Raw genomic sequence first — 242,059 nt, forward strand, 5'->3', positions numbered from 1 at the left:
CTGGGGTGGCTACTTCATTTTTTAAGTTACAAAGTGTGTGTGTGTGTGTGTGTGTGTGCGCACATAAACCACTGAACAAGCATGCAAGCATGGTCAGAAGACAACTTGCTGAGTGGGTTATCTCCTTTTACCAGCTGGGGTCCAGGAACTGAACTCGGGTTATCAGGTCTGGTGCACACACCTTCCTCCGTTGAGCCGTGGCGCTGGAGCCATGGAGCTAGAGCCGTGGAGCTGGAGCCGTGGAGCTGGAGCCGTGGCGCTGGCCCCCGGCACTCCTTTGACCAGCCCTGCCACGTGACTTCAGTACCTATGCTTGCATCAGTTTCCACGCAGCTTTTAGTGTTCTGGGCTCATAAGAAATGAACAGAGGCTGGGCGGTGGTGGTATGTGCCTTGAATCCCAGCCCTTGGGAGGCAGAGGCTGGAAGATCTCTGTGAGTTCGAGGCCAGCCTGGTCTACACAGTGAGTTGCAGGACAGCCAGGTTTACACAGAGAAACCCTGCCTAAGAAAAAAAGAAAAACCTAAATAAATAAATTAATTAATTAATTAATTAATTTAATTAAATTAAAAAATAAAAGTGGATCCAAGCCATGCTTAAGGGTGCATGCCTATTAAGATAGAGGCAGATGGATCTTTGTGAGTTTGAAGCCAGCCTGGTCTACATAGCAAGCCCCAGGTCAACTGAGGCTACATATAAAACCCTGTATTCCCCCCCCCCACACACACACACACCAAAAAATGCACCCAGGTGCATGCTCACAATCCAATGCTTAGGAGGCAGAGGCAGGGGAGGTGTCGATAGCTCTAGGCCAGCCAGGTTCACAGAGAGACCTTGATGGATCCAACCTGGCATGGGAAGTCCAAGCCTGCAATCCTCCCCGCACTTGCCTGGCATGCAGGAGGCACTACTCCATCCCTAATACCCAGCAAAAGAGACACAGGGCTAAGCTAAGAAGTCCTGACTTGGCACTTGACCAATAGAAGACTTCTATTCCCTTAGCTAAGCCGTGTTCAGAAATGATGAAGAAACAAGCACAAAGAGGAGTCGTTCCCACTCCTCGACAGGCTAATAAAATTGGCGCACTGGCCTTAAGCTACCCTGCTTAAATGTCAGATGTGATCTGCTCCACCAAGCACAGTGAGGTGGAGGCCTAAGGAATAACTATGATTAAATATGATATCACAAGCTGAGGAAAGAGAACCTAGAAAATTGCCTGGTTTGAGAGTTATCGAAGCCAGACTTCAATACCCACCTGTGTCTCTGACTCATGGTGACCTACCTCTCCCCAAGCCTCGGTCACACTCTCCACCCCCTCACCCCTGTAAAACAGAGCTAACCACCTGGTTCCTCCTCCAGTAACTGTGAGACTGTGAGAACAAAGCAGGTAATAAGGGCAGAGATGCTAATAAAGTCTCCAGTAAACGCATGAAAATGGGCCACAGCGGGGAGAAGCTGCTTCCAAAGGGGGCCAAGTCCAAAGGCGGGCTTTGAGGAAACAGGATCTACTACTGCCCATCATCCAAGGGTTTTGTCATAAGTGTTGATTCCTGGGCCTGTGGATGTAGCTCAGCGATAGAATATGTGCTTTATATGCTCAAGGCTTTGGATTTAACCTACAGGCTGAAAATTGACAAGTTAGCCAGGGAGACAGTTCAGTGGGTAAGAAGAGCACTTGGTACATAAACATGAGCATCTGAGTTCAAATCGCCATTTAAAAGGCTTGATGGAGCTGTAACACCTGTAGCCCTGGTGCTGAGATAGGAAGACAGGAGTCTTTGGGGCTTGCTGCCTGCCAGCCTGGCCCTGGGTTGAGTGAGAGATGCTGGCGGTCTTAATGGGAGTGCTAGAGAATGATAGAGCAAGACACCCTCACACATGCCCCCTACACACTCACGCAGGCACACTTTAAAAAGCATTTCATTTCATGCATCCCAGTACTCAGGAGTCAGGGGCAAGTGGATCTCTGAGTTCCAGGCCAGCAAGGGCTATATAGTGACACCATGTCTCGATATAAAATAAATAAATAAAATTTAAAAATCTTTTTTATTCGAATTCCTGGCCTCCACCTCAGCCTTACTGAGTCAGAGTCCCTAAAACTGGAGCCAGGCAACTTACAGGGCTCTCCAGAGACTCTAATGTGACTGATGTTTGAAACTCATTAAAAGGTTTATCCAGAAAGACAGTTACCAGGTCAAGCAACAGGCATGGGCTCAGAAAGGATCTCAAATCTTTGGAGGCCACCTCTGTCCAGGTTTAAAAGCAAACAACAATGCTAACTGTTTACCAATAAGAAATTCCGTCCCTACTGGCTATGGGTTTTGCCTGATTAGAAAGGTAATCCCTCTGTTGCCAGGTTGCTGGCAGGCAGCCAGGCTCTACCAATACAGCCTGTGGTACTTAACAACTTCCACACCCCCCTCTCCTTTCCAAGGTTGCCTCTAGCCTCCTCTCCACTTCCCACACACACAAGAAACTAATGACCAGGGAACCCAGGGGCAACAGCAGAGTCTAGGCTGAGGATTGAAGGAAGCCTCTGAGACAAGGCTGTCTTAGCACAGAGCCAGAGCTGACGCCCACACAGCCGTTCACTCATCCAGTGTGAATTGAGAGAAGGCAAGGTTAGGCTTGCCCAGTTCCAGTACAATAACGCAGCAAGAATATGATCACACAGCTTGGTGAAATCAACAGCCGTCACGGCTCTCTGTGCCACAGAAAAAAGGACCAGTCCTAAGGAAATCTGAACGGCATCACCAATCCTCAATAGGCTCTTGGCCTCCTCCTCACAGACACAGGTTTACAAACCGGCACAATGGCAAAGGAAGGTCCGTCCCATCCAGTCACTCAAAAAGGCTAGCACAGAGGGACGCTGGTAGGTTATGGCACTCCTAGACTTCTGACCCACTACTACCACCAGCAAGAGAGGGATGAATGTCTCAGTTCATGAGCTGAGACATACAGCTGCCTTCCCAATACAGCCATCCCTCGGCACGAACCAAGGGCTTGGTTGCGGACACACCCCTGTGCCAAAATCCAACGATGTTCAAGGCACTTCTATAAAATGGTTTGGTACCTGTGTACAGTCTGCAGCCAGCCATGTGTTTTAAACCATCTCCAGATCATTTCACCTAACAGGTCCATGCTGTAACAACTGAATACTTAGGGATAATGACAAGCAGAGAAGTCTGTTCATAGTTAGTAAGCTTTCATTTGGATCTATGAACGCGGATCTGCATCTTCATTTAGCAAGATGACAGTGTAAACTGACTCTCAGACCCATGCTTAATTCATTGTGATGTAGCAGTCACCACGGTGGCGCTCGGGACATCTTACATTTATATTTATTCAAACACTGTCTCATTCTAAGGAACTCAAATATTTCATATCGATCTTTTCACCTTCTTTCCCTGTTTTTCCCTTGTGTCAGATTTCTCCCCCACCCCCATCTATGGATGGCGATACTCCAAACAGTGAGAGAAGGCTTTAGCTGAGGTCACACAGCAGTGAAAAAAGAAGCTGTAGCGCTCAGAAACATGACCAGGGCTATTTCCCCCCTCATCCCCTCAGCAGCTAGGGTAAAAGCCTTACCTGAACTCTTGGTAAGAGCAAATCAGAGAACTGGCCTCATCAGTCTGGTTCAGAATACTACCTCTGACTGTTGAGAGGACACTCGGGAGTCAGGCACGCTGTGGGCTGCAGGGCCATTTCTACCAGTTGCCGGCTGTGTGACACTGGGCAAATAACTTACTCTCTCTGAACCTTGGTTTGTGTATCTACAGCCTGCCCAGCTTCGTGTGGCTGTGCAGCAGAGTAAATCATATGATGCTTAGAGCTGAATATGGCAGCGTGCACCTACAAACCCAGCACTCAGGGGTGTCTCCAGGAAGATCAAGGATTCCAGCCAATCTAGGCTATACATCTTAAGAAAAATCAAGCCAGTGTGGTGGCCATCACCTTTAACCTCAGCACTCACTCCGGATGAGGAGGCGGGTGGGTTTCTGAGGGTTTGAAGCCAGTCAGCGACATCTATCACTCCAGATTTTATTTAAATTGCACCCATTTCCCCATATTTCTGATAATGCCCTTGTTTGGTTTCTAGCCTCACTGCGTTTTGAATTTGAAACACGAAGGTTATTACAAACATCTGGGTCCTGGTCACCGCACTGCAGCCTCCCCAATCTGGTCTTACCATGGCATCCAGAGATGCCCAGCTACTCTCTGCTCAGCTCCGCTCTGCCCACAGGGTAGAGCCCAGCTTCCCTTCCCCTCTCTTATTTTAGGAGCTTCTTATCACAACTTACACTAGGCCCAGTCAGCGTAAGTAGAATAGTAGGTCTCAGCAACCAGCAGAACGGCCAGAGATTTGACCTCACAGAAGCTTGGCTTACTCTCACATGTTCCTGCTCTCTGGGTCTCTTACCTGCATCTCCCCTGAAGGTGATGTTCCTTCTTACTTCCTTTTCTGAGCTGCCCAGGAGAACTCTTAGGAGAAAAGTCACCAGGCAGAGAAAGGACCTGTGCCCAAATCCCCGGCCTGTGCCTCTCATAACTCGGCAGAAATAGAGCTGGGGCTGTAACCACAAACCAGAATGTATACTAACTTCTAGGACTTCAGGAAATCCACTCCCTCTCTGATCTGACTGTGAGATTCAATTTAGCTGGGGTCCGAGGTGTTCTCGGGAAGCCCCAGTGAAGACTGAACTTGCGGATTGCAAACTCCAGGCTGTGGTCACTGAAGACGATCAAGGAGCGTAAAGAAAGAGAGGACCGGCCTTGACTAGATCGCATTCTCTGTGCTCATCTATTCTTTCCACGTCCCCCATCCCAACGTCCCAAAGGAGGTGAAGGACAGAGACTTCAAGCATGTGCCGTGGTGGATGAGGCTGAGCCCACTGGTAAAGTATTGTCTAGCACAGCTGGGGGCCTGAGCTGGATTCCTAGGGGAGGGACAAATGGGGGGCCAAGCTGGGGGGGAGGATCTGTGAGTATCAATTTTCCCTTCTAAAATAAAAGGTTAATATACACGGATTGCAAGTGCTCTATCACTGAGCTACAAACCTAGCCTAAACAGGAGCATAAGCTGTTATTTGTATGCTTTTTCCACAAATCCAATCTGATGATCTAGAGGATAGATACAAAAACAAACAAACAAAACAAAAAACAAAAAACCCTCCTCTAAATCATAAACAAAACACCAGCGTCAAACGGAACAGTCTCCATGCTTCTAAGGTGAAGGCTAAAGACTGGCGACAGGCAGCACACATGAAGGAGAGGACCCTCATTCCACGTCCGGCAAAGCTCACCTTGTTCAAGCCCAAGTCTGCCTAGATCGTTATCTGCACATTTAAAATGTGAACACTGCTTTTGAACCTCACGGGCTAGGCATGAGGAGCAGTCATAATAGAAAGTGTTCTAAGGCCTTTTACTGCCCGAGGCTCACACCCTTCTAAACACCATTACCTTCCACTGAGCTACTGTACTATAACTGATGTGCTGGCATCAGAAGGTGAGAGTGCTAGACATTCATACATCCTCCGGCTGCCTCTCTCAGGATCAGCACATCAGCAGTAGTAGGCTTAGGGATGTGTATGTGATAAAATTTGCTGTATGTGAAAGCGTGACAATGGGTAGGTGGCTGGTAATTGCCCCTAGGAGAAGCTGTTCCTCCTCTTCAAGAACATGGTCTTTTATAATCTGCAAATACAATCAAGGACATAACAAATACAACTGAAATTAACAGAGAAGGGTCAACTTACAAGATAGCCTACCAACCAGGAAATCTTAAGTGTGATGGACAATTCATCCACATAGGAAACATCTGCAGCTGTAGAAATACAGGAGGCAATGTAAGGACATGTCCCAAAGCTTCCAGCTTGGCTATTTCAACACATACTGGAATTATAACAAACAAACCCAGCTAAGTTCCTGGAGAGAAAGGAACCCTGAGACGTTTAGTGAGAATCGGGTGCCCTCTGCTGGACACGAAGGGAGTCTCCATGATGGCTCCACAGATAGGGTAAACCTGAAGCAAGTATGTGGCAACGTGTGGTACTGTGTGCGTACACATACATACACACACGTGTGCACTGTACTATATTCAGTCATCACAGGCTGTGAAGATGAAAATATAGAAAGAGCCCAAGACAATAGAAATAGGCGGGATCAGGAAAGTTTCTAAGATTCACTCCTAAGCGTCACACAGAGACCCACCTGTTTCCCTATGTATCTCCACAAGTATTACTCTGGAAAGAAAGAATGGAAACACCCTCTAGGGGATTCCAGAGAAACTTAGAGATATGCTGTTGACAAAGAAACAAGGAAGAGGTGCCACACGCTCCTGAATGGTACATTGAGTGAACACACTTCAGGTCACTTCTCTCAAAATGGGATTAACCTTTGCTCTCATGCCTGAGCCAGCTAGCAGCAGCTGCAAGAGGCTGTCTTGCAAACTGTCTTTGCAAAACTGTAGCAAAACAACAGAGTCAGGGCTTCACCGCACTCAGCTCCAGTGAAAAGCTGAGTATGCTTCCATACACACATATACGGGGTTTCTCGGTGTAGCTCTGGCTGTCCTAGAACTCACTCTGTAGACCAGACTGGCCAGAGATCAAACTACCTCGGCCTCCTGAGAGCTAAAGCCATGAGTCACCATGCTCAGCTAAGTGTGTCTCAAGAACCATACAAAGCTGGCTCCAGGGTGAGCCTTGAGAAGGGAGGATGGCTCAGCATCTGCACACATTCTACCCCCATTGTCCTGTTCAACATGGGTCCTTGCCTGATGAGGTCAAGCAGGGCCAAGCCCTAGGGTGAAGCTTGAGTCTGCCTACTCAAACTTTCTTTTCCTCCCTAATAAATCCATAAATGGCAAAAAATTTTATTCATTCCTTTTCTCTACATGGGTTAAATAGAACACAAGAGACCACGAGCATCCATTAGTATACATCGGTGTCTTATTAGCTAACTGCTCTTCCAGCAAGAAGGTCTCTGGAGGGCATGGGAGACAGAGCAGGTAAGGAATGCTTGGGGCCTGGAGAGGGGAGAGCTCAAATAAAGGCCTAGGAAACTAGGGGTTACAATTAGAAAAGGATGCCAGCATTCTGCATGCTTCCTTAGCAGTGGTCTTTGGTGTGAAGTTTACCTAGTCTCTATCAAGGGCAGTGGTGGTTAACTCTGGCTACACACGAGAGCGGTCTAAAAATAACGATGCCTCTGCTTATCCCTGGCTGCTAACTCGTTATTCCTGAGAGAGGATTGTGCAGAGTGCGGCGACTTTAAAGCCTCCCCCGTGTTCCTACCCTGCAGCTCTGGCTGAGGATTGCTGCTTCACTGGTTATGATTTCTGCAGCATTGAGCACAAGGCACAGCTAGCGAAGAGCCCGAGAGGCCCTGCCCTTATGTGGCAACGCGGCTGACCGGTGAGTTAAAACGACTGCCCGAAGGGCAAGGGTGCAAGGGTGCGAGCTGCCCAACTGTTCCTACAAATGGGGATCAAAGAGCTTCTCACAGCAGGTGCTGTGTCTCAAACCCACGAGACAGCTCCCTGAAAAGCCCTACTCTGAAGAAATCGCCCTTCAGTCATCCACTTTGGCTTTTTAAGGCCCACCAAAAAGTTACCTAGTTTATCCTTTTTATCTCCAGGTAAGGAATTATAGAAAAAGCCCAGAAAGTAGAAACAAAAACAAAAGCAAACAAAAGTCCTCACTTACCTTCAAGTGTTTTAAAGATACTTCAAGATGCACTTAAATTTCAAGAAAAAAAAATCCATGCTTAAAATGTTCACTTAAACTCAAATTGTTCATTCAAACATACGCTAGTTTACAAGGCTCTCACAGGAAACACCCAGCTAGTCCTCCCTACTACAGCTCCACGTCCTCACATCCCTAATCTCAATGTCCCCCATTTCATTGGGTAGATATGTTGATTTGAACTTGTTCAAATGTCAGGTCTAGGTCAGCCTGGGAGCCTCCACAGCTAGAGAGACCCAGGGAAGTTTTCAGCTTGAAAATAGGATTTGCTACTTAATATTCAATCTGAATGTATGACTACAAATCCAGATTGCAGCTGGGCATCTTCTACAAAGGACAGGGGACAAGAAGGACCTAATGGCTCCTCACACCTACAGGAAAGGTCTTCTAAGGCAGACTCATTCAGAAGACCATCTGTGCCAAGTCTGGCCCTCCAAAACCAGGAGATAGAGAAATGTAAATATATGATAAAGGGCCTTGTTGCTCTTTTTAGAAGCAACCCTCAGGAATGTGCTCTCGTGCCCAAGTCTGGAGTTCAGAACTGCTAAGCTCCATACATACACTAACAAGCTTACTTAACAGCTGCCCTTCAAGTTCTCAAGACTTATGACTTGCTGTATTTTCTGTGTCTAAGAATTCAGACCAAGATGCTGGGCATGGAGACTCATGCCTAATAATCACAACACTGGGAGGTTGAGGCAGGAGGATTGTTGTGAATCCCAGGCCAGTCTAGGCTACAGAATGAAACCGTGTCTCAAGAAATAAAAATTAAGAATCTGTGCCAAACTGGAAACAAGAGCTGTGTGTTAGACGGTGTCTCTGTCTTTTCTCTCTTCGTTGTCAATAAAAACCGCATGGGACCGTAACGCTGGGGACTGCTGAGTCCTAGAGTAAGACAGTATGGAGTTTGCCACTTCGCGCCGATTATCAAGACACAGGTTTACAAGGTGTCTGCTCCAGGCTGTCTGCGCCTAACAAAAGGTGAAAAAGGAAGTCGCCACAGGGGTCTGGAGTCTAGAGGGTTCTTCCATGAGGTTCTAAAGATAGGGAAGCATGACAGGGAGTAAAAGTGGTGTCCTGCACAGGACAGAACGATGGCTACCGTGGTCCGTTCCCACCTGGGACTAAAGTAATGACCGCGTCTAAAACAGCATGGGAGAAATAAACTAAATCTCAAGGACACCTGGGTCACGTGGGAAGAAAAATGGAAAGTAGTTATGAAAAACCAGGCGATGAGACTGCGGGTGAAGAGCAGGACAAGAAAATGATGTGGAAAACTCACTTGCTCCTCCCACCCCCCAAAAGTCTAACTCCTCCCCAAAGGGAGAAACGATCCAAATGCCAGCTCCAACTGGACTGAGATGCCTATGTAAACTGGACTCTCGTACTCCGGACACTTGAAACCCAAACCTTAAGATAAGCTAGGCATGTGGCACATTCTCTCTTTCAAGCACAATGCTCAAAAATAAATTCCTGTTGTGCTTTATTTCTCCTGGAAGGAATAAAACATCACTGACTCCAGAAGGCTTCTTCCCTAAGTTTCAGGGTAAACGTTCTGGGCTCTTTGACCTGGAGAAGTTGCATCTATGAACTGAGGCACGGGCATGGGGAAGGAGAATGCCCAAGTCAGGCTGTTTCCAATTCCAATTCCCAATGATGATTAAAGCTGAATGCAAAAGAAAAAAAAGTGACCTTAAGAAAGAGGAAATCGCCAGGCATTGGTGGTGCACGCCTTTAATCCTAGCACTTGGGAGGCAGAGCCAGGTGGACCTCTGTGAGTTCGAGGCTAGCTTGGTCTAAGAGCGAGATCCAGGAAAGGTGCAAAGCTACACAGAGAAACTGTCTCGAAAAAACAAACAAAAAAGAAAGAAAAAGAAAAAAAAAGAAAAGAAAGAAAGAGGAAATCAAGCCCAGGGTGGGGATGACACCTTTAATCCCAGCACTTGGGAGGCAGAGGCAGGTGGATCTCTGAGTGTTCCAGTACATACAGCACTACACAGAGAAATCCTGTCTGAGAGGGAGGGAGGGAGGGAGGAAGGGAAGGAAGGGGGAGGGAGAGGGAGGGAGGAAGGAAGAGAGAGAGGGGGAGGGAGAAGAAAAATCAAACTGCCAAAATGTATTCACTTTTTCCTTCACAGAAACCCAGTAGGTATGTAATGTAAACACCGGCACAGGAGAAAGCACAAGGATCAGGAAGACAGTGACCTGGATGACACTGTTCTGCTTCCTGGTTTCATCTGCATCAAGAACCACAAGGTCACAGAGACTGGGACATTTAAAGGAACATTCAGAGTTATGGATCCAGCAAGGCCCTGAAACCCAATCAATGCCTTATGGAAACCTTCATCTTCCTGTTACAAAACCATTAAAGCTGAACACATGCCCACGTCATCCATTTACCTGAGGAGTTCAATGCGGGAGCCTAAACGCAGACTCACATGTAAGCTTTACTGCATCTGGGGAGACAGAAATCTAATTGCCTGTTTTCCTCTTTAAAGAAAACAAAACTACATTAAAAGCCAAGATGTCCGTTGTTAGCTACACAGTTATACAAGCACAGTGACTCTCACTCACCACCCTAAGAAACACACGTAGAAAGGATCCCACTGGGGAAGTGGCTGTTTGGAATCCTTACAGAAGGAGTCCAAAGGTCTTTCCCAGAACTCCAGACCAGGAAACAATGACCTCAAGAAAAGACTGGGATCAATCACCACCTTGATTGAAAACTGTGTCTTCTGTACGCCTGACTTCAGCAATGAGCACCCAGGCTGCAGTTTCCTGCACATCCCCAAAGGGATTAAGATAACTGTCTTCTCATCAGATGATAAAAAAGGCAAAGGCAGATTTTGCTAACAGATTCCTATCATACAGACTGGGTCAATACTGGTACTTGGTGTCACAAGATTTAGGTTCAGATAAAGCCGTTCAGGGCTAGAGATCAGAGAAGTCTAGATTTGCCAAGTCTACCCACTACTTCGTTCTGTCTGCAAAGGAGATTATGAATCGTGTGTAGATTTCATTCCTCAGCAGCAACGATTTACAAGTACCTTAGTCTGGGGACTGAGCAATGCAATGGTGTATGCAGCACCACAGTCTTCGGTGAAGACAGGAGACTGACCAGATGCCTTTTTTGCAGGGGAAGCTAACCCCCATGTTGCTAAGAGGTACTTGGCATAGTGTCCAAGATGTACTGTGCTCTCACCAGAAAACAGAATGGAGAAAACCAGAGTGAGGTTTTCAAAGGGACAGGAACTGACATTCCCAAGAGAGCTCTATACCCATCTGGCTTTTTTGTGCTACTTTATAATTAAGTTCTTACTCGGACGACTGTGTGTGCACGTATGAGTGCATGCCCATGTATGTGTATGCGGAGGCCTGGGTTCCTGTCAAGCACCTTTAGAGGATCTTTACATTTCTTTCAACCTTGTAAGATGATCAAATAGCTTTGTACCATTGGGAGGTACATTGGGAGGACTCTGTACCATTGGGAGGGAGGGTGTTTGCATATGTTAAGAACTGAATCCAGGGCCTTACTTACAGCAAACATGTGCTCTACCACTCAGCCATCCCCCTGCTCCTGTACTTGGACTGGAAAAGAGGCAGAACTCTTCACAGAACTCCACGCTCTACTCTTCAACGCATCCTGTAGTGCCTTGGCTTCTGAAATGTCTCACTACAGTGCTCTTCTTCAGATCTCATTCCCGCTATTTGCTTTGGAAAATGGTGATCGGATACTGAGAACTAAACTGCAGGGACTATTCACACAGTAGGGCTGCAGTCTATCGGTCCTCTCCAGTTGTCATTCTGTATGTCTGGACTTGCTACCCCACCTCTGCTTCATTCAACTCCAGAAAAATCTTTTAGAGGGGAACTCCCAAGAGTAAACACTTTCATTCTACTTCTTATTTTTCTGTCCTCTTTATTCTTTTATTGGGACTAATCCCCATCAGAAAGCTATTTTCCTCTAAAGGAAAAAGAACAACAGGAACCATGACCAGTTCTACCCTCTCGGCACTCCTAGAACCTGTCACCCTAAGGAAAGAAGGCACCTGGAACATGGCCACAGGGACACGATCACTGCACACAGAAGATCTGTGGATTACAGAGCAAGGACTGTCCTACCAAGGCCTGGCAACACCACACAGCACCGCTAAGAAGGTATCACCACAGGCTCCAAGAACTCAAAGAACTGTACCTAAACCTCTTCCCTAAAATAGAGACTGACAAAACGAATCTGGTCTGTGGCCAGTCTGATCCTCCTTTCCAGTGGTGTTTCATAGGCGAGTGGAGAGGCATGGACACTTGTGAAAGCACGAGAAGTCAGCCAGCCTGGATCCACTCCCAGGCCTCTGACTGACTGCCCACACACGACACTGGACATGCCGCTTCTCTCCACCTTCGTCTGCTTCCTCTTCTGTGAAGAGGGTCCTCAGTGGTTGTTAGGATCAAATGAGAAAACGTCCTCCACACTGTGTCATATCGTAAGGGAAGGGGAGGTAACAGGCAGGCTCACTACCTGTTAACAGTCCTCACCACGCCTATGCAACCAGACATGCCTGCCGAAGGTCACCTTGCAGCAGAATTGAAGTATGGGTGCTTTATATACACAGTCCTTTTCATTTAATTTTACATAAAGGAATTCTCAATGTCCTCAAAATGGCCTCTGACTACTTTAAAATGTGATGGCACCCAAATCTATTATACTTTTCTCCAAAGATGCTCAATATAGTTATAATCTTTGTACGGAGTCTAGAATTCAAGATATATCATCCTGAGACTTTTTAAAAAATCTTAAAACCCTTCCCAAATATAATTAAGACTGGTTTTAAAGAAGATCAAATGAAAATGAGAGGCATCGTGAACAGTAAGACTGGGTCCCAGTTCTTCAGTGGTCGTCTTTTCCTGAGCTCCAGGCCAGGGTCGTAGTCCTGCGAATGCTTTTGTCTTGCTAGAGGTGAAAGGACATGTCGGTTGGCAAATAGGCTGTGCTTTTCAGCACTAGGATTTGAACAAGGTCTGCTAGGACTGCCAAACAGCTTGGTTGGAGAAACCATGTGGCCTAAGGATAGCTTGCTAGTTCCCGGATGGCAGGCCAGAGTGTGGAGAAGAGCCAGCACACATACACCCAGCCAAGGGCTCTCAGCTCTTCCTGTAAGCGGCTTCTGCTCTCCTCCATTCTAGTAAATGACTGAACAGAGAAAAGAAGGACAATGGAGCAATGTATCTCCCCAGGCTTCAGGACTCTGTCTGCAGAAAGCTCACAGGCAGAACAGGACACAGGGGCAGGAAGTGTGTGACTCTGACACAGACGTGACAAACTCAGAGCACCCGGATCTGGCATTCGTATCAGGCGACCTTTATTACGAGCGTTATATGATGACCTGGAAGTCAGCTCAGTGGAACCACTAGTTAACATGGTGACTGTCCGTTGAGCCATGGGGGTGCTGCTAACCTCCACTTCTCTTCCTGCTTTGCTTTGTTTTCCGAGGCTTAAGGATGGTGTAGTTCACATACACTGTATATTGATCCGACAGGAAGGGGACGTAGAATGCCCGAAGCAGCTTTGAAGACCTGAAAGAGAAGAGAAAGGAGGGGATAGAAATTTCATCATTTTACTAATGGCTCTGGAAATAATTGAAAGAAACGAAGTGCTACATAAAGGATTATATTTTATATAAAAGAGAAAAGTCTACTTTTCAGGTACCAGATCATGATAATAGACCTTGCTACTCATGACAAAAAAAAGTATATCTCCCTAATAGGCAGCCTTTCAAGAGCTATGGGTCTGCATTTTGCATTTGAACATGACACACAAAAGTTACAAGGTATACAAAGTTCCAAATAATTTTTGCATCTAAACAATTACAGAAATGCCAAATGCTCAAACAATCCTGGTTCCAGCTCTAGCTTTTCCTAGAGAGACGAGGAAAACCATGTCCTGGGTACCTGTGCAGTCTGCAGCAGTGCCTGAATCAAGAGGCTAGTCTACGTAGCACGAGCTCAGGCTAGCACAATTTGTTCTGGAAAATTCTCATGACTGAAGTATGAGAACTGGAAACAACCTACCATGGGGTTTTGAATCATGTAAGTGATTTGGTTTTAAATTTGTTTATTCCATCCGATAAATCTATGAGAAAGGTGACAATGGTGTCCCTTTTTCACAGATGGAGAGCAGAGGCATAAACCTACTCAAGGTCATGCAGATTAAGCAGCTTGTTCAAGTTCACGTAGTAACTGATAAGAGCCTCATTCAGGTTAGATTATAGAATCTGCGAGCTTAACCATTATGGGTTATCCTACAGCCTATGGATTTATCCTTTCCTGGAAGAGGTAATAATGACAGCTTCAAACACATCAAGTATCACTTCCTGATTGAATGTTTCAGTCTAAAAATCCAAGTTGGCCCAGTTACTGATACCGGAAACAAGATAGCTGAAGGGTGTCCACGGCCAGTCCTTTTCCAGATTCTAAACTTGTAAATGTCATGTCGACGTGGCATTTGCACTGGCAGCCTACCTCTGGGCTTGGCAGACTGCTGAGATGCCTGCACACACAATGATATTGCACTTGGCAAACACACCTCTGAAAGACGTCCCAGCTGAGATGCTGGCAGTGTAGCCCGTGCTCAACAGAGACACACTTCACTTCAGCAGCCAACAGCTCAAGGGCTTGGAGAGAGAAAAGAGGCTTAGAGGAGGCCTGCAGACAAGGCAGGGCTCTCGGGAGCAGACCAACAGGAAGAGGATGCACCTGTTCCAGACAAAAGAAGTCAATCCCCTCCTTCTGCTCACAGTCACAGATAAGGTGATGCCTCACACCGGCACCAATTCCTTCAGGTCTGTGACCATTCCGGAAATGACTCCTGCTCGTTAACAGCAGATATGCTCAGGTGGAGACAAGCCCTCAGTGTAACAACAGGGCCTGCAGAATCAACTGTGGTGTTTCCTTCTGGAGCAGCTCGTGCAGTTTCAGTACAGACTGAACCATGGAGGCACTTCTATCGGCCTTTGGCCTCCAGTGAACACAGTTCAGAATCCTTACTTCAACATTTTCCATCTCTAAGGGTCATAAGAAAAGTGGGACAGAAAGACACTCTACACACACACACACACACACACACACACACACACACACACAAGTGTACAGCACATGTCCAGTGGCAATGAAACTGACAGGATAAGCAAATTTCACACTATGGTCTTTGGGTGGCAGTAAACCAGATGAATGTCCTCAAACTCAAGGACTGCTGAGTTGGGCCAGCACCTCCTGCCAAGCCTGGTGACCTGAGACTGATCCCCAGAACCCACTTGGTGGAAAAAGGGGAAAAAACCTCAAAAGTTCTCTTCTGACTTGCCCACATGCATCCTTCCCCCCTCAGGAACACACAAAATACATAATAAATGTGATTTTTAAAAAAAGCATTAATCAGTAGACAATATATTCCTAACACAAAAAGGAAAGAGAATCCTCTCTGCCTCTCTGCTCAGTTCAGCTTCACCAGGAAAGATGTCGTCACGCAACATTTGCAATACGCCACTGGATGACTCCTGTTATAATAAGGAGACACACCCTGTCCTTTCATTTTCCATGACAGTGTGTGTAAGATTGTATTTGGTATAGTTCACAAGTGAGTAAGCTAGAGGAAGGTCTACAATAACGACAGAGGGACATAGATGACAAAGACATCTTAAAAATCATTGACTAGCCAGGTGGTGGCGCACGCCTTTAATCCCAGCACTCGGGAGGCAGAGGCAGGCAGATCTCTGTGAGTTCAAGGTCAGCCTGCTCTACAAAGCAGTCTACAGCCAGGGCTACACAGAGAAACCCTGTCTCAGAAAAACAAAAAACAAACAAACAAACAAAACACTGACTAGTCTACTCTAAATACAAATAAATAAAATGTTTGAATTAGGAAACAAAGGAGTCATGTGACTCACCAAAGGCTTCACAAAAACACTCAAGTGCTGCTTTTGAATGAGAAGAACTAGGAGCAAAGATGCGCCAGACTTCATTAGTGATAGAGCCGGAACCCACAATCAGTCTTTCAGGATGGATGCGTCAGGTTCACACACAACAGCTAGTGAGCAGTTGGCTATAATCCGAGACATTATCCATTTCAGGAATAACACATGTGTATGTGTGTGTTCCCAACAAGTAGAACATAGAATACAAATTCAGACTGTATGGCCAGGTGTGGTGGCACACACCTTTGATGTCAGCACTTGGGAGGCAGAGGCAGAAGGAGTTCTGTGAGTTCAAGCCAAGTCCAGCCTATGTAGTAAGTTCCAAGCCAGAGTATACGGTATACCCTGTCTCAAGAAACAAAACACAATAAAAATAAGTAAATTAAAACTTGAAAAAAAGAAAGAAAACACAATAAAAAAACACCCAGTATGTGTATGTGTGCATGTGCGTGTTTATCCATAACCAAAAGAATATAGAAAAGTTGCTTCATGTATTATATATTTTTTAAGATTTATTATTTTTATGTGTACAAGTGTTGCCCTATATGTATGTGCATCATGTGCAAGTCTAGTGTCCAAATAGGCCAGAATAAGGCATTGGAACTGGAATTACAGGCAGCATTGAGCGACGATGTGGGTGCAGGGAACTGAACCCAGGTCCTTTGTAAGAGCAGCAAGTACTCTCCAGTCCCCCATTTATTATACTTTCAAATGAATCTTTCATTACCCTCCTAGTCCTACTTTTGTAAATAATTTATAAGGTAACTAAAAAACAGACAGGGTTGCGGTGGTGGCGCACGCCTTTAATCCCAGCACTCGGGAGGCAGAGGCAGGTGGATCTTTGTGAGTTCAAGGCCAGCCTGGGCTACCAAGTGAGTTCCAGGAAAGGCGCAAAGCTACACAGAGAAACCCTGTCTCGAAAAACCAAAAAAAAAAAAAAAAAAACACACAGACAGGGTCTGCTGGAGACCATTTTCCTGGTGTGCTGACAGCGGACACCACAGTCCCACATATTTCAGAACACTGCTTCAGCTGCACACAGAACACACCATCACCAAAAGTACTAGACTAGACTGAAATGGAAGATCCCCTATTGGTTATCGTTAGGTATAAAAGGCAAGCTCAAACAACAGAAAGATAAAAGAGATTGAGACAAAATACCTGTAGTCTACACAACAGAGGATTGCTATGTCGAGTATACGAGCTTATAACTCAGGAAGACAAACAACTCAACAGGAAAAGCTACCAAGTGCTTGACTAGCAAAGAGAAATACAAATGGCTAATGTGACGTGACAAAATGCAAGCCTGGACACTAATTCAATAACCAGGCTTGCAAAAACTATCAAGTCTGCTGATAGCAAACACTGGTACAGAAGTAGGAAACATGTCAGCGAAGTTCAACCTACACAGCCACATGGATGGGCAAGATTAGCAGAATCAGTTAAAACAAACAGTGTGCTGAGCTGTTACTATGACTCATTTACTTATTTGCTTCACAAATAATTTACTTTGTTTTCTATTATACCAGAAAATTTCAAACATACAAAGCAGGCAAAAATATGTTACTTATATACTTAAAAGGAATGGACAAATTTGTCTCAAATTCAGAAAAAAAAAGTTACTTTTTTTGTTTAGTTTTGCTTTGTTTTTGAGACAGGGTTTCTCTGTGTGGAGTCCTGGCTGTCCTGGAATTCACTCTGTACACCAGGCTTGCCTTGAACTCACACAGATCCGCCTGCCTCTGCCTCTGCTGGGATTAACGGCGTGCGCCATCACAGCCCCACTACATTTTCTTTTTCAAAGACAGTGTCTTGCTGTGTAGCCCTCACTGGCCTGGAACTCAGAGATCCACCTGCCTCAGCCTGAGATTAAAGGTGTGCACCACCATGCCTCACCTGGAAAACATCAAATTCTTAAAAAGCTAAACAAGTGAGAACAGTCAATATGGCAATTATGTATGAAGATTTGCATGCTTGCCACATAGACACAGTCCTTTTTCAATGGGCTAATGGTCTAGTTGAACATATTCATATCTGAATACAAATGATATAACCATAACTTAGTATATTTACTATTAAACCACCAACACACAAGTTCAAAGTGATAATGTATCCATTCAGAAAAGAAGCCAAACTCTGAGACTGGCTAGAATGGGAACAGCATTTAGTCCACATCTTTCTGTCTCACAGTCACCTCGCTGGAGGCTGTGCGGTTGTCTGAGAACGCTGGTGACCCTTCTTCCACTTCCCCTGGCTCAGTGTACAGTCAGTCCTTTTCATTCTATCTTTCCCAACTTGTGTGTGCTTATTTGTTAACTTGTTGATTGTCTCTTTACTCCATGTTCAGGGACCGAGTGTGTTTTACCTGCTCTACATGCCTGGTACTACTGTATGATGAAGAGCATATGTGCTGGGAGGATGGATAGAGCGGTAGAGGACAGACTAGGTAAAGCTAGGTAAAGGAAGCAGGCAAAGGACATCATACAACCACACAGCACTGAGCACCGTCAGGTGACAGAGCTTAGATAATGCAGGAATACAAGGATGGTAACCGACAACTCCTAATCCCAATGAGGAATTCCAAGTCCAAGAGGTTGTGGTTTGGGATAATCATCTTGTCAAGGACAAATGTGAAGTGAACCAAGAGAAACCCCAATTCTGCCCTGTTCACCCAGTGTAGAGCCATTGGAAAAGGAGCACTAACTTCTAAACACAGCATTCAGCAAGGAGGCTTTTCCAGGTAAGCCTGAGCATAAAACTGTATAAAAGGTGGGGGATCAGCATAAGGAGAAAGCAGGAGAGTTAGAGGCTCCTCTGAGAACCCAGGGCTGCTCTCCTGCACACTCCGGTACGATCTGACACAGAGCCACTAGCTGAGTGCTTCTAGAAGGCAGGCAGAGGCTAGCAGCAGTAGACGCATGCTCACCCCTAAGCTGGGACAGGAAGAAGTCACGGTTGTCTGACTGCTGGTTTTTAGAACAAGTGAGCTGGAGTCCTCTCGTCTGACACTAACTTTGGTTCTGCATTTCTTCCTTCTTTCTTTTGCTTTGACCTTGAAAGAAGGGAATCCCTGATTACACTCATTTCTTAACCATCAGTAGCTGTAGCAGCTTGAACAGTTAAGGAAGATCAGAAAGACTTGTTACACTGTATTGTTTCTGAAGAAAGGGAAGTCGGATTTATAAAACAGAAGAACAGTTAAGTACTGGAAGACTGAGTCTGCACACACACATGTGGAAACATAAATCATCTTCACCACAAGCCAGGACAAAAGGAATACCTATCAAAACTCATAGCACAAGGCCTGTAATGAAATGAAATGCCACCAGTGTGACCTGAAAGAACACGGGCATGTAACCGGGGAGACGTAAGATATATGTCATCATCACAGAGGCCAAACACTCTGCCCCAGTAGGAAAGTCTCTTAAGCAATTCAGGCATGGAACAGACCTGGACAAAAAACTGCCTGCGCAGCATAATTGGCTGACAGCTCATAATATGTTCTGATTGAATTACCAGTCCCATTTATTGGGGCTTGGGAGCACTCTGCTGTGCAGACTTAAATCTGCACTTGCCGACATCAGTGGGAGACTGGCAGCTAGTCCCCGACATCACCAGTTCAGCAGGTGATGAATACTGGGCCATTTTGTCAGCTCAAAAAGAAAATCTGCTGGCACTCAGGTTTCCCTTCCATTTTACCTATCTGTCCACCCACCTGCCCATCATCTATCCAACCATTCATTCACCTTCATTCAAACAGTAAAATCATGTTCAGCCTTGCCAATTCAGCCCCACTGGGCACTTTCTAGAGCTGCTCTTTGCTCTTTCTCTTCCATGTAGTGCACATTTCAGTGAGATATTTTCTATATCTGTCAGTGCAGAACTGGCCCTTCAAAGTACCTTCAGTTCTAGAGAGAATCTGAGACCAAAGCGACAATCACAGAGCCTGCATATATGTTATGGTTGGGTAGCTTGGTGCTCTTGGGGGACTCCTAACAGTGGGAGTGGGAGTATCTCTAACTCTTTTATCTGCTCCTGAGACCCTTTTCCTCCACTGGGTTGCCTCATTCAGCCTTGACATGAGGGTTTGTGCCTAGTCTTATTGTAACTTGTCATGCCATATTCAGTTGATATCCCTGGGAGGCCTGCTCTTTTCTGAAGGGAAATGGAGGAGTGGACGGGAGGAGAGGGGAGGTAGGAGGACTGAAGGGAGGGGAAACCGCTATTGGGATGGATGGATGAGAGAATAATGAGAGAGAGAGAGAGAGAGAGAGAGAGAGAGAGAGAGAGAGAGAGAGAGAAGCTGAGCTCCTTTAAGATTCAGTCACAGTCAACCTACCATCCCTAGCTGAGCAGTTCTAATGTGCAAAAGTCTGGTGTGGGCAGAACTCAGTGCTTATTAACGCAGCCTCTAACCCACGGGTGAGGACACTGCTCTGCAGGCAGGGACACTGCAGAAGTGACTCACCCGTTCTGCAAGAGCGCACACGGACTAACGGTTAACATGCTGCACTTGCTGGAGGGCCAGCTCCCGGGGACAGGACTCTGTCCGGTGCTGCATCTCCAGCTTTCAGAACTGTACCATGGAAAACACTAACAGTTCTGCAAATGAAAGCGTTTGCCACTCTCAAACCAGACTGTCTCGTCCACTTCCCTAGCATCTAATGCTCTTCTTCCACAAGGAAAGGAAGCACCAAAAGTAAAAACAGGTTCTTTGTTTTCCCCCCAAACATTTCAGTCCTAAAGTCCTGAGGCAGAGCAGAGCAGAGCAGGAAGGTACACAGTGTGGGTGGAAAAAGGAGGGGCTACGGTGGCCCAGGGGATGGCAGGTACAAGTGATACAGAAGTGTCCACATTAATGAAGAAAATGTTACTCTAGGAGGTCAAATAACCTTTTCAAGTTCCAGTTCACACAGGATTTGCCAAGTCATGGTTATCTGTGTGACTGGTGTAAGACTTAACTTTCAGGCCATGTGAGGACTATGGTCACAGTTCTGACCATTTAAAGGAACCTACAAAGATCCATGATGTGGCGTGATCAGGAAGTCTGCCAAGGCACAGACTGGAATCACAGCACTGTGATATGGGTGCACAGTGAATCACGCTGCTGATGTGTACAACATCTGGCAGAGCATCATAGCCTCTGCACCAGTCACCTTTAGCCACTATTCACAACAGCCAAGTTGAGAAAGACGTGCTATTAGGCAACTGGACACTTGTGACTTTCAGTCCCAAGAGTTGGGGGGGGGGGAGTGCTCTTCACCAGTCTGTTCCCATCTGGTATGGATTGAAAGATACAGGCAGTACCATTCTGATGGGAAGAGCACACACGGTGTCTATCGGTCTCTGTCCTGCTCTTCAGACCCTTATCTGGGCTTGATCCTTGAGGCAGAAGAACAGTGGGAGCCATGCCAAGAGAACGGCTCTGGCAAGCTAAGGTTTGAAAAAAACGGTGAGTATACTTTGCCTTGACAGTTTGTACTTCATTAAGTGCAAGCCTCTGACAAGATCCTCTTCGCTGCTACATCAATCCAGCTCTAAGAATGTAAGTCCGGGGCTAAAGAGATGACGGCGGCTCAGCAGTTAGGAGCACTTGCTGCTAAGGGGGAGCACCCACAGCAGGCGGCTCACCACCACCTGTGACTCATGGCGCACATACACGTGTGCAGGCATTCACACAAAGTAAAAACAACAAGTACATCTTTTTTAAAAGAACGGAAAATCCACCAAATAGTATTTTTAAGGCCCTATAATGTGCTGAGTCATGAAGAAGCTAGAATGAAGACTGGTGATGCCAGCTGCTTGGTCTCCTAGCTTAGGGTTGTCCTGAAGAAGCACTCTAGCTCTTCAGATGGAGCTCCTCACACCAGCTCGGTGAGGAGATGTGGAGATGGTCTTTCTAGAGAACTCATTCCACAACAACAGGAAGCAGAGTTCTCTGAGCTCCACAAGGGATTAAAAAGGTTCTTTTGCCTGGCGTGGTGGCGCACGCCTTTAATCCCAGCACTTGGGAGGCAGAGGCAGGCGGATCTTTGTGAGTTCGAGGCCAGCCTGGGCTACCAAGTGAGCTCCAGGAAAGGCGCAAAGCTACACAGAGAAACCCTGTCTCGAAAAAAACAAAAAAAAAAACAAAAAAAAACAAAAAAAAAAAAAAAACAAAAAAAAAAAAAAAAAAAAAAAAAAAAAAAAGGTTCTTTTACTCTTCCTAAAGGTCAGCAGATTTCAACGACTGAGGAGCTGAGTAAGACATCAGGCCGCATGTAATGTGTTCCGAAGCCAAATCTGGCCCAGAGGAGCTATGTCCGATGCAGGTCTTGGGAAAGTGTCTGGGGAGTATGAGGCAGGTGGATACGCAGGATGGAGAGGAAGGAGGGCAGCAGGCAGAGGCTGACAGACTCAGACTGAGCGTAGCAAGCTGGTAAAGAAGAGTAAGAGTCCATCAATTCTTCTGCTCCTGTTTCTCAGCATCCTTGGCACCAAGGAGAGAGGTCAGGGCACCACCTCGATGGGCATGGAGGGAAAAGACAAGAACTGAGTCTACCCAAGGACCAGACACCATGTGAAGCCTGACAACTGTTGGCCATCAAATCTTGCCGTGGGTGCAGTCTGCTCCCCTCCTGAGCATGAAGGGGCAATGGCCAGTAGGGCTGCCTTTTTCTCTCTTGTAAGAATATTAGAAAGGTTTAGAAGGAGAATGACATTTAAAAAGCTGTTATTTTATAATATGCCCATAAATTCTTCTGTCATAGTAAAACAATCCTAATCGTCATCCCTTGAGCATGGGCTGTGGCTTCCCACCACCACCAGGAAGAGGGAGAAGTGTTACGGTTAGACTTCCAAGGCTAGGTCATAAAAGCAACGGAGTTCTTGGAATGGAAATGGAAAAGCCAGAGACAGGTATTCTGGGTGACGGCCTCAGCTGAGATCTAGGCAAAAGCTAGTCTCAACTGCCAGATGTATGGGTGAGAAAGCCTTTGGGATGCCTCCAGACTCAGCTATCATTTGATGGCCAATGCAAATGAGATTCTGAGGAAGAACTAGCTAGATGAGCCAGCTAAGGTTTTCTTTTACATCTTTAAGAATGGGTGATGGTTACGCTGCAATAACAGGACCACAGCTTCCAACTAACCCACCCTTCACAACACTTTCTTCAGTAACCGTACTTTACAGAAACCAAGAGTTCCACTGATGCTGGCTCCCATCAACCAGACACAAATGGATATAGGTACACAGGTGTGAGTGTTTCAGGCCTCACAGTTGTTAGACTCACATCCTGGAAGCTAATTCAAAGGCCATGCACAGTAGAAATTCTCTAGATTAGCCAGAGTCCAGGGTCCTGTACTGGGCATTGAAAGAAGAAAGCGGCAAATATTATCATACACTCCCTGTCTGGCTACAACTGAGGTCCTCTAACTAGAGAGGGCCTCTACTCCACCCCGTCAGCTGCTGTTTTAACCTGCCTCAGTTCCTCAGCTGTAATGAAATCTGCAAGAGTTTGAAACCCCGCCTAAGTTCCCACCACCTGTCGCAAGCCTCTAATCATGCCAGTCTAGAATTCAATTAGATGACGCTCCAAAATGCTCCAAAATGGGAAGAGCCACACGTGGAAACAACATAAACAGACAAAAGCATCTATGAGGAGCCTCTGCAGTGGAGAACGCTGCACAAATTGGTGCAGGGCCTTTAGACAGCTTCCAAAGCTACAAACCGACCCCCCGCTGTCATGAGGTCAACTTGAATAACCTGGAGAGGACTTCCCACCAGGCTCCCACAGCCCCACACTCACCACTGAGCTGTTAATTTATTCCAGCACTCGCCTATCACTGCTCCCAGGGGACTCTTAGAGGAAGCATTACATCCACCCACTTGTCAAGCTGTTAGATACAAGCAGCAATTGTGTCCTGGTTCAAAGAAAGGAAAATCGCCTCTCGTTTCATCAAGGACAGAATGTGAGCTGGCCATTCAATGGCAAATCTGCACTCTTACAGTTGGGGCTGGAGAGACAGCTCAGCACTTAAAAGCACTGGCTGTTTTTCTGGAGGATCTGGGTTCAATTCCCAGCACCCAGAGGGCAGCTCACAACGATCTGTAATTCAGTTCCAGGGGATTGATACCCTCTCCTGGCCCTGGAGGGCACCAGGTTCTTGAGTGATGCACGGACATACATGTAGGGAAAACACTAGAGAGGTAAAATAAAACAGAACAATTTTAAGTGCTACTGTCAACTAGATCGGACCCATCTCCTTCGAGTCTGCCGGTCCTTATAAAGTAGCCAGATGCTGCCGTGACAAGGTCAGTAGGCTGGGTGAGAACCAGTCCCACCTGCGCAGCAGCTGTACGCGGGTCACTGACATCTGCCTGGATGCTTCAGCTACAGGGCCTGAGTCTAGGCCTCAGTAAAGCAGAGAAGCCAGTTAGGACAAGAGGACAAGGACACAGGCTGCCACGCTCCCAACCATCTTACTAAGTAGTCTCCTGAGTCCAACAGCCAAGCCCTACCTCGCTTTCCATCCAACAGAGAGCGGGCTCCTCACACAGCCACTGGGGTCCAGCATTTTAAAATCTGCCCCAGTCACAAAAATGCCCTGACAATCTTTAAGTTACTTCTCTCTTGCAAAGACTCTCCAGTAACATTCTCTCAAGAGTGTTTCTTTTTAATATGTTGGTACTCAAATTATCCTGATTGCTTCCGTTTCAGAGAGCTGAGGCCTATTTAGACTATGTCAGCAGGAATGTCAGCAAAATCAATCAAGAAACCTGCACACTCTACAAAGAAATGTAAAGACAATATAATCGGGAACCCTGCAGAGCTTGCTAATTAATTCAAAGGTCTAACTTGCTAGAATACTTCATAATTTTAAAGCACTTTCACCCACTCTCATTTAATCCCTACAGAACATATGAAATGCCTTTGCTTTCCGGATGTGAGGTGCAGGCCTCCAAGCAGTCCTGACAGCAAGCGGCCAGGATTAAAGTCACAGATCCTTGACTCCAGGCTTTCACGATACCCCATGTCTCTGTGAGAACCTGACCTCTTCAATTCACAAACCAGTAGGCTTTTCTTCCTTTCTTTTATCTTGAAAATCTACCCCTGCACACAAGTTATAAGAAATTAAAACCCTCTGGGCACAGTGGTGCACACCTTTAATGCCAGCACTCCAGAGCAGAGGCAGGTGGCCAGCCTGGTCTACATAGTGAGTTCCATGATAGCCAGAGCTACATAGTGAAACCCCGTCTCAAAAAAAAAAAAAAAAAAAAAAAAAGAAAGAAAGAAAGAAAAGTTAAAAACCCCCTGAAGGCACCAGCTCATAGGAAGGTGGCTTAGAATCTGCTGTTCCTTTGAGATGAAGCTCTTTCCTAACCCAGATCTCATTGTCACAGCTTCCTCAACTTGAAACCGAAGACACAGTAAGATCTAGCCCGAATACTCGATCAGGCAGGAGCCAGGCACCACAAAACCCATGCATTGCAGACAGAGACCCTGACGTCACCACTGCTGATCCACTCTTCCAGAGCCCCCCATTCACCGCCTGCCGCCTTTCACAATCGCTCCCTCACCCCCTCAATGCCCTCCCCACCTCCCTTGTTATCAACTTAAAGCCATGGCACTAATTAGAAGACTTCTCATGTGTCACTTTCTGTCTCTAATGCTGTGGTTTCTTAACCACTATCAACCCCACATGTGTTTACAGCATCATTATTCATACTGCCCAAAAGTGGTAACAATCGAAAAGTCTATCAGCTAGAAGGAGGGATGAACAACAGAAAAGTAGTACTTCAGCAGTAAAAAGGGACACTGGTACATGTGATACCCTGAATGAACCTCAAAATCATGCTGAACGAAAGAAGCTGTATTAGTTACTTCTTCTCTGTTGCTGTGACAAAACACCATGACCAAAGGGCTTATGGAAGAAAGTTTACTTTGGCTTCTGGTTCCAGAGGTAGAGTTATAATGGCAGCAGGCACCTGAGCTGGAAGCTGGCAGATCACATTTCCATTTACACACAGCAAGAAAAGTGAGCCAGCTGGAGGTGGGAGGAGACTAACTCTCAAAGCACACCCCCAGCAATTTCTTCCAGCAAGGCTCCACCCCCAAAAGGTCCCATCACCCCCACAAACAGCGCCACCCACTGGGGACCAAGTGTACAAACACATGAGTCTATGGGTGACTTTTCTCATACAAACCATCATGGAAACCAAACACAAAACCACACACATTGCATGATCCCACGTATAAGAAATGGCCAAAAAATTCAAACCTATAAATAAGAAAATTATGAGTTGGGGCTGGCAAGGTAACATACAATTGTGGTTGTATAATTTGGCATGTAAATTATACTTCAATAAAGTTGCTTTTTAAACTGGTTAAATTTGCCTTACCAGTGTGGCTACAGTCTAGACATAGCTGGAGAAGAAAATGGCAAGTGAACGGGCAAGAGGGCTCAGCAGGTTCAGGGGCTTGCCACCAAGCCTGAAAACCCAAGTTCAATCCCCAGGACTCACATGGTAGAAGGGAGAACCAACTACAGCAAGTTGTCCTCTGACCCGGTGAGAGTCATGTGCACACGCACACAGTTTAAACAGAGAGAGCAAGTACTACCGTCATCCCATTCCAAGGGTGACCGCTTGACCCCGCCCTCTTAGCACACTCATTTCTCCACTCTTGTCACTTACTGTCCTCAATCACTTCACACCTACTCTCTCCAACTTTCCAACACCTCGTCTCTTGTTTTCTCATCAAATGAAAACTCCCACTTCCTAGTTCCCTGAGAAAACTGATGGTATCAGAAGAAACACTCTGCATCTACTCCTCACACCCATCTGCTGTCTAGGAACTCTACTATACTCAAGATTACATAAGCTTCAAACCATCCCTCACCAACACCGGCTGGAAAGGCATACGTGGCCTGGGGCTGTGACATTAGACAGACAGACTCCTGCTCTGCAGACAGCTCCAGCAGACGAGTGTGCACTAAGACCTGGATGCCTAAGTCTTTCTGATGTGAGTTTCTTCTCTCACTGAACTCAACGGCAATGCTGTGCTTTCTCCCGAGGCACCTGCTTTTAGCTGTACACGAGTCTTGGCATCAGCACATGGCTCATTTCTTTCCCTCATCCTTTTTTTTTTCCTTAAAGGTCATTTTGGAGTGATAGAATGTTTTAGAATTTCCCGGAACTCATTAACAATTACAATAAAGTAGCAGAACCCAAAAATTAACATATAAGAGTCAATCACTTTTGTACAAATCAGCAATGAACAAGTGGAATTTTACATTCTTTTTAAAGAATTAGTACCATTTACATTAGTACTCCCCCAAAAGATATACTTAGATATAAATCTACAACATATGTACAAGATCCATATGAAGAAAATTACCGTGAAATAAACCACAGAGCAGCTAACAGAGGCATTCCATGTTCATGAACAAGATGGCTCAATATTATTGAGATACCAGTTGTTCCAACTGATCTTGACACAATCACAATCAAAATCCCAGTGAATTTCACAAATACTAAAAATCTGATTCTAAAGCTGGTTCTGGGCAAAAGAACCAGCATAACCAACAAAATATCAAAAGGGAAGCAAAAAGTTCTTTGGAAAAAATGACCAACTTGAAGACTGACTATAAAGCTGTATCAATCAAGACTGGTCAAAAGAACGAATTCAGGGTGGAAGAGATCCAATAGTCCAGGAAGTGGTGTATGCATACACAGACAACTACAGTTCTCTGAGAAGGAAGCAGAGCAATAAGATGGAGAAATGAGAGGCTGCCCTACTAAGTGGGCATATAAAAAATATTTTGTATCTATAAAAAAATAAATGAATCTAGACACAAATCTTATAGCCTCTAAAATTAACAAGGATCATAGATCTAAATATACAGTGAAAAATATAAAACTCCAAGACAGCACAGAAAAATAACTAGATTTTCAGTTTGCTAACTAATTTTTAGAAATAATGCTGTGATACAATTAATGAAAAATAACTGTAAGATGAACTTTATTAAAATTGAAACATATGCTTTTTGCAAACGATATCAAGAGAACAAGAAGAACAAAAAGACAAACTAACAGGACATACTTAAAAAGATGTATGTGTGGGCTGGAGAGATGGCTCAGAGGTTAAGAGCACCGACTGCTCTTCCAGAGGTCCTGAGTTCAATTCCCAGCAACCACATGGTGGCCACAACCATCTGTAATGAGATCTGGTGCCCTCTTCTGACCTGCAGTCATATGTGCTGTATACATAATAAATAAATCTTAAAAAAAAAAAAAAAAAAGACGTATGTGACAAAGTATTGTAATCCAAAACACACCAGGAATTCGTAAAACTCCACAATAAGGATATAAACAATTGAAAATGAGTCAAAAGAGCCAGGAAGTGGTGGAACACATCTTTAATCCCAACACTTGGAAGGCAGAGGCAGGGGGATCTCTGTGAGTTCGAGGTCAACCTGGTCCACAGATTAGTTCCAGGACAACCAGGGATATACAGAGAAACCCTGTCTAGAAAAACAAAATTAACAAACAAACAAAAAAAAGAGTCAAAGGGGCTGGAGGGTTGGCTCAATGGCAGAGCACTTGCCTAGCAACCATAAAGCCCAGAGCTGGAAAAAAGGAAGGAGGGAGGGAGGGAGGGAGGGAGGGAGGAAGGAAGGGAGAAAGGGAGGGAGGGAGAAAGGGAGGGAGGGAGGAAGACAGGCAGTTCCCAGAGACTTTAAAAACATCTCATACAAACAGACTTACAGATGACAAATAGGCATATAAAAAAAATTCCACACCATATATCACTAGAGACATGTAAACTGAAGCCATATGAAGTACATACTACAGTCCCTACCACAAGCACGTAAATACTCACTCCTTCCGAGTAGGATGCAGAATGGCAGCTTCCTACAAAGCTAAACATGCTCACACCATAAAATTCAGCAATCACACTGTTCAACACTGACCCAAGGAGGATGAAAACTCACCTGCCCAAAATGTGTAAATGGATATTATGCAAATTGAGCAGCCCTAATCTGATCATTTGAAATCCCAAACAGTATAAAGCTTAAAATTTTCTGAGTGCCACACCATTAAAATGTGTTTCTTGCACAAAATCATGATGTAAAATTACCACAAGGCTGGAAAGATGACTGAGAAGTTAAGAACCCAGGTTTGATCTCCAGCACCCACATCAGGTGGTTCACAGCTAGCTGCCTGTAACTCCAGCTCCAGAGGATCCAAGGTCTCTGGTCACTGTGGGCACCCCCCCCCACACACACACACACCACATGCACATACAAGCGGCAGACACATACACCTGATTGAAAATAAAACATCTTTTAAAAAACTTACCAACAAGGTATATGTGTAAAGTATATATGAAACATCAATTTTGTGAGTAGACCTGAGTTCTGTCCCTAAGATATGTTAATATATATATATATTATGTTCACATTCCCAACTCTGACATGTAACACACTTCTAGTCTCAAGTACTTCAAATAAGAGAAACTCTGTAATAGCTTTACTTACAACTTCTATGTGTGCATCCCTCAAAACTTATGCTGAAACAGATATGGTGACTCACACCTGTAATCCCTCAGTTGGGAAGTGGAGGAGGAGAACTGCAAGTTTGAAGTCAGCCAAGGCTACAGAGTAAGAGCCATCTCAAAAAATGTTTTTCCTATGCTCTAATTTGATCCCCAGTTTGACGGTGCGTGGAGGGGAGCCTCTGGGAGGTCGCTCACCCACGTGTGCAGAGCCCTCCAGAATGGGTTAGTTCCTGCAGAGATGCCAGACAACTAGTTCAGCCTCTTCCTCGTGTTAGATAGAAGTCAGCTATCTGGAACTAGAGGAGGCCCTGCATGAGAACCTGACCATCAGCACACTGGCCTTGACCTTCCAGCCTCCAAGCCTATGAGGAACACAGCGTCTGATGCTTTGGCCACTCAGCCTAGAGTAATAGGTTACAGCTGCATGAACTGAAACCAATTTGTTCTGAGGCTTCTAACTTCTTCTCCTTCTTAAAGATTTATTATATAGTATTCTGCCTGCACGTGTCCTTGCAGGCCAGAAGAAGACACCAGATCTCATTTCAGTTGGCTGTGAGCCACCATGTGGTTGCTGGGAATTGAACTCAGGACCTCTGGAAGAGCAGTCAGTGCTCTTAACCGCTGAGCCATCTCTCCTGCCCCAGCTTCTAACTTCTTGGATTGACCAGCTACTAAGTACTCTGGGTCTCCAGTGTGCTCCTAACAGTCCCTTTTCATGATTACCAACACACTCAATTGGATATCTTCCTCTAAAGAACCTTCAGATATAAATCTAGTTCCTCCTTTTTTTTTTTTGGTTTTCGAGCCAGGGTTTCTCTGTATAACAGTCCTGGTTGTCCTGGACCTTGCTCTGTAGCCCAGGCTGGCCTTGAACTCCTGACAATCTCCTCTTTTATGTTGATGGCTACCTCCCTCTTTCACCTTCAACACTAAGTTTACAAACACCCTCACACTCCAATTCACACTTCCCATCATTCTTCTCCCCACTAATTCCAGGGCCTTTGTGACGAGCCAGGCAAGTCCTGCATCTCTATTTTAAGAAGAAAATATTTCTCTATTTCTAGAAGCCAGGCGGTAGTGGTACACACGTTTAATCCCAGCACTCAGGAGGCAGAGGCAGGAAAATCTCTGTGAGTTCGAGGCCAGCCTGGGCTACAGAGCGAGTTCTAAGGCAGCCAGAGCTTCACAGAGAAACCCTGTCTTGAAACAAACAAAAAATCTTCACTAGATCTGCCAGGCATGGTGAGGCAAAATTGCTTAACACGTGGGAGGCTGAGGCAAGAGGCTCACTGTGGGGCGTTTACCCACCACCCCCACAGTTCCCCAGAGTTTTCTTGAGTGTGAGCAGCAGGAAATATTAGATAGAAGGATTTATTGCGGAGAACCTTGTGGAGATAAACAGATAGAAAATAAAGGATAGCCTCGAGAGGGCCTGGAAACTTTTCTAACAGGCCCTGACTGTCTCTGCCACAGGGTTTTTATAGAGAGGCCAAGGGGTGGAGCAAAAGACCTCCTCCCCCAGCACAGCCAAGTGCAGACCATCTCAGACACCTGCACTCAGGCCCGTGGTCCTGATCATCCTCTATGCGGACCTGCTGGGTAAAGCCACGAGGAACCCGAGGACGGGCTCCCACAGATCACCACAAGTTCAAGACTAGCCTAGTCTATCTAATGAGTTCCAGGCTAGCCTGAGCTACAGAGTGAGACCGTGTTTCAAACAACCAAAATAAAATAAAACAAGTCCTACCTAGTACTTGCTGAGCTTTGATTCTGAAAATGATGGACATCAAGCTCCTCAGAGCACAGTTAATCTTGTTAGCAATGTCTGAATGCTCAGTTAAGACAGTTAAAGTCAGTTACCAAAACTAATCAAAATCTTATTTGAGTTTCCACAGTCGACCTACCTGTACTACTCAGGACCTTTCATTACGATAATAATAGAATGTACTTTGCATTCCGTGGCCTCAAGAAGAGAGTACTCTTAAATTTCTCAGTACTCATGGACAAAACTGTACCAAATAAAAAGGAAATAAGAATTACTCGAGACAGCCAAGGACTGGATTTGCTCAACTCCAGCATTCATTTTTACCACTGATTAGGACATCTGTCACAATTGAAGTCACATACCTAGATGCGTCCAGGAACGGCCTGTGGGCCAGGCTGATCCATTCTTCTCTGTTGGATGAATAGTTTGGCTCCCGAGGTGTTTCTCTCATGGTATCCAAATCCACTAAGTAATGGCATTTGCTGATGTCAATCTGCAACGGAAAAGGTCAGCTCTTCATCAGTAATTATGAAGATCTCCGCAGAGTGGGACCCAGTTACAGCCCTGAGAATGCATGCCCACAGCGCTGTAAAGGAATAAACACCCGAGCTACCTACGCTTCTCCCACTCTGCTAACAGCATGGGCGACCACTGAGGCTCCTGGGGACAGAGCATGCACTTGCTCAGACAAGCACATAGGAAGTTGTGGGTGGTCTGCAACTAGTCTATGTTTTTAAGTCTCTCTAGCCCCACAGACACTTCTAAAGCCATCTTGAGTGCACAGCCTAACTCTAGAAAGCCAGTCTTGTGCTGCTCACTACTGCCCCCTTCATCTATCCTATTCTAGAGGTCTAAAGGGCATGATTAGTACAGATGCCAGTCTAACTCTCCTGGTGGAGCCAGCGGTGGAACTGCACCTCACAACACAGCAAGATCATGAGCATCTCCTGCAAGAGGTCAACAGAATGGACAGAAGTGTAAACTGTCTCCACAGCAGGCTCAACACAACTGAAGAACTACAACAGCAGGAGTGAAGAGCAGGAAAAGCACGGAATATTAGCAGTAGTTGTTCAATTGCTCACAACATGGACACTCTAGAACCTACAGGTGAATATCAATATGTTCCCATCTTAAAACTGAAGAGGCCTGTTCATCAAAATCACCATTATGAGAGTAAGCCAACAAGCGTAGACTAGAAGACAGATTATACACATCAAGCAGTCAAGGTTCACAGTATATACATGATGAGTTCCTGTCAACCAGTAAAATAAAAGAAACCACCCAACAAGAAATGGACAAGCCACTTTAGTAGGTATTTCAAAAATCTCATAATGAAACAAATAAAAAGTGTTCAATTTCACTAGTAAGCAGAAAATATAAAAAAATCACAATGAAAAAAATTACCATAGAAGTCGGGCAGTGGTGGTGTACACCTTTGATCCCAGAAGGCAGAGGTAGGTGGATCTCTGTGTTCAAGGACAGCCTGAACTACAGACTGAGTTCCAGGACAGCCAGGGATACACAGAGAAACCTTGTCTAGGGAAAAAAAAATTAAGACAGATAATGTTGGTCATAAAGTTTGGTACAATTTTTTTTAGAAAACTATTTGGTAGATCTACCAAAACTGAACATCTGTATTTCCTATGACCTTACAATAACAGGAAACCATCTTAATATCCCTAGGTATAATAATATACCCAAGTATAAGATCAATGTATGAGCCGGGTGGTGGTGGCAGGCGGATCTCTGTGAGTTCGAGGCCAGCCTGGGCTACAGAGTGAGTTCCAGGAAAGCTACACACAGAAACCCTGTCTTCAAAAAAAAAAAAAAAAAAAAAAAAATCAATGTATGAAATCATTAATATTCAGTGTCTGGCATATAAAAATAATTTCATATAATTCAACCTAAAATATACCTAACAGAAATACCTGGACCATAAGACAAGTTCAAGAATGTTTAAAGTGAGGGTGCAAGAGGGCTCCATAGGTGAGGTGCTTCCCACCAAGCCTGAGGATCTGAGTCCAATCCCCAGGAGCCAAACAGGAGCAGGAGAGAACTGACTCTCTCAAGTTGTCCTCTGATCTCCACATGTAACCCATGGCACATGTGTGCCCCCACACACATATATACAAGCAGCACATATAAATAAATAAAAAGAAAGAAAGTTTAAAATAAAAACAAAAGCAAGAAAACTATTACTGTAAAGTCAGCAGGCTACCTCGGAGATGATGTAGACCTGACCAAGGGAAACACTAGGAACCTCTGGGTCTGGGTCATTCTACTTTTTGTCTTTTGAAATGGCTTCACAGGTCCGCTCTCTTAAAACAATTAGCTGTACCCTTACATTTTATATATTTAAGTTATACCTGAGGGAAGGTTTTTTCCAGCACACACAGAGCAACCTGGTTTTTACTGGCTTACAGCAAGCTGTTCTTTTCCAACTGCCACCTCACGGTAATGTTCTCCTTCTCTCTCAGTTGTATTTATATGTCAAAAAGACTTTGGTCTCACATCTGTCTCTACATATGGGCTATTCCTCCAGGGGAAAGAAAGCACACTGAGAATTCACGTCAGACCCAATTCCATTCCACAGAACTCTCTAAAAATGGTCCTTTACATAAACACTTCCGGAAGTAGCCTTTTTCCTGTCTGCACACCCGCTCTGCAGCTCCTGGGCGATTGTAAGAACATGACAAAATTCTTTAAAGGCTTTCTGATGCCATGCTTCGAAGGAGAACCAGTAAGGGCAGAGGACCTGATGGCCTCCTGCTTGGACTCCTTCCCACTGGGGGTCCAGGCCTGCACAGTTAAGTTACAAGCCCTCACCTCAGCCTGACCTTTCCTGGTCAGGCATACCACAGGTCTAATTATGGAAGTTTGGCTGGGTACAGTCTACTGTAGCTGGAGGTAGTAACTAACTTAGCAGTCAGCCCAGGCTCTACTCATCAAATCGTCCCTAAGGAAATTCTAAGTAAATTAAATTCTAAGTAAAGGTCTTCAAAAGACACGAAGGCAAAGCCAAATTGAGATAGCAATGCATTTTGCAAACCTTTAACTCTGCTTATCCTTTGGCAAACAGCTGCTGAAAACCAAAAGTCCCGACAGAGGTCTCCAGAAGCAGGGCTTAGGTATGGTCAGGGCAGGTTCTTCATTCAAGGGAAGATAAAGTTATTAGAAAAGGAACTTCAATGCAGCAGGCTTTGTTTCGTTCTGGTCTACATTCTACCCCCAATTATGTGTGAGCCGCACTCATTTAAGGTTTTCATATAACTTCTTTGTCTGTAAAATGAATATACTACCACTAACTCCTAAGAGTTGCAATGAAGATCAATGAAATGCTTGAACAGAACTTACCAATTCTGAGGAACTACACCAATAGCTCAAATAATAAAGGAATATTTGACCAGCTCTGCAAAATGAGAACCTAACGGGGAAACCTGAAGTAACAGCATCCACTAGCACTAACCATCCTACTTTCAACTTGGACTGGTGTCTATTGCCAAGTCAAGCTAAACCCAGCATGTAAAATGGAAGCGCTGCAGCCACTGACTATCCCTGACTGAATCAGAAACATGCACTAAATGGTATCCAAATCAATCATCAGGGAGTTGGAGAGATGGCTCAGTAGTTAACTTGCTCTTGCAGAGGACCCAAGTTGGGTTCCCAGCACCCACATCAGTTGCAAAACACATGCACAGACAAATCAAAAATTATATATATAAACTCTACACATGAGAAGGAGGGAAGAAGAGGGGAATGGAGGGAAAGACTGATTTCAATAATCACTTAAAACTCAAGACAGGGGCTGGAGAGATGGCTCAGAGGTTAAGAGCACCGACTACTCTTCCGGAGGTCCTGGGTTCGGTTCCCAGCAACCACATGGTGGCTCACAACCATCTGCAGTGGGACCTGATGCCCTCTTCTGGCCTGCAGTCATACATGTTGTATACATAATAAATAAATAAATCTTTAAAAAAAAAAAAAAAAAACTCAAGACAGTCCCCAAATTACATGCTCTCATAGCACAGAGTGCTTCTCAAAACATTTCATAATTATCATCTATAAATAGTGAAATTGCTATAAACTTTACAAAAAGTTGGAGCCATGTCTATCTGATTCACTTTTTTGTTTGTTTGTTTGTTTGTTTGTTTGTTTTTTGAGACAGGGTTTCTCTGTGTAGCCCTGGCCGTTCTGGAACTTGCTCGGTAGACCAGACTGGCCTCGAACTCAGATCTGCCTGCTCTGCTTCCTGAGTGCTGGGATTAAAGGCATGGGCCACCACTGCCCAGCCGGCTGATTCACTCTTATATTCCAAAACACTACAAAGCACACAGCAAGTGTCTTATAAATGCATATTTAACAAATGAACAGGGGAAAAAAAGCATCTTAAGTGGAAGAGGGGAAGAAGGGGGAGAGGGAGAGGGAAACCAGAGGAGGGCCATATATGGTAGCATATGCCTGTAAGTCCAGTTCAGGGCTGAGGCAGGAGGATCAAGAGTTTGAGGCTACACTGGGCTATAGCCTGAGGTCCTGCTTCAAGAGACTCCCATTCCACACCCCTGAAAAAGTGAAGGAGAAAGAGATGAAAAGACGTGAGAATGAAAGAGACCATTTGAGAGGAAGGGATGTGCATACTAGGAAACAAACTCCAAGCCTATGAAAGGCTGTGAGAAGTGGAAAGACTGAGCAAAGGTGACCCCTGAAACAGTCAGCATTATACCAAGTGTATTTATCTCCACTACAGTGTTGTGTGAGGACAAGGAAAGAACAGCCCAACCCCCTCCTTTCAGTGTTATCCTGATGTCCATCCAGCACCTGAGCCAACCCCCCAAGTCCTGAAAGAGGAAGGGTGTGAACTTGCATTCAGGCATGTACCAGCTGGAAACAACAGTGACGCACATACTGCAAAAATAGAGATCTCTGTCGAGGGCCAGTGCAAAGTTCAGGGAGGATCACAGAGAAAGCATCTCCACAAATACCACAGACCTTATTTCTCTAATGTCACTCAAGATGCTCTAGTAACCAACTGTAGAAAAAAACTGTAGGAGTTTAAGAGAATAATGTGACAATCTCTGGAAACCAAATGTCTGTCCTGTCATATCCAAAACAAGGATTAAAGCTGAAAAAAAAACTAGACATTTTTCCCACAGCTAAAATTTGGTACCGAGGCTGCCCAATTCAACAATGACTGACATGAGCTATTAATACTTAACCTCTGAAAAAGAATGTCTTTCCAAACACACAATGTCTGATTAATGTCTCCTCATATGCCTCTGTAAGCAACTGCAGTGAGACCCAGGACTTATAGCTCAGTCCTCCAAGCTCTGTAAAGAGAGGATTGGGTTTTTCTGGGTCAGCATTATCCCCCTGATACCTGATACCACACCTGGCAGGTCCCACGCATCTACAAGGCCTTGTGGCAGGAAATAATGGTCACCATGGTCACCACCAGTCACCACAAACACCAAGACAATCCAGACCAAAAGCCATCTCCTGTGCTGAAGAGCCCTTCCTGGGCTTCTAACCCTAGGAGGCAATCTAGTCCCTCCATGATCTCTTACAACAAAGATCAAATCACACCATCATAAATCACACCATCATAAATCACACCATCACAAATCACACCATCATAAATCACACCATCACAAAACTAACCAACAGCTCTGGTTAATAAAGTAAGTGCAAGGTCCAGGAAACTAACGATTAGCTTTGAATGAGGCTAGAAAAATAATCCACTGTAACAAGATTCAACTTCTTAGAAATTTCACAGAACAGAAAATTAAAGTAAGTAGTTAGCATTATCAATTTAAAGACTTACAAATTCTACCACTGGTATCCTAACATACAGTTCCACTCAGATATTAGTGGGCACCTGATACTGAGAATGGGCCTTGAGAATCCAAGGGAACAGAAAATCAAACTCGGATTGAAGAGCAAGTGCCTGCTTGAAGAGAATTACCTGGAGCAGGAATAGTGGTGCATACCTACAATCCCAGCACTTGGAAGGCAGGGAGATCAGGAGTCCAAGGCCAGCCTCGGCTAGTTAGTAAGTCTGAGCCAGCCTGAGCTACATTATATCTTGTTTCAAAACGAAAGGGAAAAAAGAATCTGAAACTAGATAACTGATGAAGACAAAAAAAAATTTCTTCCCAATTCTAGAGGCTAAACAGTCCAAAAGCAAGGCCATGGTGCTACGTCTGGGGAATGCTTTCCTGCAGGCCTCTCAGGCAGAAGGCATCACACATACCAACAGCAACTGAGGTCCAAATTCACCCTTTTATACAAATCAACTCCCTTGTGAACAACAGTGACCAGCCCATGAGGTGGAACCCCACAACCCAAACATCTCCCATTGGCTCCATCTCCCAGCACCACTGTCGAGGATCAAGTTTTCACACATCAAGTTTGGAATACGAACTCAAACATTAACCCAAACTCTACACAGATGCCCCTTGATTTTGTCAGTTCTCAGATGAGATATTAGAGACAATCCAGGGCAGTTCTCCAGCTCACAGGAGTCTGTGCATGTGAAGGCCTTCTCTAAGGTATCTTTTTTTATTATAAGAAATAGGAAGCTAAGAATGAAGCCCATTGATAGGACATTTGACGTGATTAAGACCCTACGCCAGAGCCTCAAGACCAAGAAGAAGGAAAAACAACCACAAAGCCAAACCAACCTGCCTGCAACCCCCGTACTCAGGAGGCTGAACCAGGAGGGGTGTGAGGCAGAGGACAGCTCAAACTTTCTACGAAAGCCCATCTCCAGTAAAAAAAAGAGGGGAGGGAAAGCAAGGAATAGATGGGAGGAGAGGGAGGAGGAAGAAAGGGAGAGAAGGAAACAGTTCTGCATACACTTTACCAGATCTTACCGTATTTGGCTCAATACATCTTACTTAAGCCTAAAGTGTCTACTGTGTCAGAAAAGGGGACTGCCGAACACCCTACCCTGTCACTTACCCTCGGAGGTCTTACCACCTCTTCAAAGGGTTTAGAATACAGCGAGAGCCTTCTCAAGTCTAGAAAGGAAACAATTCCACTGCTAAAGGCATATACTTGTCAAGAGGTAGAGGCAGGAGGATCAGGACTACAAGGCTCCCTTTGCTGCATATCGAGTTTGAAGCCAGTCTGGGTTCCAGGAAACCTTGTCTCAAAAGACAAAACCCAAAATTCTAGATTTCTATAGCGCTTTCTCAGTGTCAAGCATTTTATCAACCAAAACGTATGACTTGAGAGAGGGAATATAGCAGATCAGACAACACCTAGCACAAACATCTGAGTCCCCAAGGTCTGAAACAAAAGGGGAAGAACACAGCTGCTGCAGTGATGTGGTTTGGGAACTCAAGGATTACAGCAGGAAGCCACAGAAAGAGGCTGGTGAAATCTGAAAATACTGGAATTTAGATCTGTGAAAGGCAGGAAGGAAACTTACACTGGATGCTCAGAGACACTATAGGAAGAGGGACATTTCCCCTCAGCAAAGCTTTAGCAAGAGAGAGAAGGCAGACTTCTATGGTGAGCTCCTAAGACACATGACCTGGTGTGATGCAAAAATGTAGTTAAAAGAGATTTGGCCAGGCAGTGGCCTTTAATCCCAGCACTCGGAAGGCAGAGGCAGGTAGATCTCTGTGAGTTTGAAGCCAGCCTGGTCTACAGAGTGAGATCCAGGACAGGCAAAACTACACAGAGAAACCCTATCTCGAAAAACCAAATAAACAAACGAGATATGCACAACAGACAGCAGATGCCAGAGGGGCCTTGGCTTCCTACCTTACTCACTGGTGCTCTGTTGGAAAGTCATCTTGGGGAGGTCTTACCATCAAATTGAATGACTGAAGGGAACAGAGGCCCTTGCATTTTTACATCTGCAAATCCCAGTGGCCACTCTTCTCCCCTGGCTAAGTGAATAGCCACCCTGTGAGTATGGATCCAGGAAATCAGTTACAGGTGGGACACTAATTCTGACAACACGTCTATATGGGACAAAGTATCCATCATGCTTCCACTTGGGAAGGGCAGAAGAAACCAACTATGTGTGTATACAGGTGGAGTCTAGGACAGACCGGAAGTACCGGCGGTCATCCAGTACTTGAGTCTCACTCCCACCCCATCCCCAGGGCAAACTGTTCTGCTTGGATCATTTTCTCTCTTAAAGCCCCAGAGACTTCAGGTAGAAATGCAACCTCTGCCCATCTATATCTCACATCCACATATGCACTGGCCTAGCACCTATAAGGCACAGTGAGCATCTAACCAGGCAGTCCTCAGGCTGGACCAGTCGGATCAAGCTGAAGGATTTCTGAATATGCCGAACTGTGGTCTGTGGGCAAGACCGCCAGCATGAATTCAGGCCAACAGCAGCTGTCCAAGGTAGTCACTGTCTTAGCCCATAAGCCAGTGCACAAAGCAGGGTGGAGCTCAGCCTCCTTAAAGCCTTTTATTTTTTCTTTTTTTTTTCTCTTTTTCTTTTTTCTTTTTTGTTTTTTTGAGACAGGGTTTCTCTGTGTAGCTTTGTGCCTTTCCTGGAACTCACTTGGTAGCCCAGGCTGGCCTCGAACTCACAGAGATCTGCCTGGCTCTGCCTCCCGAGTGCTGGGATTAAAGGCGTGCGCCACCACCGCCCGGTTTAAAGCCTCTTCTTGTTTGACCTGTTCAGAACTGAGAGAGAAAAGGATTCACACAGCCCTCCACACTCCTCCTAGTGAACTTCAACACAAGAAGCCTAGGAAAAAGCAAAAGCTCTTCATCTCATTTTAGCAACAAGCAACTACTAGCTGGACGTTTTCCTCAGTTTCCAAGTAGGTACTGTTCATTTACTGATGGATTATAAAAACAGCATGGGAGATACCTTAGTTCATCCTTCCAATAAATAGGCCTGTTGATCTGGACCTTCAGCATCTCCACATTCCACAAAATGGGTTGTCTATTGCTGTGGGATGTTCTATATGTCCTGTGGGAGCCGTTCTCGGGTTCCTCGTGGCTTTACCCAGCAGGTCCGCATAGAGGATGATTAGGACCATGGGCCTGAGTGCAGGTGTCTGAGATGGTCTGCACTTGGCTGTGCTGTGGGATGGTCTGTATGTCAAGTTGCTCTGATTAGTCAATAAATAAAACACTGATTGGCCAGTGGCTAGGCAGGAAGTATAGGCAAGACTAACAGAGAGGAGAAATAAAAGAACAGGAAGGCAAAAGGAGTCACTGCCAGCCTCCACCCTGACAAGCAGCATGAAAAGATGCCGGTAAGCCACGAGCCATGTGGCAGGGTATAGATTTGTGGAAATGGATTAATTTAAGTTATAAGAACAGTTAGCAAGAAGCCTGACACAGCCATACAGTTTGTATGCAATATAAGTCTCTGTGTTTACTTGGTTGGGTCTGAGCGGCTGTGGGACTGGCGGGTGACAAAGATTTGTCCTGACTGTGGGCAAGGCAGGGAAACTCTAGCTACAGTCTATCTTCATCCCACCTCATGGAGAAGATGATCTCAAGGGTCACAGAAAGTTATTCACTTTCGTAAAGTGTTTCCTTTTTTTTCTTTTTTGATTTTTTGAGACATGGTTTTTCAGTGTAGTTTTGGTACCTGTCCTGGATCTTGCTCTGTAGACCAGGCTGACCTCAAACTCACAGAGATCCGCCTGATTCTGCCTCCCGAGTGCTGGGATTAAAGCTGTGCTGCACCACCACCTAGATCTCACGATCAGCTCCTCCAAGCAGATGATGCCCATTTTACCAAAAGATTAAGCAATAAAAGGGTTAACTGTCAAGGCAATTTGATTCTTATTGATTTCTGCCATAACCATCTTGCAGATTAGCTCATTACTGACTTCAGATTGGGGCAGTCTCATGCACTCTATGGCCCTGCACCCCTCAGCATCTTAACTAAAGCCCTTAACAAAGGTGCTGATGAGTGTCTGGCATGGACAGAGAAGCTGCAATACCTCATGGATCTTTGGGCTTACAGCGTTGATAGATGTGATAGAATGATAAATGATAGACTGGTAGTTGATAGACTGACAGGCAGACAGATAAATGATAGATGGATGAATAGATGATAGATGAATAGCTGATTGATAGATGATAGATAGATGAATAGATGATACATAGATGAATAGATGATTGATTGATAGATGATAGACAGGTTGATGGATAGATGATAGATATTAGATGACAGACAGACAAGCACAGTGGCAGATTTTGCTGACAAATGACAATTTGGGTTCTGCCAGCTGTCCTTGCCATGCTCACTACGCAGGTCTCAGTCCTGCACATCTGCCTATGCCTGTGAAGGTGCTGGTTAGCTCTTCTGGAGGGAAGCTTCTCTCCCAGGCCTTTACTGCACTTCACCTTTGACTGTGAAATTCCTCCCCTTCTTTCTCTCCTGGACTTGTTCTTCCTGCCCTGCTGCACATTGTTTCTTTTCCCTCACTTGATTTCTCCTAACTTCATCTCACAAACTTTCTTTCATATTTTACTGCTTCTCTCCCCCTCCTTTCTGGTGTTTTATTATTAATACTTACCTTTAAATTTTTTCCACTTCCTACCTTACTCTTTATGATCATAGCTTCTCCCTTTACAATTCTTACTGGGGGCATAGTTGTTATTCCCAAGTGTCTTTATTTTATTAAGTACCCCATTTGTTTCTGTTGGAGAGAAGGGTTGCACTGTTATTGCAGTCTGCTTACTTTTCCCAACATAGAAGTGGGGACTGACCACACCACGGGAACCCACAAAAAAAAGAAAAAAAAAAGAAAGAAAAAAGAAAAAGAAAAAGAAAGCAAAACAGGATGAGGTGTCCACCCCAATAAACAAACCATAACATAGAAACACAATCAGAAAACATGAGGCAACATGACTCCTTCAATATATACCTAACTCTCCAAGAACCCAAAGAGATCAAAATTGCTGAAATATTGAACAAAGAATTCAAAAGTAATTTTTAAATAGCCAATTACCTCAAAGAAGACACAAATTAATAAAGTAAAGAAATAAATTAAAGAACAAGATGAGAAAGTTTCAGCAAAGAAACTGAACTGGGGAGGGAGCCCTCAATATCTAAAAGGAAAACCCCAAAGGAAAGCAGTCTTGTGGACCAATCAGGAGAAAGGAAGAAGTCCAGGGGTCAGAGACTACAGACAAGGGGGAGGAATTAGTAATTCAGAAAGCAATACAAAAAGTTAAAAACTAGCCGGGTGGTGGTGGCGGTGGCGGCGGCGGCGGCGGCGGCGGCGGCGGCGGCGGCGGCGGCGGCGGCGGCGGCGGCGGCGGCGGCGGCGGCGCACGCCTTTAATCCCAGCACTCGGGAGGCAGAGGCAGGCGGATCTCTGTGAGTTCGTGGCCAGCCTGGGCTACCAAGTGAGCTCCAGGAAAAGGCGCAAAGCTACACAGAGAAACCCTGTCTCGAAAAACCAAAAAAAAAAAAGTTAAAAACTATGACAACTTCCAGGACTTGTAGAGTGTAGTTAAAAGCAAAGCCTGAGGCTGGGGGCCGCTGGCTCTAAGAGCATGGGCTGGCTGCTCTTCCAGAGGACTGAGGTTCTGTTCATAACACCTGTATCAGACAGCTCATAACCACCTCTAACTCCAGTTTTAAGGGATCCAACACCCTCTTCTGGCCCCTGATGGCACCTACACAAAAGTGGTACACATAAACTCATACAGTCATACACACATAACATAAAAAGGAATATTCAAAAACAAACAAAACAAAATCTTTGGTATAGAGGATAGACAGCCTAAAGGCACAAAAGACCTATTCAATGGAATTATAACAGAAATTTAGGGAGAGATATGAACATCCAAATACATGAAAAATGTTTGTTTTTTATCTTGTTTCTGCTCTGGTTTATTTGGACTATTCTATGTCATATTCTAGCTAAAATATCAAAAGTCTTGGGAGGAGAAGTGTGATACAGATAACCCAGTGAGGGCTGAGCACCCAGTAATCTCTTAATCTCTGCATCTTGACCACTCTGTGGGTCTCTGTGTTAATGGCTGTCTACTGCTGAAAGAAGCTTCTCTGATAAGGGTGGGAGATGCACTAATCTGAGGATAGTCTAAGTCATTAGGAGTCAGCTTCATACTATATCCACAGAGCAGAATAATAGTAGTAGGTTCCTCCCGAGGTCCATGACCTACCCAGTCACAGGGTCTTGGCCCCATGCCCAGTCTCAGCATGAGCGCTGTCTTGTGAAATGGGCTTTAAATCAATGAAGGTCACTACCCTACCTACATTTGTGCCACGATCGCACCACCAGGCATCACCAGGCTACTCACTGTGGTCCCCAGCATTCAGATCTAGATAAGGCTACTGGATACTCCCCCAGTAGTGTGCAGAGCACCCCAAAAAAGAATTTTTAGATTCCTAGGATCAAATTAAAATGAAAGTACCACTATCAGAAAAGTGAAAGATACAGCAAAGACAATTAATTCCTAGAAGGAATTTTACAGCCACAATCACCTACATTAAAACACCAGAGAAATCACAAATAAAACAGTCTCATGATACAACTCAATGTTTCCAGAAAGTAATAGGCCAAATCAAAAGTCAGTACACTGAAAGAATATCAGTCTAAATTAATAAAATGGAAAACAGAAAGGAAATGAAAAAGTACAGAGTTGGGATCTCTGCAAAGAGAAGATGGACCAGCCATTAGCCAAACCAATCAAAAGGAAGAAAGAATATTCAAACTAATAAAACTGGACTAAAAAATGAAAGATTGGGGCTGGAAAGATGGCTCAGTGGTTACGATCATTCTGGGAGCAATGACTTCTGTGACTGCCTTTTGTTTCTGCCACCCCACAAGGCTTTGAAGCACAGTACCAGGGATGGAACTTGGTACATTCTAGCCAAGTGCTCTGCTGCTGAGCTACCCACTCAAGGCCTCATTTCATCATCGGCTCCAACTACATGTTAAAGCCAGGTACAGACTGGCTGCAGTTTTCCTGTCGTCGTCGTCCTCCCCCCCCCCAGCTTTGTTAACTACATATTAGTCGACCAAATTTTTAAATCCACAAGCAAAAATTTACCGCATTGTAAAAAAATATAAACTCACAGGTAAAAATTCACCCAATCATTACAAATTACAGAAACATCAATATCTAATTGTCAACACAATGGATAGTATGGAAATGCTTCTGACATATTTTGAATGCTATTCAATTAAGTTTTTAGTACATTCCAACGTTGTTACAGCACAAATATAGCAGTGGGAATCCACCTGCTTTGATTACCAAGAATGGTAACAATCAGCCAGGAAACCAACAGGGTAATTCATTTTCTCCTCAACTCAGGACACAGGAAGGTCAGTAGGAATGATGAGAGAAAAAGAGAAGGAGGATCTTGATTATTTTTGTTTATTGATAAATATAGTACCGGCTACTAGTACCTGGCACAAATGAAAAGAGCTCCGAAAAAACCAGAAAGTAATGAATGCTCAGCTCCTTCTGCTTGTGAGCCACGGTGCATTCAAGAAGGACCGACTATGGCATGAAAACACCAAAAGTTAGAGGTGTGAAAACCCGAGGGAATCCTGACACCAAAACCCTCATCTAGGACTAACCTTTGTCAGTTACAATGACCTGAGCCTCAGTTCTTTAACCCACAAAATGAAGAAAGCACAGGATTCATACCTTAAGTTCCCTTCCACATCCCTAAGTTACTGCCTAAATGGAACAGCAAGGATAAAGGATAAAGTCACGAGAGCTTTGACGGGACAAACGAGGCCTCCATTAGTTTTTTTAAGTTTTTGCATTTATTGACATATTTACTTGGAGAGTGCACAGAGAGGACAATCTGCAGGGGTCAGGTCTCTCCTCCCTCTAGGGTCTGGAGATGGAATTGGGGTCATCATGCTTGGTGGTGTGTGGCAAGTAAAGACCCACTGAATCATCTCACTAACAATGATTCTGTTTTAATACTCATTTTGAAAACAAATTCATACCAACACAATGAATATAATGAGAGCTATTTAAGCGGGATTTAGTTATTACATTTGCTTATGCTTAAGGAATGCTAGGTAAATGCAGAAAGCTGCATATAGTTGAACCAATCGGTACAGGGATACACAAAATGCACAAGGCTCACGGTAAGTCCTCTCCAGCTCCCTCAGTGATGGGGGATGAGCTCCTCACTGACTCGCCTCTGGTGCTGTGTCAGGATTCCCATGAGCATCACTGTTGCACAGATGCTGCTATCTCACCTGCACTCCTCAAGTATGGAAGACAAGTACCACCCCATCATGGGAGTATATTCCTTTAAACATTAGCCAATGGAAAACTGGGCGGCATGTTTATTGGGATCATATCACTTTTCTTTTGGAGACAGGGCCTCATGTATCCCAGGTTGATCTTAAATGTGCTAGGTAGCCAAGGATGACCCATTCTCTTGCCTCCACCTTCCAAGTCACCAAAGTGTATCACCATGAAGTGCTAGGGATCAAACCCGGGGCCTTGCAGACGCTAGACAAGTACTCTACCAATGATCTTTTATTAATAGTGTTTTATACTGTGGCCCTAATCCCATTCCCCATAAACTTTGTGGGTTTTACTTTACAATGACACTTGGCTATTCTACGCCATCTTGTAACAGAATTGTAGTAATTGCTGTTTGGGGGAAAACTTATTGACCAATCTATTTCTTCCAATGATAACACATGAGCAAGCACCCAGCAACTCCATTTACACATCAAATCAAAGTCAGAGAAAAGCCTTTTCTCTAAGCTTCCTCAATAGTTGTCTTCTCCAATGCCTAGCCACTGTCTGGTAAGTCTAAAATCAGATCCCAGACTTAAGAGCTGGAGAGTTATTTGCTTTGAAATAGGGAACAAAATCTGAATTTGTCAAGAAAGGTAATACGAACATGTCTTTTAAACTCAGAACTAGTTTCTAGCAGAAATCTTGGCATGATCCACTATTAAGTCCATTTTTTAGTAATGGGTGAAATATGAGGCTGAAAAAATGATCTCTGCAATACAGCTCTAACAGTGCACTAGAAACCACAGTTCCTTTGCAACACCCCTAATCCTGATAAACTCAGGGGGACAGAGGGACAGTGAAGTAACAGGAGCCACACACCTTCCCTAGTTTCCATGCAAGACAGAAATAGGGAAGGACTGAAGTACTTTTCCTAGACTTCCAGCAGACTAAAACCCACCACCGAGAGCCAGTGAGCCGAAAAGCACAGTGCTACAAGCTGTGTGTGGTGGCACACTCCTATAACCCCAGCAGTTCTGAGTTCCGAGTCAGGCTGGGCTACACAGCAAGATCCTGTCTCAACAATGCACACAAGAGCCAACATTGCCAGCAGATAAATGAACTTGCTGGTAAGCCTGATGACCTGCGTTCGATACCCAAGACCCACACGGTGAAAGGAGAAAACCAACTCCCAAAAGTTGTCCTCTGACCTCTACATGGGAACATACAAATAGGGAATAAATTAAGTAATTATGTAAAAAATGTAAATGCAAACAAACGCCCTACTAGTTACCGTGCTCTGCAAAGACGGTAACAGAATGGTGCCGTGTTGCTATAGGAACTGTGACTGCTACCAGAAGGAACAAGCACGAGCGAGGGAAAGCGTGTGCTTCCATAAATTAGTTGTTTGGCTATTACAGTCAGAATTCTGGCACTATTTCTTAGATAATTAGACATGACTAAAAACTTTAAAAAGAAATGATATTTTTGTTTCTAACGGAACACACACACACACACACACACACACACACACACACACACGAAGAAAAAGTGAAGGGGCCAACCAAGATTGCTCAGCAAGTGAAGGTCTTGCTGTACAAGCCTGACAACGTGAGCTTATGCACCAGAACCCATGTAAAGGTAGGAGGGAACTAACGGCACAAAGTCCTCTGACTGCCACACGGTCCATGGTGGGCAATATATAAAAGCTTGAAAAGGTAAAAGAAAAAACAAAACACCACAATAGTAACAGTGATGGTAACTGGAGAAGGAAAGGATGTCATTTTTTCACACAATGAATGGGTATTGTTTTTATTGTCAGAGGAAAACAAATCTCTCTTTAAGTAGCTAGCTCCAAGAGATGAATCTTTAGTCTCAGCTCATATGGAATTAGTAATAAGCCATCAACTGTTCCTACAGATTTCCAAAGGTCCAAAGAGAACAGCCTGGCTTTGGAAGGCACTTTCCCTACCACACAAGAAGCCCACTGCAGGTGCAGCAGGCTTCGGTAAGAAACTCTCAACTGCAGGAGCACAGATGAGCACAGGACTGGTACCAAACACCCTGTCCTTGCCTTTAACAGCCAGCATTTTGTGACTCCTACTGGAACTACAAAAATCTCCCCCCTCTAGGGTAAAGCTAAGGTAGAGTCAATCAAATGTAGCAATGTCTGATAGTAGGAAATATGAAATGATCTAACCCATTATCCCAATGGTGAAGATTCATCATCTAGGTCCCTAATCCATTCCCCCATCATCCAAAATTTCATTTCTCATGGTTTCAATAACCTTCACAGACAGAATATTCCAGAAATAAACAATTCTTTTGATTTTACTTTATTTTTTACTTTTTCGAGACAGGATTTCTCTGTGTAGTTTTGGTGCCTGTCCTGGATCTCACTCTGTAAACCAGGCTGGCCTCGAACTCAGAGATCTGCCTGGCTCTGCCTCCTGAGTGCTGGGATTAAAGGCATGTGCCACCATGACCTGGCTTGAAATAAACAATTCTTAAAGTGCTCAACTGCACACTAAGTATGATAAAGTCTATCATGATGAAATCTCACAGTCCTGCTAAGCATCTGAATCATCTTTGTGTCCAGTATATCCAAATGATAAACACTACCAGCCCGTTAATCATACAGTAGCATCTTGGTTATCAGACCCATTATCATAGCACAACGGTGCTCACGCTCAAGGAACTCTAATTTTACTTAGCAATGGTTCCATAGCACAAAGGAAATGATGTTGATAATTTGGATATGGCAAAGAGAAGCCAAAAAGTATTTCCTTTAAGTAAAAAAAAATAAAAATAAAAATAAAAAAATTCTCAACTTATTAAGAAAAGAAAAAATTTCTATGCTAAGGTTACTAAAATTTATAGTACAATGAAATATTTTGAGAAAACATAGTCAAATAATTTTTATTATAGTATACATTTATAATTTTTCTATTTTGTTACTGTTAAATTTTTTACGGGGAGGGTAGAGAGTTCAAGACAGGGTTTCTCTGTGTAGAGAACTGGAACTCACTCTGTAGTTCAGGCTGGCCTCAAACTCAGAGACCCGTCTTGCTCCTGCCTTCCCAGTGCTGGGGTTAAAGGTGTACACCACCACACCTGGCTGCTGCTGAACTTGGAACGTGACTAATTTGTAAATTAAAGTTTATCACAGGTGTATGTCCAGAAAAATCATAGCACATCCAGAGTTTCAGAAATCTACTGGGATCTCTGGATAAGGCACTGGCAGAAGGCCAGGCATGGTGGTCCACCATTAATCCCAGCAATTGAGAGGCAAAGGCAGGTGGATCTCTGAGGCCAGCCTGGTCTACACAGAGAGTTTCAAGACAGCCAGGGCTGCACAATAGAGAAAGCCTGTGTCAAAAAGTAAAAAATAAAGAGAGAGCGACTGGCAGAGTGAGACTAACTGTAATTACTACAGTAACAGCAGCAGGCTAGCTACTGGGTTTACAAGCCTGTCCTATACACTGTGGGGAGTACACAGGGACAAGGGGAGTCACCCCCGGAGCAGTCAGGCACTCACGAGGAAGGACATAACAGATCAGAGTGCGTCATAGGTAACATAAGAGAAGGCCGGCCAGTAGCCAAGTGACTGCAGACAAATCCGTCATGCACTAACAGACAGCCTACTAAACACAGATGAACATGTTCACTCACATGGAAGAGAATTCTGATAGCATGCAGTGAGAGACTAGTACTTCAGGCATGGTCACCAGCACAGACACTGATAAGGAAAAGACAACAGCATGGATAAACAAATCAAAACTAGGTTAGCATTAGTAAGAGAAGGAAGGAGAAGATCTGGGCAGATTACAATTTCTGTAAGGATCCCTCGTCAGAGGAAGAGTATTTGTGAGAGAAGCCTCAACACCAGACACTATGCTAAATGACAGGCACAGCAGATCCTGGGTTCGATTCCTAGTACTGCAGACACCAGGTTGCTCTCACAAGAGAGAGCCTCACTCTCTGGCTGCAGGTCAGCTTCAGAAGACAACTATAAGTCTCAATATGCTATATCTTGAGTATATGACACAAGAGAACCCAAATTAAATATACTGACATTTAAGCTATTACCTATTTAATAATAAGATGGCAAAAAATAGTGCTTTCCAACCATTTTACCAAATGGTCTTTCATTGTCTATGAATTTTATTCTATAATTTTTATTTATCATTTTATTCTATCACTTTAAAATCTTTTAATTATATATATATGTGTGTGTGTGTGTATATATATATATATATATATATATATATATATATATATATTTATGTGGGTGTCAAGGTAGTACACAAACTCATATAGGCACCACATTGTGGAAGTCAGAGGACTACACAATGCCTTCACCACTAAGCCATCTCGAAGGCCAGCCCTCCCCTTTTTTATCCAGAGATTCTACCAGTATCAAATGTCAAAACTGTTATCTTTCAAAAGAGACAAATAAAATTCACATGACTCCAGAGTGTGTAAAGACAAGTAGGTAGAAGATCCTGGCACTGACTGGGATTGCTCCATGGGACTTACTTACTATGAAACAGCTTTTCTGAGTGTCTCTGTGCTAAAAGCAGAACATAGCAAAGCTAGGTCAAAGGTAACCTGGTCACTTAGAAGTTCCCCACCAAGTATTTCAATAGACCAAGGAATGATGTGAGTTTCAGTATACCTAAAAAGACAGTTCAAGACTCTCAGGAAAATCTCCAGCCCCCTCAAAGCTTTGTAAGTTAACTGTATTATATGCTTTACGTAGAAAATGAAGCATGCTTTGGAAAGAAATGGCACCATTCACTCCTTCCACACACACATTATTTCATCTTTCACTCTCAAGAAATCATTTTCTGAGATGCTCGTCTGGTCAGTGCTCCAATGTAACCTGCCTAGAGCTCTAGGGTGACTTTTTCTCTGGGCAGCAACAAGAGAAGATTGTCAGCCCTTACGTATCTGGAAGGCTCCTCTTGGTTCTGGTCATTCATGTGAGCAGGAACAGTCCGAGTGGCCAGTGGTCCCTCTGCAAACGGCTTTGGTAGCTGACCTCTGAACTCTGATGGAATGAACTGAAGTTGCCAACTGTCAGAAACACAAACGAGAAGAATGAGAAAACACAAAGCAATCATGTTGCTAAACAGACTTGAAACAAACAACCCTTCACCCCAAATCACGAGGAAAACCTTTCACTTGAACAAAACATGATTTCTGCTAAAACTTCAACCAGAAGCAGAGGCAGAGGTCACAAGTCCCTCTGAAATCAAGAAATTTGCAACTAAAGGTCTCTCAATGCCTTTACTCAAGTCTCGGCTTCAAAACTTTCAACTAGACAGTCAACCACAGAACAAGGAGAGTGTTAACATGTTACTATCTTGCACACAATTAAAGAATTAAAGCCAACTCATCCGGTGCACAGAAAAAGATGGCAAACACCCTAGGAAAATACTATTTTGGTGTGAATAATCCTCAAAAGGTCTTTCAGCTATGAAACTATCTGGAATATAAAAGTCAAAGGCCTAGGTCACCATTTAAAAGAGAAGTTTATGACTGATACAAAAAATCTTTATTATGTTAAAAAAAAAAAATTACCAGGTGAGGAACTGCCGAAGTCAGCAACATTACTCACCTTAACCAGACTTTTTCACTTAAAATGGACCAAATAAGAAAAGCACACAAGTCCATGGTAATGTTACCACATCTAACAAAGTAAAAAGGATGCCGCCGCCGCCGCCGCCAGTATATCTCAATCATAGCTCTCCCTACTGCCTATGTATCAGTGTGGAAATTTACTACTGAATGGAAAAAAACTCCTTTCTAAGTCCATTCTTCTTGCCAGGGTCTCCACACCACTGTTAGAAGTATTTTAGTGTCAATTGCAGAAAGATAAATACGTGCCCTCAAGAAGAGGGGCCTGGAGGATGAGCTTGCTACACAAGCGTGAGGACGTGTGTTTGGAACTCCAACACCCAGATAACAGCTGCTGTGGCAGTGTACACCTGTAACCCCAGCACAGCACTGAGGAGACACACAGGAAGATTCTGGAAGGATTGCTAGTTGAAACCCTGGGCTCCAGGTATAGTAAGGAGAAAAACCCTGTCTCAAAACCTGGGTGGAGCTGGGCATGGCGGCACACATCTTGAATCTCAGGACTCAGAGGCAGAGGCAGGTGGATCTCTGAGTAAGGGGCCAGCTTGGTCTATGTAGCAAGTTCCAGGCCAGCCAGGGTTACACAGTGAGACCGTGGCTCAAAGGCAAAATAAATAAACAAATAAGGCGAAGAGCAATAGATGATGATACATGACATCAACCTCTGGCCTCTACACATGAACATGCAAGAGTGTGAATGTGTGTGCACGTGCACACACACACACACACACACTACTAGCAGAAGCCCAGGGACAAACCATTTCACAAATCCTTACACACCTGTGACTAGGAGACATGCAAGCATATATATATCTAGACACACCCTGTTTATGAAAAAGAGAGGCAGGTACACAATGCAGATTCTGCAGCAGTCTAAGAAGATAAATTATTCAGTAATTCCTGTAAAAACTCCAAAGAGGGCTGGGAAGACAGTCCAGTGTCTGAGTTCATACCCACATGCATGCACATACACCATTCCCACATACAGCCTCCACGCATACAGGAATACTATCAATTAAAGGACAACTTACTTATCAGGCAGAAGGAAGCTACTGGGAAACCGATACCATTCTTTTCCCACACAAACATTCACAGGCCTGCCTTCTGGGACAGTGTGGATAGCTGGGTCTGTGGCAATTCGGTAAAATTCTGGATACAAATCAAGGGGCCCATGATATCCTAAAAGGGAGAAGAGTTCATGAGATCAAAGACGAGGTTCTAGCTTTTAAGTATAATTCATGTTAACATCCCACTATAATCCACATGAAATTTCTAAGAGTGAAAGCCCACAGCAACTCAGTGGGAAGCCTGTTCTACCAGCACAGATGTCTCTCTTGGCGGGACAACCACCACAGTGGAGGCCTTATTTGCCACATGTAACTTGCTTCCTTCTCTGTATACTGTTCTACCCTCTAAAAGTTCTATTTGGGCATATTTTACTATTATGACCCCAATACTGGTTATTAGGAAATATTTAGCCATGAGAATTTAACTTCAATTTGCATAACATATTTAGGCTTCATTACATTAGCAGCAGCCACTAGAAAGGCTGGAGAGGTGGCTCAGCAGTTAAAAGCACTGGCTGCTCTTCCAGAGGTTCCAGGTTCAATTCCCAGCACCCACACAGCAGTTCACAATTATCTGTAATTCCAGTTCCAGGGAATTCAGTGTCCTCTTCTGGCCTTCACAGAATCAGATACCCATGTGGTACCTATGAATTCAGACTATACACATAAAATTTTTTAAACTGAAAAAGCGGGGAGAAACCAATGCTATTAGAGGGGACATGAAGTATACATGGGTAGTGACGTGAAGATAAAGCCAACTCCTTTCAGTCCTGAGATATGGAAGCCACACCCCACTCACTATCAAGTCTACATGCCTTCCCTTTGGGAATGGCCTTTTCCCAGCATAAGCCAACCACATGCTACAAGAAAACCCTAAGGTGAAGTTCTTTTGTGAGTGTGGGTTAAGACACTCCCAGCATGACTACCTCTGAACAGAGCCACAGAGCGAGAGAACGACAAGAGCCCAAACAGGAAGACTGTTCCTAATGCCAGCCAGCTGGACGTCACAGTGTAATGCTCCAGGCGATATCGTTGAAACACAAAGTGGTAACATTTCTAGAAGGAAAGGCAACCATATTGATAAAGAAGATACACACCATCACAGAAACAATATACACAGACACACACCATCACAGAAACAATATACACAGACACACACCATCACAGAAACAATATACACAGACACACACCATCACAGAAACAATATACACAGACACACACCATCACAGAAACAATATACAGACACACACCATCACAGAAACAATATACACAGACACACACCATCACAGAAACAATATACACAGACACACACCATCACAGAAACAATATACAGACACACATCATCACAGAAACAATACACACAGACACACACCATCACAGAAACAATATACACAGACACACCATCACAGAAACACTGGGGATGCAGAAGCAGAGCAAGGAGTATGAGGACGGGTCTAAGTATGTGCAAACACTTGGTGTGGTACCCATTCCTAATTTAAAGACCAAAGTCAACTCCTCTAGCACTGTGTGCAGGTCTGCTTAGCCAACCAACTTTCCAAGAGTGAACTCTAGTGTCAAAGGAAAATAATGTGCATATTTTTGCTGGTGCATAAAGTTCTAGGTGTTTTTCTTTTTGGCTTCAAGACAGGATTTTACTCTGTATCCCTGGATAATTTGCAATATTCTTGCTCCCATCCCTCAAATATAGGATTATAGATGTGAGCCCCAACACCTGGCATCTAATAGCTTATTTTAAAATATTTGAATAAAATTAGTATTTTAGATATGACAATACTGACAATATTATGACAAAAGTTAAAAATAGTTGCATGTGTGCCTATTACAATCACAATAAACTTGATATAGGATATGATGCAAAAGTGTGAGGTGTCTTGATGGAAGATGAAATGTTTTTAACAATTTCTAAATTATCTCACATGAAGTTATATTTTTATAAATAAAGTTATCTTTTAAAACTATCACCCTGATGGACATTGTGTCACACACCATTAATCCCAGAACTAGGGAGGTAGAGACAGATCGATCTCTGTGAATTCAAAGCCAACTTGGTCTGTATACCAAGGCTACACAGTGAGACCCCCATCTCAAAAGAAAATGTGTATATGTAATATAAACATATATATATATATATATATATATACACATTTACTATATATATAATATCACCCTAACATAGACAAACCTTAAAACATGCCAAGTGAAAGTGGCCAGTCATAAAAGAGCACACACGTTTAGGATTTCATTCACATGGGATGTACGGAATAGACAAACTGATAAACAAAGGAGATTAGAGATAGTATACTGAGGAAACACCATGACAAAGGGGTGGGGTCGGTAGGTAAAGGGCTTAGGGCTTTTGAGGTGTCCTAGGCTGGTGACTGCAGACATCTGCAAAGTCATACGTTAAAGTCACTAAGTTATAGACGTGAAAAACCTGAACTCATAGTTTATGAGTTCTCACTTACTAAATCTGCTAAAAACAAGAAACCACCATTGTTTTCTCTCCCTGACAACTGCAAATGGTAGCAAGAGCAAGAGGGAGCCTCAACCTGGTGAGGTCATAAACACAGAAGTAATCAAACAAATGTAAGGTTAACTCTGCCAGAGAACTGACCTGGACCGGCTTTAAACCAGGATTACAAACTGGCCCATATTGCTAGTTGTCTGATATAATCTAAAGTCCTGATCATGGCTGACTCTGATCTAATAGCTGCAGAACACACATTCTGTTTAGTCTGTCCCAGGACCAGCCTATATAGTGGTCCATATGATAAGTTAATGCGTTAGTAAATAGAGCCTACTGACAAGAGACAAATGATTATAAACATCATCAGCAAACAGTGAAATACGTTCTTATCAATACACAAAGCTTTCAGAGTATATTCTGTAGCAGGTTTTACGTTATGGATAGAGGTGCTCTCCGTAACTTATCTTTAAGGGTGTTTGTTGTCACTGCTGTTGATTGAGACAGGGTCTCACTGAGCAGCGCTTGCTGGTCTGGAGCTCACTATGGAGCCCTGGCTGGCCTGGAGCTCACAGACATCTACCTGTCCTTAAAGTTTTACAAGCAATTGTGCAATAAATGAAACAAAAAGAGGCAGACCAACGCTTCCCCGAGACTTACCTGCAGTGCAGAAAGAGCAACGGCACCACAGAGACATATGAGTGGGTACACGGGGAAAAGAAACCGTTCCTCTTTGTGAGGTTGGATGAAGAAAATTATGAACCAAATGTACATGGGTGCCAAGGTAAGCCAGTATGGGTGTCCTAAATTCTGAACTGCAAGATAAAATAACATTCCCCTGTCATCATAAGAGAATCAAACAATATACTGTTTCAAAGTTTGTTTTTATTTAAATTTGATACTATGTCCTAGGACATCCCATAAAATATTTCAGCTTAGGAATTTACCCTCATTCTAACATAATGGGGACACCAAACGGAAAGGAACATACTCCTGAGTTCTTCCCAGACATCCAAAGCTTAGAGGGAGGGACAAGAGTTAAAACTCACAGGAGAGTATAGTTAATGGGTAACAGAGCTTAATAAATTCTAGTTGGGTAAAGATAAAAGGCATATTCTCTGTAATGCGTTCTGCCACTAAGACTAAAGATTCCCCCAAATTAGCCAAATCCACTTTGAGTAATCCTTTTATCCACACACCAGTGGGTTTGTTAAAATGGGCATGGATGAAAGAAAGAAAAGGAGGAAGGAGGGAAGGAAAGAAGGAAGGAGGGAGGAAAAGAGGAAGGGGGGATGGAAGAGAGCAGGGGGGGAAGAAAAGGAAGGAAGAAAGGAAAGAAAGAAGAAAAGATTGATCAGGTCAATTCTTGAACCTTATTCATCAAGCCCAATCCAGTCTGCTATGTTTTGTTCTCTTGTCCAAACTGGAACCAAATGCCTCATTCTCTGGAGTGCTAGATTACAGGAGTGTTACCATGTTTAGTAACAGTGTTTCAAAGCAAACATAAAAATACTCTAAGTTTCCTGATTATGCTTTTTCTTTACAATACACATCTACTCTGAATCACAAAATTGGAACCAACACGTACTTAAAGACTCTGAAAGGATGAAAGGAACACAGAGAACAACCTGAGCACCTGCTGGAGAGTTCCCGGCATTACAAGAGCACTGAGGAATAGGCAAGCATGCTGGGTTGGCATTACTGACCATGGGGGAGGGCTGCAGAAACACTGTCAAGAAGTGGACAGACAGCACCCCCTGCTGTTCATTACGTCTACAGTCTACAGCGTGACAGGCAAGAGCCCTCCCACTGTCTGATGAAGCTTTGCTAGGCCACAGGTGCAACCACAGAACTCTTTGGAGGTAAACACTCCTGACCTTGGGCCAGTGAGAGGGCTCAGCCGGTAATAAGATTTGCCCTGCCATATAAACTTGACAACCTGAACTCAATCCCAAGATCCCACAATGGAGAGCGAAAACCGCCTCCTACAAGTTGTCTTCTGGCCTCCACAATATACACTCCCCCAACATACCCACACAAGTAATTTTCTAAATCTTTTTAAATAAGTGAAGATCCCCTCACTGTCTAGACAGTACATTAACAAGAAAAGCTGAACAGGCGAGAAGGAAAGATCAATCATCTGGCACACAAATCCAACTGAGATGTCTCCTGGTAAATCTTTCCAAATCTCTCCTGAATTTCTGCTGAGATCTGTCTTCCAGAGCGCAGACACCAGATGCCCAGCTCCACCACTTGAGAAAAGAGCAGCTGAATGACACAGGGTCAGAGCTGCAGCAACATGGGCGCCACACAGCAGAGGGAGCCAGGAGCATCGGTCCCCGGCCAGTGCAGAGCAGCTGTTTAGCTCCAGCTTCAGAGTGTCGGCCTGCAGATGGATCACTGTCAACAGTCATCCCAGAGCCTCCACAGGGGAATGGCTCAAAAGGGCTGCTCTCCGGAGCTTTTCCAACATTGCTGCTTCTCCGGTGAGGGTAAAATCCCACTGACCTCCTTCCCTTCAGACAGTGGTTCTCAACCTTCCTAATGCTGTGACCCTTTAATACAGTTCCTCATGCTGTGGTGACCCCCAACCATCAAATTATTTCATTGCTACTTCATAATTGTAAATTTGCGACTTTTATAAATCGTAATGTAAATATCTGATATTCTACCCCAAGGGATCACGACCCACAGGTTGAAAACCACTGCCTTAAAAGGATACAAAGCCCCATCTTGTTTATATCAAACAATTAACCAACCCTTAATATGGGTTCAAATAATCTACAAATACCGACTGAAATCTCAAGTTATTCAACCATTTCCAAAGAGAAAAATGGAGACTAAAATAAGCAGTTTTTCCACTATTTAACCTGTTACTTGCTTTCTGCTCCCTCCCCCAAAACCTTCCACATCCTAAATCACTCACCATGGAATCTCTGCAGCAGGTACTCCATAAGAAAAGTCAGTGGCAAGACCAGAAGCGCCAAAGCAAAGGCAACATTGAAATTCAGAAACCCGTTGATTAAGTAGAAATACCATGGTTCTGTACCTGAGGGAGACAAAAAGAGAATCATTACTTATGCTTTCAACACCAGCTACATTATTTGACCTTTACTGTTTTCTGCTCAAGAAACATTGACAACCCAACACTCAACAAAAATCCACAAGCCTACGCTTTCTTTAGTGCTCAGGCATACACGGGAAGCACAAGGGCGGAAGACAGGAAACAGACTGGTTAAGATGCTTTGGATGGGAATTATTGGGTTGTAATCATTTCACGTTATTCCTACTGGTAGGAATTTAGTCCATCTACTCCTCTACCATAGAAGACGCAGAATTCCTCTCCTCTAGAGGGTCCAGTAACTTGGTGCCACTGCAGAAGCATAGGCTCAGCTCTCACCAGGCACTCAAGCTTAAGAGCTTTCATGCTGGGCTCCTGGGCTCCAGGAGGAAGAAATTTCTGTTCTTCGTAAATTACCTACTCCCAAATGCCATGCCCAAATGGGACAGTTTCTCTAGTATTTATAGCTTAAGAGCACACAGCACATAAAGCTAAAAAATCCTAAAACATCATTTGAATTTAACTGCAGTTTCTGTATTCTGTAGACCAAATAACAGATAAACTTGCTTGGAGCCATGCAGCCCCTTGAAAAGTTCAACTCCTATTTTATAGTCACACACATAGGGCACCATGTGTTTCATAAAAAGGCAATAACTCAGGGTTAGGGATATAGTTCAGTGGTAGGGTACTTGCCTAGTATGTATGAAGCCCTGGGTTCAGTCCTCAGTAGAGCCAGATACACACATACACATTTTTGCTAAATATATATTTAGCAAAAACAACAGCTTAGCATGATTTTTGTGTGTGTTTCTGTGTATGTTTGTGTACAGGTGCCCACTGAGGCCAAAAGAGGAAGTCAAATGCCCTAGAGCAATGGTTCTCAACCTAGGGGTTGGGAAACCCTTTCACAGGGTTTGCGCATAAGCTATCCTGCATACCAGATATTTACCTTATGATTCATAACAGTAGCAAAATTACAGGTATAAAGTAGCAATGGAAATAATGGTCAGGGGTCACTACAAATGAGGGACTGTATTAAAAGGTCACAGCATTAGGAAGGTTGAAAACCACTGCCCTAGAGCTACAGGTGGTTTTAAGCTGCCTGTCAGGGTGTCAGGAACCAAACTCGGGTCCTCTGCAAGGACAGCCGACACTCTTAACCACTCAGCCATCTCTCCAGCCTCCCCAGCTCCCCTCCCCCATTATGGTCAGAGACCCAGGTCCTGCTCAGAACTCAAAGGATTCAGAATGAACCAAAATGGCTGAAACACAAGTCTCACTCACACTAGTTTTTATTCTATCCTTAGACCTGAAATATGAACTAGCTCTCCTCCCTGCACATTTACCATTTTCTCATCTGCTTTCCCTCTGTATGATCACTTCAATCAGGCAGTGAATGACACGTGTAGGTTTTAATCAGTGTGTGTTGTGACATCTGCCTTGCACCATAGCAATTTCCTGCAATCAGCTTTGCTTACAGGGTAATCAGGAGGCAGAGGCAGAATCAGAAAAACCTGACTCTTGTACCTTGTGCAGCAAACTAAGGTTAAACTAAAATCATAGCGCTAGAGACACGCAGATGAGTAAGAGGGAAGCGGGTCTACTGTGGAAAGGCCCGGGTTCAATCGTGCCCCTCTGGGGAAAGCTCGTCCTATTCAAAGACAACCAAACAGCTAGGGACAGAAGCCCTGTCCCAAGCCATTCATTCGGGACATCTTTAATCTTTCATTTCTTCCCATTTAATCTTGGAGTTGTAGAAAATCTCTGGATGGTTATATTCTCAAGATAGAAAAATGTCTTCTCTGTGTTTCAAATTAGTGACTTCACAACATCGAAGCGTCATAATGTTGGGCCCTGAGACTAGCCAACTGACAGCCAACAAGCATTTTAAAGTAAGTTACAAGTATTTTTCTTATTTGGTATCAAGAAAAATCCCACGTCAGCACTCTATTGGGCCCAACCAAAGCGGTTCTAAGATCTAACAGTAATGAGGTCCTGATTGAAACTCTAAAAATCAACCATCCATTCCTTGACAACTTTTGATTATAAACCTACAGTATACAAGGAGTTCCAACTCGAAGCTAGGATAGTATTCTCTGTAGCAAACATCTAAAGAAGAAGCTAACACTCTTAAAGAATGTAAATCAGACTTTTAAAAAATTTGTCGCCAGTTGTGGTATTACATGGCAGTAGGATTTGCTGAACGAGGCGGAGGAAGGAGGATCACAAGTTCAAGGCCAACCTGGGCTACAGAGTGAGTTCCAGGACAGCTAGGACTAAATGGAGAAACCCTGTTTCGAAAACAAAACCAAAATTTGTCAAGTTCAAATTCTGATCAGAGTAGAATCTGTGTTCTTGGAATAGTTCTATCAAGAAATCCTTAAGGCCAGCTACCTACAGTAATACACAATCACTTTCATGGCTGCTGAGACAATCCCCACAAAGCTTTTCCACTACTGAGAGAGTAACCAGTACTCTACATCCAAAACAGCAAAAGTAAATGGAGTAAAATTAAAGCAGATTTACGAAGTGGCACACACCCCTAAGGTTCTTCTCAACAAACACTGTGTGAAATGAACAGCAGATACCAGTGTCCAAAGAAGGACTGGACACAGCTCTACTGTAACTCCAAACCTACTGCAGGGTCCTTGACCAACCCACTATTAAACTGGAAACATCCAGTCTTTCCTCTCCACTTTCCCTACTAGCCTGATTATTTCTAGAGCTATCTAGAGGACTACAAAACCACCTCACTTCCATATTTTCTTTAAAAAGTTTAATAAGCAGTCAGACTACCCAGCATATAATGGCCCATTTATGAAAACAGAGAAGCCAGATTTTCAAAATTAACAAATTAACCCATTCACCTATAAATAATGGATAAATTTCCAATTGGGTACATGTAAATTAATTTTCACCATGCAGTCTGGACTGTAGTCAAATGAAATCGTATAAACAAACCAAACTAAGGTGCAATTTCAAACATACAAACTTTCCTTAGCTGAAGGGAGACATCTAGAGGCTCCCAAAGCAAGCTACTAGTTTAACTGGCTCTGCTACCAAACAAATACTAGACATGAAAGCTGACCTGGACACAGATATAATATCAACCTGATTCCCAACAAAACCAGGACATCCGGATATACAGAGTATTCTGGAGACACCTAGAAGATTAAAAAAGAAACTACACTAATTCCAAGGGGGTAATTTGTTCATAAAGTATTTCCTAGCTTGGCTGATCTAAAAAAATCTCTAACACATCCTTCAGTAACTAACCAGCTCAAATGTACTGAGAGACTGGAGTGGTTGAGTAAGAGATGGAGGTACCCAAGTTCCTGGAGACTACATCCCAGGAGGTACAGGCATCCAGTTTCTCTTCATCTTAAACTGGACCATCTACTCACTCTTTCCTGCTGACTCTAGTCTCATTTGCTCACCTTGTAGATTTTCCAAACTTTCTTCCCCTCCCCGCAAAAAAATACTAACATCAAGCCAGGCAGTGATGGCACATGCCTTTAATCCCAGCACTTGGGAGGCAGAGGCAGGTGGATCTCTGTGAGTTCGAGCCCAGCTTGGTCTACAGAGCAAGATCCAGGACAGGCTCCAAAACTACACAGAGAAACCCTGTCTCGGAAAAAAAAAAAAACTAACATCAAATGTGTATGTATAGGAAACATATGTAGGAATATACTCCTGAAAGTTAATAGTATTACATGGAGATGATGGGGCTATGTATTTATTTTCTTTTTGTTATTATATTCATTTTCTGATAATACAAAGAAGTTTGGTTTTTGTTGTTGGTTTGTACTTGTTTTTGTATTTGAGATGTGGTTTCTCTGTATAAAAACCACAGCCCTGGCTGTCCTGGAACTCACTTTGTAGCCCAGGCTGGCCTTGAATTCACAGATATCCACCTGCCTCTGTCTCCCGAGTGCTGGGATTAAAGGTGCGTACCACCACAGCCAGCTGTTTCTTAAAACTGGAGTCTCATGGCGCCCAAGTTGGCCTCAAACTTGCCATGTAGCTATCCTTGAACTGCTGCTCCTGCCTCCACCTCCCCAGTACTGGAATTACAGGCATGCACCACCACCACCACCACCACCACCACCACCACCTCAAAAGTCGTTTATGATTAAAAAAAGTTGTTGTTGTTGTTGTTTTTCGAGACAGGGTTTCTCTGTGTATGTAGACCAGGCTGGCCTCAAACTCACAGAGATGCGCCTGGCTCTGCCTCCCGGGTGCTGGGATTAAAGGCGTGCGCCACCACCGTCCATCTAAAAAATTTTAAAGGCATCAAAACCGTAGCATAAGACAGGCTGGATGGTCAACTCTGTAGTTCTGTCACTTGGGAGGTTGAGTCGGTAGGTTTGCTACAAGTTTGAGGCTAGTTTTGGCTACCAAGTGACACCACACATAGCCAGCACTCCTTAAAGCTCTTTAGGTTTGGATCTAGGGATAATGCTCAGCAGCACGGAGGGTCAGTGCTGACTACCACACCAGTCAAAGAGACGCAGGGACTATGTTATCACTGCACTATAGTCAAGAGCTCTGTGTTCAGCAGAAAAGGACACAGCACAAAATGCCACATTTGGCCAGGGCATGCTGTTATCCCAGTACTAGAATGTAGCAAGCAGATCAGCAGTTCAAGGCCAACCTGGACTACACCTGGAGCACACAGGGAAGGACGGGGAGGGAGGGATGTCTTGATGAAATGAGAAAACTGGATTTGAATTGTGAGGCTCAGGTAAATTAAGCTGTTTTCCACTTTTTCCTCAAATTTTCCAAAGCCTTACCATAAAGATCAGGCCCATGAGAAGTAAAGACATTATACAGAACAATGTTGAGAGGAGCAATCACCAACTTCCCATAATAGTAGCTGTCAATGACCACCACGGGTACCTAAAGTAAAAGAAAAAACAGCAAATGTAGTTTTCAAAATGCTAATGGAAGAACTTCAGAATGAAAAATAAAATGAACTCCTGACGTTTCCTTCCCAAATCAGAAACTACTTAGAACATGGGAGTAAAACAAGGAAAAAAGAACTCACCAGGAAGAGAATTAGGGCCACCAGCGACCAATGGAAGAAACTCTTCCGCCTGTTTCTCAGGGCCAGCGAGTCAAAGGCGATAGGTAAACTATTCAACAGAGAAACACAGCAAGGCGTTAGTAAAGCACTAAATACTTAGGGCAGAGCGAAGACGCCCGTGCTGAGCAGAGAACCAAAGCAGCTCTCCCAGGAGCACAGAAGAAAGGAAGCTGGTATGTGAAAAGATGTCTTCTCAAAAATAAGCTGGTCTTTCCAAGGACCCATCAAGAGAGACTTGCCACAGACGGACAAGAAACAGACACTATGCTGCTGGACCATCTTGACACTGATCTATATGTACTGTGCATGTAAGACATATTCATTGTAAATTCACGTACACTGTTATCACACACCTACCCAACAAGCACCGACCTCTCCCTTCTGAAATTAACGAGGATTTTATTATATACTTTAACATGTAAATAAGTAAATTCTCACATTTTGTGGGAGTCTGCAGGTGCCATGGCGCATGTGGAGGTTAAGAATGACTTTGAGGAGTCAGTTCCGTTCCCTCCGGTTATGTGGATTCCAGGAATCAAAGTCAGGTCTCCAGATTTGTATGTAAGTGTCTTTCCTGCTGAGCAAACTCTCCCTCAGTGGCTCTCCACTGCATTTTGAGAGAGAGTCAGCCACTGACCTAGAGCTTATCAGTTCATCAAGGCTAGCTGGCCAGCGAGCTCTAGAGACTCCTCAGTCTCCACCCCAGCCCTGGCATTTCAGAAGCACCACACTTGCCTTAAGTGGGTGCTGGGGATTAAACCTGAGTCCTTAGGCTTGCATGGCAAGCCCTTTACTAAATTATCTCCCGAGTCTCCAAAAATCCTTTTTACCACATTAAATCTGCTCTTTGTTTATCTGTTGCTGTGGTGAGGTCCTATACATTCTAGGCAAACATTTTACTACTAAGCTATACCCTATAAGCACTTTTAAAAATATGGAATACTATATTTAAAATAACATTCATAACAACTATTAAGATTTATTTTTTAGTTATGTGTATAAAATACATTTGTATACGTGAGTGTTGACGCCTGCAAAGTCCAGAAGAGGGTGCCTGATTCCCTGGAACTGCAGTTACAGGCAGTTGGGAGCCACCCATCACAGATGCTGGGAACCAAAGTCAGGTTCTCTGCAAGAGCAGTATGTGCTCTTAATCACTGAACCATTTCTCTGGTCTAGTCAGGAAGTTAAGGCAGCACAAACCAGGAAAGAAGTGTGGAAACAAAGAGTAGGGAAGGAAGTGGAGACACAAAGTCAGGGAAGGCTCTGGAGCAAGAAAGGGGAAGGGCTGCAGGAGAAACGCCCTAGCGATGAAGAGCACGGGCTGCTCTTCCAGAGGACCCACCTGGCAGCTCCATTCCAGGGGATCTGATGCCCTTTTCTAGCCTGCAGGAATACTGCATACATGGGGTACACAGACATACATGCACTCCTTGCACATAATTTTTTTTTTTTAAAAAAAGAGAAGGACAAAAGGAAACATTTCAATCCTCAGTGACAAGGAAAATAGCAGCAAAGAATGGAGCAGTGTGAGAAAACATCAGCAGTCTTTAGAAGAAAGAGGAAGGGGATTAGCAGGAGAGGGAGGGGGACAAGAGAGTGGACTCTGGAGAGGGATATGGCTGGAATACATTGTACAATTGTATGCACATTGTACGAAAATGTCATCATGAAACCCAGTATGTATAATTAGTACATGCTAATAAAAGCATTTTAAAAAACAAGCATAATGTTAAAGGCAAATTACCTCAAATCTTACTGTCTATATTCTCATTTGTAGAATACTAATTATTGCTGGGAGGTGGTGGTGCACGCCTTTGAGCCCAGCTCTCAGGAGGCAAAGGCAGGAGGATTTCTGTAAATTGAAGGCCAGCCTGGTCTACAGATTGAGTTCCAGGACAACCAGGGCTACACAGAGAAACCCTGTCTCAATTACCCAACCCCCGGCCCCCCAAAATACAAATTATTATATTTTCTTGCAGTGTTGTAAAATTTAGAAATAAAACTTTTGAAGGGTTTGGTAATGCCAGCAATGTGTAGCATTCAGCAGGAGCCTAGTAGTGATTCCTTTCGTTAGAATAAATCACATGAATAAACAATGAGAACAATAAGCTTTTGTTCCAGAGTCTCTGTCAGTCAAACTGATTCCTTTAACTTTAGTTGCTGGCTGGACAATCTGCATTGGATACAACACTTGGATTGACCAGACGTCCAGTAGTATACAGGAGAGGAATAACTTAAGTTTCTTACCCAAGGGCTGCGCTAAACGGCCACCCGAGGATAGCCCCGGCTGCTACTCCCAGCACAGCAATGGGTGTCTTGTCCATATACCACCCGGTCATGGCGATCAGTGTGGTGTACATGCAGAAGCTGCTAGGAAGGAATGCTACAAGAGTACAGAAATGAAAAGAAAAACAAGAGTCCGAGATTAGATACTGATTTTTAAAAATTCATCTGCACTGCAAAATGCCAATATTATGAATCAATTTTGGAAAAACACTCTCAGAAACAAGCACGAAGGCTAGAGAATTGGCTCGGTTGATAGAGTGCTGGCCTATAACGCACAGAGCCCTGGGTTCAATTCTTAGGCCACAAAAAACTGGGCATACTGGCACACGCCTATAATCCCAGCCCTCAGGGGGTAGAAGCAAGATCAGAAGTTCAAGGGCACCCTCAGCTGTGCAGCAAGTTTGAGGCCACAAGAGGCCCTGTCTTGAGCCATGAGCCCCTGGGTAGAAAGAAATACACAAAAGGAGGAAGTGAAGGAAAGAAATGGGCAGTCAGAGGATATTCCTTTTCAAAAAACAAAGCGCACTGATTTTGATTTCCTCACATCTCTTTTCCAAGTACACAAGGCCCCAAGTTACACAATAGTAGCCATCCACTCCTCTCCTGGCCTGCACCTAAATTTAAAGCTTACAAAAGCCAAGAACCTCCAGCTTTATTTCAGGGAATATAATTCAAGACTCAGACCCATTGCGGATGATGTGTTGGTTTCTTCAGCTCATCTTCTGTTATGCTTCTAAGACATCCTGGCTCACCCTGTACCCCATAGGGACACTAGGAAGCCTTCTCAAGGCTCAGAGCTACATTCTGGCCTTGGCATGGCCCCTTAATTATTACATTTGCCATAACTTTGTCATGGCATGCAATAGTCTGAACACACTCAAGGCCTTTGTAACAACAGCAAGATATTCCTAACAACTCTAAACAAAAATGTGGCTTCTTGTGCTTTATAAGGCCTGATTCCTGGAGCAGAAAAGTCAGTTGATTCTCACAAGAACAGAATGAATAGGCAGTGAAATTTAAGACACTCAGCAAGGGTCCACTTCAAAGGCTCTACGGTAAAGACTCTGAATTCATGAGTGCCACAACTGACACTATAAAACTAAAACTCACAGGAAGCTCCACACACATACAATTCTGTTTCTGGATTAGCAAAGGAACTAAAACATAAAACATGTGAGATGTGACTTTCACACATAGATTCTAAATACTGAAGTCAATTCTAGCTGCCAGCGCAGAGTACAAAAGAGCAGAAATATCTGAGGTCTCTGCTAATCTTAATGAAGCAGACGCATTTACTACAGTGGATCTCAAAGCTGGTCTAGGCAGAGCCCAGAGGTCCCTGTAGAACATTCATTTTGATATATCCAATGAAGAAAATGCTAACCATGCAACTCTGGACAAGGTACAATTGTGTATATTTAGTGTATGTACTAGAGTCTTGATTATATAAGCATTAAACTAAAATTGAGATAATTTAGCAAGATAATTTTTCTGGAAAATGAGAAACAACCTATCTTTTGCAGCAGGCTGCCTTAGCTCAGAATGTAAGTCTTCAAGGGCAGCACAGCTGAAAAGCCACCAGTCCTACTGAGAACCTTTATTCTAAGTGTCCAGAAGCTAACTATAAAAATAAATGCCCAAGAGATGGAACCTCTGTAGAATACATCAAATAACAGGCAGAAAACAGAACCATCAATCAAAAATACTTCCCTCCTCCTAAGGGCCAAGAAAGGAAGTGAGCCATTAGGAAGGAGAAGGAACAGAAAGTATCCTGTGAGACTGCCAGTTCCACTACTCATGAATCTGTGCAGTTCACACAACAGTGACCTGCCAAGCACTCGTGTATATAACCTTGTTGGACGAGTGCTTCCTTTCAAGACAACTGTATAGGAAGGTAAAGCTGCTACCCCCTCATCTGCCCTTCTACTTACCTGACGATGAACAAAACATGCCAGTGCTGAGCACCAAGAAGGCCAGCATCATTCGACTCACATGCAGCCCAAATTTCTTGCACACAGCCCTGGAAGAAAAGATAAAGATAAATATTGTGGATACTAAGCGACAGAAACTGCAAAGCAAAGAAGAAATGCAGGCCTGTGTGAGAAATAACAATGAAGAGCTAAAGTCAAATATAGACCTGCCTAGACTTGTTAGCAATTTCATATGCACAAGAAACCCAAACCTCTTACTCCTGACACAGAAAAGCTCCTTAAGAGGAAATGCATTTAAAAGTTGTTAGGAATGTCATGTGCATAAGAAACGGGCTTCTTACTCTTGGCACAGAAAAAAGGCTCTTCTTTAAGAAAAGCTGCATATTTAAAATTATGTCTACTATCAATAGGGAAATAGTATGATATAGTGAGAAATAACAGACCCCAGGTTCAGGTAGGTTCAAATTCTGGCTCTGCCATTTACCAGCAGTGGCTAATTATCTGCCAGATTCCACATCTGTAAGATAAGGATAGCAACCACACCTACATAAAGTGTCTGTGATAGTTAATGCCGGGAAAGTACTTAGTAAAGTGCCTAGCACAAGTTGTTCAGCAAAGATTGTTCTCAACACAGATGGCAGAAAAGTAGAGAGGGATGCCTTGTGCAGTGGTGCACGCCTTTAGTCCCAGCACTCGGGAGGCAGAAGCAGGTGGATCTCTGAGTTCGAGGCCAGCCTGGTCTAGAGAGTGAGTTCCAGGACAGCCATGGCCACACAGAGAAACTCTGTTTGGAAAAACAAAACAAAAGCAAAGAGGGATAATACAAGGGGTTAAAGGTTTAAGCAGTGATGGGGGAGGGGAGATAAAGAAGAGGGGCAGATGAATCAAAACTAAGGATGTATGGAAGCCTACTACTTTGCAAGCTAATCAAAATATGTCATTATTTAAAAACAAAAAAAAATTAAGGTTTCAAAAGAGGTACCTTGCATGAGTAGACAATGCTGTTCCCAGATGACATGGATTATTAAATGAAAATATCAACAGCAGGCATGGGACACTTCCCTATGAGCTATTGGTCAGGGAGTTCCCAGAGGTCCCTAAAACAACCCATGCTATTTCCAGTGATCCTTTTCCCTTTTCACAACTAGATAACACCCTATTGCTGAAGGTACCATAAACTTTGTTTGCAGACAAAGGAATCAAACTAGAGCTAACCTGGAAACGGCCTCCCTGCTGGCTAGCATTCATGGTGCTGGAAGGTGCACCATAGACAATTGAAGGAGAAAAGCCATCAGTGATCTTCTCCAGCAGTGAGCCCTGAATGCCATAATACAAACCTGCCAGGCAAGATGTGTCCACAGGTCCAACAGTGACTACTGTGAAGAGGTAACCAAATGCGTTCTGATGGATCTGAGTCCTCCTCCACAGGAGGACTTCATGCTGAAACTGCAGCCTGACTAAAAGCCCACTGCTGGGCACACCCAGGCTGCAGTGGGTAAGCTGCTGTTTCAGTTTTCTAAATGGACATGTTGTCAACTGCCTTCTGGGGCTGGAGAGATGATCCAATGGTTAACCAGCACTGGCTGCTCTTCCACAAGACCAGATTTCAGTTACCAGCATCCACATGGTGGCTCACAACCACCTGTAACTCCAGTTCCTAGGGATCTGGCACTCTCTTTGGGCCTCTTAGGGCACCAGGCACATACAAAGCACATATACATACATGCAAAATATCTTTACACATTAATTTAAAAAAATCTTTCTAAGTATTTGTTTAGATCCATAGATGAGTGCTGTACTCAACCTTGGGCAGAGAAGCGTCAATTTACGGTGGTCAATGTTAATGGAGAGACCCTAACCTGCCCAAGTGATGAGAGTGAGTGACAACTGTTGCTTACCCCTCCACGGACATCTGTATAAAGCACCAGCACCAGGGTTCAGAAACATGACTGAGGAGGGGGTGGAAAGAGTGTAAGAGCCAGAGGAGTGCTCTGAAATCCTGTCTTCTGGACGTGACAGGGCCACGTCCCTCATCAACTCACTGCAGCGGTGACTACCGGCACAAGACCAAGTCCGTCAACATTCTAGCATGAACGAGGGAGGGCTCCCGAGGCCCTACCCACAGCTGAGGGCCTACTGATACTGATGGCTACTGGCAAGGGAGTCATTTTTCTTGGGGATGTAGCGGTTGGTAGGTGGTCTGTGCTCGAGTGAATTGTTCCGCACCCATTGGCATGCAAGCAGCACTTATAGAACTCAGCGGGGATTTTTTGTTGTTGGTTTTGGGTTTTTTGGTTTTGTTTGGTTTTTGGTTTTGGGGTTTGTTTTTTGTTTTTTTGTTTTTGAGACAAGGTTTCTCTGTGTAACCCTGGCTGTCCTGGAACTCCCTTTGCAGACCAGGCTGGCCTCGAACTCACAGAGATCTGCCTGCCTCTGCCTCCAGAGTGCTGGGATTAAAGGCGTGGGCCATCACACCCAGTGCTGCTATTGATTTTAGTATTTTTCATGTGTTAGGCATGTTCTCATTCAGGTTTATTTCATCTGTTTCTTCCTGAAATGGTTTTGATTCATCTTTTAGAAGTTCTTTTAGTGAGAATATATTAATAATAATTTCTCTAATTTGTAGCTGGTTTTTCTTTTCGTGTGTGGTTTTTGTTTTGTTTTTTGTTTGTTTCTCTGTGTAATAGCCCTGGCTGTCCTGGAATTCACTTTGTACACAAGGCTGACCATAAACTCACAGCCAGCAGCACCTGGCTGGCTTTTCTTTTCTTTTCTTTTCTTTTTTATTGGAAATCTGTATTTAGCTCTTGATCTTAAAAGACAGTTCAGCCCAGGACACACTTTTAGCACGGCTGGCATTTGCCTCGGCATTCTGTTCTGCTAGGGATGGAGTGCAGAGCTGAGCACAGTATTCAAGCGCTCTACTGCTGAGCCCTCCTGGCTGAGCCCTCCTGCCCCTCTCACACTATGAGGTGCTCTGCCCGCTGCTGTTGATGGCTCTTCTCTGAGGGTCTCACTGCTCAGCATGCCCTCACAGGTACTCCAGTAACTCCTCATCCAGTTTCTTTATCTCTGGTGCTGTACACGATTTCACTAAGTCCTTTTTATATTCCCATAAGATGCAAGACTTACTGAACTTATGGATTACCTCCCTTCCCACTAACTCTGGAAAACTGTGAGCTACACTTCCCTGAATACTGATTGCCTCTTCTAATTCTCTATATCAGATCTAGACACCTTACACGTTAACTTCCTCTATATTTCTTTTTTTCTCTATAATTTATTCCTAGCAATTTCTTCAAATTTATCTTTCATTTTACTACTTTGCTTACTAGCAGTCTTAATCTGTTTAGACTATCTGAGTTTTAAATATCGATGTTATATAAATCGTACTGATGTGACACACACATATATGTATATAAGCATATATATAAAGTCAACATAAAATAATTACATTTTCATCTCTATACGCTCTTACTATTTTTCACACTGGCCTGGTAATTTCTGGAGGTTCTTGTTTCTCTTCATGTTTTCAGTTCCCTCTTTCACTTCTCCACATACAATGCTCTTTTCATTTTAATAATTTCTAATAAATGAAGATTCACAGGCCAGCTTTCTGGTGACTGTTATTTCTTCTAGCTCTTCAATGTCTTGTCTCTTTGTGATTTTCCTGGTGTGTGTGGGACCTTGACTGTGACTTCTTTGCTCTTTTCTCATACCTCCTGGAACTGAACCCAGAGCCCCGTGCAAATGAAGCAAGAACTCGCTACAGAGCCATTTTCCAGCCTGACCATCATACTTTCTTGGGCAGCAGAACTTTACTCCTGGTGATTTTCTGACATCTGCATTAAGAGTCCCATTCCCTAGGGAAATGTTTACATGATGCATGGAACCTCCACTAATCCAGGACAATGTACCATAAATCCCATTGTGGGACTTAGGAGATGAGACAGGTGATTTGAATTCAGGCCCAATTCCACATGAAAACCAACTTATGGCTACAATCCCCAGAGGGAGCACTGGGTTTGTTTTTACCTCTACTCCTGTCAGAGCTAAGGCCAAAAATTAATTTTAATCTGGCACATCTAACTATAGGAAGACTTTTAATAATGATCCTTAAGTCTGAGTACCTCTTTTAATGTGTTAAGGCACTATTAAATTTAATGGTTTTTATGTGTTACATTTTTTAAAAGGCAGCTACTTTGTTGCTAGAATACTTCAATGCCTAATGGATTCATTACTATTCAATCATCTGAGAGCTACTCGGTGTGAGGCAGTGTATTGAGTGCAAACGGGAGCAGAATCTGACACTGGGAACAGTCTCCCATCAGCTCAGCTCTAGGGAAAAGGTGAATCTGTCCTTCACTTAGAACCAAAAATAAGGTTCACTAAATGCTGCTAAGACTCGCGGGACATGTACTGCGAAGTAAAATCAGAGGTATGCCAATGGGAACAGAAGCTAGAAGCACTCCTCCTCAATTACCTTTCAGACAAGAAGCTGTCCTTAGCTAGAGCGCCAGAAGAGAGAAGGAGCTGTCAGAGACCTGTGCTGCAGTGTGCAAAGTTTTGATACTTACTTATAAAAGTAGAGTTCACAAATACAGCTCACAAAAGCCAGGAGACATCTCAAAAAGTAGAAGACAAGAATCTGAAAGAAACCCAGAGTGAAAAAACAGAAGTCAGCAACACGAGCCAAAAAGCTTGTAAGCATGGGAAGTTGTCATCTGCTGTCGGTAAACTGTTCTACAAACTGATACAATCCTCCTGAAAGCTGAGTTATTGAGAACCACACAAATTTCCAGATCCCCAGACTCAGTGTACCTACTTCCTTTACTGCAGGATGGGTGGGAGCTTCCATTCATAAAAACATCTATTGCAGTGCTATTAATTTAGTAAAAACTGCAAAATATCCAGTGATATGTAGATATGCAACTAATCATGCCACATCTATTTCAGAGAGTACTGAACAAGTACAAACAGTCGGGGTTGCAAAGATGGAAAAACGTGATACCTTGCTCATTTGTTGCTAACCCAATGAGTCCTCTCTTTCTCCCTCCCTCTCTCCTTCTAAATACAGCGTCTCACACTGTAGCTCAGGCTATCCTGGAACTCACCATGGATCCCAGGATGACCTAAACCCACAGCAATCCTCTAGCCTCGATCTCCCGAGTGCTAGGATTGTACATATAAGCCATAAACAGCCATAAAATTTTAAATACTGATTATTTACAAAATACATCAGCATTACAGCTATGGAAACTCCATGCATAGGAAAGGCTGGAAAGACACCTAATGGTCAGAGGAGATTCGGCAGCCTACTGGGGTTAAGGTGTTTATCTCCTATCTTCTAAATGTCTGCACTATGGACTAATTAATTCTATAATTAATGGCACAAGTTTAGTAAAAATAACAATAAGGGTTATATTGACTAGCTCTTAAGATCTACTTTTATTTTATGCATATGTGAGTTTTGCCTGCCTGCATGTCTGTGCACCACTTCCATGCAGTGCCCCAGGAGGCCAGAAGAGGGCATCAGATTCCCTGGAACTGCAGTTACAGATGGTTGTCTTAACTGCCATGTGGGTGCTGAGAAGTAAACCCAGGTCCTCTGGGAGAGCAGCCAGTGCTCTTGAACCGCTGAGCCACCTTCCAGCCCCTTGCTTAGCTGCTATACTATAGAGCACTGTATGTCAAGAGTGCTGCATCCTCACAGCTGACTCTGCTTCCACACACAGAAAGATAAATGTAAGCTGCCAACATGGAAACCTTGCCCATGCTTATCACTACAACCAACCAAATTCCCCAATGAGTTTTATAAAGAGCCCATGAGTCAGGTTCACTACTAGAACACTGAGAGTCTACGACACAATGGCCCCTGTTACAGGCACCGCAGGGGCAGATGATTTGAGACGAGTGTCTATGATAAGGACTCCTCATGAGCAACGCTTGAAAGTTAAAAAAAAAATGAACTGGAGCTGGAGAGGCGGCTCAGAGGTTAAGATCACATACTACTCTTTCAGAGGACCCAAGTTCAGTTCCCAGCACCCGTGTCCAGCTCCAGGAGATCTAACACTTTCTTCTGGACTGTAGACACCTGCACTCTCACGCACACACAGACACACATAATAAAAATGAATTTTTTAAAAAATGAACTGAAGCCGCGTGGTAGTGGCGCACGCCTTTAATCCCAGCACTTGGGAGGCAGAGGCAGGCGGATCTCTGTGAGTTCGAGGCCAGCCTGGGCTACCAAGTGAGTTCCAGGAAAGGCGCAAAGCTACACAGAGAAACCCTGTCTTGAAAGACCAAAAAAAAAGAAAAAGAAAAATGAACTGGTCTAAGAATGTTGAGCAGCAGAACAATGACGCCATCGGCTCCCTATCAGCACTGTAACTCAAAGTCCCAGTCAGTGCAGAAGGAAAGATAAAGGAGGTCTAAGGGGCAGAATGGGAGAGAGAAAGTGTATAGCTATGGTTGGTCCTACGCGTTTGAGTTCTAGAAGCCTGGTCTCCAGAGAGGACATTAAGATGATGAACGTACAAGAAGCAGGCCCCAGTAGACAAGCAAGGAGGCTTAGTGGGTTCTGCTCAATGAACAAATTAATACTCTCTCAGAAGGGGCAGGTCCTCATGGGACTGGGTTAGTTCCCCTGAGAATGGGCTGTCACAGACTGAGGATGCTACCTCGGCTTTGCCCTCAGGTACACACCTTGTTTCCTTCTGCTCCTCCTTCAAATGATACAGCCAGGGTGCCCTTACCAGAATGCTGACGCTGTATCATTTCAATTCTCCAATCATTATGTACACCAGGCTAGCCTCAAAAAAAAAAAAAAAAATCACTGAGATCCCCCTACCTCTGCCTCCCAAGCGCAGGATGAAAGGCCTGTGCCACTACACCCAGCTGTTTGTTTCCTTTATAAACGACCCCGCCTCGGGTGTTTTGCTATAGCGACATAAAATGGATAAGGACAAACACAACTGAGAAAGCCGGGAGCTTCGGTTGACAAACCACCGGCGTCAGTCTGGAAATTTGCAGAGACATTCAGCATAAAGATCAAAATACAAACTCAATTATGTTCCACCATTGTAAAAGGGGGGAGGGGACCAATGACAAGTCTCCTAAGAGACAGGTAAAAAGAAAGCTAACAGAAGATAACAGGAAAAACATTCCTGCAACTTGTGGGATGAAGGAGGAGTTCCTTTAGAGACCTAGGACCCAGGAGAAACCTACTTGACTATGTCAAAGGTAAGGATTTCAGCAAAGAGCTGCGGACAAGTCAACAGAGCTGGCGCTCTAAACAAAATGATACTTGCAGGACATCTACAGACCAAAAAGAAAAGGAGGAAATCCAACAGCAGCTAGGTGAGGAGGCTCACATCTTTTTTTCCCCCCATTCTTTGTTATTTTATTTTTTAAACAAATTTATTTTACATCCCAGCCCCAGTTTCCCTTTTCTCCCCTCCTCCCAGTCCCTTCCCCCACTCTCCCTCTGTTCCCATCCCCCAAACCACTCCTCCTGTTTAGGAAGAGGCAGGTCTCCCATGGAATATCAACAAAGCATGGCACTTCAAGTTGCAGTAAGACTAAGCCCCTCCCCATGCATTAAGGCTGAGCAAAGCAACCCAGTATGAGGACTAGGGTCTCAAAGCCAATAAAAGAGTCAGAGAGAGCCCCTGTTCCCACAGTTAGGAGTACCACAAGAGGACTCTACACTACTGTAACATATACGCAGAGTGCCCAGGTCAGTCCCATGCAGGCTCCCTGGTTATCTGTTCAGTCTCTGTGAGTCCCTATCAGCCCAGGTTAACTGATTCTGTGAGTTTTCTTGTGGTGTCCTTGACCCCTCTGGCTCCCACACTCCTTTCTCTCCCTCTTCTGCAGGATTCCCCCAAACTCAGCCTAATGTTTGGCTGTGGGTCTGCATCTGTTTCCATCAGTTGCTGGATGAAGCCTCTCTGATGACAATTGGGTTAGGCACCAATCTGGTCACAGGAAATGGCCAGCTCAGGTTATGCATCCATTATTTCAGGAGTCTTAGCTGAGGTCATCCTTGTAGATTCCTGGGAGATTCCCTTGTGCCAGATTTTTATCTGACCCTGAAATGCCTCCCCTTTCCAGTAGTCTCTTTCAGCACTCTCCCCCTCCATCCCCCACCAACCTGATTGCTTGTGTTCCCATCCCCAACTGCCCTCAGTCTACCCATGAAATCTCTATTTCCCTTCCCAGGGAGATCCAGGCATCCTCCCATGAACCCTCCTTGTTACTTAGTCTCTCTGGGTCTGTGGATTGTAGCATGGTTATCCTTTATATTACAGCTAATGTCCACTTGTAAATGAGTACATACCATGTTTGTCTTTCTGGGTCTGGGTTACTCATTCAGGATGATTTTTTTCTAGTTCCATCCATTTGGGAGGCTCACGTCTTAATCCCACACTAAGGAGGCTGAGGCAGGAGGATTGGCAGGAATTTGCAGCCAACTGGACTACAAAGTGAGTACCAGGCCAGCCATAGCTACAGAGTGAGAACCCATCTCAAAAGCAAAAAGAAAACCTAATTTAAAAACAAGTAAAGGAAGCCAGGCGGTGGTGGCGCACACCTTTAATCCCAGCACTCGGGAGGCAGAGACAGGCGTGAGTTCGAGGCCAGCCTGATCTACAAAGCGAGATCCAGGACAGGCACCAAAACTAAGCAGAGAAACCCTGTCTCAAAAAAAAAAAAAAAAAAAAAAAAAAAAAAATACAACAACAACAACAAAAAAACAAGTAAAAAATGTGAAAGGGTAATTCACAAAAAAGGAAATCTGAATAACAAATACATGAAGAACATTTGTCCATTATAGCCAAGGACTCCAGCCACAGTGAGAAGCAGTTCAAATACACAAGAAAGTCAGAGGCAACAAACAGGACTGAGGACTGCTGAAGGGAACGCTAGGCTTCCAAACCACATGGAGGCTAAACAAGAATATTTTAAGGGGTGTTACTTTAAGGGTTGTTCATGTTGCATTTGTTTAACTCTGCGAAGCTGTGTTACTGTGCCTGTGTAAAACACCTGATGGTCTCATAAAGAACTGGCTAATAGTGAGGCAGGAGAAAGGATAGGCAGGGCTGGCAAGCTGAGAGAATATATAGAGGGAGAAATCTGGGAGAAGAGGATGGGAGATCTAGGAGCCAGAGAAGGAGGAGGACTCCAGGGGCCAGCTACCCAGGTACATAGCAAGCCACGGAGTAAGAGTAAGATTTACAGAAGAACAGGAAAACCCCAAAGGCAAAAGGGATATGGGATAAGTTAAGGAAAGCTGGCTAGAAATGCTAAGGCTGGGCATTCATAAGTAAGACTAAGCCTCCGTGTGATTTATTGGGGGAACTGGGTGGCAGGCCCCCCAAAGGAGCCAAACAACAACCTTCAACAAGGGCCTCTGTGTGGAATCCCACCCCTGTGCATGACAGAGCAATTCACACACAGATCCAGACTCGGAGAAGTGCTCACACTAGGAAGAGCAAGAAGGGAGAAAGGCAGCCATGAGTAGAGTGCCAAGCATCACCACACTGTCTTTCACCAACAACCTACTCTCTCTTCAGCATTAGGATGCAGGTGAGGGGGATGGGGGGCGTGGAGACTCTCCAACAGCGGTTCTCAACCTTCCTAATACAGTCAGGACCCTTTACTACAGTTCCTTGTGTTGTGGTGACCCCCCAATCACAAAATTCTGTCGTTGCTACTTCATAACTGTATTATCCTACTGTTATGAATCATAATGTAAATATCTCATAAACAAGATATCCAATATGCAACCTCTTCAGGAGTTGCAACCTACAGGTTGAGAACCACTGCTCTACAAGCTAAAATTCTCTTTGCAAGTGGGTCCCTATTGACTCGGGCTTGCAGAACTAACAGGGAGAAGAGACTGAAGTATGAAAAAAAGGGAAATCTTCCTCCCACTTTACTTGCATCCTGGTTAGTTTTTATTATCTGACATAAACTAGCATTACCTGGGAAGAGACCTCCCTTGAGGAACATCCTTAATCAAACTAATCTGAGGCCATATCTGTGAGAGACTGTTTCAACTGATGACGGACACAGAAGGACCCAAGCCCACTGTGGGCAGCACCATCCTAAGCAAACAGACCGGCACTGTATAAAGAGCTAGCTAGAAAGAAGTGGTGGCACATACTTGAATTCTAGCATTGGGGAGGCAGAGACAGACACATCTTTGTGAGTTCAAGGCCAGTCTAATATACAAAAACAAGAAAGCCAAATGATTAAGGCCAGGAAGCACACCAGTAAGCAGCATTTCTCCATGGTTTCTGATTTACTCCCAGCTTGAGTTCCTGCCCTGCCTTCCCTTAATGGTGGTTTACGACCTGGAAGTATAAGCCAAACAACCCCTTTCCCTCCAAGTTGCTTTCAGTCAGAATGTTTTACCACAGCAACAGAGGGAAACTGGAACACGTGCTGTTCACACCACATGTGTAAGGTTAAGTGAAAGAAGAGGAAGACTTCTGGAAACATCAAGTTCAATGTGATAATGGATATTCAACTAGAAATAAAAATGTAACACTGCAGGCTGCTGGTTCTCTACTGAGTCCTCCATCTTATTTTTTCCTCTAACAAATTCAGAGGCAAAATGAAGCCTAAAAAGCCAGAAATGAGATACTTGGTACAAAAGGAAGAGACAGTGTCCTGTCAAGTTCTATGTGTGCTACCACCCTGATCATTGTGAAATGCAACTATAACCATGGCTCTCCTCCAAAATCTTTTCAATGTATGTGTGTGTGGGGGGGTAGCCAAAAAACAAAAGCACTCCCAGTATTTCCTAATAGATCCTATCAGATCTTACACAAATTTGACCTCTTCCCTATTCTCAGTCTCATTTAACCCAGGCCACCACTCTCCATACATCAAACTAATTTATACGAGAAATAATGCTGGCCTCTTTCCTATCCTTAGACCTTCAATTACAAACCCTGTTCCCAGGGCTAGAGAGATGGCTCAGCAGTTAAAAGTATGTGTTGCTCTTCCAGAGGACGGGAGTTCAAGTCCCAGCACCCATGTCAGGCAGCTGAGCCACCTGTAACTACAACTTCAAAGGTTCTGACACCTCTGGACTCCACAGGCAGGCGCGCGCGCACGCACGCACGCACGCACGCACGCGCACACACACACACACACACACACACACACACACACACACACGCTGTTAAAAACAACAGCTAAATATTTCTCAGATTTGAGGCTGGGGACATGGCTCCACAACAAAGAGTGTGTGCTATACAAGCATGCAGATGTGAATTCAAACCTTGGCACCCACGTGAAAGCCAGGTGTGGATGGATAGCCATGTGCTTTTGTAACCTCAACATCGGGAGGCGGAGACAAGTGTCTCCTAGGAGCTCACTGGCCATCTCCTAGGCAAAATGGAGAGTTTCAGGTTTAGTGAGAGAGCCTGTCTCAAGGGAGCAAAGCAGAGAGCAATAGAGGAAGACACCTGGTATCTCCTCTGGCCTCTGAACTTGTGCACAGGCACATGTGCTCACACAGACCCACAAACCTACACACACACACCCCTACCTCTTCCCAAATTTGGCAAAATGCCTAAGCCTAGATATTCAAGTAACAAAACAAACTCAAAAAAAAAAATCCACATCAAAACATACATAGTCAAAAATTTTATCCCTAAGGCAGGTCAGGTTGCAGTTAACTCTTGAGCACGCTACTTAAATTAGACCCTCATAATATGCGACCCCATCATGCCTGTACTTTTCTCTTATAAACCTACATTTTTTAATTATTTAATGTTTCTCTTCCCCCAAGGAACTGTAACTTCCATGAAGGCAGACTCAACTTGGTCACTGGTCCATCACTTAACGTAATCTATACTAAATCGAAGCTGTTCTGTTAGTACGTGCTGGATGATGGGCAGTGAGATGACTCAGCAGGGTAAGAAGCATGGCTGCACAAGCCTGACAGCCTGAGCTTGATGTGAGACACCTACAGTGGAAGTCTAAAGACTGTCCTCTTACCTCCACATGGCTCCGCACCCACACCCAAACATGATCACACAGACACAATTTCAAACAAACAAACAACAAAGCCCAGGCCTGCGGACACAGTAACTCGGGAAATGAGGGGGAAAAGTACAGTCCAACAGTTTCAGACTAGTCTATGAAACACAAGACGACTCCTCCAAGAAGAAAAATAAAAAGAAATCAGCCTCTTCACCATCAATGGATTTTGTTCTCTTTTCAAAAGTGCTCCAGACTTACCTGTTGATCGATGTGATTGCTATCAGGTTAGCTACACAAACTTACTGTTGATCGATGTGGCCGCTATCAGGGAGCCGCCCTTACCTTATTAGTCTGCAGAATCCGTGCATGAAACGCAGCTGGCCAGGCATGCAGCAACAGGTACGCATATGAGCGAATGGCGTATACTGGGGAATATTCCCATGTCTGAAACCCCTTCCCATAGATGAGGTAGTGTGTCTGAAGGCAGAAACAGATGCGATCAGGGTTGGACTAGCAAAGCCCCTCCTAAGAGGCTACAGGTAAAGATTCTGTGTCAAAACCGTTAGAGACAAAATGTTGAGAATTAACATTTGTAACTAATGAGTAAGAAAAACAAATGACCTCATAGTTTTAAATTAAGAAACTAAAAATTTTACTGTATTTTCTTAAAATAAAGTTTAACCAAAACAGAGGCTTTAAGTCTTTTATTTTCCTAAATTATACACACTAAGCAAGCATCTTCCCTCTGGTTTTTGATACAAATGTGTTCGGGTAAATTTACTTCCAAATTTTCTGTACCAGAAGTCAGCAAACAACACATAAACACAGAAATCAAGAAACACCACTCAAGTGCACTATCATGGCACTATCGTCTCAGTTAAGGCTGCCCTTGATGTGAGGAAACGCCACTACCCAAAACTACTTGGGGAATACAGACTTTATTTCTTCTTTATTATTGTTATATTTTTCATTATTTAAAACAATTTTCAAATTCAAATATATTTTGGTCATATTCTTCACCTCCCCCAAGTTCCTCCAGATCCTTTCCTCCCTACACACCCAACTTCAAGTTCTTTCTCAAAGAAACAAAGGCCCAATACAAACAAAACCAAGAAAACAAATAAAACCACATTCAAAAAGGAAAAAAAAAACCAAATTCAAAAAGCCACCACCACCCGGCTGAAAACTGATTTTCCATCTCTCGGCAAGTATAAATGACAGTTCAGTAGTTAACCTTTACCCTAGTGACTAGGTTTTCATTCATTCACTCATTTTTTAAAAAAAATAAATAAATAAAACAAAAACTATCACATTGAAGCTGGACAGGACAAACTAACAGAAGGAACACACAGTTCCAGATAACAGCTTTTCATCAAAAGCAGTCAGGGCAGGAACTCAAACAGGGCAGGAACCTGGAAGCAGGAGCTGATGCAGAGGCCATGGAGGGCTGCTGCTTACTGGCTTGCTCTTCATGGCTTGCTCAGCCTGCTTTCTTACAGAACCCAGGACCACCAGCCCAGGAATGACAATGGGCTGGACCCACCCCCATCAATCACTAATTAAGAAAATGTCCTACAGGCTTGCCTACATCCCGGTTTCATGGATGCATTTTCTCAATTGAGGATCCTCCCTTTTCTAATGACTCTTGCTTGTATCAAGCTGACATAAAACAAGTCAGCACAACTATTTTGGCAACAACAGAAGAAATACACTTAAAAAGTTGGAAGAATGTAGCTTCCCTCTAGGAAGTGGAATCTGGACATAAGGAAAATGGATAATTGTACCTCCCTCAAGTTTAGGAGTAATTGTTAGCTTTAAAACCTATATCTACAAGTATTGCTAAGATTTATAAAACCATTTAAAAGATAATTATAAGCCTCACCTTTGAGTATGTCAGCTAAAGGCCATAGACTTCAATAGTAACTAAATCAACAGTTTGGGCTTTTTTAAAGATCTGTTTTATTGATGTGTGGATGTCTACATAAGTGTATGCATGCAAGTGTGTGCCTGTAGAGACCAGAAGAGGGCATCAGATTTATTTGTTTATTGAAACAGGGTCTCTTTATGTAGCCGTGGCTGTCCTGGAACTTGCTCTGGAGACCAGGCTGGCCTTGAACTCACAAGAGATCCACCTGCCTCTGTTTCCAGAGTGCTGTGATTAAAGGCGTGCACCACCACACTGTGCTATCATGATTTGGAGCTGGAGTCACCTACATCTGAGCCGCTAGAATTTGAACTATAATCCTCATGACTAAGCAGCAAGTGCTCTTAACCACTGAGCCATCGCTCCAGCCCCAAATCAGTAGTTTTTAGGATATAAAAGTGCAGACAATTCATCACAGTTTTTATGATATAAAAGTGAAAACAATTTATTTTAGTATTTTCCCACTTGCATTTTACTTGTTTGTTAATTAGTTCTAAGTACCAAATCAAGATCAAAGGCCAAGTCCCAGAACTGGGGGCTGGGGATGTAGCCCAGTGGTAAAACATTCGCCTAGCATGCCCAAGACCATGGGTTAGATCCCTTGGATTGCAAAAACTAAAACAAACAAACAAACAAAAAGCCAGCTAAAGAGAAGACCTACTGGTTCCCAGTAGTTGAATGTTTCATCACAGTCAGAGATGTTGCTCAGAAGAGCGGCGCACAACCTTGCTGAGAGCAGGCACTTGAAAGCAGTGGATCCTTCAGGGGCCCAGACTTGCCCTGCTTTATTTCCAGACCTGCCCGGAAGGAAAAGCAAAACCATTAGTGTATCAGGAAGCCTGCCGGCGAGGACTAAATCCAGATAGAAAAGACAGGAATGACCAACGACAGCAACGCAATAAAGCCGTTCACCTAAAAGGACGCCTTGCCATGTTTGAGTAGAATGAATAAGGGATTGCGTTTCAATCACACCTTCCACTTCCTGCTACTAGGGTATCCTACACCTTGGCCTGTCTCACCTACAACCCTCGCTTTCACCTCAAGCCAACTAATCACTCACTTGAAGGCCACAATGCTCTCTCTCTCCATTTCTTAAGGCTATCCCTTGCCAAGACTTTATTCCCCACTCTTTCAGATGAAGGGAGGCCTAACACAAAGTGCAGGTGCAGCAGACAGTTCCTTCAATGCAGACCTCACCTACGGGCTACAGGCATGCTGATGGATTCCAGGGGCCAGAAAACAGCAAACGGAGGCTCCTGAGAGAATAAAGCGGCAGGCAGGGGGACTCGGGTGTAAAAGGTACACTCTCCTGCCAACAGCTCCCACAGAGGCTCGGCTAACTACCAGCCCGAAGCCTGCTCAGTGTGGGCCTGAGCCTGAAGCGTAGCAGACCCTCGCTCCCATAAATGCAGGGATGCGGAGGGGCGAGGATCCACCCGAGCTCGGACGCTCCCAGGAGGGGCAGGAGCGGCGGGCCAGCAGAGCCCCGGCTCGCCGCGGAGACCCCCGGCCGCCCGACCCTCCCGCCGGCCACGCCCTCCGGCCGGCTGCACACGCACTCGGGCCGCTGTTCCGCGCCGCCTGCCTCCCGGCTGCCCAGCAGCTCCCGCAGCTTCTCCGCGCCCGGGCCCGTGTCCCCGCCGCTGCCGCTGCCGCTGCCGCCGCCGCCGCCGCCGCCCTTGAGGCGCTGCCGGGCCCTTCGGCTCGCCATGCCCGGCGTCGGGGAAAGGGTAGAACTCGGCACGCTAGGATATCGGCGAAAGCGCAGACATTGCTGGGCTCGGAAACGGTGTCCGCCGAGGGACAAAAAGCTTTGACATGCGCACAAAAGACGACAATACTGTTGTCCTTAGACCAATGGGGCGAAGGCGGGGATCCGCAGCCTGGACTAGCCCTCCCACTTCTAACACTGAGTATTTCTCCCTGCCTTTAATTCGCTTCTTCCTGTTTCTCAGCACGCCACACTTGCCAATGCTATAAAGAGTAGTGTGCGGAGGTATTCAGTTAAAGAGCTCCACACAGCTCCTACCCAAGGGGGGTGTGGGGGTCTCTAAAAGGTTAAACATTTGACACCTTGCCTTGTCTTGTTGAGAGGAATGGAGGCAGCCAGTAGCTCCTGAGAGACAAACTAGCAAGGCAATAATCCATACTGAGACGTGAAAGCCTGAGGAAACGCTATGCAGAAAATTCAACCAGGCATTTGTCTCTGGCGTTGCTACTACAGGCCGCGGTAGGCACTTCACACACATGGTTTTTGATTCTCTCTTTTACTGGCAAGGAAGCCAAGGTCCAAAGTTGCTGGTCTAGTAAATGGAGCTATATTCCAATTGAGGACTGATTATAAACTTACTATTCTGGCTACATCAACAAAAGGCCTTGTTGGGAGAGTTTTGTTGTTTTTAAAGGGGGGGGGGCTAGGAGTTCGAACTTGGTTTTAGAGGAGAGAGAGAGAGAGAGAGAGAGAGAGAGAGAGAGAGAGAGAGAGAGAGAGAGAGAACGGGAGAAAGGGGGGGTGCAGGCCTTTAATCCCAGCACTCAGGAGGCAGAGGCAGGGGGATCTCTATGAGTTGAAGGCCAGCCTGGTCTACAGAGTTCCAGGGCAGCTAGGGCTCTTACACAGAGAAACCCTGTCTTGAAAATCCAAATAAATAAATAAAAATTTTAAAAAATGAAGATTGATCATATGGACCAGTTTCCATACACAGTCACTAGTTACCAAGCCCAAACATCCAACTTCAGTCGAACTCACATATATCCTTATCTCCTTTCCTGGAAACCAGGGAGAGAGAAGTAAAGTATCGAACAGAGTAGGTCTTTGGTCAGACCCAAATGTCACCCCAAGCTCTGATACCTGAGTTCCATGACTTCAATCGTCAATGACAGAAAGAAACAGCAGTATCATGATGTTGATAATCTCAAATGTGTAACATATGCAATAAGACATTCCTAAACTCAGTGAGATGATAAAGAGGAACTGAGAGTGTGGGAAATATATCTACAAATACATGTGGTGAGACATCCAGACTACAGCCTCTTCAGCAAAAGAACAGTTAAGTACATAACACTTGTTTTTTAGTCATTACTCAGGATCAGAACTGAACTACAAGGTCACCAGTCACATTAGTCTGTAAGGGTATTTTTGTTTGTTTTGGGCATAGCTTCATTTGGTTCTTTGAGACAGGACCTCACTATGTAGCCTTGGCTGGCCTCAAACACAGTCCCTTGCCTGCCTCTGCCTCCTGAGCACTAGGCTCAAAAGAATGCACCACCACCACCACCACCACGCCCAGCCAGTCTGTAGGTTTAAATGATGTTCACAGGTGTCTTTAGGGTCCATCAAAACTACTTTAGTCACAATGAAAAAAAAAAATCTTATATACACACACACCAAAAAACAAACAACAACAAAAACCCCACACAGATTCTAGAAAGGAGTAACAGTTCCAAGTCATTCTTTCTCACTCACACACAACATACAGTGAGGGGTCGGGCTGTAGAAAGGACTTTCCTAGCCTACCGCAGTGAAACATGCAGCTGTCTCTGAATCTCTTTCCTAAACCGAAACTGCATTGCTGCTGCTAGCTGGGAGCTGAGCGCCTTATCACAAGCTTGATAGGTCAATCTGTAGCAGAGACTGACCTGTTCAGTGTCTGGATGCTGAAAACGACCAAGGAACTGTATGGAAATAATAGTGTCCTGGGACACTGCTCGGGCTAAGGTGTGAAACTCTAGTTCATCAAATCCTTTCTTTTCATCTAACCAAAAACTAATATCATGCACATAGCGTGGAGGATACAGGGAATAGCTTTTAAAGGGCTCTATTTTCCCAGGGGTAAATCTTTTCAGGAAACGGTTATCAAAAGTCCACAATATTCTCCAATCAGAAATATCATAGACAAGCATGGCTAATAAGTCCAAGTTTATAGAAACAAACACAAAACACTGGTGTTTGTGTGTAACAGTTGTAGATGTGACAATAGTCCCAATAATCAGATTCTCAGTACAATCTGGGCCCAAATTAAGAGACTTCACATGAATTATATAATCCTTTCCATTTGGTTGAAGGACAAATTCCACTGAAGTGCTCACATTGGAGCCCTCCAGCAACGTCTGAGTCAGAAGGTTATCTAGACTCTCCTTCAGGTGACCCAGCAGTGACATAAGGCAGCTATCCTTCCCATTTGTATTTAACCCAAGGATAAACAAAGTCTCGTGAAATGCTGGCATCGTGAAAGGTAAAATGTGGCACTTCCGAAAGACAGGCCCACTGAGGATGTGCAGAGAACCTGGGACGAAATCCGGCGAATGGATGACAGCTTCAGCGTGAACTAGAAGAGAAGATCTAAGGCAGAGCTGGGCCTGTCCACGGATCCCCTCGTGAGCTGCTCTGCAGCCATCTCTCCCAGGACTCTTGGGAAAGGCACGTCCTGAAAACGACAGGACAACGTCTTCCATTTCTTGTGTTATTCCACCAGTCAGGGACTCAGAATCTGAGTTATCTTCATGGAGATTAATCCGAAAGGCAGGCGGAAGGTCGCCGGTCTCTGGAGGGAGGACACTGGTGCCTCCCTGTGACAACATAGGGAAGGAGCACTTCAGCCTTTTGAAAGGAAAATGTTTGCCCAGTTCAGCAATGAGTTTCTCATTGATGGTTTTGATGGGATGGCAGGAGGATGCTTCAAGAAACTGCCTGTTTAAACACATAAAATAAATTTTCACTTACAATAATAACTGCTGGAATTAAAGTCGTTTGTTAGACTTTATGTAGAAATGTAGAAAACAATTATCCTTAAACTGATCCTGAAAATAAATCATTTGTCATATGGAGCAAGAGCATGTACATTTTTTTTGAGAATGTGCATTTTTGGGTGTAGTTTGGGGCCTGTTATTTGTTTTGTTTTGTTTTGCAATGACGGGAGCAAATTCTGGGCCTTGTGCATGCTAGGCAAGTTATTCTACCACTGAACTATCCTCCCAGGCCTGGAGACTTAGCATACAGTCTAGACCTCTGCCACCACCCCTACAATATATCAGCCTCACAAGTAGCCACAGCACCAACATCATTAACAATTAAATTAAAATTCAGTGACCATTAAGATGACCATGGTACAAGTAGGGACAGGAGTGATTTCCAGCAAAATAAAAGATTACCTGTTCAACTTTCCTGCAAGTCCTTCTGGTTCTGTAAAGGAAAACCACTGGTCTTCCAGTCTGACTCTGAATGCTCTGGGCTGAGAGCCTTCAAAGGGTAAGCTCTGGGTGAAGACATGGTTCAAAGCACCTTCTACATGAAATGACTTAGCCTGACTCCTGCCAAAATAAGTGAACAAACAACTTCTTTAAATTAAATATTAGACATTTACATTTCATTTAGTTTAAATTAAATATTATGTACTTACATTTTAGTTTAAATTAAATAGATGTATATATGTTGTTTGTTTTTGTTCTTTTGGGGGGCCCACCACCCAGCTCCCAAATAAATCACACATAGAGGTATATAATTAACTATAAATGTCTGGCCTTAGCTTGGCTTGTTTCTTGCCAACTTTCCTTAACTTAAATTATCCCGTCTACCTTTTGCCTCTGGACTTTTCCCATTCTCTTGCTTCTGTAAATCTTACTCTTATTCTGTGGCTTGCTGGTTGTGTAGCTGGGTGGTTGGCCCCTGGATCCTCCTCCTTCTCTGGCTACTTCCTCTTTTTCCCAGATTTCTCCTATATATTCTTTCTGCCTGCCAGCCCCACCTATCCTTTCTCCTGCCTTGCTATTGACTGTTTAGTTCTTTATTAGACCATCAGGTGTTTTACACAGGCATAGTAACACAGCTTCACAGAGTTAAATAAATGCAACATAAACAAAAGTAACAAAAGTAACACACCTTAAAATAATATTCACCAACACATATATATAATTCGTGTGTGTCTGTATGTGTGTGTGAAGGCTGCCATCAGTTAAAAAAAAGTATTTTTGAACCTAAATCAGGAAATTAGAAAGGCAAGAGCCTACTTTTGATTTTCTTTTTTTATTACTTCATGCAAGAGATGGAAGGAGAGAAGGTTTAGGCCTATGGTATCACTTACCTATACCCAGTGCATTTGTATCCTGGCACAGCCTCACAGCTGAAGGGATACACATCACTTAAAATGAACCCTCCCAGGGCTGCCATGGCAACCACTTGCCAACTGTTGTGCCACTCTCTCTGGGGCTTATCGGCAGGAGTTCCACCTTGTCCTCTGCACAGTGCCACGTGGACCTCTCCTTCCTTTGCAAGAACATCAGCACAGCTTATGGAGGACAAACACCAGAAATTTATCAGACACAGAAACTACAAAAGGAGTCAGCGATACGCACATGGTTTAGCTCTGAAATAATTAAAATTCACCTTACTTGCCGAGGTCTATTAAACCTAAGCATATCTTTTTAAAAAGTCCACTTGTGTCCCCACAACAACATTGGTCACAAGCTTTGCATCTGTGTTCTTTCCCTGTATGTCACAGAAAGGCCAATGTCCACAAAGCTCCTCCATAGAATTCACTCTGTGCTGCTTCTCCCCATTAGGAAAACATCTTACTGCCTTCTGCCTACTCTATAGTTCAGGGCTTGGATGAGCACTACATCACCATGCATAAAGCCCGGGCTTTAAAAATCACTATACACACACACACACACACACACACACACACACACACACACGCATCTATACTTCAACTACTTAATTTAAAATACTGCCCTTGCTAAAGGTTTCTCAAATCTATATAGCCCAGGGGAGCCCTCCAATACTATCAGTTTAGTATACTGGTATAAAGTTATTGATATTTAAAGTCATAATCATTTTAAGAAGCAGCTACTATTAGTAGCCCCAGTTTATCAGTATAGAAAAAGAAGCAGGTAAGAACTAAAGTTGCCTACAGTTTTAACTAGTAAGTGGTGTGCCAGCATTTGAAGCCAGGCCATGTGGCTCTTAAATCCACGCTCTTAGTCATCAGGCTAACCTGGCTCTTACTATTTTGCATTTAAAGGCATTTGGGGGGTGAGTTGGGGAGAGAATTAGGCAGTTAAGAGCTCTGGCTGTTCAGAGGCTCGATTCCCAGCACCCATATGATGACGACACCCATCAGTAACTCCAGTCCCAGAGGATCCAATGCCCTCTTCGGGCCTCCCTGAGCAAACTAGGCACACTCATGACGCACAGATATGCAGGTCAACAAAACACCTATATACATAAAAAAATTTTTTAAACAAACAATTTGAGATCCTTTGAGTGCTTGACACCAAGCATGGCAGCCTAAGTTCTATCCCCCAGATCCACTATGGAAGGAGAATTGACTCTTGTAAGTTGTCTTCTGCCCTCCACACCCATACATTAAACACATGCAGATAGACACTAATTCAATTTTTTAAAATAATCTTGCCTTCTTCCTCCTAAGGCCTATTTGTGCTTTTACACCTCGGGTTATATGACTCACTTTAAGACAAGATTGTGGTTTCCTCTGGGTTTATCTTCTTTCCACGTGTATCCTAGCAACTTACACACGTCCGCCTTATTTCCCCAACTACAAAGCTTGTGTGCGGTAACTTGGTTATGGACACCTGGAAACCTTTCCCACGCGAGGACTCGTCTTTCCTCACCTCTGGAAAAACTTGGCAAGCAGTTCCCTGTTCTTAGCGACTCCAGCTTTTCGTCCACAGTGCGGGAAGTTGAAATAAATTCGATCAAAGTCTCTGTCGTGTGCCTGCAAGGCGTGTGCCAGCTGGGTGCAATCCACACCAAAACAGACTTCGATACCTGGCAAAGGAAGTTTAAAGGCGTGAAAATATAGACCAAAAGAAGTCTTAAGATCTGCAACCGGGACAAACACAGAAGCGCAAACCAACCCAGGCCTGGGCACACAGCACTTCCCCGTGAGCGCCTCCAGGAGGCGCACTCGCATTCCCCAAGCGAGTCACACCCCCGACGCTCTGGGCCGGGCCTGGCGGAGGGGTGGGACCCGCTACCTCGCTCGCGCAGGCGCTGAAGGTTCTCCTGGGTCACCGGATCTTCCTCCAGATCGGCCGGGTGCTGAAGGCAGGTAGCGGTAATACTGACGCCGGGATCCAGGGTGTTGATCAGAGACGCTGTGAAGGAGAAATTCCCTTCCCCGACCAACAGGAGGCGCCGAGGAACCATGGTCTCCTCTAGCTCCCTGCCGGCGCTCTCTGGGGCGCACGTTTATTGCATCACTTCCTTCGCAAAGGCCTCGGTTCCCTCGCTTCTCCGTCCGGCCCTCATTGATGACGCATCAACAGCGTGTGGTTGCCTGGATAAACACTTAGAGCCACTGGCCGGGAGCTACAAGGTTGAAAGTGGGATGGAGCTGTCGGCTTTGCCCCCTCACCTTCGTGTGCCTCGGAAGGCTCGTTTGCTCCTCAGCACAAGGACGGACCTGAGCGTCTTCGCCACACCTGCTTGAGGTCACAAAACAGTCACTAAATGGGGGTGGTAGGCGAGTCCTGCGTGTTCCAGAGGCACAGGGTTTTGTAACTGCACCCACCATCTCCTGAATGGCTACCTCTTGTTCTCTTAGCTACTGCTCAACATATCTCCAGGTGCTTGTAGATCCTATTTTCAAGGGGGGGGGGGAACAAAACACACACAAAAAAACCATTGAATGCCTGTTTTGTTCCCGGGCACTGTGAGAGCACTTAGCTGTGTGGATGGACTAGACGAGGCCTGCCTACTGTCTGATAACGAATGCACACAGCAAAAGAGGCAACGCAGATGTAATGGGGTGTGTACCCACCGCGAGTGGAGGAATTCAGATCACAATGAAGCGCACACAAGGGGAAACACTACCAAGTTGCGAAAGGGAGGTATAGATTCCCTGAAGTTAGCCTGTGTTGAAAGCTAATGGGAGGTGGGGGCAGGTGTTCATTTTATCTAGGTAAAAAGGATTGGAATAAGAAGGAACACTGTTTACAAAAGCATAATGAAAAAAAAAAAAACTGGTTATATTGGACTGGCTGAACGCGATAAGAGAGAGAGAGTAGCAAATGACACTGAAGAGTTCAGAGGTGGCCAGGTCATATGGAGTGTTGTAACCATAACAGCCTAAACCTTATTCTGAGAATATAGAAAGCCACAAAAAATCCAATATGTCAGCCAGCAGGAGGCTGATGAAGAAGCTTGGAGAGTTCTCAAAATATGAAACGGAAAGCTTTGCTAGCATCCAGGTTGATGAAGCTAATTTATTGATTTGGCAAGGGCTTGTTGTTCTAGTCAATCCACCTGATAAAGTGGCCTTCAGAAAAATTAACTTTCCACCCAAGGTCACATTTAAAACGAAGATCTGTCACCCTGACATGGATGGGAGGGGGCATGTCGCATGTCTGTCTGCCAGTGATTAGCTGAAGACCGGAAAACAGCCACGAAGTACTTCATTCGCTCATAGTACTGATGAATGATCTCCAGCCCGAGCACCCACCCTAGGCTGACCTAGCTAAAGAGCACTCTAAGGACCATAACAAATTCTGGAAGAACGCTGGAGATTTGCAAAGAAACATGGGGGAAAGTGACCTGTAACTAAAAGCTACCATGAGTGGTCCCAGCAAGTTTGATCAGACCCCAATCAGTGCGTTCAGATACCCAAAAAAGCAGGCCTCTTTGGGAAATTGATGAGTGCCACCAACTGTCGCTTGATTGTGGCAGTTGCTTCCTACAGTTTCCTTAATCAAAAATGGCCTAGGTAACCAGTAAAGTCAGATTTAAAAATTCAGATATTTGGGCTGGAGAGATGGCTCAGAGGTTAAGAGAGGTCCTGAATTCAATTCCAGGCAACCACATGGTGGCTCACAACCATCTGTAATGAGATCTGGTGCCCTCTTCTGGCCTGCAGGCATACATGCAGGCAGAACATTGTATACATAATAAATAAATAAAAATCTTTTAAAAAATTCAGATGTTCTAACAAACAGAAGCCACTAAGAGATTTAAAATAGGAAGACGCTGTGATTTTTTTGCTTTTCAAAAACAACTTTCCTATGGAGAAAGGATTAGACAAGAACAAGGTTGATGACAAGGAAATCAGATAAGCTCCTTGCAGTAAAGGGGACAAAAGGAGACAGTAGTCTGAATTGGAAATTGGCAGTGAATATGAAAAGTAGTGGACTGATTCAGAAATCAGCAAGACTTAGTGAGTAACTGAATGCCAAAAGAAAAGTCAAAAATCAGCCTTGGTTTTCTGTCTCAGACAACTAAGTGGATGTGTGTCATTCTAGCTCTAGGGACAGCATCACCTCTAAACTCTAGGCCTACTAGGCTTTCTGGGTCCAGCTACCCAAGTCATCATGCTGTTTGGTGACATCAGCACATGCATGCACATATCTTCACAAAGGTAGATGATGTGAGGGCAGTTGCCTACAATCTCATCCTTCATTGCTATAGTATTGGTTTTGTCTGCCTGTGAAAAGGCAGTTGGGTTGTGTTTCTCAGACCATTGGCCATGTGTCTGTGGTGATCTGTATTCCTTGTTTGGAGAACTGGAAAGATCAGGTTTGAAGATTCTTTAACGAACATGGAATGGCCACCTAAGGATTACTGTTTCTCTCTGAGATATTCAAACAAATCACTGTATTCACCATCAAGTTTCTCATCGATAACACAGGTATCATCTTACTCCTTTGCCCAGGGACCAGGCTTATTATGTAACAAAAAAGCTGGGCTTTTGATTGCTTGCCAAAAATTTAAAATACAGACATTTCCCATCTGATATTTGCAAAGAACTATTGATTGGGATGGTAACTATTGGTTGGAAGGATATATACAACCATGAACAAAATACAAATTCTGTTCTTAACAGGTATGCGTTTCAACTGATAATATATTGCATGTTCTTGAACCTATGACCGATATAAAGTAAACAATGTGAAGAAAACTTCTATGTGAGGTAGAAGAAGTGTTAGCTTATTTGAGCTGATCTGGAAAGGAAGTTATTGTTAATCATTCATTGTATTGTCTGGCTTTTCAATGTTTCACCTCTCATTCTCCCTGTGGCAATACCCTTAGACCCTCAACTCTTACATCTTGAAATCACTAAAACATTTAGCTCATTGCTCATATGGTGTTGGGGATGCTGAAAGGTTTTCTGTCTTTTCGAGGAATGTGGGACAGTGGCATTTGTATAGTCAGTCATCCACTACTGATGATTGACATGATAGATCTGTTGTTGTTGTTGTTACTCTTTTGGGGGCCTGCCACACAGGTCCCAAATAAATCATACACACAACCTCATTCTTAATTATGAATGTCTGGCTTTAGCTTGGCTTGTTTCTTGCCAGCTTTTCTTAACTTAAATTATCCCATCTACCTTTTGCATCTGGGCTTTTCCCATTCTCTTACTTCTGTAAATCTCTTACTCCATGGCTTGCTGTGTAGCTGGGTGGCTGGCCCCTGATGTCCTCCTCCTTCCCTGGCTAGTTCTTTCTCCTCCCTCCTTGAGTTCTCCTATTTATCCTCTTTGCCTGTCAGCCCCTCCTAGCTCTTTCTCCTGCCTCACTATTGGCCGTTCACTTTTTTTTTATTAGACCATCAGTTGTTTTAGACAAGCAAAGTAACACAGCTTCACAGAATTAAATAAATGCAACATAAAGAAAAGTAACACACCTTAAAATAATATTCTGCAACATAGATCAATGGGTACATGCACCTGAAGAGGAAGAATCAAGCTCATATAAATTATATTTGGACAAAAGCCTAGCGTGTTATTAAGGTGTGCTTATGTTAACACTTGGCCCTGTAAAGCAGAGGTAGAAACAAGTGTGTTTTCTGCTCTCTCATTATTTAGTAAGCTTTCATGTTCTTTTTTTTTCCAGAGACAGAATCTTGTCTGTTTCCTCAGAAACCCACACTATGGCAGCCTTATTTATGCTGATGGTCATGGCGAAGTGTGGACAGACTGGACTAACATGTCCAAGTTTTTTCAGTATGGGTGGAGATGCAACACTAATGAGAACTCCTATTCGAACCGTACTCTGATAGGCAACTGGAACCAGGAAAGATATGACCTAAAGAATATTGTAAAACCTAAACCTTTGCCTTCCCAGGTAAGATAACTTTCTCTTCTTTTGTGACTTTCTGTTAGAAGAAATGCCAGGAGCCATGTGAGAGGTTTATGTTTAGTATTATGAGAGCACATTCTTCAGCTGGATCACCTAGCCCACTTCAATATCAAATTCAGTGTTCCCCATAAGTTATCAAATGATGAGTAGATCGCTCTTTCTCTTGTTTTGTTTGGATTTCACCTGTTAATCTACAGAAAGACGGGCTGTCTTCTGACTCAGAATACCTTCTCCTCTGAGCTTGTTGTTTAACTGTTTACCTGAGCCTTGCCCTTTCATCTCCTAAACAAACGGCCAATGGATAAGAAAGTATGATAGTCTAATCACAGAAGAACCTCTAGTCTACCTCAAATGACGAAACAATTAAAGTCATACTGCACTGGCCCTTACTTTTTGATGTTATCTATAGATGACTGGATTCTGTGTGTGTGTGTGTGTGTGTGTGTGTGTGTGTGTGTGTGTGTGTTTAAGACTTATTTAGTTTTTATGTGCATTGGTGTTTTGCCCACATGTATGTCTGTATGAGGGTGCCAGATCCCCTGGAACTGGAATTACAGATAGTTGTGAGCTGCTGTGTAGATGCTGGGAATTGAACCCAGGTCCTCTGGAAAAACAACCAGTGCTCTTAAGCACGGAATCATCTCTCCAGCCCCCAACTATGAGATTCTTTTGTTTTGTTTGTTTGTTTGTTTGAAACAAGGTTTCTCTGTGTGTAGCCCTGGCTGTCCGGGAATTCATTCTGTAGACCAGGTTGGCCTCGAACTCATAGAGATCTGCCTGCCTCTGCCTTCCAGTGCTGGGATTAAAGGTGTGTGCCACCACCACCCGGCTATATTCTTTTTTTTTTTTTTTTTTTTTTTTTTTTTTTTTTGGTTTTTCGAGACAGGGTTTCTCTGTGTAGCTTTGCGCCTTTCCTGGAACTCGCTTTGGAGACCAGGCTGGCCTCGAACTCACAGAGATCCGCCCGCCTCTGCCTCCCGAGTGCTGGGATTAAAGGCGTGCGCCGCCGCCGCCGCCGCCGCCGCCGCTGCCGCCGCCGCCGCCGCCGCCGCCGCCGCCGCCACCACCACCACCGCCCGGCCCGGCTATATTCTTAAACTATCACTTTTTCCTTCTAGTTTGGACACTACTTTGAATCAACATATGATGCAAGCTACAACAGCAAAAAGCCACAATCAGCACATAGTAGGTGGACTTGTCTTACTAATACTTAACTCTTAGCACCCATCTTCCTGGCAGATGAAAGGAACTCAAAAGGAAAATGAATATGTAAATAAGTGAACAATTTCTCTAGTGTCTCAGTTTTGACAAGACTAAGAAATAAGTATGAGGTCTGTTAAAAAAAAAAAAAAAAAAAAAAAAACAACTCCTTGGGGCTGGAGAGATGGCTCAGAGGTTAAGAGCACTGACTGCTCTTCCAGAGGTCCTGAGTTCAATTCCCAGCAACCACATGGTGGCTCACAACCATCTGTAATGAGATCTGGCGCCCTCTTCTGGCCTGCAGTCACATATGCTGTACACATAATAAATAAATAAATAAATAAATAAATAAATAAATAAATAAATAAATAAATAAATAAATAATTTAAAAAAAAAAACTCCTTGTTGACTGTTCCCATTTATCTTTCCTTCCCTTAGGATTTAAGCGAGAGCCTCATTGGTTCCCTGGACATCAGCCTGAGCTGGATCCTCCTCAATACAAATGCACGGAAAAGTCAACTTTTATGAATAGCTACTCAAAGCCTCTACCCACTCATTACTCTTGGTGTGTATATGATCCAAACATGGCCCAATTTTAGGATCCAGGAATCTAAGCGGAAAAAAATAGCATCACTTTTTTCTGAAGTAGACTGTAGAAAGGAACACAAAACATGATTTCTGTCTAAATAAAGCACAGGACACCAAAAGACAAACAAACAAACAAAATCTCTATTTCTATTTACTCTAACTGTCCTAGTGAGTTTTTATCAACTTAACACAAACCTAGATCGACATGTCTGGCAAGAGGGAATTTTAATTGAGAAATTACCTCCATCCAGTTGACCTGTAGGCAAGCCTGTAGTAAGTGCATTTTCTTGATTAATGATTGATATGGAGGGCCTATCCCACAGGGGGAAGTGCCACTGCTGGGCTGGTGGTCCTGAATGCTAGAAAGCAGGCTGAGCAAGCCAAGGGGAGCAAGCCAGTAAGCAGTACACCTCCATGGCCTCTGCATCATCTCCTACCTCCAATGTTCTGTCTTGAGTTTCCTACCCTGACTTTCCTGGATGATGGATTTAAAAGGTATAAACTGAAACAAATTCTTTTCTTTCCAAATTGCTTTTGTTCATGGTGTTTTATCACAGCAATAGAAACCCCACCTAAGACTATATACACAAATATCTATGTGATAACAATTAATGGGGGAGGAAAGGCCATGAATTTGAAAAAGAACAGGAGGGATATAGGGGAAAAGGCCAGCCATTTTAAGTAAACTATGTTATGCAGCACATGTCCTTAATCCAATCACTTATCAGGCAGGGTCTCTATGTGTTCAAGGCCATGCTAGGGAACAGAGCCAGGTGTGGTGACACACGCTTTAATCCCAGCACCAACCATAGAGACCTGGAGGTCTGTACAGACAGGCAGTGACAAGGAAGTGAGGTAGTTGGGCTAAGATAGCCAGTGAGAAGGCAGAACAGCAAGGCAATAAAGGTGTGGGTAGGATAGGAAGGAGCTCGCATTTGGAAGCTACAGAGTTGGTGAGGTAAGATTGGCTGGCCGCTCTCCCTATTTCTCTGATCTCTCTAGAGCTTACACCCCTATATTTGACTCTGTGTTTTTTATTTAACAAGACCATTTAGAAATTCATCTACATATGTATGTCTTTCACATCTGTCAATACTCCTCTCTGCTTTCCATCCGTGGCAAGCCCTGCCATGGCTTGTATGTTGCTGGGTGCATTCCCGAAGTCAGTCAGTTATAGCGGGTTTGTACTGTGTCCTTACTGAGTAAGCCCTGCTGAGGACTATGAAAAGAAACAACTTCCCTATTATCACCGAGAATTTTACATATATTGACTTAATTTTGGAACATCTCAAGAATACAGTTTCATCTCAATAATTTCTGTATATATAATAATAATAATAATAATAATAATAATAATAGAGAGACAACCAATTGTTAACTCCTCCACAAAGAGCACCAAAGGATCAAGTAAAGCTAAGTCTGCTGAACCTAGCAACAAGGAACAGCAACTTGTCACGGGGTCTCAGTGGCTCAGGAAGATGCTGGAGTGAGCCGCTGGTTGGAGGGAGGGCTTGCAAAACAGTGAGTGGGGAGATTGGAAGAGAGCTGTGGATAGTTAAATTGGCAAATGTAGGGAGGCTTTTCTTTAGTGTAATATTTTGGTTTCTGGTTCAATCCTCTTACTCCAGAAATGTGCTTATTTAGATAATGTGTTTCTTCAGAACTTCTTTGGATAAGTTATTTTGTGTATCTTGGCATTTCTCTGTTTCATCTGTATTTTCGATACCTGGCAAGGTGTCAGGAATAAGGTACCCATTCTCCTTGATACTCAGGTAACAGCGTATAAATCATTAGGGTGTCACCAAGTGGCCCTAGCCAGTGCCTACACTACACAACAAGGTCTAATAGAACAATTGTTATTTTAGGCCACTAGTGGGCTAATTTAAAAGGTAGGAATGAAGCACCAGAACAGAACTTTATACATAGATTTTTATCTTGCAGACTTTGTTGAACTCTATTTTTCTGCAGTTTATTTCTTTGTTTATTTTGACAGATTATATCTTTGTAAATTATTAACTTTGCAATTTTTACATCTGTTCTAAATGGGCATTGGTCAGAATCTTGAGAGTAGAGTCCAATATCAGGTGTGATCATGGCCCCCTCATCTTGCTCAGGATATCAATCAATAGGAATGTATCTAAATTCTCTTGGGCAGGCATAACATTTATACTATATTTCACTGTACCTGACCTTTTGTTTGTTTGTTAGTTTTTTGATTTTTGAGCAGGGTTTCTCTGTGTAGCCCTGGCTGGCCTGGAACTCACTCTGTAGACCAGGCTGGTCTCAAACTCACAGAGATCCACCTGCCTCTGCCTCCCGAGTTCTGGGATTAAAGGCATGCACCACCACCGCCCAGCTGTACCTGACATTGTCACATTCCTAATTCTAGTTTGCAGAAATACCTTTCTGATGCCCTTATTCCCCGTTTACTTTCTACTCTCCCATCACCATATTTCCATATAGTAAATTTTAAAATACTAGATTGTTCATTCCACTCACTTGATTTAATCCCTTCACTGGCTTCTGTTGCCTTCCAAATAAATGCTGCTTCATTCCCCATATTCCCTCTCATATACACAGTTCTCCAATCAGACCAAAATACCTGGGCTCTTCATGCTGTTCTCTTTCAAAATTCACGCTCCCACCATGTATGTCTTGCTAACTTTAATAAACCATTGAGAATGAGGAAGAGGCAAGGATAACTCAGTGTTAAAGTGAGAGCTTAGCATACCTGTAGTTCTATCCCCAGCACTAAAACCAAAACATGGTCTGGAGAGATGGCTCAGAGGTTAAGAGCCCTGGCTGCTCTTCCAGAGGTCCTGAGTTCAATTCCCAGCAACCATATGGTGGCCCACAACCATCTGTAATGAGATCTGGTGCTCTCTTCTGGCAACCAGACAGAACACTGTATACATAATAAGTAAATCTAAAAAAAAAAAAAAACCAAAACAGATGCAAGCCATCAGATACCTCATTAGATATAATACAAAGAAAAAGCACCATGTTTTAAAAATTAATATGGAATAATCCTATGACCAGAAAGTCCAATTACATTTCTGCCACAAGGAATTGAAAACAATTACAAAATTAATGTAAAATATGTTAATGGCAGCAATTTCCATAATAATTAAACAGTAGAAACAGCAACTGATGTTGGACAAATAAAGTCCAGCAGCTGATGAAGGGTAAAATCTGGCATATCAATTCAGTAAAGTATTATTTGATGTAGACAACAGCATGACTGAACCTTGAAAATGTTATACCAGGTTTAAAAGGGGTGGAGCCTGGAGATGTGTCTCAGCCATTAAGAGCACTGGCTGCTCTTCCAGACAACCCAGGTTCAATTCCCAGCATCCACTTTGCAGTTCACAACTGTCTATATCACCAGTCCCAGAGGATCCAGTACCCTTTTCTGGCCTCCATGGGCACTGCATACATGTGGTGCATAGAAGACATATATTCAGGTAAACACTCAGACACATAAAATAAAAATATATTTAAAATATCAACTGTGTGTGGTGACACATGCCTTTAATCCCAGCATTCAAGAGGCAATGGCAGGTTTATTTCTGAGTTGCGGCCAGCCTAGTCTAAGAGTGAGTTCCAGGACAGTCAGACTACACAGAGAAACCCTGTTTCAAAGACCATTTATGTATGTATATAAAATGTACATGTATTTATGTATGTATATATACATATTTAAAATCTCAAAAAGATATATAAGCTAGTCACAGAGGGCCACATGTTAAAGATTACATTATTAGCAAGTGTCCAAATCAGGCAAATCAGTAAGTAAATAGACATATGGTTGCCTAGAGCCGAAGGATATGGGATCTTCTACAGTAAAATCTAAAACTGACTGTAGGATAGATGTTCAAATCTATGAATGTATTATTAAGAGTACACTGTACAGTTAAATGACTAAATCATATGTAAATGGAATCTTAGCAATTCTGTCTTAAAATTTTAGTCAGTGACTAATTCAGTAAATTGTTTTCTTCACTAAGTCAAGTCCTCAACATGTACAGTTTAAAAAAAAAAAAAAGACAGTGCTGTACATCTCATCCCTGGAGAGGAGGAGTAAAGAGCTTCCCCGGAGCTTGTCGGACAGCCAGTCCAGCCTAATCTGTGAGCTAAAGGTTCAGTGAGAGACCTTGGCTGGAGAGACAGTTCAGTGGCCCATGGAAAGCATTTGCTGTGCAGGAGTAAGGACCTGAGTTCAAATGCTCAGAACCCAAGTAAAGCCAAACACAGCACATGTGTCTATGATCCTGGAGGTCCCATAGTAAAGGCAGGGGCAGAGGCAGAAGAATCCCAGAAAGCTAGAAGGCTAGCTAGCCTGGAGTGCACGGTGGAAAAAACAAGGAACTCATCTCAAACAAGGTGGAAAGCAAGGACCTGAGGTTGATCGCTGACTGACACACATGCACTGTGGCATATGCACACCCTCACTTACGTACACAAATGTTCACATGAACACACAGACACACAAACAAAAATAAGGTGGAGAACAACACCATCAACCTCTGACCTACACACACACACACACACACACACACACAAACAAACACAAACACACAGCACACATACAGAGACAAAGAATTTCAGTCAGTAACCATCTCCAAGATTTCTTCTACATTCAAAGTAAGTATTCATCCCAGTGTCTCCCCGTCTCTCTCCCCCCCCCCCCCCCTCTCTCTCTCTCTCTCTCTCTCTCTCTCTCACACACACACACACACACACACACACACACACACCTCCTTTTTCTACCTTTCATCTCAACTTAGTGTTCTGTTTTTATTTTTGCAATGTCAAGGGTGGGAACTAGGGCATCACACAATCACACATACTAAACAAGAACTCTAGCCCTGAGCGAGCCCCTTGGCACTCTTTCATAGTTTAAAAATAGTTCCTTGAAGCATTTCAAGTAGCCCTCCTTACTGTATCTCTTACCATAATTGGGTCACAGCCCTTTCAAGTCAATCACTGCAGATAAAAGGAACTTCTCTGCTTTATTTGAACCACCTGTAGCTGAACTTGGTTTCTGTTACATGGCACACATGGCTGAAAGGGTGTAATTGCCATTGGCTAGACCAAAAAAGGAATAATAGCATTTCCTTATACAACCGATATTGATTGCTGCCCAGACACAAACATTGATTATGACTTTAAAGAAAAGGGCTTTCTGAGTAGATCATGGTTTGTCAGATTATTAGGGAGTTGTGGTTTTTGTCTGTTTTGTTTCAATAAGGAAATTAGTTTGAACCTATAGAGACTTGAAACTTGGCTGGGCATAGTGACACACGCCTTTAATCTCCGCCCTTGTTAGGCAGAGGCAGGCAGATTTCTGAGTTCAAGGCCAGGCTGGTCTACAAATCAAGTTCCAGGACAGCCAGGGCTACATGGAGAAATCCTGTCTTGAAAAAGTCAAAAAAAAAAAAAATCAAAAATGGGGGGGAGGGGCTGTTGAATCCTTTACACTACACCTAAGAGGCTTGTTTGATGATTAGCACCCATGTCCTATTTACTGTCCTGTGAGTTAGCTGACAGCCCTTGTCAGGTCACACTAAGGTCACCATGTCTCCCTGGTGAGGTGATTAATTTCAGAGATGCACTAGAGCCTTTGATGTGGCGTTAGCCAGAGCTCTTCTCTCTAAAGGAACTGATATTCCTTGGACTTGGCCGGGCATCACCTGTTTTGTTTTGTTTTTTTCCTCCTTAATCTATCCCTAACAGTCCAGAGTGTTGCAGAGAGAAGACCAGAAGACCAGGGAAAGTGAATGACTCGCCTGGGTTTGTACCACTAGGAAGTGCTGCCAGTCATTCTGACCCAAAAGTCCTTGGAGTCCCCTGAATCATAGATCGAGAATTAGATCAGTTACGTTTGTAGATTTATTTAAAGCACACTGAATATATGAACACAAGACCAATCTGTTGCTGAATGATATTTTATTAGCTTAATAATCTGGGCCCTTAGCATTAATAAGCTTCAGCACTAGTCACAGATTTTCGTTCACTGATGGGAAACTTTCGAGTTTTAAAAAACGCAATGAGAGAAAGGGCGTCTACTTCTTAGGGGCGGCTGTGACAGCAGGCTTGTCTTCACGGGTGATGGGAATGGTACGCTCAGGGCCAGAGGCCTGTTTCCTTGGTCCATTCACAGTGAGGACCCCATCAGATGACAGGGAGGAAGTAATGGTGAGAGGATCCACATCAGCCGGGATCCGGTACTTCCTGTGGAACTCCCTAGAGATGAATCCGTGTTCATCCTAATCCAAGAGAATGAAGAAAGAAGCAGAGAAATAAGAACAGGAAATACCACCACTTGCCCCAAACTCAGACATCCCTTTCCCCCGAAGTTCCCAAACGGCCCTGCAATCATAAGGAGAAAAGAAATATCTGGAGCTGGGAGTATAGTCTTGTGGTGAAAGGCCCTAACTTCATCTCCTGCATTGCAACAAATGCACAGATAGCTAAGTCCAGAGCTGTTCATCCACGTTTAAGGCTGGAATAAAACTGCCCAGATTTGATTCCTACCTACAAAGGAATGATTCTGTGTCATGTGGACTTTGGCACTGAGGATCTCTGTCCTTGAGGAAGCCCACAAATTGTCCCAATCCCTCAGGAATGTCTCAAGATGTTCCTAATCCATAGGATTTCTGATATTAAATAAGTTGACTGTCGGGGAGACTGTGGTCCAGTCTTAAAACAAAACTAAAACACCCTGAGGACATTAAGATACACTTATTATGCACAGGTTCTGAGTCCTTAATTTGTTTTTTGTTTTTGTTTTTGTTTTTTAAGAAAGGTAGGGTTTCTCTGTGTAGTTGTTCTGGAACTCGATCTGTAGACCAGAACAACTCAAACTCAGAGATCTGCCTAACTCTGCTTCCTGAGTCCTGGGATTAAAGGTGTGCACCACCATGCCTGGTGAGTTATTAATTTTTAAGAAGCAATCATAACACCTTTTCATGAAGTCAAAAAAAAAATCGTCAAAAGTGCAAGAGGAATTGTTGGCCCTAACCCTTACACCTTCTGAATCCCAAGCATCCACCCAAACATCTCAATTCCCTGACTTCCTTGCAGCCATAAGCCTGAAGCTCTGGAATATGAACAAACCAAGTAGCTTAGTATTAAAATGAGCAGAAGAAGAGACGTGGAATCCTGAACATCTAAAAGTCACAGACAGAAATGCCTCCAACCCTGCAGTTAATGTCATTATGTACAACAACCATTATGTACAACACACTGAGCCTAAATCAATGGTTGCCCGTTTTGATTACAGACTGAAATTACCCAAGGAGATTTTTTTAAATAAATGTTGATGCCTGAGTTATATCCCTGAAACTTCATATTTACTTGGCGCCTAGGGTGCGCCCGAGGGTTGGGAATTTTGAAAAGTCTTTTGTTATTTTGTTGTCACCAGACAACGACAAAGCAATCAAAACAAACAGCAAGGGGGCCCTTCTCTCAGCAAAACCATAACAGTAACTACAGATCTATCCTTAATTTAGCTCCCTAGCCATTGACGGCAGCTCCTGCTCTAGTCCCTTACGTTTGGGGCCTGGAAGTCTGCCAGCCTCGGAGACTGGTGGCAGAAGCCAGTGCGCACTAATGGATTCACCCAGAAACAGAAGCGCCCACACACCTGGCGTTCTTCGTGCTTCCCATGCACCTCAATCACATCTCCCAGCACCTTGACTTTCAGTTCCTCTGGGGAGAAGTGCTTCACGTCCAGGTTGACGGAGAATCTGTCCTTCTCCATACGCATCTAGAAGAAGGCGGGGAAGGGAGGAGAAAAGATGGGGGAATGTTAATGAAATTGGAGAGGGAGGACTCATTGTTCTATAGATTTACTTCCTGTCCATGTAATTCATCCTTTTCACTGCTTAAAAAAAAAAAATCCTGTTTTGAATGACTCTGGTGCATGTGAGCCACCATAGTGATACACAAGGAACACCTCTTGGTCATCAGTCCTGAAGTTTACTTAAAGGCACAGAGAAAAAGACAGGTCACTAGGGGACCACAAGGATGAGTCTAGTCATCGCTTCTGCTGCTTCTCTACCCAATGCTGGCTTTGTCATTTGTCTATAAGACAAAGGCCCTTTTTTCTTGTTCAGCTCCCTGCCAAGTTTCCTACCCACTCCATCTGGAATGTTCTGCTGGTCCTGTCCTTCCAAAGCCCTTGCCCACTCAGCTCCTGTGTCCTAACACTGGAATATTTTTAAACCAGCGTGTTATCTGTGGCAGCCTTTCTTAATCTTATCTGTTCAACCCCTCTCCCACTCTGTTAGGACAAGTTGGGGCTTCCCAGGAATGGACATACATCCATCCATTCCTCATAAGGCACAGACTGAGGTCAGTGCACTGTCTCAGCCCTGAGGAACCCAGAAAATCAGAGGCAAGGGAAGAGAGAGACAGAATATAGTGACTGATGTCTCCAGCTCCATCCAGGGGGCATAAAAAGTTCAGAATGAGTGCGTTTCTCTCTGATCTCTGCAATTGGAGATGATAAAATCCTCCAGGACCATGGTTGTAAGGGAGGTAAGTAAAGGAGTTGAAACAGCTTTTAATGCAGATCATTATGAATAAAACCAGAAAGGGACATCCTGCTTTATCATTAGGGGACAGAAGATGATCTTCACCATGCACAGAAAAACGTAACAGGAAATGGAGGAACACCAAACAGTATGTTCCTTCCAAGGGGAGAAACAAACAGTAACCTCATTTCTCCCATACCTTGGCGCACACACGTGCCTGAAATGACTTAGGCAGGGACAAAAAGGAAAAGAAATGAAGTGTCCAGGAGGCTCAGGAAGGACACTCCTGCCCTGGTGCAGGGGAGACTCACCTCCGAGAGTCCAGTGTCGATCCAGCTGGGTGCTCGAAGGAAGGAGGGTGGCCGAAGGTAGAAGGGGCTCAGAGAAGTGGCCGTCGAGAAGAGGTCAGACTCCAACAGGTGCTCCCCGAAGAACTGGTCAAAGAGGCGGCTGGGGGAGTGGAAAGGGAAGAAGGGCCGACGAATCCAGGGGTGGTGGATGGCGATGTCCATGGTGGCTAGATGACTGGAGGGTCCGTGGGCTGCTCAGCTCCTTCAGCGGCAGTTACAGCCAGCCCCTTATATATGCAGTCTTGTGAAGCTTCTGGAATGGTGATGTCAGGGGTTTTATTATCCCAGCTCACCGCCAGTTCATGGAGACTTGTGATCAGGGATTTGGCAGGGTGACACATACCCAGTACTCACTGAGCTAAGAAAAGAGAAACACAAACACTGGCTGAGCTGGCCAGTGACTTGTCATGGTCTTGTCTCACTAGCTCTCTGTCCACACCCAGGGACACCCACCCCCATCCTTGTTCTCTGGAGCTAGGACAGAGGCAGGAATCCCAGGCAGCTGGTGCCGCGCCCCTCCTCCTCTCCAGTCTTACATGCCAGGGGAGTTGAGCCAGCAAGCTATCTTGAGCCTGGGCAGGGACTGGAATCTTCCTAGGCTGGGCCCCAGGGACATTAACCCTTTGTGGTGCCCTAGCGGGGAGCAGCGACCACCAATATGTCAGTCAGTACCAGGTGTCTGACTGGAACCCTGAGTTGACCTGAGTTCAGAATACCCTGGAATTAAAGAGACAGAACATGCTTCTCGCACCTTTGATGCTATGTGGCTCACGGAACATTCTTTTTTTTTTTTTTTTTTTCAGTAGTGTGCATGGTGCCTACGATTGAGAAAGACAGAGGATGATATGGAAATGTACAATTTGTGAAGGCCCAAACTAGGCCTCCCTTTGCACTCCTGCAGTGAGCGCGCCAATTTCTTTTCCCAGCTCACTCCCGGACCAAGACCCTCAGCTGTCCTCCCGGGCTGCTGCGACAGCTGAAGGGTGTGCAGAGGAGGGGACTTAGGGGGTCCAGGCTGTGCTGGTCACACCCTCATCGCTGCACTCTGGGCCCAGGCTCCCGGCCCTCCCCCAGAGGCTTTGCACTATTTTGGGTGGTGTAGACCCCGCCCCCACTCTGACTGAGTCCTGGCTCTCCCTCCAGCTGAAGGGGTCGCGTCGATCTTGTTGGGGCTGCACTTGGGATCAGGGCTGCCAGTCGCAACCGCAGTCATGTCGGGCCGCACAGTGCCACATGCCCACCCAGCCACTGCCGAGTACGAATTTGCCAACCCCAGCCGCCTGGGCGAGCAGCGCTTCGGAGAAGGTATGGCCCAGAGGCTTCCCACCCCCACCTCCTGAAATTCTGGGCTCTCCGCCCAGTCTCACTGGCCTCAACCCTACCTGGGGCTTAAGTGAACTCCTGGGGCGAGGCATCTCCCACCCCAGACTCCCCCCTCAAGCAAGGCTCTCCTCTTGCTACAGACTTCAGGACAGGACTTTAGACCCGCAGAGCTTTGGGTACCCGGGCCTTGCACGCTGAGTACCTTCTGGTTTCGCTTCTGCCCTCCATCCCTGCTGGCTTCATGGCCGTCTAATTTCCTCCCCCAGGCCCTCTTCAGCAGCTTCCCCACCTGCTCTTTCCCAGGCCCATGTCTCCTGATCTCGCCTTTCAGCCCTGTGCACACTGCTTCCTCCTTCATCCTGCCTCTTGCCTTCTCTTTCTCTCTCTGCCCCCCTCAGGCCTCCTGCCAGAAGAGATCCTGACCCCCACCCTCTACCATGGCTACTATGTCCGGCCTCGGGCCGCCAGAGCTGGGGAGGGCAGTAGGGCAGGGGCCTCAGAGCTCAGGCTCAGCGAGGGCAAGTTCCAGGCATTTCTGGATGTGAGCCACTTTACCCCAGACGAGGTGACCGTGAGGACTGTGGACAACCTGCTGGAGGTGTCGGCCCGGCACCCCCAGCGTCTGGACCGCCACGGCTTCGTGTCCCGAGAGTTCTGTCGCACCTATGTCCTGCCAGCAGATGTGGACCCCTGGCGGGTCCGAGCTGCCCTCTCCCATGATGGCATCCTTAACTTGGAGGCGCCTCGGGGTGGCCGGCATTTGGACACGGAAGTCAATGAGGTCTACATCTCCCTGCTCCCTGCGCCTCCTGACCCAGAGGAAGAGGAAGAGGTAGCCAGAGCTGAGCCCTGACTGTCCGCCATAGACCCAGCACCCAGTGAATCCCCTGTCTACATCCCACGGCGATTCCAGAAGTCCACCACCCCAGAGGTAGCAGCGTCCTCGGGGGAAGGGATAGGTGTATGGTCCACAGTGTATGATTTGGTCCTTTGATGTACCATAGCCTTTGATTTAGTTCTGAGTGGAGCTGAATAAAACTAAACCTTAGGGCCTTGTTTGTGCCGCTCCTGTTCTGTGGCCTGGAAGACACAACCGCGAACGGACTGCAAGAAGGTCATAGGTAGCAATTTCCACTGTGAAATGCGCCCATCGTCTCGGCATCCTAAGCTCACACTTGGATGCTGAGATCACCCCCGGAAGCTGACACTGGCTCCAGATCAAATTCCTAGCCATAATTTTCTCACAATGCAACAAAAGAGAGAGTGATCCTGGGAGGGATAGGGATACGCCGTCCAAACAGCCCAGAGGGCACTGTCTGAGCTGGTGATTAGAGGCACAAAACAAGGGTCTCCAGGCTGTCTGGCCTTTCTGGGTAGGGTTGGGAAAATGTTTTTGGCTGGAGAGAGTTGCCTAAAGCTCTGGGGTGAATGTTTTGCTTTTCTGTATGAATGGCTTTGCACTGAAAGGTCTCTGAGAGAGGAAAAGAGTGTGCATACACAGGCATACATTAACCCACCAGTTTCCCTGAACCCCCACATCCTTCCCATCTTGAGTACAGGGAAGGCCCATGCAAGAAAGCAATTGTCTCTGATTTTGTAATAACCCATGGAAAGGAACCACAGAACACTGTGCCTAATCTAAGACTCAATGCAGATTCTACCATCACATTGTAGAGGCAGTGATCGGGAAAGGCTGAAGATGATTTTAATGCTAGGAGTATGGTGTGTTCAGAAAAGTCAGTTCACTGGGAGAGGCTGTGGCCATACTTAGTCTTTAAAATCAAGAGAACATGCATGTGTATGATTTGAGGGGTTCCAAGAGAGTTCCTTCCGTGTGTGTGTGTGTGTGTGTGTGTGTGTGTGTGTGTGTGTGTGTGTGTGTGTTTTCCAGGTTATGGTGGATATCTGAAATTCTTTCATTAATGTGGTTATTTCTTAACTCTTGGGGGTTGAAAATCCATTTGAAACCTGACAAAAGGTATCAATCCTCTTACCAGAAAAATACACACACTTGCAGATTCATCAGCACAGATTTTAAGATCCATTCATACCCTAAGAGGGATGTGTGGACCTCTGAGGTAAGAGCTCCTCTTCAAATAATTTGATTATTGGCTTAAAAATCTCTTTCTTTTCAAAACCAAAGCAAGACCTGGAGTGTATCTCAGTGATAGAGTGCTTGCCTGACAGGCACAAAGCTCTGGGGTAGATCCCCAGCATATTCCATAATGAACAAATATGATAAAGGCATACCTCAGAGAAACAACATTGATTATATTCACCTCTCTATTTAGTAGTTCAGTAAATAGTCATCAAGTAATATACAAGTCAAGCAATAAAGTATGGGACACAAGCATTGGAAATAAAAATAAGGAATGGATATCTTTGATTAGCTACTCTTAGTAAACCTAACCTGGGTGAGAAGAAATTTAAAAGGCTGAGCGTAAGTATGAAGAAAACAATTTCTATGACAAAACAGAGCAGATACATTATAGCAGTGGTCGGAAAACTACCACTTGCAGACCAAGTTTGGCCGTGTGTGTGTGTGTGTGTGTGTGTGTGTGTGTGTGTGTGTGTGTGTGTGTGTGTGTGTGTGTGTGTGTGTGTGTGTGTGTTTTTTACATTTTTTAAAGCTATAAAAGAAAGACTATAGACATGGCCTGTAAAACTTAAGATATTAACTCTCTAGCCTTTGAGGGAAAGTTTTTTGACTTGTTCTTATATCATCATCAGCTATGAGATTAATAAGAATGTTCATCTTTATGCAAAAAGCTTAAAAATGGTTAAGGAAAAGGAGGTATGCTACCTCTTTAATCCTATAATCGTGACACTGCAAAATTAGCCACCTTTTATAGACACACATAAAAGTTTTAGGTAACAAAAAGAAAGTAAGTGAAGTGGGGTGGAGGGGCACACAGCTGCAACCTCAGCTCTTGAGAGGCGGAGGCAGGAGGATTGGGAATCCAAGGTCAATCCTCAGCTACATCATGAGCTTGAGACCTGTCTAGACTTCATGAGACTCTGTCTAAAAACAATAATAAAATAAAGATTTTCAAGTTCTCCCCTCAGATTACAACCTGAGCAGCTTCATAATTTCTTTTATAGTTAAAATTAGTTGGCCTACTTACTTATTGTGGGGAAGCCAGGCCTCACACTCATTAAACTCACACTCTACCTGCCACTCAGCCCTGAGCTGAGTCAAAAAAAAAAAAAAAAAAAAAGACTTTTTTACAAGGAAACATTTTGGAAATCTCTAATTTAATCTAAACCTTCACTTCATCAAAACTCTCTTAAAGTAGCTGGACAGTGGGGGCGCACACCTTTGATCGCAGCACTCAGGAGGCAGAAGCAGGTGGGTCTCTGTGAGTTCGAGGCCAGCCTGTTGTACAGAGCGAGTTACAGCCAGAGCTACACAGAGAAACCCTGTCTCAAACAAAACAAAAATTCCTTTAAAAGTTATTAATCAACTTCTGTGACATTTTGAATTGCAGAGACTTCGAACTTTACAAATAGCCCACTCCATTTTTCTTATTGGACATTTATATATACATATATATTCACAAACACACATTTCCATATTTACATATATGCTTACGTAGACATAGCTACATACACACATATACATACGTATGTATATACACACGTATGTATACACACACACACACACCCTTGATAGGGCCTTGTACACGCTAGGCAAGTACTCTACCATCGACCTGGTTTTTACTTTATTTTAGGACTGGGTGCAACTAAGCAGTATCGTGGACTATGGGGGTCCAGCCCCTCAATAGTCCCCTCCCAGGGTCCGGGAAGAATCTACAACCAGCTGATAATTAATCTTTGATGAAAAGAAATGAATCTATGTACACGAAACTCCTTAGTCCATACACTTTATTATTCTGAGTCAGTTCTCTCTCTACACAGCTTCTATTCTGCTGTTGTGCCTAGCTCCTTTCTTGCCTGATTTCTCCCTACATTTATCTGCTGTCCCCTCTAAGTTCTATCTTAGTTCTCTCATTTTAGTTCTGCCCCATCTAGATTCTCATCCATCTAGTTCTTTCCCATCTTAGCTCCTCTCTCATCTCCTTTTTTCTATCTTGTTCTTCCTCATCTTGTTCTTCCCCATCTGACTCTTCCTCATTTTTCATCTCCTTCCTCTTGTCCTCTCTTCTCGCCCTTCAATCTAGTTCTTCCCCGTCTCAGTTTGTTCCTCTCAAGTTCTTACCCATCTAGTTCTTTCAGTCTCTTCTCCGTCTCCTTATTCTCCCAGTTCTCCACAAGTCTCTCTGGTATCCAGTTATAAACCCAAGCAATGGCAATCCTCTGGCCTAGCAAAGTCACCAGGCTTGAATTCTAAGGGGTCATAAAGGCAGGTAAGAATTTTCCTCAGGCAGTGACCACCAGGCTTTCTTTTACAACCCAAAATGGGAATGGTGAAAGAGGAGGTCACCTGAGTGCTAATGACCGGTTAGTATATGAAAAAGGGGATCTATGTGCTCAGTCCACATTCCTAGAAGTGGTTAGGTAAGAAGTTAGGGGTCTATTAGTAAGAAAGGAGGGTCTCACCCTAAAATTCACAAGAAATAAAGCTATCAGCCTGACCCAGGAGACAGGTGTTGTTTCATATGGCATTGGATAGGCATTTTAGATAAATACACTGTTAGCAGTTCTTGGAAGCACACAAGAAAATCATTTTAGGAACCAGCTAATATATATATATATATATATATATATATATATATATATATATATATATATATATATATGCTAAAATATCACCAAGACTTAAGCCATGGCTTGACCTTTCGAGTGGTCCTTGACTTTTCCAAGTAGTAGCTTTTGTGATAGTAGCTGAATTCCATTACGTTTTCCTGCGGCTTGCAGCGAAGCAGCCCAGATGGGATTTGAATTCACTATGTAGCCCAGACTGGTCTAGCCTCCTGCCTTAGACTCCAGAGTAGCTGTGATTGCAGGCTCGTACAGAATCCTAAAAAGCTTGGGTCCCGGAACCCCAGCTAGGGATGTCGAGGGAATGAAGGACAGTCGCACAGACAAACACACACTGAAGCTGGGCTCAGGTTCTCCAGCACCTCAGCATGTTTGTTACATACAGCACCCAGGGGAAGGTCAGCAAGGCTTGGTTGGAGGTCTCTGTGTTGGGCTGCAAACCTTGGTGGGGAGGAGGCCGAAGTTGCTCGTCTTTGTACTCACTGATCAATCCTTCATAAACATCCATACTCAAAAGGCTGAGCGCCCCCATATCACAATACACATTCACTCGGGACTTCAGCCACACAGGGTTGGCCTCCGACATCCTGGCACAACCAGGACTGGCTGGTTTCTCCTGAAGCCCCTCCCCCACACTGAAACTGTGCCTTGTCCCTTCAGCCACATCTCACAGCACTTTCTGTACCACCTCTTACACACACTGACAATAGAACTTGAAAGTCAACGAGAAGCCTAAAGTTATTCCAGACACGAACAGACCGGGTCAGATTTCAATAGAATGCTCATTAGTCTGTGTTATCACTCCACACTCGTGTTAATCTGCTTAAGGCCTATCAAGTTTTGTACTCCAAAGTGCTTTTTGTCTTTTCTATGGAGTTTCTGGCCCTCTAAAAATCTCCTGGATAAATTCCTGTAAATTACCACCGAAGAGGTGGCTGGCAACGGAGCAGATTATGAAAGGCTTTGAGAATTCTCTCCTGTCAGTGACAGGAAATGATCACTGGCTTTTGAGCCAGAGAGAGGAAGCAGATTATAGGATGAAAAGAATATAGTTAATAGCAGAATAAAGAATGGTCTGCGGGAGAGAAGCCTGTGCAAGGGTTAGAACACGAGACAGTACAATGAAACGCTTTACCATCTGATCATTGGCTGAGAACAAGAAGTAATAGTAGTAAGACTAGCTAAGGCTTCCTAAGGGCGTTCTGTGTGTCAGGCCATGGAGCAAAGCTTTATATACACACACATCTCATTCAATAATCACAGTCCTATAAGGCGGTCACTCTCACATCCCCATTTTTCCTAAGATGAGGAAGAGTTCAGAATCCAGGATACTTTGTGGAGTGCAAGGCTGATTATGGACATCCCAGGACAACACTAAAGATGCCAAGAAAAGCCCGGCGGTGGTGGCGCATGCCTTTAATCCCAGCACTCGGGAGGCAGAGGCAGGCAGATCTCTGTGAGTTCGAGGCCAGCCTGGGCTACAGAGCGAGATCCAGGACAGGCCTCAAAACTACACAGAGAAACCTGGTCTCAAAAAAAGAAAAAAGAAAGAAAGAAAAAGAAAAAAGATGCCAAGAAAATATTGAAGATTGGAATTATGGGTTCCAAAGATTCTCTTGGAGCCATATTTTCCTTTTGTTGTTGTTGTAGTAGTTTACTTGAGACAGGTTCGCTCTATGAATTCCTAGCTGTCCTGGAACTTGCTCTGTGGACCAGGCTGACCTCAAACTCACGCAGAGATCCCCATCCCTTTGCCTCCCAAATGCTGGGACTAAAGGCATGCACCACCATACTCAACCCAGTTTCTAAGGGAATTCACTCAGCTGCATCATATAGCTGCTGGCCAGTGAGGAACAGGCCCAACTTTGGGTCATTGGAAGCAGAAGCTGTGAGCAGGGGTAGGTGGAGATTTTGTAGTCCTGAGATGGGAAGAGGACAGTGAGTGCTCCATCCCAGCCACAGAACCATCTGGTTTATACCAGAAAGAGGATGAGGTAATGCATTCGGTGTTTATGCCTCGCTGTGCTGGAAATCTAGATAGTAAAGGGTTAGGAAATTTGCACACATTACTTCTAATAGTGAGAATGTGAGAGAGCATTCCATTTCCCTACATTTCAGGTTCCCAAAGCCTCTAGTGTTCAAACCCATATTGTGGACAAATGAAACTAACTGGTACCAATTATCTTGACAGTAAAACTCAAACCTGAGTGTGGCAGGGCAGACACGAGGGAGAACCCTTTGCTCCGTTATGAAGGATATATTTCAAAGGCAGTGCGATACAGTGAGAAACATTTCCTTTTGTATCTCAGGTTTCTTTTTAAAACGAAGTTTGCAGCTCACAGTTTGTGGCTTCATCAAAAGAAGTTTCAGATCCCAAAGGTGAGATAACTCTCACCTGGAGCCCGTGTGTCTTTCCACCCTCTGGCTGGGAACAATCACCTGGGAATGATTCCACCAGGTGGCTTCCAAGGTCCAGCCTACTCGGTTGAAATCTGACACTGACAGCGGCTCCCTGGGAGCTGCTGCGGTTCGCTCAACAGGGAACCAGGAAATGCGCAACCTCTTTATGTCCGAAAACCAGCTGGGCTCCCTGGGAGACGCATCCGCCATGGGAAACAGGCTGTGCTGTGGGGGAAGCTGGTGAGTAGGGCCGAGAGGTGGAGGGGACCGTCTCCGGTGGTGGATATGAAACCCTGAGAATCAGAGAGAGAGCCTGGAGGGACCGTGCCTTCCTCCACCCGCCACGTCCAGGGTGGAGCACCAGAGCCGGACCTTAGGACGCCCTAGAAAACACAGCAGCAATCTGTAGAGTGTAGAGTTAGCTGGACCGATGAACCGGCCTTGTGTCTCTCTTCTCTCCTTTCCCTTTCCTGCTCGCTCTCCTTTTCTTTCTTCCCCAGACCATACTAATTGAAGCGTTTGAGTGCTCTTTATGGACGGCCACTTATAATGCTAGTCAACTGTCCCAACACTTCCGTAAGTGGTCTTACAGTTGCTCCCGGTCCAGAAGCAGAGGCTCAGGGAGGTTAACCAATATGACTGTCACGTGGCTAGTGACTTAGCAGGTAAAACAAGATTCCACACGGGCTGCTGGACTTCAGAACCCATACTTTCCTCGCTAGGTAATCATAGAGGCGATCAGGGATTGAGCAACAGGATTTGGACAAGTGTGTGTTTGAGGTGGCAGAAGTGGGAAGGAGAGCGTCCATGGGAAATGTGAATGTAACTTTTATGCGATTTGCTGTGTGGCCTCAGGCAGTCCTGTGATTTCTCTGGGCCTCACTTTTGTAAAAATGCACAGTCCCTGCTGTGTCGCAGCATAGGTTTGTTTTGGAGAGCAAAAGCTAGTAAAAACAAAAACAGATGACGACAACAAAAAACACCTAATAATAGATTATTTGTGGTTTTATAAATTTCCCCCCAGGGTGTCCACCACTACTACAGACTCCCAAATACGGCTTTGTCCTGTCATCTGCCTTCTGGCTGGATTGTTCCAGGTCTGGGACAAAGTTCAAAGATTACGTATTTCCAAATAAAGTGAGAGAAGAGTGAGGTACATTGGAAAGCACCTACAATTTGAAGACAGAAGCCTGGACTCAAGTCCTGTGCCTGCTAGTTCATTTATCCATTTGGTTACTGAACAAACATTTACTGAGCACGTGCTGTGTACCAGGAAGTGACAGATGCAGAGGGTGGCAATAATAGGAAATTTGGATAAGCATAGCAGTGCACACCTTTGATCCCAGGGGTTGAGAGGCAGAGACAGGTAGTTCTAGGGTTGCCAAGGCTACATGATGAGCACCTGCATCAAACAATCGATAGGTCTCTGCCTATACCTGCCTATATTTGTTTACATTATTTTTTTTATTTGTTTGACTTTTGAGACAAGTTCTCTCTGTGTAGTCCTGGAACTCACTTTATAGATCAGGCTGGACTGATCTGCCTGCCTCTGCCTCCCCAGAGCTGGGATTAAAGATGGGCACCACAACACCTGGCCCTTATTTACTTTTTGTTTGTTTGTTTATTTTTTGAGACAGGGTTTCTCTGTGTAGCCGTGGCTGTCCTGGAACTTGCTCTGTAGACTACGATGTAGAACTCAAATTCAGAGATCCACCTGCCTCTGCCTCCCAAGAGCTGGGATTAAAGGCCTGCGACACCACCACCAGCTTAGTTTGCCATTTTCTATCTCTACCATTTATCTAGTCACTCATCAATATTGATGATGTAGGATGTTTCCTATTTTGAGATAATAATTCCACAATAAGTATCCATATCTACCTATGTATGATTATGTATTGGGATTATGAGATTGCTATATCAGACAGTTAATGCAGTTATGTTTAAAGATCTTTATCCTTACTGCCAATTGCATTCTGAAAGGATCGTTCCAATTTTTATTCTTATGACTACTGTGGAAAATGGCCTGTTTAAATTCTTTAAGTCTAATCTCAAACTAATTCTGTCACCTATGACTATCAGGTTGTGTCCGGGTTCTATGCAACATCCAACTTGGGAAGAGGCTCTGTCCACTAAAATTGGATGGTTCTGGTCATGTATTCTGTGACTAATATTCTCTCTCTCCACTTAAATAGAAACAAGTAGGGAAAGAGGAGTGACAAGGGGCAAGGCATTGGTTCCTACCGTGTAGCTCTGACAAGGCAATCGTAACACAAAGCGAGAGCTGAAGCAGCTGAGGAAGCTGGAAGACAGAGAGAGGCTGGCTTTCTGCCAGACCACCTTTACTGTTTAGCTCAAGACCAACTCCCTGGCTCTAAGGAAGTTGCCTCAAAACTAAAAATCACTCCAAAACAGAGTGTGGAAAACATGTGTGGAAAAATCCTGGTTCCCCCACCCCCACAGGAATTCAGACAACATGATTTAGATATCTGCATGCCTCTCTCTTCCTTTAATTTCCAAGAGAAGGAAACTTCCTGAGGAGAGGCAAAATCAGACAGACAGGGCTCTGGTGAGATCTGGAAATATACTAGCAAGAAGCGGCTCCCAGAGTCAGTCTAAAACTATTCACCCTGTTTCCTCAGACAAGTGTTGTCTCCCAGGGCATCAATCATTGACGGTCACGTAGACATGCCGGCTCCATAGGGACCCCAGGAGCGTGATTGCTGAGTCACTCCCCAAATTCGGTGTTCCCAATTCTGTAGCTGGAGTGCTCCAAAGGGCATTAAAGGTTAAGCAAAGCATTTCTCACTTCTGTTCACTAAAAACAAGGACAGGGCAGCAAGAAGGGTAGCTACTTACTGGAATAGAGCTCTGGGGGGGGGGTGCTTAACGAGATAGCCCTGGTGGTCACAGCTCCTATGACTCCCAGAACTCCCAGGTTGCCAAAGATCTCCCCACCCCCACGCCCCAAAAAAATAGCACTGAAGATTCAGTCTCTGGATCCAGGAATATATTCCATAATTTGGCAGATTTCCCTTAGCCTCTACTGGGATTAGCTTGATAGACAATCCCAGAATAGCCTTCAAAGCCAGCAACATCCCTGGCATGTAGTGCCCGGTTGCCTAAACCTGTATTTTGGATTTGGTTATGTCAGTTTTACCACTCTACTTTCCAGAACCATCCATCTGGGAGAGGTACTGTATCCTTTACAAGTACTTTCAGGCTGACCCTGGCACAGAGTGAATCTTTGGGGTGGTGGGAGAAAGTCATCCAAGAATGTGAAGGAGAGCCCACAGAGCAACTGAGGTGGAGAGAACATCCAGAACTCTTGCACATGGGTGATCTGTTTTTCTACACAGGAGCTGCCCATCAACTTTCCAGAAGAAAAACAAAACAGGTAATTGGGGGAGGGTATTGTGAGCAAGGGAAATCCGTGAAGACAGTAAAACCAACATCCTTGGAGAAGGCGTAGAAAAGAGACATGGCATTGGATAAGACAAAGGGAGGTGATATAACACAAAGAATCTTGAGTTTATTGGATCCAAGGCTAGCTCTTCACCTCTGGATCTTACCTTTCCCATTACTTCAGAGTGGCAGAGTTGGTTGCTCCGGCTTTCATTTACCCACAAAATACCACTGAGCACTTGTATTGTAGGGGAGCTGTTCTGTGGGTTCACAATGAGGAAGAGAAGCCTAAGGGAAGGTTCCAAGGTCTCAGCTCTGGAAGAGCTGAAAACCAACTCTGAGAGGCAGATTCATGTAAATACATAATTATAATATCATCTGCTGGTGTACAGCAGAATACAGAGAAAACACCGATGCCATCGGAATAATGCAAAGATCACCAGTCAGTAGAAGAGGGTGCCTGCAGAGGAGTTAGCGCATGCAAATGCTTGGGGGGAAGTAAATGGTTTGATTGAAAGCGGCCCAATGGTGTAGCTGAGCACGTACCACATCTTTGTAGTAGCCTGTTAAGTCATGTGTCTTCCCAGGTCCACCGCTGTAGATTTCCCAAGAAAGAGGAAATAGCTTACTCATCCTTATCTCCCCAGAGGTTGGCCCAGAGCCTAGCACAGTGTGAGCTCTGGCTGGTGAGCAAAGAGGATGGAAGACAGTAGAGCCAGGTAGAGAATGGGTCAGGTGGTGTATCCTGGGGAAGAGCCTGGGTGTGGGCTAATAGAAGTGAAAGGGCAAATGAAGCCAGAGAGTTGCTAGAAGCCCGCTCCAATAGTCCAATAGACACTTGAAGAGGGCAGTCTCAGTAGAGACGGGGAAGAGAGAATGAGTTTAAGGTGGCTTTCTTCCCCCCACAGGGAGCCAAGCCAGACCCACACTGAGCATATTGAAGCAGCAACAGCCCCGGCAGAATGGCACAAAGGTAATGACAGTCCCCTCTCAGGCTCACTCAGAGGAGGGATCCCAGTGCTCAGCTTTTTCACCCCCAGGGCAACTTCATCTCAACCATCTGTAGAAACCTGCTGTGTCAGTCTGGGGAGATAGTTCAGCAGCACTGATGTGCAAGCCTGACTATCGGAGTTCGGATCTCCAGAACCCAAATAAAAGCCAGAGACAGTAGCGGAAGTTTCTATAATCCCAGCACATCCCTCCTGGGAATTGGGAAACAGAGACTGGAGAATCACTGGACACTCTCCAGCCAGCCAGCCTGGCTTATGCAGCACTACCCAAGAAAGATCATGTCTCAAACAAGGTGGAATGCAGGGGCCACACACACACACACACACACACACACACACACACACACACACACACAGAGGAAGGGTGGAACTCCTGTGTTACCTGGCCTCCCAAAGGAGCAAAGTAAAGGAATCTCGGTCTAACTGACCCTGCATGGGACGTGAGGGGCAAATCAAACCAAGAGCCTCTCTTAATTCTGGTAATTTCTGCCAGGTCTGTGAGACACCAGCACCCATGTACGAGCAAGTGTTACACCGGCCAGGATCTCAAAAGGAAAGTTCACACTCCACAACGGAGGAGAGCAACTTGCATTATGCGGACATTCATGTGCTCAGCCAAGTGCAGCCGTACTCTGGCAAGAAGGTGAAACACCCGCATTTAGAAACTGCTACAGAGTATGCCACCCTCCGCTTCCCCCAGGCCACACCTCGATATGACAGCAGAAATGGAACCCTGGTGTGAGCCCTTGGAAGGAAGTCCTGGCTTCCACGATTTTACAGTACTGTGGGGACAATTTACTGTTTTTGACAGTTGGGATATTGGCCATGTTGTAATCTTAAAGAACACCAGAACATCTGGAATTGTGGGTCCCCCTGCTCTCTCCACTATGAATCTTTTGGTTTGCCACAGTTATTGTGGAGTTGTGATAAGGCTATGAGTGGGCTGAGTTCCCAGTAATATTTAAGTGTGCAAACCAGTCATCCTCTAACCCCTAACATTACGTGGACTCTCAAACGCAGCAGGAACCCTTTATGCACGTTGGCTGTTTCTGGTAGGAATTATTTAATGATATTTGGGGGTTTTTTTGTTTTGTTCTTTTATTTGCCACATAGCTGAGGATGGCCTTGAAATCCCGATCTATCCCAGTCTCCCACTCCCAGTGCTGGGATTACAGACATGTAGCCACTGTGCTCAGCTAATCATATCCCCTTTACACACTTTTACTCCAAAACCTCGGAGGACGCGTTCTGGAAAAGCTTTCGGAGCTTTTGCACACGGCCCCAGGACTGCTGTGGGAAATTAACCTAGTCGCTGGGTCAAGGGCTCCAGACCTTAGCACAGAGATGGGGACGGGGACTGACGGATTCTAAAGTCTTCTTCAACCACGGGCCGCAAGGACTTCAAATTGTGGACACTAACAGCCTGGAGAGGACAGCCTGGAGAAACTCTCCTTGTAGAAGGACTGTTAGCTCTCTTCTGAGGAACCGTTAGGATCAATAAATAAATAGTATGAAGGACAGGCTGAGTGATTGTTCCTGGGGCCGGGTTTTGCAACATGTCCCAGCCCACAATATGGAAGGATCCAGCCAATGGAGATGCCTGCACATCCTACTCTCTAGTCAGCGGTTGGGATACGTACGGCATGGTGAACAGAGTGCAAGCTCCCATTGGCTGAAGGCGGAAAGTGGGCGGGACCATATGAGCGAGGAGACTGGCAGGGGTTGTGATCTGGGGGCTAGAAGGCGGGTCCAGAATGGTAGGGGCGTGTTCTTGACCGGCTGGAGGCGGGGCCTGCAAGGCAGGAGGCAGGCCAAGGCTTGCACTGGCTGGCTCTCGTCCCGGCCAGGCAGGCCTGACCTATGCAAGCCTTCGTGTCGCCATGGCAGCAGGAACGCGCAGCTCCGAAGAAGCGCCTTCCAGCCTGGTAGATGCTGAACCAAACGGGCAGATAATTTAAGAGGTAGGTGCCGAAAAGTGGTGGGTAGCTGAGAAATATAATTATGACCTGTTGAGCATCCAGACTGGAAGTAGGGACATCCGGCGGGGACGAGGTGCGGGAGGGGTGAGGGTGGGGGGTGGAGGCAGAAGTTTTGGGGTCTGAGCTCTCTCTGCACCCTGTAGAATTTTAGTGTACAGTTCTGCTTCAGACTTTAGAGCTTGGAGATGAGTTGTAATTCACTTCCCTTCCTTAACCCATCATACCACTCTCCCCAAATACACCTGTTGGTTCGTTAAGAGGATGATTTCTTGAAAGTGGGCACTGACAAGGGAATTGCAGCGCGCCTGCGAACACACACACACACACACACACACACACACACACACACACACACACACACACACGTTGATAGTATCAGTCTTGTAGAGAGTCTATGTGAATTTACAACGTTGTAGTTTTACATAAAATTTAGTCGTCTCGTCCTCATTATCACCACCATCGATACAGCAATTGCTAGGCTTGTTCGCTAACACAGACCCAGTTAGTACAAGTGGGTTCAAAAGAGATGGGCTGGAAGACTGCCTTCGTTGCAGACTGTTGGAGCAGCTCCCTCGCTTATTGTTGTCGAGGGGTAAACAAAAAGCCCCTTCCAAGGGTTCTTAACTATGAGGGTAAAATAAAATACTGTAAGTAACACTATGTAAACATAAAATTCTGTAGACAAACTCTGCCTTAGAATGATAAATGCTGGCTGGAGAGATGCCTCAGAGGTTAAGAGCACGGGCTGCTCTTCCAGAGTTCCCGAGTTCAATTCCCAACAACCACAGGGTGGCTCACACCATCTAGAATGTGGAATCTGATGCTCTCTTCTGGCATAAAGTCAAACATACAGATAGAGCACTCATATACATTAAAAAATAATTATAAATGCTAAACCAGGTGTGGCATGGTCACAGGTGATCTCACTACTTGGAAAGTGGAGACAGGAGGATCAGGAGGAGTTCAAAGTCATTCTCTATAGAAAATTGGAGGCCAGCCTGGGTTACATGGATCCCTTTCTCAACCTCCCACCCTCCACCTCAATGTATATGCTGTCTGTGGTGGTTAAAAGTCTTGAGTATACAAAATAAGAAGTTCCTGAAGAATGGAAGGTGTGTCAGGAGCAGATCATCTGGTATTTCTTCTGCTTATCTGAATATATCCTTTGGGGCTTTTTTTTTTTTTTGACAAGTTTAGGAAAGACATGGGGGGGGGGCGAGCCAAGAAAACATCCTTCTTATTTCTGTGAAATTGCTTTAAAATATCACTGAAGAACTAGAGAAATGGTCCAGTTGTCAAGAGTGGTTACCGCTCTTCCAGAGGACCTGACTTTAGTTCCCAACAGCCAACTCAGTAGCTCACAACCTCCAGTAATTCCAGCTCCAAGGGCTCCCTCCCCATCCCCACTTCTGGCCTCTGCGGCCACCATCTCCATCCCCCCTATACACAACACATAGATAAGAGAAAATGCAGCTGAGATGGCCCTATTGTGATCACAATAACTTAGCTGCTCCTCAGGGTCCTAAGTCTTCTACTTCAAGATAAATCGGGGCCTGACTCCTCCTAGGTTAATTTAGCTTTTGAAGTTTTTCCTCCTCCTATGTGTTTTCACATATCGTCCTTTCCCATTTCAAGGTGGCCCCGAGTCGGCTCTTCTAAGGACACTGAAGATGGGGACTCACATGGTTATGAGAGTCTGTAGCTCCACGATGCCTGGTGCAGCCTCTGTAAGTTCTGGTGTATTGTCAGGAGTGTGGTGACCTCACATGAGCGTGGCGCTGCTCAGGAGTGTGATGACCTCACATGAGTGTGGCGCTGCGCAGGAGTGTAGTGACTCCTTTTTTGTTCCTCCTCCTTCTAGAAATTCCAGCTCACTTGGGCATTAGTTCCTTATTTTTTTTTCTGGAATTAATAAAACCAGGCTGAGATTGGAAAACTCTAGCTGTTAGTCAGTATATACACATTGTTTAAAGTTTGTTCAAAAATAATGTTAATTACAGAACATTTGAGAAACATTGCAAATTATGATTTAAAACATTTAAAAATAACCCATAAGTCTCCCATCCAAAAGCAAACTGTGAATATTCTAGGCTATATTCTTCCAGTCTTTTCATCTCTGCAAATGTTTTCCGTGAGATCCTATTATACACGAGCTTTGATGTTGTTAACTTTGTCCAACGTTTATTTATCTTTCATTTTATGATTTTATTATTTTACTCTGTGCGTATGGGTGTTTTGCCTCCATGTATGTCTGTGCACCACATGCCTGGTGCCGACAGAGGCCAGAGGAGGGTGTTCAATTCCTTGAAACTGGAGTTGCAGACAATTGAGAGCTGGCATGTAGGTGCTGGGAATCCATCCTGGGTCCTCTGGAAGAGCAGCCTGTGCTCTGAACAGCTGAGTCATCTCTTCAGCCCCTGCAGAGTGACTTTTTGAGGCAGAGTTTTGCTAGGTATCCTCGTCTGGCATTAGGATCATTGTGTAGCTCAGGCTGGCCTCAAACATGAGGGACTCCTCCTGCTGCCTCAACCTGTGGAGGTCTGAAATTCCGAGTAGGCACTACTGTGCCTCCATCGGCTATAATCGTCTTGACCATTTATCGGCTCCTTTTTGTTGGACTTCTAAATCTCTCCACCACTCACATTGAAAATAAGCAGCTTGGGGGCCAGAGAGATGGCTCTGTGGTGAAGAGCCCTGACTACTTTTGAAGAGGACTTAGATTTGATTCCCAGCACCCACATGACAGCTCACAGCTGTCTGTTACTCCAGTTCCAGGGGATCTTCTGACCTCCATGGTGCTCAAGAATGCATGAAGTGAATGGACACATGCAGGAAAACATTCACATGTTTAAAAAAGAAAATAAGTAACTTCAGATTACTTGAAAAGATAGGAACTTTTTTTTCACCCATGGGTTGGTATTTTATTTTTGTTCCTTTAAATAAACCATACTTTATTATGTATAACAAAATACAATTTATACATTAAATAACATTATAATGAATGACTTGGTATAATTCTAGTCAAAGACTTTATTTTTTTCGTATATGTGTGTGTACGTGCATGTGAGTGGGGGTTGGAAATGGAATGGAGTCTGATCCCTGGTAATGGCAGCATCCTTAACCTTTGACCATCTCTCCAGCCCAGATACAGTTTTGTTTTGGGGGCTTTTTGGTGGTTGGTTGGTTGGTTTTTTGAGACAGGGTTTCCTTCTGCAACCACCCTGGCTGTCCTGTGACTAGCTCTGTAGACAAGGCTGGTCTCAAACTCACAAAGATCTGCCTGCCTCTACTCCCCAAGTGCTAGGATTAAAGGCGTGCACCACCACTGCTGCTGCCGCCGCCACCACCACCACCACCACCAGGCCAAGATAAAGTTTTAAACAGAAGAAAAAAGCAAGAGTTTTCAGGGTACAGAACCCTTCCCCACAGGAAAAAAAATTTAAACATCATTTTTTTTCTAAGTGGATCAACACAGTGTGTTCAGGGACTAGTCATGTCTGGTTCCTGCTGCACCAATGGTCAATGGAGTTGAAAAGAGAGTCCAATTTTCACAGCCACGCTCTTGGAGGAAGAACACATGTTGGATTATTTTTCAATGCAAAAATTTTTCTTGTTCTTCAGTACAAAGCAAGCTGGTTCCATATAACCAGATATGAACATTTATTTTATTTTATTGTTTTTTTGGTTTTTTTTTTCCCCCGAGACAGGGTTTCTCTGTGTACTTTTGGTGCCTGTTCTGGATCTCACTCTGTAGTCCAGGCTGGCCTCAAACTCACAGAGATCCACCTGGCTCTGCCTCCCGAGTGCTGGGATTAAAGGTGTGCACCACCACCATTGGGCAATATGAACATTTTATAGAATAAGTAACCTATAAAGGAAGAATTGGGATTTCAGATTTTGCGTACATCCCTCAGAGGGCAGCTGAATGTCAGAAATCTGGATCCTGAGATGTGAAGACCCTGGGTCCTAATGAAAGACTGTTTTTTGCTAGTGTAATTAATAACGGTGAGGCCAGTAGTGATTGACAGGGGGGAAGGAGCACTTCAGGTATTGTCCTAGTAGAGAGACCCAAAGGTCACTTCCAAAGGATCCACCAGATGTCGCTGTCTTAATCTGATTTTCAACCACGGGCTATTTGGCAGACCATTTGACATGTGATTTAAAAAAAAAAAATGTGTAGAATACATTTGCATATCTGCCTTGGCACAGTTTGTATTAAGCACTGCCATCTGGTGGTTACTTTGGCAACATTCTACCATGGTCTGTCACCACTCTGCCTTGTTTTTCCTTCTGCCCATCTCTGGCTGTCACACACCCTGTGCACTCTGTCCCCTCCTCTAGACTCACCTAATGCTGAGTTCAGTTTTTCTATTCTTTCCTCCAGCCTTGGTTCTTGACTCGGTAAATGATGTGTATACATAAGTGGATCTTTCAGTTCTTCAGGTTTTTTTTTTTTTTTTTTTGCTAAAAGAATAGTGCCTGGCATATAAACATATAATAATAGGGACCCAACATATATTTAATGAAAGAATACATGGGTAAAGGAAAAGAAAATACAAGAGGATACCACAGGTTATATTTGGCTGGTGAGTATCGTAAGAGACAAAGATCCAGAGCCTTACATGAACTGTAAGGGCTAACTGATGGCATACTGAAGTACTAGACCTTTGGATTTATTTATCTGTTTTTTGTTTGTTTGTTTTTCCAGTGCTAAAGATTGAGTTTAGGGTCTCACACAAGCCAAGAAAACACTTTAGCACTCAGCTGTATCTGCAGGCCTTGTAAAACATGGTTTGTTTTTGAAGCATGGTCTTATTAAATTGCCAAAATAACCTTGAACTCTCTCTGGAGCCCACCTAGACCTTGAATGTGTGAACCTCCTACCTCAGCTTCCTGAAGAGCTGGGATTATATAGGTCAGTGCTATTAGGCTTGGCTTAGACCTTTTTTTTTTTTTTTAAGGCATGGTCTTATATGGTCCAGGCTGACCTTGAACTCACTGTATAGCCAAAGATCACATTAAACTCTGGATCCTCCTGCAGCCAGCCACCTCCCAGTGCTGGGATTACAGTCATGTGACACCATACTTGGTTTGGTTTTTGAATCTTTTTTTAGGTTTATTTTATTTTATGCATATCAGTATCTTTTCATCTGTATGTTTGCATGCCACATGAGTCCATGGTGTCCATGGAAGTCAGAAAGGATGTCAGATCCCCTGGAGCTGGAGTTATGGAGGGTTTGTGAGTTGCCATGTGGGTTCCAGGAATCAAATCCATGCCTTCTTCAAGATTAATAAGTGCTTTAAACCACTGGGCATCCACTGAGTCCCACTGATCTTTTCATTAAAAAAAAAAAAAAAAAAAAAAAAAAAGGATTAGTGAATTCAGCCAGTTTGGTATTTAACATCTACAATGTACCAGACAATAAACATTCTTAGTTCTGGGATAAACCAGTAACAAAACATACAAAATTCCATCATGAGCTTCCCTTATGAGCAGGGAAAAGCTAATGACAAGTGAACAATAAGTGGGATATGGTGGTGCAAGCCTACAACTACTGCACCTGGGAGGCTGAGGCAGGAGGATAGCCAATTTGAGGTTATCCTTCAAGGGTGAAAAAAGAGGGTTGGGGAGATGGCTCCGTAAAGTCTCTTCGGAAAGCACAAGGAGCTAAATCCGATCCCAGAGCTCCTGTAAAGAAGCCAGTGTAGTGGTGTCCACTTTTAATCACAGTCCTGAGGAGGCAGAGACAGGCAGACTCCTGGAGCTGGCTAGTGCGCCCCAAGTACCAGTGAAAGACCTTGTCTCATAAATAAGGTAGATGTCACCTGACCTCTGGCCTCTACTTGCATGAATACACATGTACACAAGTGCCTACATGCACACATATGTACCCACCCACTCCCCACACAGAAAAAAAAAAACAAGTAAACTCAGACTATCCAAGGTGATGATGAAGGCTATTGGGAAAAATAAAAATAAAACAGCCAGAGGCACATAAGAGTGCAAGTATGAGGGAGTATTGTCGTTTAAAATAGAATAGTGAGTGAAGGACCAAGGTCTAAAAGAACATTAGGGCAGGGATCTGAAGGAGAAGCAGGAATGAGCCATGGGTATCTGGAGATGAGGAAAACAGATTAAAATCAAGAGTGGTTAGAAGAGGGCCTCAGTTAGCATGCATAAAACCCTGGCTAATTCTCAACATTTAAAAGAATAAAAGGAAGAGAAAGAAAACAAAACAAAACAAAACTCCCAAACAAAAGTGTGGCCAGAGAAGTTTCCTGGAGAAAGCAGAGCCTGAAGGGGGCATGCTGGTCATGTGGACAGCAGGGGAGGAGGGGGAGGGGTGGGGCACTTGAAGCAGGGAGGCAGTGGGAAAATGAGCTGAGACATCTAGGAGCTTTCCAGCCTGGATAGAAGTGATCCAGGGGAGGCCTTCAGAGCCAGACACAAAGAATGTCTATTTGCCGTGGTACAGAAAGGGAGTGTGTAAAGACAATGGGCACCGGGTAGTAAGATTTTGAATCTATTGTCTGAGAATGATTATGATAAATATAGACTGGCAAGTGGAAGAATCTAGAGACAAAAGAGCAGTTTAGGCATGTGGTATACAGTGAGAGAGTGCTTACGCAGCATGCACGAGGCCCTGGCCGCAACCCCCAGCCCTGTAATACATACATACATATGCACGTACATACATACACACACAGTTTAGAAGCCAGGACATGTTTGCCATTTTGGCCGCTGGGTACAGGCCTTTCTGTGTGTGTCTGGCTGCTGTCTCTGAATGCAAACATAAAAGAAGTGAGCATGTGGCCCTTAAAGAACCCAACTGAGCCGGGCAGTGGTGGTGCACGCCTTTAATCCTAGCACTCAGAAGGCAGAGACAGACGGATCTCTGTGAGTTTGAGGCCAACCTGGTCTACTGAGCAAGATCCAGGAAAGACGCAAAGCTATATAGAGAAACCCTGTCTCAGAGGGAAAAAGAAAGGAACCCAACTGATAGGAGAAAACAAAAGGGAGACTAGGGAATTATTTCAAAGGGTCATTGATTATTTCATTGATAGTTTTAATTAATGGTTTATTTAAACTGCCTTTCTGCTTCTTTGCATCATGAATGACAGCCTGTAGTGGATGTGTTAAGTTTTTCATAGGTGTGAATCTCATGCATTTTAGTTTTACTCAGAGAGGAGTCACATGCAGTGTTTTCACCAAATGACAGCTTTGTTTAAGGCTGAGAGTCTTAATTATGGAAACATGTTATTATATTTATTAATAGATGGTTTGAACATATTTGCTAATGTTTCTTTCACTGGTTCATTCATTCGTCTAAGAACATTAGTTTAGTACCGTCTATGTTGCAAGCATCATATAGATGTACTGAGCTGTGGCTCCATGCCAGGCATGTGTAGCCATAGGCTCAATTCCTAGTGCTCTATAAAGCTTCAGGACCCAGACTTTGGCTTCACCACTCAATATTTAGGTCAGGAGCAAACTCTTTTCCAATCTCCCCTCATATGTAAATAGCAAACTATTCATTGTAATTGTGACCATCAAATGTATACCTATTAATGCTTCAGCTAGGACTTTGATCATAGCAACACTAAATCAATTTTGCTATTCCACTAAATATTTGAGTGGCTTTTAGTTTGGAGAGGAAGTGCCTGCCATTGTCGTTGGGATAATGCAGGGCCGAGGAGGTCAAACAGAAGCAGAATCCAGCAGACGCAGGAATCTGTGGAGAGCAGTTTGAGGCAGTCCTTGCCTTCTCCTGGGCCTGCAGCGGTGGGAGGGGTCGCAGCTCCCAGAGCGCTTTGCGGGTTTTCCCATCTACAGGCATCACATTGTATTGATTATTGCCCCAGTCACTCCTCCTAACCCACTTCCTGTCCCAGCTCTTCTGTTGATATCACAACAGCCTGGGGGAGGAAAACCAGAATAGAATATATTTATTTATTTATTTATTTATTTATTTATTTATTTATTTATTTATTTTTTTTTTTTTTTTTTTTTTTTGGTTTTTCGAGACAGGGTTTCTCTGTGTAGCTTTGCGCCTTTCCTGGGACTCACTTGGTAGCCCAGGCTGGCCTCGAACTCACAGAGATCCGCCTGGCTCTGCCTCCCGAGTGCTGGGATTAAAGGCGTGCGCCACCACCGCCCGGCTTAGAATAGAATATATTTATGTTCCTTAGAGCTAAACACAGTTCTTTACCAGGCATGATAAACACATCTTCTGAGCAATTTGAGGTTGTACGGCCCAACAGGAATTTTGTGCTTTTTCCAATCATGAGAGACATGCTGTATGTGATCTAATCTAGTTTGAGGAGACATCTCAATTGTCTGTAGGACAGTGGAACAGAATATTTTGAAGTTGTGTCATCTATATTTAAATGAATTAAAATTAAATATCATCAAAATTCTAGTTGCCTAATTGCCTTAGCTATATTTCCAGCATTCAATAGCCACATGTGGCTAGTAGCTGCTATTTTGAGCCACACATACAATATAGAATATTTCCATCTTTGAAAGTTCTAATAGACACTACTTCTCTAGGTTTTTGGGAACTGTACAAGTTTTTGCCATATGCCTTAAAATAAGTCACCATGATTTTATCTTAGTTTCTACAGCATGCCATGAAGGACTATTGCACAGGGCACAAGCCCAGACCTCAGAGGTCTTTGTTTCGATCTCAGTCCCTGTATTGATTTTTTGAGAGACTGTAAGCACCTCACTTGGTGTGGGTTCTTTCTTATGTGAAATTAATAGTTGGGCCAATAAAATCATTATTTTGGACATTTAAAATCTAGTATGGGGACTGGAGAGAGGGCGCAGTGGTTAAGAACGCTCACTGTTCTTCCAGAGTACCTGAGTTTGGTTCCCAGCACCCACGTTGGGTGGCTCACAACATCCTCTAGTTATAGCTCCAGGGCACTCACCACCCTCTTCTGGTGTCTGGTCTCCACAGAGACCTTCACACACATGGCGTATTCTCACACAGACACACAGATACACATTTAAAAAAAATTCAGTTATAGCTAGGTGTGGTAGCATGTCATCCCAGCGTTGGGAGGCAGAAACAGTAGAATTAGGAATTCAAGGACATCTTTGACTAATTAGGAAGTAGGAGACCAGCCAGGGGTACCTGAAGCCCTGCCTCAAAAGACTAAAATGATAAATCAGTGGCTTACTAAGTCTTCCTTCCAAAGCATTGAGCTCACAGGTATTGCTCTCATCAAAGCCTGTTGTTTTTGTTTTTGTTTTTGTTTTTGAGAAACAGTGATCTCTTGGCACAGATGACCATCTGCAGGCCTCTGTCTGATGCCCGACTGACTCATCAACTAAATGTTTTGGTTTGCATCATTAGGTGTGTAGATGTGCTGCATGCAGTTCTATGCAACTGGAAGTTCCATGCCTCTGTTTATAAAGGACTCCACTGCCGTAAGCATAGGTTCATGAGTTTCCTGGTAGTACTTTGCCATGAAGTGAAGGGATCACCGTTCCTTGTCTTGGCAGTGACACTCCCAGCTAAATGGTGAAGGAGAGAGAGTTCTTGGCTGCTCAGGGTCAGCTTTGCTCCAGCTTCAGCCAGAGTGGAACCCACCGGATTTAACCGGCAAAGCAACTGGTTCAATGCAGGGTTGACGCTCTGCTTGCTGTGCTCAGAGGCACACAATGTTTCCAGGAGACTTTGTCCCGTTCCCCCCCCCCCCCCCCCCCCCCCCCCCCCCGCAGCTTTGCATATCCAGTCAGGCTGCCCCAGTAAGGCTCCTCCTTTCCTCTAGTGACTAGAGGAGGAGGTTATTTATTAGGTTAACTAAGACTCAGTCGGCTCACAGTGGCTTTTCTTCCTGAAGTCCTAATGGGGTTTGAGAGGGGCATCCAGGATGGCTAGAAAGTGGTTTGTAATTCCTTGATTATTGAGTTTCGTGTCCCTGACCAGCTGTGTCCTTGGACAAGGCTCTGACTTCTCTGGGTCTTAACACTCTGTAAATTCTCCCCTTCTGTAAAGAATCACAAGATGGAGTGTAATGTGGACACTCTTTTGACTTCCTTCCTCCCTCCCTCCCTCCCTCCCTCCCTCTCTCTTTTCAAAGATCAGTTTACTCTGAACATGCAAATGACTAGTGTTCTTAAAAATAAACAATCAAAGTGGTGACCTCAGCCAGGTCACAGAAGGGAGAAGTCCTGTTATACTTAAGGAAGCTTTTACCTGTCAATGTACCAGGGCATTTTTGGTGCTTTGTTTAAATTAAAAGCACTTATAAAAACTCATTAAAATATGATTTGTTTGTTTTGTTTTGTTTGTTTTTCGAGACAGGGTTTTTCTGTGTAGTTTTGGTGCCTGTCCTGGATCCTCGCTCTGTAGACCAGGCTGGCCTTGAACTTACAGAGATCTGCCTGGATCTGCCTGCCAAGTGCTGGGATTAAAGGCGTGCACCACCACCGCCCGGCTGCCTTTTTTTTTTTTTTTTTTTTTTTTTTTTTTTTGAGAAAAGAATCTCACTATGTATCTGTGGCTGGCCAGAAACTTGCTATGTAGACCAGGCTGGCCTTGGACTCAAAAGAGATATACCTGCCTCTGCCTCTAGAGTGCCAGATCTGACTTGTATATATATATTTGTTTGCTATTGAAAGGACTGCATGTAGCTTAGGCTGACCAGAAAGTGACTATGTAGCCAAGGATGACTCCTGAGCCTCCTGCTTTCAGCTCCCAGTAAAAGAATCACAGGTGTATACCACCATGCTGGCTCTTAGCAGCTATTTTATCTTTAAAATGAATTAATTAGTGTGTGGGAGAGCATGATATGTGTATATGGGAGCCTGTACCAGAGAGGAGTTCTCCATTTCCACCTTGAACATGGTTCCTGGATTGAACTCAGGTGTCAAGCTTCTGTAAGAGCCTCTCTGCCCTGAGCCATGTTGTCCACCTTCCCCCTTACAGCAGTTATTCTGAAGAGAGAAGAGACGTGTGTGGTAAAGCCTTGGTCACCCTTGAATTCTCTCTCTCTATCTCTCTTTCTCTGGTTTTTCGAGACAGGGCTTCTCTGTGTAGCTTTGCTCCTTTCCTGGAACTCGCTTTGGAGCCCAGGCTGGCCTTGAACTCACAGAGATCCGCCTAGCTCTGCCTCCCAAGTGCTGGGATTAAAGGCGTGCGCCACCACCGCCCGGCATAAATTATCTTTGATGTTTCTGTTGTGATGCTATGATCTGTTTAGCACTGTCCACTTACTTATACCCTAATATTTAAAGACCCCCCACCCCACCCCACAGCTTCTCTCCTCTGACTCCTTTTTGTTTTGTTTCTTGTCCTTCTACTTCCTCTTCTCTGGCTGCCTCACTCTCCAGCCCCTCGTGGAAAAAGGTTGCTGTTAGTCTGAAGAATGGGCTGGGGGAATCCTGTGACTCACTCCTTTTCCCACCCACCTTGTGGTGAGGTGCTTGCAGCCTTAAGAGAGCAGTGAATACGTGTGTGTGTGTGTGTGTGTGTGTGTGTGTGTTCACGTGCGTGCGCGGGAATGCCCGCCTCCAAACCTGCAGTGTAGTGATTGTAAGCATATGCTCACGCTGGCAAGCCCACTTGTGTCAGCTCGGGGGTGTGTGTGTGTGTGTGTGTGTGTGTGCGCGTGTGTGTGCACGCGTGTGTGAATGCTCGCTGCGCGCGCGCACCGGTCCGGAGCGTGTGCGCGCGCCCTCGGCTTCCCCGCACTCACGGGCAGCCCGGGGCTGGCCGCCGGCGCCTCTTGCCTCTCCGTGCCTGCGGTGCGCGCCCTGCTGTTTCTATAGGAACCAGCACGGCGCCGGGCCCCTCCGGCTGCGGCCCCGCGCGCGAGCATGCCCAGTGCAAGCCGCTAGTTTGGCTCGGGTCTAGGTTTCCAGTAAGTGGCATGCGGGACTCGGGAGCGATCCCAGGGAGCTGAGCCGATCGCCTTTGTGTGCAGAGAGAGGAGGAGGTGGCGGCGGACCCCACCCGGGGAGCCCCACGGCAGGAACAATGCTAGCCTGCCTGACCCGCGGGAACTTACTGGACGTCCTGCAGGAGGGCTTCAATGAGGTAACTGCCCTGCTCCTCCCACCCCCAGCTCCCCGTCACCCCGCGCCTCCCGCCTAATCTCCGGAAGGGGATGGGGAGGGGGCATCCTCTGGGGGAGCCCAGAGCACATCATACGTTAGGGTTGAAGAGCCTGGGTGGCAGAACCAAGGTGGTGGGTGCGGTGCAGACAGATGCACGAACCTGAGGACATCGGAAGGGCGGTGGGCCTCTCTCTAAGCTGGACGATTACCTTCCTGAGCGCGGAGGACAGTAAGGACCACGCACTCAGAAGGCATCTCCTTGCAGGGAAGGTGGTCCCCACGCCTCTCAGGGATTCTCCAGGGACATCCTTGAGGGAAGCCCTGAACAGGAGGCAGCGGAGCTCTTTTCTATTTCAGGAGCTAACCGGATGAGTCACGGGAGGGGTGTGGTGGTGTGGCATTGGAAGAAAGTTTGAGAGGGCAGGAGACTGCGGGTGGTCCACACGAGGGGCCCCTTCCAGTGTGATTTGCCTGAGTCCTGCAAGTTAGGTCCTCCACTACCGAGGACAAGGTTGACCGAGAGGAGCAACCTGGGTCACAGGCCCAGTTTTAGGAGCCAACAGGGGCTCCCTCCTATGAGAACTACTGTGGGGAGCCTCAATCTGACAGGAAAAGGTGGGCTAGGGTTGACTCAGGCTTGTTTTCTCCTCGAAAGTTCCTCTCAGAATTCTGCTACCTCTTCCATTTGCTTCTTTTGTGGCCCAGGTGGTTCTGGGGTCTTGTCTGAGACCTTTGCCATTTGCCCCTCCCTGCTCCTCACCCATCCTTTTGGTTGCTCTAGCCTGGCAGCCACGAAGGCACAGGCTGTTGGGCATGGCTTCGTGCCCACCTTCCCCTCTGTCCACCTCTCCCTTCTCCATGGATTTCTTAAATTTAAGATTTCTCCTGGTTGGGGGAGTGGGCTTGGGCATGCTGTTCTTTTGAGTGCCCTACCACTGCCCTGCTTGCTCTTCCACCCTTCAAGACAGCCCTTGTGTGTTTAAAATCAGTTTTTAGTCAGGTAGCATAGGAAAACACACCCCCGCCCCCCAGTGGTGACTGAACCTCGGGCCTTGTATATGCTTGGGGCTGTACCACTGAGCTACACCCCAACCCGATTTTCTTCTTAAATATTAACATTGCAGGCAAGATGGGAGAGCCTTTTGTTCCATTCTCAGCCCCCCCCCCCTACCTTTCCCCCAGAGGCAACCAACCATTCTCACGAATTTCCATGTCGGATTTTTTTTTTTTTCCCTCCCGCTGCACGACAGGCTGCCTCCTTGATCCCTGTTTCTAATTAAGAAGCCCCACATTCTGACCTGCCTTGGAGCCTCCCCCAGCTCTGGCCCCTGTGCCCCAGCCTTGTTCCTGACACACACAGAGAGAAACGGAAATGTTCGGCCAGTGTGGCCAACTGTGCTGGAATTTTCCTTTGGCTGAGGGGTGTCGCCGCCTTCGTTAAAGGGCAGAGCTTGTATCCTGCCTGCACGGGCGGGCCTCCTCGCCTTCACATCACTCCTGAATGAAGACATGTAAGGGAATCGGTAACAAAGAGCTACAGACCCAGAGGTGAAACACAGGCAGTCAGGAAGCACACCTCTTTAAGTGCCTCCAGTAGTCACATTCATCCGTTCTCTCTCTGCACCCCTGGGCCTTCTCTGGTCCTTAGCTGTGTAAATCCGACCCATTCATTGTGGCACCAGCCCCTTGGTCCTCTCACGGCCCTCCCCCTTTTCTGTTCTAACCCGGCTCTCTGGTGTCAGGACCCACCTTCTGATTAGAAGGCAGCTGGCACCAAGCCAAGTCCTAGTCTTTGCTTTCGGCCGGTTTTTCATTTCTAAATCTTTATCGGAAGACCCACGTGAAAACGGAGCGGCCTGGCCATCATATCCATGCCTCTGTACACGTATATTACCTGACATCCAGTTCTTCCAGAACAAGGGGAAAGGGGCGTGGAAAATACTCTTTTTCCTATGGTGGTAGTGGAATATTCCTAAAAACAACAGCCAGACAACCTTGCAATTAATTCTTCTGTTTAGAGCAATTCAGTAATGTGTCTTTGCCCACTGTGGTGTTTGAATTGTCCACCCACCCCATAAACGGCTCTCTCTGCAGACCCATGTACTCCTTAGTAGTAGAATCCTTAGTAGATCTGAACTCTGCAAACCAAAATAGCACTTTGATTTTATACCTCTAAGTAATATAAATACCAATGTTACATTTGAATGATTCCCTAGTTAACATAAATTTTCCCATACATAATTCATTTTCTCCATCCCACCCTGCCATACACTTGCACATAATCATGCTGCTGAACAACAGTCTGAGGGAAGTAATTGGTACGGTTGGTGGGGGCCTTGTTTGATCTAGTCCAGGCTCCAGGTTGCTTAATAGGCCCGGTAATATTCAGTCTCTTTTGCTAGAATCATATGATAAGACTGTAACTGGAGACTTAAAAGACGGTGTCAGAATACGCTTAATTCCTCTGAGAAATTCTTTCTACTGAGGCTAAGAATGCCACACATGCATTCAACTACCTCTTGGGAATAACTAAGTATATCTGAAGCTATCCTTCTTCACCCAGATGGTTTATTATAGGTCTGTGTGGTTAGGGCTGCAACCTCATTCTCCATGGCAGAGAAAACTCCCACAGGAGACAGGGCTATGGCCTTAATTGGTTAATTATAAAGAGATCCAGCAGCAGAGAGAAACCCTGCCCTTTGAATCAAGGCTTCCCTCTATGTATTGTTGGTCTTTCCTCAATCCATATGTCACTAAATAGAACTGCGTGTGACAGAATCTTTTCAATCACATTGCCCACCTAGAGTCCTGGCCTCAGCACGCCTGGCAAAGAAGTCACAGAACTGATTCATGTCAGAGATGCTACAGCAATCTCTTGTGTTGACATGGTTAATTTTGACTGTGAATTATCCATAGATTTTGGCTACTGTCATTGGTACCCACCTTGGCATTGTGGGTTTTCTGTAATTCTCTACTTCCCTATTCTGCTTTTGTTTCAAAGCTGTTTGTGTGTGTGTGTGTGTGTGTGTGTGTGTGTGTGTGTGTATGGTGTGGTGTGTAATGTGGTGTGTAATGTGTGTGGTGTATGTGTGTGTGCATGAGATGTGTGTGTGATGTGTGTGTGTGGTACGTGTGTGTGGTGTGTTTGTGTGTGAGATGTGTGTGTGTGTGGTGTATGTGTGTGTGTGAGATGGGGTGTATGTGTGTGTGAGATGTGGTGTTAATGTGTATGTGGTATGTGTATGTATGTGTGTATGAGAGAGATGTGTGTGTTTGAGATGTGGTGTGTATGTGTGTGTGATGTGTGTGTGTGTGTGTGTGAGATGTGTGTGTGTGTTATGATGTGTATGTGTGGTATGTGTATGTGTGTGTGTGATATGGTGTGTGTGCAGCCTCGAAATTGATGTCAAGTGTCTTCTTCAGTTGTTCCCCCCTTACTTTTTAAAAAATAATTTGTTTATATATATATATATTTTATGTACATTGGTGTTTTGCCTGCATGAATGTCTGTGAAGGTGTCAGGTCCCCTGGAACAGGAGTTATAGACAGTTGTGAGATGACATGTGGGAGCTGGGAATTGAACCCGGGTCCTTTGGAAGAGCAGCCAGTGTTCTTAACAACTGAGCCATCTCTCCATCCCCTCTCCCCTCACTTTTTGAGACAGGGTCTCTCACGGAACCTGGAGCTCACTGATTCCACTAGCCCGCCTGGCCAGCGAGCTCTGGAGATCCGCCTGTCTCTGCCCAGTGCTAGGATTGCAGCTGGGTGCTGCTGTGCCTGGCATTTTACATAGGTGCTGGGCACTGGGTCTTCCTGCTTGCATGGCAAACACTTCACTGACTGACCCATCTCCTGGGCCTGTTGTTTCTGACACGGGCTCTCATGTAACCCAGGCTGGCCCTGAACTCCATATGTAGCAAAGGATGACACTGAATTCCCGATCATCCTGTCTCCATTTCCACAGTCCCTCAACACCTATTTCAAGCTACTTGGTATTGGTTGTTAAATTAACATTGTCTTTGGCAATATGAATTTCTGCCAGTGTTTTTCCTGGGGGATAACCTCCTTTTTAAAAACTTTGGTGTTTGTGTTGGGAGACTTTAATAGACCTATGATTATGGTATGGTTTGACCAATAACATTTGTTTATTCATTCATTGGATGAGGGGAGTACATAGAGCTATTGAAAATTATATAGGGAGAGACAAAATCTACTGGGAGAGCTCCAGCAGGACGCTTAATATGTCATAAACACCACAAAAGAGTAATGTTTATGGGAGATTATAGAAACACTTTCTAACTAATAAAGCCATGAAAGGAAGCAAATATTTATCCACGTTTGTGTTCACTGAGGTCAGATCCCCCCGCCCCTGCCCCACTGCCTAGCTGGTATACGTGTGCAGGCCATCACTCACCAAACGCTCACTGAATTACTGTGTTTACCAGGCACTCTGCCAGGCTCTCGAAATAGAAGCCGAATAACAGAGTCTGCTCCCTAATGGAGTTCACAGGCCAATGAAGATAAAGAAAGCCTCATGCTTGGGAACTTTGTGGTGATACAGACATCCTGCTTGTGGAAAAGAGTGAACTTCTGCCTAGCTTTGATGTGAACGGCTAGGAGGTTGGAAGTTAAGGGAATGACTTATGAACACATTGGTCAGCTGGAAGCCGGTTGTCTGACCATGTGGACAGGCAGATTTTTTTTCCCCTACCCAGTTTTCTCCAAGTAGGAAAGGAACATATTAAAAAGCCACCTCGGGGTTGGGGGTTTAGCTCAATGGTAGAGTGCTTGCCTACCAAGCGCCAAGGCCCTGGGTTCGGTCATCAGCTCTGGAAGGAAAAAAAAAAAAAGCCACCTCAAGGTTCATAGGCTTGGCTGGGGGAAGTAGCACATCGTCGGAGTCCCAGCTACTCAGCAGGTTGAGGCAGGAGGGTTGCTTGGTCCACATGTTGCATATTTATTTAGTCACCATGGGCAACATAATGAGTCCTTGTCTGGGAAAAAAAGGCTGGGAGGACGAGGGTGGTGAGATGGTGAGTAGGCATTGGCCACCAAGCCTGTGACCTGAGTTCAGTATCCAGGACCTCCATGGTGGAAGAGGAGAACTGAGTCCTGCAAGTCATTCTCTACACACACGCCATGGCAGGCGTGCACCGCCCCCCCAGTCATATATAGATAAATATATAAATAAATGTTTTGTTTTTAAAGGGAAGGGTAGGGGCAGGGAATTTATCTGCTCGACATTCCCTGAGAACAGAGTGTGAGCCTCTGTCTGGCCTCATCCTGTGAAGGGGATGGATACTGAGGAAGGAAGAGGATAGTCAGGCAGGAGAGCTGCTGGAGCATCCTCTTTTAGTGCCTCGTGCTTTCCATGAAGTAGCGTTGCAGCATTGGCTCAAAAAGAGGCTCTCAGACGTTCCGGCAATGAATTCCTCAGTGCTTTGCTGTAGAAATTAAACGCCCATTAAGTATTTAATGTAACGAAGGACTCCGCCTCTCAGCCTGACTTTTTTCTATCTAGACTGACTTCCTCACTCCCCACCCAGCCTCCCTGGCTTTGTTCCCACTGGCGCCAATGCCAGCCCAACAGATGCTCCCTGGCTGAAAGCTACCAGGCAGCCTTGCGTTCCCGGCGCTGAGTGATGGGCAGACCAGGCGTGTGCGGCCCTGATAGGGCACGGTTTGCCAGGTGCCACTCCCCCAGGCAGTTTAGAGAGTTTAAGTGTGCATAATACTTCATCTGCCTTGATGGGCTTTGTCTGGGCTGTGAGGACCAAAGGCTCAAACCCCTGCTTTTCTGAACGCATTTCTGTATTAGTTCCTAAGCTAACTGCCATTGAAGTGGTCATCGCATAACCTTCATTGGCCACAATGGGTAAGGGGGTGAATCCTGTATCAGAAGCTCTGAGGGTAGGCCAGATGATCTGCTTTTAAACTAAGAGACACCATAGACTATAGACTGATTGATGAGATTATAGATTGACTATAGATGCATTGATTTATTCTCATGCGTTTATCGAGCACTTACCTTGTAACGTGTATTCATGAAGGAACAGATTGTTTAGAGAGCTTAAAATTATTGGAAATTTTATAAGTTTATGAAATGGTATCATTCTGAAAAACCTTAGCTCTTCTTCTTTTTCTATATGATCCTTTGGCCATAAAGCTGAACATTTGATATAAATGGCCCTGTCCATGTGAGGAAGAAGAAATTTTAATGATACTTTTATTTTGACCCAACTGACCACCAAGTACAATGAACAAAGAACACTGGAGTAAAGGACCAAAAGAACTAATAAAAAAGAGCCTGGTGTCAGGCAGTGGTGCTCACGCCTTTAATCCCAGCACTCGGGAGGCAGAAGCAGGTGGATCTCTGTGAGTTCGAGGCCAGCCTGGGCTACATAGTGAGTTCCAGGAAAGGCACCAAAGCTACACAGAGAAACCCTGTCTCGAAAAACCAAAAAAAAAGAAAAAGAAAAAGAAAAAAAGGAAAGAAAGAAAGAAAGAAAGAAAGAAAGAAAGAAAGAAAGAAAAGGAGCCAGGCAGTGGTGGCACACACCTTTAATCCCAGCACTCGGGAGGCAGAGGCTGGCTGATCTCTTGAGTTTGAGGCCAGCCTGATCTACAGACAGAGTTCTAGAATAGCCAGAGCTGTATAGAGAATCCCTGTCTTGAAAACAAAACAAAACAAAAAGAATTAATAGAAAAGAAATACAATATTGTGGGGTTTTTTTCCCCTGCTGGTAGAATTTAGCTCTGTCATAACTTAACCTGGGCTTTTGTGTCTGAGGAACTCTCTAAGCCTGCCTTTTCACCTGCTGCTGCTGGAGAGGCTGCGTTCTAAACAGGAATCCTCCGGTCTCACTGTTAAACTAATTTCCTTGGCCCCTTGGCCTCCTTCTGCACGGTCTCTGCACTTTCTGCTCTCCCGGTTGGCCAGCAGGGGGCCACAGAGCCAAACCACGTAGACGAGTTCCCTGGTGGAAATTACAACCTGCTTTTGCAGCTCTAGCCAAACAAATCCTCTGCAGAAACAGGCTTTGATCTCCTTCGCTGAGGGGCGGGGAGCAGAGGCCAAGGCTATGAAGTTGTTTGGAGGGAAGGGCAGATCCTAAAGAAAAACAGAAGGCAAGTTACATCTGGCAGCAAGGAGGCTTTCAAGGCCAAGGGTCCCTGCCCAGATGAAGGGTGTGGATAGGACTGTCTACACTGAGAGTTTGAACCCAGATTGTAAGGTCCATGGAGTGGACTTGGAGGGAGCTGACGGAAACAGGCACCGGTGAGCCTTGTCAGATTGAAAGCCTGCTTAAACAGCTAGACCACTGCTGCTTCTGTTTCTCCTTCCTCTGAGGCCTGACTCAGCTATCATAAAATCTCTGTCTTTCTAGAATTATCCGTGACACTGACGTCTTTTAAAAATATTTCTTTTTATGTGTATGAATGTTCTGTCTGCATATGTATATGCTGGTGTACTTATAAGTGCCTGGTGCTTGTGGAGACCAGAAATGGCATCAAATCTCCTGGAACTGGAGTTACAGCTGGTTGTGAGCCGACATATAGGTGCTAGAAGCCAGGGTCCTCTGCAAGAGCAGCAAGTGCCCTTACGCTGTGAGCCATCTCTCCAGCCCAGGACACTGACATCTTTATCGCTTCCCCAGAACAAGTTAAAGGTGAAACTCACGACAAAGTCAGCGTCTGTACCGTCATGGACAGCGTATATACCAACTGTCTGACTCCTTTTTCTTTGTGAAAATCTGGCTGCCCAGCTTGAACAAGAAGAAATAGGAAGTGGAGTTTACTGACTCATGGAATCCTAGGAAAATCTGAAAAATTAAACCACAGAAAAGGCAGGGCCACGGCAGCAATTTAGACTTAGTAAAAAGCAAAAACTCAACTCTGGCAGCAAGGCTCCCCAGCTCTCTGCCCCCTTTTCCACGGTGTCTTTATTTCTTCTTTTACAGACAGTTTCTGACGAGTAAATGGGCAGCCTGGTTTATCACAACATCTAAGTGTGGTTTGTGTGGGTGCTTGTGTGCATAGTGTACACATGTGTGTGCGGTCGTTCCTCTGGTACCTTCCGTCTTTTGTTTAAAATAAGTTCCCTTATTGGCCTGGGACTTTACCAGTAGTCTAGACTGGGTGGCCAGGGAGCTTCCAGGGGCCGCCTGTCTCCATCTCATCTTAACACCTCTGGGGTCACAAGCACACGCCACCATACCCCAGCTCTGGGAGATCTGACACCCTCTTTTGGACTCTGGGGCACTTTGTCTGTCTGTCTATCTGTCTTTCTGTCTGTCTCTCTGTCTCTCTCTCTCTGTCTCTCTGTGTCTCTGTCTCTGTCTAGCTGTCTCTCTCTCTCTTGCACACACACACAATTGAAGTGAATCTTTTTTTAGTTCTATTAGGAGTAAGGTGCAAGGGAGAAGCAGGGAAATCAGAAGGGAAGTTTCGCAGGGAGGAAAAAGAACGTGAGTGATTTAGGATCTGAACCTCTCACCCCAGTCCTAACCAAAGAAGATGTATTAAAAAAAAAAAATCTGGGGCTGGAGAGATGACTCATTAGTTAAGAGCACTGGCTGCTCTTCTAGAGAACCCAGGTTTGATTCCCAGTACCCACGTAGTGGTTCACAACCATCTGTAGCTCCAGTTCCAGGGTATCCAGTACCTTCTTCTGGCCTCTACAGGCACCAGACACACACGTGATATACAGATACACATGCAGGCAAAACACCCCTACACATAAAAAACTAAGCTTAATTACCTAAAACTCTGCGCCTATGAGATGACCTACCACCCAGTCTAATGACCCAAGTTTGATCCTTAGGAGCCACATGATAGAAGGAGAGATTCCTCCAAGTTGTCCTCTGACCTCCACATGCATGTTATGATATGTTTACACACACCCTAACCTCCCTAGATACACACTCAATCACACACAAATAAGTAGATAAAGATAATACAGTTCTTTTTAAAACATTTGTCTTTGGGGAACTAAGGATATAGCTCAGGGGTAGAGTACTTGTATATGTTGAGACCCAGAGTTTAACACATAGCAATGCAAAACAAAAATCTAGCTTTATTTAAATTACAATGTAAAGAATACCAATATACAAAAAAAGGGGGGGGGGAGATGAAAATAAAACAACGGGTGGAACTTGCAGAGAGTGACAGACTCTTGCAGAAATTACTTAGTGTTTCATCTGCTGTGGAGGGAGATGCCCTGATCTGTTCTTGTGAAAGCCAGGCAGCTGAGCCAGGCAGGGCTGGGCTCACACCACAGCCCCTTCCTTCTAAGGTAAGCATGCAGCAGGAAGTGGGTGGGGCGCTGCTCCTCACAAGAATGACTCTGTCCTCTCAATCAGGCTTTTCAGAGCAGCAGCAGGCTTTGGTAGCAAAGGAACATGGTCTCTTCTGCCTTTTAAGTGAGAAGTGCAGATAGCCCCAGGCCACAGGAAGACCAGACCCCCAGTTTAGAGGTTGAACACAGCCCCCTTCTCTGGGTTAGACAGAAAAATGTGAAGCTGAGACCTGGAGAAGAGCACTCTAACCCTTCACCTCGGGTAAGAACTGCCCCATGCTGCTGTGAAGGTCTGAACACTTGTTAGATTCCACTGGGCTGACTTATGCCATCGGGAGTGATGGTAGATGTCCCAAATGCCAGCTATTAATTTTTAAAAAATAGTTGATTTAACCTAAGACTCGCTTATCAGTTTTTAAAAACTATGTGAGTCTGGGCATAATACAAAATAGCCGCAGCATCCTAATACCTTCCTGGGAGGACTTCCGGATCCATCATCATGATGTGATGAAGAAACTAGCTTCCCAGTTCCCACACTGCCCCTTCTGCTGTGATGAACACCTCTGGGCCACTTCATCAAGACACATCTGGAACCATGTCGCCCACACCTTTAAAAAAACCGTTTTCTTTTTTAGAGGGAGAGGGTCTCGTTCCCTCCCCCAGGCTGTCCACTCAAGTTCACTGTGTAGCCCAGGCTAGTCCTCGTGCCTCAGCCTTCTGAGTGCTGTGATTACAGGTGTGTACTCCCACATCTGGCTCTATACCTGCTGTCTTGAGCCCCGACACTGTACTCCAAACCCGGTTTCCACTATTAATTTAATTAAACTTAATATTTTTGTTCCATCGACCTCTCCTTTCCCGGTGTTTTCCATCCTCTCATCTTTCTTGGAAGGGGGGAGGTGAGGGTTTTGAGACAGGATTTCTCTGTGTAGTTTTGGTGCCTGTCCTGGAACTTACTCCGTAGACCAGGTTGGCCTCGAACTCACAGAGATCCGCCTGGCTCTGCCTCCCGAGTGCTGGGATTAAAGGCGTACACCACCACCTCCTAGCCTCATCCTCTTCATCTTATCCACTGGTTTCATCTTTTCTCCCTGGCCTTGATTCAGACCAGTGACTTCAGCCCTCCCTCCCTTTTCCCCGGGGTGGTACTGGAGTCCCTGACTACCTCCAGCTCTCCCGAGCCTTTATTTGGTTCCTCCACGGATGGTCCAGGCCTGCTGAGCCGCACTAGAGTAAATCGCTCCACCTTGCCAGGCGACTCACATGCAGCATCATGCTCTCCAGCGCCCGCCCGCCGAGCCCTTGGTGCCGCAGCGTCTTCAGTGGTCCCACAGGGTCTGTTCCAAATCTCCCTCCCTTCACTCTTAGTCAGTCCGCCTCCCAGGAATGAATGGCTTGGGGACTGGGACTAAACTGTCGAAATTCCTCTTCCCACCCCTGCTCTTCCCCATAGCCCCGCACTCTGAATGGGGGGAAGTAGTCCTTTCCTTCCTCCCAGCCTGTCTGCATCAAGTAGCCCCTTCCTCTGATCATGTCTATGTCACTGACCTCTTCCCCCAGCCGCAGTCTCATCCTAAAAGCCACTGGTGCTCCGTCCTGTTTTTCCCTCCAGCTAGGACCCCCTCTCTCCCTTCTTCTTCATTTTATTTTCTCACCTTCTGGGCTCCTCTGAGTTTGCCGCCACCTGACTTCGGCCTTGCCGCGCTACAGGGTCTGTCCCCAAAAGGTCACCAGCTTGAGCTGTTATTACTACATCAAACGGTCTTCTGGTTCCTCAGGCTACTGCTGACCTGAAAGTCTCTCTCCTCCGAATTCCTTGCCGCATCCTGATCTGTCCCGAGTCTTCCTGAATCTCCTGACGCTTTTTGTTGCTCATCTCGCCATTTCTCCCTTTAAAAATGTGTTTGTATGTGTGTGGGTGGATGGATGTGTGTCAGTACGTGTGTGGGAGCTGGAGGTTGATGTCAGGGTCTTCCTTGATCACACACCACCTTGTCTATTGAGGTAGACCCTTGAACTTGCCCATTTTGGCTAGTCTGTCTAGCCAGCTTTCTCTTGGGAATCCCAGTTTCCACCTCCTGCTCTGGCCATCACGCTCACCCAGCTTTTATGTGGTTTCAGGGATCTGAACTCCTATCTTTATGCTTGTGTGGTAAGCTGAGACATTTCCCTAGCCTGACACTTGTTCCCTACCCTTTAAAAATCATGATGATGATGATGATGATGAAGATGATGTGGTGTACATGGGTGTGCATGCCACAGCACATGTGGTGGTCAGAGGACAACTTCGTGGAGTCCATTCTTTCTTCCTACCTTTACATGAGTTCTGGGGACTTAACTCATTCAGCAAGTGCCTTTACCTACTGACCTGAGTTCATCTCACTGGCCCACCAGTTGTTGACAAGTCCCAGGTTTCTTGATTATAGTAGAAATAATATATTCTTTTTTTTTTCAAGACAGGGTTTCTCTGTGCAGTTTTGGTGCCTCTCCTGGATCTTGCTCTGTAGACCAGGCTAGCCTCGAACTCACAGAGATGCGCCTGGCTCTGCCTCCTGAGTGCTGAGATTAAAGGCGTGCACCACTGTCGCCTGGCAAAATAATATATTCTTTGGAGTAAGACGGAATGGATTCAAATCCTGGTTGACTACTTATTGGTAGTGTACCCTTGAGCATGTTTTCCATATAAAAAGGGCATAAATAACAATGACTTTAATGATTGGGTCTTAGTTTGCTCTCTATTGCTGTAATAAAACACGGTGATGTTTTATTATTCTCAGTCAAGGGTCTCCTCTCAGATGCCATGTTGACAAAAAACTAACCAGGACAGGTCTGGTGGCTGAAGGAGATGATGCATGCAGTGTCCCCCCCCCCCCCCTGTCTGACAAGAGTGCATTCGAGTTCTCTTCTTTCCCTTAGGTACCCTCACTTCTCATCCCTTTCCATACCAAGTAACTTCTCATAGTTTGCCTCGCTTTTTGAAATGCTTTTGGAACACAGGATTTAGAGTAAGATCCTGAGTAAGCATGAATGCAAATCTTCATTCTGCCATTGACCAGCCCTATGACTGTAGCTGTGCCTCGGTTTTCATATCTATCAAATAGGAAGAATAGTGCTGAGAAGGATCAGTGTGTACGAGGAGGTGGTTAATATGCGAAAGTGTGTGGTCAAGTACTTAGTACAGTACCTGGCATGTAGGAAGTGCTCAGTGGAAGGTAGTCATTTGCATAGTTCATATGTATATATATAATACACACATATACATATATAATTTATTTTCATTTTATATACATTGGTGTTTGTGCCTTTATTCCTGTCTGTGTGAGGGTGTCAGATCCCCTGGAACTGGAGTCACAGATAGTTACGAGCTGCCATGTGGGCGCTGGGAATTGAACCCAGGTCTTCTGGAAAAGCAGTCACTGCTCTTAACTGCTGAGCCATCTCTCCATCCCCACATAGATACTTCTTAATGTGTGTCTTCAGCCCAATGCCCCATGTCTTGTGCTCTGATCTGTATTTTGTCAGCTGGGTGGGAAACATCCCCACCCCGGCATTCTACAAATAGTTCAGACTGTGCCCCAAACTTAACTGTTTGTGTTACCCACTACTTGTTCTCCAGGTCACCTTTAGCCCTTCCAGCACCGCCAGCCAGCGGCTCTCGAGCATTGCTTTCTGGTCCTTTCCCTCTGCTGCATCCTGTCACATCTTCAGTTTGCTCCTGGAGTGTGTCATCTTCTCCCTGGTCATGCTTCCTTTCAGGAGCTCAGCTTCATCACTTGGCCTCCTTATTGCCTTCTCTGACAATGGGTGTTCCTTATTACAACTGATAATTGCAAAGATAGGCTAATCCTTAGCTAACAGGATCAAGAAGAAAAGGAGAGAAATGAAAAAAAAAATATAAAATTAGAAATGAACTTGGAAAAATAGCCATTGAAACAGGAACAAAAATTACAAAAGAGTTTATAGACCTCTGTATAACTATGTGGTAATTTTTAGGAAATTAGACAGTTAGAAACAGAAGTTCTCATGGAGAAATAAATAGACAAGACTAGTTAAGAAACCAGCAAGATAATTTTCAAGGAAAGAGGATTGGCCCTTGAAGATATTAACATATATTGCATGGGGATGGGAATATAGTTCAGTTGGTAGAGTGCTTGCCTGGCATGTGCCCAGGGTTCAACCCTCACCACCCTTGTGAGGATCATGGTCTAAATTGGTCATGGCCACCCTTGGCTACTTAGTGAATTGGAGGTCAGATTGGACACACGAGCCAGCCATCCCTCCACCAGCACTTGGGAGGCTGTCACGGAAGGATCAAGAGTTTGAGGCCACTCTGGGCCACACAGTGAGGCTTTGTTTCTTAATAAATAGATTCTCTGAGTAGCACATTTTGGTGCTGGTGCATGGGTAGACATAGACAAATGAGGCAGAATAGAAAGCTCAGAAATAGGCCCAAGAATTTATGGAAGTTTAGAATGTGATAAAGTGGCATCTCAAATCATTGGAATAGAGAAAGACTATGTTTGTATAAATGGGTGCTGGAGCAAGTGGCTGACCGTTTGGGAAAGTATAAATTAGAGCTGAATTTCATATCATATACAAGAATAAACTCCAACTGGATATAAGATCTAAAAGTAAAAATGAAAGCATACAAGGATTTTTCTTTTACCTTTTAATTGGGCTTTCTAACCATGAATCAAAATTTGGGGGCTTAACAAAAATTAAAAACAAAAACCTCTTAACACTCCACCAAAAATAAAGCGATAACTCATGAACTGGAAAGTATCTGTGACATATGCCCAAACAAGGAACTGCCATTCTTAATATATAAAGAATGCCTGGGGCACCCAAATTCATTTCTCTCTGTTTCTGGTCTGTCAGGGAGTAAGGAGTCAAGCTGTGTTGTCCCAACTCCAGGGACTCTGCCATACTTTCTCTACTGGAGATATCTGATGTGTCTGTAAGTGGAATGCTTGCCTGGCATGCATGAAGCTCTGGGATTAATCTTCAGCACCAATAAAACCAGGCATTGTGGCACCTGCCCGGAACCCCAGCATTTGGGAGGTAGAAACAGGAAGATCAGGTGTTCAGTTATCCTTGGCTACATAATGAGTTCAAGACTAGCCTGGTACCCTTCATAAGACCCTATCTCAAAAAAAAAAAAAAAAAAGAGGAAAAAAAAAGAAAGAAAGAAAAAAGCCCTCAGAAAGGCATGATAGTCTTGCCAAAAGCCTATAAACTGAATTTTATCATCAGGATGGCAGGGGAAAACTAAAGGCCAGTGAGATGGCTCGGTGCTTGCCACCAAGCCTGATGACTTTTTTTATCCCAGGACCCATGTGTCATCTTTTAAAAGAACAAATTCAGAGGAAGTCTGTAGATTATGCCAATGGTAGTTTCCTGTTTGGGTCAACGTGCTGTGGTTCTCTCATGGTGATCTGGGTAATGAGTGCAGATGAGCTCTTTGCATAGTGACCTTTGAGGACAGGATGTCCTATAGTCAGGGCTAGCCTCAAACTTGCTGTGTAGATAAGCATGCCCTCCTGCCTGAAGGGGATTACAGGCACGGCGTCACCACGCCCACTTTATACAGTGCCGGCGATTGAACCCAGAGCCTTCTGCATGGCAAGCTGTCTACCTATGGAACCGTGTCCCCAGCCCACATTTACCTTTTCATGAGCCATAAATTATTTCACAATGAAAAGTATTTAAGTTAAAAAAATAATCCTTAGGGGTTTTGAATGACCTGGTCCATGTGAGTAACAATGAAGGTTCTGGCGGGAACAAGGGAAGAAGGAAGACAGAAGAGAGGAGAAAAGGAAGCAGAGAAATAAGTGAGGGAACTTCACACATCCCTTACACCCCATGCATTGTAGTAGGTGTGAAGTGATGGGACTCCAGAGGGCTTTGGGCCAGAAGGAAGATCATTCCCAGGAGCTGAGGAGGCACTCTGGCAGGGAACTACACCCCAGCCCTTTGTCTTGACATGCGTCTAGGGAGAGGACCAGTGGTCTGAGTTGGTGTTTTTCACACTCAAATGAGCGTACAGACATCAGGGGATCCCGTTAAAACATAAGTTCTGATTTGGCAGAGCTGGGAGGTGCTAAGAACAGTCTGCTTTTCCATCAGATTCCCAAGTGATGCTGCTGTGGCTGATCTGAACCACACTGAGCAGTCGAGAGCCACTTAGTGCAGATGAGTAGAGCACAAGGGACCCACGCATCGCCTGTGGAGGGGTGCTTTAGACTAAAGAGCATCCTTTGAGGTTTACCGAATCACTTACAGCTCAGAGATGCATTAATTTAGGTGTGGGAAGAACTTTTGCCGTGGGTATTAAATTCAAATCCCATATTCATGGTTCACTATCTGTGGAGACCCACAGAGGCTTCCTAGTGGAAGCCTACTCAAGGCCAGAGAATCTGAGCTAGCTTTACCCAGCAGGGCTGCAAAATGGGATGATTTGACCAGGGGAGTAGTTACCAGGTGTTTGGAAGGGTCTACACTTGGCTGTGCCATGTGCTTTGATCTTGAAAGGGGGAGGTCTTTTACTTCGTCCCTTGGTATTGTACAAAAAGCCCTTTGGAATAAACCCCGAGGTGATTGGGTATTGACCCAGGGCCCTCCTGAAGCTATCCAGTGTCTGTCTTTCTTATCATCTCTTTCTATCTTTCTATCATTTCCTCATTCCTCTCTCCTCCCCTCAAGAACCCTTCCATAGGTTGGAGCTGAACTCCTGCAGACTCCCACAACTACCTGGGTGGCCTTGAACAGGTTATTTCCCCTTATTATGAGCCTCAGTTTTCAGTCTTCATCGCAGATAGAACATCTAAATCAATCAGATTAACAGGAGAGAACAATGTGTTTAAGAGAACCAGCATAGCTTTTGATACAGAATAGATGTTCTGAAACTTGTTGACTGTTGATGCTGTGCATCCCCGTTTGTTGGAAGACCCCAGCAGGGACTGATTGATGTGCATGAGAGGTAGTTAACAGCCTCTCTGCGGTCTTACCATGCATCAGATAGAGAGGAACAGTGGTCAGTTCTGCATCCTAGACAGTTTGCTTCTTTGCAGCCAAGGCAAGGCTATGGTTACTTAAGAAGAAATTATATTGACCAACTGAAAAATTATGTCCCTGCACAATGAACTTCTACAGTAACTTAGGTGTAGGCCTGATGACATGTGACAAGTGATTCTGTCATGGAAGCAAATATTTGTTGAGCACCTGTTCTTAAAGAGGTAAATAGTTCTGAACTGTAGTGACTCCCTGTGGAGATCTTATTTCACATCTCAGGTCTTTGGAGTTCACTGACCTCTTTGCCTCCTCTGCTCCTTAACCTGTTGGACGTCATGCTGGGCTAATGCCATCTCAGCACTCTGTCCATCCCCTTGGAGCGCTTGCCTCTGCCAGCAAGCAAGTTTGTGTGCAGGTGTGTGTGTGTGTGTGTGTGTGTGGTGTGTATGTGTGTGGTGTGTGTGTATGTGGTGTGTGTGTGGTGTGTGTATGTGGTGTGTGCTGTGTGTGATGTGTATGTGGTGTGTGTGTGTGTGGTATGTATATGTGGTGTATGTGTGTGGTATGTATGTGGTGTGTGTGTGGTGTGTATGTGTGTGGTGTGTGTATGTGATGTGTGTGTGTGTGTATATGTGGTGTGTGTGTGGGGTGTGTGTATATGTAGTATGTATGTGGTGTGTGTGTGTGTGTGTGTGTGTGTTGTGGCTGTGGTGTGTGTGTATTGTGTTTGTGTGGTGTGTGTGTGTGTTTGTGTTGTGGCTGTGGTGTGTGTATATTGTGTTTGTGTGGTGTGTGTGTGATGTGTAGGTCCAGTGGCTGATGTTGGGATGCTTTCCTCCATCACTCTGTTATTTTCTGAGACAAGCTCTCCCACTGAACCCGGACGTTTGGGTAGACTGTCTGGCCAGTGAGCTCCTATGGTTTGCCTGTTGCCTGTCTCCACACCAGTGCTAGTGTTACAGGTATGCGCCGCCCACCGTGCCCAGCTTCTTATGTGGGGTTCAGGATCCACACTCGGGTCCTCAGACTTGTGTTTGCACTAGCAGTAGGCCCACAGAGCCGGCTCCCTAGCCCTCCTGAGTGAAGGTACAAGATCTTTGGAGTCCCATGGGTTGCACTCAAATGATTGGTGAGCCAATTGAATGACACACAGAGTCCTCACGGAGTCTGAGGTATGTGAGAGGATCAGGGAGGTTTTCTTGAAAAAGTAACGATTGAGTTGAGACCTTATAAAGCATCGGCAGGCCGAGGGGGTGCAGTGGTGTGAAAGCGTGATGCATTTGGGGAAATGTGTGTGGTCTGGACAGACTGAGGCATGACAGGGACACCGAGGAGTATGGGAAGATCCCACAAATCACCACAGATGCCCTAAGGTCTGCTCCCATCGCACAGCCAAAGCACCGGGAAAGGCAGAACAGGCAAGGCCTCCTGCAGGGCAGCTAAGAAGATGGGATCATCTTAAGGATAATGGGAGGCCAATGAAGAACTTCAAGCAGGAATGCTTAGAGGGTGAATTAAGGTGGCTGATATCTATAGGCAAGCTGATTCAGGTGTGATTCCAGCACTTGGGAGGTAGAGACAGGAGGATCTCTGAAAGGTCTAGGTTAGTCCAGTCCACGCAACGAGCTCCGCTCCAGCCAGGACTGCATCGTGAGACATTATTGTCTCAAAAAAATTAAATGAGAAAGATACAGGGAAAATGACTAGGAGTTTTGTGTGTTTTGTTTTGAGACAGGAGCCCACGTAGCCCAGGCTAGCCTCAAACGCTGGTATTACAGGTGTGCATCACCTCCCCCTATTAGGAATTTTACTGCCTCGGTGTTACTCTGAATGCCCTTTCTGCTCTTGTTCCCTTCAGCCAGAGCACTCACTCCAGAGGTGTCCTCTGCCTGGCTGCCTCAGGTCATATCTGGGGACATTATGTATCCGGGGCTTTCTGGGGATGGGTGTCTGACTCAGGTTATTGTTCTGCAGTGAGTTGGAATGGCAAGGAGCCTTTGTAAATGCGCAGGCAGTGTTTACTGGGCTGCAGAACTGGACATGCTGTGCCCTAGTTCTGGGGACATTGGGGAAGTCATGTCACTTCTCTAAATTTTATCCATAAAATGGAAATAATTGGCCCATAATAACTGGCTTCATGGTTGTGGTGGTTTGGATGTAATTGGCTGCCATAAGCTCATAGGAAGTGGCACTATTAGGAGGTGTGGCCTTGTTGGGGGAAGTGTGCCACTGTGGAGGCGGGCTTTGAGGTCTCATATATGCTCAAACCACATCCAGTGTTTCAGACCACTTCCTGTTGCCTGTGGGATCAAGATGTAGCTCCTTCTCCACCACCATGTCTGCCTGCATGCTACCATGTCCTGCCATGATAATAATGGGCTAAACCTCTGAAAGCCACCCAATTAAATGTTTTTCTTTGTAAGAGTTGCTGTGGTCATGGTGTCTTTTCACAGCAATAGAAACCCTAACTAGCCGGGCGGTGGTGGCGCACGCCTTTAATCCCAGCACTTGGGAGGCAGAGGCAGGTGGATCTCTGTGAGTTCGAGGCCAGCCTGGGCTACCAAGCGAGTCCCAGGAAAGGCGCAAGGCTACACAGAGAAACTCTGTCTCGAAAAACAAAAAACAAAAAACAAAAAAAAAAAAGAAAGAAAGAAAGAAAAGAAACCCTAACTAAGACAATGGTTGTTTTGGCTTTTGTTTATATATGATATAATATATATGTGCATATATTTTATATGTGTTTACATATAGTATTTTAATATGTTAGATATAATATAGTATATATTAGGAGATAATATATATATTTGAGAATCAAATTAGATTATGTTGGGTACAATAATAATGACCAGGATTGGCAAGATGGCTCAGTGGGCAAACCTGCTTGCTGCCAAGCCTGACATCCTGAGTTCAGTCCCCAAGACCTACAAGGTGGAAGGAGAGAGCCGACCCTCACTGGCTATCTCCTGACCGCCACACTTACCTCATAACGTGCACAAGCACCTGCTCAAGCACACACACAAAATAAATACAATGTAAAAACAAGCAACCCTGTGGTAAGCATCCATTTTGTGTCAGGCCCTGTGCCAGATATATTTGTTGAGTCTTTAAACCAGAACACCAGAATTAGTAATTAAAATAGAAAAGCATAAATAGGACTGGGAACTATTGCTCAAGGGTGGATCACTTACTAACATAAACCAGTCAGTCCTTAGGTTCAATCCCCGGTACCACAAAAACAAAGCAAAGCATCAGAAGTGGTGCTTCGCTTGTGGCAGGCTCTCAGTAAATGTTAGCTTCCTCCTACCGGTTCCCGCTGCCCATTGCAGGTCCTGTAGTTCAAGTAGCTGATGGATTATCCATTCAGCACTGTCTTCCAATGGTGATTTCCAAAAATCAGCAGAGAAACTAATAAAGATGTCATTTGAGCCCAGGAAAGCAGCCCATAAATAATTTCCAGCATCTTTCATCAAGGAAGTGCTTGAGACTTAGAAATCAACTGTACTTTAACCAAATTATAATTTAATATAATTAGCCCTTAAACTTAATTTTTAGGTTCAGGATCTTGGGCTGTTACAGAAACAAAACATCTGCCACCTGGACTGTGATATTGTTTGTATGCTCTTGAAATATCAATGTCTATCTTTTGACTACATGGTAGCAATAAACATCAGAATACATGTTCAGGAAAATGGAAAATGGAATGTGCAGGGTTGTGTATGGGTTGGAATGAGTTCCTTAAATGTCTCAACCTTGAAGCCTCATAGGTTCCTGGTAGTACAGGACCCCAGTTTCATATGAAGTAAAGGAAAATGCTTCTCAGTCCTCAGACTCACTGTCCACTTTATGGTTTTCTTTTCCTTCTCTGCATCAATCTTAATGTAACCAGATCCTCTCTGACAATACAAGACACAGATTAAAACTAACTCTGCAGCAATCCTAGGATTATGGGCTCAGGAGGGTAAATCTTCCGTTAAGTGTGAGATGACCGCACCCACATCTCATTCTGGGGAAAGCAGCTGTGGGAGGCGGCGCTGTGCTTGGGTCCCGGTTCATGTCTGATTCTACAAGATCAGTTAATAGGAGCATGCGTCATGGTCCATTGTGCGTAAAGTACGTGAAGAGCTGTGATTGCAAAGCATGGTGGGTTGCTGGCAGCAGTGACTGTACCTGAAGACTGGCTGGAATCCTGGACTCAGCCTTGATCCCTATCAACAGAGCATGGAAAGTGGGAGTCACAACCTGGAAGCATTTGTCTCTCTGTCTGTCTGCAGCACTGAATTGGTCAGAGATTATCTTATCCCTAGGTGTTAGCCTAAAGCTAGAGATTTGGGAACACGTTCTGGGCCTGATCCCGATATCTTAAATCCTTTCTCTCCCACTCTGCCTCACCCTCTCATGCTGCCTTACAGGGACAGGATGGGGATATGACTGATGTGCCATCTTTCCCTTATCTCCACCTTTTATTTTCCAGCAACAGCTACAGGCCTATGTGGCCTGGGTGAATGCCCAGCTGAAGAAGAGGCCATCCGTGAAGCCTGTGCAGGACCTGCGACAGGATCTCCGAGATGGAGTGATCCTGGCCTGTCTCATCGAGATTGTTGGTCAGTCGGCCTTGGACTCTAATGCTAGTGTAGACGAGAACATGACTTCTTTCTCCTCCATGTGCCCTTCAAAGCAGGTTGTTCCTTCTTTAGAATACATGGCGATGGAGTCGGGAAGACCTAAAGTCCTTGCCCAAGGTTAATTCACATGCTGGTCAATAAACACCACATGCTAGGCACTCTGTTATATGGGGAGATGGTAGCCCTGTCTGTGCCCTCAGAGGTTCCCAGGCTAATTGGAAGGACTGGAAAGTGAGGTCCATCGTATTACTGTACTTAGTGTTCTGATGGAGTAAGCACAGAGGAGGATACATAGAAGAGACACCCCACCTTAGTCCTAGGGGTTCAGGAAGAATCCATGTCTAACTAGGGAAGGAGGGCTACCAAAAGAACTGCTGTCTAAGTTAAAAACGAAAGTGGGAGGGCTGGAGAGTTGGCTCAGCATACAGGCTGTTCTTACAGAGGACCTGATTCAACTCCCAGTACCCACAGCTCACAACCATCTATAATTCCAGTGCCAGGGGAACCAACCAACATTTTTTTCTGCACAAATAAATATACATGCAGGTAAAACACTCATACATACATACATACACAGAGAGAGAGAGAGAGAGAGAGAGAGAGAGAGAGAGAGAGAGAGAGAGAGAGAGAGAGAGAAAGGGAGTAGCATTCAGGTCAAAAGAGAAAATGTCGCCGGGCGGTGGTGGCACACGCCTTTAATCCCAGCACTCGGGAGGCAGAGCCAGGCGGATCTCTGTGAGTTCGAGGCCAGCCTGGGCTACCAAGTGAGCTCCAGGAAAGGCGCAAAGCTACACAGAGAAACCCTGTCTCGAAAAACAAAAAAAAAAAAAAAAAAAAAGAGAAAATGTCACCAGCAAAAGGACTTTCTTCTATGACACTCGGAGCCACGTGTTTCCACAGAAGGGTTTTCCTCTCTAATTCTGGGTCCTGTTCTTACCTGGGTCCTATATTCCCGGAGTTTGTCCACAGCTCTCCTATGATTCCTGTCGCTGACTGGCAGTTAGTCATGATATAGACTGAACTACTGTAGAGAACGATATACTATACATTGTTTTTATGGTTCCACAGTCCCAGCCAAATGCATGGAATAAGTTCTCGAACATTTATTACTGGTCAGTTGATGTTGCTTGCTGTCCTGGAGGTATGTGGTGTAGAAGAAGCTGGTTTGCAACAGACAGCCTATCTGTTTTTTGTGTTTTTTTGAGACAGCTCACGAGTGATTATTCATTTGTACTGAGTGTAACGGGGGCAGCAGTAATTGCCGCTGTCAGGATGGAGCTTTCTGTCTTTTGTGAGTTTATTTGACCACCACACCCTAGGGAAACAGATATTATTATTTCTGTTTCCAGGAAGCAAAAGGGAATATCTATAAAAATAAATTAATTAATGGGTGCTTAGTATGTGTCAAAAAAATAGCCAAGTCTGTTCTTTTGATTTCTTTGTGATGTGGGTTTGAGTCCAGGTGGAGTACTCCTCATCCAAAATGCTTGGGACCAAAAATGCTTCAAATGTTGGATTAAGAGAGAGAGAGAGAGAGAGAGAGACACTTATAGCTAAAAATTATGGAAAATCCAAAGTCTAAAAATGTCCCTAAATCATAAATTTTTTTGGGCACTAGTATGATGTTTAAAACATTTCAGGTTTTTGGAATGGAGAGATGGCTCAGCAGTTAGGGTCACTGGCTGTTCTTCCAGAGGACCTGGGTTTGAGTCCTATGGTCCTCTGGAACTCAACATGGTGACTCAACCATTTATAACTCCAGTGCCCGGGGAATCTGATGCCCTCTTCTGGCCCCCCTGGGTATCAGACATGCACACAGTGTATATATATAAAACAATGTTTCAGATTTTGGAGCATGTGTAAACTCAGAGTTTTAGATTATGGATGGTAAACCTGTATTATTTTACTGATGAGGTTGACAAGGCTCAGCAACCTCACAAGTTCATATAAATTTAAGTATTCAGGTAAAGGTGCAAACCTAGCTCTGTTTTAATTCCGAAGTCCCGGCTAGAGAAATGACTCAGCTGTTAAGAGTGTATATACTGCTTTTGCAGAGGACCTGAGTTTGGTTCCCACCATCCAAGTAGAATGGCTCACAGTCTTCTGTAATTCCAGCTCCAGGTCATCCCTCTTCTGGACCCCAAGGTCATCTGCACTTGTATGCACACACACACACACACACACACACACACACACACACACATACACACACACACACACTAAATCCCCAAATCTATTTTAAGCAGTTTCTTTTCCCCTTATTTAAATAGGTTACATGTGGACTAACAGGAAACCTAGGCACAAAAGGGTTAGAAACAAAACTCTTCTTCTACCTGTCTTTCTTCAACGGGAGCTCTGTCAGCACTTGGCTTTTTCTGTGACACAAAGCAACGGAAAGAAGGAAGGGCTTGTTTCGCCTCATGGTTTGAAAAGCCCACCATCGTGGGGAAAGGGTGGTGGTGTGTGGGGCCACCAGCCACGGTGCAGCCACAGCCAGAGGAGAGAACAGTGAACACTGATGCTCGGCTCACTTCCTCCTTCAGCCCAGGGAATGGCGCCACCCGTTCTTAGGGGTTCTTCCCACCCCAGTTAACTTAATTAAAACACCCTGTCACAGACGTGGGCAGAGAGGCTAGCCCAACGTACATAGTCAACGGAGAGACTTGTCTCCTAGGTGAGTCTATATCCCGTAAAGTTGATAGAAAGTGTTAGCCATCACAGTTACCCACCCTCCATTCTGGAGGTAGCCTGTTTTTCCAGAGATGTTCTGTAAGCCTGGAAATCAGTATTAATGTGCTTTTATTTCCCCAAGATCCAGGTTTTAAATACTATTTGTGTGTGCATGCACGCATGTTTCTGGAAACTGAACCTGACCTTGAGCGTGCTAGCATGTAGCAGCTAGCGCTCTACTATTAAGGTATATCCCCAGCCTGAAATAACCTCAAGGGGGCTGAGGAGGTGGTTCAGTGATGCTTCATGTGCAAGGGTTGGAGTTTGAATCCCCAGTACCCGTCTTTAAAAGCCAGGGATGGCCACAAATGCACCTGTAACTCCAGTGCTGTGCGGGTTGGAGACAGGGGCATCACTGGGGTTAGCTGACTGCCACCTTAGCTCCAAGTTCAGGAAAGCAAAAACAAAACCAAAACAAAACAAAACAAAAACCCATTTCAAGCGAATAAAGTATATAGTGACAGACCAAGAGACCAGCTTCTTCCATGTGTGCAGCCATGCACACCCGTGTGTGCACAATGCACACCTCCTACACACACATAACAAAAGAGAGGAAACCTGGTGATCTCTCCCTGATTTTGCATATTTAGCCTTCAGCTTTCCCTTGAGTTGGAGACATGCATACACAGTGTCCTGTTCGTCGTTGTCTTGGAATGTCTTACGTGCAGCTAACCAGAGCTTCGTATTTCCTTCCCATACCAAGCCCTTTACCCTCCCTGCCCGTCCTCACCTTGCATCTTTGTCCTTCTCTCAGTTGTGAAGCAGAACTCTTAGAAGCCATTCTGAAGGATTTTCCTCCCCTCCTGAATCACAGCCAGTTCTTAACATGTACCTTCCGCTTTGTATTCAAAATATACTCAGTCACAGCCATTCTCTTCCACTTTAACCCTTACCATCCTTATCTCTTGCCTTGAATATTTTGGCTATCTTTCTGACTAATCTCTCAGTTTCATCTCCCGCATGATCTATACATACACACACAGTCAACTATGGAAAGCACATACCAGATACTGTCACTACCCTGTCTGAAAGTCCCCACTGGCTTTTCATTAACCTTAGAATAAATTCAGGGTCGTTCCTGGGATCCCCAAAGCCCCATTTACTGCCTTTGCTTATCTTGGTGGCCTTTCCTAGGTCTTGACTAATAACTCCACTCTAGCCACACTGGTCTTTTCTCTTTCATTTGAAACAGGGTCTCATGTAGCCTAGGCTGGCCCAGAACTTGCTATGTAGCCATGACTAATTTCAATTAACCTGATTTGGTTCCTGATCTTCCTGCCTCAGCCTCCCAACTGCTGAGGTCATAGGCATGTACTACATGCCTAGTTAGCCACGTTGATCTTTTTTTTTTTTTTTGGTTTTTCGAGACAGGGTTTCTCTGTGTAGCTTTGCGCCTTTCCTGGAGCTCACTTGGTAGCCCAGGCTGGCCTCGAACTCACAGAGATCCGCCTGGCTCTGCCTCCGCCACGTTGATCTTTTTGTCCCTCAGATAGGCTGAGTTAATCCCATATTGGGGTTTGTTTGTATGGCTCTTCAGCCTGGCATGTACCCTCTGTCTTAGTTAGGGTTTCTATTGCTGTGAAGAGTCGCTATGACCATGGCAACTCTTAAAAAGGAAAACATTTCATTGTGATGACTCACAGTTCAGAGGTTTTAGTCCATTATCATCACGGCAGAGAGCGAGGCAGCATGCAGGCAGACATGGTGCTGGAGAAGGAGCTGAGAGTTGTACATCCTGACTCACAGGAAGTGAGTGGTCTGAGAACCTAGGTGTGGCTTGAGCATATATGGAACTTCAAAGTCTGCCTCCACAGTGACATAGTACCTCCAACAAGACCACACCTACTCCAACAAGGCCACACCTCCTAATAGTGCCACTCCCTTTGGGGGCCATTTTCTTTCAAACCACCACAGCTTCTTAAATATAAACATTTCTTATTCTGACTTTTCTTTTTTTTTTTTTTTTTTGGTTTTTTCGAGACAGGGTTTCTCTGTGTAGCTTTGCGCCTTTCCTGGAGCTCACTTGGTAGCCCAGGCTGGCCTCGAACTCACAGAGATCCGCCTGGCTCTGCCTCCCGAGTGCTGGGATTAAAGGCGTGCGCCACCACGCCCGGTCCTATTCTGACTTTTCAAGACTATATTATCAGAAAGGCCATGATCAGTATTCTTTTCTGTCTTGATCCTTACCCAAAATTATATTAAACATTGGCTTGTTATACTGTAGATATAAACTAGGAGAGAAGACACATTTTCTACCTTGTCCCCTGCTCTCTCTCGTGCCCAGAGCAGCATCTGGCATACAGTGGCTTCTCACGAATATTTGTTGAATTAATAAATATGCACACAATATAACTTTACAGGACTGTGGGTTTACATTGGAAATACCGAAGTGTTCTGAAAGTTTCTCATTTTTCTCTCCTACATCCACTTCCCCTGGTGCACACACCAGGACTTAACTTACTCATTTATTTGTAGAGAATTTTAGTGTTTGTACCCCTCCCTTGTGCCTGGCTGCTAGGAAACCTTGATAATGTTCTTACTTACAACGTTACGTGTTATTTTTTTTTTTTTGCCCCCCTCTCCTAACAGCAGGAGAAAAACTGAGTGGAGTACAGTTGAGTCCCAGTAACCAACAAGAGATGAAGAATAATGTGGAAAAAGTGCTACAGTTTGTAGCTTCCAAAAAGATTCGTATGCATCAGACTTCAGCCAAAGGTTAGTCAGCACCTCCTCCTTGGGGAAGGAACACTTAGCTTTTGCCAGTGCTGACCGGTTTGAGAAGTTCCCTTGGCCACGTGGCCAGCTGTTCTGAGCAGACTGGAATAGGATTAGGCTCGTGGTCTTATATCCTTGGTGCATGAAGAACAGGTACCCCTCTTGGAAGGCAGTGATCAGGTACTGAACTCCAGGGCTCCAGAGACCTGGCTGGAGGCAGCAGCTCTCTGTTAATTTGAATTGAATATAGATAGGCTTGAGTGTGTGTGGGAAAATTAATGGTACAAGAATAAATGACAAAATTGAGATATTAATTTTGGAATGTCTCGTTTAAATTTTCAAGGATGAAGATGGATTGCGTTTTTTTTTGAGATCTTTGAGTTTTATGATCAAGTACTATTACAAACCATCATAACTTACGCTTTTCCATTCAATTTCCTAGAAGTAACTCTATCACTTCTATTTTTCTTTCTTTTCTTCCTTTCCTTTATTTTCTGAGACAGGATCTTATGTAGCCCAGGCTGATCTTGAATCTGCTATGTAGCCAAGGATGACCTTGAACTTCTGATCCTCTAGCTTCTACCTCCTCAGTGCTCAGATTACAAAACTGTACCACCACCCAGCTTTATGTGGTGTTGGGGACTGACCCCAGAGCTTTGTAAATGCAGGCAAGCGCTGTCAACTGAGACACGTCTCTAATACTGCCCAGCCTCAGTATATGTGTTTTTGAGACAGGGTCTCACTGTGTAGCCCAGGCTGGCCTGGAATTTGCTGTGCCCTAGGCTTTCCTCAAATTAGGTGTTTCTCCTGCCTCTGTATCTTAAATTATGGGATTAGAGATGTGTACCACACTCGGCTTAAAAGGGAAATATTTTATAGCTTTTCTTTTTTTGGCTCTGAGAACATTCCAGGCAGACAAAAGGGGCTCCATGGCTTTTGTATGTAGTCTTCTGTAGTGGCGGAACCTTTTGCCCGTGCTGTAAGGAAGGAGCCACGTAGGGGTCCTTCGAAAGCATAGGTTTCTTTCTCCTTTTGATGCTTTTCGAGAATTGACTAGAACTGGTTGTTTCAGCATCAGCTTTTGGGTCTGTTGCCTGCAGTTTTGCTGAGAAGGAGGGCAGGAGGAACCCTTTCATGTTGGATTATTGGTGTTCTGTGTGTTTGAAGTTACTCAGGTGAGCAAATAGTGACCATTAAGAGCATTTGGTAGAAGACTTCAAATAGTCCTTTGCATGCTTTGTGCATTTGAAAGGCTATAAAGCCAAACAATGAAATTGTATCCATTTCCTTGCATTAACTTTAACCAGATCTTTCACAGTGTGGTTCCCTCCTCTGTGTGTGTGTGTGTGTGTGTGTGTGTGTGTGTGTGTGTGTGTGTGTGTGTGTGTGTCTTCTTTCCTCTCTTTTTCTAGGGCAGAATTTAGAGTGCAGTGATAGCTTTGTTCTGGTCCCCATGTGGAGTGGGCTTGGGGATCTGGCCCAGTAAAACGGACTATTTAAGGGAACACTGCCATTCATTGTCTTTTACCTGAAGAAGCTCAGTGCTTCCTAATGAGTCCTACTGCATCGATCTCCCTCTCCATTCAGCTTTCCACACCACAGCTGGAGTGAACGAAGAGCACACATCGTGCTCCTGCTGTGCACCCTGAGGTCACATGGACAAACCTGGCATCTTTCCTAGAGCCTACCTGGTCCCCTACGGCCCAACCTCTGATTCCCCACCTGCTTTCCCTTCTCCTGCCACCGAGCTCTAGGGCTCTGGCTATCCTGAACTCTTTTACTTTCTCCGTCGCAGTGCTGGACCATGCATATAATGCATGTCCTATAAGTACTTAAAAGTTTCCTAAAGCCACATTATAAGCCGGAAGGACTGAAAATGGTTTTAATAATATATTTTATGTAACCCAGTATGTCCATAATGTGATCACTTTATCATGAAGTTAATATTAAACATTACTGAGTTTATATTTTACTTTTATTTTTTATGTGTATAGGCATATTGCCTGCATATATATATATATATATATATATATATATATATATGCACCATGTGTGTGCCTGGTGCTCTCAGAGGCCAGAAGAGGTCATCAGGTCCCCTAGAACTAGAGTTACAGATGGTTGTGAGCTGCCATGTGGGAGCTAGGAATCGAACCTGGGTCCTCTGGAAGAGTACCCGGTGCTCGTAAGCACTGAGCCATCTCTCCAGCCCCACACTCTATGTTTATACTGTCTGAGATCTTTTGCATTCCCGTGTGTGTGTGAGAGGTATTAACACTTAGTTACAGTACTTGCTTAGAGCATATTGCAATTCAGAGTAGTGACATTTAAGTGCTTAGTAGCTACATGTGGCCCACAGCTCTCCTAACAGACAATATTGCCCTATTATACTGATCTCTAGACCTTGGCATGTACCTTTTCCTGGATTGTTCTTATCTCTTCTCCCCTATTAGCTGAAGAAGCATCACCCCCTAGTCTCAACTGAGGACTCACTTCCTCTAGTAATACATCCTTAAGAACTCTAAGATTATCTCTCCACAAACTGCTGAAGACTCCTGTACCTCTCTTATCTAACCATTTTATTATCGTACTTTACTGTAATTGCCTTTAAACTTTCTGTGTCCCTTACTGAACAGGGCTTTATGAAAATGGAGACTGCCTGCCTGGCTTACTATATCACCATCGATATACAGTAAATGCATCAATCCACAGCCTCTTCCTCCCTCTTAGCACCTTTCAATCTGTCTCGTCCTTTAGATATTGTGGAAGGAAACCTGAAGTCCATCATGAGGCTGGTCCTTGCCTTGGCAGCTCATTTTAAACCCGGCTCTAGCAGGACAGTGAGCCAGGGGCGTGACTCCAGAGCCCCTGTTCAGACTCATCAACCACACTGTGCTACTGCTGTGGCCCAAGGAGCAGCTGCTGCTCTGGCTGATGTGTGCCATGACATGTCTCGGTCAGGACGGGATGTCTTCCGGTATAGACAGAGGTAAAAGTCTGGGGAGGGGAACTGGCATTTCTTTGCTTAGATAATAACAGTGCAAGTAGATGGAAATATCAACCAAACAGCTCCACACTGCAGAAAAGATAACAGAAAAGAGTAGAGGTTTGGGAGGGAAATCCTCATGAGAAAAGCTTGGCCTTGTGCATGCCAAGCAAGAGCTCTACTACTACTGTGCTCTACCCCCAGGCTTCTTACGTCTGATTTTGAGACAGGGTCTCATGAAGTTGCCCAGGCTGGCCTTGAACTCACTCTGTAGTTCAGACAGGCCATGACCTTGCCTTCCTGCTGTCTCAGCTTTCCAGATAGCTGGGATTATAGACCCACAGCTGCAAGCCAGGCTAACTAAGCCTTTTCTTTCGAGATGTTTATTTTGCAGCTAGCAGAATGTAAGGATCCATGTGTGTGTAAGTTTGCTCTCATGCCCAAAATTTAAATATATGTGGTTGGCACAGCGTGTTTTCTTCACTGGGAGATATGTAGTCCATCTGGAGGAGGCTGGATCCTGGAATGTATCCACAAGGCCAATCTGTCTTGAAATTTCATGGCAGGAAGTGTTTTGAGGGTTGTGTAGTTGCTAAAGGAGAACATGACCCCAAGGTGTCGCAGAGATCGGCAAAATCACTTGTTTTTGTGTTTGCCTTCCCGGCTAGGTTTTAAGTGCCTTAGAAGAAGGAATTTTACCTTGTTCACCTTCTAAGTGTGCGTGCGTGCGTGCGTGCGTGCGTGCGTACAGGATCTTGCTATCTAAGTAGCCCAAGCTGGTCTCAAACTTCTGATCCTCCAGAGTACTGGAATGACAGGTGTGTGCCAGGCACACACATCTGCTTTCCTCTAGTGCACACTGCATGTCAGGGTATCTCTACTTGTAGAGCCGACCGGAACCGCAGGGCTAACACTGTCTTCTTCTCTGGTGCCCCACGCCCCCTTGTAGGAACAGCAGCATGGATGAGGAGATCGAGAACCCGTACTGGAGTGTTCGGGCGCTTGTGCAGCAGTACGAAGGGCAGCAGCGGTCCCCGTCCGAGTCCAGCTGCTCCAGGTAATTGTGGCCTCACGTTCTTGGCATTCTTACATTCCGTGGTAAAGAGCTGAACTCTTGGGGATTCTTAGACCAAAAGCACTAAGGCGCCTATGGGGTTGAGTCCCATATCCTGCTAGACTTGGGTCTGGAAACCTGACTGGGGTAGTGAGGGGGTCAAGAAAGGACAGACACTCAAGAAATGACTCACAGACACCAGAAAGTTGGGATCAGGTGGGATGTGCGAACCTCAGTGTATTTCTTAGGCACCTCGCAGAGGGGAGGCGTTAGCTAGTCTTGGTAGGTCTCTAAGTGTGGTCTGAGGCTATACTCATCCAACATCCAGGAGCTGCTCGTTTTCGCACACGCTGGTCAGTCGTTTGTAAACACTCACACTTGCACACTGTCAGCATTTGCACTAGACCAGAGGAAGCCTTTACCAGTTCTGAGCCGGACCAGTCTGAGGAAGGCTTTGCCAATTTCCCATGGGTCTGAGGCATTGGTCCTTAACATGGCAGTGCCCAGATTAGTAGTGCATATGCACTCAGGTCTTTATCTACTCTTTACATATTCAGTCACAGCTTCTTCAACTCCCCACAGTTGGGGGTGTGTGTAGTTTACTGCTAGAGTGCTTGTCTTACCAGAGGCCCTGGGTTCCACCCCTAATATTGAAAAACAAAAAGCACCTAACCTCGTTTTACTTTCCTCAGTTTATCTTTGGCATTCAGGGACTAGCGCTCAGCACGGTCCGTGGGTTTGGCGTTGACAGAAGAGTGGGATGCAGCGCTAGTGAATTCCCCACATGCAGAAACTGCAGCATCCCAGTAACAATAGTTAGCTCTGACCACGTGGGGGTGTGACTGGGACCTTCAGAGTCCAGTCCAGCCCAGTGTTTGTGCAGCAGCTGCTAGTGTTTATGATAGCCAGGTCCCAGACCCTGCAGGCTGGGTCTGATCCTTTAGTCACAGCCACAGAAGGCTGGAGAAAGCTCCCGGCAAGAGAGGAAACTGTGCGGGACTGTCTGACGCATTAGTGTTTCCACGTTCATTTATAGGACTGTGAATTGGGGCACATTAGTATGCATCTAAGTGGGCTCGGGGTGTTTGTGACTCTAGTAAAGAGGCTGTCTGCTTCCCTTAGAGCCAAGTGCAGGGGCCAGAACAGGACACTCTGCTCTCATAAAAGTCTGACCAGTGCCAAGTAGAGTGGCAGAAAAAGATAACTCTCCTGGCTCATGGAGATTATGCCCCTATAAACACATCCCCAGCCTACTTACTAACTTGATTTTGTTGCTAAATTGTATTGAGTGTATCCTCTAATGATCTTTTCCCTCCCACTCCAACCCAGCATATTCTGATCTATTTTAAATTTAATTGTGCCTTGTGTGTATTTTCCTTTTTTTCCTTCCTCCTGTTTCTTTTCCTCATACAATCCCAACCTATTTTGACATACCCTTTTCTAATTTATGGAGGTCCTGTGGACCCCTTCCCATCATCTGAATATACTGCTAACCTAGCTCAACTTTAAAATGTTTGAATGTAATGGGTGTACTTTCTATTTCTGGCATAGGTCTATTACAGACAATTCACCATTAAACATTTCCAAGTGTTCAATGTGGTACCTTAACAGTTTTGTGTAAACGCCATCTCTATCCAGTTAGGAGACATTTTGACCAACCCTCAAAGAAACTCGACCATGAAGCAGTAGGTGTGCTTTTAATGAGACTCCAGACCTTTGCTTTTTTGCTGGTGGCTGGGACTATCTTTGGCTCAGCACAGAATCAAAGGCTGTTCTGTTGTATAATGAGATCTCTTGGCTTCCAGCATCTCTGCTGGCCTTTGACTCTCCCGAGCCTGAGTGTGCCTGTGAATAAGAAAGAGAAGGGAAGAGAGTCTGAGTCTCCCCGGGGTGGCTGCTTCCTTCCTCCAGGCCAGACCCAGACTGCAGCTGTGAGCTCAGTGTGAGGGGCCCTCTCAATATCAGGTTGTGTTGGGCTAATGGTAGCAGTAGGAGATGTGTCATAGATTACATCTCCCTCTCTGTCGTCCCCCCCTCCCCCCGATTTTGCCGTGTTCTTTGGGATAGAGTCAGCACTCTGCCTGTTTCTTCACTGACCCCTCAGGAGAGGAGAGGGCATCTAGCAGGTTCTGCTATTTGCCCACTTCTATTTGGGCACCTATTGACCCTGGATCCCCTGGAAGAACCAGGAATGTTGGAGATGCTGCAGCGTTGGGTGGGGTGTAGCTGCGATGATAGGAGAGACATCCTGTGGTGTCTTCCCTGCTGCTTCCCCGGCTGCTTTTCAAGGATGGCCTAGCAAAGCCCTACCCTCCTGTTGCTCCAGGAAACAGGCCAGACTCTCGCTGTACCTAAGCAGAACCGGCAGAGGGGAAGGAAGGTGCGAGCAGGGGACAGGAAGGCATTCTGTAGGTTTGCTGGGGGGAATAGGGGCAGTGGTAGGGGGTACGCCAGTCTCCATCCTGCCAACCTCTCCCAATCTGCGGAGAGCGGGGTTGAGCTCCTCGGGATTAGATCAGTCTCAGACCCGCGTGTCCAAGGAGGGAGGGGTCAAAGAGGTGCAGCAGCATCTTCGCTGCTGCTCTCCCCGGCACCAGGACCATCCTCAGAACCACGCGGTTCTGCCACCGCGCTGCCCATCCCCCGCCGCTCCTGGGCTCTGGTCACCGTCGGCCCTGCCGGTTCCGGACCGCGCCCTTGGCCCCGGCCTCGGCCGGCACCCCTACCTCTCTGCCCAGAGCCAGCGGCGGCGCTTGGGTCGAAGCCCGGCGCTGCCTGGCCGCGTGTGACAGCCTGGGAAGAGGCGGGAGGGAGGGGTGGCGGGGGGGGGGGAGGGAGAGGGGGACGGGAAGGGAGGGATCAGAAGGCGGCGCTGAGCAGGAGCACAGCACGCCGGACTCCACTCGACGCTCAGCGGGAGCCCCTGGAGCCTCTGGCCCCGAGGGAGATGGGTTGAGATGCCGCTGCCCGGGGGAATGCTCGGAGCTGTGCGGCCGCAGGGACCGAGATGCAGCTGCCAGCGATCGGCCGCTGGCGATGGGAGGAGGCTTCCACCGAGGCTTGGCTGCGGCGGAGTCTGAGCGGCTGGGACAGCGCGCTTCACCCCAGGGAGCATCCCGGTCCCCGGGGCCAGGACACCCACCTCTGCCCTCCCTACTTTCTCCGGAGACCCGGGCGAATCATTCCACTGGCTGGCTGATCTCTGGAGTCGTTCTTCGAGTCCCCGCGCGGGGGGACTTGCGAGAATTTAGGAGCGATATGACTCTCAGCCTCCCACCTCACCCAGGGAAGCAGGCTTGCTGAAGCCGGAGCCAGGAGGGGACCATGGGAGGGACACAAGTCAAATGGTGAGCTGAAGCCACTTTGGCTCTTGAGGTGCGGGTATGAGGGGGAAGCAGGGCCAGGACCGGGGGACGTGGTTGGCTGGGGACAAGAGATGATTGGGTGTGCTATTCGGTGAGAACAGGCTGCTGGTCTGGGATTAGCATTACAAAATAGAGTGATTTTAGGAATTTGGACCCGACTCTAGGGGCGATGGGACTCTTCCTTTTCCATTATCCTTTTTTTTTTTTTTTTCAAATTATGTGTCTAATTTGGCAGTATCTTTGTTGGGGTTTGCTGGTATGATAAATTAATATCGATGAGATATGAGATTAAAAAAATGTATGGGTAGGACCTATTTGTAAACAGCAGTTCTCTGACCTCAGAGAGGATTATGATAAGTAGGGATTATTTGTTTGTCAAGTATGACTTTTAAGCTAGTTAGGGAGGAGCCCAAGTCTTACAATTAATTAGCATGAAGATACTTTTCTCTGACCTGAGGCCGAGAATTTAAAACGCCTTCCTCTTCTAGGAGGGTCTTAATGCTCTGACACATGCCCCAGGATTTTCCTCCCTCCGGGTTTTTTATTTTAGCCATCTAGTTTCCTGGTCTTACCTCCTGGCAGCCTCGTTTCAAGAAAAAGAAATGTTGTTTTCCTTTGCCTGCTCTGCCACACCCCCGGTGGGGTTGGATATCCAGACGTCCGCCTCCTTCTGCCCTTATATGGGAGGCAACTTACTTGGAGGGAAGAGGTGGAACTGAGCATGCGTCTGTGCTTTTAGGAAAGCCTTTTCCCAGCATCGCAGATCCCCATTACACCCTCCCTGCGCTCTGTCTCGCACATCCCTCCTGTGGTCCAGCCAGATGCTGGCAGTGGACTTGTTATCCATAGCACCTTGTCAGCTGAGGAAGAGGGGTGGCTGACAAAGGCTTTGTGTACCCGGATTCCCAATTTTGTAAGAGGTAAATGCTGGGGATGGAACATTCATAAATCTCTCCTTATCAGAGACACAGCCCCTTTACATGAGAGCCTTCCTGGCTGTGAACTCACGTTGGCCTGAAGGTCAGGTTGCCTGCATAGTGAAAATAGCTGAGAGAGTTCCAGGAAACACTCAGCATTTCTAAGTAGAACTTGCTACCCCTCACTTCTCTTGATCTGTACACCTCCAGATGTAGAAAAGCAGCTTAGAAGAAAGACGGAGATGTAGTCCTAATTGAGACTGTTCCTACCAAAGTTCTTCAGCTGTGGACACTGGGGAGACACTAGTCTGCAGTTTTTGAAACCTGCCTGCTTCCGCTGAACTTGTTTCTCGTTTTCCTCTGGTTTGTGGGAAGAGGAAATGTTAACTCCTGCTTGTGGTTGTAAGGATTAGCCTGGGAGACTTCAGGGGCACATTAAGGGGGTCAGTGAATCCTAGACACTTTCACTGTTGTCTGGGTGACAGATTTGGAAAGAATTCCTAGGAGGGGGCTGAGCCGCAGCCTCCACAGGCCCTGAGATTGTGTTCATGCTGATGTTCTCATAGTGCTGCGGGAAGAGACAGGCCTCTCCAGACTCTCCCGAGCAGACAGAAGCATTACCCTCATGTTCCCATCTTGTCTTGTCCAAGGAAAGATTGAAAATCTGCTTCCCTGAAAATCTGAACAGTTCCTCTCAAAACTACATGAGAACACAGGGGTTATTGAAAGGTGTCCCTCAAGATAATTTGAAAATATGAAGCCATGGCAAATAATAATAAAAATAATAAATCTCCAGGAAGAGCTAACCAAGTGAACTTTGACCCAGATGCAAATAGCATCTTTTCTCCTCTTGCCTCATCCCTCTTCTTATTGTTTTGAAGACTTTATTTTTATTTTATGTGTATGAGTGTTTCATCTGCATTGAATGTCTGTACACCACATGCATGCCTGGTGCCTGTGGAGGTCGGAAGAGGGTGTCAGATCCCATGGAACTGGAGTTGCAGAGGGTTGTGAGCCACTGAGTGTAGCTAGAGTTTCCCTGCCTTGCCCACAGTCAGGACAAATCTCTGTCACCCGCCAGTCCCACAGCTGCTCAGACCCAACCAAGTAAACACACAGAGACTTATAGTGCTTACAAACTGTATGGCCGTGGCAGGCTTCTTGCTAACTGTTCTTATAGCTTAAATTAATCCATTTCCACAAATCTATACCTTGCCACGTGGCTCGTGGCTTACCGGCATCTTCACATGCTGCTTGTCCTGGCTGCGGCTGGCAGTGACTCCTTCTGCCTTCCTGTTCTTTCTTTTCTCCTCTCTGTTAGTCCCGCCTATACTTCCTGCCTAGCCACTGGCCAATCAGTATTTTATTTATTGACCACTCAGAGCAACACATTTGCCATACAGAACATCCCACAGCAACTGAGTTGGTGCTAGACTGCACCTGGGTCCTCTGTAAAAGCAGTAAGTGCTCTTTCTAACCCAGTAAGCTACCTTTCCAGCCCCCACTCTTCTTACCGTTTTCTGGCTCACCTGGGGATAAATTTCTGCCCCTCTGCCCAGCCTGGCACTGCAATCACACCAGCAGTTTCTACCCCCAAACTGTCTCCTGCCTTGACTCCCCTTTGGGGATTAACTTAGAGCTGCTCCCTGGTTGCCTGTGAAGACTCAGATAATTGGAAATGTGATTTTGATCCAACTCCAAAAGCTAATGACGCACAGCCATGACCCTCTGAACATGGGCCTAGGAATCGGTAGTGGTGGATACCACAAAACAAACAAAAACAAACAAACAAACAAACAAAAAACCCCAGGTTTTTAAAAAATAACTGAGCCAGGTGGTGGCACACACCTTTAATGCCAGCACTCAGGAGGCAGAGGCAGGCGGATCTCTGTGAGTTCAAGGCTAGCCTGGTCTACAGAGTGAGATCCAGGAGAGGCACCAAAACTACACAGAGAAACCCTGTCTCAAAAATAAATAAATAAATAAATAAATAAATAAATAAATAAAGTCTATTTTGGTAACTCTCATTTCAACCAATTACCTTAAAGGAAGTCTTTTTTTGCAGATTTATTTATTTATGTATTTATTTATTATGTATACAGTGTTCTGCCTGCAGGCCAGAAGGGGGCACCAGATCTCATTAGGGATGGGTGTGAGCCACCATGTGGTTGCTGGGAATTGAACTCAGGACCTCCGGAAGAGCAGCCAGTACCCTTGACTGATGAGCCGTCTCTCCAGCCCCTTAAAGGCAGTCTGATTGCAGAAGAGACTCCCTGGGGTGCCGGAGAGATGGCTCAAAGGTAAAGAGTGCTTCCTGCTCTTCAGAGGCTCCAAGTTCAGTTCCCAGCACCTAGAACAGCTCACAACTGCCTGTAACTCCAGGTCCAGAGAACTCAACATCCTCTTCTGGTTTCTGTGGGTACCTGCATTCACCTGTACACTGCCCCCAACCACCAAGGCCGTATGCACATACACATAATTAAAATGTAAAATAAAGTCTTTAAATAACATGAAAATACTCCCTAGGACTAGGTTTTTACCGTTTATTTATTCCACATTTATTTCATTTGTTCTAATTGTGAGCTAAGTATCACATTAGGCATGGTATGAATAAGATATCTCTGGGGTGAGTTGTGAAAGTTGACTTCTCTATAACTGTTCATAATTGTTTCTCTTCTCTTTTGTTTGATCACAGTCTGACTTCACCAAGTCCAATCCACAGTGCAAAGAGTGAATCCATTATAACCCAGTCAGAGGAAAAGGCCGATTTTGTGATTATTCCCTCTGAAGGAATAGAGAACAGAACAGGTACCACCTGCCCACCTGCTTGGGTTGCTTCAAGGGAAGGGTTTTAGCCTGAAGACTTCAGAGGGTTTGATTATCTTCTTTAAGCTTCTGGACTGTGTTTGTCTTCACCGTCTATGCATGCAGGGTCAGGGTCAGCTCGAGAGGGCTCTAATGCCTTTGAGTCAATTAATGTAGTTATCCCTGTACATAATGCCCTTTCTGGTACCGAGCTGTCAAAAAAGCTCACAGCAGCCCTCCCTTAGCTGACTGCCTATGAATTAGGAAATGACATTGAGGCAGTCAGAAGCCTTATTCGGGTAAATAGTTTTTATAATTCCCATTTTGTGAAGATAATTTTGGTTCTTCACTGGCTTAGGTTGGAACCAGGAAGACATAGTTTGAACCAAAATGCCCATGAGAACAGGCAACAAAGAACAGGTCTTGGTATGAGGGCTACAGAAAGGACCACAGAATTCTCTTTGTTTAAACTTTTGAGTCTGTCTTGTTTATCTTTTTTTTTCTCCCCCTACTTAATCATAAAAAAGAAACATGGGAAAGACAAAGTACAAGTGTTAGGTTGAAGTCCACCCATGCATAAGGGTCGCGATGAAACTGAACCCCACAAAAGAAAAAATCTGAAACCGGATCCTTCTTTCCTCTGCTTCCCGTCAAGCATTTGTACGAGTCGGTCAGAACCTGGGTGTGGTGGTGCACATCTGTAACCTCAGCTCCCAGGAGAGTGGTGGTGCACATCTGTAACCTCAGCACTCAGGAGATGGTTGATCACAAATTCAGGGCCAACTAGATTACCTATTGAATTCCAGGCCAGCCTGGGCTACACAGTGAGACATGTCTCAAAACCCAAAACACAAAAGAGTCACCTGTGGAGCCAGAATCTCTTCAGGCTGTGGAGAGAGAGGAGGAGTATTTACTGAGCACTTTCGCTATCAGATATTACTGGGTCCTTCATGTTTTACCTGTCTTAATCTTTACCACGACTTCCATGATTTACTATGCGCTTCTTAGAAGTAAAGAAGCTTGCCCAGAGAGTCCACAGCCATCTGTATTCCGTAGTGCACATGACATGATGATGCATGTAATTACTATAAAGCAGACAAGGACACCAGAGCAAAGAGGTCTTAAAGACAAGGAAATAAACCAGGGAGTAATATTAAAGTTTTGTGAGTTCACTTTGCTAATTTTATTTCAGGATGACTCACAGGATGTTATGTGAAAACGGTTCAGTTATGGCTCAAAGGGGGGAAAGGAATTGGTTTGTCTTAGTTTGGGTTTCTATGGCTGCGGTAAAAACAAAACACCACTACCAAAAGCGACCTGGGGAGGAAAGGGTTGATTTGCCTTAGAAGTTGCAGTCCACTAGGAGGGGAAGCCAAGGCAGGAGCTCAGGGTGGGAACCTGGAGGCAGGAACTGAAGCAGATACCGTGGAGGCACGTAGCCTGCTTACTGGCATGCTCAGTTTGATCCTTACACATCCCAGGACCAGCTGCCCAGGCATGGCCCCACCCACAGTGGCCTGGGCCCTCCCACACCAATCATTAATTAGAAAACGCCCTACAGATTGGCCTGCAGGCAGTCTGATAGAGGTGTTTTCTCATCTGTGGTTCCTCTTCCCAGCTACATCTAGGTTTGTGTCAAGTTAGCAGACACCGGCCAGCACAGGGTTGGTTGACCCAGTCTCCTGTCCAAAGTTCCAGAGTCACCAAAAGGGATTTTACTTTCATCTGTGACTGACGGTTCCTTTGCTTATAAATCAGACTCTGGGAATGTCACTTCCAAGGAGCTGGGAGTACGATCTTTGTGTGCCATAACAAGTGTGCAGGGCCAGGTGCCCTGCTGCTCCCCAGGGTAAGGCTTAAAAGGGCGGACTCTACGAACAGAGCCTGTGCTTTCCCGAGCCTGGTACCCCAGTGAACAGCCAGGTCTTTGTGTCTCACAACCCCACCTAGTGGACAGTCCTGTTGGTCTGTGCAGACAGGTTCAGAAGGCAGGTGACCTGAACCTGTGAAGTACTCTGAGCCCCGTCTGCCGGAAATCGCCTCTCCTCAACATGGACTATTCTCCCACCTTTCATTTCGCAGACGAGACAGGCTCTCCATTATCCCGAGACTGGAGGCCTGGCAGCCCGGGAACGTACCTGGAAGCCACATGGGAAGAGCAGCTACTGGAGCAACAGGAACACTTAGAAAAAGAAATGGAGGAAGCGAAGAAAATGATTTCAGGACTCCAGGTAACCAACCCTTCTGCAGTGTGTTCTTGATGCCCCAGCTAATTATTCCTTTCAAGTCGGTAGTATCAATTGGCAAAGGAAAAAAAAAAAAAACCAAAACACCTGATTTTATTGTGTGTGAGTAGTGCACAGAGAGCGAAAATTCCTTATTTGTGAGTGTTTGAAGTGGACTTTGGAACTCTTGTTTACAGTCCAGCTGTTAGGATTTGTGCAAGCTCGGGAGCCCCGACTGACCCTGTTTTGTAGGTAGGTGTCTTCTCGACTCCACAGACCTGCAGCTGCAGCTTACAGCAAAGCCTGCCTCTCAGGAACTCAGCAGCAGAGATTTCAAGAGGCACGAATACCTTCAGGTTTCCATTTGAGTCTAGCGGAGGGACCTGGCTCCGTCCTAACTCATCAGCAGCTGCTGCCCAGGCAAGCGGTCTGCTAGCAGAGGTTTCCTTGAACAGCAAAGCCCTTCGGTTGTTCCCACACCTGCGTTATCACCCGGGGGAATCTCCCCCAGAGACTGACTGACCCACTTGACATAGAGCCCACCCCGTGACCCCCTCGATCCTCTGTTTGGAGGAGTCCGCGTAGTGTGCTGATTGACCCCGAAATTGCCTAGGAATATTCCATTCTGTTGGCGCTGGGAACCGCACCAGTTTTGAATTGTGAAATATTTATGGACACATAAACAAAGCCCACATTATGTGTGAGGCTCTGGCAGGCGGTGGAGGGCGTGCTTCCAGCCAGCCCGCAACAGGGTGGGGACACAAAAGGTTCCCAAAGAGAAAAGGGGATTGGTGCTTTGGTAAAACAATTTGCATAATGTGTGCCCTAGGAACCTACACCGATTCGAGGAATGTTTACATCCACCTAAACATTCCCCAAGCAATTGGTGGTGTCTGCTTCTTGCTCTGTATTAAAATAATTTTTAAAAATATCTGTTGGATTCCTTTCTGCCACTCAGTAAGGAATATCTTAATGGTTTGTTGTTGTTTTAATAGGAAGTGTTCTATGCATTTGGGGGGTTTTACCTAACCAGGTTCCCCACACACACATCCCAGGGACAATTTGTGTTATGTGAACAAAGCATGGGTAGCTATCAGTTTGGCTCTGTTTGATTTGCATTCCTTAGTTTGGGAGAAATTCAATGACCGATGAAACAGAAAAATAAAAAGGAAAGAAAGCTGACAGGCAGAAAAACAAGATCCTAATATTTCCTTTGGACAGAGGTGTTTTAATTTGCTGTCACGTGATGACAATTAGGAGGCTGTCTCACTGAAGAGTACAAAAGGGTTCCCAGCATCCACTGGACTTCTTAACTCTTTCAGTGATGAACAAGTTGTATGCCAAGTCACATCCAGGATTTGTGACTTATTACTATGCCATAATTAGAGACCATTGAAGAGTCTGCCCCTGGGGTTACTATTTCTGAGATGAGGTCCCCATGTCTGAGGTCCCTGCTTCTGTAGTTCCCTGCAGCCCTGGGGCTGTGTGCCTGCCTCTCACCATTGACTCCATGGGAAAACCAAGTTCATTTGGTTTTCTCAAACATTATTATTAGTGTTTAGTAGAGGAACGGTTGGCTGGATTCTAAACATTCATCATCATCATGAATTTGTGTTATATTTACTAGAAGACGTTTTATTTAAACTCTGATTCTGTCTTTCGAGTTGAAACAAAACTGTGACAAATAAGGACAGAATTTCCATCTTTAACTCACCTGATACATCTCATAACACCTACCCGAGCAGGCAGATCTCTAAATTTGGAGGCCCTAAAGTATACTGGATGCTGCTTTAAGCATAGGATTCTGGGCTGGTGAGATGGCTGGGCAGGCAGAGGCACGGGCTGCCAAGTCTGAGGATCTGAGTTCGATCCCTGGGACCCACATAGTGAGAGGGGAGAACTAATGCCTGAAAGTTGTCCTCTGACTTCCCCATGTGTCCCATGACTCACACACCCACACCCACACATACACACAAATATGCACACCAGAAAGACGGCTCAGCTGTTCAGAGCATGTTTTCAGAGCATGTTCTGCTTTTACGGAAGGCTTGAGTCCATGTCCCAACACACCAGTGAGACAAGAACTGTAACTCCATATCTAGGCTATCCAACACCCTCTTCTGGTCTCCATGGACACTGAACTCATGTGCACAAACCCATACCGAGACATTAAAAATAAATTTTGTCAGAGTGAGGTGTTGCATGGAGGCAGAGGCAGATCTTTCTGAGTTTGAGGCCCGCCTGGGCTTCATAGTGAATTACAGATCAGCCAGGGCTGCATAGTAAGATCCTATCTCAATCAATCAATAAATAAATAATAAAAATAAATTTCAAAATAAGTAAAATGTAAAAGGAAAGGAATGAGATTACAAACTATAAATACCATGTTAGGTGTGGGTTCTGGGGAGAGGCAGCGTCCTAGGGCCCCAAAGCCGGAGCTTCCAAAGCTTCAGGGTGTATCTGCCTCCTTTGTCCTCACTAATGCACTAATGAAAAACAGCCTGGAGTTGAAATGAACGAGGCCATCTCTGTAAAGATTTTTCTTTCTTCTATTCATGTTGCCTTAGGGGGTGAAAATGCAGAATTACTAAAACAAACAAACAAAGAGCAAACAGTCCCAAGGCCGCGTTTTTCAATGGATTTCAAACAGTTTATTGTAATGCACATCTCTGAGCCAGGATGATTCCACACTGATTTTAGATCCCCTTTCAGCTGGCAGAGCTGTGTTTGAACAACTCTAGTTTGAAATGTGTTTGGACACTTCTGAAGGGAAGGTTTGTTAGTAATTCTCAGAGCAGAGGGTCCGTGTGTATCCAGAAATATGAAAATGATCCATGGGATTTGGAGTGTAGCTCAGTAGTTTGTGCCTTTGTAGTTTGCATGGGTTTCTAGGTCTGATCCTTATCGCGTTGTAAACTAGGCATGGTGGTACATGTTTGAAATCCCAGCACGTGAGAGGTAGAGACAGGAGGATCAGAAGTTCAAAGCCACCCTCTGCTGTTTAAAGCCAGCCTGGGATACATGAGACTCTGTTTGAAATTGGGGGAAGGGACCTATAACAAGGACCTCTAGAAGGAGCTGTGCACAGTCAGGACCATTGGAAATGACCAGAGGTTATCATCTAGCTTCCTTCAGGAATCAGTTATCTGGTGATTTCCATTTGTGGTGAACCTACCAAACCTTGCTCTAGACTGAATCAGGTGTCAGGGGGTTCAGTTTCTTCCTCCCTTTGTGGTTTATCCAGGCCTTACTACTCAATGGATCCTTACCTGAAGATGAACAGGAAAGACCCTTGGCCCTCTGTGAACCAGGAGTCAATCCCGAGGAACAGCTGGTGAGCTCCATTTTTGTGGCTCCATACTAGGCCTGGCTTGTTTCCACACTTGACCTCACCTGTTTGAAATACTCCCTCCTGACTCATGGAGTTTGTCTACGATTTGGTTACTCCTTCCTGGTTTCTTCATTGATTTAATCAACAGATGTCCAGCAAATGCTGACTCTTTGAGTCAGACACTGGTCCAAGGTGCTAGAGATGCGATATTGACCAAAAATACTTAAGGCCCTACTCCCCTGCAGCTTATGGTCGGCCCCCGAAGCCTTTCTTTTCTCTATGGAACGATGCGCACGCGTCTCAGCACCTTGGACCAGTCTTACAGTCACTGGGCAGTGTCATCTGCCTTCCGGGTCTTCACTCACTCCCCATGTGCTTCTCACAGACGGATTTCCAACTCAGATCTCTCTGCAGAGTTGTTGAGTTGTGCGTGCACACACAGCCGCTTGCTCATAGTCTCCATTAGTGGATGCTGGACGCACCTCAGTTTCAGTGGGTCCTCAACGAAGTATTTCTTTCCTCTACGTAACCACAGAGTCAGTTTGTCCTTCTGTATGTGTGCCCCAAACGGAAACCCGGATAGCATCCTCGAATTCCTTCTGATCTTCCCCTCATGGCCAGTGTCTCCATTTTCACAACCACTACTTAGCCAGCATCCTAGCAACCTCCTGGCAGGTTTTGCTGAATCTAGAGTCTTCTTCTAACCTCTTCTTCATTTTCAATAACATTACAAGAATAATTTAAGGATAATTTTATTTTGTCTTCCGTTTGTATAAAATTTTTCACCGATGGGGCTGGAGAGAGAGGGCTCAGTGGTTAAGAGTACTTAACCTGAGTTTAGCTCCCAGCACCCATGTCAGGTGGGTCCCTGCAATTCTAGAGGATTTTTTTTTTTACCTCTAGCCTCCCAGGCTACTGCACTCACATGCACATGCTGCCTAGGCAGACACACACAGCTGCACATAATTAGAAAGAATAAAAATAAATACTTTAAAAAATTATATTAATTCCAGCCGGGCGGTGGTGGCGCACGCCTTTAATCCCAGCACTCAGGAGGCAGAGGCAGGTGGATCTCTGTGAGTTCGAGGCCAGCCTGGGCTACCAAGTGAGCTCCAGGAAAGGCACAAAGCTACACAGAGAAACCCTGTCTCGAAAAACCAAAAAAAAAAAAAAAATTATATTAATTCCCCCATTGGCCTCATTGGCCCTTCATGGTCTAGCTCCCATTTCCCTTTTCAGCTTCGTCTCTTCTTCTCTGACTCCATCTCCTCCTCCCAGTATACCCACACTTACCCTAGACTTCATCCATATTGTTTTATGCCATGCGTTTTGGCATATGCTTATATCAGAGGGCATGTGTCCACAGTATGGAAGTGGTTTCTAGTAGGTGCTCAATGAGTGTTTGTTGAATGAATGAATGTCTATGAACTTAACAGTACAAGTGCATGGCCATCTATCTCTGTCTTACATTCAGATTATAATCCGAAGCCGTCTGGATCAGAGTATGGAGGAGAATCAAGACCTCAAGGTAGGACAGGACATGTACATTTTCCCCCTTTGAAAAGAATTGTGGGAATATCACGGGGCAGCTTTGGGAAAATTCTGGGAAGGGAAAGTGATGCAGTGCCAGGGAGCTAGCTGGATCTTACCTGGGTTAGGTCTTTCCTTGAAAGAGAGAGGCACATCTAAACAGTCTCACAATGGAGGCACCTTTTTAATCTTAATGCTCTATAGTAGTTTTCTGTATTATTTTGGGGGTACCTTTCTGTAGTTTGAAATATTTCTATATTTCTTTTTCTCTTTTGGTGTTTTGAGACAGGGTTTCTCTGTGTAGCGTGTAGTTTTGGAGCCTGTCCTGGAACTCGCTCTGTAGACCAGGCTGGGCTCGAACTCACCTGCCTCTGCCTCCTGAGTGCTGGGATTAAAGGCGTGCGCCACCACGCCTGGCTCTATATTTCTTTTTGATTTGAGAGAAAAAGATGAGTCTGGACTGGGCATGGTGGTACATAAATTAGAGTCTAGCCTGATCTACATGCTGAGTTCCAGGCCAACCAGAACTACATAGTCAGAACCTACCTCAAGAGAAGGAGAGGGTGTGTACTATTAGTGTATTCCATTTTCCAGAGTTCTTTTAGGTCAGTACTGTTGTTGTTGTTGTTGTTTTGGGGGTTGTCTGATTGTTTTAATTTTGAGTCAGCATTGGGGCTGTAGATCAGTGGTGGAGTGCTTGCCTAGTATGCGCAAGGTGCTGTTTCAACTCTGATACCATAATATAATAAAAAACAAGAGAACTGAGTCCTAGGTATCTAACTAGGGCATATAGGTCAGTGGTAGAGTATTATGACTGAGCATATCTCCCCAGAAATATGCCACACACAGACCTGCATTTTTGATAACTTTTGAGCCCATCTGTTGGAGCCAGGTTAGAACCCAATTTTAGATATACTAATTATGAATCATTTCTGACATAATAGCTAGAGACGGGCCCCGGTCACGTAACAGGCACTGCTCTCCTCAAATCCCTCTTTTTAGTTGCAGTCATACATATGGAGATTTCATTACTCAATTTTCTATTATAAAACCAAATTCGTTTTTGTTTGGACCACAAAGAACAATAGCCCCAGTCCACAAAGAACAAGAGCTCTTTGGAGAATCAGAAGCATGCCAACCCTTTGTCGAAGTTAAATGAAATCGAAATAACTATCCAACAACAGCAGACAGGGGCATATCACGCATTTAGTGGACATTTAGATGATGTGGTCAGGTTTTCCTGTTGGTGGAGAGCCTTTGGGGCTGGATGGGGTGTCTTCTTTCTCAGCACGAGTCTTCTCTACCTGGGCAGCTCAGCAGTGGTTGCCACAGAGGACAGAGGGGTCTTAGTCTTGTTCCCGAGGGTCAGTCTTGACTGCTTTCAGGGACTCCATCTGCTCTGTACCTCGGCTGATGGGTTAATCTTCATGGAATGGCCAACCGGGTTTTGTCTTCCTGCTGACAGAATGAGGTAATGCTTATGAAGCAACTCAGATGCCACCATCTGATCTCACTGTATTTGGTTTATAGAAAGAGCTGCTGAAATGCAAACAGGACGCCAGAAACTTGCAGGGGATAAAGGTAAAAGGAAGACATTCAATTCTCTCTCTCTTCTATTTTATGTTTCGTAAGCCTCTGTGAGGTAGAGTGATCTATTAGTGAGTGTTGAGGCCAGGTACTCAGGTTGGGGACTGTTGGGATTTCCCAGGAGTCTTTAACAGACTTGGTGCCAGGAGTCTAGAGAGGGCTTTGTGGTGGGTAGAGACATGCTGAGGAAGACATCTTTGTTTTGCTGAGGCTTGTGTCTCAGAGTTATGACTCATGGGGCTGTCATGTGCTTCTGCCACCTTGATTTTCTCTGTGTGAAAGCACTCTCTCAGTTCAAAAGGATGCCCTTTTTAGGAAAAAAACGAAAAAGGAGCAATGTTGGAATGGTTAATAACATTCAAACAGTTTAAAGACACAAAAGGGTAGACCGTGAAAGTTCTCCCACCAGCTCTGCCCTACCCCACCCCACCCCACCCCACTGCCATCTCAACCAGTTTTGTCCCCTGGAGACAACCTATCAGTTATCCAATATGTCTGTTTATTGTTTTCTCCCACTTTTCAATCAAAACGATAGTGCACGGCAAACACAGCTTGGCCCTGTGTTTCTTCCACTTAGCAGCGTGTGAAATTTGGGAGATTGTTCTACTTTAGGAAAGACCATTTTAGGTCTTCTTTATACTTGCGCATTGCTCTTCTTTTTAATTTTTATCATTTATGTGTATGGCTGTTTTGCCTGCATGTATGTTTGCACCACTTGCATGCCTGGTAACCGAGGAGCCCAGAAGAGGGTGTTGGATCCCCTGGAACTGGAGATACAAGTGGTTGTGAGCTTCCATATTGTGCTGGGAATTGAACTCAGATCCTTTGGAAGAGCAACCAGTGTGCTTAACAACTAAGCCATCTCTAATAATCTTGTGATATTTTAGACTAGCTACTTTGGGAGAGCTATTTTGCTTATGTATACAATGCTTGAGCTAATAACCTTGAATATATGTTATTTACCCAAATGGGATTATAACATCTGAGTATTCATCTAACGCTCCTACTGTTCCCCTGTCTGCACAAACTTTCATTAACTAGCCAAGATTAACTCAGTAACATTTTCCAAAGCACATTCAGTAACCTCAGTGCTTTGAAGTATTTCAAAACAGAAATGTTCCTTTTGGTTAAATAAAGTTTGAGAAATTCCTGATAGGCTTGAAGATTCATTGTGAATAATATCACATTGAAGGATCTCGGAAGGTAAATCAAAGAAACTGGCTTGGGGATGGAGAGATTGCTCATTGGTTAAGAGAGTTCTCGCCGCCGGGCGGTGGTGGCGCACACCTTTAATCTCAGCACTCGGGAGGCAGAGCCAGGCAGATCTTTGTGAGTTCGAGGCCAGCCTGGACTACCAAGTGAGTACCAGGAAAAGGCGCAAAGCTACACAGAGAAACACTGTCTCGAAAAACCAAGGGAAAAAAAAGAGAGAGAGTTCTCACTCTTATAGAGGACCTGACCTCCATTGACAGACAGACACACAGACACACACATGTGCATACTCTGCAAATAAAAATAAAAGCGTTGAAAACTGAAGATATAGCCCCCAAAACTTTTAGAATAGCTGGCCACAGAAGCTCCTCTTCCCCTAACTCATTCTCTAACATCTATCCTGGGGAGTGCACTTTGGAAATGTGCTAGGCTACAAATGCCAGGGACAGCTTGGCCTCTGCCATGTATTGACCTATCCGCTGGATAATTAAAAAGGGGTTCCCTACTGGGCCTGGTACATACTTGTGATCCTACCATTTTTGAAGGTTGGGGTAAGAGAACCATGAATTCAAGGCCAGACTGTACTACCTAGAGCAGTGGTTCTCAACCTGTGGGTCGTGACCACTTTGGGGACAAATGACCCTTTCACAGGAGTTGCCTAAGCCCATCAGAAATATCAGATGTTTACATCATGATTCATAACAGCAGCAAAATTAAGGTTATGATATAGCAATGAAAACAATTTTCTGGTTGGAGGTCACCATAACATGAGGAGGTAATATTAGGGGATCACAGCCCTAGGAAGGTTGAGAACCACTGCTCTAGGAAATGGGGGCTGGACAGAGAGGAGAGGGCACTAAGTCGGGTGGAGTACTATATACCCAAGAAGTAGACGAGAAAATCCAGGAGAGAGGAGGATCACACTGTTCAAGGTCAGTGTCCTCCAAGTAGGACGTGATGGACGTTTAATGTGGATCTAGGCCTGTCTGATCTCAAAAGCTACCCCCTGCCCCTGCCTGACTAGGACACCAGGATCCCAGGGATGAGCTGTAGGTGAGGGAAAACCAGGTTTCTCTCAGTAGGACAGGGGATGGGATTTCCCAGTAGATGATGGTGTCTTGGACGAGGAGAGGAAAATCTCTACCCAGGTCCTTGTGGCAAGGTCCTTGTTATTCCTTTCATCCCCTAGTTTGACAGAACTGATGCTCAATGCACAGTGAGGAGCTTAGTAAGAAGTGCTCTCTGGCCCGGTGATGGATTAGATTAAGGCTGCAAAGTGGGTGTCCTTATTCCCCCAGGATGCCCTGCAACAGCGGTTGACTCAGCAGGACACATCTGTTCTTCAGCTCAAGCAAGAGCTTCTGAGGGCGAATATGGACAAGGATGAGCTGCACAACCAGAATGTGAGTTAAGTGTGTGGCCAATGACCTCAGAGAGCCCATTAGTCACCTAGGATGCTATGTGAAGCGCTGTTCAGTCTGTCCTTGTAGTCTCTTTATTTTGCTCCTGGGTGCCTCCCTTCCATGTCTATAGTTATTTTTATTCCCGTAAGACTAATTTCTGGTCTTAGGTCACAGCACCTAGGCCTACAGCACCCTGGATGGTCCTTGACTCAGCTTGGGGAACACTAAGGCCAAATTGTGTTTCCACAGTCTGCTTAAAAGACGTGGCGAGCTGGCGTGTGTTTCTGTCCCAGCCCGCCCTCTCTGTGCCGTATACCGTAACTGTTGTTAATTCTTGTTACCAAGTGGCTGGTTTCCCTAAGGGCTGGCATACGACACCTTCATGCCACTGAATTCTTTCTTCCCTTTGCAGGTGGATCTGCAGAGGAAGCTAGACGAGAGGAACCGGCTCTTAGGAGAATATAAAGTAAGAAATGCCCTCCCAGCAGCCTTTTGTGAATAGCCCGTGTTAGCTGATGCTCAAAGAGCACATCCATATTCAGCTCTGTCTTTGCTCTCTGGTAGGAAATCTTTCCATTAGCTCTGGAGCACAGACAGCATACCTCTGGAAAGGAGCTTAGCACAGGAACATGGGAACAGTCGGTGGCAGGCTCGCCTCTATCTCAGAAGAGAGAATGGCCCATAGTCCCCCGTACAGGCAGTTTGCTCCCTTTTTGCCTTTCTAAGAATCCTGGCACCACATAAAACTGTTAGAGTGCGGAAAGCCTTCCAGGTACAGAGTGAAGAAAGCCTGTGTGCCTGAGGCTCTTCTTCTCACAGGGTAGGTCTCACGGAGTGTGAACCACTTGATGGCCTTGTGTTTGCCACACCTCTGACAGCTTATCTCCGTTGCAGAAAGAGCTCGGGCAGAAGGACCGCCTCCTTCAGCAGCAGCAGGCCAAGTTGGAAGAAGCACTGCGCAAACTCTCGGATGCCAGTTACCAGCAGGTCAGGACGCCGCAGCCACTGGCCTGCCTGGCCCCTTGGCCTGAAGAAACTCTTTCCTGATTTGCTGTTTTCCAGGTGGATCTGGAACGGGAGCTGGAGCACAAAGATGTCCTTCTGGCTCACTGCATGAAAAGAGAGGCGGATGAGGTGACCCAGAACTTGGGTTTTCCTTCTCGTGTTTGTTAGAATTCTGTCTAGTGAGGGCATTGAGTGCAGGTTCCAGGGCCTGGGTGTGTAGCTCAGTGGTGGGGCACTTCCCTGATGTGCTCAATATTCCAGGGTCACTCTCCAGCACCGAGGGGACAGGTGGAGGTGGTATTCAGCATCTAACATTTAGAAATGAAATAGGAAATAACAGGAACCCTCTTGGTTATAGTGAAGAGTTACTATACTATACTATAGTGAAGAGTTAAATTACATAAGCAACGGAATACAGTCTTACTAAATCCAGAGTCGGATTTAAGATACATGTGTTCTAGGCCAGGCAGTGAAGCCTTTAATCCCAGCACTCGGGAGGCAGAGGCAGGGGGATCTCTGTTTGTGTGAGGCCAGGAGTTCTAGGACAGCCAGGACTACACAGAGAAACCCTGTCTTGAAAAACAAAACACAACACAAACAATAACGACAACAACAAAAATATGCACGGGCTCTTGCATTCTTGATTACTTAAAACGAAAGAGGACTAGAGTGGCCGTGGGTTTCCAGGCCAAGGTCCAGTTCATTCATTCTGCATTCGAAATACCCACTGAGTGCCAATGCAGCCTTGATACGCAGTGGGGGGAAGGGAGGCCACATCCCACTCACGATGCTAAGAATAGTTTTTCATTTGAGGTGTGTGTGTGTGGGGGGTGTGGGTGTGGGTGTGTGCACGCACACAGGTCTACACACCAGTTCTCATCTTCAACTATGGTTGAAGCAGGGTCTCTCTTGTGCTGTGTATACCCATGAGCTTCTGGGCGATTCTCCCGTCTCCAGCTCCTACCTCACTGTAGAAGTGTGAGGGTTACATGTGTACATCGTTTCATGGAGCTTTTGACGTGGGTTCTCGGGATCAAACTCAGGGTGTCTGGCTTGTGTGGCAAACACTTTTACTCCCTGAGCCGGATCCGCAGGCTCCACCTAACACTTCTGATGTAAGCAGTAAACCAGTCAGTAGTTACATCAGAAAGGGAGGGATGTCAAGGAGAAGATGTCTGTTAACAACTGCCGTTTCTTCTTGATGCTCTAGGTGACGAATTACAACAGCCACAGCTCTCAGCGCAATGGCTTTGTCCTTCCGGTGGCAGGGAGAGGTGCCGCGTCTGTCGCCCACAGAGGGGTAGGTTCCTGGGACCAGAGAACCAGCGGAAGTGAGAACCGTGTCCCAGCCGCCACCAGAGGCTAACTGTACTCCAGGCCTTTGATTCTTGCACCTGATGGGTGTGTACAGATGCAAGGCATCCAGTATCCAAAATTAAAAATCAATTTCTAAAATTAAAAGTTAATGGGAGCTGGAGAGATGGTTCAGCGGTTAAGAGCTCTGACTGCTCTTCCAGAAGTGGAACCACAGGGTGGCTCACAGCCATCTATAATGAGATCTGGCGCCCCCTTCTGGCCTGCAGGCATGCATGCAGGCAGAGCACTATGCATAATAAATAAATGAATGAATGAATGAATAAATAAATATATATATATATTTCGAGACAGGGTTTCTCTGTGTAGCTTTGGAGCCTGTCCTGGAACTCACTCTGTAGACCATGCTGGCCTCGGACTCACAGAGATCCACCTGCCTCTGCCTCCCCAGTGCTGGGATTAAAGGTGTGCACCACCTCCGCCCAGCTTAATAAATCTTAAAAAAAAAAATAAATCTTAAAAAAAAAAGAGTTAATTAGTGGGCACACAGTAGGTATCGGAGGAGGCATATTTTCCTCCACAGAACTCAAGGCTCTATCCTAGGAACTTTCCCTTTAATCCTCTTTAGCCCCGTGGTTGGGACAGGGGTAGGAGCAAGGCACTGCACCCGGCCACCAGCCCATCTCTTTCAGCCACAGACCAGTGACCTCCAGCTCGTCCGCGATGCTCTCCGCAGCCTGCGCAACAGCTTCAGTGGCCACGATCCTCAGCATCACACCATCGACAGCCTGGAGCAGGGCATCTCTAGCCTCATGGAGCGTCTGCACGTCATGGAGACGCAGAAGAAACAGGAAAGGAAGGTAACACTGTGATTTCTTGCTTAGGCAAGCTCCGGGGGCAGCCTGGTCTGATGGGCCTTCCTTTATACGAAGGCAGCGCCAAATGACAACAACAACAACAATAATAATAATACTACAAGACCCCGCTGAGGGCTCCAGTCGCGCTTCCTTGGGGCTTCTGTCTCAGGGAGCTGACTGTTGGATGTGGTATGACAATCCAGGGAAGGACTGTGTGGTAACTTGTGCTCAGCAGCTCTGTAGCTGTAAGGAACGGGGGTTCTTGAGTCCCTGGGATTCCTGCTACTTGTTCTCCTCTCCTCCCTCCAAGGGGAGCTGACTCTGGGTGAGCAAACACCTGGGGCGTGCACAGGAAACTAGAGAGCCTTTGTTAGCTGCGCATGCTATTAAGATAAATACGGCACATTTCCTATGTTGTAGTAGGAGATGTCATTTTCGTTTCCCTTCCTGTTTTAAATTCTTGGGCAAATCCTTCCGTTGATAATAAATAACTCTTGACATCGTTATGACTCTCCAGGTTCGGGGCAGGTCACTCAGAACTCAAGCAAGCAGTGAATACCGGGCATCCTGGCCCCCTAATTCAAGTAAGTACACATTACCACAAAGTGAAGGTGTCTGGACTGTTAGACTAGAAATTTGGTTCTCTCTCTCTCTCTCTCTCTCTCTCTCTCTCTCTCTCTCTCTCTCTCTCTCTCCCTCTCTCTGTTCTCTTTTGGTAGCACGCAGAGAGCCTTTCTGTACCGCAGACACTAACTGGCCCATAGGGTGGAGGCCCCAGGTAGACGCCAGCTTGACTTCTCCACGTTCAGTGTGGATGTTGTCTTCAGCCATGAAGCCTTTCTGTCAGTTTGTGGGGCGCCGTCTATCGGCCTGGCAACAGCCGGGGTTGTCTGGGGATTCCCGTGGGGCCTCTTTGGCCAACAACTCCGATGTAAACCAATCCTTGTACTGGAAGCTTCGTTTGGTGACAAGAGATGTGTAGTTGGGGCTCTGTCTTCCCCATTATTTGGCAATTTTATTTAAATTACATTCATAAATGTATATATATTAGAAAGTTTCTTCATACTTGGTTTCCATACTACTCCTCAAATGGCCCTGATTTTAGCTGTCTTTCCCCGCATTTCCTCCTCTCCCTTCCTCCTCCTCCTCCCTGATCCTTCCATTCCAGCTCCCCACATCCATCCATAACTATCGATTCTATTTCCCTTTCCTAAGGGGATCTATCTGCCCCTCCCCCCAGGCCCTTACTCTGCTCCTGAGCTCTGTGGATCTGTGTATTGTACCTTGGCTATCATTAACGTAACATCTAATATGCACATATAAGTGAATACACACCGTGTTTGTCTTACGCACTTGTCTTAGTTAGGGTTTCTATTGCTGCAATGAAACACCATGACCAAAAGGCAAGTTGGGGAGGAAAAGGTTTATTATTTGGCTTACACTTCAGCACTGCTGTTCATCACTGAAGGAAGTCAGGACAGGAACTCAAACAGGGCAGGATCCCGGAGGCAGGAGCTGATGCAGAGGCCATGGAGGGGTGCTGCTTACTGGCTTGCTTTTTATGGCTTGCTCAGCCCCCCTTTTTATAGAACCTAGGACCAGCAGCCCAGAGACAGCACCACCCACCTTGGGCTGGGCACTCCCTCATTGATCACTAAAAGAGAAAATGCCCGACAGCTGGATCTCAAGGAGGCATTTCCCCAGCTCAGGCTCCTTCCTCTGATGAGTCTAGCTTGTGTCAAGTTGACACACAAAACCACCCAGTACAGCACATATAAGCAAGCAAGTACACACCACATTTGTCTTTCAGGGCCTGGGATACCTCACTCAGGATGATTTTTTTCTAGATCCATCTATTTACCTGTGAATTTCATGCTTTCCTTCTTTTTAATGGCTGGGTAATATTCCATTGTGTAAATGTACCATATTTTTTAAATCCATCCTTCTGTTGAGGAACATCTAGGTTGATTCCAGTTTTGCGCTATTATGAATAGAGAAGCAATGAATATGGTTGACCAGGTGTCTCTGTGGTAGGATGAAGTGTCCTTTTGGGTATATGCCCAAGAGTGGTATAGCTGGATCCTGAGATACATCTATTCCCATCTTCCTGAGGGACTGCCACACTGATTTCCACAGTGTCTGTTCAAGTCTGCACCCCCACCAGCAATGGATGAGTGTTCCCCGTACTCCACATCCTCACCAGCATGAGCTGTTGCTTGTTTTATTGATCTTGGCCATTCTGGTGGATGTAAGATGAAATCTCAAAGTAGCTTTGATTTGCATTTCCCTGATGGTTAAGGATGCTGAACATTTCTTTAAAGTGTTTCCTCAACTGTTGTTTTTATCTAAGTTGTTCTATTACCAATAAAGCCTCAGATATTGGGGTAAAAACCTGATAGATCAAAGAAGTGGAGGAGAAACCAGCTGACCTTCCTTTTTTTTTTTTTAAACTGGAGACCCAGCAAGCGCCTCTCTCTCCACACGTCCCAGTTCAAAGAGACCACGAAATCCTTAAGTCTCTCCATATTCCTTCCTGTGTGTCTTCTCCACCCGTGTTCTTGGCTTCTCTATGGCCAACTCTAGCTGTGCCCCCTGATTCAGGGTTAACTTTATCAACACAGTCTCAGGGTGTCACAGTGCAATCAAATATCCCACAACACTGAGCCGTTTGAGTTTCCTCTTGAGAATTCTGTTTGGATTTGTACCCCATTTTTAATTGGGTTGTGTTCTTTATATATTTTGGATATTAGAGCCCTATCAGATGTGTAGTTGGTGAAAATCTCCTCCCATTTTGTAGGCTGCTGTTTTGTCCAAATGATGGTGTCCTTTGCCGCACAGAAGCGTTTCAGTTTCATGAGGTCCTGTTTATTAATTGTTGATCTTAGTGCCTGCACTACTGGTGTTCTGTTCAGGAAGTCATCTTTTGTGCCAGTGTGTTCAAGGCTATTCCCCTTTCTCTTCTGTCAGGTTCAGTGTATCTAGTTTTATGTTGAGGTGTTTGACCCATCTGGAGTTGAGTTTTGTGCAGGGTGATAAGTATGAATTTGGATTCATCTACATGCATACATCCAGTCTGACCTGCAGCATTTGTTGTAGATGCTGTTGTTGTTGTGATTTTTTTGTGTGTGTGTGTATTTCTGGCTTCTTTATCAAAAATTAGGTGTTCATAGGCATGTGGATTTATGTCTGGGTCTTTAATTTGATTCCATTGATCAGTGTATCTGTTTTTGTGCCAATCAGGAATTTTGTTATTTTCATACTTCCAGTTTCTGGGTAGATTTTTTTTTTCAGTGCTTCGCTTTTATGATTTTTTTTTTCTGAGCAAACAAGAGTCATATTATCCCTAGGATTATGAGGGCTCATGACGTCACCACCATCAGCCATATGGAGAATGCTGCTGACGTGGGCTGAAATGTCTGGAAACTATGCAAAATTCAAAACATTCATGCTGAATAAACCATAAAGCAAAAAACATATATCTAGATCACTCTGGTTTCAGATCACACACACACACACACACACACACACACACACATTTTTTTAGGGGCAGGGAGTTCAATTTCTTTGAATTCAATTTTCTGAGAGTCCAAGTCATTCATTTAAGGCCTGCTAAATATTTGCACCACCTAGTGGCCATCCTTAGGAAGTGTGTTTGAACCAGCTCCCGAGTCCTCATCCATTTTCCTCTGGTTGGTTCAACTTGTTGGGGCTGCTCCACCTGGACATTCTCACTGTAGTAGACATTTTGAATCTTGGTTCAGTAATGTTTGAATTCTCTCATTTTTTCTTTTACCCGGGCCCAATTTTAAGGCATCCAAACAAGTTATATGAAGATCAAATAGCTGACTAGAACCAACTTGTGTATGTGTGTGTGTGCAGTTTATTTTTCCTTTCCCCCCATGTGTGTAAGTGTTTTGCCTGCATGTACAGCTGTGCACCACTTGGGTGAGTGGTACCTGTGGAGGCCAAGAGAGGGCATTAGTTCCCCTGGTTACAGTCGTGAGCCACCTTGTGGGTGGTGGGAATTGGACCTAGGTCCTCTGGAAGAGCAGCCAGTGCTCTAAACTGTAGTTATTTCTCCATTGCATATGTACAGTTTCTAAAACCATACAAACACTGGGCACGGTAGCACATGCCTGGCACTTGGGAGCTTGAAGCAGAAGGCTATAAATTTGAGACCCTCCATAGTGAGACTCTGTAGCCGGGGTTTTTCTGCCTTGCCCACAGTCAGGACAAATCTTTGTCACCCGCCAGTCCCACAGCCGCTCAGACCCAACCAAGTAAACACAGAGACTTATATAGCTTACAAACTGTATGGCCGTGGCAGGCTTCTTGCTAACTGTGCTTATAGCTTAAATTAGTCCATTTCCATAAATCTATACCTTGCCACGTGGCTGGTGGCATACCGGCATTTTCACATGCTGCTGGTCATGGCGGCGGCTGCAGTGTCTCTGGTCATGGCGGCGACTGCAGCGTCTCCTTCTGCCTTTCTGTCCTTTTATTTCTCCTCTCTGCTAGTCCCGCCTATCTTTCCTGCCTAGCCACGGCCGATCAGGTTTTATTTATTAACCAATCAGAACAACTTGACATACAGACCATCCCCCAGCACAGCCAAGTGCAGACCATCTCAAACACCTGCACTCAGGCCTGTGGTCCTAATCATCCTCTATACGGACCTGCTGGGTAACGCCACAAAGAACCCAAGAAGGGCTCCCACAAGACATACAAATCATCCCACAGCAAGACTCTGTCTTAAAACAAGAGCAAAATTCCAAAACGAAACAAAAAGACCAGATCAACTGAACCAAAAGTTAAATGTATTTCAGAGGACTCTTGGGGGGAAGATTCTGAAGTTAATTTTGGGACTAAAGTCATCGGTTTCTCTCCCAGCATCAGCATCATCTCACTCAAGGAAATGTTACAATCAGAAATTTGGGAACAGTTTGCTCTTCAAAAACTTGCATATTTCATACTTGGGCAATATTTTAAGGATTTTGCTCTGTGGTCTGTTTTTTCTATTTAAATGTGTTTTGCTTTTTTGAGACAGAGTCTTTCTGTAAACCAGGCTAACTTCAAACTTTATAGCCGGGAATGACCTTGAACTCCTAATCCTCCCCCTTCACCTCCCAGGTGATAAGATTACTGGTATGTATGTAGATCAGTGGTTCTCAACCTTCCTAAGGCTGTGACCCCTTAATAGAGTTCCTCATGTTGTGGTGACCACCAACCATAAAATTATTTTCATTGCTACTTCATAACTGTAATTTTGCTACTGTTGTGAATCATAATGCAAACATCTGATATACAGATGATCGTAGGCAACCCCCGTGGAAAGGTCTTTCAACCCCCAAAGGGGTCATGACCCATAGGTTGAGAACAACTGGTGTAGACCTCTGTAGACCAGGCTGACTTCAAACTCAAAGAGCTCTTCCTGCCTCTGGCTTTTAAATACTGGGCTTAAGGCCGGGCGGTGGTGGCGCACGCCTTTAATCCCAGCACTCGGGAGGCAGAGCCAGGCGGATCTCTGTGAGTTCGAGGCCAGCCTGGGCTACACCAAGTGAGTTCCAGGAAAGGCGCAAAGCTACACAGAGAAACCCTGTCTCGAAAAACCAAAAAAAAAAAAAAAAAAAAAATGCTGGGGTTAAAGTCATGCACCGCCATGCTTTGTTAGGATTTGAATTTGACTGTTATCCCCTCTGATACCTTTCCAAGGCTGGTATGAACTGCCAATGTAGAAGTTCTTGGATATTCTTTTTAAAATAATAAACTCAGTCCTCTACCGTTCTTTCATTAACATATAGTATTATTTAAACTACTAGACTTAGTTCACTTAAATGTTAACCAGAACTTCCAGTGACATCCATTTTCACAAACAGGCCAGCATGTCCCCATCTCATCAGATCAAAAAACCTGTGTCACTATGGAAGCCCTTTAACTACAGACTTCTTTTAATCCCCTACACCAGACTTCTGAACAGGTCATACTTACTCTCTTTCATTTTCTTAAAAAAGTGCTTAACCTTTCTTTATCTACAGTGTGTGTTTGTGAGCCCATGTGCCACAGTCCACATGTAGAGCCTTGAGGACAACTTGCAGGAGTCACCTCCCTTCTACTCTCTGGGTTCCAGCAACCGAACTCAGCTTTGCAGCAAGCGCCCTTACTTGCTGAACCATCTCTCTGGCTCTGTCTTGCCTTTACCACGCAGTGTAGTTCACTCTTACGCTACTCAGTTATTCCATTCATCCTCACTGTTGGGTTGCAGGTGACCTTCTCATTGTGTGGTCAAATGGCTGCATCTCAAGCCTTGCCTTCCATTGTCTTTAGCATTTAATGTTCTCAAACGGTCAGTTCCAGTGCTGAGCAGTGGTGTCCCGATGCCGGCACACTGAGGACCCCTGTAGTACCACTAAAGTCAGACCGTGCAGGTGTGGACGGGAACAAGACGGACTTGCTGCTGCTTTTCATTGTAGTCTCCTGAGCTAGAGTCATCAGTTTTCCTTAGATTCTCTGAATGCTAATTCTTTAACTCCTCCTCTACCTCGCCCTTGGATGTTGATGCCCTGCGATGCCATTTGAGGCCTCATCCCAGACTGTCTCACAGTCTCTTTAGAGATGGCTTTCCATTCCATGTGGCTTCAAGCATTCTTGTATGTGGATTATTTTGACAGTTTTATTCTAATCCCAGAGCTTTTCTGAGCTTCAAGGATATGTATTTGGATGCCAATGAGATGCTCCTCTTCGTAAGTTCAAAGGCACTTGGAATTCTTTCCTCACATTGACTGCAAACTGAGTAGGAAAAATAGAGACTATAAAAATCAGACATCTCAGCAGTGCAGTCTGGGGGCTGCCAATCCACAGCGTCTGGCTGCAGACAAGAATGCTAATCGATGGCACTTGGTCTGACTTTCTGTGTTATCGAATGGAGATAATCTTGAAAGATTTGAGCATTAAATGAAACTCCACCTAGTAAATCACTGGCAAAAGATGGGGGCACACAAGATATGCGAGGCAGTGGTAGCTGCTCAAGAACTCCTTCCGTCCCGCTCTGGCTGTACCTTTTTCTTTTCCATCCCAACCAGTCCCTGCCCTGCCATTGACTCATGAAGAAAAACAATAATTATTTCAGTTAAGGTTTATTTTGTTTATTTGTGTGTGTGTGTGTGTGTGTGTGTGTGTGTGTGTGTGTGTACTACATATATGTGGGTGCCTGCAGAGGCTACAAGAGGGCTTCAGAGCTATCTCTCCTGCCCCTTATTTCAGTAAAGTTAGTGGAATAAAATTGAGAGTTCATTTATAAACCCATACATGTAGTCATTTGACCTGGGACAAGTGGGTATCCTACAACATGGGATCTGTTACCATATTATGTAAAAGATAGACCTATAATACAACTTCTAGAGAAGGAGAAATATACTTTTAGACATGGCATTGGATTTCTGGATATGACATCAAAAGCACGTGCAGCTTTCAAAAATGGAAAGTAACAAGTGTTAACAAAAGATGTGGAGAAAATGGAACTCTTCTGTGTTGCTTTGAGATTCTAAAATGATGTAACCCCTGAAGAAACAGTTTTCCAAAAGGCAAAGCACAGAATTATCACAGGAGAGCTATAGGTATATACCCCAAAGAACTGAAAACAAATGTTCAAAACCAAAAAACCGACACAAATGTCTGTTAACTGAGAAATGATGATATTCAGAAAGGCATAAAGTACTGATATATGATAGAATGTGAATGAACTCTGAAAACACAGTATGCTAAGTACAAGACACCAGACCCCGAAGGACAGTTCACTCTCAAGTGCCTGCCCCACAGAGACAGAGACAGGCGGTCACTGGCGCTTTCTGGCCAGTTTAGTGTCACGCAATCTGTGAGCTCCAGGTTCAGTGACAGACCCTGTCTCAAAAAGGTTAGGCAGAAAGTGACTGAGGAAGACACCTGTCATTGACCTCTGGCTTGCATATCTCCCCCCCCCCCCCCCCCGCACCACAAAGTGAAAAAATACTTTTTTAAAAAGGACATATATTACATATGTACGTTTATATGAGTACCACAGTGCATGTCTGAAGGGCACAGGACAGCTTATGGGAGTCATTTCTTTCCTTCCACCTAACCGCTTTGAAGTTGTCCTGGCTGCTGATTTTGAGAAATGGCAATGGGGGAATTCTGTGAGGCTGGATCACCAGGGCTATTTGTCTTGTCTTTATTGGTGTCTGGTCCTTTTGTTCTGAAAACATACAAACTTTTAAAGGGAACATACATATCTGCATTAACACAAGTATGGAATGTACAGTGTGCACAAGTCAGCTAAAGATGATTTTCTCTTCTATGTTTGAGCAGCTGAAAAGTTATCTGTCAATTTTATAAGTCTGTTTGAACTGCATAACCAAACTGTCATGACGACTCTGTAGCCAACAAGAGTTATCATGTCTCATCTAATCAGAGCTGTTCCCATGTAGAGGCATCAGCATACATGTCACCTGTCTTGTAGTTTTTCTGGGTTTCTTCCTTCATGTCTGCAGCCAAGATTTTCAGGAGGCCTCTCCAGGTCAAAGCTGATCTTTATTAATTTTGAAGGAATCCATACCTCTTTGTTTCCTTTGGAAACACAGGCATAACCTCTCTCTCAACACAACACATTTCTTGACTTCCATTCTGAACTTAAGACATCCTTAAAATATGCTGGTTTAATTCAGCATTTTTTTCATAATCAAATGTCTTTTAGTAGCTGTTGTTTTTTGTTTATTAGCATTTAAAAATTTAAAGTTAATAAAGCACTGTATAGGGTCCAAATGCTCTGTGTTATGATATTTCCCTTCCTTATGTGGCTTATTCTTTTTATATTAATTTAATTTCTCTTCATAGACTTTATTATTTCTAAACTATTTTGTTCTATGTCTGTATATATCCATTTTCTTTTCTTTAGCACCCAAGAACATTTTTAAGCATACTGTACCTGTTCAGAAGTTTTCTTGGTCTGAACCTGGCTTTCTATGTACCTGCAGGCTTCTCTGACCATGTGAGCCAAGCCTTAAAAGGGCAAGCCACCTCTGTGCATCTGTAGGCTCCTTCTGCAGCCTGCCTCTAGCTCTGTCCCCCTAGGGTCCGTCCATCATGCTACCTCACTGGTTCTGGGCTGCTGCTGCTTGCCCTTCTGTGAGAGCTGAGACTCAATCCTGTGGGCACTAGCCAGGAGCCGCACCTGTCTGCCCTGGAATGTTGCTGGGCCTGCAGGCGTTTCTACCTATTCTCCCACTGAGTAGCGTGAATGGAAGTAATGCTTGGCTACATACCAGAGCCTCTAAAAGAAGCCCCACCTCTGCATGCTGTGAGCATCGGGCCTGGAAGCTACATCTGCCTCCTCATCTAGAACTTTTCTCAGCTTTCTCCAGCCCTATGCTTGGATATATGTGCCTCCACATTGGATACCAAATGTAACAGGTCTCTCTTTGGACCACCAGCTCCCAAATAATGACACAGAGATTTCTTAAGTGTGAAAGTTTGGCCTTATCTTAGGCTTGTTCCCAACTAGCTCTTAAAACTTAAATTAACCTGTTTATATTAATCAACATTTTTCCAGGTGGCTTGTGTTACCTCTTCTTAGTACCGTAATACATCCCACTTCCTCTGTGTCTGGCTGGCGAATTTCCCTTGCCTCAGATTCTTTCCCTGAGTTCCTGTCTCCCCCTGGAAGTCCCACCTATCTTCTGCTGCCTAGCTATTGACCGTTTAGCTCTTTATTAAACCATCAAAGGTGCCATAGGCAGGTGAGGGAGGACAGAGACACATCTTCACACAGTGTACAAAAAGACTGTCCCAACACGAGACAGAAATGATAAGGAATAAAATAGAGAGGTTAGAAATAAAAATACAGATAAATATGAAGATGTTTTCCAGCATAGGCCTCAGTAGACTCAACACAGCCACATAAGGAATCCACAAACTTAAAAATATGGTGATAGAAATTAGCAAAATTTAAACATAAAGAGAAAAGGAATATGGGACAGAAAAGAAACACAACTCAATCAGAGTGGATTAGACATCAGACCGAGATGTGTGCAATTGGAATCACTGGAGGAGTAGACTAAGAATAGGACCGACACCGCTTTTGAATAGCTAAACCTGTTGCCACACACATCCATAATGCCACTCAGGAAGCTGAGGCAGGAGGATGATGATTCTGATGCTAGCCTGGGTAGATTGTGGTCAGCATCATAGTAATTGAAAGATACCTAGTTTGGTGGGAAAATATAACTTTGTAGTGAAACAAAAAACTGGGCTGAGGATGTGGCTCACTTGGTCGAATGCTTGCCTAGCATGCCTGAGGCCATGGGTTTGATTCCCTACCATTGCATAAACTGGATGAGGTGGTGCATGTCTGTAATCCCAGGCCTGGAGAGGTAGAGGCAGGAGAATCAGACGTTTAAGGTCTTCTTTGACTGTATAGCAAGTTGGAGGCCAGCCTGGACTGCCTGAGACCCTGTCTACAAGAGAAAAAAAAGTAAGCACATACATTTGGCCAGGTCTTTTGTTTGTTAATGTGTGCAGGTGTTTTGCCTACATGTATGTCTGTATACCATATGTATGCTTTTTGCCCATGGAGGTCAGAAGAGGCCATGCATTTCCTGGAACTGGAGTTATAGGCAGTTGTCAGCTGCCATGTGGGTTCTGGGAACCAAACCCATGTCCTCTGCAAGAGCAGTAAAGTGCTCTTACCACTGAGCCATCTCTCCAGCCACCGATCAAGTCCTTTTACTGCCAGCCACTCCTACCAGGGAGAGCTGGAATATAGCAGAGCTCCAGCAGCAACTGGCAGGACAAAGGGCAGAACTGACATCTGAAGACTTTCCAGGGGTCACTGAGATTAGCAAGTTAGAAGGTTCTAAAGGAATTTTTATAGCAAAATTTAGGAACTGAGTCCTTTGCCAGCCTCTGCTTTGGGACTGGGCCATGCTAGGGATCTAGAAGCTTAAGGAGGGAACTAAAAGGATTATAAGACATGGCTGCTCCACTCCACAGTCTCCACGACACTTAAGAAAGCAGTTTAACCTGCTTAAAATGGAGAGAATGACATGAAAGATTTTTGTTTGTTTGTTTGAAGACAGGGTCTCACTATGTAGCCCTGGCTGTCCTAAAACTTGCTATATAAACCAGGCCTCAAACTCAGAGAAATGCACCTGCCACTGCCTGCTGGGATTAAATGTATATGCTACCGAGCCCAGCAATATTTAGCTTTTAAGTTTAGGCTTATTATCTATTTGGAATTTTTTTTTTCTATATAGCATGAGGCATGGCTCAAAACTCACTTTTATTCTGTTTTAATGGGTCTTTAATCTTCTAGTGCCATTTTTGTTGTTGCTTGAGACAGGGACTCACTGTGTAGCCCTGGATGTCTTGAACTCACAGAGGTCTGCCAGTCTCTGCCTCCCCAGTGGTGGAATTAAAGGTGCACACCACCATGCCCTTCTCTATATTTTATGTCTGTTTGCCTGCACCTATGCATACCATATGGATGCAGTGCCTCTGGAGGCCAGAAGAGGGCATCAGAACCCCTGGAGCAGGAATAAGGGTATGAGTGACCATGTGGGTTATGGGAACCTGGGTCCTCTGCAAGAGCAGCCAAGTGCTCTTAACCACCGAGCCACCTCTCCAGTCCCCCAACTCTTATTTTTAACACATATTTCCTGGTACTTTAATGGATTTTAACGTTTTTTTGTACATTCGAAATTTACATGTATCTTCATATAAATAGAGAGGCTTAATAACAAAGTCTGTTTGGCAAAGTAATAATAAAAATAGCAAAGTCTAAAGTTCCTTTCTTATGAAGGCGTTTGGGGTTTGGCATGCATATTTTTTCCTAGAATTCCTCCTGCTTCCTCTTCCTCCCCCTCCTCCTCCTCTTCCTTTCTCTCTGACAGCTGTTGACTCTAAGTTGTGTTTTAGAAAGTGGAGGTTGACAATGCACAAAGTTCAGAAGCATAGTGGAATTATTTGTGTTTGATTTGTTTGTTCTGATTGTTTTCACCGTATTGGTTATTAGTACAGATCCTGTTTGGTAACTGCATGGATGTTACCAGAATCATCTGTATCATGTAGTAGAATATTTTAAGTTTTTTTCCCCAAAAGACATATTTTTAGGGGCTGGCGAGCTGGCTCAGTGGGTGAAGGCACTCTACTGCAGGTAGATCTCTGTGAGTTCAAGGCCAGTTTGGTCTATATCATGAGTTCTAGGCCAGAGCTACATAGTGAGACTTTGTCTAAAAAAAAAAAAAAAAAAAAAAAAACACAGGACAGGACCAGTCCATGTGGAAGGTCTTGTACTTTGTAGACTGAAGTACTCTGTCTCTGGGTTTTCTTCCTTTTTTTTTTTAAACCATAAATCATGTGGGTATTCTTATTCCAAAATCTGAATGTAGGCAGTTTGTAGGTCCTGCCGGGTGTCTACTCTGAGTCCCCTGAAATCTGGCCAGGCAGTATTCTGACCTCTTGATCTTGAGCAACAGCGCTGTCAGAGCAGGTATGCCTCTGCCAGAAATCCCTGGAATGCATGGGGAATGAGGTTCCCAGGATGGTGTCCATGCCCAAGGCATCCCCTGTCCTCGTGGTGATCATAAGCCATGCTCTGTGGACACAGTGCTTGGCGAGGCTGATGGAGGCGCTGCGACCTCCGGCGGCTTCGGCCCCCTGAGACGTTCTGAGTAAATGAAAGGAGGACTAGTTTGGATCCAATCGAATGTTCTAACCAGAGTCTCTGATTGCAGCGTTGCCTCACTCCCAGAGTTCTCCGTCCGTCAGCAGCACCTGCACCAAAGTGCTCTACTTCACCGACCGGTCACTCACGCCCTTCATGGTCAATATACCAAAGAGGTGAGGTGCTCAAGTCATTATCTCACTGTAAAAACAACAACGAGAGAGAGAGAGAGAGAGAGAGAGAGAGAGAGAGAGAGAGAGGAGAAAGAAGGAAGGAAGGAAGGAAGGAAGGAAGGAAGGAAGGAAGGAAGGAAGGAAGGAAGGAAGAAGGAAGGGAAAATCAGTTACTGCCACATGAGCAGCTTGTGTGGCAGGAAGAGCCCAGAACCTAGAGGTTCTAGTTCTGGCTTGGCAGGTTTTGATTTGGTTTGGTTTTTGGTTTTTTTGAGACCAAATATTACTATGTAGCCCTGGCTGGCCTGGAAATCTCTATGTAGACCAGGCTGGCCTCCAGGTGATAGAGATCCTCTGCCTCCTGAGTACTGGGATTAAAGGTGTGCACCACCACACCTTGCATTACAGAGGACAAGCAGGATCTACTGCGAGGCACAGGAGTGAATAGTTGTGTGTTGTTTTGTTTTAGTTTTTTGAGATGGTGTCTCCTTTTGCCGCTCTGGCCGGCCTGCACTCACTGTGTAGATCAGTCTAGTCTGGTGTTGAACTTGCAGAGATCCACCTGCCTCTGCCTCCCTACACTAATGGCATGTGCCACCACAGCTGGCCCCACAGGAACAGTACTTCTTGTCCTGATAGCTATACAAATATACTCCGAGTTTGGAAAAGCTTGTTCTTTTAAGTGTTCAAAACAGCTCCTTCTGGTAGCCATGATCTCTTAGTCATTTACTTGTGGATGCTTATTACTGTGTGATGATGGCAACTCGTGCCTGTAAGAATGTATGTGGAAAATGTTCCAGAAATGTTCAGTATGCTTCCTCCCAGTGATATAAATACACTGTAAGGGAGCGGGGGCCGTACCTCAGTAGTAATGTGCTTGTCTTGTACTGCTTAAGGCAATAAACCAACTACTGAGAGACTCTGAGGTCCTCCTCTCTTGGAGTCTGCTCATTTGGACTGGACTGGGTAGAAGCAAGCTTTCTAAACACAGAGGAATTGCCGATCCTTGAGCTAGGTGGCACATACCTGTAATCTTAGCACCCGGAGGCCTAAGCCAGGGCTGTGAATTTCAGGTCACCTTAGGTTACATAGCAAAGTCAAGGCAAGTTTGGGCTACAGAGTGAGAACCTGTCAAAACAAAACCCCACCTGCTGAATTTAATTTTATCAGCCTAAGAAAACTGGACTGTTTATCTCATGGGAGAAACAGAGAAAACTTAGGTGTATTTATGGTTATTTCACAAATTTTATTTTAAATACCTTATTTTCAGATTAAAAACAGCAAAAGCAATGAATTCGAGTTCTCTGATCACCTGATGTATAATGCCATGCTCATTCCTAGTGGTGACTGGTTGCCCAACCTCTGGTATTTTTGTGATATTGGTCATCAGGAGCCGTGGTGACCTAGTATTAAAGCCATGCTATCTCTGGCTGTTGACTTTGGCGGCAGCCTGGGTTTAAAGCTAACACATTATCTTTCCAGCCTATTGATTAACAAGCTATTTTGGTACACTCTTCTTTTGTTACAGGTTGGGGGAGGTGACACTGAAGGATTTTAAAGCAGCTATTGATCGAGAAGGGAATCACCGGTACCACTTCAAAGCACTGGATCCTGAGTTTGGCACCGTCAAAGAAGAGGTAAAGGATCCACGGGCAGTTGGGGGAGTATTACTGGTCACGCCTGAACTAGATCTTTTGCTCTGTTGCTGTGAAGAGACGCCATGACCACGGCAACTCTTATAAAGAAAACTTTTAAATGGGGTTTGCTTACAGCTTCAGAGGTTTAGTCTGTTATCATCATGGCGGGAAGCATGGTGCTGGAGAAGTAGCTGAGAGTTCTACATCCAGATCCTCAGGCAGCAGGGAGAGAGAGACACTGGACCTGGTTTGGACTCTTGAAACCTCAAAGCCCACCCCCAGTGACACATTTCCTCCAACAAGGCCACACCTACTCCGACAAGGCCACCCTTCCTAGTCCCTTCCAAGTAGTGCCACTCCCTGATGACTAAGCATTCAAACATATGAGCCTGTAGGGGCCATTCCTATTCAAACCACCACAGTTCCCCTGCAGAAGCCCAGGAAGTATGAGAGGTTCCATGTCCATGAACCAATTGCTTTAAATTCCATAGAATGGCCCGTGATGCTGACAGCTTTGTTAGTTAGAGGACTGAACATTGTATTTTATTTTTTGTGCATGGGTGTTTTGTTTGCATGTATGCCTGTGGACCACATATAAGTGCCCAGGGAGGCCAGAAGACAGTGTTAGATCCCTTGGAAGTGGACTTATAGACAATTGTGAGCTGCCATGTAGGTGTTGAGAATCAAGCCTGGGTCTTCTGAAAGAGTAGCCAGTGCTCTTAATCACTGAGCCATCTCTCTAACTCCAAGAACTGATCACTTTTTACTAAAAACTTGGATAGAATTTTTACTTTAAAAAAGAAAGAGTGTTGTTAGGTTAAGTAAAAACCCTAAGACAAGGGGCAGGGACTTGCATTTACTGTCCCATGCACACAAAATCCAAGACCATAAGCAACGTTATCTATCTGCATCCAGTTGTCATGAAACTTCACTGTTTTTTGTATTTATTTACTTACTGTGTGTGAGAGTGGATGGTTATGCATGCACTTGTAGAGGTCCGAAGACACCTGCAGGAATTGGTTCTCTCCTTCTACTGTGTGAGTCCAGGGGATTAAACTCAGGGTGTGGGACTTGATGACAAGTGTCCTTATCTGTTGAGCTGCCTCACCAGCCCTTAGAAAACTTCTTGCTGTTAAGTTTCAAACCCACACAAACAGCTGTGGTGCCTATTTAACATGTCAAAGCTGGACCTGGCCACCAGGTTCTCCCAGCATCCCTCAGTCCCTACCTGTTACAGGGTGTGGCTTGCATACCCCACCCTCTACCCTAAACTCTCCAGCCCAGGGCCTGGACTGCCCTTCCCCCAGAGGCTCTTCCCTAATCCGGACATTCCTTTCTCAGACTCAAGAGATTTTCTTAAAGCCTTGCTGTCTTACTGAAAATGCTTGGCCTCAGTGTAGCTCCATGGCCAAAGATGGCACACTGAGTTCCAAATTCTCACAAATTGTAACAACTTCTGCCACCACAGGTGGGCAGATTTTTTTTTTGACTGACAACTCACAAAAAACAAAATGGAGACTTATTATTAATTATGAAAGTCCAGCCTATAGCTTAGGCTTGTCCCACTAGTTCTTATAACTTAAATTAACCCATTTTTATTAATCTACATTTTGTTTTGTGGCTTTTAAACCTCTCTTTTATCCTGTACTTCCTGTTTTTCTGTGTCCTCTGACATTCCTTCCGTGCCCGGTTTATCTCCTCTTCTCCTCTCTCTGCCTGGAAGTCCCACCTAACCTCTTCTTGTTGAGCTATTGGCCATTTAGCTCTTTATTAAACCACTCAGAAGGCACCTTGGCAAAGTCACATCTTTATAGTGTACAAAATGATTATTCTACAACATTTCCTCCTTTTTGCCTTCAGAAATAGATCCCTGAATCTAATCTCCTTTGTTCTGCGTTTTTCCTGACCATGACCAATAACAATTTGAAACCAACCCTTCAAAACCATGAGAAACATTCATAACCTATTGAATGACCAAAAAGCACCCAACCCACCTCTTGGGAATGTAGGCATCATGTTCTCTAGACTGTTTCCTGTTGTCTGTTGGTGATGGCATCTTTGGGGACCCTGAGAAAAGTAGGATAATGGTCAAGTCCTGGGAGAGCTAGCAGTAACATTTGTTGTCCAGTGTCTGTGCCATGGGAAAGCACAAGGCTTATCTGCAGTCCTGGCTAGAATAGTTGGTAAGGTGGAACATCTCAGCCAGCAGCTTGAAGCTGTTTTAGATGTAGAACTCTGAGGATATTGTAACAGAGTCACTCTGAAAGGCTAGATCACCTGGGCCACCCATTTTCATTGGTGTCTGGTTCCCTTCCTCTGAAAACACAAACTTTCAAAGGTAACATACATATCTATATTAGCATAAGTATGGACTATGTGTTGTACACAAGCTAGCCAGGGATGATTTTTTTGTCTTATGTTTGAGCAGATAAAATATATGTCACCTGTCTTGTAGTTTTTCTAGGATTTTTAGGGGGGTCTCCCCTGATCAAATCTGATCTCAATCAACCTTGAATGAAATTATAGCCTTTTGTTTTCTGTGAAAACAAAAGCATAACCTCTTCCCCAAAGCCATACATTTTCTGACTTCCATTTTAAAGTTAAGGCATTCCTAAACTCTCCAGGCTTGGTTTGATTCAGCAGTTCCTCTTACAATCCCATGTCTCTCAGCAGCTATCAAAAAATAAGCTTGCTGGGCGGTGGTGGCCCATGCTGTTGATGTAACCAACCGTCTTATTAAATAAGAAACACAGAAACAATGTAAAAGAGAAAGCCAAGAGGTCAGAGCTCAGAGCTAAAATCTCACCCTTCCTCCTGCTGTGTCCCAGCTTCCTGAAAAAGAGCTATTTCCTTGTGTGTCAGTCGTTTCAAAGTCATTCTGCCTTCTCATTGGTTGTAAACCTAAACACGTGACTGCCTCGTCACTGTCTGTATGTACAGCCCCCTAGGTCTTAAACGCATATGTCTCCAATACTGGCTGTATCCCTGAACACACAGAGATCTATGGGATTAAAGGTGTGTGCCACCACCGCCATGCTCTTTCTATGGCTCTAATAGCTCTGACCCCCGGGCAACTTTATTTATTAACATACAATCAAAATCACATTTCAGTACAATTAGAATACCACCATACCATGCCTTTAATCCCAGCACTCGGGAGGCAGAGGCAGGTGGATATTTGTGAGTTCGAGGCCAGCCTGGTCTACAGAGCACAAAGCTACACAGAGAAGGGCATGGCTCTATTGGGAGGTGTGGCCTTGTCGAAGGAAGTGTGTCATTGAGGTCTCTTTTGCTTAAGCCTTGCTCAGTGTCACAGCCACTTCCAGTTGCCTTCTGATCAAGACATGGCCAGCACCATGTCTGCTTGCATGCTGCCATGCTCTCCACCATAATGATAATGGACTAAACCTCTGAAACTGTAAACACAGCACTCCAAGTAAATGTTTTCCTTTATAAGAGTTGCTGTGGTCTTGGTGTCTCTTCACAGCAGTAGAAACCCTAATTAAGACACTAACCCTTGATATTTTCTCAGCCTATGCTGCTCCTCATCATCCATTTTCCAAATATAACCTTCTTTTGACAAGAAATTTCTGGGTTCTGGTGTATTACCAAAAATGCCTTCATTGTGATTATAGTATAGAAAAGAATTAAAATCTTTTAACATTTATTTTCAATGTGTATATTTGTCTTACTTGCATGTGTGTTTGTGCACCACATTCCTGCCTGGTGCCCAAATAGGCCAGAAGATGGTGTCAGAGTCCCTAGAACTGGAATCACAAGTGGTTGTGAGTCACCATGTGGGTGCTAGGAATTGATCTGGGGGGTCCCCAGTGCTCTTGACTGCTGGGACATCTCCAGCCCCCAGTCTTCTTTCTACCCCTTTCTATATGCCTGGTACCAAAATGGTCTCCTTTCTTGTTCTTTAAACATATATGCTATTGCTTTCTCCTAGGAAGGCCAAAGTACTTTGTGGATTGTAATTTACTATTCTTATAAATATCCATGAATGAAATAGTGTTAGTGTTTTTATCTCCCAAAATTAGAACATATGTGTGTGTGTGTATGTGTTATATATGTATGATATATATGTATCATATATCACAAACATATGTATACACACACATATATATAGTTTCAAAGGATAGAACCAAAGACATAGCCTAATTAAGTAATTCTTTTATATTTTCTTATCCTTAGTGTTTAATGTCTTATTTTTTAGATTTTTTTATTATATTAAAAATTTTGTGTGGGGCTGGAAAGATGGCTTAGTGTTAAGAGTGCATACTCTTGGCCAGACAGTGGTGGTGAACGCCTTTAATCCCAGCACTTGGGAGGCAGAACCAGGCGGATCTCTGTGAGTTCGAGGCCAGCCTGATCTACAGAGCAAGATCCAGGACAAGCACCAAAACTGCACAGAGAAACCCTGTCTTAAAAACAAAAAACAAACAAACAAACAAAAAGAGTGCATACTCTTTTTTAAAAAATATTTTTATTTTATAATTAATTTAATTTTACATATCAGCCACGAGTGTGCATACTCTTATAGAAGACCCAGGTTGGATTCCCAGCACTCGTATCCAGTGGCTTACAAGCTCCTGTAACTCCAGCTCTAGGGCATCCAATGCTTTTGGCTTCACAGACATCTGTACGCATATGCACATACCTACACACACATGCATATAACTACACACACTCATACATGTCATTAAAAGTAAATCTTAAAGAATATTTTGTGTGTTTGTTCTCTAAGTCAGAGAGAACTTGTGGAGTCAGGAGTTGATTCTCTTTCCCACCCTGTGGGTCCTGTCATTGAATTCGGGTCCTCCAGCTCTGTGACAATGTCTTTATCCACTGAGCCACCTCACCAGCCCTTAGCTCCCCTTTTCACCAGTAGTGTTGTTTAAGTGACTCTGTTACTTCACTCTGTAGTTTCTGTTCTGCTGAGGCAGGGTATCAGTCACACCATGACCCAACCTGGCCTGGAACTCATAGCTATTCTCCTGCCTCAGCCTGCTGGGCACTCCAGTTACAGGCACGCACCACAGGCACGCACCACATTCCAGGCTTTATTTTTCCATTGTGGCTTCTTTTTTTCTTAACCTAGGTTTTCCACGATGACGATGCCATCCCTGGATGGGAGGGGAAAATTGTGGCCTGGGTGGAAGAAGACCACAGAGAGAATTAACCGGACCCCGGACACTCCCTGGCTGCTTCTCTCAGGAAAGACGACTAACACCAGAGTACGCTGAGGAGTTTCTAATTCCTGCTGCCAAAAAGAAGCTTCTTCAAGTATGATGGTTATGGGCCAGTCCTGTTGGTGTGCCTGGTATATCTAGTACTTAAAGTCTCTGTCCAAACACAGACCATGGATCCATCTGGAGCTCCTTGTCCGTGGGAACAGTGTTTTATTCTACTCTGAGGACACCAAACCGAAGGCCTTAACCACCAGGAGTGGATGATCCCTCTCTTGTAGGGGCCTGGCTGCTATTATCTGGAACCTGGAAGTGGATGCATCTCTCCTTTCTGGTACAGTGTTCATTCCATTGGCCTCAAAGGTTGCAGCAATCAGAGTCCCAGCATCTGTGCTCACAGACAAGGCAAAGGTACCGACTTTTCTGCTTCTCTGCAGACGTTGCAGCCCAGGAGTAACTCAAGTGGTACCAAAGATGAAAGCCCACTTGCATCTGTTGACCTTGGACGTGGATGATGCTGACTTGCTGATTGGGTGGGGAGAGGGTTGCCCATAGTGTGCTATACTATGCCAAAACCATAATGAAGACCTTGGACCGCCTCTTCTGGTTCCGACTCTTCTGCAGCTTGTCCTTCGCCCATTTGGGCATTTTTTTCCCCTACGAACTGCCGGTTTCCCCTGGGGACTCTTTAACTTCAGAGCCATTTCTTTCTCTCCACACAGATGAACTTTGTGCTTGAAAAGAATTAGAAGTGAGAGGCTCCTGGAGCATCCAGGAGGGGACAGAAAGGTGCTGCTACCACTTCTCCGTGACAAACGCACAGCATCTCCTTTGCATTTGCAAGGAGACAGACCATTAATTTGTGTTTGTGATTTGAGCACCAGCATAATTTACTGGTCTGCTTCTGATTTCAAGGCTGGAGTTGTTTTCTGTTACATGCTTAGTCTGGGCTGTTCCTTTAGGGCACAATGGAACCCACGGGGCATGGAGCATGAGTTGTGAATGGCAGGGTTGAATCAAGGTCAAGAGTCATTTCACATTGCAACACTGTCCAGTTTCCAGAGGTTACTCAATAACTTGGGTTTTCTCATTCACACATCTAGCACCATCCACCTATCAGCCATGATTATTTATAGAAGTCCCTCAAAGCGGTCTGCAACCACCCCTGTACACTGCCAAACAGAAGAGTGGGACAGATGGGTCCGTCAGTCCTGGGATCTGCCTGTCTCTGTTTGTCACTCATTGTCAGCCATTTGAACAGACTACTCTTGGGAACGCTGAGATAACATCTTATTGTTTTATATAGACATGTCTTTTAAAAATAGTTCATGTTTGAGAATTGTTTGGTGCTCATTTGCTTTTGCCTGAGAACCATGTCTATTTTTATAACTCGTGTGACTTCTGTGTATTCTCACATTCCCTGTACCCTGCCCATTTTCTAGAGTGCCCAATAGCTTTTCTACGGTCTCTTCTTACCGCCTCTTGTGGTTTCAGAACAAGCTTTATTTTGTTACGAGTATACTAATGGCAGTCGATTCCTGTCCAGTTCTCCCTGCTGTTTTAGTGCTAGAGGGTTTTTTTTTTTGTTTGTTTGTTTTTTTTTGGTTTTTTTAAATCTAGTTGATTGCTCTTCTAAAAGACATGAGATCAAGGACCTTTCAAAAAGAAAGTCTTTCATGCACACTACCCTGGTCTTCTATTGAAGAACAATTTTTCATCAGCTGTAACTAGGAAAGTTCAGGAAAGTCAGCCATAGGCAAGAACAACTCATTGTGAACGCCAACAGAAGAAAACAGTATTATTTCCAATTTTTTCTCAAGATGACTGGAGGGATAAAAGTCCGTACGTCACCAATTTCTCTGTTGCATGAATTTTAATGTTTGCTATTTGACAGCATGAGGGTGACCAGGCTCAACTTCGTTACTGTAGTCCAGGTATGACTTACTTTGAATGTCTGTCTCTTAAACCAGATATCCCTTGTCCATTTTCTTTCAGCAAACAGTCTTAACATTATGTGGAATTAACTTTTCAGCAAAAATTAAATCAGAGAAAAAGCTTTGAAGTCCTCCATATTGTGTTTTATTTTTATCTCTTTTTGGAAAAGGAGCCACATGGTCTTAGTGCCTACATAAAAAGCAGAGGTTGAATGTAGGAGACAATGTAGTTCACTAATCTCATGTACCATGGGCAAAATGGCCAAGCATCTTCACTGGAAGATATATTTATTAATTCCTGTACATTCTGGGCCAGGGATCCTCATTCCAGTCCATAACGCTGGAGAGCAAGAGCAAGCATGAATTCCTTCTGTTTTGAATAATCTCCTGTTTGGCTATGCTCCAGGGCAGTGGTTCTCAATCTGTGGGTCATGACCCCTTTGGGGGGTGAATGACCCTTTCACATGGGGTCGCCTAAGACCATCAGAAAACAGATATTTACATTAAGATTCATGACAGTAGCAAAATTACAGTTATGAAGTAGCAAGGAAAATAATTTTGTTTGGGGGTCACAACAACATAAGGAAGTTATTAAAGGGTCACAGCATTAGGAAGGTTGAGAACCACTGCTCTAAGAGAACTTGTGGATTAAAAAATATATTGTTCCCTAATGGTATTGGTGTGAGCCTGTCCATCCTGCCATTGCTGACATTCTTTCCTTGAGAAAAACTACATTTGAATGTTAGGGAGTCCTAAAATAATCTCTTAACCATGTTTTTTAAAAAATGTAAACTAGGCATAGTGGCTCAAGCCTTTAATCCCAGCACTGGGGGGGCTGAGGCAGGCAGATCTCTGGATCTCTGAGTTTGAGGCCACCCTGGACTACAGAGTCAGTTCCAGGACAGCCAGGACTACATAGTGAGACCCTGTCTTGAAAACAAAAAAACCAAAACAAATATACTCATGTGCAGAAATGTACCTACACACACACACACACACACACACACCTGTATACACACAATTAAAAACAAAAATAAATCTTAAAAAAGACCCCATAAGTGCTAATTTAGTTATTTAAAAACTGAAGAGTACCCTCTTCTTGCTCAAGTCCCTAAATCATCTGGGTTGGAACACTTTACAGTTTGTAGCTAAACTTCCACCTGGTGATAGATACATGCCTGTAATTCCAGCATTTGGGAGGCTAAGGCAGGAGGATTACCAGGTTGATGTCAGCCTGGGCTACATAATGAGATCTGTGTTTGGATTAAAAGGAAGAAAGAAATGGAAATATGGTTTAAATATATTTGGCAACAGCAATGCTCCTTACCAACTTTTCAGGTCTTTTGTCTGGGATGTAAATGGAAAAAGATCTTTATGTTTTACATCCAATTCAAGAGTACTCGATTACTGAAAAGCATTCTGGTTATAATTGAAATTTTCACTTTTACTCATAAGTATTGTAACTGCACACTCTTTTTTGTTGAGCTTGTTAAGAGGAATAGCTTGTTAAACTACATATATATAAAGTTCTATTTTCTTAGAAACATGGAGGTTTGTGACCACTGCTTTCAGAGATTACTACCGTGTGTTCTGTTTTACAGTGTCTTCACAAAAACTTTGTTATGCCAGAGCTTTCTGATCATCAAAGTGGTAGCAGTTTTAACTGCCCATATGTACCAGAATTGTGAACAAGTCAAAACCACATACACACACTACAAATAAAATGGAGTTTACAAACTAAATCCACTTCATCATTTTCATTTACGTCTCTTAACTGAGATCAGACAGTAAAGCCATTAGATTTAGTGAAGGTAAATTTCATCAAGTGATCTCCCTGGTAGCATGTTTACTCATTATCAGGAGGGTGGAGATAAGGATTGTTTTATTGCTAGAGATATTTTACTGTTGGTATTTCTAATGTAAGCACAAGATAGGTTATTATAAAAAATGATTAGCTAGTTTTGCACCTATTTTGAAATCATATGTAAATGTACAGACACAGGAGAACCTGAGAGCATAAACTCTATGATAATATTAATCTTCAAAAGCAGTGTGAACCCTAATTAGTTCACAAGTGTTAGTTTCAGAAGACTGGATCCTGGTCCCTTGTGCAGGCTAAGCATGCTTTCTCCCACTGAGAGCCACTCAGGACTCCAGCCAGAAATACATATTTATCTATCTTTCTATTTTGAGACAGCATCTCACTATGTTATCCAAACTAATAGATTCAGATGATTAATCATTTTCCTTCAGCCTCTGGAGTAGCTAGGACTACAGGCATGGACTACCACCCCAGCCCAAAAATTAATGATTAAAAGAATCCGAGTTCACAAATCAATTTAAAGGCTGCCTCCCCCAAATTCAAGCAGGCTTCATTTATCACTGTTATTGATTTAAATGTTTGATATGTTTTGATCTTTAGCTCTGAGTGCTTTCTTTCATTGGCTTCTGATTACATACTTTTAACTTTGTTTTGTTGACTATATAGACTTGGTTGGTCTAGAGCTTGCTATGTAGACTACTAGTCAGTCTGGCCTGGAAATCACAGAGATCCACTTACCTCTGTGTCTCAATGGCTAGGATTTTAAAAAAACAAACAAAAAACTTTTTTTTTAAAGGTAGAGTGTATGTAGGTAGCCCAGGCTGGCCACATGGCACCAGAACAGTCATGCACCACCATGCTGGCTATCAGTTTGGCTTTCTTCCCAATTTCTTCCTGCATTCTTGGTGTTCTCTGACCATCTGTATGTACATTGAGGAATTAGTGTACATACAGCACATGCTTCTTCCTAGTCCAATTCACCTTCAGCTCAGAAATGATGAGGCTTTCTAACTATATAGCCATACAATGAATGTTTATTTAATAAATGTTGCACATAAAATTGTTGGTCAATAATAACTCAAAAGTCATGCACGTGGAACTGATATTACTACACTAACTCAGAAGACAAAGAGAAACAAAACAATAGATTTCTGAACTGCTTAGCAGATTAGTTTTGCTGTAAAATAAAGTTATGGGCCACATAATGATGGTCTGCTAATGACCTGTACAGCATACAAAGGTGACCCCCACCCCCAAGGTTAGTCACCAAGTGTTTGTGTTGCTCAGCGGCACTGCAGTCACCGCCTTTCGCGTGGATGCAATCATTTCTATGACGGGGCGTCTTGAATTTCTTCTGCTTGTGTTTCCTACACCTGTGAGGAATTTTCACATGATCCCCAGGTATCGAAGCATATAAAGTTACAAACAAAACATTTATTAAATAATAAATTTATTTAAAAACAAGTCTTTGACAGTTTCACCAATCATTAACGGTGAACTCAAATTTCTATATAATTAGATGTTCTTTGTTTTGACATACAGAATTAAATTTATAAAACACATCATGTATGTGTATGAAGTTTTTAAAGGATAAGTTAAACCATTTTAAAGTCCTATCACCTAAATATTATTTCTCACCCATACTACATTTATTGTGTGTGTGTACGTGTGTGCGTGTGCGCGTGTTCAGGGCACACATGTGAAGGTGGTCGGAGGACAGTTTTGGAGAGTCTGTTCTCTTTGACTATGTGCATTCCAGGGTCAGAACTTAAACCACCAAGTTTAGTGGCAAGCACCTTTACCCCCCTGGCTGTCTCCCCCGTATGGATATGATTTTGAATATAAAGTCTAGGTTCACAAATGAGAGAAAATATACAACCTGTACCTTTCCGAGACTGAGTTAATTTGCTTCATCAAGTTGCATCCATGTTGTGAATGACAAAACTCCATTATCTGTGACTGAAAAAGTTACACTGTGTATATACACCACATTTTAGTTAGCCATTCCTTTAGGATGGACACAGAGTTTAGTCCTATAAATGAGAGATTGTGTGTGAACTGTGTTGCAATGAAGAGTGATGTGCAAGAGAAGAAAAGGAGTTAAATCTTGGCTGGATATATGGTACTGCAATACAGAGTATCAACATTTTTCAGAGTGGATTAATATTTTGATTTATGATTGTCAATACTGAGAATGTTGCTTCATATAAATATGTAGCACATGAGCTGGCAAGATAGCTCAGTGCGGAGCTGGAGAAGATGGCTCAGAGGTTAAGTGCACTGGCGCGCGCGCGCGCGCGCGCGCGCGCGCACACACACACACACACACACACACACACAGAAAATAAATGTAGTAAAAAAAAATTAAAAATATACAACATAAAACCTGTATTTAAGGCCATTCCAGAAATTACTGGAAATTCTGTCCTAATCTCAAACTCAAACCAGCTGCAGCAATTTTAAAATTCAAATATTCTTCAAATCCAATCCAAAGATACACTACAATAATTTTTACATGCTAAAGAATAACTGCGAGAATGTCTTTGTTTTCTGTAATTAACCATTATGTTCATAAAAGAGCAGAAAGCCGTACAGTAAAACCAGTGCGAATCATACCACACATGATCTGTGCCAAGGTGTTTCAAGCAGTGTTGGCTGGCCTTGAGTGACCCCGAGGTCATGGCAGTGCAAAGTGCTGGTGTTCTCAGAGCCAGGGACGCGGTGACATGCAGAGTAGGCAACAGTAGCGAGAAACAACCTAGGCTTGGGTAGTTGTGTTCGGATACTTTTCACTGTTGCCATATTTTTTCTTTATTTTGACCCTCACCTCGTTACTCCATGGTTTAAAAAACCTTTTTCTATTGAGTTCACACAACTGCAGAATGGCCGGACAATGCATTTTGCAAAGTTGTATCTTAATTTCTTTTTTTTTTAAAGACAGGGTCTCAGTTTGTAGCCCGAGCTGGGCGGGAACTTGCTATATAGACCAGGCTGGCCGGGAATTGAAGTGAGCCACCTGCCTCTCGCCTCTGGAATGCTGTTATTAAAGGCGTGCGCCTCCATGTCCGGTGTGCTTCTTAAATCTTTTCGTTATTTAAGAGGATACAGTGGTAATTTGGGGGTAATATAACCGTTTTCGCAAACAAGTATTTTTATATAGGGGACATAATTAGTCCTCTGAGACAAACTCGAAATGTGAAAATGTACCTTCCTCTTGGCTGCCCTTCTTACCATTTGGCTGATGAAAAACCCTGTTGCTTCCATTTCGAGGGGGTTAGGGACCTGAAATCTTTTCAACCTAGGACAGCCTGCAAGGAGCGGCGGGGTCTGCAGCCAAGGGACGACCCCCGAACCCCGGAGGTCACTCGCGGGCCTTTCTTCCTCCAACTTTGGGCGGTTCGTTTCCAGACCGCAACCACTGGCCTAAAGTTTAGGATTACCGTCGGCCCAGGCTCGTTCCCCAGCTTTTTCTGAGAGCAAAGAAGGGTGTTCCCTTTGGCACCGCCTCCCGGAGCGCAGGCTTCAGCCGGTCCGACACCCCCGTCTCTTAGGCCACCACCTTAGAGCGGGCCGTGCGTCCCATCCTCTGCGACACCTCTCCTCGGGCCACCCACACCCCTGATCCTTTCCACAACGTGCGCTGCCCGCGACGGCCTCGAAGCGCCTCGGTCCCCGCGGACCCTAAGCTGTGGCCGGGGTCCTTCCCGGGTGTCCCCAGACCGGTTCCCCGCAGAGGGGCGCAGACGCCGCGCGTTCCGGCCGCCAGTTCAAGGAGCCGCTTTTACGACACTGCGCGACCGTAGGGCGCGGCTGACGGCAGAGCCGCGCTGCTCTTGGAGAGGTCACTCCGGAGACGGCGGAGCTTTTGGGGCGTGGGGGTCGGTGGCAGTATGTGGCGCGTCTGTGCGCGGCGGGCGCGGAGTGCAGTGCCCAGGGCCGAACTCGGGCCTCGGTGGGCAGTCTTGAAGGAAGGCCCCGGGGCCCCATGCGGGAGCTCGCGGGCCGGCCCCGCCGCGGCTCGTTGCAGCAGCGGGACCCCGAGCTATGGGGTCCGCTTGCTGTGCGGCTGGAGCTCCGGCTCGGACACTGCGCCGCGTAACCGCTTACTGCGGCAGCTCCTGGGGTCTCCGGGCCGTCGCTCTTACTGCCTCCCCCCGCACCAGAAGGTGAGTGCTCCACCCCAGACCCCGTTTGTCCTTCAGAGCCGGTGGTTCCTTGGCGTGGGGGGAAATCCTCCTTGAGAGGCCTCTGTGAGCCAGCTCCCTTCAGGATCGATAACTGCCTTGCCCAAGACCTTCCCAGTAGGGATCTCTTCCATTGAAAGAAAAGCTTCAAGCCTGGGGCTATATGCAAAAGGTCTGGGTTCTCATGTGCTGTCTCAGATCCACTAGACCGACTGGAGGATCCACCTGCCACTTTTGAAAGTCGTGAACTTCTGGATTGCACGAACTCCCATTGTATCCCCAGGGTTCAGTTCCTAATGGGACTCAGTAAATTCTTTGCATGGAATTGAATGGAATGAAACTCTAAACCACACCGAGAGTGAAGTATCTCTGTTTAAATGGTGCTGCTTTTTCTCCCCCAGGTTCCATTGCCTTCCCTTTCCCCTACGATGCAGGCAGGCACTATAGCCCGCTGGGAAAAAAAAGAAGGGGAAAAAATCAGTGAGGGTGATCTAATTGCAGAGGTAAGTTTTAAAATAAGCCGCTGATGTTAAGGGAGTGGTCTGAGTCGCCTGAGCCTTAGCTTCTCCTTTCTCTTCAAGAAACTTATTTTTCCTCTCACAGTCATTAGAGATGTTTGGCTAGGTAAGTTGTCAGCAACTAGCTAAACTGACTGTTTTTTGAGACTGGGTTTCATCGTGTAACTCTGGCTGGCCTGCAGCTCAGAGATCTGTTTCCTTTTGCTGCCGAATGTTAGCAATACCTGGCTACTACCCAAAATGGTTTTTTTAAACCATTCTTTCCAGTCTGTGGTAGTGGGTTTATCTTCATATGAGATTCTAGTCACATTGTAATTCACCGCGTGTCGGCAGTACAAACCTAAGCTAATGCTTTGTGTTAAAAGGTTGAAACGGATAAAGCCACTGTTGGATTTGAGAGCTTGGAGGAGTGCTATATGGCAAAGATCCTTGTTGCCGAAGGGACCAGAGATGTTCCGGTTGGAGCCATCATCTGTATCACTGTTGAAAAGTGAGTAAACATCCTTGTAATTTGTGCACATTTGGTGATTCTAGAACATTTTAGCTTAAAGTGGAAGTTCAAGACTTTTGAAGACTTGTTGGGAGGTGGGGACTAGATTTGCTTTATAAACTCCATGTTTATATGTTCTTTTTCTTCTTCAGACCTGAGGATATTGAGGCCTTTAAAAATTATACATTGGATTCAGTAGCAGCTACCCCACAGGCAGCCCCAGCATCAGCTCCAGCTGCTTCTGCTGCACCAAGTGCACCTTCTGCAAGGGCTCCTGGGAGCTCCTATCCTACTCACATGCAGGTAAGGCTCAGCCTCTGAGTGCTGGCACCTGGTGATTTTTTACTTACACCTTTTTTTTTAATGGATGGCGATTGCATCCTGAAAACTTTTCATTAAAAACACTGCTTGCCATTTGGCAGTGCACAGATATTTAACTGTGACACTTGATGGCTTTCATTCTTGATTGTTGTCTCTAAGTGTGTGAATTTAGACAATTCCTTTAACCTTTCTCAGCCTTAGCATGGGACACAGGATAATCCTTGGTTTTCCTCTCAAAAACAATGTTAAAGGTTCTGAGGAGATTTTTTTTTTCCTCTACAAGTAGAATTTATAATAGAGAACAGGCGATGTCTGTTGAATGAAGTCCCCAGATGAAGTTTTCTTTTGTTTGGACTGGTATATTTCCAAGCATAGATGGAGTATTCCAATAATGCTCATAAATGAGAACAGTAACAATGAAGAGTAAGTGTGAATTGACTAAGGAGGTGGCTCAGCAGGTAAGAGCACTGGCTGCTCTTCCAGAAGACCCAGGTTTGATTCCCAGCACCCACATGGCGCTCACAACTGTCTAACTGCAGTTCCAGGGGATCTGACACCCTCACACAGACACACGTGGGCAAAACACCAATGCACATAAAATAAAAATAAATAAATCATTTAAAGAAAAGAAGTAGGGAATTAAGTGTGCAGAATACCATTATAACAAAGCTAGTGGCCGTAAGTGCAGTTACCGTGAACCTAAACCAGCTTTTAGGGAACTAAAACATGCTTTTTTTTTCCTTTTAAAGTAAGATTTTCTTTCATACACATAATTTAATTAATGGTTTCCCATCCCCTCAACTCCTCCCAGATCCTCCCACTTCTCTGCCTATCCAAACCCACACCCTTTCTTTCTCTCATTAGAAAACAAACAGGCATCTAAAAACGAATACTAATAAAATAAAATAAAAATAAATGAGATAGGGTAAAACAAACGGGGAGAAAAGAGCCAAAGAAAAAGCACAAGAAACATAGACGCCAAGCCACACACGCTGAATCCGTTCATTGGATAGTAGTTTTCCTCTGTGTATTTATGTGGTTCTTATGTCGGAAGGAGGTAAAATCTAAAGGATTAAGATTTGACCTTTCTTTAATGTTTTTGTTTGTTTGTTTGTTTTTAAGACAAAGTGTAGTCGGATTTTTTTGGGGGGCAGCCAGCTCACAAATAATGACAGAGACTTGCTAATTATTTAAGCTCAGCCTTAGCTTAGGCTTGTCCCACTAGCTCTTAGAACTTAGAGTAACCTATTTATATTAGTCTTAGGTTCTGCCATGTGGCATTGCATCATCTCTGTATTGTCCATCCTGCTTTCTCGGAATTTGCCTGGCGACCCCGCCCTTCTTCTTCCCAGAGTTCTCTCTCTGCCCAGAAGTCCAGCCTGTACCTTCTGCCTAGCTATTGGCTGTTCAGTTTTTATTACACCAGTCATAGCAATACATAAAATATCCCAGAAACACGGGGTTTCTCTGTGTAGCTCTGGTTGTCCTGGAACTCTGTAGACCAGGCTGATCCTCCTGCCTCTGCCTCCCTAGTACTCAGATTAAAGGTGTGTGCCATGACCACCTGGCCTATCTTTCCTTAACTTTATAGGAAGTTTTCTGAATGAATCAGTTTCTTTGGAAGTCATGTTCAACTCTGTTGGTGGCAGTCACTTAACGGAATTTTGCCTGGTCTTTAGCTTTCACGATTATTTCAGTTTAGCAGCCATATTTTATTACGTAATACCTTCTCTGTCCATTTTATAGTGCTTTATGTTCAGGTGTTAGAATTTGGCCCTAAGAATCCTTTGAGATGATAAAGATATTTCACACACACATACTTTCATTTACTTCACTGGTGATTATGAAACAAAGAAAACAAATTCTGAACAGAAAGTAATTTTTAAAGAATTTTCTAGCTGGGCGGTGGTGGCGGCTCACGCCTTTAATCCCAGCACCCGGGAGGCAGAGCCAGGTGGATCTCTGTGAGTTCGAGGCCAGCCTGGGCTACCAAGTGAGTCCCAGGAAAGAGCTATGCAGAGAGACCTTGTCTCAAAAAACCAAAAAAAAAAAAAAAAAAAAAAAAGAATTTTCTAGAGCCAGACATTGTGGTACATCCCTTTAATCCCAGCACTTGGGAGGCAGAAGCGGGCAGATAGATCTCTGTGAGTTTGAGGCCAACCTGCTCTACAAAGTGAGTTCAAGGACAGCTAGGACTGTTACACAGAGAAACCCTGTCTCAAAAAAACAAAACCAAAAACATTTTAAAAAATTAAAAAAAAAAAAAAAAAGGATTTTCTAGGTCTTGTTTTATTTTTTTCCCTCTTCTAGAGACATTATTGACTGAAATTATTTTTTCCTTAATATAAGGCTGTTGCTACTTAAAAGACTAAGAAGATAGCACATAAAATCCATATTAACATATCACTGTTCACAAACTCAGTTAACACAATTATATAAATAGGAATACAATTAAAATTTTTACATGTGTTTAGTGTGCATGTAGGTATACTGTGCATATATGTTTAGAGGTCAGAAAACAAGTCATGAAGAAACCATATATCTATCCATCTATCTATCTAAAAATAAAAAAATACAGTATTTAGTTTTTGTTTTTTCCTCTAATCTTGAGATCAAACTCAGGGCCCCAAGCATGCTGGTCAAATACTCTTCTACTATTGACCTTCATCCTTTGCTCTAAGAAGAGCTCTTAATGTTCCTTTTTTTTCATAATTTATTTTTATTGTATGTGCATTTCTGTTTTGCCTGCATGTGTGTCTGTGTGAGGGTTGGGTACTCTGAAACTGGAGTAACAGACAGTTTCGGGCCATCACGTGGATGCCGGGAATTGATTCCAGGTCCTCTGAAAGAGTAGTTAGTACTTTTAACTGCTGAGCCATCTTTCCAGCCCCATGCTCATTTTTTAAATTTGTGTGTGTGTACGCATGTGCATGCTGGTGCTCTCAGAGGCAGGAAGGAGATTATGAACTCCCTGGAGGTGGAGTTACAGGTGGTTGTGAGCTGTCCTATGTGGATGCTGGGAACTGAACTCCGGTCCTATGCAAAAGCAGCGAGAGCTCTTAACTGCTAAGTCATCTCTCTAGCCCTTAATTAAAAAAAAAAAATCTCTCTGGTAAGTGTGAATTAAGTGTGGTTTCTTATGAGTGAAAAGATAAAAAGATAAATAGATGCTCATTGCAGAACACAGCTAATTCAACAGAGTGGTCTGTCTAGACCAAGATCATCCTGTGAAAATGAAAAGTATCTATTAGCTCTCAACCTGAAAGTTTTGACCCCTTTCATAGGGGTCGAATATCACATATCCAGCATATCAGATATGTAGATTACAATTCATAACTCTAGCAGAATTATAGTTATGAAGTAGCACTGAAATAATTTTATGTTTGGGAGTCACCACAACATGAGGAACTGTATTAAAGAGTTGCAGAATTAGGAAGGTTGAGAACCACTGTCCTGGTTGAAAAAAATACTCCGCATATATACTGAGCAGCTCGTTTTGATCATCTGAAAGAAATCCTTCCCACCTGCCTGTTGGTTTTAATTTCAGAGGATGGGTTAGGGCAACTGGTCACGTATACTCACCCTTGTTCTGAAAGGTGACTTAACTGGTGGAAAGCTAATGAGCACAGAGATGTGATGGGTAATGTGTTTTTGTGGTTGTGGTTTAATTTTGAGCCAAGGTCTCACTGTGTAGTCCAGATTGATCTCAAACTCATGATCCTTCTGCCTTTTGAGTGTTGAGATTACCGATTAATTCCACCAGACCTGGGTGTGACAGGTGACTGAATTGCCAGTCTCCGGCTCTCGTGGGAGATCATGCACTTGCTGCTGTTGTGTGCGGTGCCCTCTGGTCAAGAGTGATGCATTTGTTTCTGCAGATACTTCTTCCTGCCCTCTCCCCCACCATGACCGTGGGCACGGTCCAGAGATGGGAAAAGAAAGTGGGTGAGAAGCTCAGTGAAGGAGACTTACTGGCAGAGATAGAGACTGACAAGGCCACTATAGGTGAGAGTTCTTCAGTTCTTGGTCGTTGAGTGAGGAGGAGGATGGCCATCCTTTCCTGTACTGAGTGAGTGATATATGTATTTTATAATTCCTGGGATTTACTGCCTAGGGCATGATGTTTTATAACAAAGTCACACACAGTCACATATGTCAGTTCTGAGCTGTACTAATCAATTGAGGATATGTCAAGATTTGTTATTGGGCCATGGTTTGCTCTCTGCCGTGTTCTTATGATATTCAGAAGCAGTATCAGAACTGCCATTGTTTAAATGTGAGGAAGTGTGGGGGACCAGCCCCCACCTTTACCTAGGTACTCTTGAGGAGTAAGGGATAAGAGATTTAGATAGAAGGATAGAGGGGAGGGTAACTGATAGAAACACAGGATAGCCTCGGGAGGGCCTGGATCCTATCCACTGGCCCAGAACTTCATTCAAAAGGCTTTTTATAACAATACCAAGGGACGAGACAAAAGACCTCCTCCTTGCTAGTTACAACCAAGTGTAGACCCTGTCAAACACCTGGTACCCAGGCCCATGGTCCAGTCATCCTCTTATGCAGTCCTGCTGGGTAAAGCAAGCTCAGGTCTCACCTCTGTGGGCTCCCACAGGAAAGAAGGGAGTGGGGAGGAAGAAAGTCCTCCCGCTCCTCTGGGGCCGGAGAATACCAAAGGATTTCAGATGATTTTGAAGACAAACAGAACCTATGCCTGTCAGTCTTCACGTGTATCACATTTCTATGTGCCCCTTCTTTGATTTATTTTATTCTCAAAAACAAAATCCACTAAACAGCCCTGCATTTGTGCTTGCACTTATTGATAATCCTAGGTACTCTGAACTTCTTGCCAACTTACCCATAGTTTCTAGAAGCAAGAGGCCCATCCCACCATAGAGGCATAGCAGGACGTAGGCGGCATCAGGAAGTAGTGGTCAGACTGTGCTCTTCACACCTACCATTCTTTTGTTTTGTTTTGTTTTTTTGTTTTTTTTGGTTTTTTTTCGAGACAGGGTTTCTCTGTGTAGCTTTGTGCCTTTCCTGGAACTCACTTGGTAGCCCAGGCTGGCCTCGAACTCACAGAGATCTGCCTGCCTCTGCCTCCCTAGTGCTGGGATTAAAGGCGTGCGCCCACCACCGCCCGGCCACACCTACCATTCTTAAGGTAGCCTAGGGCAATTTGAACCAAAGAGGAAGACCATCCCACCGGAGCAATTCCATCTCATCCTTTCACATGCTACTTCCTCATAGTTTTAAAATGGTTTTTGTTTTGTTGTTTGTTTTGAGATGAGACTGGCCTTTAATCTGCAGTCCTCCGGCCTCAGCCTCCAAATTCAAGTGCTGGGATTATAGGCTTGCACAACTCTGCCTGGTTCCCTGTAGCTTCTATTAGAAGAAATGATTCTGTCTTAAGAAAAAAAGGAAAAGGCCAGCAAAATGAGTTGGCATGGGTAAAGGTGCTTGCCAAATCTAAGATCAAAGGTTTACATCACCTCTGCCCAGCTTCATTGAGTAGTCCCAGTTGGGAAGCGGAAGGATTCATTAGAGATATATTCATCAAGAAGAGGTGTAACTGCAGAAAGCAAGATCCAGAAGGCAGAACTGGCCCTTGTTAGCAGCTTAATTTTGCTTTTTAAAATTTTTAGTTTAATTAAATTAATTAATTTTAATTAATTTCTGAGATCAGGTCTCACCTGGATGGCTTGGAACTCAGAGATCCCAGTGCTGGGATTAAAAGCATGCACCACCATGCCCTGCTGTTTTTCTTCACGGGGAACTCTGCTATGTAATCTAGTCTGGTCTTGAACTTTTGAACTTATTATGCTGCTCAGGTTATCTTTGAGCTTGACATCCTCTATTTCAGCTGAGGAAAATAGTAGCTGAACAACCTGTTACCTGTGGTCACAGACCCCGGTGTTAGCTGTATTTAATCACATTGGAGTATTTATCATAATGTCAAGTACAGCCTTTGAGACGCTCTGAGAACACTTTTAGTGCTGAAATCCCGTGCTACTATCCTGCTTGGTAGTTCTGGTAATTTGACTTCCATGTAACTGACTTTCAGCAATACATCTGATACCATCTTAGAATCCTGTGAGTTCCACACAAGGGCTGCCCTTGAGGTGTTTTCAGTGACTCTCAGAATGAACCACTGTCTGAAGCCCTGGTAGGACAGATACAGTTATCTCCATACCCACCAGAGTCTACAGATCTCCAGAAAAGTCTCCGTATGTGTTCAGCACAGGTGTAGTTTTTTTCCCAGATTGTTTTGATCTCAGGACTTGGAGGGCCAACTCCATTTTTTGTTTTCTTTGTCCTGGGGACCGTTTCTAAGTACTTAAAAAACATTGATTTAAATCCCTAACATTTACATGAGGGTGGTATAGTCAGTCATTTATTTCTTGGTAATGTGTTAGCAAACTGATTCAAGGATAGACGTCTGTAGACTTGAGTTCCCTGTATACGTGGATATAGTATTTGGGGGGTGGAATGGGGCCTCTATTACCGAGCTATGCCTCTACCCTAGTGCACTTGTTATCGTTTTCCAGTTACTTCTAATGCCTAATGCAACAGTGCTGTGTGAATAGTTGTTACACTGTATTACTTAGGAGTATTGCAAGAATTGAAAGTATATGTGCTAAGTTCCGATGCACAATGTAACATTTGACCTACAGTTGAATGAATTTAGGGATGCTGAACCTGTGGACAGAAGGTTGACTATACTGTTCCTGTTCCCATGTTCCCACGTTCAAGACTCGAAATAGAGGCACAGAGAGGTTAAGTAGTTTGTAAAAGCCAAACCAAACCAATGCCAGTAGTTTGAATGTGAAAGACCTTTTACTTGAAACCCTGGTAAAGTTGTAAGAATGATGGAGTCTTGGTCCCATAATGTTTTTCTTTCTGCTTAAGGCTTTGAAGTACAAGAAGAAGGTTATCTGGCAAAAATCCTGGTCCCTGAAGGCACAAAGGATGTTCCCCTAGGAACCCCACTTTGTATCATAGTAGAGAAGCAGGAAGATATACCAGCCTTTGCAGACTACAGGCCAACAGAAGTGACCGGCTTAAAGCCACAGGCGGCGGCGCCTGTCCCACCCCCGGTAGGTGTGCTTCCGGATTGGGAATTCTTCTTTCAGCCGAATGATAGGTAGCCTAGGTTCCTGTGTGTCCAGAGCCGACACGTAGGGAAGTGGCCGGCAACGCCTGTTAACCTGTGATGGATGATAGCATGTGCCGTCCACATGATGGTCAGTAGTTTGCCGCCATCTTGAGTCCTGCTGAGAACAAAACTGCATTACATGTTCAACCTCCTGCTTTGGGTGTGAAGATCATGCCCCTGAGAGGTGATGCTTTCACTCCACATTTTCTGTTGCTTTATTAAATGCTTGTTTTCATTTTCAGTTCTGGTATTTGTGTATTGTAGTTGATGAACATGCATTTTGGGCTTTGGACCCTGATCTGACGGGATGTTAGCGTCATACACTTGTACTCTTCAGCATATACCTCTGTGGGTTAGAAAAGGTGCACGTTTCCTCACTGTCTTGTATTGATGGGGATGTCAGGGAGCAGTGTAGTCCATCCCTTAACACTTGAAACATTGGACCTGGTGGTTTCATTTTATATCCTGACGTGAGTAAAGGCAGAAATCAGGTTAGTTCTCCTCAGTGGAAATAAAGAAGTAGCAGAAGCTAGGCGTGTGGTAGTTCAAGTACTTGGAGTGGCTGAGGATCACCATGGGTTACAAAGTCTCAAAGGAGGAAAAATGACAGGTGATAAGTATGTTTATTATTCACAGGTCTGATGCATTTATCTAATTACTCTTTACAATAAAAAATCCGGAGTCAGATGTTAGGGTAAGAACTTAAAAGATGAGAAAACATCAGAGCAGCCACCAGTGACCTTCTGTCTCTTCGTTCCTCATCCCAAAGGGCTGAGTCCTCTCTCAGACCTGCTTTATTACTTCCTGTCTCCTATCTGTCCTCAGTCCTCCAAAACCTCTATGGTTAGTGGTTTTGTTCAGCTAATGGCTAGCTCTGCCTTCTGACTCCAAGCAAGCTTTATTGTCAGAGTGTGATCAAAATATCACACAACTACAGCTCAGTTTAATTCTACATCTCACCTATTATCATGACTTGTTTCTGTCTCTGACAGAAAGTGTTCTTGTCATCCGTATTGTATGTTAGTCAAGCCAGAAAAGTGCATTTGTGGTCTTTTGGGAAGTGTAGTAGAATATTATTTTAAGGTATGTTACTTTTGTTTAACTCTGTGACGCTTTGTTACTGTGCTTGTGTAAAATACCTGATGATTTAATAAAGAACTAGTCAATAGCAAGGCAGGAGAAAGGATAGGTGGGGCTGGCAGGCAGAGAGTATAAATAGAAGGAGAAATCTGGGAAGGGGGATTGAAGATGGAGCAGCCAGAGAAGGAGGACACCAGGAGCCAGTCACCCAGCTACACACACACACACACACACACACACACACACACACACACACAGCAAGCCATGGAGTAAGAGTACGATACTGTAGTAAGAGACCGGGGAAAGCCCAGAGGCAAAAGGTAGATGGAATAAGTTAAAGAAAGCTGGTAAGAAACCAGCCAAGCAAAGGCCAAGCATTAATAATTAAGAACAAGCCTCCGTGTGAGGTTTATTTGGGAGCTGGGTGGTGGGCCCCCCAGAAGAGCCAAAGAGAATAATAACCTCCAACAACAACAGGGAAGAAAGTAAACATCTGTAATTATTATAAAGACTTAGAGTATAAAATATGCAATGATGAGTGGATGCTTTCTAACTTTTTTCCAAGGTGGCAGCTGCTCCTCCCACTCCCCAGCCTCCGGCGCCTACACCCTCAGCCCCTCCTGCTGGACCAAAGGGGAGGATATTCGTTAGCCCTCTTGCAAAGAAGTTGGCAGCAGAGAGAGGGATTGACCTCACCCAAGTTAAAGGTAAGTTCTTTGCAAAGAAAGACGTTATAAAGTGAAAGTTTAGCTAAATGGTGTCCCTAAGACCAGGGCATACAACTGTGTGGGAAGGAGATGACTATTAGCCATTTGTTCCTTCATGGGGCAGGGAAAGCGTCATTGTGTTTTATTTTATCACCTACGTAATTTGTATGCCTTTTAAAACGTTCCTCTAGTCATAGGAACTCTTTTAATAGTAATGATGAGGAATGGAAATATCATTCCACATTTGTCTTCAGAACTCTGAGGAGCTCCCTTAGTCTTTTAGGAACTTCGACTCAGGAAAACCCAGGTTTTGTGGCTTTGATGCAGAAAAGAGTTTCAGGACTTGTCAGAATGAAGCTGAGTTGGGGTAAAAAGTTGTTCATAAGCTGGGTGTGGTGGCACATGCCTTTTAATCCCAGCACTCCTGAGGCAGATGCAGGTGGATCTCTCGGTTTGAGGCTATCCTGGTCTACAGAGTGAGTTCCAGGATAGCCAGAGCTACACAGAGAAACCCTGTCTCAAGGAGGAAAGAAGAAGAAGAAGAAAGATGCTCACAAAAGAATGAAAGAATGGTGTAGTTTATTAAAAGATATTTATTGAAGATTTTTAAGCATGGGGATTAAGAGAAATATGCTCAGAGAAATAGTAGTATATACCCAAATGTAGGTATGGGCTTTCTAAGGGGGAGTCATAGAAGGTCAGACATACCCAAGTGTAAGTGTGGCTCTACCAGGGAGAGCTGTGATGAAATGTCTGGCTGTTAGTCATATGTACCACTTTGGCAGCTTTCTCCCCCCTCCCTCCTTCCCTTGGTAAATGAGATTATGGGGCGGCTCTGAGGGTGCAGTGGATGGAATTATAATATGATAACGTAACCAGGAGCCACTAGGGGTGCACCAGGGCTTTAGTGTTGGTCTTCTGCTGTGAGTGGGGTTTCTGGTGAGCGTCCTAGAAAATTTCAGGTTTATCATTCGGAAGGGGGGCAGCCTTCAGCAAATGTTAATTGCTGGAATTCTTCTCAGCTGGTGAGAGGCTTCAGTCTACTTCAAGGTGAGGGGCTCCTTTCCCTTCTCATATCCCCATAATTCTCCCTGTCTTACTTACTTGTTGGCAAAAGTGTATGTGTTTGTTGAGCAGTACTGAGTTATAGAACTTGGCTATGTAATGGAATCAGTGCTAGGTTGGTGGCGTGTAGCAACAAGCAAAACAGGGCTGTGAGAAGGGTCCTCAGGTAAAGGTGCTGCTGATGTCCTGAGTACTGTCCTATCCCGGGACCCACATGGTGGAGACAGAACTGACTCCTGTCTTTTGTCTGCTGACCTCTGTGGACAGCGTGACACCACGTGCATGGGTTGAGCTCAGGTCATCAGGCTTGGCAGCAACAACCTTACACATTGAGCCTCTCAACAGCCCAGTTCTTTCTTTCCCTTATTTATTTATTTATTTTATTTTATTTTTATTTTTTTATTTGATACTGAGGGTTGAACCTAACATCTCATTTATACTAGGCAGGTACTGTAACACTCATGTACATTCTTAGCCCCTCTCTTTACTTTTATTTTGAGATAGCATCTCAGAATAACTTGCAGTGTTCTATCTTCAACCTCCTGAGTAGTTAGGCTCACAGGCCTGAACCACTGGGTCCTGTTTTAAATTCTGTGTTCTTCCCATCACCCTGTGCTGCCTGTCCCTGCACTACCAGCCATAGTCACTGAAGGAAACTACAATTCTGTCCTCAGATCTGTAGTTGTGTGCACTCAGCCTGGTTCCCCCCCGACCACCAGGCTGCTGTTTTGTTGTTGGAGGTCAAGCTGATCTCAAGACAGCATGATTCTGCCATTCTTCATCCCTTTGTGCTGAGCATCGGAGACAAGGGTAAGGCGTCTCATAGAGCAGAGGGGCTGAGTTAACAACTGCCTGAAGAACCTGGGCTAGTAGGGTCGTTTGTGGGAGAGTTAGAGGCACTGGTTATTTGAACAGAGGGATAAATTGAAGAATCCTAGTATTGTTTTCATGCAGGCATGGTTAAGCAATCTCTTTACTCTTAGCTAAGCAGATAGTTATTGAGTACCGTCTGTGTCAAGTACCTGTGCATAAGATGGAGAACATTCCGACTTCACTGGCCAACAGTCGAGAATGAGTGAGCAGAAGTCTACCGTAGTGGAGAATGGGATCCAGACCTAGACTGCTCAGGTTTAAATGTCAGCTCTGCCTTATGCTAGCAGTGTGACCTTTTCTGACTCTGTAACTTGTATATAAAAATAATACTTAATAAGTTGTGAAGATTAATAAGTAAACAGTGCTTGTGCAGAGAAAACATATTAGCTGTCCTGGCTCTGAACTTTTATTATGAACTGAGATGACTAAAGAGCTAAAAAGGAATAGACTCAGTGATAAACCTGGCCATGAGTGACGGTGACAGGACATGGTGACTTTTAGGCAGGGTAGGTGAGGAGGATCTTTCCAAGGAGGTGGTATGTGATCTCATCTGGAAGACAAGGAGTTGTCTGTGAGCCAGCCATGTGAAGTATTGGAGAAAAGTGTTTTGCAGAGGTCGATAAGCACATGGTCTGGGATTATACAAACCTGACATGCTTGAGGAACACAACGGAGCCTGCAGAGCAAAGGGGGAGTTAGAAGACAGAGGTGAGAAGAATCAAAAGAAGCTGGTCTGATAGCACATGCCTGTAATTTAGCTGGTCAAAAGCTGAGGCAGAAGGATCACAAGTTCAGGGCCTGCTGGGCTGCAGAGTGAGCTAACCACCGAGGCAGCTGGGGCTGTAGCACAGTGGTAGAGCACTTGTCTCAAATGGTAACATTCACAATGCACAAAAATATCTTCAGCTGTTGCCAGGGTCCCCTGGGGAGCAAATTGCTCTCCTTGAGAATCTGGTCCATTAGAAACAATTGGGGTGACACGGGATGGAATGGTTTGGCAGGAAACAGAATTCTTTTTTTTTTTTTTTTTTTGGTTTTGGTTTTGGTTTTTTGAGACAGGGTTTCTCTGTGTAGCTTTGCGCCTTTCCTGGAACTCGCTCTGTAGACCAGGCTGGCCTCGAACTCACAGAGATCCGCCTGCCTCTGCCTCCCGAGTGCTGGGATTAAAGGCTTGCGCCACCACCGCCCAGCCAGAATTCTTGAGAATATAAAAAGAAATGGGATTGGCTTTTAGTAGAATTTAGGACATTTAGTCTGCTTTGAGATTATGGATGGCTGGTTGGTGGAAAATAAGAATCCTGCCTGCTACTGTCTGATCTGTAAATTAAGGTTATCTGATAAGCTTGGTGATGAGTCTAGGAAGGGCTGAGGCCAGAGAGATCATAAAGCATTCTCCTAGGGGTTGGGAACAGTGTAGAGGAGCCAGCTGGGTTCTGGGAAGCTTCTGGACATCTGTTTTAGGTTTTCAGTTCTGAGCTGATTTAGTCAGTTAAGCGTGTGCTTTTTATCCCAAGTGACTCAGTGTACAACATTGAGTCACTAATGAGAAGATAAGCAAGTTCTAGTTTTATAAGGAAATGCTCTAACAGTTCCTGAAGAATGTCATTTGGGGAAGGCAGGGAGGGGCCAGAGGAAGGGAGGAGAGGACAGGGACCGATGGCAGCAGGAAGGTCAGGGCTAGTGAGATGGAAGCTTCAGTGAAGTCGGAGTCTCCTTTTACTTTTTTTTTGCTTTTGTACTGAGAATTGAACCAGGCTTTTGTGCCTGCTAGGCAAGTTCTTCACCACTGAGCCCTGTCCCCACCCTGGAGTAGGGTAGGGGTGAGGTTGATGAGACTTTGCAGTAGAGGGTGGAAGTGGCTGAGACCCAGTGAGCTCAAGATCCATGATTGTGTGGTGTTTCCTGGCACCAAGTACTTGGAGTTTTTTTCCATATAACCACCAACTGAGTCTCCAACAGTTCTGCCCAGTTCTGACATCAACTTCCCAGAGTTAGTGTGAGACTACGGTGTCAGACTGCTCTTACTTCAGATTCTTTTAAAGTCCCCGGGGCCACTTGTTTGTGTAACTCATTAGCCACGAGTTAAGAATTGCCAATTCTCCTTGGGTTTGAAATTAGTTACAATGACTGACAGACCTTCTTACATACTGTTGGTCTACTGGAGTGAGTACAGCTCAGACACAGCCAATGGAAGCGATGAACAGGACAGAGTGTAGTGGGGAGGGATGCACGGGGCACCCATGTGTTTATTCTCCGGGCTTGCCATCCTTCCAACACTGCTGTCTGCACCAACCAGGAAGCTGACTGGATCTCACCATTCAAAGCACTATTTTCATAGAGTCGTCGTCATAAAGACATTGTTGACTAAATCACTGTCCAGTGTTCATTGAATTCCACTTCCAGTCCCTCTTAGTGGAATTGGTGCAGGAAGCAGGGGAGTGGAGGAGGAGATGGGGAGGAGACTGGAAAGAAGACTGAAAGTTACCATTCTTTAATCACCTGTTTGGTCTATAGGCCAACTAGGCTGATGTCCCTTATCCAGATGCCCCGCCCTCAGTCACCCAATTAGCATAAACTGGTGTGGTGTAAAGAAACTTGATTGAAAACAAAAAAACAAATACTTATCATTTGGAACAAAGACCACGCATGTCTGTGTTCTCATATCACAGTGCTAGCAAAAAGAAGATTGTTTCTGTTATGGATTTCAAGGATTTAAGTTTATTTATTTATTCATTATTGGGGCTGAAGGGCATGTGTGAGGGCTAAGGCATGTGTGGAGTTTAGGATGACTTTGTAAGATGGTTCTCTTTTACCTTGTGGGTTCGAGGATTGAACTCTCTGGTCATTAGATGGATATATCAAGTACCTTTGCCCACAAGCCATCTCATCAGCCCTCAAGAGATGGTTAAGAACTAGAAATGACATGGTCTGGGATTTGACCTTAGAAGCTAGGAGCAGGGGGCTTTTGTTTGTGGGAAGAAAACATAATTTGATAGATGAAAGAACTCAGAAGTCTGAGTTGGATTGTTGTCCTCAAGAGAATGAGAATCAATATGAAATTTACTTTAATGATGGGATTAATTATGATTAGTAGATGAGAGACAGTAGGTTATATGTCTAGATGCCTGGAAATTCAGAGGGAGTTGAAGAATTGAGTCAGAGGGTGGGAGGGGGTTGAGACAGGGTCTCATGTAGCCCAGGCTAGCCTCAAACTTGGTATATGGCCAAGGATGATCTTATATTCCTGATCCTCCTGACTCTACCTTCTGAGTGCTGAAATTTCAAGTGCCCATCACTATACCTGGCTGGGAGTTTAGGTTTTTGAGAGGACAGGGGCTAGGCTCACACTCCAACCCCAAGTTACTGAGTGGAGGAGGGAGCAAGAGAAAGAAACAAACAAAACTCCATTGTAAAGGACCAGAAGTCAAATAGAGGGGTAGGATGCTTAGCAAATTTAGCCAAAACATTACCTACTGAGGAAGAAACTATTGAGGCTTAAGCCCTGGGCTGTGGAGTCCAGGTGGTCTGACAATCACCCCATCATGTGTATTTTGGTGCAAACCACCTTTTGCCTCACAGTCCCATTTCATTTTCACAATGTTGCTGTGAACAAGGCTGTTGCTGTAATGCCCATCCTGCAGTTGAAACAGGTGACTGTGGTCAGCTGTTTAATGTGACGGAACTCTGCTTTTTTATTGCCAGTCTGGTATTCTTCCCTTTATCCATATTGGTTACGATCACCTGATGTACTTTCTTGGGGAGTTAGGCAAAGCGATGAAAAGCAAACTGACGGTGGCTGATTTCCTCCTGAGGGATGGAGCGCCGCGGCATCACGCCCGGCACTGGTTGCAGAGGGAGGCTATGGTTTCTGTGTGCTGAAAAGGCGAGGATCTAATAGAGGTACTGCCACCTCTGTTCTAGAGCTCCTGGTGAGGATAAACAGTTCTAGCCAGCTCTGTTTTCATAACGAAGGAAAGGAATTGGGAAGAACTGCACACAACGGGAATCCTTTAAAAGGCTGCCATGGGGGAAGATGAATCAATTTGACCAATTTTTTTCTAGAAGTGGGCCAGTGTAAAAGGTATTATAATAACTAAATTCCGAATCTGCTTCAAGGTCAGGATGACATATTTGGGGATAAGCCTAACCCTGAGATGTTATAGATGGGAGGAGGGAGGGGAAATTGAAACAGTTAAGCCTGTGAGGGAAGTAGGCCTTTCAAAGGCCTTGCAGTGTTTGCTCCTTGGTTTGTGACATGGGTTGGTTTAGTTTTGGCTAGCGTGAAAAACCTGTAAATTGTGGGAAATGAATGATTCTAAAGATGAGATCATTGCAGTTACATCATCATCCATTATTACATTCTGAAGAAGAAAGGTTTATTTGTTCAGAAAATTGTCAATCTCTTACAAAGAAATACTTTATGGTCAAATAAGAGTCTGTTTTAGGGTTCAATGAGTTGAGGTTTCTCTTTTGTTTTTTTTTTTTTGTTGTTGTTGATGTTTTTGTTTGTTTTTTAGATAACCATAGCCAACAGCTAATTTTCCTTTTAGATTTATAAACTATGATCTGTATTATCTGTGTCAGTATTTCCTGACTTAAAAGTAAAGAAATAAGCAAAGTATAGAGTTCAATTTAACTAGATGAAACTCTAAAAGAAAAATGATTACTATTTTCAGTAGCTACAAAGAGCCAGTATTGATCCAGGGTATTCTGTCTCTTCAGAGTCACAGTGTTGACCTTGGAGAGCCAATGGTCTGCTGTCACATATGTGATATTTATGTTTCTTCAGGAACGGGACCAGAAGGCAGAATCATCAAGAAGGATATTGACTCTTTTGTGCCTTCTAAGGCTGCTCCTGTGAGTTATATTTGGCTTCTTAAAATTGTTATTATTGTGGGACCAATCCAGGGCTCTGCACATGCTTGGCAAGCACTCCTGCGACTGAGCTGCATCCTGGCCCTAGCCCTTATTTTTATATTTATTTATTTTTTATTCTTCAATTTAAAAATGCTTTGCTTTCTCTCCACCCCTGCACCCTGTTGTTGGTTGTTTTTGTTCCTTAGCTCTTTGCTCTTTGGGGGGCCCACCACCCAGCTCCCAAATAAATCACATATGGAGGCGTATTATTTATTACTTATGAATGCCCGGCCTTAGCTTGGCTTGTTTCTAGCCAGCTTTTCTTAACTTTAAGCTATCCCATCTACCTTTTGCCTCTGAGCTTTTACCTTTCTCTGTTTCTGTATCTTTTCTTTCCTTCTTACCTTGTGTCTGGCTGGCCTCTTCTTTTCTCACTCCTTGATCTCTCTTGCTTCTGTCCCTCCTCCCAGATTTCTCCTTCTATTTATTCTTCTGCCTGCCAGCCCCACTTCTCCCTCTCCTGCCCCACTATTGACCTTTCAGCTCTTTATTAGACCATCAGGTATTTTAGACAAGCACAGTAACACAGCTTCACAGAGTTAAACAAATACAACATAAAAGAATGCAACACATCTTTGCATCATTAAACAAATGTCCCACAGCATAAACACATGTAACACACCTTAAAATTTTATTCCACAACAGCTCCTCACCTTCTCTGGTGGTGTTGAGGAACTAGGCTTGAACTTGAAATTGTACTGCTTCAGCATCTTGAGTGCTGCTGGGATTTTAAGTGTGTACCACCATGCCTGACTGCCTTTACAATGTCAGTAAAAACTAGTCATTAAATATATTCTTCCTCAAAAAATGATAATGCTTAAAACATGATTTAGAGTTCTAGTTTTAAAAAAAAAAAAGGACAGCCCTCTTAACTGCACAGTCTAATTCGAGTCCCTTTGCTTCGGGAGATGGAACCAGCTATTCTTCAGAACTTGGCTGTCTCACTTTGGCGGGTAGTCCTCCACAGCAGTAGCACCTCACGGGTGGTCCTCCAGCCAACACTAAGATCGACTCAGTCACTAACTGCTCTTTCTTTTCCCTCTTAGGCCCCAGCAGCTGCCGTGGCTCCCCCGGGTCCAAGAGTGGCACCAACTCCTACAGGTGTCTTCACAGATATCCCCATCAGCAACATTCGCCGAGTAAGAGCTCCACCAGTCTAGAACCAGAGCTGTTGGGCATTTTCACTCTGGGTGTTTAGTTGTGCCATAGTTTAAAACACCGAAAAGGACGTTGCTAGTTGAAAATGCTGAATTATTAGCGTAAGGGAGGTTGATTTGGTCAGTTGGGTCACTGGGATAAAGAAGTCTCTGTTTGGCTAATCTATTAGAAGGTGCAGTCCTTTGTCTTCCTGCTCTGATGTGTGAGGTAAGCTACCGGGGAGCTGAGTGAAGAGGTAAGCAACTGAGTTAGGTAAGTCTGGACTCAGTTAAGAGAACTGATGTTGAAATCTCTCTGGTTTCAGGTGATTGCACAGAGGCTAATGCAGTCGAAGCAGACCATACCTCATTATTACCTTTCCATTGATGTAAATATGGGAGAGGTGCTGTTGGTACGGAAGGAGCTTAATAAGGTAAACCTGGAAATTCTGTCTTTCCCACTCAAGCTGTACAGTGCTGCCCATGTGCTCTGTTATTAGAAGCTGGTTAGTGATAGAAAATTCCTGTCACTTGAATTGTTAAGGAGAGAATATCCTGAGGGATTCTCATTTAACTTTTTTTGATTTGTTGCCATGTTCCGGACAGTGTCTCACTATGTACCTCACATCTGGAGCTCCATATAACAAGGCTGCGCTGACCTTGATGTTGGGATTGCAGGAGTACACCACCACCTCCTGGCTTTTCTGTTAACTCTTATTAAAATTTGGCATTTAATTAAGACTCACTTGGGGGAACTGGAGAGATGGCTCAGTGGTTAAAAGAACTGGCTGCTCTTCCAGAGGACCTGGCTTCAATTCCCAGCAACCACATGGCAGTTCATAACTGCTTGTAACTCCAGTTCCAGGGGATCCGACACCTTCACACAGACATACATGCAGTCAAAACATGAGGTGCACATGAAGTAGAAATAAATAAAATATTTAAAAAAAAAAAAAGACTCACTTGGCTGTGGGTGGGTATTTGTCTAGCGAGTTCACTGTGCTTTGATACTTGAGGCTGCTTTGCTTTGGTAGCTAAGAAATGACCTCCACATGTTTGTAGTCAGATATACCTGCCCACTGAGCTCAGTTTTGGGAACAGAGAGCATGAAGCAGTCTGTCTTCAATTTGAGTTATAATGGAATTGGGGCACTACTAAGTGTGACAAGGACGGACAATGGTTTTATAAAGGTGACGGTATTCATTTGTAGACCAGTCTCTTTATGAAGCTGCCTCTCAATTGTATGCTGAATTACACTGTGTGTGTTCAGTACTGGAGGAGTTCAGCAGAGAGCTTAGAGAGACCAGTGATGGTCAGGGAGTTCACAGTGCTGTAAGACAAATGTGGCTGAACCATGGAAAACAGGAAGCGTTTGGATTGGCAGAGATGGTTGAGGATCATAAGGGTTAAGGGCTTTAAGAGTGGAAACAAGGCTAGGAGACAGAGATCCGTGAAGTGCCTGTTGCACGAGTATGAAGCTCTCCATCACTAACATAAAACTTCAGGCACTTTGATTGCCTGTAACCCTAGCACCGGGAGGCCAGAGACAGACAGGGTTTGTCTCAGCGACAGACTTTGTCTCCAAAGATTAGAGAGTGGGGCTGGAGAGATGGCTTAGTAGTTAGGAGTGCTCTTACAGAGAATCCAGGTTCAGTTCCCAGCACCCACATGGTGGCTTATAGCCACCTGTAACTCCAGTTACATCTATAGATGCCTCATTCTGTAGGCAACAGGCTCACACATGGTGCAAATATGTCCATGCAGGCAGAACACCTATACACATGAAATAAGCCTTCAAAAATAAATAATTAAATGATTAATAAATATAAATTTATGTGAGGAAGGTGCTCAACCACATAAAATAAATTCTTTAAAAACTAATGGAACAAAAGACCCCATCAACTCCTTAGAGTAGTGTGCAGGACTCTTCTGACTTCTCTCCTATTGTCCCACACTGAAGACACTCCGCTTGTCTTGCTGTTTCTCTTATTTTGTCAGTATTCCACGCCTGTGCTTGTGTTCTCTCAGTGTACAGCCTGCTGTCCATGTGCCTTCCTCCTTCACCTCCTTAAGGACTTGGAAAGTATTGCCTTGACCACTTTCTGATTCTAAATTTACCACCTCCCTCCACCTGTTCACACAGCACTCTGTAAGATGCTGTATGTTTGACTGTTACTTATGCTTTTAGAAAGTGGGCTCCCCGAGAGCAGGATTTTTGTTTATTGCTCACTGCTTCATACTCAGGCGTTAACATTATGTATCCGGCACACAGTGGACACAGTAGAGTTAAAATGACTTCAGGGATTAAAGATAATGGCATACAATTACTGTCAAAATATTGAAATGGGGCTGGAGAGATGGCTCCGGTTTAAAAACACTTGTTCTTGCAGAGGACCCATGTTCAATTCCCATCATCCACACATCCACTTACAACTGTCTGTAACTCCACTTCCAGAGGATCCAGCATCTCTTCTGACCTCCACAGGCTCCTATTTGATGTCACACACACACACACACACACAGAGAGAGAGAGAGAGAGAGAAAGAGAGAGAGAGAAAGAGAGAGAGAGAGAGAGAGAAAGAAACATTTTTAAAATATTGAAATAGATAGCTGTATCCAATGTACTTGAAGTATTACATTGAATGGCTCTTTTGAGCTATTCATACCATTCTAATGCCATGCTCCATTCACACATTTGAAGTGTCCTACTCAGTGTATTCAGCATATATCCACGTTCCCACAGTAGACTTTGGAGCGTTTTCATCACCCCGAATAGCCCTTTGCCACAATCCCATCAATCCTTCCATTCTCCCCAGTCTTACATTTTTGTCTTGGAAGATTAGCAGTACATGAATGTGGAATTCTCAGACTAGAATCATATGAATTCTGGTCTTTACCAGATGCTTTTTATTTATCATATGGTTTCAAGGTTCAGCCGTATTGTAGCATGTATCAGTTTTTCTTTTCTTTCTTTCTTTTTTCTTTTTTAAGCCTTATTATTTGTGTGTTTGGTATCTGCAAATGTATGTGCACATGTGTGTGCAGGTGTCTACAGAGGCGAGCCAGAAGAGGGAGAACAGATCCCCTGGAAATCTTGTCTTGTTCTTGATCTTAGGGGGAATAACTTCAACCATTAAGTATGAGGATAGATAGTTATGGGTGTTTGTATATCTTTTTTTATCATCAGGAAGTTCCTTCTAAGTTTATTAACTTTTATTGTGAATGCTACTGAATTTTGTTAAAGTGTCTTTGAGCTGTTGAAGCAGTTCTGTTAGGGCATTACTTAATCTTTTTCTCTTTTAAGGAAAAAGATCTCACAATGACGCCCAGATCTTAGGGCCCAAATGATTCCCCTGCCTAAGCCTCTTGAGTAAATGAGACTATAGTCACATGCTGCTTTGCACATTTGAATTGATTGTTCCTGAGCCGTCCATTCCTGAAACATTCCATTTGGTCATAGCTAGTGGCTGGGTTTTCTCAGCTAGTGTTCTGTTAAGGGCTTTTCTAGTATATTTGTAAGATAATGCTTAGGTTTTAGACTGTTGGGTTTTTGTCTGATTTTGGAATGAGACTAACATGGAGGAATTGTTAGCTTGCTCTTTCATTTTTTAGAAGGCTAGGTGAAGAGTTCATGTTAGCCTTTAAATGTTTGGCAGAATTGGCCAGTAAAGCTGTCAAGGTTGATGGGCGGTGGTGGCGCAAGCTTTTAATTCCACCACTTGGGAGGCAGAGGTAGGTGGATCTCTGTGATCTGCAGAGTAGGCCAGCCTGGTCTAGTTTAGTCTGCAGAGCTAGTTCCAGGACAAAGAAACCCTGTCTGGAAAACAAATAAACAGACAAACAAATAAAAGAAAAGTCGTGTGATCTAGTCTTCTGTATGAGCGTATTTCCATGACCAGTTTCATCTCTTTGATTGTGTTTATTCTGAGTTTGTATTCCTTATAGGTTTGTTTCTTCCTAGAAATTTGAATGGGTTGTCTGATTTGTTGGTGTGGGGTATTCATAGTACTTCTTTTTTTATGTAGGAGAGACAGTGTGTCCCCCATTTCACTCTTAATCTGAAGAATTTGATTCTATTTCCTCTTTCTAAACCAAACATTTTTTAGTGTTATTTACTTAATCCCCCCCCCCTTTCTATATTATGGTGTTTTGAGACAGGGTTTCTCTGTGTAGCCCTGGCTGTCCTGGATCTCTCTCTGTAGACCAGGCTGTCCTCGAACTCACAGAGATCTGACTGCCTCTGCCTCCCTAGTGCTGGGGATCAAAGGTGTGCACCACTACTGCCCAGCTTACTTGATCTTTTAAAAAGAAAAAGCCAACTTGATTCAGTTGGGTGAAAATAGCAACCACCATAACTTAGGGTGTTCAGCTGCTTCGGTGCCAAGCAGGAAACACGTAGCCCCTAAGGCCTCCATGAAACAGATAAAAGAACAGCCTTGGGGTGGCGGGGAGTTTAATAAAACTAGTTGATTGTTGTTTTAACAGATGCTTGATGGGAAAGGAAAAATCTCTGTCAACGACTTCATCATAAAAGCTTCAGCTTTGGCTTGTCTGAAAGTTCCCGAAGCAAACTCTTCCTGGATGGACACAGTTATAAGACAGTAAGTTGACTGGAAAGGTGCACACTGATCTGCAGTTTGCACATGGTTGCTAACTGCAACTAGGGATGGGGGGTGTGACCCCTGTGGATAAACGGGTTTGAAACAGCATAAAATCCTTGAGATGCTGTTCAGCGGGTCAGCAAAGGCTGTGATTACGTAGGACTATGGGAGAGCAGGGTGGAGTCGGTTACCTGATCCCAGTGAGTTCTGACAGCTGTACTGAAAAGCACTTGTTGATGTCTAGGCTGGCTCATGACTGGCTTGGTACATTTCATTAGGTCTTTCGAACCACTTCATCAGTTAGCTGTTTTCACTTCCATTTTTCCAGTGAAGAATCAAGAGGCTCAGTGAGTTCTGTAGCTTGTCCCAAGTTAGTAAGTTGATCAGTGTCAGAATTCCATCACAAGCCCGGGCCTTTTCTAGTATGTAGGTAGACACTTTTCTATTATATTTTTTAAAATTTATTTTTAGTCGGGTATCTGAGTGTGTCTCTGTGTGTGGGTATGTGCATGTGAGTACAGATGCCCAAGGAGACCCGAGGCACCAAATCCTTTAGAACTGGAGTTATAGATAGTTGTTAGCTGCCTGACATAGGTCCTAAGAACCAAGTCTGGGTCCTCTGCAAGAACTGTGTATTGCTTTTAACTGAGCCATCTATCTCTCCAGCCCCAGGATTATTACAATTATTAGTAAAAGAAAAAAAAAAAAACACTTTTTTTCTCCCTTTGCTTTCTGTGCTCACACCCTCACATTACCACTTACATGTGTCCTCAGAGATGAGCCAGTCAGTTTCCTGTGGGCAGCAGCTAGGTGCTTCATTCTGATTCTGTGTACCTGGAGATGGTGTCAGACCTCTGAGACTGGGCCTCAGTCCCACATGACTGCCCCCTCGTTAGATGCCACTCTCAGATCTGACAACTGACTCCAGACAGGTTTCCATGACCCCTTGAGCAGGACAGCTCACAGGAAATGCTGTGAGGGAAAGACTCGAGTATACTGTCTTACTGTAAACAATTCTACAAAGGGTACAGATGAAGTTGAGGCTACCTTGACCTACAGAGTGAGACAGGTCTCAACAGAGGTGCTCCTCAGGTGTCTCAGGCCTTTGCTGGTCTACTCTAGAAAAGATGGGGATTCCTGCTTTGTCTTCTGAGACGCGACCACCTCTGTGCCCTGGGCACTCCGGTTTCTCCCCTGTGGTATCTCTGCTTTTCTGTTTTGTTCTCCTTCCTCCCTCCCTTCCTTTGTACTTCCCTGTCTCTCCTTGGTGGACATGTGTGCCATGGCCAGCTTCAGGACGACTTATGGGAGCACCTTTTCTCCTCCCACCATGTGAGCTCCCAGGATTGAACTGAAGTTGTCAGCTTGGCTGCAGTCACCTTTACCCACTGAGCCATCTTGCCAGCCCCCAGCCCCGTGTGCCCCTACGCTCACCCTTTGTTCTGTCTGCTCAAGCTTTGTTGCGGAGACTGTTCAGCCAGTGTACTTGCACTTCACACCCAGAAAGGAAGGACAGCTTGTTTCATGCTGATTATGATGATGTTTTTGTGAGTCACTTGACGGCTCACAAAAGGGAAGTTGAAGTGTGAAATCAGCCTTCTGATAGAGTTCTCTCCCCATCCCCTTTCATCTTTTTAGAAGTACAAGTGAACGAGAAGACAAATCAAGAGTTAACTTGTAGGGTAGACATCTCTGAACAGTAGCACAATTGCCTCTAAAATCTTTGTGTGTGTGTGTGTGTGTGTGTGTGTGTGTGTGTGTGTGTGTGTGTTTCTGTGTGTGTGGGGGGGTGTATCAAGCTCAGGAATTTGTGCATAGGCACGTGCTCTACCACAAAGCTACATCCTACGCACCTACAGTGTCTAAAGTAAATGTCCAAGATCTGTATTTTCTTTAGCCTGACACTTTTGTTCCCCCAGAGCAGAGGATGGAAGAACTGAGGGAGACACCAGCTCTCCAGCTCTTTTTATTTTTTATAAGCGTTGGTGCTTCGCCGGCATGAATGTCTGTGTGAGGTGCCGGATCCCTTGGAACAGTTGTGAGCTGCCGTGTGGGTGCTGAGAGCTGAACCTGGGTTCTCTGGGAGAGCAGCCAGTGCTCTCAGCCCCGAGCCACTTCCCCAGCCCCCTGCAGCTGTTAATCCTTGACGTTGATGGGTCGGACCCCCTTTTCCTTCTCAACAGAAATCACGTGGTTGACGTCAGCGTTGCTGTCAGTACCCCTGCAGGACTTCTCACTCCTATTGTGTTTAACGCACACATAAAAGGACTGGAAACCATCGCGAGTGACGTTGTTTCTCTCGCATCCAAAGCCAGAGAGGGTAAACTGCAGCCTCACGAGTTCCAGGTAGGGTGCTGTCGTGACCTGTAAGGAGTGTGTGACTCTGAAGGTCAGACAATGCTTTTGTTGCATTCTCTGTTTGAATTCTGCTACATAGACATGATACTTGGTCTTGAAAATGAAGCAGTTCAGTTAAATGGGAAAAGCTGAAAGGCATTTTCAATCTTGCATGGGAAAGCCAGCACAACTGACATTGTTTCTTATCATAATGTGTATTCTATTCAATACTTTTCTTTTTTTTCTGTTTTTTTTTTTTTTTTTGGTTTCTTCTTCTTCTTCTTTTTTTTTTTTTTTGGCTTTTTGAGACAGGTTTCTTCCTGTAGTTTTTTTTGGTGCCTGTCCTGGATCTTGCTCTGTAGACCATGCTGGCCTGGATCACAGAGATCCACCTGGCTCTGCCTCCTGAGTGCTGGGATTAAAGGCGTGCACCAATGCTGCCCTACAAAACTTTCTTAAATAAAAGATTATCTCATGGCTTTTTCTGAGAATATTTGTAATTTTCTCTGGGTTATGTTGACAATGTATTCTATTTTTATTCTTTTTCCTTTAGGGTGGAACATTTACAATCTCCAATTTAGGAATGTTTGGAATTAAGAATTTCTCTGCGATTATTAACCCACCTCAGGCATGTATTTTGGCAATTGGTGCTTCCGAGGATAAATTGGTCCCAGCAGATAATGAAAAAGGGTGAGTAGGAAAGTGGAGAAGGTTTTGGGAACAACTCGACTGTATTATATTATTACTGGTTTTTACATAGATATGCCTTTAGGTAGAGTCAGTAAATGCAGCATGAAATGCAAAGGGAGGCTACTTTGATTTTTCTAACTTCAGTCAGTCATATTTGAGATATGACCTTACTTGAGACTTCTAGATGGCAGGTTGGTACATTTTTTTTCTTCAAGAGTCAGATAGTAAATATTTTAGCTTTTGGGGCCATATGGCCTATTACTGATTGCTTGCCATTGTACTATGAGAGCAGGCAAAAATACTATGCTAATGACTTCCAGGAAAGTAGATCTATATAAAAATAGACAGAAAGCAGACTTTGGTCTGTGTTGTATAGCTTGGCAACCCATGTTCTCAGGATGTATTTAGTTTTCTTTCAAGCTGTTAATTTGAGCTAAAGATAAAGAGTGGGTGGAACCAGTCTTCATTTGCAGAACTATAATCACAGTTGTTCTAGGGGCTGAATCAAGAGGGTTAGAAGTTCAAAGCCGGGCTGGGCGGTGGTGGTGCATGCCTTTAATCTCAGCCCTCGGGAGGCAGAGCCAGGCGGATCTCTGTGAGTTCAAGGCCAGCCAGGGCTACAGAGCAAGATCCAGGACAGGCACCAAAACTACACAGAGAAACCCTGCCTTGAAAAAAACTAAAAAAAGAAAAAAGAAAAAAAGAAAAAGTTCAAAGCCTGCCTCAACTATCTGGCAAGTTCAAGACCAGCCTGGCTGTCTCAGAACTTTAAAAACCAGGTTTTTTTTGTGATGGGTGTGATGGCGCATGCCTTTAATCCCAGCACTTGGGAGGCAGAAGCAGGCCTGGTCTACAGAGCGAGTTCCAGGACAGCCAGAACTCTTATTGCACAGAGAAACCCTGTCTTGGAAAACCAAAAAAGAAAACAAGCAAACAGTTTTGTTTAAGACGCCTGGAGATATAGCTCAGTAGTTAAGCACTTGCATAGCATATAAGAGACCTAAATTCGCTGGACAGCGGTGTCTTACACCTTTAATCCCAGCACTTGGGAGCAGAGGCAGCCAGATCTCTGAGTTTGAGGCCAGCCTGGTCCACAAAGTCAGTTCCAAGACAGCAAGGACTAAACAGAGAAACTCTGTCTTAAAAGAGAGAGAGAGAGAGAGAGAGAGAGAGAGAGAGAGACTGAGACCCCTAAATTCAGTCCTCAGAATGAATGAATGAATGAATGAATGAATGAATGAATGAATGATGAATGGATACTAATCTCCATGGGCAGGATTACAGGGAGGAATCAGCATCTCGGTGGCTGTTGTCTTCGGTTCATTGGTTTCTTTCAGAATATCCACTGATGTTCTTTCTTTCTAGCTTTGATGTGGCTAGCGTGATGTCCGTTACACTCAGCTGTGATCATCGAGTTGTGGATGGAGCGGTTGGAGCCCAGTGGCTTGCTGAGTTCAAAAAGTACCTTGAAAAGCCTGTAACAATGCTATTGTAATTTACCCAAGAACTTCTACCCTCTCTGCTGACATTATATTTATATGTTATTAAACAGGTGGTTCTTTTAAAGTTTCACTAGTTAAAATTTATTATTGAGTCTGTCCAGATAATTTATTTGTAATAGGCATTAATGAATCTTTTTTAAATGCCAATTACACCCAAATATTATACCCCTTTAAAATTAAACATTATTTTAAAGCTGAATACACCTAGTGAAGGGACACGTGGCCTAACTCTTTGGTGAGAAGTCCTTCTTAAGGGTAGAGGAGGGGTAGGATTATAGCTCCCTGCAGACTGGCTCATAAAAGTAACATGGATGAGACCTGCAGTTTAATTGATTCAGCTTACTTAGTGTGAGGGAAACAGAGTCATGGAAAGTATTTCTCATGGGAAGAGTTTGAACTGAAGCTTTATTTTGGAATCTAACCCTAGAGTTTCCTATTATGTGATCTTGGTTTATCACATGAGAACCTCGAGGAAAATAAGTGAAACTTTTAAGAGTCAGCGTTTTCAACCAACTCTTATTTTTATATGGATCTCTAAATAAAATAGCTTTCCCTTCCTTAAGATAAAGATATAAGCCAGTTTCTTGGTATAAATGAGAATTTATGTATTTATTTATAAGCAATTTCAATGTATAATTTGAGAATTCTGCAGTTTCCTCCAAATAAAAGAACATGCTTATTGAAATGAACAAGTTGCAGGAGTAGAATTTTCCTTCTAAGATGAATTGGATGTTAATTGTAAATGAATTCAGTTATCAAATGTTATTACTCAACTGGAGAACTCTTTGGAATGAGTATGGAATGTATATGGGAGAAGTTGTACATATGTAATATATGGTTTCAGAGTTGTATATGTGCCAAAGTCCATTTATCCCAGATCCTGCCTGAGAAGGAGGAAGAGAGAGGATGTTAGGGGCAATTTACAGCGCTAACTATTATGTCCAAACTGGGCACGTAGCTGGGTAGCTTCAGCTACTCAGAAGGCTAAGAAAGTAGGATAGTTGGACAATGTAGCAAGACTATCTCAATAAAACCAACAAAAATGATGCCCAAAACATGATAATTTCTGGTTGGATAAAGGTTTTTTGGTTGTGAGCCTAGCCTTTAACAGCTGAGCCATCTCTCCAGCCCTGGATAAAGGTTTTTTAAAAAGTATATATTCAAGGGTTTGGTTTCTTAGCCCAGTTCTGTCTCATTGGAGGGAAGAGCTTAAATAGGTGTCCCCTTACCAGCCTAAATGCTCCTTTCATTTTATTATGTTTTATCTTTCTTTTGGAGGGAAGGGGGCTGATATTGCAGGAACATTATCACAATTCCAGACTTCTGTTAAAATGGTGTATTTTAATAAATGTTTGGAATTACTTGTGACTTTAAAATAACCCTGACCAGTGCCTCCTTATGTGTAGTATGTGGGGTCATCCTCTGGAAGTTGAAGTGTTTCATTGGTGTTGAATTTGTTTCTAAATGTTTGTTATCACGTGGTGCACAAGTGACGCTCCAAATACTCCACAAACATCCAGCTGCTGTATCCCTGTAGACAGTTGAGTGCTGTGGCCTACCTCTTCGGCACTGAGTGGACCTAGGCTGCACTGAATACTGTACAGAAAGAATATGCTTATCACAAGGGTCATCATTAGCATGAGCCAAATCTAGTCAAATGTGAAGCTGAAAAATGACTCATTCTTTGCTAATGCTCCATTGTTCCCTTGGAAGAAAAATAAAAGTTTTTCGTCTGACAAAAAATATTCTGAGTTAAGACTTATCTCCCCTCTGATCTAAATCTGAACTCAGCCAACATAGTATCTGAAGGAAGTTAGAAACAGTGTTTTGGATCAAGAAAGATTGTTTAAAAATTAAACACATTTTCAGTGTGTCAACTAATTTTTGATCTGTTTGTAGTTTGTTTCCTATTAAATGATTAATATCCAATGTCAGCTGCATAATTCAGAGCTTCCAGTACAGGTGAAAATTCATTTGTCTACCTGGCAAGATGAGTGATGTTATCAGGCTATAGTCTAACACGTTGATTAAAGGGTCACTGGAAAGCCCCGTGATGAGGCATGGCACTTACTGCCAGATGGAAAGTGATTGAGCTCTCTGAGATTATTTGCTCCCAACCTGGGGTGAGTGTGGAATTATGGTTTGTCCAGACATGAACTACAAGAGAACAAACAGAACAGGGGCTGGAGAGATGGCTCAGGGGTTAGGAGCACTGCCTGCTCTTCCAGAGGACCCGGGTTCAGTTCCCAGCACCCACATGGCAGCTCACAACTGTCTGTAACTCCCGTTCCAGGAGATCTGACACATTCACACAAATGCACATAAAAATAGATTTAAAAAAAAAAAAGAGAACAGAACGGCCTGTGAGACATGACAAGTAGGAAGAGTCCTCCTCTGTTCACGCATGGACCCTAGGATATGCTGAAAACTGTAACCACTGACAGTAAGAGATAGGAAACCATGTTCGTAGAAAAGCCTGCTCTGAATTTTTCAGGAAAAAGACTCAGTGAGGAGCTGAAGAGAGGGCTCAGTGGTGAAGTACTTGCTGCTCTCGTAGAGGCCTGGATTGGTTCCCAACACCCACATGGCAGCTCACAACCTTTTGTAACTCCAGTTTCAGGGAATCTGAAGCCACCTTCCAGCACCAGACGTGCATATGTACACATATATACATATGGGCAATACAATGACATGTAAAAAACTACATGTTTAAACTTTGTACATTTCATTATTAATGCCCTTCCTGAACATATTTCACTTATAAAAGGAGGGAAGAGTGGCTTTATTAACATAAAATTCATTGAAATACTCAAGTAGGATATTTTAGAAATGAGTTTGAATAGCAATTTCATACACTGGGCTTTTCAGTGTGCGTGTTCATGAGGAGGGCAAAGGACAATTTAGGGAACCAGTTTCCTTCCATGAGTCACAGGGATTGGATTTAGGTTGTCAGGTTTGCACAGCGGGAGTACAAACGCATAGTAGCAAGTAGCACCTATGTGTTGGGGACAAAAGTAGAGATTCAGGGCTGACAAGATGGCTCAGTGGATAAGGTGTTTGTGTCCTAACAAAGGCTGTTAGGGTCCAGCCCCTTCATAACCTTTCCCAAGGTCTATGGGAGAATCTACTACCAGCTGAGGAATCTAATCTTAATGATGTCAAATGAATCTACATACACGAAACTCTTTAGTCCATTCACTTTATTCTTCTGAGTCAGTTCTCTCTCTACACAGCTGCTTTTCTGCTCTCATACTTAGCTCCTTTTCTGCCTGATTCTCTCTACATTTTTCTGCTGTTCTATCTTAACTCTCCCATCTCATTCTTGCCCATCTCATTCTTTCCCATCTGGTTCTTCCCATCTTAGTTCTACCCCATCATAGGTCTCCCCTAGTTCTCTGAGGATTTCTGTTAGACACCCGTGCAATCAGCAATACTCTGGGCAAGGCGAGGTCACCAGGTTTGAATTCTTTCAGGGTCAAAAGCAGGGGTGATAAGACCCACGCAAAGAGCAGTAATTGTCGGCTGTCATTAGCAACCCCAAAGGGAAGTGACTAATGGGGAATGAATCAGCTAGGGGCTAAATTCGGTTAACAGATTGAAAAGTGTGCTCAAACCATATTCTTAGAAGTGGTTAGGCAAAAATGTTAGGAGCCTATAAGTCACTAAGTTACAGGTGAAAATAAACTGCCCTTTTTTCCTTTGGAACCATATCTGTCGCTTAACTCAGCTGTCCGTTTTCTGGCAGGGCGGGGGAAGTGTGCTCCGTAGCTAGGCAACCTGTGTCACAGCTTAAAGCCCTTTTAGTTCTGAGTTAGTTGTTAAAGGGAGAGCTAGAACTAGAGATTGCACTTGGAAGAAGGAGGGTTAAGCTTAATTAGCACATCCACCTGGTCTTCTCTAACAGATAGTCTGGACGCTTATCTATCTGCAATCTGTTCTTAGAAGGTCTGAGGAGTATCTCAGATAAAGTACTTTCATCCAGAGATGGTCCTGGCCAGATGTTGCTAATGATAACTACAGCAAGGCCTGAAATTAGGTGTCTCGGCTGTGTGATAGCTGTTAACAGTTGGGAGATGTTATCCAAATACCTCAAATGTATAGGGGAAGTTGTGCCCAGTGAATGATCAACCACACTGTTAGAAGTTCTTGGGAAAAGAATCAAATGGGAAAGCTACAATAGCTCACAAGAAATTCATTGCAGGACACAGCTGAATTCAAGAGCCAGTATCACCAATACTTCCTTGAGGCTTGGCTTTATCCTCTGGAAGAATTCTTAACTCTTCCAGGTAGTAGCTTTGCCATAGTCAGCTGAATTCATACTTCATATTTCTGCAGCTTGCAGCATTGGCCAAACCTGGGGACCTGATTCTTGGGACCCACATTATGGGAGAAATTGAACTTAAAGTTCTCTGATCTTCCTATGTGTGCCATAGCATGTGTGTGCATGTACACACAATAAATACATGTAGAAATATTTTTAAGAAGGTAGAGAGTCAATTAATCATGTGATTGGGTAGGGGCATTTTCTTTCCTAAACAATTGAGTGATGATACCATATACTTTTAGGAATCGTTTTTTATCTGATGACTTTTGCCTGCAGGCTTTGTTTAGCACATGATTGCAGTGCCCTTGGAGGCCAGAAGAGGGCGGTGGATGGATCCTCTGTGATGAGTTATAGACTCATCAGCAGTTAAGTGGATGCTGGGAAT

The 242,059-nt window shown here is 44.6% G+C and overlaps 8 protein-coding genes and 1 long non-coding RNA gene across 19 annotated transcripts; 5 read left to right on the plus strand and 4 right to left on the minus strand.

Moving 5' to 3' along the window:
- Positions 1-13,079: 13,079 nt before the first annotated feature.
- Positions 13,080-82,551, minus strand: Alg9 (ALG9 alpha-1,2-mannosyltransferase). 3 transcript variants are annotated; one of them, XR_003734054.1, is made up of 16 exons: positions 82,246-82,551; positions 81,348-81,483; positions 79,105-79,239; positions 71,340-71,410; positions 66,763-66,851; positions 64,793-64,928; positions 62,504-62,591; positions 62,250-62,355; positions 57,322-57,444; positions 55,056-55,210; positions 52,837-52,966; positions 51,875-52,022; positions 50,150-50,279; positions 31,376-31,506; positions 31,153-31,257; positions 13,080-13,315 (listed from the first exon to the last, which is right to left on the minus strand). XR_003734054.1 is itself a non-coding variant. In XM_028864919.1 (15 exons), the coding sequence occupies exons 1-15, from the start codon at positions 82,395-82,397 to the stop codon at positions 13,192-13,194; spliced, it is 1,854 nt and encodes a 617-aa protein (XP_028720752.1). In that variant the 5' UTR covers positions 82,398-82,551; the 3' UTR covers positions 13,080-13,191. The 3 variants fall into 3 exon arrangements, 2 of the variants coding, with proteins under 2 accessions (XP_028720752.1, XP_028720753.1); XM_028864919.1 differs by lacking the exon at positions 31,153-31,257; XM_028864920.2 differs by lacking the exons at positions 31,153-31,257; positions 82,246-82,551 and adding an exon at positions 81,884-82,099.
- Positions 82,552-83,976: 1,425 nt separating this feature from the next.
- On the minus strand, positions 83,977-88,938 carry Fdxacb1 (ferredoxin-fold anticodon binding domain containing 1). The gene is made up of 5 exons (XM_028864914.2): positions 88,682-88,938; positions 88,316-88,472; positions 86,767-86,970; positions 85,838-85,996; positions 83,977-85,376 (listed from the first exon to the last, which is right to left on the minus strand). The coding sequence occupies exons 1-5, from the start codon at positions 88,851-88,853 to the stop codon at positions 84,200-84,202; spliced, it is 1,869 nt and encodes a 622-aa protein (XP_028720747.1). The 5' UTR covers positions 88,854-88,938; the 3' UTR covers positions 83,977-84,199.
- A 26-nt stretch (positions 88,939-88,964) lies between these two features.
- Positions 88,965-100,497, plus strand: C7H11orf1 (chromosome 7 C11orf1 homolog). 3 transcript variants are annotated; one of them, XM_037207499.1, is made up of 5 exons: positions 88,965-89,272; positions 92,534-92,764; positions 93,898-93,964; positions 94,418-94,544; positions 100,304-100,497. In XM_037207499.1, exons 1-5 carry the CDS (start codon positions 89,228-89,230, stop codon positions 100,419-100,421), a joined length of 588 nt encoding a protein of 195 aa, XP_037063394.1. In that variant the 5' UTR covers positions 88,965-89,227; the 3' UTR covers positions 100,422-100,497. The 3 variants fall into 3 exon arrangements, with proteins under 3 accessions (XP_037063394.1, XP_028720750.1, XP_028720748.2); XM_028864915.2 differs by lacking the exon at positions 88,965-89,272 and adding an exon at positions 90,575-91,326; XM_028864917.2 differs by lacking the exon at positions 100,304-100,497 and having other exon boundaries at positions 88,969-89,272; positions 94,418-94,721.
- Cryab (crystallin alpha B) lies at positions 100,498-103,922 on the minus strand. The gene is made up of 3 exons (XM_028864913.1): positions 103,419-103,922; positions 102,216-102,338; positions 100,498-100,836 (listed from the first exon to the last, which is right to left on the minus strand). The coding sequence occupies exons 1-3, from the start codon at positions 103,617-103,619 to the stop codon at positions 100,633-100,635; spliced, it is 528 nt and encodes a 175-aa protein (XP_028720746.1). The 5' UTR covers positions 103,620-103,922; the 3' UTR covers positions 100,498-100,632.
- Positions 103,923-104,282: 360 nt separating this feature from the next.
- Positions 104,283-105,838, plus strand: Hspb2 (heat shock protein family B (small) member 2). 2 transcript variants are annotated; one of them, XM_028864912.2, is made up of 3 exons: positions 104,283-104,440; positions 104,601-104,762; positions 105,179-105,838. In XM_028864912.2, the coding sequence occupies exons 2-3, from the start codon at positions 104,669-104,671 to the stop codon at positions 105,631-105,633; spliced, it is 549 nt and encodes a 182-aa protein (XP_028720745.1). In that variant the 5' UTR covers positions 104,283-104,440; positions 104,601-104,668; the 3' UTR covers positions 105,634-105,838. The 2 variants fall into 2 exon arrangements, with proteins under 2 accessions (XP_028720745.1, XP_037063395.1); XM_037207500.1 differs by lacking the exon at positions 104,283-104,440 and having other exon boundaries at positions 104,483-104,762; positions 105,461-105,838.
- A 6,134-nt stretch (positions 105,839-111,972) lies between these two features.
- C7H11orf52 (chromosome 7 C11orf52 homolog) lies at positions 111,973-117,834 on the plus strand. The gene is made up of 4 exons (XM_028864911.2): positions 111,973-112,142; positions 115,259-115,296; positions 116,213-116,277; positions 116,808-117,834. The coding sequence occupies exons 1-4, from the start codon at positions 112,054-112,056 to the stop codon at positions 117,054-117,056; spliced, it is 441 nt and encodes a 146-aa protein (XP_028720744.1). The 5' UTR covers positions 111,973-112,053; the 3' UTR covers positions 117,057-117,834.
- A 293-nt stretch (positions 117,835-118,127) lies between these two features.
- On the plus strand, positions 118,128-204,086 carry Dixdc1 (DIX domain containing 1). Of its 5 annotated transcripts, XM_037207501.1 has the most exons (21): positions 118,128-118,275; positions 119,929-120,020; positions 151,144-151,273; positions 156,614-156,739; positions 159,494-159,725; positions 160,672-160,779; positions 167,754-167,866; positions 169,946-170,094; positions 173,333-173,422; positions 174,894-174,947; positions 176,480-176,530; positions 179,047-179,151; positions 179,564-179,617; positions 180,046-180,138; positions 180,214-180,285; positions 181,367-181,456; positions 182,163-182,330; positions 182,845-182,911; positions 195,089-195,194; positions 196,720-196,828; positions 201,933-204,086. In XM_037207501.1, the coding sequence occupies exons 2-21, from the start codon at positions 119,964-119,966 to the stop codon at positions 202,011-202,013; spliced, it is 2,055 nt and encodes a 684-aa protein (XP_037063396.1). In that variant the 5' UTR covers positions 118,128-118,275; positions 119,929-119,963; the 3' UTR covers positions 202,014-204,086. The 5 variants fall into 5 exon arrangements, with proteins under 5 accessions (XP_037063396.1, XP_028720739.1, XP_028720741.1 ...); XM_028864906.2 differs by lacking the exons at positions 118,128-118,275; positions 119,929-120,020 and adding an exon at positions 130,007-130,343; XM_028864908.2 differs by lacking the exons at positions 118,128-118,275; positions 119,929-120,020 and adding an exon at positions 130,007-130,343 and having other exon boundaries at positions 156,617-156,739.
- Positions 162,455-165,054, minus strand: LOC119088322. Of its 2 annotated transcripts, none has more exons than XR_005091956.1 (2): positions 164,714-165,054; positions 162,455-162,621 (listed from the first exon to the last, which is right to left on the minus strand). It is a non-coding gene; the product is annotated as an uncharacterized LOC119088322 (long non-coding RNA). The 2 variants fall into 2 exon arrangements; XR_005091955.1 differs by lacking the exon at positions 164,714-165,054 and adding an exon at positions 163,919-164,006.
- A 5,490-nt stretch (positions 204,087-209,576) lies between the features above and the next one.
- Dlat (dihydrolipoamide S-acetyltransferase) lies at positions 209,577-238,743 on the plus strand. Its single transcript, XM_028864905.2, has 14 exons — positions 209,577-209,942; positions 210,362-210,463; positions 210,844-210,968; positions 211,121-211,271; positions 215,168-215,294; positions 218,196-218,383; positions 220,088-220,229; positions 226,957-227,024; positions 228,131-228,223; positions 228,547-228,654; positions 232,706-232,821; positions 235,005-235,167; positions 235,712-235,848; positions 237,214-238,743. The coding sequence occupies exons 1-14, from the start codon at positions 209,667-209,669 to the stop codon at positions 237,341-237,343; spliced, it is 1,926 nt and encodes a 641-aa protein (XP_028720738.1). The 5' UTR covers positions 209,577-209,666; the 3' UTR covers positions 237,344-238,743.
- Positions 238,744-242,059: the final 3,316 nt, after the last annotated feature.

Source organism: Peromyscus leucopus, chromosome 7, assembly GCF_004664715.2.
Source record: "Peromyscus leucopus breed LL Stock chromosome 7, UCI_PerLeu_2.1, whole genome shotgun sequence".
Taxonomy (NCBI): domain Eukaryota; kingdom Metazoa; phylum Chordata; class Mammalia; order Rodentia; family Cricetidae; genus Peromyscus; species Peromyscus leucopus.

What these genes read in the sequence shown, in the direction of transcription:
- Alg9 (XM_028864919.1), bottom strand. Translation starts at nt 82,397, where the DNA reads ATGGCGAGCCGAAGGGCCCGGCAGCGCCTCAAGGGCGGCGGCGGCGGC. An exon ending in TGTGAACTCTACTTTTATAA is followed by an intron (nt 66,852 to 71,339) that starts GTAAGTATCAAA and finishes CTTTTCTTCCAG; the next exon opens with GGCTGTGTGCAAGAAATTTG. An exon ending in CCGTTCCTGGACGCATCTAG is followed by an intron (nt 13,316 to 31,375) that starts GTATGTGACTTC and finishes CTTCTCTTTCAG; the next exon opens with GTCTTCAAAGCTGCTTCGGG.
- Fdxacb1 (XM_028864914.2), bottom strand. Translation starts at nt 88,853, where the DNA reads ATGGTTCCTCGGCGCCTCCTGTTGGTCGGGGAAGGGAATTTCTCCTTC. An exon ending in TACAAATGCACTGGGTATAG is followed by an intron (nt 85,997 to 86,766) that starts GTAAGTGATACC and finishes TTATTTTGGCAG; the next exon opens with GAGTCAGGCTAAGTCATTTC. An exon ending in CTTGCAGGAAAGTTGAACAG is followed by an intron (nt 85,377 to 85,837) that starts GTAATCTTTTAT and finishes GTGTTTAAACAG; the next exon opens with GCAGTTTCTTGAAGCATCCT.
- C7H11orf1 (XM_028864915.2), top strand. Translation starts at nt 91,237, where the DNA reads ATGGAATGGCCACCTAAGGATTACTGTTTCTCTCTGAGATATTCAAAC. An exon ending in AAAGCCACAATCAGCACATA is followed by an intron (nt 93,965 to 94,417) that starts GTAGGTGGACTT and finishes TCCTTCCCTTAG; the next exon opens with GATTTAAGCGAGAGCCTCAT. An exon ending in CTACCCACTCATTACTCTTG is followed by an intron (nt 94,545 to 100,303) that starts GTGTGTATATGA and finishes TATCCCTAACAG; the next exon opens with TCCAGAGTGTTGCAGAGAGA.
- Cryab (XM_028864913.1), bottom strand. Translation starts at nt 103,619, where the DNA reads ATGGACATCGCCATCCACCACCCCTGGATTCGTCGGCCCTTCTTCCCT. An exon ending in TCGACACTGGACTCTCGGAG is followed by an intron (nt 102,339 to 103,418) that starts GTGAGTCTCCCC and finishes GCCTTCTTCTAG; the next exon opens with ATGCGTATGGAGAAGGACAG. An exon ending in GGAAGCACGAAGAACGCCAG is followed by an intron (nt 100,837 to 102,215) that starts GTGTGTGGGCGC and finishes CTCTTGGATTAG; the next exon opens with GATGAACACGGATTCATCTC.
- Hspb2 (XM_028864912.2), top strand. Translation starts at nt 104,669, where the DNA reads ATGTCGGGCCGCACAGTGCCACATGCCCACCCAGCCACTGCCGAGTAC. An exon ending in CGAGCAGCGCTTCGGAGAAG is followed by an intron (nt 104,763 to 105,178) that starts GTATGGCCCAGA and finishes TGCCCCCCTCAG; the next exon opens with GCCTCCTGCCAGAAGAGATC.
- C7H11orf52 (XM_028864911.2), top strand. Translation starts at nt 112,054, where the DNA reads ATGCGCAACCTCTTTATGTCCGAAAACCAGCTGGGCTCCCTGGGAGAC. An exon ending in CCAGAAGAAAAACAAAACAG is followed by an intron (nt 115,297 to 116,212) that starts GTAATTGGGGGA and finishes TTCCCCCCACAG; the next exon opens with GGAGCCAAGCCAGACCCACA. An exon ending in CCCGGCAGAATGGCACAAAG is followed by an intron (nt 116,278 to 116,807) that starts GTAATGACAGTC and finishes AATTTCTGCCAG; the next exon opens with GTCTGTGAGACACCAGCACC.
- Dixdc1 (XM_028864906.2), top strand. Translation starts at nt 130,284, where the DNA reads ATGCTAGCCTGCCTGACCCGCGGGAACTTACTGGACGTCCTGCAGGAG. An exon ending in AGGAGAATCAAGACCTCAAG is followed by an intron (nt 174,948 to 176,479) that starts GTAGGACAGGAC and finishes TTTGGTTTATAG; the next exon opens with AAAGAGCTGCTGAAATGCAA. An exon ending in ATCCTGGCCCCCTAATTCAA is followed by an intron (nt 182,912 to 195,088) that starts GTAAGTACACAT and finishes CTCTGATTGCAG; the next exon opens with CGTTGCCTCACTCCCAGAGT.
- Dlat (XM_028864905.2), top strand. Translation starts at nt 209,667, where the DNA reads ATGTGGCGCGTCTGTGCGCGGCGGGCGCGGAGTGCAGTGCCCAGGGCC. An exon ending in GACTGACAAGGCCACTATAG is followed by an intron (nt 215,295 to 218,195) that starts GTGAGAGTTCTT and finishes TTTCTGCTTAAG; the next exon opens with GCTTTGAAGTACAAGAAGAA. An exon ending in ATGGACACAGTTATAAGACA is followed by an intron (nt 232,822 to 235,004) that starts GTAAGTTGACTG and finishes CCTTCTCAACAG; the next exon opens with AAATCACGTGGTTGACGTCA.